The 227993-nt window shown below is 36.4% G+C and overlaps 8 protein-coding genes and 1 long non-coding RNA gene across 11 annotated transcripts; 3 read left to right on the top strand and 6 right to left on the bottom strand.

Moving 5' to 3' along the window:
• The first annotated feature begins 5208 nt into the window (after positions 1-5208).
• Positions 5209-79567, top strand: evla (Enah/Vasp-like a). 3 transcript variants are annotated; one of them, XM_030126791.1, is made up of 14 exons: positions 5209-5638; positions 55238-55406; positions 57517-57697; positions 71260-71317; positions 73040-73104; positions 73998-74939; positions 76506-76759; positions 76926-77035; positions 77294-77321; positions 77460-77493; positions 77607-77667; positions 77846-77903; positions 77978-78035; positions 78264-79567. In XM_030126791.1, exons 1-14 carry the CDS (start codon positions 5634-5636, stop codon positions 78299-78301), a joined length of 2061 nt encoding a protein of 686 aa, XP_029982651.1. In that variant the 5' UTR covers positions 5209-5633; the 3' UTR covers positions 78302-79567. The 3 variants fall into 3 exon arrangements, with proteins under 3 accessions (XP_029982651.1, XP_029982650.1, XP_029982649.1); XM_030126790.1 differs by lacking the exon at positions 5209-5638 and adding an exon at positions 14091-14420; XM_030126789.1 differs by lacking the exon at positions 5209-5638 and adding an exon at positions 26520-26892.
• Positions 79568-82904: 3337 nt separating this feature from the next.
• On the bottom strand, positions 82905-91669 carry degs2 (delta(4)-desaturase, sphingolipid 2). Its single transcript, XM_030126810.1, has 3 exons — positions 91541-91669; positions 86723-87465; positions 82905-84114 (listed from the first exon to the last, which is right to left on the bottom strand). The coding sequence occupies exons 1-3, from the start codon at positions 91620-91622 to the stop codon at positions 83971-83973; spliced, it is 969 nt and encodes a 322-aa protein (XP_029982670.1). The 5' UTR covers positions 91623-91669; the 3' UTR covers positions 82905-83970.
• Positions 91670-95729: 4060 nt separating this feature from the next.
• Positions 95730-99691, top strand: yy1a (YY1 transcription factor a). Its single transcript, XM_030126808.1, has 5 exons — positions 95730-96338; positions 97692-97842; positions 98165-98225; positions 98518-98676; positions 98821-99691. Exons 1-5 carry the CDS (start codon positions 95840-95842, stop codon positions 99001-99003), a joined length of 1053 nt encoding a protein of 350 aa, XP_029982668.1. The 5' UTR covers positions 95730-95839; the 3' UTR covers positions 99004-99691.
• Positions 99692-99989: 298 nt separating this feature from the next.
• On the bottom strand, positions 99990-110832 carry tpp1 (tripeptidyl peptidase I). The gene is made up of 13 exons (XM_030126795.1): positions 110759-110832; positions 110320-110394; positions 108518-108657; positions 108172-108322; positions 107222-107343; positions 106958-107130; positions 105342-105540; positions 104972-105160; positions 104521-104593; positions 103495-103615; positions 103240-103401; positions 102611-102736; positions 99990-101522 (listed from the first exon to the last, which is right to left on the bottom strand). The coding sequence occupies exons 1-13, from the start codon at positions 110767-110769 to the stop codon at positions 101382-101384; spliced, it is 1683 nt and encodes a 560-aa protein (XP_029982655.1). The 5' UTR covers positions 110770-110832; the 3' UTR covers positions 99990-101381.
• Positions 110833-112645: 1813 nt separating this feature from the next.
• On the bottom strand, positions 112646-122633 carry mis18bp1 (MIS18 binding protein 1). The gene is made up of 16 exons (XM_030126779.1): positions 121550-122633; positions 121320-121460; positions 120840-121141; positions 120311-120384; positions 120104-120225; positions 119849-119933; positions 119562-119668; positions 118698-118858; positions 118526-118595; positions 115691-116438; positions 115419-115594; positions 113975-114114; positions 113730-113872; positions 113496-113577; positions 113342-113396; positions 112646-113201 (listed from the first exon to the last, which is right to left on the bottom strand). The coding sequence occupies exons 1-16, from the start codon at positions 122343-122345 to the stop codon at positions 113104-113106; spliced, it is 3300 nt and encodes a 1099-aa protein (XP_029982639.1). The 5' UTR covers positions 122346-122633; the 3' UTR covers positions 112646-113103.
• A 1080-nt stretch (positions 122634-123713) lies between these two features.
• LOC115413745 (serine protease HTRA2, mitochondrial) lies at positions 123714-129463 on the top strand. The gene is made up of 8 exons (XM_030126802.1): positions 123714-124380; positions 124925-125129; positions 125439-125633; positions 125752-125784; positions 127064-127172; positions 127255-127324; positions 127411-127506; positions 129045-129463. The coding sequence occupies exons 1-8, from the start codon at positions 123941-123943 to the stop codon at positions 129208-129210; spliced, it is 1314 nt and encodes a 437-aa protein (XP_029982662.1). The 5' UTR covers positions 123714-123940; the 3' UTR covers positions 129211-129463.
• LOC115413758 (uncharacterized) lies at positions 125461-127064 on the bottom strand. Its single transcript, XR_003934510.1, has 3 exons — positions 126688-127064; positions 125700-125843; positions 125461-125605 (listed from the first exon to the last, which is right to left on the bottom strand). It is a non-coding gene; the product is annotated as an uncharacterized LOC115413758 (long non-coding RNA).
• Positions 129464-130077: 614 nt separating the features above from the next.
• On the bottom strand, positions 130078-148440 carry hif1aa (hypoxia inducible factor 1 subunit alpha a). Its single transcript, XM_030126787.1, has 15 exons — positions 148160-148440; positions 140295-140485; positions 139055-139206; positions 138651-138735; positions 137815-137924; positions 136525-136727; positions 136264-136370; positions 136029-136176; positions 134617-134939; positions 133881-134083; positions 133661-133783; positions 132738-132994; positions 132554-132653; positions 132371-132467; positions 130078-131315 (listed from the first exon to the last, which is right to left on the bottom strand). Exons 1-15 carry the CDS (start codon positions 148189-148191, stop codon positions 131152-131154), a joined length of 2295 nt encoding a protein of 764 aa, XP_029982647.1. The 5' UTR covers positions 148192-148440; the 3' UTR covers positions 130078-131151.
• Positions 148441-152256: 3816 nt separating this feature from the next.
• prkcha (protein kinase C, eta, a) lies at positions 152257-216407 on the bottom strand. Its single transcript, XM_030126793.1, has 14 exons — positions 215685-216407; positions 197484-197547; positions 193830-193983; positions 193674-193708; positions 193499-193581; positions 190462-190591; positions 190224-190357; positions 189991-190122; positions 187993-188166; positions 182629-182783; positions 164526-164664; positions 160728-160916; positions 152959-153105; positions 152257-152739 (listed from the first exon to the last, which is right to left on the bottom strand). The coding sequence occupies exons 1-14, from the start codon at positions 216033-216035 to the stop codon at positions 152590-152592; spliced, it is 2037 nt and encodes a 678-aa protein (XP_029982653.1). The 5' UTR covers positions 216036-216407; the 3' UTR covers positions 152257-152589.
• Between the last annotated feature and the right edge of the window lie 11586 nt (positions 216408-227993).

Below are 227993 nucleotides of genomic sequence, written 5' to 3'. Positions count from 1 at the left end.
CTTTAACCCATAAAGACCCAAATTTCCACAAGTGACCAAAACCATCTACTGATCTAGAATGTTTAATAACTTTAAAACCACTAATCCTATCAATATGTTGAAAAAATCGGTGTAAAATGCAGTTTTTCATCTTTGCATTGGTCATCAGATATGACCCATGTGGACATTGAGAGGCTCTGTAGTTACCATGGAAACACCGTCATCTTCTACAACATTGATTCACCAGTAAAACCTATGGAGTTGGATCAATGACAATGGATGGAAACACTTGATTTATGTTCAGTTAAAGACAGATTTGACTGAAAAAGTATCGTTTTTCTTCAGTTTTTTCTGTTTTGATATGACAACCTTTGAATTTACTCTGAGATTTTATGAACATGTATACGATCAGTGAATTAAATATAGAAAAATACATGATTTGCACTGAAAAAACTCCGAATAAACAGGATAATATTACAATAATAGGTGATAAATCATGAACAGTGGATGGACACTCTTGATTTATGTTCAGTTAATGACAGATTTGGCTGAAAATACCTTTTTTTTAAAAAAAAGTTTTCTCTGTTTTTCATATAATAACCCTTAAATGTAGTCTCATCATGATGATTAAAGTACATGATCAGTAAAATAAATATAAGGAAATACCTGATTTTCACTGAAAAATCTCAAAATAAACAGGATAATATTACAATAAAGGATGATAAATCATGAACAGTGGATGGACACACTTAATTTATGTTCAGTTAATGACAGATTTGACTGAAAAAGTACATTTTTTTCTTCAGTTTTCTCTGTTTTTCATATAATAACCCTTAAATGTAATTCATGATGATTAAAGTACATGATCAGTAAAATAAATATAGGAAAATGCCTGATTTTCACTGAAAAAACTCAAAATAAACAGAATAATATTATAATAAAGGGTGATAAATCATGAACAGTGGATGGACACACTTGATTTATGTTCAGTTAATGACAGATTTGACTGAAAAAGTACATTTTTTCTTCAGTTTTCTCTGTTTTTCATATAATAACCCTTAAATGTAATCCCAGCACGACGATTAAAGTACATGATCAGTAAAATAAATACCTTTTTTCACTGAAAAAACTCAAAATAAAGAGGATGATATTATGGTAAATTGAGATAAATCACTTAAGAAAGGTTAAATATCGTGAAAAATCCATTTGGGAACTGCCAGAAAAGTAGCACTGGGTCTTTATGGGTTAATAAATAGAGAAAGGGGCCATACTGTCTCTATTTGGCTTTCTGTCTGGTTTTTCCCAGTCAGACGTTTCCCACAAGTTGAAATTACATATCTGAATCCAAAATGATGATCTTTTAACTATTTGTGCTTCCAAATGTATTATTTATTGATCATGGGTCGAATCCTTCACTGCCAATTTTGCTTCCTTTGAGTTGTTTTTTTTTTTTTCCTATAATAAGCCCCAGTTTACTCCAAAATGTGTAAATATAAGCTTGAAATAGATACGATGGGCAAAACGTAGATGAATATACAGTATTTGGAATTGTTTCAGAGGTTTTGTAATGAGTTACTGTTTCCACTTTGCCTTGATGTGCAATGAAAACTACACATGAGCTTTCTCAACAATGTGAAGCCTTTTCAGATCTGTATGTCTCTACAGTTTCGTGCACCCAGATGAGTCTGAGAAGGAGAACGATGAGACCACTACACTGTAACTGTTTATGTCTGATGTGCTCCTCACTTGGGCATCATCATTTTGTATTTTATTTTATTTTATTCTACTTTTTTTTTTTTTGTATAATGCACTGCTTCAGCCTGATAAACATAAAGTCTTTTTACAGGAGAACAAACAAATCACAACCTTTCATGAAACTATGATGTCTGCTTTCATGCTGTGTAACTTCTACTAAGATCTGCAGGACGTAAGAAATCTCACACTCAACATGTGATTAACAACATTACACACATGCATGAATTAAAAAAAGGTTTCTTTCCATGTAAAATGTGACTGGGGTTAGGTTTAGATTGACCGTGACTGCTTAAAATCAGGTCTATTGGTATTGTTTTTAATGCCGATTGGAGTGAATGGACATGAGTTCTGTCACCACTATACACTTTTGGGCTGCAAGATACCAATGAACATTTAACATATGTCTGAAAGTAAATGCAACATGAAATTCCTACGATGCTGTGTCATGTTTTTACCTCTGTTTTTGAAACTTAACCCCTTACAATTATAAAAAAAAGAGAAAAAAAAGAAATAATTTGTGTTGTTGTCAAGTAGATGCTAAATTAAGTGGAGATTGTTTATTTCAATATCACACATACAATAGCTATGATGCAAATTAGTGACATTAGGCATAATTGGAATAATAGTAATTAAACAAACTTTCCAATCTCTGGTATGTAGATTATTTTATTGATGCTACTATTGATCAGTTTCTTCAGTCAATTCAAACAAAACAAAAATGATCCAAAAATCTGTAGAATTTCATGAAATTCATAAACATTAACAAAACTAGCCATTGAAATTGATCCATGAATGACAGTCGTCATAGGTAACCAGGAAACGTGTACATTCACAGAGTGTTCAGCAGCACTTCATTATGAAAACAGTGGAATCCTGAAGCAAATGTGCAACAATAGTCTACAAGGGGTTAAATATGAATACTAAGCTACTTATGAGGCCTATTTCTTTTTAAAAAATATAAGTATATTTATTTATTTAGAACATGCAAAGAAATAAAAATAAAACAAAACAAAGCAAAATAGGACCAAAACAAAATAACATTTAAATGAACAGAATCTATCTTCAAATACGTGCAAGTCAGAATTTTGCATGTTCGGAAAGGAGTAGGAAGAAATATAAACTTATTTAATCCTACCCCTCAAGTGCTTTTACGCCTTTATCACTCACTTAATACAAGAATCAAACAATACATATTTCCTCATTTTAGCATTCAACCACAACTAATACATAATGATGTAATTGAATTATGCACAACAATATGATCATGGAGGTACAGTCATACAAACAGACTCATTCAACTCAAACATCTCAAAGACATAGAAGTCCAACATTAAACCGACTGCCTCACCATAACATCATATAGGAGTGTGTAGTTGTACAACGGGGGGATGTTAGTAACCGAGACCAGCCCACAAAGGGTCCAATTTTGCCCATGGGATGAATTTATGAAATGCAGAAATTACACTGAAGCGATCAAGGGTGTCAAACGGATTTGAGTTCAGAGGCCACATACAGGCCAATTTAATGTCAGGTGGGTCAGACCAGTAAAATACTATAGTAATAACCAATAAATAATGAGAACTCCAATGTTTTAAATCTTTGTTTTAGTGTAAAAAAAAAAGTAAAATTGCATGAATTGAACTATACTTTTACAAAAAGTGTGAATAACCTGAACAAATGTGAACCTGAAAAATGTTAAAAGAAGTAAATGGAATTTTACAATATAATGCTTGTTACTAAAAGTTTTGTGCATTTCCAGTCCAACTTTATTTATAAAGCACTTTAAAACAATCACACTGGACCAAAGTGCTGTACAGAAGACTAAAAGCACAATAAAAATTAATAAAAGCATTAAAAAACATTAAAATCATAGAAATAAAATAAAATAAAAATTGCAGATTGTACATTTGTAGAATAATTTTAAAATTGTACTTGTTTTTCTTAAGACACTTCAGGTTGTTCATATTATTCATATATTTTTAAAAGTATAGTTTGCAGTTGTAAAGATTTTTATGATGTATTCTTTACTTTTTTCCACTCTAAAAGTTTATCATTGACATAGTTTATAGGTTGTTATGTTATTATTTTCCATAATAACCCAACACTAACTTGACTGCCTCACCATAACATCATATAGGAGTGTGTAGTCGTACAACAGGGGGGTGTCAGTGGCCAAGACCAGCCCACCAAAGGGTCCAATTTAGCCCATGGGATGAATTTGTGAAATGCAGAAATTACACTGAAACAATCAAGGGTGTCAAACTGATTTTAATTCAAAGGCCACATACAGGCCAAATTGATGTCAGGTGGATCAGACCAGTAAAATACTATAATAATAACCCATAAGTAATGAGAACTCCAAGTTTTTAAAACTTTGTTTTAGTGCAAAAAAAATTAAATAGCATGAAAATGTTTACATTTACAAACTATACTTTTACAAAAAAAAAAAAAAAAAGAATAACCTGAACAAATGTGAACCTGAAATATGTTAAAAGAAGTAAATGGAATGTTACAATATAATGCTTGTTACTAAAAATTTTGTGCATTTCCAATCCAACTTTATTTATAAAGCACTTTAAAACAACCACAGTGGACCAAAGTGCTGTACAGAAGACTTAAAGCACAATAAAAATTAATAGATGCATAAAAAAACCAAACAAACAAAATATTAAAATCAAATAAAATTTTTAAAATTTGTAGAATATTGTTAAAATTGTACTTGTTTTTCTTAAGACATCTCAGGTTGTTCATATTATTCATATTTTTAAAAAGTATAGTTTGTAGTTGTAAAGATTTTTATGATATATTCTTTACTTTTTTCACTTGAAAAGTTTATTGTTGACATTATTCATAGGTTGTTCTGTTCTCATTTTCCATTACAGTCCAATACTAACTTGTATGCTTCACCATAACATCTTACAGGAGTGTGTGGTCATACAGCTTGGGGGAGGGGGGTAGTGTAAAAAAAAAAAAAAAAAAAAAGTAAAATTGCATGAAAATGTTTACATTTACAAACTATACTTTTACAAAATAATAATAATAATAATAATAATAACTTGAACAAATGGGAACCTGAAATATGTTAAAAGAAGTAAAGTGTAATGCCTGTTACTGAAAGTTTTGTGCATTTGCAGATTGTAGATTTGTAGAATAATTTAAAAATTTGACTTGTTTTTCTTAAGACATTTCAGGTTGTTCATATTATTCATATTTTTTAAAAGGACAGTTTGTAGTTGTAAAGATTTTCATGAAAGTATTCTTTATTTTTTTCACTCTAAAACTTGACATTATTTATAGGTAGTTGTTTTCTTATTTTCCATAACAGTCCAATACTAACTTTCCTGCTTCACCATCATACAGGACTGTGTGGTCGTACACTGGGGGGTGGGGGTGGGGGGGGGGGGCGTCAGAGGCCTGCATGTGTGCGTGTCCGTCGCAGGTGGGCAGCATTGAGCCAGCCCACTCCCCCTCTTCCTCCGCACGCCGTATTAGCATTTCCCCCCAAATCTGTCCACCTCACCAAAACACCCCGAATGGGAGGAAAATACCGCACGAAGGAGGCGGCAGCTGACAACCACAGTGCACCGTCTTCTACCGAGCAGGATCTGCGGCTGAACATGGACTCAGGGATCCAGGGCAGCAGCAGCAGCAGCAGCAGTGCGTGTGGAGAACACAGACAACGGAGCACAAAGCGGATGGAAAGCACCGCTTAGCGTTTCATCATCATCATCAGCAGCAGCCTTTAATATTCCTACAGACGCACAGAAGAGACGCACGGTGGAGGCTGAGGGGCTCATTCCTGCTTATCAAACTGTATTTACAGAGACTAACGCGACCCGTCCGCCCCCATTGACCACCTTCTTCAGTGCCATCACCATCGGTTGAATAAAGACGAGAAAATGAGGTAAGCGGCGGCGGCGGCGGCACCATGCGCCCTTTGACGCGTCATGACAGATGCGCACCGACACTCAGCCCTCTGCCTCCACTCCAAACCTGCTTTTATACAAGCACATTCTGGGTTTAATCTGCAAATATGTTATTGTCATGTTATTTTCTCCCTGTAGGGACAGTATTGGGGGGGGGGGGGGGGCACCCACCCAGCCACCCACCCACCGGGCCGCAGCTCCACAGAGCCTGCGTCCTTTAGAATTAGCTGTACACTCCCAAAGGCCCACACAGAGCGAATTATTTATACAGTTTCGGGTGTTTTCCCCTTTATTAGCCTGCTATTGTCAGAGCCGGAGCCGCCCATTTTATTGAAAGCCAGGTTTAAGCCAGGCTAATGTTGTCATGGAAACGACAGCATCATGTATTTCAGCGCATAAGGCGGCACCTGGCCATAAAAACCCTGGTTCTGTTAAATGTGGCTGACGTCGGTCAGTGTGTGGCTGCAGGAGGGAAACAGGATAAGCCTTGGAGAAGAGGAGGGTGTTTATTCTGGTGGTTGCCAGGCAGGTTATCGGACCCCCACCCCCATCTTCACACACACCTACCCACCTCATGGATCCACAGGACATATACACCAATCAGCCCTTAGGAAATGTGGAGTGTCTGTGGTCCAAATCCACATTCTATATAGGAGCTTATGGAAGGTATTTTGAGCCTTTGCTCCATCATGCTGGTATGTAGAATGCATTGAGGCCTAAATCTCCAGCAGAGGAGCCTCAGTGTGTATTCTGATCTATTTATGAAGCAGTCCTTTTTATATTTCCCCCTGCCTGTAGTTTGACTCCTCTGTGTCTCCATAGCTGCAGCCTGCACCATTCTGTTTAATGGCTTCAGATTTACTCTGACAGCTCTCCTCAGAGGCAGTGCACTCACTCTGCTTTTACTGTAGCTACCGGTGTTTGTCTGCATGTGTGTGTATGTGTGTGTGTGTGTGTGTGTGCAACTGTCTGGACTTACTACGCTGTGTACTGTTGCTTCCTCTCAGAGAGGAAAAGGAAGACAGAGGGAGAGAATAAAAGAACTGTTAAAATAGAAAGCCACTGTCTTGTCTGGATGTCTTGTACCTGGCTGGAGTTTGGAGTTTGAGTAGATTTTTTTTTTTTCTTACGTTTTCTGATCCAAGTATTGCACAACTTTCTTTTTGATCAAGATCTTTTTATTGAAGTTTTCTCAATATAATACAAGTGCAGTGCTGAATGGTCCTTACAGAAATCTTAAGTAAGCATGGGTGTAAATCAATCGCAGCTAGCACCATAGGAAAAAAAAACAAACAAAACAGAACAAAACAAAGCAAAACAGAGGAAACAACAAACTGCCATTGCCAGTGCACTAGACATAATAAAGGATCATTATCATGACAGAAACCTGCGCTAGGAGTAAGTACGGAGTAAGTAGCATTGTTAAACTGCACCTAAACGTCAAGCATTTACAGGGTCTGGAATGTTTTGCACAACTTTCTTGCAGCCTCATACAACTCTACACCAGAAGAGGCACTGCAGTCCCGGAAAAAATTATTAGACCATCAAAAGTCATCTAAAACAATGGTTATGCAATCAAGTGCTAACTCCTGTGTGTATCATGTGACTAAAACAGACAGAAAAGAAAACATGGAATGCCTAAAAGCACTGTTTTTGTCAGTACAATGCTATAGTTATTGATGTAAGAACTTAAGTGATTTTTGTTATTATCAAGAAAACCATGGAAAATGGATAGATATCAGTTCTGAAATTAAACTCTTATGAAGTATTTTTGTTGTTATCATTATATTTGTCTAAACAAATGTACCTTTAGTTGTACCAGGCATTAAAATGAACAAGAAATTTAATAAAACAAGGGGTGGTCTAATATTTTTTTCTGCAACTGTATTAGACAGAAGGTTAAACATTCATATCTTAAACATTCATATCTTCCAGTCCAGCTGGATGAACATGCCATTTCCTCTTTTCTGTAAAGCTGTGCTGCTTGCGTCCTCATCCTGTGTGTTTGTTTTCGCCAGAGGCAGATCTGCTCTTTGACTCGAGCCCAAAAGGGAAGTCTTAAATCTCCACAACGCAACAACAAGGTGACCTGGCTTTTCTTTGCAGAGAAAGGAAGATTTAATTCAATGAGATCATTTGTTCAGCACCACTGCCTCCATTATGTGCACGTGCATTTATGTATGTGCATGAGCATAATCGTGCACATGTACATGACTGAACTCATATGTATGTGTGTTAAGTTATTTTTAGTGTAGATTTTAGTGGTTTTATTATGTGATGCCACTTCTTTTTTTCTCCTTGTCAGACTGGCTGTTATCACTCGGTTCATCGGATAATGGTTCCCCTTTAGATGCATATATGTATGTACTGGGTTTGTGTGAGTCTAAAAGGGAAAGAGTGAGCTGCGAGAGTGGCAAAAGAGAGCAAAAAGCCAGGCGTCTGTCTTATACTATTTATGCAGGATGATTTCTGAAGCGCTTGTTGTGGTGACTCATCATAGGAAAAGGTAGAATGAGCGAGTGCAGTCAGTGGAAGGAAAAACGCTGAGTTATGCATCTCACTGCAGGCTGCGCTGATCACAGAGCAGATCCACGTGAGCCGGCGTCACCACAGCTTGAACAGATTGACAAGTATAATTTATTAGTTCAGCTTGGATTACAGGAAGAGGAGTTAGAGGTAATGGGAAAGGAAGACCGTCTTTAAAACAAACCCTGCAGCTAAAGTAGGGCTGGGTAAAACTTCAGCCTTATGTCTTTTATAATATTATCACTGTTGCCGTTGTTTGATAAGAGGTAAAGGACAGGTTGCTCTAGTGAACATACGACCCCTCTCTCACCTCTGTGTGCATTATAAACGTACGAGCCATTACATCCATCCTTGTCATGCTGTAATCTGGTCATTTCCCAGTGTAATCCATACATCATATACATGCCTTTTATTTGCATTATGCATCCTGCCTCTGGATGGAAGTCAACCAGGCACTCTCACATGACCCCTACACGTCACGTGCAAAGCATTTACAGCCAAGCAAGACCTTCATCTATCTCATGTTTCACTCTGGAGGCCTTAGAATGCAGCATCCTTCAAGTGTTTTCTGTCATAGGGCTTTTCAATATGACCAGAATGTTGTATCTTAACATTGGTCATTCATGTCACAATAGGACATCTACTAAAAATTACATTATCAATAGTTTAACCCTTTGTAGGGCACTCATACAAATACTCCAAATGTCATCCTTAGTGTGTTACTGGAGGACGTAGCAAGGCTTTATTACTTTTGGGAAATTTTTTTCAAAAATTTTTATTGTTATGTAGAATATCAAGGTCAACTAGAAAAGCACTCAGAGAGCACAGACCTCTGCCAAGGCAGATCATCCCCCCCCGATCACCACCAAAATTTAATCATTTGTTCCTTGTGCCAGTATCAACATTTTCTGAAAATGGCATCCGAATCCATCCATAACTTTTTGAGTTATCTTGCACATGGACAGACAGAAATATAAAATGAAATGTATAAAAAAAATGTATAAAAAACGAAATGTATAAAAGGTAAATAGGCTAGAATAAAAACTACCATAAAATGGGCAAATTTCATCCAAATCCATCCATAACTTTTTGAGTTATCTTGCTAACAGTCAAACAAACAAAAAAATCCACCCCCCCGATCACCACCAAAATTTTATTATTTGTTCCTTGTGCCAGTATTAACATTTCGTGAAAATTTCACCCAAATCTGCCCATAACTTTTTGAGTTATCTTGCTAACTGACGGACAAACAAACAAACCCCGATGAAAATATAAGCTTCGTCGTTACACTTGGCGGAGGTAATGAAGTTACCATATTTGGTTCCTTGCCCATAAGTGGCAAAAAAAGTACAAACTAGAAAAGCACTCAGAGAGCGCAGACCTCTGCTAAGGCAGATCAGCCCCCCCCCCCCCCCCCCCCCCCTTCAACCCCAAAATGTAATCATCTGTTCCTTGTGCCAATATCAACATTTCCTGAAAATTTCCTCCAAATCCATCCATAACTTTTTGAGTTATCTTGCTAGCAGACAGGCAAACCCCGATGAAAACAGGTTAACATAACCAGTCACTACAACAGAAGTGCTCCAAACCTGTAGGGGGCGCTGTCAGCAGAACAGCTCAATGCAGACACACAGGATGGAGAGAGAGACGGAGAACAGCTGACTGACAGTGTTTCAAACTACAGTGGGAACAAACTGAAGTTACAGCATAGCACGGTAATGTGACTTTTATTTGATTGTAGTTGACACTAATCTGTTGTCTGTAAACTCTGGCTGGCTGCAGGTTTGGAGCACTTCTGTTGTAGTGACTGGTTAAGCAGCGTTTTTCATTTGCAGATGTTTTCTTGGTTTGCATCGTTTCTTTATTTGCAGAGCATTTGATGATAATGCATTTGTTTTTGTTTCTTGCAGAGCATTTTGTCATTTGCGCCTCGTTCTTCTTTTTGTACCTGGTTTAGACTTGTGTTTGAGTTTGTGAATTTGCATCGTTTCTGTACTTGCAGCTGTTTTCTCTTAACTGAGACGCATTGGGCCGTTGCAATGTGTTTGGCTCTTGTCGGCCAACGTAATGTCATTCCAGTAGGACCTGTCAGTGGGTTGGATGTATTAAACAGAAAGTGAACATGTAGAACCTGAAGTTGTGTTTGGCCCTTGTCGGCCACCGTGCATAATCAATATTAACACCACTTTGCCAGTCAGTGGTCATAATGTTGTGTTATGGGTTGAAACTGGAACTGCAAGAAATGAATTAAATTTATACACAACTAAACAGACAGGGCAGGACACGCATAAATCACAAACAGACAGATGTTGAACACAAACCTACGTAAAAAAAAAAAACAAAAAACAGACATAAAACAAAGGTTATTGCCTAGTTCTGAGAGGCAGATGTAGGATGAGTGCAGAACAATGACCTTAAACTCATTACAAAAACAAAGACAGTTTAGTATTTTAGATGAGAGGAGATTCCAAGACCACTGAGCTTTCTGTCATTTTGTAGCAACGGAGGTGTATTTTGACTCTTCGGAGCAAAAAAGTGACCATATTTGGCCAAAAAGGCAGAGCTGCAGGGGTATGAAGGGTCAGAACCATCTGCAAGGGGTCATGAACTAATGTTAAACACTTGCTTAATGAAGCAGCCAACCACAGCTACAATGCTTTATGAATTAAGCCTAAGATCAAACGTTCACGTAAGCACTAATCAAAGCTTCAGTTCACCCAACAGTCTTGTGAATGGAGCTCCATTCATGCTCTCCTACCTTTAAAAACATGTAAATATAGGTTAATTCTCCTGTCGGTTCCTCTGATCACGATGCTGATGAAGATCTGGAGTTGGTCCCGAGGGCCGTCAGTAGCAGCTCAGAACTCCTAATGTGTGCTATGTATGTGCAAATGCTACTTCTAGGTACTATTATGTGTGAGTGTATTAGGATGGTACCATACAGAGACTGAATTAGCCTATGGGGATAGTAAAGAGAGTTAACCTTAACATGAATAATTTAAAGATGGACCACCAGAACACTTCTTAGAGCTGCCAAATAAAAGGAACAAGACCAGAAAATGCCTGCTGGAAAAGAAATTCCTCAGACTCAGTTTTATTGTCAGTCGATCAATGGTACATGATCGTACGAACGTCTCAGTTTGTAGCATAAGAAAGATAAAGAATAAAATATAAAGTAGAATATATAAACAGTAAGTAGGGTAGAAGAACTACCATAAAATATGCAAAAATAAATAAATAAATGAAATAAATTCTTAATAAAACCCAACTTATATAGTTGGGTTTCTATAAATTGGCTTTAGAGTCTGGTTTCGACCAGCTCTAAATGTAAAGTGTCATGAGATAACTTTTGTTATGATTTGGCGCTATGTAAATAAAATTTGATTTGATTTGATTTGATTTAACCCTTTCATGCATATTGGTCACTACAGTGGACAGTTTATTCATTCAAAGCTGTTCTCTTGTATATTCATGGGTTTTGTTGTTTTAGTTTCATATCAGCCAACACAGTAGGCACTTATGCATCATCCCATACACTGTAATTCATACCATTACTGTAACTTTGCTGTTCTTGATAAACCTGATCTGCAGGAACATGTTTCAGGGTAAATCAATTGTTATTTGTTAGAAAAAAAAAGTGTTTTTTGGGTTTTTTTTGGGTTTTTTTGTGTATATTATCTCCATGAAAAAAGCAATAACTAGCATTAGAATATGTTAAAATGTGAGAAAACATCAGATTTTTATTTCATCGTTTGAATATCAATTTCTGATACTGGGTTTTAAACACATTTCTATACTTCAAAAATTAAATGCATGGACATTTTTGTAACTCCATGAAAAAAAAGATCACTTTTTTTTTTTCATGCCTATGGAGGAATAAAAACACTCAAGAAAAAAATCTTAACAAAGGTTCTCATAATTAATGCATGAAAGGGTTAATATGTACAAGTATTACTGAGTTAGTATAAAAAAACTAAGTAAAAAACTAAAAAAAAAAAAAAAACAGTCATAGGTCTGTTTAGGACTTAACTAGACAGTTTAGGTCTAGATATGACCATGCTATGGTAATAAAGGCATTTTAATGTTTAAAGTGAGTGCCTTGGAGTTTTTTTTCCAGTTTGGTATCTACTGTATGAATCCCTTTTTCCAAAGAGCACCTCAAACAAACTCTTTTTTGGTCCTAGAAGCATTCTTTCCCATGAATTAAAAAAAAAACAGTCAAAGTTAGAGGCATTTGTTGTCACATGATCAACAATCTTTTATTTTATGCCCTAATGAAGACTAGGCCCAATCCCAATTCACCCCTTACCCCCCCTTACCCCTCCCCCTTGGCCCTTGCTCTTGGCACTACCCTTGAAACGGAGTTGCGTTAAACGGACGATCAAATGATTAAGTCGTTTACGAAGAAAATCCGTACATTTGTGTGTCTCTTTCATCACACTGCTGCACTTTTTAGCTGTGTTTACCTCCATTTTGCCGATGATTCAAACAGAATTACAGAAAATTTCTCATACTCCTCTTTTTGTAGTGTGTTCCTAAAAAAATCTCTGTTTCGAGGCCCAAACAGCCACCTTCCCCCTTAGCCCTTCCCCTCCGACTCATGGAGAATCAGGACACCCCTACCCCTTCACCTGAACGTGCAAAATGGAGGGGTAGGGGTAAGGCATGAACTGGGATTTGGCCAAAGTATAGTTGAAATACTATGGCCCTATAGGTAATAAATTACTTTTATTCCTGTATACAATCATCTCAGACTTGTTTTAGAGCAATGATTATCTTTTTTTTTTTTTTACAACAGGTCATTTTTTTTTCTTTTTTGTTTTTTAATGCATTCCACCCCTGTCCTCTTCAAGCATCTGATTCCTATATACATCTTTACATTTTGTGCTTTTTGTTTTTTTCAACCCACTGGAGCGCCTACTACCAGTCTTTTTCCAGGCTTAGTATTTTTAGAGTAGCTCAGTGTTAGTCTTTGTGAGTCAGGCCTTTTTGGAGCCAACATGTAACGGTTTTCAGCAGTACTACATGTACATGTACTAGTGCATCGGCTTCACTTTGGAGGCCAGATTCTCGCAAATGACAGGAAATATTGCAATAAGAGTGATATATCTTAGAATTTTTTTGCGTCATATTAACAATCCCTCTTTTAACAATGTACTGTGTTTTTTTTTTTTCTTTGTTTTATTTTTCAGTGTTGCATCATTTGGTTGGGATATGTTAAATTAGATGTTACACACAGATCTTCAAGGTTGTACTTAAGACAAAGGGTCTCTTGCTTGTGTCTTATTATTTCCTTAAACCCCCCACCAAAGCCTCCTAATCTTCGGTGCACTCATAGATTGCTCTTTGTTTGTTTCCTACACCTCAGCTCGTTGAGGCAAAGAAGCTTAATAGTCTAAATTTGCTTCAGCCAGATGGACCACCGATGAGGGCGAATTCTAATAAAGCCACAAGGAAACCACAAATGCTACACTAGATGAATGAGAGCTTTGTTGTCGGAACATAAAACTAATCATTACATCTGTTCACGCAGCGTCTTGTTTTTTGACCTGGAATTTTGCCTCTTTAATTCAAGCTGAGTTCGGTGTTTGAAGTGCGTGGCTGTTATTTCCCACTCTGTACTTAATAGGTGATTAAAGGTTACGGTCGACATGCATTTTTCGTCGTAAAATTCAGCTACTGTGGAATCTATTTAAAGCTTCGCCCTGTTTTTTTTTTTTTTTTCTTCTCTGAAATGTGTCTATTATACGGCATATAAAGGCGGGTGTAGCAGCATTCTTGTTTCCTATATAGGCTACCATGTAATTTCCATCCAGTGGAAACGATTCCTTGGAGGTTGAAAGACGGTGCTCCAATCCTTGTAACCGAGAGAGGTGACTGGTCTGGTCTGGTCACATGTTCCTCCTCGCTCGCTCTCTCTCTCTCTCTTCAGCTCTCTCTCTCTCTCTTTTGCATTCCCTTACTCTGTTGCAACACTCTCATCTCGCTCTCACTCCTTCCCTCCTACTCTTTCTGTGTTGTCTCAGTCTTATGTCTGCTGGGTTGGCGTTCTGGATTTTACTGAGGATGTGAGGAGGGGAAAAGGGTCTGAGTTTGGCGTCGGACAGCATGCGTACTGCTCTCTCCTGTCAGGCCTCTTCTCCCTCTCCTCCATAATCTCCCTCTTATACCTCCCTTCATCCCTCAGCTTGAGAAGTCTTCTTGAGAAGTCATGTACTCCCTGGACGATTTCGGGTAAGGCGATACGACTACTACTCATCCTCCTCTTCCCCTTCTTCTCTGTCTCTGTCTCTGCTTCTTGTTCTTGTTTTGGACTTAAATGGCTTTGGAGTTGAGTGGTAAATGATGCCGTGTCTTTTCGTCTTGATGTTCTTCACTGTGGACATGCTGTTGAATAATGCAGCTCTGAGGTAGGAAAAAACAGCAGAGGAAAATCACTGACTTTCTCTCTCTTTCCACCCCAGCTGTTTGCAGAGGAGTCTGATTGGTTAGCGATCGTTGACTCTTTTTTCCTGGGAAGAAGGAGTCGGCTTCTTTCCGTCTGTCAGTGTGTTCGCTCAGCTGCTCTCGGGTTGTTGGCGGGATTGATCCCATCTGACTCGTTGCATGTGCGAGCGTATGTGTGTGTGAGAAAGAAAGACAGGAAGAAGAGGATAGAGAGCGCTAATCTCTGTATGACTGAATGAGTGGGACTATCAAAAGCCAGATGATACACGGATAGAAGGGTCCCTGTATAATATGGCCTCGGCAGATTACAGCAGCCCTGGTGATTTGTTGAAGCTCAAATACAGATGTGGAACCATGTGGGACAGGATCGACAACATCAGAGGTTTACAGCGCACTCTGGTAATCTACTGTAAAGTACAGTACATCAAGGAGAATATCTCACAGTGTGTGCATTATTTATGAGGGAAAGCTTCCACATGATCTACTGGATGATTCTACAGAAAATGACAAAAAAATGAAGAAATTCTAATCACATATAGTAGTAATAGGAACATATTGTTGGAATATATTAAAACGTGGTTAAAACTACAACTAGGAGGACAGTAAAATGATAACTATCATGATATTTGATAAATATTTATATAAATATGAGACTTTTTGTCTCTTTATAGTTTATGTTCCACTCTTGTATGTTTTGATTTTATCATGATGATTATATTTATTATGATCTATATTATCTTTCCGCTTTGCTCAGAATGTATTGGAAAACATGTGGTTAAAAGTACTACCATATGGACAGTAAAACAATAATTATCATGATATATTTGTATGTCATGACAAGGATATTTATTATGATTTATATTTTCTTTCCTCTTTGCTCAGGTCATACTGACATGATCTGACAGATGATGAAAAATGAAGAATATCCAGTGACATATAATAGTAATAAGAACATACAGGATGGGGAAGCAAAATTTACAATATTTTGAGGCAGGGATTGAAAGACAGTGTTTGACCAATTAGTTTATTGAAAGTCATGAGAATTTATTTGCCACAAGAAAATTTACATAATAGAAATTGTTTTTATTCTATGTGTCCTCCTTCTTTCTCAGTAACTGCCTTCACACGCTTCCTGAAACTTGCACAAGTGTTCCTCAAATATTCGGGTGACAACTTCTCCCATTCTTCTTTAATAGTATCTTCCAGACTTTCTCCTAATAGTTTTGCTCATAGTCATTCTCTTCTTTCCATTATAAACAGTCTTTATGGACACTCCAACTATTTTTGAAATCTCCTTTGGTGTGACGAGTGCATTCAGCTAATCACACACTCTTTGACGTTTGCTTTCCTGATTACTCATATGGGCAAAAGTTTCTGAAAAGGTATGGATAATAGTGTTAGGTATGATTATGACATCAGTATATGTTTGGCTTCAAAACAATTGACGTAGTGCCTGCTGAGAAAAAACAACTAAATATTCATTGTAAATTTTGCTTCCCCACCCTGTATTGCCGGAATATATTAAAACATGTGGTTAAAACTACAACTATAAGGACAGTAAAATGCTAACTATCATGATATGTGATAAATATTTATATAAATATGAGATTTTTTTTCTCTCTATAGTTCATGTTCCACTCTTGTATGTTTTTGTCTGTCCCTGCTTTTATTTTATTATGATAATTATATTTATTATGATCTATATTTTCTTTCAGGTGACTCTTTTTTTAAGATAATGTAAAAATTAAGAAAATCCAATGACACATAATAGTTATAAGTTTGCCGGAAAGTATTTGAAAACGTGGTTAAAAGTACCATAATATGGACAGTAAAACAATAATTATCATGATATATTTGTAAGTCATGACAAGGATATTTATTATGATTTATATTTTCTGTCCTCTTTGCTCAGCTCATACTGACATGATCTGACAGATGATTCTTTTTTAAAATAATGGAAAAATGAAGAAAATCCAATGACATATAATAGTAATAATATCTGATTTGTTTTCCTGCATATTTTGGAAAATGTGGTTAAAACTGCTGCTATAAGGACAACAAAACTAATCATACATACATTTTTATGTCGTGACAATTATATTTATTATGATCTATCCATCCATTTTCTTTTCTCTTTGCTCAGCTGATACTGACATGATCTGACGGATAATTTTGATGAAAAAAATAACAAACTTTTGACATATACTGGCATAATTCCTCATTTGATTGTCTGAGTATGTGAGAAAACATTAAATTTCATGTCATTGCATGTTCTTTACTATGCATATGATGGTAAACCTGTGGAATACTGAAACTTAGAGCTGCTACCATAAGATAAAACAGTTATTATCATGATATATTTTTATGTCACGATAATTGTATTTTTTATGATCTACATTTTTTTCCATTTGAGGGTTTATTTTGTTGACATTTTCAATTCTTTGCCTGTTTTACTTCATTTCCATCATATATTTATTTAGTTGTTGCACAAACATTTCATTGTTGTAGTTGTTTTGAATGTTCTGTGTCTTTGGTGACTTGCAATCATGATCTTTTAGTTCATGTTTTCATCATTAAGAACCACTTTTCATCGTGTTATATCTTTAACTTCCATCGTGATGCATCTTTTTCCACCTTTCTACCTTTTTCTATCTCTCTATGCTACCTTCATCTTGCTGCATCATTTATGATTCATTTGAAACCAACTATAACCATCTTATTTCCTCCCTTTATATTGTATTTCACTCAGAACCTTTAAATCAGCCTCTACACTTAGTCTTAATGACCCTTCAGGCGGAAAAAAATAAACAAATTTTGATGATCCACTATTTGTCCTGGTGCGTATCAGTATCAAATAATATGAAAATGTCTATCTCGCCTTTATCCTAAGCATTTGAAAGCTACTTTTGTCCATATTTTATCGAATCTCAACTATTATGTGCTCATTTTTACCTGTTTAGTTGCCACTTATTCCTTTTTTTTATCCCTTTCTTTTTTCTTAAAAGTAGAGAATGATTCAATTTAACACTTAAAACGGTGAAAATGCCAAAGCTAAACTCTTCAGCCTTTATATATTTTTCTGTGTGCTGTGGTATATGGATTTTTTCACAAACCGAAGCAGTGTTTCCCTTTAAGGATCAGGATTAGTGACAGAGTGCTCAAGAAGGTGGGGTGAGGAGGAGGAGGAGGTGGAGGAGAGGTGGGGGAAGGGTGGTGGTAAAGTGGGGGTTGCTATCCATATTGTACTGTATGTGTCCATGACAATTATCCCGAAGGCCAATTGGCTTCGTTAGAGGTCTGCAATGAATAAGTGATGTCAGTTTGAGGGTCAATAGTGGCTTTTGCCGCTTGTTGTACATATATGTCACCACCTAATTATCTCCTCAGTGTTTTATGATCCATCAGAGCTACAATCCTAATCCAGATATGTGATTATTTTCATCGACTGTGTTGTCCTAATTCTTGCTGTTAGAGAATCAAAAATATGAACACATTTCTCAAGTGCCATCATGCTTTATTTAACGTTTTCATCTGTCCTGCCTTAAGGCGTCCACCATTATTGTTCCACTCAAAAGACTTACTGGAGAGGAGTTGAGGAGTTGTGCGACCTGTTTTATTTTGCTGACTTGAATGTAGCTCAAAGTGTTCTGCACCTGGCACTATGCGCATTTGGAAAGTTTAGCAACCATTGATTTAATAGAAAAAAAGATTAAGCTCAGTGTTACTACTTGGATTTAACACTGTACTTATTGGATGTGTTAAATGTGATTTGTTGCTACTGCATTGTCACTGTATTTATTGCGAATGATGTGTCAATTTTTGTTGTCTTTTTAACTGGGACCCCAGGAGGACGAGCAACCACTGTGGTGGAAGCTAATGGGGATCCCCAGTAAACAATAAACAGAGGCAAAGTGGCATCATAATTGTAAAATCACTGTCGGAGCTTGGTATTTTAATCATGAGAGACTTAAAGTAGAACTAGAAAAGCACTCGGAGAGCACAGACCTCCGCCAAGGCAGATCCGTCCTCCCCCTGATCACCGCCAAAATGTCATCATTTCTTCCTTGTGCCAGTGTCAACATTTCCTGAAAATTTAATCAAAATCCATCCTTAACTTTTGGAGTTATCTTGCTAACAGACAGACAAACAAACAAAATTCCCACCCGGTTCTCAAATTTATCCACTCTGGGACCCAGTTTCAAAAACTGACTGAAAATACCGGTTTCGTGTGAATGAAAGACCTATCCGATATGACCGAAACCGTTTTCATATGGACAGGGCCTCAGACTCAGCTTTATCGTCATTCAGTCAATGGTACATGATAGAACGACATCTAGTTACCCAGGTCTCGGTTTTGTAGCATAGACGATAAAAGGAGAAAATATAAAATGAAATGTGTAAAAGGTAAATAGACTAGAATAAAAACTACCATAAAATGTGCAAACGAAATAGAACGTAATAAAATAACTAGGGGTGTTAGAAAATATCGGTTCTGCAATAAATTGTGATATTTCGTTTCATAATACTGTACCGATATTAAAAAGTACTGTATCAATATTTTTTATTCAAATGCAGATAGCAGAGGTTCATTTTTATTTTCTGGTTTTCTTGATTGTTTCTATCTTACTTACTATTTAACGCTGTTTTATTAAATAATGGTTATTTGAAGCATCGAAAAAGCACTTTTTACTGTCTGAGAGAGGCAGATGTTAGTTCCTTTGGAAACTAGGAGAATTAGAAAAATGTTGTGATATAGCATCAGATCTTGTTCTGATAAAAAAAAAAAAAAAAAGTGTTTAGTATTTGTACATATTTCTGGTGTAATTCAATCCTTCCAGGAAATAATCTTTTTTTAAAAAATTGCCTTTTTAACAGTATCATGATATATCGTATTGTGATCCTAGTATTGTATTTGTATTGTATCGCCAGATTCTTGCCAATACACTCCCCTGAAAATAACTTCTCAGTATGTACACAATTTCACAGTATGCAGCAACAGTACAGTTTAAAGTGATGGTGCATGTAGCAGCAGCATGAGCAACAATGAAATGAAGTGGCATTGTGACCTAGCATCATCATTCTGTTAAGGTTCATGATGGACAGACATAGGGGCAGTGTATTGGGGGGGTCTGATTATATCAGAGTAGAAGCTGTTTTTCAGTCAAAGTATTGCTCCTTTAAGTCGGATGAAGCTGTGGAGGAGTATGTGATGCCTTTTGCAAGAGTGAAACTAGGGCCAGATGACAGCGCTGAAGTGGTGAAGGGTCACAAAAACAGCAATGAAACAGAAAAGACAGTGGAATGAGGGAACACTTGAAAGGATGAAACAACTGACGAGAAAATTGTTTAAAGGGAGCATCTCAGATTGTGACTGGATAAAGATGCAAATCAGCTGATTGAGCCTGAAGATTAGTAATACATGGATTCTCTGGTACTGCTTAATGTGGTGTACACTGTGTGATTATGGGATGTCCCATACAAAAAAACGACCACTATGACAGAAACACAATGTTACTGTCATTGTTAAATATTTACATCGGTGATCGCTGCGATTGCTGCTCCGAGCTGTTTTTCAATCCGGTGAAGAGCAATGGAGCATGTAAAGATCATGCACTGATCAATGCAACGCTGCCAAAACCCAAATGTAATACATGGATGTTTTATATTAAACAAAGATGAAAAAACAGAGCCCTACTGCAAGCAGATGATTTTTTTTTTTTTTTTTTCTGTCAGCATCATTGTTTACCTCTGCAGCAGCACAGATGGACAACACATGCTCACACGGCTGTATTTTTGTATATTGACTTCTGTCATAGTCTATAATTCGTAGATGTTATCAGTTTTCAGTCTTCTTTCATCAAACCTTATGCCTTACCCAAGTTTATTAGGTTCAGATTGTACAGTGTGGTTTGCAAAGAACGAATAATGCTGCTGAAATCTGTCTGTTTAGCCTCGACAAAATACTGCATCTTCATCTATGCATGTTGCAGTAAGCAACAGGGTAATTCTGTCTTCATTTTAACCCATAAAGACCCAGTGGTAAATGGATTTCTCTCTATATTGAACCTTTCTTAAGTGATTTATCACCATTTATTGTAATATTATCCTCTTTATTGTAAGTTTTTCAGTGTAAATCATGTATTTTCCTACATTTAATTCAGTGATCATGTAGATGTTCATTAAAACTCAGAGTAAAGTCAAAGGTTATTCAATCAAATCAGAAAAAGAGGAAAATGTGACTTTTTCAGCAAAAATATTATTAACCCTTAGGCGTCTGAGCCTATTTTAGCCATTTTTGAGTTCTTTTGATTTTGCCTTTATATACTATATAAAAAAACGTTTACTATACCCATGTTTGGTATCTTTTTTTTTCAGCACAACTTCATCTATCTCATCTGCCTATTATTTTTTCACTTTAACCTACTATATCAACACAAAAGGACAAAAAACACTCAAAAAACATAACATTTGATTTGAAAAATTGATATAATTTATTGCATAAATTACACAAAGATGCTTAATGAACCTTTTCAAAGACTTTAAAAGTGAATATTGGATCCAAATATGAGGTATATAAAATCAAAATTGTAATAAATTAAAACTGTACTCAAATATTTGACATAAAAGCATATCTTTGCATCGGCGTTTTCTCCAGTCCCATTTTCATACTTTTATTCACGTTTGTTTGCTTTGGTTTCAGAAGGTCATATCTCCGATTGTATATCCGGTTCGAATACATTTGTCTCCAGTGGTGTACGTCACCCACTTCCGACGCTATGACGTGTTGAAAATGTAAAAAAAAAAAAAAAGAAAAACGTGTTGAAAATATCATGTGATTCAGTCGCGGGGCCGTGACCGTGGACCCCTAAGGGTTAAATAAACATAAAACCAAGTGTCTCCATCCACTGTCATTGATCCAACTCCATGCGTTTTACTGATGAATCATTGTAGTAGAAGATGAAGGTGTTTTCACGGTAACTGTGGATTTTCTGAACATTGAAATGGGTCATATCTGATGGCCGTGAAATGACGACAAATTGCATTTTACACTAATTATTTACATGTATTTGGATTAGCTACTCAACATTTTAGATCAGTTGGTGGTTTTGGTCGATGGTGGATGTTTGGGTTCATATCACTGTTTGGATTCACATTGCGATCACTTGGCCTTAAGCAGCTCATCGTTTTCTAAATGTTAGTGAGCGTGCGGTGCCTTCTCCTCGGGGCGTCGCAGAGCCTCTCATGCCGCAGATCGAGCTTGTTAACATTTGCTCGGCCTGACACAGTACTGTCCTGCAGTCCAGCTGGGCGCTCCGAGCCTCAAATGAGCCAACGGTAATTCTGCTTGGCACCGGTATCACTGTGATCCTTAAACTGAGCGATGCTGCACTTCCACCAATCCTTTTACACCGTCTCTCTCAGTGTAGCCAATCACAGGTCAGCTTTTCTGCAGTGCCGCTCCAGACCACACCCCTTTGACAGTGTGACTGTTGGGTTTGTGTTGTTTTCTGTCACCCTGGTGTACGAGGTCGGCTGTTAGAGTAGAGGGCAGTGAACCACAGAGGTCAAGGTTTAAAGACTAATCTGTTATCCACACACTGTCGGTCGTGGGAATTCTGGGCGTGTGCGTTGGAATAAAATGCTTCGGATTAAAAACCTAGAATGGAACCGGATGAGACAGACCAAAAATCACACCTTTTATGGTCTGGTCTTCATGCAGACACATAATATACAGTATATCTACTACCCCCCCCCCCCCCCCCCAACCCCTCCCCTTCGGAAGGAGATTCAGGACATTAAAAACAAAAACAAAGTGACTCAAGCACAGTCTTTATCCACAAACGATTAAATGTACCACCACCCCCCCCCCCACACACACACACACACACACACACACACACACCTACTTGACTGGACAAACATCACCCCCAGTTTAATAGACAGTGCAATATTTACCCTCAGTACAATACTCACAACCAGTGTACCTTTTTTCTGAATCTTACCTCGTATAAATCCGATATTGCCTGCATATATTATCAGAGGTGAAAGAAAATATCAGTTCCGCAATATATCATGATATTTCACTTCATGATACTGTATTGATATTAAAAAGTACTTTATCGATATTTTTAAGTATTTATTCAAATGTTATGTTCAGTTAACGATATATTTTGCTGAAAAAGTCCAATTTTTCTGCAATTTCTCTTAAAATTTGAATTTAATTTGCTTTTTTTTTTATAAACATCTACTTGGTTATGAATCTAAATATGAAAAGAATATAAGATGCAGGGATAATATAATAAATTGTGATAAATGACATGCCACAAAAGTATGTTTTTAAGGGTTGGATTGTTTTTATTTTCTTATCTTTAACCGGCTTACTTACATTTTATTTGCATTAGGTTTAGTTTTGTTTAGTGCAAATGATAAACTGTGTTGATGTCTTTCGTAAAGTTTTTACTTTTATTATTACTTGTTTATTTATCCTTGGTTCAGTACTGTGGTTAGGGGTAGTGGATGTGAATGGGTGGTTTAGCTCTTGATATTTGTGTGGTTGGAGTATATTTCATGTATTTTGTCTTTATGTTTTTGTTATAATAATGCAGTGGTTTCCAACCTTTTTTGGCTCGTGACCCCATTTTAGTATCACAAATTTCTGGCGACCCCAGATATTCAAAATGGAGAGATTTTTTTTGCTAAAATTAATTTGTTTTTGATCATGAAATAGTTTGCTATACTATGTTGCAAATAAACGTTAATTTTAGACAACATTTAGGCTATATAATGTATATTATTATGGACGGAGGCAGAAAAGCCAGGTGTAGATTACTGCACAAAGTGAGAGTTTGATTTTCTTTGGTCAGGATATGTACAGTCAGTCCAGCTTGGATTTACAAGGCTGACAGTTAATACCGAACAAACAAGAAATCAAACTATGAATTATGAAAGAGCTGCAGCATCTGAAACTGACCACAATGAACATTTGAGAGACAAACAGTTCCACAGTGCTTCAGTTTCAGCTTCAGAGTTTGTCATGTCTTTTATGGATTGGGATTCTCTCTGTCGACTCACTATATATTCTTTATGAGTAATTTTTTTTTATTACTAGAAATTTCAAGGGACCCCGTTTGAATTGCACGGGACCCCACATGGGATCCCGACCCCAAGGCTGAAAAACACTGCCTTAGATACAGTCTTTGGCCAAAATGTGAAATTAGTCAAAAGGAATGTTTGTCTCAGAGCTACCAGATCTACCTCAAAACAGTGTCTGCGTATTACAATACATTCACTACGGAGCCTCTGAACATCCAAATGGGTCATATCTTATGATTATGAAAAGATGACAAACTGCATTTTACACCAGTTATTTACATGTATATTGATAGAATTCGTGGATCAGCAGGTATTAAACAGTTTATATCAGTAGATGGTTTTGGTCACCAGTGGATTGTTGGGTCTTTATGGGTTAAAACAGCATACGTTGACTTCACACTGACTCGTGTGGCCAGGTGGTGGCAGTGTGACAACCTGAAAACATAGTCTGTAACAAACACACAGTCTGGTGTGAACGTTTGCCGTAGCTTTGACCCCAAATGGCACCAACAAACGGAGAACATACAGCACCTTTTCAGCTGTCAACTGCAGCCAAACCCTATACAGGGTGTCCCAAAAAAATGTATACACACTTTAAATAATTCTAAAGTAGGTGTTTATTAAAATTCATTTAATTTTCCAAAATGTAATAGAATTTACAAACATCATTTTACTGTTTTGTCACCGCCTGTTCTCAAACTGACGTCCGTTCTGGTCCAGACACTGCTGACAACGCGAAGCAGTGGAATCGCACACATCACCAAACAATTCCCTTGGTATTTGCGTGTATTCATGTTCAAGTGAATGTGGGTATACATTTTTTTGGGACACCCTGTATTTAAACCTGTGATGCTCTACATTACTAGAAATTTCAAGGGAATTCCAGGTGACCCCATGTAGGTCCTGATCCCAAGGTTGAAAAACACTATATTAATGGTTTAGGACCCCCTTAAAATGGGATGCTGCATCTTAAAGGCTGATCCTTTCGATAAATTCATATTCTTTTGTTACGAATGGTAGAAATTCCCATCAGTTGCTTTCCCATCCACACTGTAAGACTGGATAAGTTGAGTTTACTTAAAAAGTTTGAGTAAACCGGTTACCTTAAAAAATTTTTAGTAATGAGTAATGAAAACTTGAGTGTATTAAACTTAAATGCTTGATTTCAATGGAATTGCTATTTTAAGTACAACACCCTAAATGCCAAGTTAATTTAACTTGAACTTTGTTGCAATGTCAATTGCTTTGTATAATCACACTGGTCTACAAGGAAAATGCTTCCAGAATAAAAGTAATGAAATTTTACCACATGAGAGTCACTGATAAAGAAAAATCAAGTAAAAAATGCTGGTTGGCTGAACTTTCCAAGATACAGCCTTGGGTCAAAATATGAAATTCAAGAATTAACGAGAGAATGGGTTTGACTCAAAAGGAATATTTGTCTCAGAGCTACAAGATCTACTTCAAAACACTGTCTGCACATTAGAATACATTCACTTTACAGGTTCTATTTAGTGGAAGATTTATAAAACTATTATATAAATGTACATAAACCAATATATATGTGTAATAACACTTAATCATATACCTTGAAAACATCAGCAAACCGGCACTTTTGTCATTTGTTTTCCAATTAATCTTATTAAAATATCTAACATTTAGCACATTTAATCTCTGAAGCAAATCATTTCTAAAAAGTTGTAGACCAGTGTCATTAGACTTAATATTATCAGTTCATTGTACTCAATTCCAAATTAATTTGAATTAAATTCTTTTGCAATAGAAATTGCTTCGTATAATTATTCAACTTAACATTTTGTAGCGTGGATGGAAGTTAGGCAGGAAGGTGGATTAGTGTAATTTGCCAGTACAGGAAGTACTTATAATTTGGCAAAGCATTAAGATTTATTTTAAACAAAAACTGAACAGTAAAGCCATTGCTGGGCCTATGGCTCTCACTCATGGTGCAGCTCTACAAAAATACAAAAACAAACACAAAAAGGCCAATAAACATTACCATACACACATTAAGTCAAAATTAACACTAACACCACAACCCCGCTGAACCCCTGCACAGAAAAAGAACACATTTTCAACAACATGCCCAAAACCCACAATGCAATGCGGAGATAAAAGGGTGTGGTCATGACTAAAACTTAGTGATTTCGTACTTTCGACTATGTCTACAAATTGGTAGAATGTACTTAACATTTTATAGTAATGTAATAAAACTTAAATCATTTAAGTACATTGTAATTAAAGCATTTTAGTAAATACAAAGTCCGGGCTTACATACAGTGCAGACCTGGAGGTGGACATCCTCTGTCTAGATGTCCCCTCAACCAATGACTGGAGCCGCTCAGTGCATCAAATACTTATTGAGCATTAGAGCGAGTCAATTACTCAGTGGATGTTAATGGACATTTAGCACGCACACCTCTTTCAGTAAATGCATGTTGGTGTATCTTCACCCACTCGTTCGCCCTCTGACGTGGAGGGCGTCCCAGTCAATACGATCTGACCACAGTATCTGTTTGTTATTTCAGCCTGTGCTTTATAGTAAGTGGTGGTAACAGCAGGCAGGAGGGTGTAGGGTGCTCATCAGCAACCCCCACCCCACCCTCATGCACATACACATATTCGGTTAATATTACTGCATGTGGACGGGGGGGCAGAAGCTGGTTGAGACGGATATGAGGTAATCTCCCCTGGGTTAACTGTATGACAATAGCACAGAGGTTCACACACACACACACACACTAGCACATGATCATCTGTTCTGCGGTCAGACAACAGGCCGGTCAATGACTTCATCTCTGCCAGTCTGTCCATCAGTCATTTCTTTGTTGTTGGAGGGGTGGATGCAGCAGAACAACTCAAAGCTTTGGGACATTTCTAGCTCTTTTCGGGCTTTTTATGCAACCGTTGTTCCAGTTCGTCTTGTTTATTACACTCTCTGCAGTGGGATTAAACTGCTTTTAATGAGTTTTAAGATAATGGAGTTTATGGTGTAAACTCTCCGCCGCTGTTGCCGTCTTTTTTTTTTGTTTTGTTTTGTTTTTTCCCCGTTTACCAACATGGATGTACATCGGATCCAAGTGATGCGTTACTGCCTCCCTCAGAGTGTCAGTGACTCAGGGTTGTTTTACAGCCACGTTGCTGCCAGGTTTGTACCAACACTTTGGTGTAAATGTGTGTGTTTGAGTGTGTGTGGACATTTCTGCTTCCATTATAACTCAAATGTCAAATGAAACCAGAGGAAGATATAAATGTTTTTTGTGTGAATGAAATAGAGGTGGTTGTTTTGCAGAAAAATGTGACATTCCACCAGCACAGACGGTGAAATCTTTCCCAGTTGTATTTTAATCAGAGCTAAAATACTAATCTGTAATCTTAATCTGGCCTCAACAAACTGTCATTTACTACAGACACAGTATTGAGGTTATTTTGGATTAGTTATTTTGTGTACGGATAATTTGATTCAGGAGCGACATTTTGTTTATAAGTGTAAATCTTTTATTTATTTATTTTTTTCTTGCTGTTGGTTACTACTGTCTGGTTGTGTGTTCTTAGTCAGAGCTGTTAGAGAAATGCAGCCCACAGTGTGAACACTACACCAAGCATGTTCTTTATTCTGATCACTCAGCAGCCTCACATAGAGCATCTCTGAATAACAGGGCTCTGTAAGGGCTCCATACATGTTTAATGCACAAGTACTGAAGACAACATGGCTTCTGGCTAAAATGACAGCCTTTCAGGCCAGTGCACTTCTCTTTCTCCCTCTGTTTTCGGCTAATAGAAAGGACGATGAGGATGGAAGATGGAGGGAAGAGGCAGAAACAGAAGAGAGGAGAGGGGAGGGAGGTTTTTGTCGCTGCCGCTGTCTCTGATGAGAATTGTAGGATCAAACGGCTCTGTTGGCTGGCGGGTTATCAAGGGAGAGGGGAAGACGGGATGGAGATGTTTAATTATACTAAAGGACAATGAGGTTTTACATGCAGCTGAAAATCAGACCCGACATTTGACATTCAACTGTCGTAAAACCATCCGAAATGGAATTTTTTAAGCCCGGGTCAAATTTGCCCATATCTGATGTTATATGTTTGAGAAATAAAAGAAAACGGTGGTTACAAAAACCCAAATTTGCAACATGAATTGCACGAATTTACATTTTTACTGACTCTCCTGCTGGCAAAACAGGGTTGAATTAAATGCACTTTGCTTGAATAGATAAGATGATAACAAAAATCACCAACTACCATGCATGAAATGCATGGATTTAAAAATAAATGTACACAAATAAAACACCACTGACCCACTTACTTGTCAAAATTCTATCTGAAATTCTGTTTCTTGTTGTGTTTTAGGGAGAGGGGAAGACGGGATGGAGATGTTTAATTATACTAAAGGACAATGAGGTTTTACATGCAGCCAAAAATCAGACCCGACATTTGACATTCAACTGTCGTAAAACCATCCTAAATGGAATTTTTTTAAGCCTGGGTCAAATTTGCCTGTATCTGATGTTATATGTTTGAGAAATAAAAGAAAACGGTGGTTGCAGGGACCCAAATTTGCAACATGGATTGCACAAATTTACATTTTTACTGACTCTCCTGCCGTCAAAACAGGGTTGAATTAAGTGCACTTTGCTTTGAATAGATAAGATAATAACAAAAATCACCAACTACCATGCATGAAATACACGGATTTAAATACAAATGTACACAAATAAAACGCCACTGACCCACTTACTTGTCAAAATTCTGTCTGAAAGTCTGTTTCTTGTTGCGTTTTAGGTAATTTACGGTATCTTTTACACTATTTTTTTTTTTCAACATATTATAGCTTTTACATTGTTTTTATTGTCTTGCATCATTTTTGTCTTGCTTGCTTATCTCACCTTTTGTCATTATTGATGAAATTAGCATCATTACAGCTTTTTTACGAATAGCTTTGATAGAGCAAAAAATCGGACAAAAAAATATTATTGTCAGTTTTATTGTACATTTTATCTGAACAGTGTTTGATGTCCCCTTTTCCTTGATCCTCTATGTATGTAGAACAGTCGAGGGAAAACAGTATGTAGGTCATGCATTTCCTGTCAGTAGGTTATATGTAAATGTAAAAGCAGCAGCTCTGAAAACTGATACATCATGGCATGAGACTGAGCTTTTTCGCACACAACAACTGGGACATTTAGCTAAGAACATAAGCACATTAATGCGGTTTGCATTAATGCCATTAAGAACGCAGCTCCCTCTCTGTGTCGACCATTCAGGGCTTAATTTTTACCCGTTCTGCAACATTTCACTGTACTCGTGTATCAGAAGGGTAGAGGGTAGATGTACGCACTGGGGGGTTGAACAGAGATCACAATCTGGACAATACTCAGGCTTTGGTGACATTATAGATACAGTAGATTATGAGTTTCTAAGTGATAGTATATGTAAAAGCGTTGCTGTGAGCTGGACTGAGGTCCATTAGTGCAGGAGATGGAGATATTTGAGGCCATTAAAGCTCGGGTCTTAAACCCTGATTATTATTGTGGTCTTAGTCATGAGGAGCTGCTGGAATAATATCATTAATAATCACAGTTGAAATATTAATATGGAACTTGGTTTTATTTGACAGAATAACAGGCCTTTGGTGGAGACAGAGAAAACATGGAACTTGGCATATTTGGAACAAGTGTAGTGGAAATGATCGCTGTTGGCGGCTGAAAAAACATTGAGTGGTATGAGTTACTGTATTTACTGATTTGGTTTTCATTTTTGTAGGTTTTTATCTTGGGTAAATGTTCTGTAGTCGGTTCCAAAGTGAGATTACAGGAGAACAAATACATTTATGGATGAGTAACAAGAGCTGGCGCGAAAAACCAAAACTAAAATGTTCAAATTTAGTTTTAAAGGCATGCATTGGGTTTGTTAAAGGTTTTTTTTTATATACACAGGGTGGGGAAGCAAAATTTACAATGAACATTTAGTTGTTTTTTCTCAGCAGGCACTACATCAATTGTTTTGAAACCAAACATATTGATGTCATAATCATACCTAACACTATTATCCATACCTTTTCAGAAACTTTTGCCCATATGAATAATCAGGAAAGCAAATGTCAAAGAGTGTGTGATTTGCTGAATGCACTCGTCACACCAAAGGAGATTTCAAAAATAGTTGGAGTGTCCATAAAGACTGTTTATAATGTAAAGAAGAGAATGACTATGAGCAAAACTATTACGAGAAAGTCTAGAAGATACTATTAAAGAAGAATGGGAGAAGTTGTCACCCAAATATTTGAGGAACACTTGCGCAAGTTTCAGGAAGCGTGTGAAGGCAGTTATTGAGAAAGAAAGAGGACACATAGAATAAAAACATTTTCTATTATGTCAATTTTCTTGTGGCAAATAAATTCTCATGACTTTGAATAAACTAATTGGTCATACACTGTCTTTCAATCCCTGCCTCAAAATATTGTAAATTTTGCTTCCCCACCCTGTATACTTTATTTTTATCTCCACATTTTATGATAGACATAATAAACAAGAAAAAAACAACAACAACAAAAGACAGACCACAACAATTAGAGCATCTAGGTTCAAATTCCAGACAAACAAAATACAGACAGGTTCAGGACAAATTAGTATTATACAGGTTCAAGGAATTCTTTGATTAACATATACATTCCATTGGGTTTATTAAATTCGACCAATATAATAGTCAATATATAACCAAAATAAGTCACATCACCCTGTTACTGAAAAAAATAAACTAATAAGTAAAAAATAAAACCAGAAATTGACATCTTTTTGTCCCTTAGAAACTGTTAAACTATTGAACTGAATATGAAGTCAAACAGTGAATATCTTAATATATAATCTGACTCTGGCCTGACATCAAATTAACTGTAAAAAGGTAGTAATATTCATTTTCTAAGCTATTGTTTTCCCCAAAAAGTCTGTAATTTTAGTCGAGAAGCCTGATATTATCCATCCAAGTTGTAACGATACCAGTAGTTTGATTAATCAGTGTCTCTCTAGTTACAATATGCATTTTTGTGATTAAGAATGACATTTGTACCATTTTTACACACCTAGGCAGTGTGTTGGTGTAATAGTTGGCAGTTCACCTCAAAGCCAGAGGGTTGTAGGTTAGATTCCGGGTTAGACTCTGCCTTTCTACACCTTTTTTCTACCTGTGGGGGCTTCCTCTGAGTCCACTGGGTACCACAGATATCAGAAACAGGTATACATATGTTAACTCTCCTGTAATGATAATGTTAATCGCTAAGGTTTTGTGCTGTGTCTAAAAGGATGGGTCAAATGCAGAGGCTGAATTTTCGTAAGTCAACCTTTAACCTGAACCTATTTATAACAGAAGGTAAAACTGAGTGTCAAATGGGATAGTGTCAAAAAAACAATCAGAAACAGTACTCAACTTGGACACTTTATGACAGTGGTTCACAACCTTTTTTGACTCATGACCCCATTTTAACATCATAAATTTCTGGTGACCCCAGACATTCAAAAATGAGACATTTTTCTTTTTTTACTAAAATTAAATTGTTTTTGATTATGTAATAGTTAGCTATACTATGTTGCAAATAAATGATAATTTTAGATGACATTTAGTCTATATAATGTATATTATTTTGGACAGAGGCAGAAAAGCCAGGTGTAGATTACTGCACAAAGTGAGAATTTTATTTTCTTTGGTCAGGATATGTACAGTCAGTCCAGCTTGGATTTTCAAGGCTGGCAATTAATACTGAACAAACAATAACTCAAACTTTGAATTATGAAAGAGCTGCAGCATCTGAAACCGACCACAATGAACATTTGACAGATAAACAGTACCACAGTGTTTCAGTTTCACAGTTTGTCATGTCTTTTATGAATTTGGATTGTCTCTCTCAGCTCACTATATATTTTATATTTTTTATTAGTAAGGTTTTTTTTTTTTTTTTTATCAATTACTAGAAATTTCAGGCGACCCCATTTGAATTCCCGACCTGAAGGCTGAAAAACACTGCTTTATGAAGTTGACAGATTTCACAAATGTATTAGTTTTTCCTTATTCACTGACCATTTTATTGAAAAGATTAAACACAACTGATCAGACAACCAGGAATCTATCAAGTTTATATCACAACAGACTATGGAATTCACAAAATGTTTAAAAAAAAAAAAAAAAGCCCATCACACTGATAGTTACTCCATCCTTTCTCCAAGTCGTAGATTGCCAACTGGCGAAAGGGCCCCAAGTAAACATGCAGCGATGACGCTTATTTAGTGGACAGTTTGTCACTTTCTCATAAGGATCCAACTGTGCCTTTGTTGTAGACCATTGTACATAATGGTCTGTTGTAAAAACCAGAATAATCCATCTTTGTCAGAGGAAGAAAAGCCAGAGTCTTGGAGTTCAGTAGTTAAACCCAAAACAGACACTTTTACAGAGGTTTGAAGCCTTTTGTTGAGGATGTCAAAGATAGTGAGTTGAATATTTTTCCACTAATGAAACACTGGATATCCACTTGTATGTGTTTATGTAGCTGTTATTGTTTCTGATGCCACCTGTGCTTTATTTTAAGTTGAAATGACGTATTACCCATTTGCATCAGTGCATTATTCAGATATAGGTCATAAGGTCCAACCATCAGAATGTGTTTTATTGACAATCTCAACTTTTTCAAGCAGCTTTACATATTGATATTTGGTTACACCACACATTTTTTGACATCATCTCCCAAACATTCTCTGAAAATTGACATTTTATTAAGCTAATTAATCAGAAATCTATTCAAATAATTTATTTTAACCCATAAAGACCCAAATAGCCACTGGTGACCAAAAGCATCTACTGATCTAAACTGTTTAATACCTGTCGATCCACTAATCCTATCAATATATGTAAATAATTGGTGTAAAATGCAGTTTGTCATCTTTTCATAGTCATCAGATATGGCCCATTTGGACTCCAGAGGCTCTGTAGTTACCATGGAAACACCGTCATCTTCTACAACATTGATTCACCAGTAAAACCCTTAGAGTTGGATCAATGACAGTGGATGGAGATGCTTGTTTTATGTTCAAGTAATGATATATTTTGTTTAAAAAGTCACTTTTTCGTCAGTTTTCTCTTTTTCTGACCTAATAAAGCATGACTTTAATTCACTGATCATGTAGATGCTCATAAAAGCTCTGATTAAATATAGGAAAATATATGATTTACACTGAAAAAAACACAAAATACAGCGGATAATATTACAATAAATGGTGATAAATCAATTAAGAAGGATTAAATAGACAGAAAAATTCAGAAGCACTGGGTCTTTATGGGTTAAGAGATTGTTAAAATTTTACAAAAATGTGAGCATCACGTTAATGTGATTGGTTACAAGTATTATAGATTAGAGATCAGAGTTTTTTTTTTTTTTCATAGTCTGCTATAGTGCATGACTTTCAGAGGATTACACTTATCCATGCAAATCAACTGTTATTTTTGGTAGGGTTGAAAATTTAGTGCAGTAAACACCCAGTGGAGGATCTACATCAGTTTGTCTTTTATTCTGCTTTGAATGAGATAGTACATCTCAAGGGGTTTATGCTAATAAATTACAAACATTTGATTAATTTTCCTATTTATGTTAATGTTCAAGCAGAATTTTTTGAATGGAGTAAAAACTAGGGCGGCACAATATTGGAAAAAACTGACATTGCGATTTTTTTTAACCATGTGATATATATATATATATATATTGCGACATGAAAAAATACTCAGGAGGATATAACAGCTGTGTGGTGCCGATGTAAATGGTCAAACAAATTAGCTGTGTTACCTCTTTGCAAGGCACTATCAACACAGAACACGTGTTTCAATATCATCCTTCTTGTAGCTGAATTTCCAGGTAACTAACTTTGCTTTTCTTTTTGGTACCAAGTCTTCATTTACGGTGATTTTCTCTTGTTCGTTGCTCATTTTTCAATATTGTTACCAGCGACTCAGTCCAAACTGATTAAGAACGATTGTGATTGGTGGATCGCTGCGTGCAGTGTGTGTCCCATACCCTTAAAATTAACGAGAACACGTTGAGTTTGTTTTCCTCCTACATTGCAGGACCTGCGATGGGACTATTGCGCACACGTACATCGCGATGACGATGCTCAAACAATATATTGTGCAGTTGTAGTAAAAACTGAATTTAGGATGAAAAATCTGCAGCAAATACAATATACACGAGATGTTTAAAGTGTGAAATATAGTCACATAAAAGCTCTTCATGAATGTCTATGATTCTTCTGTAATTAAAAATGTGTTGCATCAAACATGGCAATAATTTTGCAATGCCTTGGGTTTCTTCCAGCCAAGATAACTAAGCTTAGTTTACTCACTTACAAATGAGCAGGCTTCACACTGTTTCTCAGCCATAAAGCTGCCTTGTGCTGTTTTAGTTCCTCCAGGCCTCCTTCCCTCCTTGTGCTTGTGAACAGTACTTTCCCCGTGGAGCAGATTAGAGGTCTTGTACAGGAGTTAAGTCCTGGTTAATTTAGATTTAAGACTGCAGTGAGGTAATGATCTGCCTGCATGCTCCTGTCTCTAATCCATCCAGTCAGACAGACCTCTTCCTTCTGCTGCGACCCCTGCACCCACCCAAACACAATCACACAAGCATCTATACTGTAAATGTATACACCCCCACCCAAATGCTATACAGGCGGTGGCTCTTAGACGTCCAGTGAACCTGAGAGGCTGTAATCCACATGTGTGCAAAATAATAACAGACATCTAACCGAATCCATACGCAGTAACCAATCTGTGTGTCTGTGTGTGTTTCTGTTGCCCTAAGTTGGCCTCCTACTAAAAATATCAGCGACTGTTATTTTGGGTGTATGTACAGTATGGGTACAATAATATACTGTGTGTGGGCGCATAATTATGTATTACCGTTCCATTTTGAAAAAGAGTGGCAGCACATGACAGCACAGAGGAAACAGATTTAGACTCACAAAAAGAGGCCATTTCAGGGAAGTCTGTCAGTCGGTAGGAAGAGTTTACACACCTCAAACTCAGCAGAAACTCACAGCTGATGATGAACAACCTAGAGCACAGGTGTCAAACATGCGGCCCGGGGGCCAAAGGGTCCGGTCCAGCCCTTGGGATGAATTTGTGAAATGCAAAAATTACACTAACATATTAACAATCCTTTTAGTTCAGGCTCCACATTCAGACCAATTCAATCTCAAGTGGGTCAAATCGGTAAAATACTATCATAATAACATATAAATAAAGACAACTCCAAATTTTTCTCTTTGTAAATGTAAATATTTTCATGTATTAACACTAAAACAAAGTATAATTTGACAAAAAATGTGAATAACCTGAAATGTCTTAAGACAAGTAAGTACAATTTTAATAATTTTCTGTCTGTTATTAAATATTTTGTGTGTTTGTAGATCCACTGTGATCTGTAACTTATAATGTACATGTGTAAATGATAAACTGAGGCAGAATATTGTTAAAATTACACTTATTTTGTCAGTTTGTTCATGTTATTCACATCTTTTGAAAGGATAGTTTGTAGATGTAAACCTTTCCATAATGTAAATTTACTTTTTTTGCTCTAAAACAGAAAAGTTTGGAGTTGACATTATTTATATATTATTATGTTATTATTATTTTACTGGTTCGGCCCACTTTAGATCAAATTTAGCTGAATGTTGCCCCTGAAATAAAATGAGTTTGACACCCCTGACCTAGAGCAAAAGGAACTCAGATTATTTTCAATGAAAGGACAAGAACAGATGTTGATTTTTGGATGATTGTGTTGTCTTGTCTTGGGCTTGTGGATGTTAACTACCTTCACTGAAAGGAGTCATATTTTGCTTTTATAAATGGAGTTATGCATTTTAAATCATTTCCCTGCGGTCTACAAAAACTGTAAATGCTCTGCTTGGGTCTGAATTCTTCATTAATTCAACTCCACAGGTCCATCTTCAACCCTATTTCTGAGTAATGACACCAGAAATGTCGTTTTGAGCGCTGGCCCTTTAAATGCTAATGCTATTTGACCTTGAAAAAGTAGATCATGGTGACCTATTTTCAATATTCTTCTGCTCTATGCCAAGATGCATCCACAGTATAAATATATTCTTCAGATAATGCGATTACATTGTTGAACAGACAGACGGACGGATGGACAGACGACAAAATGATTACAATACCCCTTTGGCCCAAAGTTAGCCGAGGGGTAAAACTGCTGAAAATCATCATGACATCTTCTGAAATCTACCTAAAAAGCTCTTTGGGAAAAATCCTAATATTGTGTACATTGACTTTTTAGTTTGGCTGAAGTCCCATTCAGTAACATGAAAGAGGTGGGGTTTGTTACCTGTGCTGGAGATTCACCTGTTTCAGTTTCAGATGTTAATCATGGTGTCCATCTTTATATACAGTCTATGGAAAACTAATGTTACTGTAGAAGAAAAAAATGGCCTCACTATTATCATGGATGTAGGTAACGCCAGCTAACACCAACAAACAGCTTCTACAAATGCAAATCTTAAATATTGAACCTGTAGAATATATTTTATAGGAAATTAACAATGGTAATGTAAAATGAAATTTTTAAATCATAAAAAAATAAGCTTAATAGTTGTTTAATTTGCAGAGAAAGCATAAACATCGATATTTTTGGTACATGAGACTAAGTGTATATCCCTTTGTGATGAAGAGTGGAAATTTCAGCTTTACGTTTACAAAGATTCTGTTGGGTTTCTGTAAATTGACTTAGAGTCTGGTTTTGACCAACTCTATATATAAAGTGTCATGAGATAACTTTTTTGTTGTGATCTGGCGCTATATAAATAAAATTTGATTGATTGAGTGATTTGATTGGTTTTCCCCTGTAGGTCGCTTTGGAAAAAAGCATCTGCCAAATGCATAAACATAAACAAATGCTGATGCAGAATTTGTGTAAAAAAAAAAAAAAAAGGAAAAAAAGTAGTTGTCAGTTTTTAAATTATTTTCAGCCACTACATTTAAAACGATGTTTAAAACTACGGTATTCAATAAATATAAAATATAAGGATAAACTAAGCCAATTATCAGTATGAATCCAAGATTTTGCTTAGATTGTATTATTTGTTTATCTATATTATCGTTTAAAACTGTGCCATCTTGTTATCTTGTTTAGTTTCTGTAACTTTCCTGTTTCAAAATAGGGTAGGCATAAATAAGCTGTTGCTTCTGCCTACACCTTTTCGCCCGTGTTTAATATAGAACTCCAAACTGTATGTATCTATGTATCATGTTTTGTTAAATGGACGAATAAATTACTTACTTACTTCAACTACTTCATCTTGGCTGACTTAAAACCAGTTATTTAAGAATCATGTACATTATTAATAATAATATTCAAAGAGCCTCAAAACATCAGGTAAAACATTTTGTGACTATCATTCCTTTTCTTTTTTAAAAACATAATTACTGAAACAAAAAAAATAAAAAATGGAGGGAAGACAGACTAAATGTTTTATGGTTGTTACAGGAGGGTCAGATGTGGCCCACGGGCCCCACATTGGGCTTCGCTGATTGTGTATTTATGTAACATAAGTGAGTAATAAAACCCTTTTTGACACCGACTGTGTGTGTGTTAGCCTCAGCACCAACCAGGGAAGCATAAAGCTGTTTGATGATCACTTCCACTGCACAGGAAGCCACAGCGGGTGCTTAACATTTTAGCTGACTTTCATTATACAGGAGGTTATGATTTTTTTGTGTGAGTTAATTGGTGTGAAATGAATTGATTAATTGCATAAATTAAGTGGCCTCGAGCTGCGCAGATCAACAGCTGCACCTCGAAGATGCAGCAAATAATCAGGGTTAATTTTCTTTATCTGTGTACGTGATGTGACTGGAGAAAATAACAGAGAGGAGGTGAAGGCTGTGGGTCTTAGACCACAGATCCACCGGGACGCCCCCATTCCCCTTATATTAAACAAGATTTATATGCAGCTCGTGTTTCTAAAGGCACATTCTTCAAAGCTTAAAGGTTTGGCAGTTCAGTTTCTCGGGGAGTTTTAATATTTTCCTACCCACTCACACAGCCAGTAGAGTGTTTCTGTTCTGCCATTGTATGCTGAACAGTGACTTAATTTTAGTTTTGCTCAATTTCATAAACCTCTACAGAATTCAGCATCTTCACTATGAAATTGCAGTTTCTCCAACAAAGAGGGTTTAATACTTTGTAATATAAAAACGGCAGTATTTCTCAAAGGTATTTCACACATTAAAGTTTTTCTTACAACATACTCTGTTACAGTTTCTACTGAAACTAGTTGCACAAGATGGAAAATCTACTTAGAGGAGCATTTACTTATAATGGTTATTGGTTCATAAATAAAAAATAAAGTGTGTTAATGGTCTACTTAAGCCTATTTGCATGAGACTAGTCTAACCTGTGGACCTCTGATTTGTAAATGAACCCCCATGTATGTGTCTCATACAGAATATTCACACATGATAAGCAAAGTCTGTTGTTTTCTTCAATTTACTGACATTATTTTTCTGTTCTGATGTTAAAGGCAGGTTCTCCACTTACAGATAACTGTTCAAAGACAGAAAAAGGTTCCTTGCTGTAGGTCAGTGTTTTTCAGCCTTGGGGTCGGGACCCCATGTGGGGTTGCCTGGATTTCAAATGGGGTTGCCTGAAATGTCTAGTAATTGATTAAAAAAAAAACAAAAAAAAAACTTACTAATAAAAAATATATGGTGAGTTGATAGAAACAGTCCCAATCCATAAAAGACATGACAAACTGTGAAGCTGAAACTGAAGCACTGTGGTACTGTTTATCTGTCAAATGTTCATTGTGGTCAGTTTCAGATGCTGCAGCTCTTTCATAATTCATAGTTTGAGTTCTTGTTTGTTCAGTATTAATTGTCAGCCTTGGAAATCCAAGCTGGACTGACTGTACATATCCTGACCAAGGAAAATAAAATTCTCACTTTGTGCAGTAATCTACACCTGGCTTTACTGCCTCCGTCCATAATAATATACATTATATAGACTAAATGTCATCTAAAATTAACATTTATTTGTAACATAGTATAGCAAACTGTCACATGATCAAAAACAAATTAACATTAGCAAAAAAATATTCTCCATTTTGAATGTCTGGGGTCGCCAGAAATTTGTGATGTTAAAATGGGGTCAGGAGTCAAAAAAGGTTGGGAACCACTGCTGTAGGTCTTATGCCTGTCATCCATCCATCCTTTCAGATGTTGCACCATGACAGATTTCAGTTTGCTCTTTCAGTGAACATCTTTATTATATGTGACATGATCCTCCTGGATTTACACCTAAAATATTCTTAAGACTTTTATTCGTCATCACCAGAGCAGCATCCTTTGACTTTAACCTGGAAATAGTCTGAATAAATATACGGAGATAACAAGAAATATTGCATATCCCACCAAATTACAAAGATTCCAGTTCAAACAGGACTAGTATTATCACTGTTTGTTTTTGCTGAATAGAGCAGGTAATTTGTGATGGAATTTTTGCCTCACAATTTACAGATGTGGCTGGTTCTCATGGGATTATGATCACAGACGACCTCTGCAGTTGTTCCAACAGGCCTGTGTCAATAAGGCTTTATCTACCTTTGACTGAAAAGGCTACTTGGCTACATAATAATCTTGTAGTTGATCAAACTAGCACTGAGATTCATCACTGATTAATCTATAAACCTGTTTTAGAATAACTGATCAGTTGCAGCAGGTCTATATGATGTTAGTACAGAGGTCTCAAACATGTGACCCGGGGACCAAAAGGTCCAGTCTGTCCCCTAGGATGAATCTGTGAGATGCAAAAATTACACAGACGATATTAATCATTTTAGTTCGGGTTCCACATACAGACCAATTTAATCTCAAGTGAGTCAGATCAGTAAAATACTAACATAATAACCTATAAATACTCACAACTCCAAATTTTTCTCCTTGTAAATATAAACATTTTCATGTTATTTTACTGTATTTACACTAAAACAAACAAACAAAAAACAAATCAATTCACAAAAATGCAAATAACCTGAACAAATATGAGTATTTTGAAATGTCTGAAGTGCAAGTTTACCAATATTCTGGCTGTTGTTAAATGTTTTGTATTTGTTTATCCACTGTGATCTGTATGTTATAATGTACATGTGTATATGATAAACTGAGACATAATATTGTTAAAATTGCACTTAGTTTTCTTGAGAAATGTCAGTTTGTTTGTGTTATTTACATTGTTTTAAGGATAGCTGGTAGATGTAAACATTTTCATCACATAATTTTACTTTTTTCGCTCTAAACCATAAAGGAAAGTTTGGAGTTGACTTTATTTATTTATTTGTTTGTTTGTTTGTTTGTTTGTTTGCCATTTGCACAGATACATCACAGTATAGGTACATTGGAATTCTTGTGCATTTCTCTGAGTCACGGAATCCAAAGAAAAAAAGACATGAACAAGAACAGAAACAAAACATAAACACAGCTAAAACATGTAAAAACAGTTATTGCACAAACACAAATACACACTTGTAAATAGAGTACTGTATCAGAAAAAAATAAAAATAAAATAAAATTACTGGAAGGTAAAAACAAGTTATTGCACATTTGAATTAAAGTACTAGGAAGTAGAACAGGTTATGGCACATTCAATTAAAATAAAATACCAACAAGCCAAAAACTTAGGCTCAGTGTGGCCCTTGACACCCCTGTGTTTGAAGAAGGACATCCCCAAGTGTCTTAAAGATACTGAGTAGAGGAAAGAAAGCAGAAAATAACTGTATTTAATTTTCTGTAAACTGGCTCAGAGTCTGGTTTTGACCAACTCTATATATAAAGTGTCATGAGATAACTTTTGTTGTGATCTGGCGCTACATAAATAAAATTCGATTGATTGAGTGATTTGCTTGGTTTTCCCCTGTAAGTCGCTTTGGAAAAAAACGTCTGCCAAATGTATAAATGTAAATGTAAGAGGCAGGAGTGAGCGAATTACAGAAAGTAAAACTGCAGTTCAAGAAACAAACCCTTGAAACTTGATCTTCCAGTGATTTTCATCCGAACTTGGTCATAATACTGTGATTGTAACATTGGTAGAACATGAACAGGCCTTTGCTGACAGTTCATTTCTTTCCAGCTTTGGTTAATCCCAAGTGTTTTTAACATTTAGCTTTTAGCGCAGTAAACAAAGGAGTAATGAATCTGAACTGCTGGGCTGTGTTGAATGACTCACCGTTTGTCCGGGTCTGTTCGGGTGCCTTCCACTGTGAACCAGCAGGATGAAACAATTACCCCGGCAACAAAAGCTAATTGCCATGATAACAGAAGCCCTGGCCTCGGGTACTACCCAGAGAGGACGCCTCGTACAGCACGCCACACCAAACCCAGGATGTAAACATGAATCTGTACACTCCTGCACCTTAAGAAACACGAAACCACCTACTGTTACTGATGTATGCGCTGGTTATTTGGATCAGGTTCTGTCGTTCTTTGTTCTATTCTGGAGTTTTCTGCTAATGCACTGATCCTGGAGGGAAAACACACAGCCACAACACTTAGAATGTATAGGATTTGTGCGGAGGTGGGTGCAGATGAGGGGGGCACATATGTCTAACCATCTGTGGAGGGAATCACTTTGCTTAACTCAAAGGCCTGGGAATGTGGCCTCCTTTCACTACTTGCCTATGAGGCTTATTTGACACAAGGAAGCGCTCAGTGTGGCAGAAGCCTTCATATCCCCTCCGCTCTTGTTTTTCTCCCTGGCGTCTATTCATCTCACTGGTGCTCTGTACTCCTTCTATTTTTCCTTCTCCTCAGGCCATCTTTTGAGGTGAATATTATTGAGAAATCTGCTTAGTCCAGCAAAAACAAGGTGCAAATCTCAGACAGGAGCTATGGGCCAGATCCTGTCAAGCTGATCCTTTTTTCCAGGAATGAAACAGACGTTAAATTCAGAGGACACGTGTTTCCTCTGTAGCAATACGAGCATATGATCGGCTAATACAAATAAGTTTTGGTCTACAGATAATCCACCCTCAGAACAACATTGTAAATATTTGCCCTTGCCTTGTTAGCTTCTCAGCGTGTGGGGGTGGGGAGGTGGATTGGTGCACATGCATTTTTAAAGATGTAATTTAAAGAATGCACAAGGGAGGAAATACCAGCAGGTATAAACCTTCAGAGGATTGAAGAGGGAAGCTGCTCAAATTAGTCAGCTGGAGATCATGCAAATCTTCTGCATGTTTGGAAACATCTGTTTATATCACTTTGGTGGTGGAACGGTGTAGTGCAGTGGTTCTCAAACTTTTTACAGTGGAGCACCCCCTGAAATATACTTTTCGACTCAAGTACCCCCAACTCTTGATTCAGCATTTTTGATTGAAAAAAATTAGGCAAATTTTTTTTATATTATCAAAACTTTTTAAACAAACAACATATATTAACTGTAATATATATATATATATATATATATATATATATATATATATATATATATATATATATATATATACATACAAAACACATTTTTTAAAGTAAGTTTTGTGTGTAAAATATAAACTGAAAAGTGCCCTCTTTCATTGATAAGAAAAATAAATTAATTAACCTTCATCAAAAAAAAAAAAAAAATGCCTTAGCTATTCAGATAAAGTCATTTTGAATAATATAAAATAGAAATGTTCTTAAAATGTCACCAAAGCTTAAACAAGATGATTGACAAAAACTATTATATGAATGTATTTATTGTGTTTTATATTTCAGCATTAATTCTCATTATTTATTTTGAATTCGGTACACAATGACTTATTTAATGTATTTTTCCCTAAACATTTCAAGTACTCCCTGGGTTTCTTCCAAGTACCCCTGAGGGTACGTGTACCCCACTTTGGGAACCCCTGGTGTAGTGTTTATGATCGGAGTGTTTTTGTGTTTAATTTAGAGCTTGGATAGAACATTGTGCACATATGTAGGTGAATTCTCCTGTCGGTGTCCCTGACCGTAGTACTGTTGAACTTCTGGAGTGAGTCCATGAACACCTTGAATGGCAGCTCACTGCTCCTAATCCACTAATCCAAATAAATTGAATGTGCTACATGCTAATGCAAATGTCAGACTGAGTTCATAGTAAAAAAAAAAGTGAGTTAAACTTTAACATGTAAAAGTTTACTGTGTGATATTTAGTGACATCTAGTGATGAGTTTATAGACTGAAACCAGCTGTGCCAAATATGTCAATTGACTGATCAATTATTTTTGCACATCCCTGTTCCTGTCCATACAGATGAAGTAAGCAATGGTAATGCAACTTAAATGGGTCATATTTTGCTAAACCCACTTTTATTAGTCTTTGGTTCATTTATTTGTGTATTTGGACCCTAATAGTTCAAAAAGTTTGAATTTGAACCCTCCAGGTGCTGCAAACATACTGGACAAATACCACAAAGAAGAGTAAAGTCTTTTGAGAAGAAGAAGAAGAAAGTAATAACAAACATAGAGACGACAGAGGCAACACTAATGTGATACTAATGTTGCAGTGTTTTTGTTGGTAAGGTTTAAAAGGTAAGCTTCAGCAGGTAGAGAAAAGAGAAATGAGTGATAGGTTTCGTTTTCACTTCCGCTGGCGACGGTCTTTACTCCCGGTGGTATTCTCTGTTTGGGTATGCATCTGCCAGCACCTGGAAAACAGATGGCATGTACGCAGAGGACGGACTGAACGCTGCGTCCGTTTCTGTCTATGTCTGTAACGTTACTGTCAGTCAGCGTTACTTTTATCACCGTCATTTATTTTGAAAAATCTCCACACTCTTCCCACTCCCCACACATTATTCCACCGCAGCGTACCTGCTGCACTGAACTGTGAATGTCACATGGCCGTAAGTGGTATTGGTGCATTTGTATCAGATATCTTTTATGAGTACGAATACGAGTACACACACTGAGTATCGGAGCCGATGCCCGATACTTGTATCGGTATCGGTGCATCCCTAATGACATAATTGTTTATCAGCAGCAGCGGTTGTAGTAAAAACTGAAAATATGTCCAAACTTCAAGCTGAATACCTAAAATGTTCAGTTGTTGGTTGCATTAACGAACACAAGTGGCTGAACGGGACAGAACAGCACAGTTAACAACCTGGAGGGGGCGGGGCGTGAAGTGGCTCATTTGCATTTAAAGGGCCAGCGCTCAAAACCACCTTTCTGGTGTCATTAGTCAGAAATAGAGTTGACACACACACGCACAATAACACACTTGTAAATAGCCCTTTGTTTGCACCCATCTTTGTTTTGCTTAATGTCTATGTCTTATGAATTCTCTTTTGTTTGTTTGTCTTTGTTACCCCGTCACAATATGTTGTCGAGCTCTAAATAAATTTTTAAAAAAAAAGAAAGAAATAGGGTTGAAGATGGACCTGTGGAGTTGAATTAATGAAGAATTCAAACCCAAACATAGCATTTACAGTTGTAGACCACAGGGAAATTTTTTAAAATGCATAATTCCATTTAAAAAAAGCAAAATATCACCCCTTTAACACTTAAAACCACTTGCTATAAAATGGAAAAATGAGAAGATCTCTGTTCTGAACTGTCAAATCATGATGGAGAAGATGACCCACTTCTTCTGTAGATTAAACCATTCATTCTAAGGGAATAGAAACAAAAAGATGCTTATTTCAGGTTATTATACACTGATCAGAACATAATTCTCAGTACTTGATTTCATTTCTGGACTAAATCCCACTAAATCTTATCAATTGGATTTTTAAACTGTGCAAACTGAATTTCTTGTTTGATATTTGCCTAAAATTAACTTTCTTTTTTGTGAGGTGAACTATAAAGAGTTGATTTCTAAAACTGGACCCTGATTCATTCTGGTCGGAACATCACTTTGATTCATCACATTAACATTAATGTCACTGATTGTGAATTTTAGCGGTACCTGACCTTTTTCAGATTATGCCATATCGCCTGATAACAAACACAGTCACTCAGTGTTCTTTGCGTGTTCCGCCTGTCATTAACTCTTTTTTTCTGCTGCGTATCCATTCAGTATGGAGCATATGAGGATCTTTGGATGTTTTTGAGCTGGAACCGGCAGCTGGGATGTTAGCAGTCATCATGTGCTTTATTGTGCTTTGTCTCCTTTGTGTCATGTGACCAGGAGAATCCACCACCCTCAGTAACCAGATCACACATTCAGCCATTAAGTCACAAGTGGAGAACAGTCTTTGAACTCTGTTGCAGTTTGAGGGTGTATTTTAATGATCAAGGAACTGAAGAAGTAAAGCTAGACCATCATCACTTTCCCCTTTTGTGTTTTTCTCATGATGTGTGATGAAGCAACATATATGCAGAAGTAAAAGACCAACTACCCGCTTAATTTCTGACGGTTGGAGGGAACTGAAAGTGTCAGCATCAGGCTGAAGGCACCCATCCCTGTAGCCCAAACTGCTCCAGAAATAGGGCCTGTTTTTGTAAGAAGATCCATCACTGAGATGCAGCCACCTCCCTCCTCCCTCTCTTTCTTTTCCCAGTGAGACTTCACTGGTCTGTCGGGTATTTGAAGTGGTGAGAAGTGTCAGTTATATGATTAGAGAGTCTGTAAAGTTATTTAGGAGCATACAAAACATGATGTCTCTACTTATGCCTTATGGTTTTGCATTTAGAATAGGAACAAATTATTATCACAAAACTTGTCTTCCTTTTTTTCATCTTGGCTTGAGAGAATAACACAGGAAAACAGATAAACCCATAAAGACCCAGTGCTACTTTTGGGGCGGTTCCATGATATTTCTTTTCCTCTATATTTAACTTTTCTTAAAGGAGTGATATTTTGCTTTTTTAAATGGAATTATGCATTTTCAAACATTTCCCTGTGGTATACATAAACTGTAAATGCTCTGCTTGGGTCTGAATTCTTCATTAATTCAACTCCACAGGTCCATCTTCAACCCTATTTCTGAGTAATGACACCAGAAAGGTGGTTTTGAGCGCTGGCCCTTTAAATGCAAATGAGCCACTTCATGCCCCACCCCCTCCAGGTGGCTGATTGTGCTTTCTGTCCCATTCAGCCACTTGTATTCGATAATACAATTAACAACTGAACATTTTAGGTAACTGGCTCGAAGTTTGGACATATTTTCAGTTTTTACTACAACCGCTGCTGCTGACAAACAATTATGTCGTACTCGGAGAAATGTTCATCGAAAGTCTTGACCTTATATGTGCAAGTGTCATGATGTAACTAGTTATAAAACGTAACAAATTAAGCAGGAATTAAAACGGGTTGTAAAAACCCACTCGATTTTTGCCAAAATGAATATAAAGATAGCTTTGCAGCTATTAGGGTCCAAATACACAAATAAATGAACCAAAGACTAATAAAAGTGGGTTCAGCAAAATATGACCCCTTTAAGTGATTTATCACCATTCGTTATAATATTATTCTCTTTATTTTGTTTTTTTTTTCAGTGAAAATCAGGTATTTTCCTATATTTAATTCACTGATCATGTAGATGTTCGTAAAAGCTCAGATTAAAGTTGAAGGTTATTATATCAGACACCGAGAAAACTGAAGAACAAGTGACTTTTTCAGTAAAAGTATATCATTACCTGAACATAAAACAAGCGTTTCCATCCACTGTCATTGATCCAACTCCATGGGTTTTACTAGTGAATCAATGTTGTAGAAGATGACGGTGTTTCCACGGTAACTACGGAGCCTCTGAACGTCCAAATGGGTCATATCTGATGACCATGAAAAGATGACAAACTGTATTTTACAGCAATTATTTCAACGTATTGATAGGATTAGTGGATCAGAAGTTATTATACAGTTTAGATCAGTAGATGCTTTTGGTCGCCCGTTGCTGTTTGGGTCTTTATGGGTTAAGGATCAGAGTGTCTTTTTTTTTTTTTCTTTTTTTTTTAACCTTCTGTTTATTGGATTTTTTCACAGATAAAAACAAAGAGCATAGTTCTGTTGTTTGATCCAAAAGTCAAACAAATAGACAAACAACATGCGGAACAAACCCACCACCACTGGCACACATCCCCTCCAGATTACAGGAAAGACAAAAATAAATAAATAAACAGTAAATAAATGCAAAATAGAAGTACAAAATTCCCCCTTTAAATGTTACATAAATAAATAAGTAATAATAGTAATGATAAATCAAAACTGCTAAGGCATACCAATACTGTATAATACAATACTCAGTCAAAACAAACATGACAGATTGTACTATTAACATAGATCAGAAAAGGAGTCCATGTTTTTTCAGTTGTGTTAGAGGCTCCAGCTAAAGTCAATCCAATTTTTTCCAGTTTGAGAAAATAGAGCACCTCCTTGATCCATTTTGAGAAGGTTGGTGGAGATGAGGATTTCCACTTTAACAATACAAGCCTCCTGGCCAATAACGATGTAAATGCAATCAAGTCCTTATTAACAGAGGAACATTTAAGTGGAGCAGGCACAACACCAAACAGAACAGTCAAAACATTAGCAACAATTTTCTTTCCAGTTACCGTTGATAAAGACTTAGACTTTATTTGTCCTAGAGGGGATATTTGTTTCCATATGACTGTACATAGAAACTGTCACAAAAACACACACATCGACATCAAAACACACACATCAACAACAGATAGAAAAGAAAAGCACACAAAAAAAGGCAGACATATCACAAAAACACTTAGTTGTGGCGGACATGGCGACAGGTATGGGAAGTCAGCGGGGTCTGTTGTTTAAAGTGGCTATGTCTGCAGGGTAGGGATGTAACGATCATTATGACCAAAATTATCATGGTTATCATTATTATCACAATATTGTTGAAATTGTGCTCAGAATGTTCAAAAAGTACTTATACACACACTGATGTAATTTAACAAAGTTGTATTTTGAATAAAATAAAATAAAATAAAATAATAGGCACAATGTACTTTCTGTTGGCAGAAATATTCAAATATTAACATGTAAACATCAAACATACAAATGTTCATTAAAGATGTCACCTTATGGCCATTGTTTGACCATTTTCCACATCAAGTTTGAGTTTTAGTTTCTTTTTCAGAGATAGATAGGTAGGTAGGTAGGTAGGTAGGTAGGTAGGTAGGTAGATAGGTAGGTAGGTAGGTAGGTAGGTAGGTAGGTAGATAGATAGATAGATAGATAGATAGATAGATAGATAGATAGATAGATAGATAGATAGATAGATAGATAGATAGATAGATAGATAGATAGATAGATAGATAGATAGATAGATAGAGAGCAAACTGGCATGCGCGCCTGAAATGCTGCTGCTTCTCCAGGAAATGAGCAGTACCTTGATTTTTCAAGTGCGGTAATCAAACACGGTTATCATGATAATTACAATTTAAACGGTAACACTAACCGACGGGAATTTTACCGCGGTTTATCATTATACCAGTAATCGTTTCATCCCTACTGCAGAGATTAAACTCCCAAAGCATCAAAGATTTCAGACCAGAATTTATTTAAAGACTCTAGTTTTTGAGGAACTTTACGTTCACATCTGCTTCTATGACAAATGTGTTTCCTGTTTGATTTATTGTGTAACCATTTTCCAGTCATCCGCATCCACATTCACTCTTGCTTACTTTTTGCCTGCATGCGACATCTGGACATGTCACACAGATTATACCAAACCATCTTGTTAAATGTGCGGTTCGACAACATACACAAAGTCTGTCTTGGAAACGTTGTCGTGAATAGATTGAGTCCTGATAACTCGCATATAATAAGGCGGTTTCCTTTGCTTGACAGCAGTTGTGTGTTGGGGACTGATGGATATTTGACAGAGGCAGCTTGGATGTAATTGTGGGAGGTTGTTGCTGAAATCCATCTGTCAAGTCGGCTTTAAAGACCTCTCTCGCAGGAGCTCCATGACGTGTGGTGGAGTTTATACTGAGACTAGGTGCAGGCTTATCACACTCAGATCCTGATGATGAAAAGTCTTTGGTAGAAAAGGCTTCAACTTAAAATGGGAGTGTGTTAAACTTCAGCACTCAGGTTTTAACCCTTAGGAGTCCACGGCTAAATCACTGAATCACATGACATTTTCAACACGTCGTAGCGTCGGAGGTCAGTCATGTAGACCACTGGGGATAATTGCATTTGCTTATGCAATTGCATTCAAAAGTGCGGACTTGAAACACTCTCCCACTTTTCATTTGATGTTGATAGAGTGAATACAACTAGAGATATGATGGTATGAAAGCGGAGCAAACAAGCGATAATGCGTTATTATAGCGATATAAAGCAAGCGTTGTATTTCATACCATACTCACTGAATGAAGTATAAAGCTCATTGTATTATGGTATCATCACCTTTTCCCCTTTAAATTTAAATTTCTTTACTAAATGGTCGAATGTTGAAACAAAAACAAAAAAAAGAGCATCATTCATATGTAGTTAGGGGTGTGTATCGGCAAGAATCTGGCGATATGATATAAATCAGAATACCAGGATCACAATATGATATATCACAATATATCATGACACTGTTGAAAAAGCAATTTTTTTGTTTGTTTCTTGTTTTAAAATGATTATTTACTGGAAGAATTGAATTTCACTAGAAATATGCACAAATACTAAACACATTTTTTTTAATCACAACAGGATCTAATGCTTTATCACAAAATGTTCCTGCGTTAAAACTTAAATTAGGTTTTACAGACATTACAGATTAAGATCCTGCTCAAATGTTCATATTCTATTAGTACATAACTAACATCATAACATTACTTTTATGCAATCCCAAACAAAGGAACTAACATCTGCCTCTCAGACAGTACAAAGTGCTTTTAGGATCCTTCAAATAACCATTATTTAATGAAACAGGGTTAAATCATAATAAATAAGATATAAACAATAAAGAAAAACAAAAAAAAAAAAGTATATACCTAAAAAAAAAAGTATATACCTAAAAATATCAATACAGTACTTTTTAATATCGATACAGTATTGTGAAATGAAATATTGTGATATATCACAGAACCGATATTTTCTAACACCTCTATACAGTGTAAGGGGCGGGACTTCAGCTCTCTATTGTTTTGAACTAGAGACACCTAGTGGTAGATATTGATATCATGCATTTAAGCCTTATTTCTAAAAACAAGTACTGGATTCATTTGACTTATTTTGTACATTTTAGACAAATGTAGTAAAAATGTGATTAAATATTCAGAGATGCTGGAATAAAGTGACGGCTCAAGGAATTTATGATCTGAATATGAACATGAGGGCCCCGGAACTTGCAAAATCTGACATAAAAAGCTATTTATTTAGGACTATGATCGTGCAGAGTTGGACTGTAGGCAATAAAAGTGTTGCTGTCTCATCACTGCAGTTATTTGAGGCCGTTCAGATGTCTGCGAGGGAATCGGAGAGCAGGAAAGTGAAAGGAAGCCGTCTGAGGCTGAACCATGTCAGGCTGAGCGTGTGTGTGTGTGTGTGGGGGGGGGGGGGGGGGGGGGTGCTCTCAGGTGTCACGCTGTCTTTCTCCTGAAGAGTGACACATTGAGGGAAAGGTTGTCAGAGGAGGGGGGGTCACGTGCTGACATTTGAATGTGACCGGTGTCCTTAGAGCTCAGGAAGTGAATCCCACATCCTGTTAAAGCTGATTGAAGACACTGTGTGTTAATGTACAGTATTTATGTACAGTATCTGTCACATATCTGCCTTTATCATAAGTATTATTCATTGTAAACGTTGGTTTTAAGCAGTTAAATTCTTCCTGGATAATAATCACACTGAATTCATGGAGATTTATATGGATGCACAGATTTATCAACTATTTATCTGTTGAATTATTTTAAAGGTTGTTCCAGAAATTTGTATAATTGAATTTGCACTCATTCAATAATATTAATAATAATTATGGATTAGATTACTTTTCAGAGCACCCAAAGCGTTATTACCTTATTGATCCATTATTCATTCACTGGTGGTGGTAAACTATAAACTACACCTGTATCCACATCTGCCCTGGGGCAGACTGATGGAAGTGTGGCTGCCAGTTTGTGCCAAATGGCCCCTCCGACCACCACTGAACATTCATATGTATTCATACACCAGTGTAAGTGACAGGCAAGGACACAACAGACTGACTAGGACATAGCGGGATTTGAACCGCAAACCTTTTGGTAATTGGATGACCAGGTCCTATAACCCGAAGTCACATATGGACTTTCATTTGGTGCCATGACCTTTGACCTTGAGCGACCTTGAAAGGTCAAACATAAGGTCATCTATGTCCTGATTTCTAGAAACTTCTTTTCCATAATCGTCAGCCAGAATCGATTCAAATTCATAGCAGAGGTTCCTTGGGGCAAAGTCTACCAAGTTTGCTCAGAGAATTGAGAAATATTGATTTTTGAGTTTTTTATGAATTTTTTTAATTTTAAAAATCCCCATTGGCTTATAATGGGACAAATTTCAAAGTACTATAACTTCAAAACAATTGAAGATATTAATATAATTACTACTGGCAATAGATAGGAAGTCACATATGGGTTTTCATTTTGCGCCATGACCTTTGACCTTGAAAGGTCAAATGAATGTCAATCAATGTCTTTAAATATGCCGTTGGACTACAGGACCCTTGATCCTATTTTTAATAAAGATGTGCAAGATGACCAACAGATCAAATGTTATGGATGATTTATGATTTTGATTACCTGTTTTCTGGTCACATGAACTGAAGACAAATCATTATTGAAATATACTCTGTCTTTATTAAAACTGTATGTCATATACAACTGGAGGAACGTTTTTCGTGTAATATGTTTTAAGAAACGGTTTGCATAAAATATTTGCTCAGCAAGAAAGCACTCCTGTGAATGTCCTCGATATTACAATTTTCAGAAAGCAAAACCTAAATTAATGGAACTTATTCAATATATATTGGCCTGTTTATGAACAAATGGGAAATTTTTTAATTTTTCGCTGACTTTGACCTTGAACTGAGAACAGGTAAAATCAGGAAATCACACAGAGAAAATCACTGTGATTTGTCTTAAATTGTAGATTTTGGAAGCTAAGAGATAAACATACAAACAGACTAGTACTTGTATTTGTAGAACCGTCTTGTTAAAGGTTAATGTCACCGTTAAATGCCCTGTAACAGTGAATAAAGTGATGCACAGGGATGCTTTGAGTGTCCTCAGAGCTCTTTGGTTTCACATTCTCAGGCTTTAGCTTCAGATCCCAGCTCCCCGAGGTATGGAAAGTGAAAATTTGAGAAGCGTTTAGTCTCTTCATGGATTCTGTTAGAAGGGTTAGCCTCACCTCTGCAGCTCCACATCACCTCTCCAGCTGCTGCTCACACCTTCAGGCCTTATCACACAGAACATAAACACTCCAGTCAGTTTAGTGCCTGAACCGTTGTGTAGAATTCAGTGTCCAGATGAGCCTTTTATTGATGCTCTTTTCTTCTGTGTGACGAGTGATTTTTGGTCCCAAACTGGATCCACATTTGTTTTTAACGCAGCGTGTCATTACTCGATACGCCCCGCTCTCATCTGCCCTGATGTCTTTGAACGCACCATAATGATCCCACCGCACCACAGTAAAGGCCCAGGAGGGAAAGGGGAATTCCACAGGGTTAGCATGATGCTCGCTTATATAGCTTTTAAAAATGTCATCGTATGTCTGCACGTATGATTCCTGCTGTGGTGGTTCGTAGTAGGTGTGGTTCCCTCGTGACCCTCGGCTAACCACATAATTACTCTATAATTTAGTCCTATTGGTTTGATTTTATTGACCAGAATCACATTTACACTGTGAATTAACAGCACAGTAATAGAGCTTTAACTACTTTCTAGAGCACAGATATTCTGCCTTTTATTGTTTTTTTTAAATAATTTAGTAATTTATAATACTTAGTTTTTTTCTAATGGGCCCCTCTTGTTATTTTAAGAACTCACTATGATATTTCTGCCTTAACCCACAAAGCTCTATGTGACTGGTCTGTATAACATTAGAATGAATGAACAATTTATTTCAAATATTAATCTTGCCAGCAGTGTGTGAAATTTGAATAAGCATCAATTTTTAATCAGAAAGGAGCAGGAAGAGGCTAAATTCACACCTGCCCCACAGTGCTGTTGTGTTTTTGTTTTTTATTCAAATTTTTATTCAAAACAGTCTCGTAACATATTATACAGGACATCATTCGTACAAAGTACACTTGTCTTTTTTTTTTTTTTTTTTTTTTTTAAAGAAAAAAAGATGTCAATATTGCTCACTGAAAGGAAGAAAATGAAAAGGAGAAAAAAAAAAGATAATTTGTGAATCTTTGTCGCATGAATATTGTCATATAAATATAGACGTTGCAGTGCGATACATAACAGGAGGAATTTGTGAAGATCAATGCTTTTCATGGTCATTTTTAACATGAATAGTAACAAAGATTATATTTATAAACAAACATATTTACATTTACTTGCATGCATTCACATTTATCTACATGTATAAATGATTGTGAACATGTCCATGAAGCGCACACATGCATTACGTTGTGTTTTAATGTCATATCTGTACAATACAAACATCTACATACTTCACTTAATATAATAATTCAAGTATCCAATCATGCAAATACAGTTTGCCTATTTGTCAGGAAGTAAATGTCGACACTCACAGGCTGCAGAATTTATTATAAATTTAATAATTTCCTTCCTTTTCTATTTTTTTTAATTCCCTCAGTGCATAAATTGACATATACAACCATAGTATAACCATAAAACCATTCAATATTTATCACTTACAGCGTTTTCCCTGTCATTATGCGGCTTAAGCACAGCACTTAAGCCAGTCTGTGCAACACATAAGCCAAATTAATGTCAGATCAATGTCAGGAACATGAAACATATCAGAAAGACTTTTCCCAGATCAAATGGTTGTAGTTTTCCCCTAGTGGTCGTCTTCAGCAAGTTATGCCTTAAAGCTTTATGGATGTTATTTTTTTTTACTTTCTGCTCTCATCTTTTGCACACATATAGTGATATTAAAGGTCCAAAATAGAGTAACATTTAATATTTTTAATAAAAATGTCAAATTTTATTGCAGTAGCAGCCCTCAAATGGACACTTTGGTGCCAGAGTCTCCCACAAACCTTACGATATGAAAGATATTTATGGTAAAAATGCTATTATGGCAGCTTTCTTTCTCAATTATGAAATGGACAAATTGATTTAAGCTCTGATTTATATGATACTTTTTGCTGTTTTGTCTGTTGTCTGTGTTTGTCATCGATTCATTTTTAGAGCAGAACTAGAATTTTAGAATATTTTTAGTATTTTTCTAGTAAACTTCTTGAGTCCCCCTACTGTCAAACTAAGCTAACACTACTAACAAGTGCTATTTTTTTTTTTTTTTTAGGAGGGATATGATTCTGCATCTGTTCTAGTCAGGTCACTGCAGAACAACACATTTTTTGTCTGAACAAGCTATTAATCTTCAATGTGCTTACAATGTGTAATTGTAACAGACTTAGATTTAGACAGACTTTATTGATCCACAAGGGAAATTACTTGGTCACAATAGCTCAAAAACACTCTTGAAAAAACACTAGCCAAAAAAAAAAAAAAGGACAGTGTGAAGAGATAAAATCAAAAAGTATAAATAGAATACACTAATAAAGCAGAAAAAAATATATATCAGATTTACATATGTAAAAATCTATAGGAAATGGAAGTAAATAATAAAGTAGAAGAAAAAACATCAGATTTTTTTTTTTTTTTTTTTTTTTTGTTTTACATACATTTTCTGTACTTTATTATATTTGTTGAATGGAATATTTGAGATGGAGATTCTGACCCATAGACTGAGGACTCAAGAAAAGCAGTGTCATGATAATTGGGAGAAATGGACAATTTTTATTTCAGCATCACATTACTAAAACCAGTTGTTAGTCACAAAGGTTTTTAATGGTTAGTGTATCCCAAATGTCTCTCATGTTTGTATTGTACAGAAATCAAACAACAAAAATAAAGTAAAAAATAAAAAAAAAGATAAATAAAAGAAATTATTTATATATATATATATATATATATATATATATATATATATATATATATAAAAATACTGTTTCTACTGAGTGCTATAGTTTTTATATTTCTGTATATATTTTTAATACCTCTCCTTATGCTGCTTTCACCATCTTGTCATACCTTTTAAGATCTTGTCATAGATCTTACAACAATATATGAAGACAAAACAAGCAGCTTTTATACATTTCAACTAAATCAGTACAGTATCTTGTTGTGTATAATAAAATAAAATTCAAGTTTAATGAATAACAAGTTCAGCAACGATTTCAGTGCAAATTTAGAGGCAGTCACGTTGACCAAATAAAGGTTAAATAAGAAGCTAAAACTAAAATGTTATCCACTGATGGCATTTATTAATTAATAATCTCTTTCTTTGTCTCTTTTCCTTCAGTGAACAAAGCATCTGCCAGGCGCGGGCCTCAGTAATGGTCTACGATGACGCCAGTAAGAAATGGGTGCCCATCAAACCTGGACAGCAGGGCTTTAGCCGCATCAACATCTACCACAACACTGCCAACAACACCTTCAGAGTGGTGGGCGTCAAACTGCAGGACCAGCAGGTGAGAGATTCAGAGGAACAGCAACGAACCATCACACACTCCACCACAAGGGGAACATTCTGCTGCATTAATGTAACTTCCGGTCTCTGCTTTTAAGGCTTTTCATGGAATTCACAGGCAGGTTTTGTTACTCAACATCCTGCAAAGTGAGGGTTTAATGGTTTTTACAGAAGATAGTTTTGTCCCAAATCAGTATGAGGTGTCATTTAGGAAAGGAAATTACAGGATGACAACCCCAAACGAGATAAAATGAATAAATATCACAGATATGATGTTTTACCATCATATCACAACCATCAGTACAGTTAGTATTATGTTTGTCAACTGTAATGAATGAGTTTTAGGTAAATTAATAGCAGAAAAACTAATAATTGTTTCCAGAAGTACCTCAACTTTTACAGTTTCTTTGATATTACAGTTTAATCTAAAGTTTCGAATTTTATTTGGTTATTTCATCCTATATTATTTTATTAGGTTGTAGTTTTGTTGCGTATTAGCATTTTACATTTATTTTATTTTTACTTATTTATCCAGGTTTTTATTACTCTGGCCTCTTTTATATAATCATTTCAACATGTATCCAGTTTGTATCACTGGAAAAAATCTAAATTGTACCAAGTGTATTTTTCTCATTTCTAGTCAAAATATCTCATCACATTTAAAATAAGACATAATCAACTAAACAGTAACATTTCAATGAGATATAAGAACTTATTTTTAGACAATAGATCTTGAAAATCTTATTTCAAGAAATCTTACCAAGATCATTTTCACCTGTTCAATTGGCAGATTTTTTTTACTTGAATTAAGCAAAAAAAAATTTAAAAAAAATCTTGAATTAAATCTTGAATTTTTTTACTTGAATTAAGCAAAAAAATTTGAATTAAGCAAAAAAAAAAAAAAAAAAAAATCTTGAATTAAGCAAAAAAAAAATCTGCCAATGGAACAAGTGAAAATGATCTTGGTAAGATTTCTTGAAATAAGATTTTCAAGATCTATTGTCTAAAAATAAGTTCTTATATCTCACTGAAAAGTTTCTCTTTGGGTGATTATGTCTTATTTTAAGCGTGATGAAATATTTTGATTAGAAATGAGAAAAAATACACTTGGTAAAATTTAGATTTTTGCAGTGTAATAAAGGTCCAGAGACATAAAATAATGAAAATAAAATAAAATGAATAATTTAAATTAAATTAAATAAAACAAGACACAATATAGTAAAATAAGACAAAATGAAAGTAAAATAATAAGTATCCTAAATAAAATAAGATAAAGATTAGATTAAATTTAAAAAAAATGAAGTAAAATACAAATGAAATAAAATAAAATATAATAAAATAGGATAAATCAATTTAAATAAAACAAAATAAAAAGTGTGAAGCCCTGTATTTAGGAGATATTTCATGTGATAACTGGACTCTGAAAAATATAAAACTGTTGTTATTGCTTTTGGCAGCAAGTAAAAAGACTATCACTAGAAAATGGTTAAAACCTGAAGCATCCACAGCTGAAGAATGTATCAACATCGTACAGGACATTCACATTCTGGAGAAACTGGCATTTTGTTTTAAGGGTCAAAGGAAATCTTTTTTCACTATTTGGTCAAAATGGACAACCTATGTTAAATTTGTAATGGATGTGAATTGAATACATTGGTTATGTGAAAACAGTTACATGATATACATTTCTGTTTAGGTTAACATAAACATACACACCTTAATGTGTTTTATCTTGTTGATGAAGTACCGGAGTAAGCCCTCTCCTCCAGCTCACTTTTCTTTTTTCATTTTATTTGTTCTATATTCGACTAAAAATCTTGGATTAGCATCTTTCAAATTTGATGTGTGGATATTGAATCGTACCCGAAAGGGACATTTTGTATAACTTGCTTTTCCAAATAAACAAAGAAACAAAGAGACAAATACTTAAATTTAGTATAAATCCAATATCTGCCAGTTTCTCCCCCAAACCATATTTCTTCACTGTTCAGTTTATTAGATTTAGATCATGAAGAATCCCCTTCTTAGCATCATCATCACCATTATCATCATCATCATCAAACCTTTGTCTCTCTTTAATTCACTGCTTCGTTTCCTCTCCTCCTTTGTAGGTGGTGATCAACTACTCCATAGTGAAGGGTCTGAAATACAACCAGGCCACTCCCACCTTCCACCAGTGGCGTGATGCTCGCCAGGTCTACGGGCTGAACTTCGCCAGTAAGGAGGAGGCCACCACCTTCTCCAACGCCATGCTGTTCGCACTCAACGTCCTCAGCTCACCTGACAGCGGAGGTAGGCCTTCATTATACGCCGCATGTATCCTATTGTTATTTTAATCCGTCCGCTCCTTTACTCGGTTTTTCATGAAATGCTGAGGTCCAGGTTTTCATTCATCCACCTGACGGGTTATGAGCGAGGCTATTCCTGAATATTTCAAACAAATTAAATCACTCATTCATGAAGAGAAATGGGAAATAAATGTGGCTGGTGGAGAAAATGTTCTGCTGGAGCTTTGTATCAACCTCAGTTCAAACTACAAAAGGCTTTTCAACACTCATGTCTATCTATATTTATGAAACCATTTCTGGTAGTTGGAGTTCTTTGTGTTTTACGCATATCATACCTTGTCAAACAGGCCAACATAAGAGGCCTGAATATGGACTCATTCCCACCTTTTTCATCTATTTGATTGATTTATTCCTTTAGATATTGATTACTCAGTTCAACAGTTATTTAGTTTCTAATAAAAGTAAAAATAGTCCATCTCCAACGGTGTCAATTTCAGCTTTTCCTGGTAGAAACAGTCATTATTACAGTACATCGGCTTTTACAAATCAGCTTTTAAAAATCTACCATCAGCCAGCCTCTGAGAGAACACCGACGACCTCTGAATCTGTTAAATAACACGATAAATTAAATGGTTTATGAAGCTAAAAAGGCTTAGATAATCTCAGCATAGCCTCAGCAATGTTCAATGTTCACAGTGCAATACATACCTGAGTTGTACTCCCCTCTGCTGGTGAATAGCATGTACTGCAGTCAGTCTCTAAAACAAGATTCTGACATGACTACATGTAATACGCACAAAATATCCTAGATTTTGCTGTTATTCTGAAAAATTCGCTGTTTATGGCTACAGAAAATGAATAGTCCACTGATATTCCTGTTTACCTGCACAGTGCATACCACAATTTAAAAAAACAAAACAAAATAGAGTAGTTATTCCAGTGTCTCTCTTTCATTCCTTTGAACACCATCTTGAGAAGGTCAGCAATAGACTAATAACCTGTTTTATAATGTTTAAAAGTGGGGGTGTTTGACCTTAAACCAGAAATATGGACTTTTTCATGGAGAATGCATCTGTACTAGAGCGGATCTTTGTTTCTACTCAGGTTGGTTGTAAACACAAAACACTCCAGAGGGTCATCGACATAGACCACAAGGTCATAGGCTGATCTTTCCCGTCCTGTAGACCTGTACAGTCCCACTGCCTTAAAAAAAAGAGCAGAATACTTTCAAAGATTCATCCCAACCTAGACACTTTCTATTTGACAGTTTAGGATCATAAAAACACAGACAGAGGTTAAACTCTGCAGTATAATTGGGATTGTGCAATACTTAAATTACCAGCTGATTGAAATGTTGAATGTAAATGATGGTATGTGTATTTTTATACATTTATATTTGTTTATAGTACATTTTAGAGGCAGTAAGCATTTTTAGTAGACTTTTTATAAGAATATTTTATGCTTGTTTGCACTGATACAGTTACATTCAATTTTGCTTCATATGTACAATGAAAATAAGACATTCTATTCTACATATATTATATATATTCTATATATGTATCAAGATTCAAGATCGATTCAAGATCAAGATCGATTTCACATGTCGATGTACAGGTACACTCACAGTGACATGGAATTGCAACAAGCACCCCTGTGCAAACTGTGCATAGCTTTAGAAAATGAAAGATAAAATATACATAAAGTATAATATAAAATGGACATATGGACATGTGACTATACAGAGTAAACAGCAGCAATATGTTGTAGTATGTGCAATATGTTACAATATGAGCAATTTCTTTTCTTTCTTGTTTGTGTGTGTATGCATCTATTCTATTCTATTCTTTTCTAGAGTTCTCATAAAACTGGAATAATATTGGCATATCCCACATGTCTTTCCCAAAAGTCCTAATTAAGACTATCTTAAATTGTACCTAAACCTAACTGAAACCTTACATAACTAAATGGTCAATGGTCATTAAATAATGAAAATAAAATGAAATGTTATACAAATTTAATATAATTGTAATATGAATAAAATAAGACAAAACAAAAATTACATTTAAAAAGTTTAATTTTAATTTTAGTTAAGTAAAAAATATATATAAAACAATAGAAAAGAAATTAAAATCCAACATAAATAAAAATAAAATAAGTTAAAATAGAAATTACATTTAATTAAAGTTAGTTGAGTCCCTGCAAAGCCAGAATAATATCAGTTTATCTCACATCTCTCCTAAAAGTCCTAATTCAGAATATGCTGCTTATATGTGTCAAATTCATTAATAAACTTGTTCTGAAAAAGCATTTGGTGGTTTCCGTTTGAAAAAGTATTACAAAGCTCTTTCAATGCTGCATAGTAAGGAAAATTAAATAAATATAGCCTGTTTATTGGAAATAAACATTACTTGGTATACGTTTAATTAGTGACTTTGATCATTTTCCCATGCTGACAGTGTATTTTATTATATCTCTGAGGTGTATTTGAAGCCTAACTCATGTCTACTCTTAGTTTACTAAATAGCTGTTGACCAGCTCTGGTTACAAGCTACTTATAAGTTCAGTGTGTGCGCACTGAGCGGCTAAGAGAGAATATCTGTGAGTGTTTCGCCGGGGTGTCATGTCATCCCTGTGCTTGTGACTCTCTTATTGGTGGTGGGGTTAAAATATCCCATATGGAGTCTTGATGTCGTACCCCCCCGTTCCGTGCTTACATGGCACCTCTCCTCCTTTTTTTGGGTGCAGTGGTGGATGTGGGAGCAGAGGGTATGTCATGCAAGGCAAAAGTGTCGCTGCTGATGGGAATACGCCCACGTTGAAAGGAGCATCTTATTTTCTAAAAGTGCATAGCGTTCACAATGATTTAGCTGCGGATTCACCACATTAGGAAACTGTTTTATCATGTTGACTCCAGAGATCTCACCTGGTGTCCTCAGAAGGGTTTCGTCAGCCATCATTACCCTCAGTAAGTGTTCGATCTGTTGTGTAACGACGCATGGAGGAGAAAGCTGAATGTTGTGTGTTTCTTTACGCAATAATACAATGTGTGTGTGTGTGTGTGTGTGTGGGTAATTATAGATATTGCATTACATTGGGCGCTTTAGAAACCTCCTACCGGCTCCAAACAAACATGAGGCTGCTAAGGGACACATTAGCAAACGAAGTGGGTTGTGTTTTATAATCCACCTGTTTCTGCGTTCCTGTCTGGGCTTATCTTCCTTTAAAAGAAACAATGATGGAGCAAAACAGGAAGGAATAATTCACTCTTCTATTCACTCACACACATATATGCACTTTTTTGGTCTCCTGAGCCACCATCAAAATGCTTACAAGTCTGATCAGGCCTTCTCATCCCCCTTGGGCTTCCTGTTTTTTTTCCCTTGACCTTCACCATGGCAACGCTCAGAGCTATATAGGATGCATGAACAATAGAAACACACACCCACGTATTATACACATACATGAATGCAGCAACACAAGAAGTGATAATTGCCTCTGTCACATCATACCTCATTTGTATCTACACATGGGTTGTCAAGTGTTAATAAAATCTTCAGCTTGTGTTTAATTCTATTCCCTGCAGTCTCATCTTTTTATCGTATTTGTATCCGAGCTGTGTTATTACTAAAACATTTCTCAGTTTATTGTTTCTGCAAATCCTGTAAGATGCTGTTTTCATGCTTCGACTTCCTTTTAGCGTCTCATTATGAACGCGTTTCTTGGGATTTTATCAGCAAAACTTACTTCAGATCTGAAAACACCCACATAAGCCTGATCAAAGGAAACTGTTCGCATTTTGTTATTAATTCAATGTCATCTCTCTGCTTTTAATCTTAAGAATATTTACTCGATTTAACGCAGCAGCCCTGGCAGGAGAGCGGATAATTACCACGAGCTAACAAGCTGAGTTCAGGGGAGTGTCAGAGAGCGGGGTAAACAAGACGTCTTCAAGGCAGCGTTTCTTCTCTTTGCGGTTTCTCATTATAGTAGCACGACAAACCACCAACTAGGTGGCGGAAAATGAAGTGAATTTTGTGACTATTAGCGAGTGAAACCTGTATTTTGCAGGCTGCGTAGAGAGAATAACCACTGCGAACATGTAAACAGCAGCATGTGCATTATGGATTGGTGCAAAATCCACGAAAAAGATGCAACCAATCATATATGTAATAAAATAATGAAAAAGAAAAATAACCTTACATTAAGATACAAATATTGACCATCAACTACTTGCTTATTAACATACATGTTAGTGGTATATTAATTCTCTGTTGGTCATTATAAAGCACTTCTTAAAACTCTATTATGTATGAATATATTCTACAGTCACTAGGTCATTAAAGCTGCAGAAGCAAGAAATCAGACACCAAAACTAGAACATAAACACCTCTCAATCCGAATCAAAAGACTACATATATATATATACATATATATAAGTAGTGCGATGCTGTTTCATGAGGTTGTGGAAAAGTGCATCCACAGTATTATGGGAGCTTCCATGTTGTTTCTGGAGCAGAAGAGTACAGTCAGTCACTAGTTTTAATAGTGATTAGTAATTAAAAGTGTGGATAACAAAAAAAAAAAAAAAAAAACACATACGTGCATTCAAATCTTGTGTCATGGGATATAGAATAGAATGGGACTCTTATTTTGGGGGGCGTTTTGCCGGATGTATTTGGCACAGCGGCAGGGTTACATTCTACATGTTAGGGTTAGGGGTTAGGATTAAGGTTAGGGGTTAGGGTTAAGGTAAGGGGTTAGGGTTAAGGCTAGGGGTTAGGGTTAAGGTTAGGGGTTAGGGTTAAGGTTAGGGTTTAGGGGTTAAGGTTAGGGTTAAGGTTAGGGGTTAGGGTTAAGGTTAGGGGTTAGGGTTAAGGTTAGGGGTAAGGTTAGGGGTTAGGGTTAAGGTTTGAGGTTAGGGTTAAGGTGAGGGGTTAGGGTTAAGGGTAGGGGTTAGGGTTAGGGGTTAAGGCTAGGGGTTAGGGTTAAGGTTAGGGTTTAGGGGTTAAGGTTAGGGGTTAGGGTTAAGGTTAGGGGTTAGGGGTAAGGTTAGGGGTTAGGGTTAAGGTTAGGGGTAAGGTTAGGGGTTAGGGTTAAGGTTTGAGGTTAGGGTTAAGGTGAGGGGTTAGGGTTAAGGTTAGGGTTAAGGTTAGGGGTTAGGGTTAGGGGTTAAGGCTAGGGGTTAGGGTTAGGGGTTAAGGCTAGGGGTTAGGGTTAGGGGTTAAGGCTAGGGGTTAGGGTTAAGGCTAGGGGTTAATAGGGCTGTGTATTGGCAAGAATCTGGTGATACGATACAAATCACAATACTAGGATCATGATACGATATATCACACTATATCATGATGTTGTTAAAAAGGCAATTTTTTGTTTATTTATTTTTGTTTTAAATGATTATTTCCTTGAAGAATTTAATTACACCTGAAATATGCACAAATACTAAACACATTTTTATTGGATCAGAACAGGATCTAATGCTGTATCACAAAATGTTCCTGTGTTTAAACTGAAATTGTTTTACAGACATTACCGTTTAAGATCCTGCTCAAATGTTCATATTCTATTAGTTCAGAACTAACATCAGAACACTATTTTAGTTCAATCCTGAACAAAGGAACTACCATTATTTAATAAAAGAGTGTTAAATAATAATAAATAAAATATAAACAAAAAAACAAAAACGAACCTCCACAATATCTGCATTTGAATAAATACCTAAAAATATCGATACAGTACTTTTTAATATCGATACAGTATTGTGAAATGAAATATCACGATATATTGCAGATTCGTTATTTTCTTACACCCCTAGGATTTAGGGGTTAAGGTTAGGGTTAAGGGTTAAGGGTTAGGGTTAGGATTAAGGGTTAAGGGGTTAGGGGTTAAGGTTAAGGTTAGGGTTAGCTTTTAGGGTTAGCAATTAGTGGTTAGGGGTTAAGGTTAGGGCTAGGGTTAGGGTTAGGGGATAACCGGATTATGACACCGCGCCAACACAAGAACCTGCACCAAATACATCAGCGACAAAGAACATAACCTCGCCCACGAAATGCCCCAAAAAATAGGAGTCCCAGAATAGACTAGACTAGACTAGACTAGAATAGAATAGAATAGAATAGAATAGAATAGAATAGAATAGAATAGAATAGCCTTTATTGTCACTGTGTGTACAATGAAATTAGGGGTGTAACTTCAGTCAGTGCAGCAATATTTACAAACACCAGTGGTGCAGAAATAAGAAAAGAGTGAATATAAAATTACAAAAACTAAAAAATAAGATAAGAAAATATAATCAAAAATGTACAATTTAACAAGGTAACATGAGAATAGAGCTTAGTAGCATGAATAATAGAAAATAAAACTGCCAGTATGCTTTCTACAGACTGTTAACACAATAAAGAGTAGATGCAAATGTCTCCTTTCCTGTTAGACCATTTGAACTGGAAAAAAAAAGTCTGCGTAAAATATGCATGTATCAACTATTTCTATCTGGAAACAACCCCTAAAGGTCAAAGTCAATGTCAAATTTACAGTTGCGGAAAAAAATTATTAGACCACCCCTTGTTTTCTTCAATTTCTTGTTCATTGTAATGCCTGCTACAACTAAAGATACATTTGTATGGACAAATATAATGATAACAACAAAAATAGCTCATAGTAGTCTAATTTCAGAGCTGATATCTATCCATTTTCCATGTTTTCTTGATAATAACCAAAATCACTTCAGTTCTTACATCAATGTCTATGGCATTGTACTGACAAAAACAGTGCTTTTAGGCATTCCATGATTTCTTTTCTGTCTGTTTTAGTCACATGATACACACAGGAGTTAGTACTTGATTGCATAACCATTGTTTTTAATGACTTTTCATGGTCTAATATTTTTTTCCACGACTGTATGTCAAGGTAGAATAAGTGATTTACAAAGACTTATAAAGGGTCAAAATGCTGTGTTAATAAGGAGCTATAATGATGAAAATATACACTGTAATAGAAAGTGTTACCAATAATTAGAATAATAAGTGCATAAAGTCTATAATGTATGACAGTAAATGTAAGTTCAGAATCAGGCAGAACATGTTTCAACCAAAAACTTAAATAGAACCTAACAGGAAGCCTCTAATAGAACTTCACAGAGGACACATTAAAAAAAATCCAATGACTGTGACTCATGTTGACTGCCCCCATGGCCCCGCCTGCTGCCCCCATGCTCCAGGCACAGCGAATGGAAATAACACCAATGGCTGCTCTTGGTGTCACACTGGAGGTTGAAGTTTAATGACTGGTATTCTGGTTATGTGATAAACGCCCTCCTCGATGCTCCCTGTTAATAGAATGAGGCTCTAACTGTCACAGAGAGGGGGAGGGGGGGGCTGTGAACACCGCCTCAGCTGGGAAACAGGAAAAGTGCTGCTCTGATTGTTCAGTATTTAACACCAATCTCTGTAAAGATACACCCTGGGATAAGAAAACTGAATGCTGACAGTGACTCAAATATATTTTATTAGGTTTTTTTTAAGGCTCAGCTCTTTGTTTCTGTTTAAAGGATTATTTCATTATCATACTTTCATAATATTTCTTGCAATAATCTGTGTTCCTGTTTAGTTAATTAATTATTGTTTTATTTAATGCTTATTTAACAGGGACAATACATACAGCATTGCTACCAAAGGGAAAATGTGATGCATATAAGACGTCTAGCTTCAAGGCAAGGCAAGTTTATTTCTATAGCACATTTCATGTACAGGACAATTCAAAGTGCTTTACATAAAACATGAAAGCATCACAGGAGAGGCATAATAATACATTTAAGATGAGAGAAAGTTAAAATAGAAAAACATTAAAATCATCAGCGATAAAATGTGATTTTAAAGTTCATTTAAAAGGCACTATTTAAGAGTTTAAGGGAAAGCTGCAGTAAACCATAATGTTTTCAGGCTGGATCTAAATGAGCTGACAGTTTGAGCAGACCTCAGGTATTCAGCAAGTTTGTTCCACAGGTGAGGAGCAGAGGAATTGAATGCTGCTTCACTTTGTTTGGTTCTGATTTTGGGAACACAGTAAAACTGTCCCTGATGACCTCAGGGGTCTGGATGCTTCATAGGGAACTAACAAGTCTAGGGTGTATTTGGGTCCAAGGCCATTCAGTGCTTTGTAGACCAGGAGTAAGATTTTGAACTCTATTCTCTGACTCACATGAAGCCAGTGTAGTGGTTTGAGGACCGGTGTGATGTGGTCCAATTTCTTGGTATTAGTCAGGACTCTGGCAGCAGCATTCTGGATCAGCTGCAGGTGCCTGATTGATTTTTTGTTTAGACCTGTCAAGACACCATTACAATAATCTAATCTACTGAAAATGAATGCATGAACAAGTTTTTCTGTGTCTTGTTTGGACAGAAAAGCCTTGATTCTAGCGATGTTCTTCAGGTGGTAATAGGCAGATCTAGTAATAGCTTTTAAATGGTTGTTAAAATTCAGGTCTGAGTCAATAATTACACCAAGATTTCTGGCTTGGTTTGTAGAAATCAATGACATGGAGTCAAGGTGAGTACTGACCTTCAGCTAATTTGCAGAGAGTGCAAATGAGCAAAAAAGACTCTTGGATTTTTTTTTTTTTTTTTTCTGTGGTTTACAAGTGAAATTCCTGTGGCTGGCACCATGTTGAGCAAATTACATTATAAAGAGCATAAACAGCCTGTTGCCTCTGGGGTAAAGTCACAGTACCTCACATGATCCCTACTGTGGTCTGTTCATTCAATAAAAACCGCGTCACTTCCTGCACTAGCTACTGAGACTGTTTGTTTTAAGAGGGTTATAATTTTGTGTCAGTTTATAGTTTTATGTCTTAATGGCCTGGCTCCTTCTTATCTCTCTGAGGTTGTGTCAGTCCACATTCCTGCCAGAATAGTGAGGTCCACTGACCAGCTGACCTTAGAGCAGTGTTGTTCAACCTTGGGGTCGGGACCCCACGTGGGGTCGCCTGGAATTCAAATGGGGTCGCATGAAATTTCTAGTAGTAGATAAAAGTAAAAATAAAAATTTACCGATCAAAAATATATCTTTAGTTGACAGAGACAATCACAATACATAAAAGACATGACAAACTGTGAAGCTGAAACTGAAGCACTGTGGTACTGTTTATCTGTCAAATGTTCGTTGTGGTCGGTTTCAGATGCTGCAGCTCTTTCATAATTCATAGTTTGAGTTCTTGTTTGTTCAGTATTAATTGTCAGCCTTCTAAATCCAAGCTGGACTGACTGTTCATATCCTGACCAAGGAAAATAAAATTCTACCTTTGTGCAGTAATCTACACCTGGCTTTTCTGCCTCTGTCCAGAATAATATATATTACATAGACTCAATCAATCAATCAGATTTTATTTATATAGCGCCAAATCATAACAAAAGTTATCTCATGACACTACATATCGAGTTGGTCGAAACCAGACTCTAAGCCAATTTACAGAAACCCAACAGAATCCTCCAGGAGAAATGTTGTCTAAAATTAACGTTTATTTGCAACATAGTATAGCAAACTATTATGTGATCAAAAACAAATTAATTTTAGCCAAAAAAGGTCTCTGTTTTGAATGTCTAGGATCACCAGAAATTTGAGATGTTAAAATGGGGTCAGGAGCCAAAAAAGGTTGGGAACCACTGCTTTAGAGGTTCCAAGATCCCAGTTAAAAACCGGAGGAGCTTTTTCTGTTGCGGTCTCCAAACTCTGGAACAGTCTCCATTTGCACAACAGAAAAGCCCAGTCTGTTAATATTTTTAAATCTTCCTTAAAAACTCATTTGTTTGCACTGGCTTTTAACACAAGCTGAGGAGGACATTCATTAATTCATTATCTGAACGCACGTTATCCTCACTAGGGTCGCTGGAGCCTATCCCAGCTACTCATGAGCGAAGACAGGGTACACCCTCAGTACATCTGAGCAGGACATTCTACCTGTTTTTATTGTTTTATTTGTTTTTATTTGCCTGTTGTTTTGGTGTTGTTCTTAACTTCTGCAGTGGCACTTTTCGTATGGCTGTAAAGCACTTTGGGCATTTTTGGTTGTTGTAAATGTGCTATACAAATACAGTCGCAGAAAAAATTATTACACCAGGTTATTTAGTTTATATTGAAGTTTTTGGTTGAAATGTGTTTTGCCTGATACTGAACTTGCATTTACTGTCATACATTATAAACTTTATGCACTTATTATTCTAATTATTGGTAACACTTTCTATTACAGTGTATATTTTCATCATTATAGCAACTTATTAACACAGCATTTTGACCCTTTATAAGTCTTTGTAAATCACTTATTCTACCTTGACATACAGTCGCGGAAGAAATTATTAGACCATCGAAAGTCATCAAAAACAATGGTTATGCAATCAAGTACTAACTCCTGTGTGTATCATGTGACTAAAACAGACAGAAAAGAAAACATGGAATGCCTAAAAGCACTGTTTTTGTCAGTACAATGCCATAGATATTGATGTAAGAACTGAAGTGATTTTGGTTATTATCAAGAAAACATGGAAAATGGATAGATATCAGCTCTGAAATTAAACTACTATGAGCTATTTTTGTTGTTATCATTATATTTGTCCAAACAAATGTACCGTTAGTTGTACCAGGCATTAAAATGAACAAGAAATTGAAGAAAACAAGGGGTGGTCTAATAATTTTTTCCACAACTGTATATTTGACCTTGACTTTGACCTTTAGGGCTTGTTTCCAGATAGAAATATTCAATACATGCATATTTTATGCAGACTTTTTTAAAAAATATGATTGTCTTCTGCTACTTAAACCTCATTTGATTTTACATAGAAACAATTACAAACACACAACAGTCTGTGTGGTTGGTTATGATTTTATATTTTATGATATTCATTGTCAGTTTCATGTTTATTGATGTTCAGTGATATCAGATTTATTTATTACTTTTAGCTGTTATCCAGTTACGTGGAAAATGGTTAATTCCAGACATGTAACATGAAGTCATTTTTAACAGGAGGCGATATTAGCTGTCAGTGTTTGCCTGATCCAAACTACTTTCGGTCAACCTCTAGTCTAAACCCAGGACTCTCTGAAAGTACAATATAGTGACATATTTACTAGAAATGTAAGCAGTAAAAGTACTTTATGTTAAAAAAAAAATCATCAGTGTGACATTTTGTTCTGGAAAAAAGATGAAAACCAAATTTTTCTTGACCTTTTTATTTTCAGTACGAACAGTGAAAACCACAAAACAAAGATTAAAGTAAAATTGTATAATGAAACTAGCTTTAGTATGAAATGCAATTAAAGGAATAAGAAACTATAACTATATTCTCATTAAGCCCTATGTAATTCTAAATATAGCTACTCATATTTAGTTTCTGTACACATATTCTTTACAAGCTGATTACACAAGTCTTGAAATTAGTTTTTTTTTTACTGAAATAATTATGGTATGATTATTATGATTATGATTGATGATTATGATTTTTATTTATAGAGTATATATACAGCAGTTTACAAAGCACTTTGACAGCATAGGGGATGAAGAAAGCATGATGTACTTAATGATTCAGCCAAGCAATAGTGAACAAGGTTGATATTTACTTAAATAATTAAAAGAACATAAAATAGCAATTGGTACGATCAACACCCAAACCAATAAAAGTGCAATAAAAGAAAAAAAAAAAAAAAGACTGCATTGCATCATAAAAATACTGAAGGTGGTTTCCTATTACATTACAGCAATAAAAGCAATAAATAAAAGAAGGGAGGGACCGGATGACTAACAAAGGCAATGTAAAGTGCAAGTGATAAGACAGGGGTAAGTAAAATAAAGGACAAATAATATGATGATTAAAAAAATAAAATAAAACAATGCAAAATGCTAAAGCAGAAACTAAAAATTGATGTGAATGCTACTATCACATAAAAGAAAGCCTATAGAAATGCATTTTAAGCAGTGATTTAAACTGACTGACATTGCAAAACATCAGATATGGATGTGATTTAGGACCACATACGAAAGTGGTCTGGGTCTGATGTGAAAAAAATCAGATTTTTGTTGTTGAGACTTTTTTTTTTTTTTTTTAAAAACATCAGATATGAGTCACATTAGGGGCGTGTATTGGCAAGAATCTAGCCATACGATACAAATCACAATACTAGGAACGCGATACAATATATCCTGATACTGTTAAAAAGGCAAATTTTTTTGTTTCTTTCTTTTTTTTATATGATTACTTCCTTGAAGAATTGAATTACGCCAGAAATATGCACAAATACTAAACATGTTTTTATTTGATCACAACAGGATCTGATGCTATATCACAAAATTTTGCTGTGTTAAAACTTAGATTATATTTTACAGACATTACAGATTAAGATCCTCTTCACATGTTCATATTCTAGTAGTTCATAACTAACATCATAACATTATTTTTGTGCAATCCCAAACAAAGGAACTAACATTATATAATAAAAGAGTGTTAAATAATAATAAGTAAAACAAACAAAAACAAAATTTAAAAAATGAACCTCCACAATATCTGCATTTGAATAAATACTTAAAAATATCGATACAGTACTTTTTAATATCGATACAGTTTTGTGAAATGAAATATCGCATTATATTGCCGAACCGATATTTTCTTCCACCCCTAGGTCACATATGAGTAAAGGAACGACACCCAGACGTGCTTTAAGAGTGATCTGAACTGGGACTCAGAGCAGGTTTTCTAATAAAGGACTGATATGATGATGTGTGTTCAAACCAGTAAGAAGCCTGGATGGTGCGTTCAGGGCCAGTTGGAAACGAGAATGACTATTGATTTACATCAGAGAGAAGTGAGTCCCAGTATCTAACCTGTAGAAGAGTGTGAAGGACTTTTTTAAGGTCAGGATTGGGTACTATGGAATGGATTTTGGAGGTGGATTTAAGGTGGGGAAAGAGAGGTTGGTACCAAAGATGACTCCAAGATGACGTTATGTATGAAGAAACTTCAGAAACTCAGTAAAACAGTCATTCAACATTGATCATTTAATTTTAAACTCATTAAAGTAGTTAAATATTTGCAGACATTTTACCCCCCACACACACACAAAAAAAAAAAAGTAAGTAATTTATAAATAAAAACAGAAAATATTGGAAAAGTTAAATTGTCAAATATTAGACAAGATTATGAAAAACAATTTGAAGATAAAATGATCGACAGTAATTATTATTTTTACTGTTTTTATTATTACTCAATACCAAAAGAAGAGAATTGTGTGGTGAAGAGAAAATGGATGTGGTAGAACTGCATCAAAATCCACAAAGAAGAGGTAGAGAACGCATTTCAACAACATGTCAAGGTTGTCTAACAGTTGTTTCTAAAGCTGTAGAATAATATCAGGCATATACAAAAAGACAAAAGCAGTAAAAAAGGGAAAATAAAAGAAAACTAAGGCTGCAAATAAAAAAATAGGTAGAATCGATTGAGCTGTCACAATGGCCATGACAGGAATAAAAACAATGAAAAGCTTAAACAGTACATTATATTTGTCTTATCCTTTTTACCTTTTTGTGTCTTTCAGGTCCAGTTGTCCAGCGCCAAAATGGACCGTCCTCGGAGGAAAGCGAGGCACAGAGGAGGTAGACAGTCTTACAGCTGCAGTGGTTCTACTGTAGATTTGAGGATGGATGAGTCGGATTTGTCCTAAATATAAACAGTAGCAGAAAGCGGCAAAAAATGTTGTAGCTGTACGCATACACATAACACATCTGACAGAGGCAGGATTTTCTTGATTTTTTTTGGTTTGTTTGTTTTTTACTTCCAAAATACTGAATCCTAGAAAGGGAAACACAGAAAGAGGTTAAAAGGTTAAAATCTTAACCATAGCAACATAATTAAAGTGTACATGATGATTAAAATACACCCCATGACATAGATAAGTGTGATACAATGTGTTAGGAGTGTGCAGAAAGTCTAGAACATCATCAGAAACACAAAAGCTGTTAAAGTCCAGAGGTTATAGTTTAATTGAAATTAATAAATATATCACTGATATGGGTATGAATAGGTCAGAGCACCTTAATGGATTATTTATATCACTGAATTTTGTACAATTTCCACATAATCTGATGCAGAAAATTCACAAATTAGAGCAGAAAAAATAAACAGAATGTAAGAAAATATAATAAAACCCACCAATTTAGGGTTAGGGTAAACCCTAACCTTAGCCTAAGACCTAACCCTAGCTCTAACCCTAACCCTAGTCTAACCCTAACCCTAGTCTAACCCTAACCCTAGCTCTAACCCTAACCCCAACCCTAACCAATGCTCTAACCCTTGCTCTAACCCTAGCTCTAACCCTAACCCTAGCTCTAACCCTAAGCCTAACCCTAGCTCTAACCCTAAACCTAACCCTTGCTCTAACCCTAACCCTAGCTCTAACCCTAAACCTAGCCTTAACCCTAACCCTTGCTCTAACCCTAAGCCTAACCTTAACCCTAACCCTAACCCTAGCACTAACCCTAACCCTAGCCCTAGCCCTAGCCCTAACCCTAACCCTAGCCCTAATCCTAGCACTAGCACTAACCCTAGCTCTAACCCTAACCCTAACCCTTGCTCTAACCCTAAGCCTAACCTTAACCCTAACCCTAGCTCTAACCCTAACCCTAGTCCTAAACCCAGCCCTAAACCTAACCCTAACCCTACACAACAACAAAAACCTTTCATCTACTGCTGGAGGAAAAACATCCGATTTTGACTAAATTAAACTGATTCCAAACCTGACAACAGAATTTCTTCAGCAGGATTATGAGTCATGTGAACAGGTACACAAACACACCTTTTCTAATCTGGCGTCTTTTATTAAGTTTACACACGTTAAAGATAATATGAGTTAAATGGGTCAGATTTACTTAAATCTCAGAACATGAAGCTCAGTTAATAAACCTTAGCTCATCAGAACTGTTCAAATTTCTTCGACACTGCTTGTTTTTCTTGTTAGTTGTGACACTTTCCTACAAACTGTAATCACCAGGTTCAGGTTGAATTCCCTCAGTACCTGGTTTCCATGTCTGAAAGGACAAAAACGCATTGCTGGGTCTCAGGAGGATATTTGACCTTCTTTATATTCTTAGGGGAACTCTGATCAGAACCAGGTATTTTTCTCCTGGCAGCAAAATCCTTGTTGACCCTGGTATTCAAACAAACCTACGCCCATGAGTATAATCCACAGAAAAATGGCACCGATTTTAGATTTTAGATTTTAGCAGTGTTAAAAATAGACAGACAATCAAACTTCCCTTCAAGTTCAAATGGGTAAAAACTGCATATTTTAAGAGCTGTGACATCCTTGCGATTCTTAGGATGATGGAGCAGCACCAGATGCAGCAGGTTCACAAGGAGAGGGAGCGACGGACGTCAGGATCAGGTGAGGCTTAAACAAACACCCACACCCTGCCATGCACACACACACACACACACTCTTTTCTTCCACAGATGCACACACACACATGCGCACTGCTCTGGAGGCTAAAATAGATCGAAGCTGGCATAGAACGGGCTCCTAGCTACACAAACATTTTAGATAAATCTGTCGACAAATAGCTCACAGCGCTCACAGTTGTCATTCTCACCAGCAGCAAATGGATGTTTGCTCTGTTTTGTGTTTTTTGGTCGCAGAAGTTATCAGTGTTGGGTCAGGCTGAGCACACTTCAGTTTACCTAAGCAAACAGATGATTTCATCATTAATGAATACCACAGATTCCAGGCCCTGATACAGTCGAACAGGCTTTCCCAATGTGGTTTGTGTTAGTGTTTCCCCTCCTAGTTTCAATCACTGCTCCCCAGTCTGTGTGCCTTTATGCTTTTGATCCATGCACACATGTAAATGTTCAAGTCTGCCCCTTAAGTACACTTACAGACTTAAACATCTCCCTTTGTCCCTGTCAGTGGCGATACCAGAACCCCCTGTCCCCCGTCCCTGCAACATGCTCTACTGCCATCTCTTTCTTCCAGCTACTGTTGGGGGGAAATGCCATATGCTTTCTGATCATGGCTCAGTCATGTTGCATTCTGCTGCTTGTTCTTTTTATGATATTTTAATTCTTTCTTATTTGCTATTAGCTTCTGTTTTGGATTGCTCCTGATTTTCTCATCTTTACTTGCTTGGTTGCTCAGTTGGTTGCTTTTCATTCTTCTCACGTTTTTCTCTTTTCTGTTTTCCTTTGTTTGTTGCCCTCCTTCGTCTGCATCTCCTCTTCCTCTCTCTTCTGTCTGTCTCTCTCTCTCTGTCTGTCTCTCTCTCTCTTTGCCCGTCACAGTCGTTTCCACCCTCCAATATAAAGTCTCCACCCCTCCCATCCACCCAGACACCCCTCCCGAGTACAGACAGTACAGAGCTAGCACACTGCCACCCTCCTACGTCCGCGTGGCCTCCTCTTCTCCCCCCTCCTCCTCTTCTCCTGCTCTGGAGAGAGAGGGAGTGGGAGCTGCTAGGGACAAGGCCCAGCTCTCCTCCCAGCTCTCCACCTCGCTCGCCTCAGCCTTTTCCCCAGTCCAAGCAGGAGTGACCACCCAGGGCCGACAGGTCCGTCAGATCCCCCTCTCTCCTCCCACAGCCGCCCGTCACCTACACCTTCAACAGCAGCAGCAGCAACAAGAAATCATGCTCCCCCCTAAACATGGCACCTGGTCCGCCTCCCATATGCAGCAAATGTACGCCCAGTTGCCCCCTTCCTCCTCCCCTCCGGTAATGATGGCCATGCCTGTGAAGCAGGGCTTGCCCCCTCAGCCTGTGCTCCCAGTGGCCCACCCACTGCCACCTGTGAGGATGAAGCCCCCACCGCTTGACCCGAGCGCTGTGGCCGGCCCTCCTCACCAGTACACCCAGCACCACCAGCCCCACCCTCACTCAAACGGCCAACCAGACGACCCCTCCTACTCCCCTCATTCTCAGCATCTGCCGCTCACCCCTCAGTACTGCGAGGCTGTCCCGCTGCCCCCTCTGATAGGTCAGCCAGCTCCAGGCCCCGCCCCCAACCAGCCCCAGTACCCATCCACCTTCCACCCTCAGCAGCAACAGCATCAGCAACAGCAACAGCAGCAGGTGTACCACCAGCAGGCCCAGCCCCCCACCACCACCACCATCACCACTTCCTCCTCCTCCTCCTCCTCGCCCCCCTCTTACACTGCCATGTCTGACGGGGGTTCGCCCAAGGAGACCCCCTCCCCAGTCCCCCAGCAGGCCCCCATGGCCAGCAGCAGTAAGTATGAGGAGGAGAGAGGAGGAGGGAGTTTCTCAGCAGAGGGATGTTACATGTGGTTTGTGTATGTATGTTAGTGTGTACAGTAAGTGTGGATGTGTGTGTCTGCAGGGATGTTATATTTAACAAAAACTAAGTGTCCAGAGACAAAAATTAAAACGATAATTTCATCAACTTAAACAAAAATAAAACCATATTCAGGCACTAGATAAAAGAATACAGTGAAACAGTAAAAAAAAAAAAAAAACAACGGTACATAAAATCAACTTTGTTTTTGTCATCATTTCTTCTGTAATAAAAACAAGCAAGAATGAAGACACGTTATCAGATAAGTTTCATTTCAAAATAAGCAGTGATTCTGAAAATCATTTGATGCCATGCATGCTTAGTTACTACCTTTCCCAGCTTCTTTAAATCAAGATTTTCCACAAGATACGTAAAAAAAAAAATTAAAACCTAAACTAAAATCAGTCGGCTCTTCAAACTAACATCAAAACTCCTTATGCACCGACTTATGCATCGACTAAATAAAACTAAACTGAAATCAAAAACCAAACCCAATGGCTAAATAAAAACTAATATAATTTCTACGCTAATAATACCTCAGTGGGTCACATACGCAAGGGAATGTATTTTGACTTGCACCCTGCATGTTACGCAGCAACACAAAAATGCAGACGTGTCAAATGCATGCAATACATAAACCCTGCAAAACACGTAGCACAAGTTATAGACCTGTAAACAATCTACAATTTTTAGTGAGTTGCATAACAGCAAGTTTAAGGAGGAAGTTAGTGGTTGTAGCTTTGTAGGTTATTTAGCTCAAGAGAAAACTGCAGTAAAGTTAAATCTACTGTATAAAACCAAACATTAAATTATAAAAATGCCTTCATTTCATGTTAATTTAACTAAAGGTAGTACTTTTGTTTGTCTGAAATGGACGGAAAAGAGCCTCAGTGTAAAGAACAAAATGAGACTGACCTAATGCAACATAAAGTTCTTTGTCATACTGAAACAGTTCATTGCACTGTTATTGCATACACTTGGTTTCTTTAACCTCAAAGTCACTGTCACTGAAAAGTCAGTAGATTCACAGCAGTCGACTGCTTTAAGTCATCTCAAGTATTTGACTTTGCCTCAGGTACTTAGTGTACCAGTAAGGTGGAGTTTTCAGAGTTTTAAATTATTGTTACCATACAATTTTAATTTTAAATGTATTAAAAATACATAAGTAATTGTATGATAATGTAATTGACTCTCTTTGAAAGTTATTTTAGTTGATTAAGATACAGGGAATAAAATCAAACCAATACCTGTAGGTAAACACATTTTTTAAATCTTTTTTTTATTATTATTCTTAGTTTTCTGATATAATATCCCTATTTACCACATAATTAACCCCACTCTCCTCATGTATATTTTTAGCATGCAAAAGTTCCCCAGTCTTACAGTCAAAGTCAAAGTGTGCCTTTAGCGTCATTCCTGAGTTCAGTCAACCTTCCAAGGGACAAAAAGGTGAGTGTTTTGGTTCAGACATTAACCAGTCTGTAACTCGGCCTCTCCTAGGCCCCCCTGTCTCTGCAGGTCACCCGGCAATGCTTTCTGTGGCGCCTCCTCCAGCTATAGTTCCAGCGCCCATGGCTGGTCCTCCAGCCCCCCCACCACCGCCGGGGCCACCACCTCCGATGGCGGTGCCCCCACCCATGCCCCCACCGTTGCCCGCTGGTGGAGGGCCACCTGGGGGACCACCTGGAGTCCAACACCAGCCATCAGGACTGGCTGCAGCACTAGCAGGAGCCAAACTACGTAAAGTCCATAGGGTGAGCTTTACCGGAAGACCTCAGGGGGTGTAATTCCAGTCTCTCCTTCCCCAGAATTTTATCAAAAGAAGTGTACTGTTACAGTAAATTATAGGGAAAATTAGAGAATGAGTGTTTAGTCTAAGAGCCAGTAGAACCAGAAACTCATGATTTATTTGTTATTCAGGATGAGAGCAGTCCTCCTGGTGGTAAAAGTGACTCCAACCGGTCTAGTGGTGGCAGTGGTGGTGGTGGGGAGGGACTGATGCAGGAAATGAATGCCTTACTAGCTCGCAGGTAAAAGAGCTGTACAAACAAATGCACACACTTTACTTTTCCCCTAAAGTACTCACACAGACAAACTTAAGTATAAATGTGCTCTGTCAGTCATACTGCTATACTGTTGTATCACACCAGCGTTTCCATCACGTCCCCACTCTTCTGTTTCTATGGAACAAATTTACCTCAAAAAAGAAATGAGAGCTTATAACTATGTTATCTTCTTTCCTTACTAATTATCATCATCTTTATCTTATTGTTTGTCATGTCCTGAAGGAGGAAAGCTTCAGAGAAACCTGATGAAGTAAGTCGTTTATGCTAACATTTATCTGTACCACCAAATGTCACCAGTTTTATCTCTTCTGTTGGTTTAATCATTTACAAACAAACCTCTTAAAACACCTTTTAAGATGACTGACTTTTATGTCGCTCCATCCTGCAGGATGACTCAAGTGGTCGAGGGCAGAACTCAACAGGTACGGAACAGCCCTTTGCCCTCAATCTTGCACAGGATAAACAAATGTATTTTCACAAGTCAAGCACAGAAGTTGTTTAATTTTATGCAATTTCTGTTTTTATCCTTTGATAGATGCTGTGAAGAAGCCATGGGAGCGATCTAACTCTGCAGAGAAGTCCTCACTTGTATCCAGGTGAGCAGATAAAGGGGAAAAAAAAGGAGTAAACAAAATGACAGAGACAGGAAAATTGTAAATTAAACAAAGGATTTAAGGGAAAAGCTCATCCTTTTCACTGTAGCAGCAAGAAAATGGAATTAATCCAATCTGACGGTGCAATTTTATATTCACTTTTTTTTCTTTTGTGTTGCAGAGTGAGACCCATCGGTAGCACTAGTGAAGCAGACACAGAATTTGATCGGATGAAACAGGTACATAATGTTATTTCTTTTATGTGCTTTGTGTCACTGGTAAGAAACTCATCTTTTCGTCTTCATTTTTGCAGGAAATTTTGGACGAAGTTGTACGTGAGTTGCATAAGGTGAAAGATGAAATCATCCATGGTAAGAGATTCAATTCTTTACTGCACTATGTAATAGCCCAGGGCATGATTAATTTTTAATCTTCTCTACACAGTGCTTTTACAGCTCTCTGGCAATAAAAATGTACTCCTGTTAAATCCTAACTTGAAACAGCCTGCCAATAAATTATAGTATAGGACTTCTCTATTATATGTCAAAAGACTTGTTGCTGTGAACTTGTTAATTCTCTAAAATTCCGTTTTCTTGCAGCCATCAGACAAGAAATTGGCAGAATCAGTACATCCTAATCTCATCTGAGCAGCAGTAGGAGGAGAGCAAGTGGAGGAGCTGGAAGAGAATGGACATACAGATGCACAGACATGAGGACCAAGGAATGTTCTCTCAATGTTTCTGTGACCTCTTGTTGCCAGTGATGCAAGTTGCAGAGATGTTGTGCCAACATTTGAGTCTGCTGGACAGCAAAAATGAAAGAAGGATACAGCGAAGAGTGAAAGAGAAGGGGTAAATGAGGAAGAAGAGCAGGAGAAACCGAAAGATGGATAAAGAACGAGTGGAAAAAAACAAAAGGACTGAAAAACTCAACAGAGGGTGAAAAGAAGTGAGGGACGGACGAACATTCATGCTGAGTTTGGTGTTGTGGTCCTCTCTGTGCACCTATAGACTCAGTCAGCCCAGTGTTGCAACTCTTTGTTCTCTGTTCAGTCCAAGTCTTACAAAGAAAATATTTTTGTTTTCTAAGTTTTTACTGTTTTATTATTTAAAAACTGTGGTGATAATGATGATGCTGTTGATGACAATGAGTATTTTATTGATTGATTATAGAAGGAGAAAGGAAACTTGCACACCGTTTATGTCAGCCTTTTATATTTTCTATTTTTTTTTGTTTTGTTTTGTTTTGTTTTTTTGTTTGTTTAGTTTATCCCTATTTCATGATGACAAGCACAATACGGGCAAAATGGTGCTGCAGACTCACCTGCCCTAGACTGGCATATTTAAAAAAAAAAAAACAAGCTTTTTATGACCTTGTTCATACTGGTGTTGTGTGTCTAATAACCTTTTCTCTCCAGAGATAATGTTAGAACCATAATTAGCTGCTTCAGTTCCCTCTTTTTCCCATGTCAGATGCATACAGCATTACAAAAGGCCATTGATTTTTTTTTTTTTTGCAATTAAACAACACATACAGCAGTCTGCTCTACAACTCCAGTGTGATCGAGGTACAGGTTTCTCTTGTGCGAGAACAGTGAAGCTTGGGGATCATTCACAAAACAGGCCTGTAACTGTAAATGTGCCACCTGGTTTTACCTAGATATAAAAACAGTGTAGTACTATCTATGTCTATTAGTCATTCTATGCTTTGTGAACCTCCCAAGTATGCATGAAACCCCCATCTTCTCTATGAATTAGTTTTTCATTTGGTTTGGAAAAAATGATTTAAAAAAAAAAAAATACAAACGGTGGTACATTTATTATAGTGGTTTGTTTCCATGAAGATTCCCCGTTCTATACTATATGAGATGTTGAACTTGATAATGATAGCAATGATGTGGGGGCAAAAAGAGGGTTGGGGGTTGCTCTGGCAATATGGAGATATTACCTAGATATGAATGTGCAGAAAGCGTTCATTAGGCCTATGTGATGGTAGCTAAATGTGTCTTTGCAGGAAGGTTTTGGTTGAATATCAGTTGGTGCATTCTTTCCACTCTGTCCGCTCTCAACTACGTTCTGATTTTAAAGCTGGAAGTAAATTCATTCGAACAAAACAATAACTGTCTCGACCATTAAGGCGCTATCCTCTGTGTGTGTGTGTGTGTGTGTTCACTTACCACAGAAAATCACAGTTCCATTGTGTTTAACATGTAGCCTAAATAATTTTTATCACCTTCAGGGCTTCTTTACAAATGCGGTTAAGTTGGAAAAGTTACTTCAAAGCAACTTTAGTATAGAAAACGGACAGGGAAAGTCAATTCAACCACAAACTGATTCTTTATTAGTGTCTTCTTACAAAGATCTTTTACTTTGCTAAAGTGTCTATCATCACCTTGGTGTGATCTGATCACATGACACTTTCAATGCATATGTAGATCATTGGGGAAATTGCTCATAGCATAGCAAGGTATAAAAAACGATTAAAAAAATGGTCATAGTGTATGGTCTAAAAACTAGTCAAATTTTAGCATGATATAAAACTTTGTCATAGTATAGTATGATATAAAAATTTATAGTATTATATAAAAACTGATCATTGAATTGTATGATATAAGAATAGGTCATACTGTAGTATGATATAAAATTTTTCTCCGTGTATGAAATAAAAAGTGGTTATAATATTGTATGACTGAAAAACTGATCATAGCTTAGTGGACAGAAAAATTGTTCCTGATGTATGATATAAAAATTGTCCATAATATTGTATGATATAAAAAGTGTTTATTGTATGGTATAATAATTGGTCATGGTATAGTCTGATGTCAAACGTGATCATACTATAGTGTTATATGAAAACTGATCATGGTATTGTATGATATAAAAACAGGCCATAGTAGTATTATCTAAAACCTAATCATCGTAGAGTATGATATAAAAATTGATCATAGTATAATATGATATAAAAAATTAGTCATAGTACAGTATGTTATAAAAATTGATCATAGTATAATATGATATGAAAATTAGTCATAGTATAGTATGTTATAAAATTGATCATAGTATAATATGATATAAAAATTTGTCATAGTGTAGTATGGTATAAAAATGATCCCTAATGTTGTATGATATAAAAAGTGTTTTTTGTATGGTATAATAGTTGGTCATCTGATGTCAAAATTGGTCATACTATAGTGTTATATGAAAACTGATCATGGTATTGTATGATATAAAAAAAGGTCATAGTAGTATGATCTAAAAAGTAATCAGAGTATGATATAAAAACTGATCATAGTATAATATGATATAAAAAACTGTCGTAGTATAGTATGGTATAAAAACTGGTCACAGTATACTGTAGTCTGATGTCAAAATTGGTCATACTATAGTGTTATATGAAAACTGATCATAGTAATGTACGATATAAAAATAGGTCATAGTAGTATTATCTAAAAACTAACCATAGTAGAGTATGGCATAAAAATTTGTCATAGTTTAATATGATATAAAAATAAGTCATAGTATACTATGTTATAAAAATTGGTCATAGTATAATATGATATAAAAATTTGTCATAGTATAGTATGGTATAAAAACTGGTCATAGTATAGTCTGATGTCAAAATTGGTCATACTATAGTGTTATATGAAAACTGATCATGGTATTGTATGATATAAAAGTAGGTCATAGTAGTATGATCTAAAAACTAATAGTAGAGTATGGCATAAAAATTGGGCATAGTATAGTATGGTATAAAAATTATCCCTAATGTTGTATGATATAAAAAGTGTTTACTGTATGGTATAAAAATTGGTCATAGTATAGTCTGATGTCAAAATTGGTCATACTATAGTGTTATATGAAAACTGATCATGGTATTGTATGATATAAAAGTAGGTCATAGTAGTATGATCTAAAAAGTAATCATATTAGAGTATGTTATAAAAATTTATCATCGTATAATATATGAAAATTAGTCATAGTATAGTATGACATAAAAACTGATCATAGTATAATATATAAAAATTAGTCATTGTATAGTATGGTATAAAAATTATCCCTAATGTTGTATGATATAAAAAGTGGCCATAGTATAGCATGATTTAAAAACTGGTCAAAGTATACTATGGTATAAAAATTGTCCCTAATGTATGACATAAAAATACCCTGCGGCCAGTGTGGCCGAGGGTAAAAATTGGTCATAGTATAGTATGATATAGTATATGATAGTATGATATAAAAAATGGTCATAGTACAGTATTGTATATTTTAAAAAATGGTCATAGTACAGTACTGTATATAAAAAAAGGTCATAATCTAGTATGATATAAAAATAGGTCATAGTATAATATATAAAATTAGTCATAGTATAGTATGGTATAAAAATTATCCCTAATGTTGTATGCTATAGAAAGTGGTCATAGATGCATGATAGAAAAATTGGTCAAAGTATAGTATGAATAATATTTTGTCATTGCATAGTATGACATAGAAAAATGGTCATAGTACAGTATTGTATATTAAAGAAAAGGTCAATCTAGTATGATATAAAAAATGTCATAGTAAATTATGACAAATATCAGACATTGTGTAATAATATACATATACATATACATATATATATATATACATATACATATATATATATATATATATATATATATACATATATATATACACACACACACACATATATATATATATATATATATATATATATATATATATATATATATACACACACACACATATATATATATATATATATATACACATACATATATATATATATATATACATATATATATATATATATATATATACACATATACACATATATATATATATATATATACACATATACACATATATATATATATATATATACACATATACACATATATATATACACACATATATATATATATACACACACACACACACACATATATATAAAAATAGTCGTCTGTTGTGAAAAATAAAGAACAAAAAAGCCCAATACAAACATACAGTATACTTAAGAAAAACATTTGTATATAGTTTGAATTTATGTTAATTTTACCCTGTATGTGTTGCACTGGCAAACATATTTGCCTGTGTGCAGGCATACTTTGAATTTATCACAATTGTAACTTTCTACACCTAATCTTTGGAAATGATGTTGGTCATGTGTAGTCAAAGTGAAAATATAATGGCCAGATCACACAGGTGAAGTTATGTTGAAAAAAAAACACCAAACATGGGTATGGTAAACATTTTTATGTGGTATATAAAGCAAAATCAAAAGTGTTCAATAATGGCCAAAACAGGCTCAAACCCCAAAGGGTTATAAACAACAGAAATGACGCTATCACAGCAAAAACATTAAGTCCTATGTACAAGTGGACAAAACAACAGAAACAAATATGCCATTTTGTGCTTTCTAGCATTGCTTTAAATACTCACAACATAAAAATGTCAAGTATTCATATTTTTATTTTCCACCTATGTGGCGTTGAACCTGGCACACAGGGGAAATTGTAACTATTTCTTGAAATTGTGACAAAGGAAAATCAGATAGTAGGAAACGGAGTCAAAAAGGGGTAAGACCCTTTTGAGGGATATTGTGTTTTTGTTGTTATGTCCACCCCTTGTATATTTATTTATGTAATCAAGTGATTTAAACACTTCACAGCAAGAAGAAGCTGCATAAAAGCAAAAAGGGCGTCACGGAAAAAAAGGCTCCTCTTACTAAAAGGTAAGTTTCAATGCTCATTTTCCACTTCAGCACTGTTCTGTGTGATAGATGTGAAATTATATTAGGTAATCTGAGAGGCTTTGTGCACCTTTGTCGTATTCAAAAATTCTTAAAAAGGCTTAACAACATGCATGGGCTAAAGGAGGAAGTTTCACAGAAGCAGTGATGAAACCCATGAGAACATTTTCGACCTTTACCATGAGGAAATTTTCTGTTCAATACAATTTATTGTCTCAAACTGCAGATGACACAGTATTCTATTATCTTTTTTTTTTTTTTTTTTTGTGCAAAAAAAGGTGCCTTTGTATTGCAGTGACAGGCCAGTTCAATAAGAACCCCAAATAAATAATGAGATAAGAAAATCTGGATTTTCTTCCCATTTAAGTGAACTCTGTGTATATTTATGCATCTGAAATGTGCACATTGATTTCCCATCTGTTAACTCCGGGTCTAGAATTGATTGAAGATGACCACTGTGGACTAAACATTTAAACCAGAAACTATAATGACATTCCATAGTGATCCAAGTGAAATTCACATTCCTGTGTAAAGAGGATGTAATCAGTCACAGATCTACCCCTGCTTGCTGAGCTTGTACTCTCGTTTAATTCTGGCATAGGGGCCGATGCTGTCATCAAACACAAAGTCCCATAATACCCGGGTCCAGGAAGTGTGTTGAGGCAAGGTGTCATAATACTCAGCTGCAATTTGCTTGACCTAGCAACAAAAGAAAAGAAGATCCCATGAATTAGGACAATGTAAGAGCTAGAAATACACATTAAACATGCATGAGCTGCAGATGTGAAGCACCACAGGCTTTTATTCCTTCTAATACTTCGTCGAACACACATGCTGACATTTTACTGCTTCGCTGGACACAAACTACTTGGTATCTACACAAAAGCCTCATACTTTCAGCCTACCCAAGACATATTTCTGATACAGTAGTAAATGCAGGCTTTTCACAGAGGTAGGTGTAACCGTGGTGGAAAAGTCTGATTAGATTAGGATCGTAGTTTTTATTTTATTCCAACATATTTCACTGATAGAGAGAATGTGCAAATTCAGATAGTTATTGTGACGCAACATTCATTCTATTAAACATAAAATAAACTCAGGGTTTCCCAAACCATGCAAAAGTGTGGCTAAAAAAAGGGCTACAAGGGCAAAAAAAATTCCCATATCTGTTTACAAGAACTCTTTAATTTATATGTCAAATCACAAAAACAATAACAAAAAGTGCTTGTGAAGGTCTTAATAAAGTTTAACTAGTGGGCAATGACTGGAGAAATACAGAGCTGTACAAAAGTCTAAGGCCACCTCTAGATTTGTTGTTTTAGCAGGGCTTCTCTTTTCCTTAGGTATAACAAAAAAATAAAATAAAAAATACAGGGAAAACGTGCACAGCCTTAACCTCCTGAGACCCAGGAAAGTGGAAGTTTTGGCTTTTTTACATTAAACTGTCTTGATTGGAAACTGCATAATACAATTGTTTTTTCAGATACATTTTTGAAGTTATTTTATTTATTTTCTAATGGACAGCATTTTTTTTTAAGCACAACTGTCAAATTTTTGTCCCCTACAGAGGACAAAAATGCATTACTGGGTCTCAGAAGGTTAAAAGACAGAAAAACTGAACTAAATGGGTTGTTAAAGTTAAAATCACTATCTAGAGTGACCCCTGACCCCATGACAAGAAACTGCACAAACAGAAATATTTGACGTGTCGACTGAAACCTGGTATAAAACAGTGAAAATTAATGCAATAAATCTCACACTAAATACTACCACTTTGGTTTATAGAGGCAGTTTTTTTTCCTGTAAACTTTTGCTTTTACTGCTGTACATACTTCACATAAATCCACATTGGATCTTAATCCACTGAGAAACACGTGTGTGGTCATTAGAACTTTACTAAAACAACAAACCTAATGTTGGACTAAGACCTTTACACAGTCCTGTATGTTCCCAATTAATTTATTATATCAAACATGTAGAATGAGTTTTTGTTTTCTCCAAAAAGAGCACTCATCTCAGTTTTCAATTGAGACTTTTTTCATTCATTCATTATCTGAACCCGCTTTATCCTCATTAGGGTCATGGGGGTCGCTTGGAGCCTATCCCAGCTACATGGGGACGAAGGCGGGGTACAACCTGGACAAGTCGCCAGTTGGTCTCAGGGCTGACATAAAGAGACAAACAATCACTCTCACATTCACACCTATGAGCAATTTAGATTAACCAATTAACCTATCAGTGCATGTCTTTGGATGGTGGGAGGAAGCCGGAGTACCCGGAGAGAACCCACGCAGACACGGGGAGAACATACAAACTCTACATGAAAGGTCCCACCCTCGTTGACTGGTATTGGAATCAAACCCAGGACCTTCTTGCTGTGAGGCACGAGTGCTAACCACTGCACCACCGAGTCGCCTGACTTTTTTTTTTTTTTTTTCCCCCATTACCTTCAAAATGCATAAACCTGGTTAATTTGATAAATGAAATATTGCCCAGCCCTTCTGCCAGCATTGTCAAAAAGCAGATATCTGGCTTTTCAGCAAATCTATTCATGCTCAAATCATGTTAGAGAAGCAGTGGTTAATCAGTTACAAAGCCTGTTCTTTCATCTGATAAATATTTGCAGTTCAGAGGGAAAAAAATGCTTTTTGTTTAGCTTCTGAAAGACAGGAGAGGCCAGTCTTATCAGCACACACCTGATAGTGATGTCAGTGTTATAAACTGTCCTCATTCTCAACCTGTTGACTAATAATACGCTTGGAAAAAATGCCTCACCATAAAGACATGATCAAGTGTCAAATGCTGCGTTTTTACTACGTGGTACTGGCTAGACTCGATTCGACCTTTTTGCGTTTCCTTTACGTAAAAGAACCTGGAATCTGGTACGCGATACTACTTTTTTAGTATCTGCTCCACCGAGGTTCCAAAACAGGTGAAGAGATACTAAAATGTGACATGTAAACACTGGAGACCACTGATTGGCCAGAGAGTTGTCTCTTTGTCATTGCGTCATCAATGCACAACCCACCATTTAAAAAATGGATTCGGAAGTTTACAGTAAATATTTGGGGCTGATAAAAAAAATTCAGCGTGAGCTTGACGGGGCAACACGCAACGAGTGAGTTTATCAGCAACTCTCTGAGGAGATGTCACAAAAGCTACGCGAAATGTCGCTACGAAGACCAGGTACTCTAAAGTCGGTAGTTTCCTGTAATGGAAACGGTCTCCAGGAAAAGTACCTGGTACCCGAGTCAAATTGAGCTGGTACCATGTAGTGGAAATGCGGCAATAGTGAAGCCCCTCTCACCTGAGGTAGTTTACTGCCAGGTATGCTTGGGAAGTCATGGTGCTCCATGTGATATCCAACGTTGAATGTGATCAAGTTCAGTGGTCCATAATAGGAATATGTCTCATGTCCTTTTAGAAACATGTAATGCTCAGCGATGAAATGTCCAGAAATAGGATGCAGTCCCATGCACAGGACAGACCCAGCAATGAGGTAAACAATGGGCTTCAGCCCCCAAAGATAGAAGATAATTAAGTCTACTGTGAGCTGAACCACTGCATTCTGGACCTCCAGCGTACACACTGGTTTAGGATTGACCACCAATGGGCGCAGGGCGTAGAAAAAGGGCTGGAGGAAGAGCCAGAGCACCTTCCTGGCCGGGGTGCAGAAGAACCATCCCTCAAAGTCAGTCGGGATGTCGACATCCAGCTTGTCCCCTCCCAGATACCGATGGTGATCGATGTGATACTTCTTGAAGGAAGCGGAGTAAGGCACCCCGATGGGTAGGTTGGCCCACATGGCAAACCAGCGGTTCCACTTTGCCAGCTTGTTGCCAAATGCCACGTTGTGAGAGATGTCATGGATAGCCAGGGTCAAAGAATGGTTGATGCAGCCACCAAAGGCATAGGCCCAGAAGAAGATCCACTTCCAGGAGAGGTCACGGACCAGGTAGCAAGCCAGGAGCTGGGTCAGGACCATACCTGATACCACCCACTTCAACTGTGGATCTGGACCCATCAGTGACTTGATCTCTGGATACTTGGCTGAGGAGAAAAGAAAAAGGCAGGAAGCATGAGGGATAGAAGAGGTCAAAGAACAAGAAACAAAAGTATGAGGAGTCATGGAAGCAAAACCAACCAAATTAACAAAGTTACAGAACAGCTAGAGGAGTAAGAAGAACATGTTAAATGTGTCTCTCTAATTATGCAGAAAGTCAATAAAATAAAATTTAAAACTGTGTTACTGATCAGAGATGTAAAGATGTAAAACTTTTGGCATGTGCAAAAGTTGGCTCTAATGATGGATGACAAAAAAAGAAAAGAAATAAGTAAATAAGACCAGAAACCAGAATTGTTTTTTTTTCCCCACAGTTAGTTTGATGTTCAGCTCTTTTTGTTTACTTGGATGCTCAAATTAAGATTGATCCAGATTCTAATAAAGTAAAAAAATAATTTAAAAAAATAATTTCCAAAAAACAATGATATTGGCTGACTATTTAGCCAACTGACTTTTTCTAATGTCAAATGTTGTTATAATATTAAATGTTAAAGTCACCTCAGTTTAAAATATCAGTGGAGTTTCCAGTAAATCTATCGATTCTGTTGTGTCAAAGCTCTACACTCTGGATCCCACAGGAAAAAAATAAACATGGTATCCGGAGCAAGCCCTTCTCCTGGGAAGACTGTACTGACAAAAGACATATTTAATTGGCAGAGGTGTTGTTTGGCTAAGGGACTTGAAACACAAGGAAATACAAGGGAGTGGTTGACTAACAGCCACGCTTACAAACACAAATAGGTGTTTTTCATCAGACGTTTACAACACAATCTTTCCACTAGAACAAACAAGCCCTGATTTGTTAAATAGGTCACACCTCCATACATATGACTAACATTTAAAGGGTTTGGTGTGATTATGTCCAGAGGGTTAACCCGGTGAACCACCTAACCTAATCTCCCGTATCCAGTTTTTACTCCCAGGAGGGCTGTGGGAGCATACAGTGTCCCATCTAGCATTAGATGAAAGATAGCCATGTAGCATCACATGATAGCACATGCAAATATGGCCTGTGCCATTCAAATTCAGTTCACCTTGGTAACAAAACTTCAGAGACAAAAAAATAAAAAAAATAAAAAAGTCAGGTAGGTCTTTTCTCTTGTAAAGACCAAGCCCTGTTTATTCAGTTACAGTTTAGCCAAGAGGAATTCCCTACTCTGACCTGCAGCCAGTCCTCTGGTAGACATACAAGAGTAATTTGAAGACATAAAATGCAAAATACATGTTATTTACCCAATATATCACTTATCTGTCTTCTGATTTGTCATTTACTCCTGCTGTTTATGGCAGTGTATATAGGCCGCTTGAGTGTTTTAGGCTCCCCCACAGAGGACAGTGTTCAATCAATAACTAGATATCATAAAAGAAAAAGGTTTGAATTGCTCTAGTTGTGATGCAGAATAAGAAGTAAAGCCTGGGTTTCAACTTCACCATGTACGAGCAACAGATATTTCCCCATGTTATTGTGAGCTTCAAGGTATCAACTAACATGATTTCCAGTTCAATCCGGTACCACAAATGTAAGCATTAGAAGATGTTATTGATGACAAATTTCAACCATAAAGCACATTTATCAATAATCCATGTGACCTGGCACACTGCTACTTCAATGCCAAGTCCTGTGAATGGGATATTGTAAAGTGTATGACACCGTACTGAATCTGGTGTCATGCCAAACAAGCTGTGCGTTACGTAAAACAACTTGCCAAACAAAGACACCTTGTGATACAATGAGGGATAATGTATAGAAGAGTAAAGGTCAGTGATCTCTGACACCTGTGTCCTTCTGACTCCACCCTTGGGGCAGGGTGGGGGATAATTCAAAACAAAAGGCTTTAATAATTTAAGGCTCACTGGTGTCAAACAACCCATCACCTTCTAGATGTTTCATTCACACCAGAGCAACCATCCAAGTACTGGACAAAACCAGGATAAAAAATACATCAGCAGCTTGAGATCATGTTGCATTACCTGTTTGACATCTAATTGCACTATAAATCAGGTGTTGACCATTTCCAGTGTTGAGGAAGCTACTTTGCAAGTATAGCTTGTAAAACTACAAGTAGTTCAGCATGGCAGTGGTTAAAACTAATTACATTTCTACCCCTGGAGAAATGCAGTTTGTAAAACTGTGGCTAGAAAAAGTAGTTTTAGCAACTACTTTTATTTGCAGCATTAAATTGAGAATGTACATATGGTGTATATGAAACAAAATTTGGCCATGGTTGGGGGGGCACGTCACTATCGGGGTTGGCGCTGGTGGGAGGGTTGTCCATGGTGGTGACGACCACACAACGTTAGAAATAATCGGATATCTACAAAGCATTTGAGTGCTGCCAGGGCAAGCCAATCAGAGGCAGCGTTGGCTGTGATGTCATGACATGATCATGCTTTCAAAGCAATTCAGGATGAAAGAAAAAGGGACTGTCTTGCATTCAATGGTGAAACACAATTTAGATTACAAAAATATATCTTAAAAAAAAAAAAAAAAAAAACACACCTTAATTTTATGTTGCTGCCCAAAATCGTAGTTTGCAAATTGAGTAGTTAAACTACAAAAAATTACCCAGAAAGTACTTGTACTACTTGACATGGCACAAATATGAACGTAGTTTAACTACCAGTAAGTTAAAGCCAAATGTAGGGTTTTTTCAGATATCTTTATATAAAAATACTAAATTAAGAAACAGACAAAGAAAAAGAAAGAAAGAGAGAAAAAAAATAAACCTACCCCCCACCCACCCCATGTCCTGGCTCAATCATACACACACATTATTTAACAAAATATTTGACAATCTTAAAAACAACACCTAGTCAAGCAGGACTCTAAAAAATGTAGTTGAACTATGTGGTTCAACTACATGTAGTTTGAGTCTCCACAACTCTGACCATTTACAACACAGATGTGATTTCATGTCAGTAAATGATCCCAATAGTAAGAGTCAGACAGTTTATATAAATCTATAACAGGACAGAAGATGTGGTTGAAGGTAGATTAGTGAACGGAGGTTGTTCTGTTGGAGATCATCCCAGATCCATGGATGCTCACAAAGCCTTTCTTCTCACTTCATGCATTGCATTGTATCTATGTTTGTCATGAGCAGAGAGTGTGTCTTGTTACCTAGACAGCCCAGGGGCACTGTCAACTGCACCTGCTATCAATACGCTGTCATTGTCTCACAAGGTAAAGCATGAGATGACAGGGACACAGATAGGTTTACATTAAAAAAACAGCATCAATCTTTATGTGGGATTTTCTAACAAAATTGATTTTTTTCCCCTCTCAACTCTAATATGTAACCGCCAATGGAGTGAGACTTAGGTGTGTCATGTCTATCTGATTATCGATTCTGTAACATCATGGCTTATGCACTGACAGAGTAATGTAATCAGGTGCAATTTCTGGTTTTGCTGCGTGTGGCCTACTCCCTGTGTTTCTAAGAAGCAGCTGCTTTGCTTTGAAAACATGCAGATTAATAAGTTCCAGGCATGTGTGAAATGCACTGAAAAAGGAGCAACCATACATATAATGTTAGGCAAATTAAGTTGTTGTTTTTTTAATTATTCAAAATGCATTTTATTTATGTCACAACTTTAATTCTGAAGTTGCCCCCGAGTTTTAAAATGCCATCTCTGCCTGTGTTTCTACTCTCACTGAATGGAAATAAACCCTTAAATCCTTGTATTTATCTGTAGTAAAAAGGAGCAACCATTAATTTAACATTGAACATTTGAGCATTTTTATTTATGATACAACTTTGATTCTTAAGTTGACAGTGAATCTTAAAAACACCACCTCTGCATGTATTTCTACTTCTACTTAATGGAAATTAATCCTTATAACTTTCTGTATCTGTAGTATCAGCTTCCCTGTGTGTTCCTTGCATCCACACTGATAAACTCGTTAAGCAACAGCTAGTAAACAGGTTTGACCGGATACGATTTTATATGAAGGCTCGCGCTTCAAGTTGTCCCACTAACAACTTTAACTCCACAGACTCCACACTGATGAGGAAGGTTACATTGGATTTTTTTTTTTTTTTTTTTTTAGAAAGTTCTTACCAAGTATTTCTTTCCTCCTCGACGTGTGCGGCTGGTCATTGTAGACCCATTCAAAGTCGCCTCTTCCACCTGTCTTCCCCATGTCTGTCCTCTCCTCTGTGTGTGTGAACAACCTGCTCTGTGGCGTTATGTGTGTCATCCACTCCTCACAGTATCGGGACACACCCACTCACACAGGTTGATGGCTCGAGGTGTAAGACGTCATCACACACGCCCCTCCCCCACGGAGAGTCACCACAAAAGACGAGGTTAAAGGTAAGGGGAAAAAAACACACAAAAAAACTCGTTCCTTATGGTTTGTGACATGTTTTTCCATTTTTTTTCTATCATTTTTTTTCGTCACTAGTGGATACATGAGCATTTAGCTTCAGGTTATATGTTTTGTCTGTCTCTTTGAATTCATAAAAAAGGGTAATATTTATCTGAAAAGCAATAATTTGCATTAAAAACAGCTAAAAAAAAAAATACAACACAAATACCTTTTGAAATACAGCAGGAACAGCTTATTTTCAGATAACTATAAGATAATGTATGATTGTGTTTATTCTGTTGTTTTACTTGGTATTTTTATTTTACTGATTTTATGTCTTTTTAATCTGTTCTTATATTTTAGTCTATCATTTTGCAGCCCCCACCACCCACCACTAGTGGATATATGAGCATTTAGCTTCAGGTTATATGTTTGTCTGTCTCTTTAAATTCACAAAAAAATAGGACCAATGGCCCTGTAGCTTACCAGCTGAATTAAAAGCTTTGGAAAATGTATCCAGATGCCATTTATTATCACCCAATTATGTGTATTTATTGTATTACAGAACCAGCCCATGTTTTGGTCATATTCCAGTCAGATCTGTAAAAAATTCAAATTCCAACTTGATATTGTTTATATTGACTGAGTTATTGCATGGATCCACTTCCTATCTCTTATAATGGAGAAATTTTTCAAAGTTGCACCAAATCCAGAATCAGATCCAGATCCAAATAATTTCTCTAACTTTTGTTGACATCATCATAAAGAAACTATATACCAAGTTTGAAGTCAATCAGAATTGTATTTTCGGAGAAGACGATTGAAATTTTTGTAACGGATGACAGACGACGACAGACGACGATAGATGACGATAGACAACGACACCGGACGCCACATGACGACAGTAGCTTATGGCCTGTCAGCCAGTAAGCTAAAAAGGGCAATATTTATCTGAAAAGCAAAAAAAATGGAATTAAAAACAGCTGAAATACAACACAAATAGCTTTTGAGATACAGCAGGAACAGCTTATTTTCAGATAACTATAAGATAATGTATGATTGTGTTAAGTGTGTTGTTTAACTTGGTATTTTTATTTTACTGTTTTTAAGTCTTTTTATTTTGTTCTTGTATTTTAGTCTATCATTTTGCTTTTTTCCCCCCACACTAGTGGATACATGAGCATTTAGCTTCTGGTTATGTGTTTTGTCTGTCTCTTTAAATTCACAAAAAAGGGCCATATTTTCTGAAAAGCAAAAATTGGCATTAAAAGCAGCTAAAAAAAATACAACACAAATACCTTTTGAGATACAGCAGGGGCAGCTTATTTTCAGATAACTATAAGATAATGTATGATTGTGTTAATTATGTTGTTTTACTTGATATTTTTATTTTACTGTTTTTAAGTCTTTTTAATCTGTTCTTGTATTTTAGTCTATAATTTTGCTTTGTTTCCCCCGCACTAGTGGATACATGAGCATTTAGCTTCAGGTTATATGTTTTGTCTGTCTCTTTAAATCCACAAAAAAAGGGCAATATTTATCTGAAAAGCAATAATTGGCATTAAAAACAGCTGAAATACAACACAAGTACCTTTTGAGATACAGCAGGGACAGCTTATTTTCAGATAACTGTAACATAATGTATTATGGAGTTTATTCTGTTGTTTTACTTGGTATTTTTATTTCACTGTTTTTAATTGTGCTGCTGTTTTTATGTCTTTTTAATCTGTTCTTGTATTTTAGTCTGTCATTTTTATTTTTCATTCTTCTGTAAGACACTGTTTTTCATTGTACAGCTGGTTTATGTTTTTGATCTATTCTTGTGTTTTATTCTTTTATTTTGGTTTATCCCCTATAAGTCACTTTTGAAAAAAGCATCTGCCAAATGCATAAATATAAATGTAAATGTATAATTAATCATTTTCATTAACATAGAGAATGTAGTAAAGGAGGAATGTCACTGTTTTTCTTGATGTCATTATGGTTAAATAATTGTTATTCTGTTGTTCATTGTGAATGTGTTTTATACAGTTTTGACTTTATGGCTGCTTTCTTGGCCAGGTCCTCCTTGCAAAAGAGATTTCTAATCTCAATGGGACTTCCTGGCTAAATAAAGGTAAATAAAATAAAATAAAATAAATGAATAATTTTAAGAAGATCCAGTAACACTTACAATGCTGTATCACTATATACTGCATGGTACACACCTAAACATGGAACTTGTATTGTTTGAGCTTCGTCAACAAAACAGACATTTTTGCAGCAGGTTATGTTTTTTATAAAAATGCAGAGAAAAGGGCAACATTGCACTGTGAAAATTAAATGACTTTTTTTTTTTTTTTTTAAGATTATTTTTCAACTTTCAAATAACCATCTACATCAGCATAGGACATATGAACTAGTCCAAGGCAAACAACTTAACATTTTTATTTCCTAACAAGACAGAATATTCTGATTAACATCACATGAATAATTTAAAGAGAATCCATAAACACATATGGACCAGCATCACTATATTTTGCATGGTATAAACCTAAGCATAAAAATGTTATTGCTTGTTTTGATAAGCGGAAAATTTGTTGCCTTGACTGCCTTGATGCCATTTAACATATATGTAGAGTATTGGATATTGTCACCTCATTAAAATAATTACCAGAGTCATTTTTCAGATTTAGCAGGAAACACAAAAAAATTTATTATTATTTGATGATTTAGACAAAAAAGTCATTTTTGTAAAAAATTTTGGACTTGAGCAGTTATTTTAGGAAGGTGACAACATGTCTATTTTACACAGATTGTGTCTTGTACAAAATGCAGAGAAAAAGGCGACATTTCTCCTTTTACCACACTGTAAAAGTTGGCATTTAAAGAAGCAAGATGCTGTCATTACGCACAATGCACAAACACCTGAAGATTCGAAATAAACTTTATTTATTTTTGTATAACTCAAAATGGTCACACTAATATCATATAATGACTCATTTAAGAGAGAATCCATACATACTTAATGATGCACAAACACCTGAAGATTCGAAATAAACTTTATTTATTTTTGTATAACTCAAAATGGTCACACAAATATCATATAATGACTCATTTAAGAGAGAATCCATACATACTTAATGATTTTCATAGCTATATTTTGCAAAAAATAGAAACACAAACTCAGCTCCCTTGATACCATATTTAATTTTATGTTTTCCACACAGCAACTGAAAATATCCTCAATTAACTACATTTCAATGCATGCATGGTTTTTGATCATTTATAGCAGTGGTTCCCAACCTTTTTTAACCCGTGACTCCATTTTAATGTTACAAATTTCCACCGACCCCAGACATTCAAAACTGAGACTTTTTTTTTTTTTTTTGCTAAAATTAATTTGTATAGTAAAATTAATTTGTATAGTATAGTTTGCTATACTATGTTGCTAATAAATGTTAATTTTAGACGACATTTAGGCTAGATAATTATGATTATGGACAGAGGTAGAAAAGCCAGGTGTAGATTACTGCACAAAGTGAGAATTTTATTTTCCTTGGTCAGGATATGTACAGTCAGTCCAGCTTGTATTTACAAGGCTGACAATTAATACTGAACAAACAATAACTCAAACTATGAATTATGAAAGAGCTGCAGCATCTGAAAAACGACCACAACGAACATTTGAAAGATAAACAGTACCACAGTGCTTCAGTTTCAGCTTCACAGTTTGTCATGTCTTTTATGGATTGTGATTGTCTCTCTCACCTCACCATATATTTTTTTATTAGTAAGTTGTTGTTGTTGTTTTTTTTAATCAATTACTAAAAATTTTAGGCGACCCCAAACTTGAAAAACAGTGATTTACAGGTAACTGAATAAATTTTCTAATTTAATGTGACTTTTGGGTAAATCTCGCGAGACTTCATAACTGGAGCATTGTGGCGACGAGACTACAGTTGTGTAGAGTTGTTGTTGGAGAGGGAGGAGGAAGGCTGAGGGTGAACAGGAAGGAAAGCAGGAGTGGAAAAATAGCATTTAAGTAGAAGGAAATATAATTTTTTATCATGGCATCGGGGGATACCCTGTACATAGAAACGGACGGGTCAGAAATGCCAGCCGAAATAGTGGAACTTCATGAAATAGAAGTAGAGACAATCGAGACAACAGTTGTAGGAGACGACGGTGAACACCAGCCTATGATCGCCTTACAGCCCCTGGACACGGACGATCCACACTCGATTCATCCGCATCAAGAGGTGATTTTGGTGCAGACCAGGGAAGAAGTGGTGGGCGAGGATGACTCTGAACTGCACACGGATGATGGTTTCGAGGACCAGATCCTTATCCCGGTGCCTGCAGTGGAGGAGGACTATATCGAACAGACTCTGGTTACTGTCGCGGGGAAAAGCTCGTCAACAGGCCGGATGAAGAAGGCTGGAAGCGGGAAGAAAGCGGGCAAAAAGAGCTACCTAGGCGGGGGAGAGATGGGCAGAAAGTGGGAACAGAAGCAGGTCCAGATAAAGACTTTGGAGGGGGAGTTTTCAGTGACTATGTGGGCATCAGGTAAGTTGTGAGTCCTGAGTGAATTCCTCCAAGCTAGCCCGTCGCTTTGTTCTCAGCGTGTGTGCGGTGTGACCGGGCCCAGCGGAGGCCTTATGCTGCCCCAAAGTTTTATCTATTACCCGACTCGGAGGCACTTTAACTTCATTTGAAATGTTTTTGTTTTTATGGGAAGCCATGTTTTATGTGTCGATGGGCGCCGCCATATTTCCCCGGTCTAGAAAGTATGGCGGCCCGAAAAAATGGCGTTTATTTGGCCGACGAAGATGGCGGCGAGAGTGGGAGCGAGTGCAGTGGGCTCCGCGAGGCCGCTGTGGCGCAGTTCAATTCAGCGGCAGCGGTAGTGGTGCGTTCAGGAACCACTCATACTTTCCAATACTGTTGTTTCTTTTAACACCCTTTTAAATGTTCAGTACGTCTGAGGATCACAGTGTAATAAAACTTAATGCATCTTTGATCAGAAATACATTTCTGTCGCTACTGGCGTTATTCATCAACCAAGTGAAACCATTTATTTTAGACTATGTATCCCAGTTACTGTGTCTTCTTATCTTATGGTTAAATCACACGTTTATACGCCAATCAAATCGTATTTATTTCTCATTGTTTTCAGTTATCAGATAGGAGAGGTACGCGCTCTTCCAGAAGTGCTTCGTGTATGTTTCTGTTGATAATTAACACGGTGAAACTGCTGCGTAATGGAAATTCCCATCCCCATTGCATACCATTTAAACGTAATAATCGATGGTAAAATTATTGTAAAAATGTTAATTTCCCTAGTGTATCTTACTAATGTGTGTTATCTATTAATTACTAGTTCTTTATATTAACTGTATGATCCTTTGATTATTTCCAGTTAGCTGATTTGAGGATAAATATACACATTTAAAAACATTCATACTTTTTGATTCCACTAGACTGGTATTATAGTATAAGTAATTCAATCTATATACCACAATTCCTTTTTCCTCTACTATTTTTCCACTTTTTTAAAAAATTATTAATTTCCATATGTTTGCCCTTTGGGGTAAATGCTGGCTTCAATGTTTTCACCAGAAGAACCTCAAGCTTTACTTATTGTTTGGCATATAGTATAACACTTAAAATTGCTGGATTGTCATATGATTGCACAGGCTGATATTGGGGTTTAATCGCAGAGATCTAATATATAAAAGGCAGCTTATGTTAAACAACTCAGAAACATTGCATGTATGATTTGTCAGTTCTTTGGTAGTAAATGCAAGTAGAAAGATTGAGAAGAGAAGTGAAACTGAAAAAGCATACTGAATAAAAGACATGTTCATGTGTCCTGGTCCTGATGCAACTGATAAGAAAAAAATCTCTCGTCTTATCCAGATGACAAAAAGGACATAGACCACGAGGAGCAAATCACAGGTGAAAACTCTCCTCCAGATTATTCAGAATACATGACAGGGAAGAAGCTTCCACCCGGAGGCATCCCAGGCATTGACCTGTCAGACCCAAAGCAGCTGGCGGAGTTTGCACGGTAAGTGTTGAAAAATATACCTGATGGCAGGTAAAATTCAGTGAACCTTAATAAAAGAAATGCTCAAATCTTGCCCACATTCATGACTACCTCTGCTTACTTTAAGAGCACAGAAGAGACAAAAAAAATCAAAATGGCATACATTGCATATTACACACAATGCAATGTTGGTATTGAAGAGACACTTAAGTCTTGTGTGTGTATATAACCAGTGCAAAGTCAAACAACTGAGTTTTCTGGTCCTTTATACGCTTTTGTGACAAATTTTCTTCCTGGTCTGGTGTAAACACTTGCCTAAAATCCACTTTCATTTTTGTTGCAGAATGAAGCCAAGGAAAGTAAAGGAAGATGATGCACCCAGGACGATAGCATGTCCACACAAAGTAAGTGTGTTATGTTTATTATGTCATAACCTTTAGCTATGCAGTTAGTAAAAGTTTAACATGGGTATGTGTCGTTTTTCAAAAGATCATAACATAATATCTCAAAGAACTTAATCTAATAAGGTCAAGACGTTACAATATTTTACACGTGAAAAACAACAAAATAAACAACTTTCTCTTCATGTTTCTGTTGCTGATCTGAAAATATTGAACTCTGAATATTAATTGCTTTGATTGAACTGTTCAATATTTTATCAGACTTGATGTTCAGCTTATTTTTAATGCTCTACAGGGATGCACTAAGATGTTCAGAGACAACTCGGCGATGAGAAAGCACTTGCATACACACGGACCTCGTGTGCATGTCTGTGCAGAATGTGGAAAAGCATTTGTGGAAAGTTCAAAGCTGAAGAGGCATCAGCTTGTACACACAGGAGAGAAACCCTTCCAGGTGAGTTTAGTCATTCTTTTTATCATTACATCTGGAGTGTAAGAGTAATGAATATGTGGCAAAAAATTTGGCTGTAAGTTGAGAATCACAGTTTCTTTGAGTTGAGACATACAGTGGCATTAACTACATCTGTCTTGTCTGCAGTGCACATTCGAGGGTTGTGGCAAGCGGTTCTCGCTGGACTTTAACTTGCGTACACATGTACGCATTCACACTGGAGACCGCCCATATGTCTGCCCTTTTGATGGCTGCAACAAGAAATTTGCCCAGTCAACCAACCTGAAGTCTCACATCCTCACACACGCCAAAGCTAAAAACAACCAGTGAATCAACCCTGAACTAGGCTGACGGCAGCAGCGTGAGCATACACTGGAGGATTTGACCTGTATCTCTACTCCTTCACAGACAACTTAAATCCCGTGGCCTGCTTTGTGGTGAGATGAGAAGTCCCCTTTGTATTGTCTCTAGTTAAAACGTTTAAACAGAGAAATGACCTTTTCTCAAACATTTTGATACAAGTATCGAGGTTTGAACAAGGAACTGTAGAACCCCGAACCCTCAGGCCTCCTACCCTGTTTTGGCGCTACCTGAATGGAACAATTTACAATTTCTTCTTGTGAAGATGTCAAATCATGGATCTGCACCTAAAACTTATTTATACCTTTAAACAGCCAGATAAAAAATAATTTTGCAATGTAATTTAAATTTGCATCAATCCTCAGCAATGACACCTTTTCAATTTTGTACTGTCCCCAAGTGTGCATATTGTACACTGTTTGACATAAGCTCTGTGGTAATGTATGTAGTAAGTTTGTCCCTGTAGCTCTTATTCAAAGAGGTTTCACAGTTTGTTTTACCCCCCTTTTCCCCCTTTGGTGTGAGTGTGTTTCGAGGCGGGACTGGGTGGTCTTTGCATATTTTAATTTTGTACAATGCAATATAAAATAATGTCAATAATAGCCATGTGATTTTTCAATAGTGATCACTGATTAAAATGTTTTCCCCTTGCACTACATATAAGTGTCATTTATTCTCTTAATCCACACAAGGTTTATGACTGTACTTAAATCTGACATACGTATGTTAAAATACTGTACTACTACATTACTAAGTGTACTACCATATGAAGATATTAACTCAATATTATATTTGTACTGTACGAAGTGACATCTTAAAAAAATCCAGACTTAACAGTTGAGATGTTACGATCTTTGCTGTACATCTGAACTGTTCCAGACACCAGCACTTGATTGTGGTCATTTTTGAAAGCACATAATTCAACATTTCCTCTTTGGTAAAAAAGAACAAGGAAGTGTAACAAATGTGATCTTTTATTCTTCATGTGACTGCAAATACACAAGTTATACTGGATCTTGACATCTTATATAATGGTGTCTAGTTAAAAACATCACAATGCAAACTCCTGAAAATGTGATGACAAAACATGATACATTAGACAGGAGGAAATAAATTTGCATTGGAAATTCTTTTTCTGCCATCTAGTTGAGACATTTTACATCACAAACGTGACTCAGTTTTGCAATCAGGTCTGTATTAGTAACAGTGCAGAACCTTATTTCCAGCAGCATCCATCAGTATCTTGAAAATACTTTTTTTTTTCTTGAGCCTCACACTTAACACTTTCAAGCATCCAGTTTTGCTTTCACACACACATTTCAAGGTAACACCCACAGCAAGCAATTTAAAAGCAAAATACATTTTATCAAATGTTCACAAAAAACACATTCACGTGAAACAGACATGATTTACGATTTAACAAGTGCAACTATGCCGGTGGGTGTTTTTGCCGTTTAACCCACATTACAGTGCATTTGGCTGCTTCAGATACAATAACAGCAAACAAATATAAAAAATTAGGTTTTTGTTTTTTGTTAAAAAAAAAAGGTCCACTTAGTCTTAAACCTCACCTTGAATGTTCCTGTTTTATTTCAAATGTCAGTGTATGAGTCGTATCTTGACAATTGCATGCAAGTGTTTGTCACTGAAGGTAATTAACTTACTTGTATCTAAATAATCCCTGCAGAATCGTATGGCAAACATAACATACTATGTGTATGTCCATTTCAGATGAGTACAAACCAAAATTCGGTCCTTGAACATGCAAAGTTTACTCATTGATTTAAAAAAAAAAATCTAATATATAGATTTTGGTGATATCACAGAATGCTATCTTATAAAAATACTCAAATAGGCCTCTATCTTATTTTTATGTATACTTATTGTTATGCATAGTGACTAGTTTATCCTCTTCTCCTATTGCTGTGTAATTAGCAGCAAGAATCTTAAGTGTAAGATTACTGTTAACACCGATTTGCCTGCAAATTTGTGTCTTAGAGATGCACAGAAAAATCTGGGTCAGTAAAAACGCAGTGAACAGCAGAAACAGGCAACTGCAGTGTAGCATTAGAAGTCTAAAACCAAAATAAACTCTGACGTAAAAGTATGCAAGACAACAGTTTTAAGCCTTTTTGAAGAAGTAAGTCACATGTATCCTTGAGATGGACAGATTAACTTGTTCCCGCATAGTTAGTGGGCATGTGAATAAAATAAAGATGCATAAATTTAGGATTTCATTTTCCTGCCTTTGGCATTAGGTACCCCCTCTGGAGTTTTGACATGACTGTAGTACCTGGTCTCAGAGCTGGAACTGTCCTGATTGTTACATGATTTAAAATGGCCAGTATTCAGTTGTCCAGCAGAGCGCTGAGCAGTGCAGGGTAGTCTGGTGTCCCCCAACCTGTAACAGGGTCCCATGAAGGAGCAGCACAGAAACCTTTGCCCTGGACCTGTTCATCCAGACAGGCCAGGTGACAGCCTTCAGTCACCTGGAAGGAGGAACACACAGCATTTAGGAAGTGTGACAGCGGTTGGAAAAACCCTGTCTACAGACGACTGTCTACTTATAACACTCTTACAACACATTAAAGGGGCTACATACATAGTATTTATGCTTTCAAATATTTAAAAAAAAGTCAAGTACAAGTATCACTACAGTGTTGAGCTCTGAAAAGCTTTTAAATTCTGCCAAAGATTTAAATGTATTAGACAGTTATGACATGAACTGTATTTGTTTACATTCAGCCATTATTTATCTTAGTCTGTAGTCTTTAGTGGCGCATCACTCTACTGATCTTCCATAGTGAGGAAAACTAACACCATGGGGCCTTTGACCAAACTGACACAAACGGACCAGCTGGGACAAAAGCCACAAAGAAATAACTTTTAGAGTCAAAGAAAGTGACAAAGTGATCAAAGCTAGAAGCACTGTTGTTTTCAACACTGGACACAGCTCTAAATGAAAAGAATGGAGTTTGATGCTGTAATGGCAGCATTTCTTCCACACTGGTGAGTTTGACTCTGAGGCTTATGAAGGTATGAAGTTATTATGTGATGTTATCTTTAAACTGCTGTTTGTTGATCCACAGTTCAAACTTAACTGACAGTTCTGACCTTGTTTGGACAAATATAACCGATCTTTAGTGCAGCTATTGACAACACAAAGCGTAAACAGGTAGTTTGTGGTTTTACTGTGGCTGTTTTCTGTCTAAAAACAGAGCTAAACTAATAGAGTTGTAAGTTAAACCATCAGCTGATGCAGCACATGAAGATTATGTGTTACACATTGTTACTTAGACCGACTGTTAGAATAACCAGCTATGAGTTTCAGTTTGAAGGAGAAAACTTGATACCACAATACAGATATGTGGAAACAATGAGATTTATACTTCATATAGTGATTAATACAGTGAATACATATTGTATTAATTGATGGCTCTGGTGGTTGTGTTTACATGACTTCCCTCTGCTGTTCAAGGTTTGGAATATCAATACTACATAGAACATTTTAAATTACTCTATATAAGTTATTTATGTGGCTTATGAAGGCTAAAAAGGTAAAAGTGGTCTTCCTTACATCAAATAGGGCCTGTCCCTTGAGCTTGTATAGGCGAGGATTGAGGAAGCCCAGGGGGGAAAGACCCTTCAGCAGCCGCTGGTCGTTGATGAGAGACAACATCCCTCCCACCACTGGGGTGGACGCCTGGGCGGGGAGACCAATAGAAAAAGGGTTTAACAAAATAAAATGAAATGACAATTCAAGCTAAATGCTCCACAGACACCAATATAAATAGTGTTTTTGACAGTATTGAAATTACTTGATTAGTCTTATATCGGCCATTTAGTTAATTGTGAAGAGTTTTTGGAAGGATGATTTAACTAAATGGGGAGATTCACAAATGTGGGACTGAACACATAACAGCCATGGCTGTAATGTGTTCAGTCCCATATTTATCAGACCAGAGCGTGCTATGTTTAAATTGAGTCCTTCAGGGAGAACTGATAACTTAAACACAGGTCACATGCATTAATAAGGGTCAATGCTAATTAGCTACAGGTTAGTGGTCACATTCTCATCAGTGCTAAAACTATAATTGGAATCTGTCCCCTTGATGTGTTTGTGCTGTGATAGTACACATTTGATCTGTCAAAGTGTTGGTGATTCTCTATTTAGTACAAACTATAATAAAATTTAATTTTTTTTACCGAGGTCCCAGACACCCAGGGGGTAGGTACTCTGTTGATGACCACCCAGTAGTTATCTGACAGCGCAGCCATGTCTGGATACGCCCTTCCACTGGCGTTGTAGTATGACTGAGGAGGGAGGGATGCAGCTACAGTCTTCATGTACCCGTTCACTGCACTGATCTACAACAAAACAAACAGCATGAATTATAAAGAGAGCCAGTAAAACTAAATTTGATTGTATGAAAAAACATCCAGGATTGCTGGCACTGTTACCTGATAATCAGGCATCGTGAAAACATTGCTGAAGCCTCCTCCGCTGATATAATCTGTAACTTCATACGTAACTTTAAATGGGTTCTTGAATGAGGTTCCTCCTACTGTTGTCACATACGGGCTGAAGAGGAAGCACAAAACAAAGCATCAGTGTCTGCTGCTTTTACTCAAACATTTTAAAGAGAAGAATACTGACATCAAATAATGAGACTGATTCTGAATTTCGAATGTAATTGCACATAACAGAAAAGCTGATAAACTTCAGTACGTGTATGTGCGCGCATACGTGATACCAACACAACACTTGGAAAAATATGCAGCTTTATAAGAAGGTTCATCTGCTAGCCACTGCCCGCTTTACTTTAAAAGTGTTATTTCGCTGGCTTCGCAGAATGTGTTAAAAATTGGCACAAATGTTCACTTGGACTCAATATTAAACACTGCAGTGTAGCCCGCATGTTTCTCATTTTCTCCATGTGATTGATATCATGTTGTGCAGATTCTCTAATTGTCCTTTTTTACTTCTTATAATTGTTTTGTGCGAGGTAATATTTTCTTGGACATGAAAAAAAATGCATGCTACTACAGTGTTGTTGAATCATGCATCCATTAGTTTATCACTAATTGTACGGCAGGTTGGTAGTAACTGAACAGTGTGAAAGGATTTTACAAGAGTGATTGCATCTGATTACTGTTTGGTTTATACATTTCACAACTACAAAAGCACTCAGAGAGCACAGACCTCCGCCAAGGCAGATCAGTCCCCCTCCAATCATCATCAAAATGTAATCATTTGTTCCTTGTGCCAGTATCAACATTTCCTGAAATTTTCATCCAAATCTGTCCATAACTTTTTGAGTTATCTTGCACACGGACAGACAAACAAACGTCGGCAAAAACATAACCTCCCTGGCAGAGGTAATAAAAAGACCATTTTCTCTCAGTAGATTTATCCATCAACGGTGTAACATGTGATATCTTTTCAGGTTCATTCCATTGTTACAGTGGTATCACTTCATGTTTTACCTTGACGCAGGGAAACTTGGCCTGAAGGTGTTTTGTTTTGACCCCGTGTGTTTGCAGCCAGCACCACTGTCACCTAAACATGACAAAAGATTAGAGCAACAAAACAACTATGCAACATGTTTGCAAAGAACAAGACCAAAGAGATTAAATCAGGTTAATGATTGCTGACATCATCTGCAATATTGGATAAAGAGAGAAGACAAAAGGTAACATGTAAACGTGTTTTTCCAGAACTGCTTGGTCATTGTAGGTGTTTCTTTAAAACAATAGTGCTGTATTCATGTTTCAGTTTCATGTTTCAGACAATGATCTTGTGATGACAAGGGAGTGAAGTTGAAATGCTGCCAAACAGACAAAGGCTCCATCTGGCTGCAATACTAACTGTGTTTTATTAATTCCTCAAATCTTTAAAACTGACCTTGTTGTAATTAGTTCAAATACTAATACTGACCTGAAGCAAAGAGCAGGGAGATGCCCCTGACCCCGGCCTTCATGAACTCTGTGTTTATACGCATCATGTAGGCGACAGACAGGCTGTCTTCATCATCACCGTAGCTGATGGTATGAACCCAAGGCAGGTCAGACATGTTGCTAAGGAGAACCATCCACTGGAGGAAAGGCTCTTGCGACTCATGACGCCCTGGAAAAAAAATACTTTAATTAAGATCAACATTCTACTGTCAAAATATTGCCATTTCATCTCTACTTTCTTTCATCAACTGGATTAAATCAAGTTAATATTTCAAGTGTGTTGTTCAAAAACTTGTATATTGAAATGGTGAAGAAAATGCAGCACATAGACTTGATCTATTTTGACGTACCTGGATTGGTGAAGAACCAAGTCGAGACGTTTGCCCCTGTGCTCATGATGTACTCTATATCCAGACTGGCCTCAATGCCAGCTTTTCCGCCTCCCTGCTTGCCTACGACTCGGTCAACTGCAGACCGATGCTTGAAGCCACCGCCATACAGGCTCATGAACTCAGCCAGGTCTGCTGGGTGATAGTACTGCTCCAAAAACTACAAGACATGGAAGCTTTTCTGATGAGCATCATACTGTATAAAGTACTTGGATCCTAGTAAACATTAAAAGCAAACTAATATAAAAAATACTCCGCTATACAGAAAATAAAATTGAGCATTCAAATCCTACATAAGTAAAAGTATGTAAATATTATCAGTAAAACGTGCTTGAAGTATGCAAAGTAAAGGCAGCCATTCAGTAAAATGGTCTTTCTCAGTGTTTTATTGATACACATGATCTTTTAGTATTGATGTTTAAAGGGGTTATATGTAGTATTTCTATTCCAAATTCTCAATAGCAGGGGTAAGTCTCATACCAGAACACATTTAAGACTACAAAAACCACCAACAAATCAATGCTATGTATCCAGACAGTATCACTCCCTGAATAATAAAGTATAAAGATGATCAAGTTTTCTCCTTCAAATATAAATTCATAGCTGGTTATTTCGTTAGACAGTCACAATAACACTATTTCTTATAATGTTCACATGGTGCGTCAGCTAATAGTTTACACTATAGCCCTGTTAGCTTAGTTCTGTTTTTAGATAGAAAACAGTCTCAGTAAAACCACAAATCACCTGTTTTCTGTACAGTCTGTGTTGTCAATATCTGCACTAAATATCTGTTTGGAATCGTCCAAACAAGGACTGTTACAGAACTGTTACAGTTTAGTCAGTACTGCGGATCAACAAACAGCAACTTAGCAAAGATAATACAAAGATAATAACATTCCATAATAACTTAATACCTTCATAAGCCTTGTAATCAAACTCACCTATGTAGAAGAAACGCTGCCATTTCAGGATCAAACTCAATTCATTCTTTTCATTTAGAGCTGTGACCAGTGGTGAAAACAACAATCTTGCTTCTAACATTTTTCACTTTGTCACTTTCTTAGACTGTAAAAGTTGTTTCTTATTGGTTCTCATCCCATCTGATCACTTTCTGATGCTTTGGTAAAAGGTCCCACAGTGTTAGTTTTCCTCACCAAGGGAGACCAGCAGAGTGACTCATCACTCCCTTTTGTGGTCACATAATTCCCCCTGTCTATCAATTAGGACATGCTCTGTAATCTAATACATTGGCATCTTTGGCAGAACTTCATAAATCTTTATTCTAAACACTAACAATAGTTTTAATGTTTGAAAGTAGAATTACTGTCTATATCCCCTTTAAACTCAACCCAAGAAGGAATATTTCATCTTTCAGTTTAACATCATATGCATTCAACAGCAACACATTTCGAGACGTGATTTTCACCAGTCAGGAAGACTATTGAAAGGTGTAATCCAAGTAACTAAAGGTGTCAGACAAATGTAGTGAAGTAAAAGTGTTAAGTTGCAAATTCTCAAATAAGTACAGTAATTGAATAAAAGTTCTGCTTTGCACCATTGTTAACCAAGGGTCCTACCTGAGCTACAGCCTGGCTGTTGTTCTGCGCTGTTCCCACATCTGTTGTTGACAGGTTATAGCGAGACCTTAGGATGGTGGGAGTCACTCCCAGGTGCACCCCAGTCTTAAGGCGTTCAGATGAGGCTTTACTCAGGTCCTTTCCTTTGGGAGGTAAACGATGAAGTCCTCCAACTATGGATGCAAAGAAATTATTCATCAGCAGGTGTAATCATACAGACCATAACTGAAATCTACAAAGATTATAGGTTTACATTTTGCTCACCAAAGTCAAGGTGCTGGTGAACATCATCATGAACAGAGTAAGGGCCCGAGGACCTCAGCACAGATTGACCATCTCTGATGTAACGGTGGAATCTACTGCCAGGAAGCAGTGTCTCTGCAACCCTTCATGCACAAACCACACAAGACAAAACACAGCCTGAAGGTCTGCAAATATTCTACAAAGTTATGGACTTCACAATAAGCAACACCAGGTCTTGACAAGTTTGAACTTTTGCACAAAACTGATTCTAATGCTATGACCATAACTGATTCATGTCTCACTTTGGTATGCTTACACACAAATCTACATCCTTCAAAGTAATATTTTTCAACATATTCTCATTTCTTGACCCGTTTGGATCAATTTTTCCCAAAGTTAATATTTAAAAGCAGTACAAATATCCTGAATCCTCTTTTTTACACTGAAATTGATTAATTTTCCTGAAATCTTCATGGCTGTCAAGTTTTCATGGCTTGCATGATATTGTATGATGACAAAGTCTCACTGTAATGGTTGATGTATAATCCGAGACACACTGTCCCTGCTCTGAAGCCTTCATTAAGCATTAGTGAACCATTTATTGAAATCAGATCAACTATTTATACATTCTAAATACATCTGTGGTACAGAAACTAGTTGTCACAATGACATTCTTGTTCCATACTGTAAAGGTATGGAAAAAATGTAAGGGTTAAACAAGTGGTTCACTTTCTGAACAATCTCGGCATAGGTTCAGAGATTTCAGAAGTCTCCATTTAACTTAGTTTGATTTCAACCAGTAACCACAGAAAGAGGAACCACATCACAAGATAAGAACATGGCCATTTCATGTTGTACACTGTGGGAACTAAGCATTAAAAAGTGCTGTTTAATGCACGATCTGTGTCAAGAACAAGTGAAAATAAATGTTGAGCAAGCAGAACACATTTGTCTTCAAAATATTTGCTTACTTTGCAGTCATGGTGCACTGTAAAAAGTCCTGAGTGTGAACAGTTTGGCAGTTTGTAATCCCATGACTCTGCAGCCAGTGATGCACCACCTTCTGGGTCAGTTGGGATGGACGCACAAGGCTGGCGACTTCATCCAGACTAAGGTGTTTCCCTGTGGAGGACAAAGTCACCTCTGACAACTCGTAATCATTTAGCATAAAGACGTAATGAGAGCATGGTTATAACTATAGAAAGAGGTTAAACTAAGACAAAGTCAACAGTTGTTAGAGTCCATTTAACAAAACACAAATATAACTAAAGGTGGGGGCAAGCTGTTTGAGCTGGTAGTTATCAGACACAGTCCTACCATATCGTGATGAGTCAGGGTCTGAGACCAGCCTGAGCGTTTCCTCCAGCATGTGAATGTTTTGCTGCTTCAGTGCAAAGGTCAGCTCCAGCTCCTCTGTAGGACTGACCCGACCTACATCAATCCAGTCCTTTGGCAATCTGAAGAAAGACAACAAGGGTTTTTAAATCTCACAGTCTGCTCAGGTGCTCTGGATAAATATTGACAAGGTTCCTACACATTTCAAACAAAATTCCAACATCGCCTGAGGGCTGATAATACAAATTCCATGACTGTTTACAACCTTTATGTAAATTTAAAGAAGGTGACTTTAGTTAATAATTGTATGGAAATTACAAAGGAACTTTTAAATTCGATAATTTTGTGTTATCTTTATATTCATGTCTAATACTGTGAAGACAAACTTCAAGGATGTGAACTCATCAAGTGTGGAAAAGGTGATAAACATGTTAATATTGTATCAGCTTGAAAATGTGGCTTTGTGGTCTATTTCTGCATCAGGATATAAACACACATACATACAATAATTGTTTTTACTGCTCTAATAGTACAATAATAAAATGCAGTGAAAGGTTTGATTCTGAATTGATGTGACTAAAATTTCATGACATATCTGTAGCCTAGGCTGTATATTTGTTCTTATTTTGAACCTCAGCCTTACTTGTAGCATGTGGTAGGTGACCTATTTTAGTTCAAAAATTTTGGCAATTTTTACTCAGTTTGATGTAGAGCTGCAACAATTAAACCATTACCTGCTGACTATTAAAATGACTCAATCAGTAATTGCCTTCAGCGATTTAAAAAAAAAACAACAACTGCTAATAGACTACTATCAGTATCAGCAGATAATATGTCTTAAAATAATAATGTTAGGCCTATATTGAACATTTTATCATCATTTTTCTGTCTTCATTCAAAAATAATGAGATGATGAACTGAAAGAAGAAAAAAAAAAGTTACAAAATAAAGATGCCTTTGTGGAAGGGGGATAAATGACAAAAACTACAAAGAAACAGAAAGTAAGATTGGTATTGGTATCAGCTCTCAACCAAAATGTCATTTTAAACATAAGTAATATCCATAGTTATGGACCAAACAAGACATTTATTGTTTTATAAAAAAAAAAAAAAACTATAAATCTATAGAGAAAACAACAAGGACATTAACCAACGCACTGAAGTTAATTAATGATACTTGCAGCTGTAATTTCAAAACTTTTTCAGGCTTTTTGTGTCTGTGAGAATCCTGTTGAAAATATTGTGACTGACAAACTTGTTGAATACCATCTGTAAATGTGCACCATATTTACCTAGTTACTTACAATGTTTTTAAATGACACTACACGGCAGAAAACTCTCTGATGGTGGATTATACAGGTCCTACAGACTTCACAAATCAGTGGTTTAATAACCATTTAACAAGTAAACACACCATGGGCCGATCATAATCTCAGTCAACCAAACACACTCGATATACATGCTTTTATTAAATGTCAAATGTCATGACCGAATGGCACACTTCCTGGAATGGCAGCAAACTTGAACAGCTCATGTTCCTTCCTTCCTTCCTTTTTATTTTAAGATCTGATCAAAATGTGAATACCCCCCTGGGGATCAGTAAAGTTCATCTGTATCTGTAGCTACACTTTTCTTCAGATCATAGAGAACACAGCTCTGGACAGTGATTGGGTGTGTGCCATGTCATTTAATTCCCCCTGTACCTGATCATAAGATACTAAAACGTGGAATGTCCGGTTCTGAAAAGCTAAAAAGACATTAAGGAAATGGATTTTAGAGGCTTACAAAACATCTTGGTCGTATTCTAGGTATCCACTCCAAACCGACGAGCTGCATAACAAGGAGAAGAGGAAGGTCGTTCTGTTGGAAGAGTAAAATATCACAGATTAAATCAGATATGTAGTCGGTAGGTGAGTGTGTACAGTTTATGCTTGTCTCAGGGTCACGACAAAGACAAAAATGACCTGACAGATACACATATACGAGCCGTTTGTCTGTACTATTCTCACATGAAAGGCTCCATATTAGCTTAGTACGCAGCTGTAAAGTGCCGAGTTCACCTTTGTTTTGCTTCTGTTAGCAGTCAGCTATCTATGTAGGTGAACACAACAGACAACAGAAAACACGCAGCAGGTCAAATAGAAGCCGTGTTGACAAGGTCGACAATGTTTCACTGTGTAAAAATACCCAACAAACTACATAAAGTAAGTTAAAAGGCACTCACAGTGTGTTCATGGCTCCAATGTAAGTCAGCTCTTGTAGAACACTAGGACGAGGCGGGCGCTTATAGACGCAGAGATCACATGACACACACGGCAGTCACGTGACCGACTGACAGGGAGTTTTGTTTTGTCTCCTCCTCAAACACTGAACTTATGCACACCAGCGTCCTAATATTATTGTTTTTAAAGCACTTTTTCCAGTTATTTAGATAATTTGAAGAACATTATAAACGCAAGTAAAATAAAAAAGACCGTTAAGTATATAATCTTATTTAATTTATATAATCTCTATTTTTATACCTGGAGCTTTTATTTTGATTTATTCATTATTATTTACTTTTTTATTTTTACTTACATTTGTATCTATATATTGGAAATGTAAAACATTTTGTGAAATGTGACTATTTTTTTTAATCCTACATTTTAAAAAAATATTATTATGTATATATACTGTTCAATTGTTCATTGTTCAATTAAAAAAAAAGAACTTATATGCATTGATTTTATGTACTATCACATTTGTATGCTGGTATGAAAAAATACAAGTGGGTTGATGTATGAAATACTGAAAAATAATGTAATACAGAAAATGCACACTGAGATAATTATTAAAAATAATATCTGATGTTCTGCACAGAGTACATAGCATTTAGCTAGTTTGCAACTCCCACCCACATACACAACATACCATGAGTTTTTTTCCCTTCTCATTTATGCCAAAATAATGCAATCTGGTATAGTAAAAATGATCAGTTCCAAATAGCCCACATTGTCACCCAGATATAATAAAATGCATGTATTATGCTTTAAAGGAAGTGAGATCAAAAACTGTAGTTTGAATGGCATATATATATATATATATATATATATATATATATATATATATATATATATATATATATATATATATATATATATATATATATATATATATATATATATATACACACACACACACAGGGTGGGGAAGCAAAATTTACAATATTTTGAGGCAGGGATTGAAAGACAGTGTATGACCAATTAGTTTATTGAAAGTCATGACAATTTATTTGCCACAAGAAAATTTACATAATAGAAAATGTTTTTATTCTATGTGTCCTTCTTTCTCAATAACTGCCTTCACACGCTTCCTGAAACTTGTGCAAGTGTTCCTCAAATATTCGGGTGACAACTTCTCCCATTCTTCTTTAATAGTATCTTCCAGACTTTCTCGTAATAGTTTTGCTCATAGTCATTCTCTTCTTTCCATTATAAACAGTCTTTATGGACACTCCAACTATTTTTGAAATCTCCTTTGGTGTGACGAGTGCATTCAGCAAATCACACACTCTTTGACGTTTGCTTTCCTGATTACTCATATGGGCAAAAGTTTCTGAAAAGGTATGGATAATAGTGTTAGGTATGATTATGACATCAATATATGTTTGGTTTCAAAACAATTGACGTAGTGCCTGCTGAGAAAAAACAACTAAATGTTCATTGTAAATTTTGCTTCCCCACCCTGTATATAAATATATATATATATATTTTTTAAGCTAAACAGTAGGAGTGTAACTTTTTCTTGTACAGTGCATTTTAGACACATTGTAGGAACAGAGCTAGAAATTACAACATAAATCAAAATAGCACAATCTTGCCAAAATTCATGCGTTATGTACAAACAGCCAGTTACTTAAAAAAAAAATTGAAAGCATGTAAAATGCAAACAGTCTCTGGTGTTAAATAAAACTATTTGCCTAAATGTTGGGGTTTGAAATGGAAGCATGCATAAGACCTGTGTAGGTTCCTCACTCATTACATTGTTTTTTGAAAAATGGATCATTTCAGCACGATTTTATTGATTTGTCATTCTTCAACTATATAATCAGAACTAATCCCACAGCAATGGCTTGTTTGAGGTAAAACAGATTTATTGACCAATTACAAATTAGAATTCAGCAATGCACATAAAGAGATAATTACAACTACGTGCGACTAGGCCTTCAAACAAAATATTTACAGGGCAATCTGGCAGACATCTACAAAAATGTGTTTTAGACAAAATATTTGAAGCTAATAATTTCAAAATAATACATCAAATGTTTTTTTTCCCCACAAGAAGTGCAGGTTGTACTTGAAACGATTAAATCAAGTACTACACCCAACTATAAGTCAGATCCTGAGTTTTTATATTAACAAACACTCCATCAATGTACATGTGAAAGGCAGTAAAATTATTATGCTTTATTGTTCCCATCTGATGAGTTAAACAATGAAAAATAACACATCTGTCCTTAATTCTGTTTGCTTTAATTCACATGAACAGTTAATAAACTTTCCCATCATCTGATGTTTTAATTCTGACAATTCAGTCATCATTTGAGAAGTAAAAGTCCTCTTCTTCTCCACTTTCAGACAGTGCGTCTTCTTTGTCTGGGAACATTTCCCAAACAACAAAACTGTTTTCTAGAGAAAGGAAGAGAAAATGGAGATTTCTCATAACAGAAAAACACAGCAATCACCGCTTTAAATGCGATGTATTTTAATGTATAGAGCTTCATTAATGTGGAGTAAGTTTATGGCCCCACATTTCTCCAGAAACTTACCTGTGTTACCACATCTTTTCATTGTTCGTTTAACTGATGGTGTGGGTGTGAGGCTCTGGAAGAAACAATACAGGACAAAGTTTTACAAAACAAAATAAATCTACTGCAACTTTTTAAATCAAAAGAATCTTGAAAAAAAAACAACTCTTTGTACCTTTGCTGCAGGAGCGTGGACATTAAAATATTTTTTTTTCATCCTCTTCTGGAGTTGATAGACATACTTGTCATCAAGAGTCCTAGAAATGAACAATTATGGAAAGTCAGCTTTAATACAGTGAACAACAAGATCAAGGAAAAAAGTATTAAACATCAACATTTATACATTTAACGTGATAAGAAATTTTGCAGTATCTGAGGAGGATGAGCAAGAATTCAAGTCTTCATTCACCTGCTTGGAGAACCCATCATTCCAGGGGAGATATGTAGACACTGGGGGGTCTTTGCTTCAGGGATACCCGTGGACATGGGGGTCCAGGGCTCCAAGTCTGACATTGCAAAGTCATGGTCTTCACTCGGACACATGGATGGCATCTGTGCATATATAAAAAAAAAAAAAGAAAAAGAGGAAAAAGATAAGCCCACAAATTTTACAGACTAGACAAGACAGTCAATGGGTAAAAAACACAAACCCACCTCGAACCGTTTTCCCTGCATGTGTGCGCTACTGAAAGCATCATCAACGTTTTCTTTGGGCATGGATTCCAGAAAGTTACGCACTTGTTGCTTTCTTTTTAAGGTTCCCACTCGAGCAGATATAATAGGATGCTGTGCAGCTGCAAAATAAATTCAGAATTTGTTAAATTCAATTATAAAGCAATATCAGAATAAATGGAGTATGCAGCAAATAAGGGAGTAAAAATACAATATAATCAAGTTACATTAACGACATAATACCAATTAATAACCATCATTTCTCAGGTCCTCATTAGAGCCAGTGTTTCCTGTCCTGGCTTTTTAATTCATGGGAAAATAAATCACTCAAAGATAGAGGGTGCCAATAATGCATTAGTTTTTCATAATGCCACCTACTACAGGGCAGACTAAAAAGAAGAGGACATACCTCTATAGATATACAGGTCCATTCTAAGGTAATGAAACAATTATTTTGTTTTGATCAAAATTCTAAATATTATGTCATTTCTGCATTTGGAGCTTCCTAAATTCTAAATCTTATGCCCTGGACCTTTAAAGCCAAGTATATGTGCTGTGACAGTGGGCTATCTTAGGTAAAAGATGAAGAATAAATGGAAAAAAGTCATCTTGCATCACCTTATTAGAGATTCTAAAAATTCAAAGGGTTGTTGTCCCAGTCTTAAGACCAAAGACAGCCTAGATTAAATTTCTGTGATTTTTACCCCATACATATAAATATCACTTTTGGAACAACGCAATCATTACAGAGTTCCGACAAGTTAAATTTAAGACTAAGACTTTTTTAAGACCACTTACAACAGAATTTAATGCCCATTTCACAGCCATACTGGCAAAAATTCATGACTCCTAGAACTTAGGAAAAGGCATTTATTTACCCCAATGCCTTGACTCCCCCCGTTCTGAGTCATTTCTCACTGGGGGCTGCAAAATTAGCGATAATTGGTTCCTAATTTCAATATAAATTGCTGGGTTGGAACGGATGGAACTGAGTAGATTAACGTTACTTTCTGTACAGCTTTGACATTTAACAGACATTTAAACACACAACAGCCAACAAGTTTATGGCAACAGAACTTAAGACCTACCATACCAATTTTTTAAGACTTTTTTTTAAAGTATTAAATGCAGATTTGTAAATTCAAGACTTTTAAGACTTTTTAAGACCCCATCGGAGCCCTGTCATTAGCTTAGCTTCCTTGTTTACAAATCCAGCAGCAGAAATAAAGGACATGCACTATAGACATTTAATTCTTGTATAAATTATCTGATTGTCTAAGATGCACTATTTTAACTCTTATAACACAATCTGCATACATGTCATCACACGTCACTCAGTGTGACTGGCAAACATACAAAACTGTTGAAAACTCAGTCTACACATGAAGCTGCAAAATTGACATCCTATACAAAAACTTTCCTCTACCTGGATCTTTTGGTGGCTCTGCTTTTTTCCTTTTCGTCTTGTCTTTTTTAGTAGGAGTCTTCAAGCTTCCCATGGATGTTTGCTGATTATGGCATTCTTCTGCAGAACGTGTTCCTACCATCTGTGCCACCCTAGCCCAGTAACCGCCAATGTGCTTAGGATAGTAGGAAACAGCCCTAGGAAACAAAATGCATGCATAGTTAAAGTAAACAGAACTGAAACCCAAGATGATATTTAAAGTTACTAATCCTACAAAAAGCAATATTACTTACTCTTTCAACTTCATAAGCTCATCCTCAGTCCACTTGTCCTCATCTTCCTCTTGTAGAATATTTGTGTTGCCTTTGCTTCCTCGTTGCGTTTTGGTGGATTGTGTGAACTTGGGCAAATGTTGCGGGGGTGCTGATGTTTTGGTGTGTTTGCTCCGTTTATTGTCGGCCTCTCTTGGCACAGTATGATTCTTTGTAACCCTTTTTTGAGACTTTTTCCTTTGTTCCTTCCCGCTGTTACCGGAGGATTCTGACTGACTCGAAGACACGTAGCTCGGCTGAGACTTCTTAAGAACGTTTGCACCTTTCTTTCTGTATAGTACCTTTCCTCTCTTTTTTCCCTTAGAGGATGAATCATAATCCGCTGACAGATTTGGCGATGTGCTCTCACTACCTGTGGGTGATTCTGTCAACACAGCCCATCTCCTGCTTTTCATTGTGGTTCTGTCTGTGTCTGGCGTTTGTTTTTTGGACCTCTGTTTTGAAGACTTCTCAGGTTCACTTTGCTTTTTTGATGCACTGTCCATATAGAATGTTCTTTGACTCTTATGACGGGATCTTGTTATTCTGTCAGACCAATTTTTAGGGTTGTTGTTTTGATGGGTCACTGCCTCCTCAGATGGTTCAGGTGGACTGGAAGGCTTCTCCTCTAGATTACCCTTGATTTGGTTACATTTGCGGGGTGGGGGTTTCACCTTCCTCAGCACTGCAGACGGCTCAGTGTCACCAGTTGAATCACATGGTTCATTACCTAGAAGACAGCAGCCAGGTTGTCAGCACCCAACTTAGAACATATCTCACAAAACACCATATATATAGCATTAGGGCTGCACGATTCTGGCAAAAATGTGAATCACGACTCTTTTGCATAGAATTGAGATCAAGATTCTCTGGCAGGATTTTTTTCACAAAATGTTTATTGCACTGCTGTCAAGGAAAATGGGTTCTTTTACCTCTGATTCATGTCTTTCATATCACTCTGCAGGTAGTCCGGTCACTTATGCAGTGTTTGCTGTTGAACTGATCTGTTGGTGTGGCTGTGTGTAATGGGGGGCGGGGGTGTTTGCACGTATGCGGTTCAGCGGGGGGTGCACACGCATGCGTGCATTTCGGTCGGTGTGTCAAGGTTATTATCGTTAACGAAAACTAACGGAATGACGAAAACTAGAATTGTAAAAACATTTTCGTTAACTGAAATAAATAAAAACTATAATTAAAAGAAAAAAATGACAAAACTGTATTGTGTGTTTACAAAACTAACTAAAACGTACAAAAATTCTGAATAAAATTCCCTTTGTTCTCGTCTTTGTCAATGTCGGATTGATATAAAATTGATTTATTTCCCTCAAGCACTTTTAGCTGCTGGCACCATATGATATTTAACGGTCCGTCACTTGTCGTTTAGGCGTCTTCTTGTCCCCACTCTACCTGGAAACATGGAGACTAAAGTAAAGTTGGGAGACAGCAGCAGAGTCCTGTCTGGGATTTATTTGAATTCGACGGTGAAGATGAGAAAAGATATAAAGAAACTAAAACTAAACTAAAACTAAGCATTTAGAAAATAATGAAAACTAATAAAAACTAGCAAACCTGCTCTAAAAATGAATTAAAACTAACTGAATTAGAGAAAAAAAGTCAAAACTAAATAAAACTAAACTATAATAAAAAATCCAAAACTATTATAACCTTGGGGTGTGTGTGTGTGTGTGTGTGTGGGGTGGGGGGGGGGGGGGGAGGGACTCGACCACACGCGCGTTGTTCGGCCACGTGCATTCGTTTCAGTCGGTTACCGTTCTACTTACAGTGGGGGTACGGGGCGGTCCGTGCCCCACGTTCATTTACCTTTTCCCTGCACTTAAGGTCCCGGTTGCTAAGCGACGTTAGCTGATCTGTGAAAGTTTGCAGCGCAAAGAAACTTCCCAGCCGGCACAACGGAATATTTTAATATAAAATTTTTGTAGAGCGCGGGACTTTGATTCTTGGTTAAACACCGCCGAAAGTGAACCTTAATTGGGCAGGAGTTCAGGTGGGTGACTCACCACTACCACTAGGGTTTTCAGTCATTTCAGTCTGTTTACAGCAGTCGTTCCTCCACTGTCATTCACTCTTTCCTCAATCAACTGCAGCCGACAGAAGCAGGCTCACGTGCTGTAAAGACGCTTTACCATTGGTTAAGGGAAGAGGGGGCGGCGATTCTGCGTTTGTGGGCATTTGTTTGTAATGCAGTCGCGAAATAAAATGCTTAAGAATCGTCCGTGTTTAGAAATGAGATCGCGATCTTGTAACAATTAATTGTGCAGCCCTATATAGCACAATATGTCGTTTGAGCGTCGTCATCGCAATGTACGCGAGCGTTATAGTCACATCGCAGGTCTTGCAATGTAGGAGGCAAATGAACTCAATGTGTTGTCATCAAATTTCAGCGGTACCTGACACACACTGCACACAGCGATCCACCAATCACAATCATTCTTAATCAGTTTGCCAAAGTAGACCACGCCCCTGCACATGGAGTGAGTCGCTGGTAACAACATTGAAAAATGAGCAACGAACAAGACAAAATCACCAAAAACTAAGACTTGGTGCCAAAAAGAAAAGCAACATCAGTTATCTGGAATTATTTTGGGTACAAGAAGGATGATATTGAAACACGTGTTCTGTGTCGACAGTGTCTTGCACAAGTTGGCACAAGAGGAAACACAACTAATTTGTTTGACCATTTATGTTGGCACCACACAGCTAATATATCCTCCTGAGTAGTTTTTCATATCAAAGGGTTAAAAAAAAAAAAATCGCAATGTCAGTTTTTTCCAATATCATGCAGCCCTACATACGTACTTTCAGTCCAGGGCAGGATCCCTTGGGAGGGTTTCTTGGATGACTTGGTGGTGACTGTTGCAGTGATATGCTGCAAAATAAATAAAAAAAAAAAATCAGTGACACCGGGAACACTGACAGCTTTTATGCAAAAAAAATAAAAATAAAAATCTGGAATGTAATAGGTGCTTACAGGGCTGCAGATGGAGGTATTATAACATTCATGAATTGTAACGTTCATCTGTGCGTCCAAAATGACTCTCCCTCCTTTCCAGTACTCTAGAGGTGGTTTGATCAACCGACCGCTTCGAGATGTTTTTGTGTTAGACACAGCAGAGGAATTACAGGAATCAGCTGGAATAAAGAAAAAAAAGCAATGTTTCACTTAAGCCTTTTTAATGCCATAACAATTGTGTTTAAGAGCAATTCACACCCTGTTACACAGGAAACACACTTTGGTGATGCTTTTTATGTGAATACAGAACAACACTGAGACGTAACATGCTTTTATTTTTCCTCATGTGTCTCTGTGTGCCATTACAAACAAATTTACTGAGTTAAGCAGTTTAACCATTGCTTCATTAGTTATTTTTAACGGGCTGAAACCTAACGCTAAAATTAATGTCTTTCAGACCTGTCAAAATTATTTTAAAGCCTAAAATTCACATTATCAGATTTTGGAGTTTAGGACTTTATAAAGACTCATATAAATGGTGTATATTAAGCTATGTGTAGCACATCCCCACTGCCAGACTCTACAGCACCTTAGTGTAATGACTGCTTTCTTGCTAATTCTGTTCTTTGATTATGTTTTTCTTGAGCTAATGGGAAAAGTGAATTTTCCCCTGGGGGATCAATACATTTCCTCTACACCTGTATTTGTGTAAATGCATATTATTAATTTTACTTATTATTCACTATTGCTATCTTTCAAACTGACATAAACAGTGAAAAAAAACTGGGAGAACAGCGATGGTTTTCCATGAATCTCTCAGGTTGTTCCATATTCAAGGTTGTCTGAATATTTATGTGCAAGATATTTATCTCTAATACTTACGGGTTTTGAGGGGTTTTTGTCTGGATGGTTGCACAGAACGGTTGATGGCGGATGTCTCGGTTTTCTTCTTGGGTCTGCTTTTGCTTTCACCCTTTGTCTTGGTTTTCCTGCTCAGGTTGCCACATGAAAAAAAAAATAGATGTCAGGTCACACAACATCTAACAGTTTGTGCATACACATTCAACTCAGTTGCATCTCATGTTTAAAGAACTCAATATCTCCAGCAACAAACACACAATGCATCCCATTCATTTTAACCCTTCATGGAGTGAAATGAATCCTCTTACTCTTTTGACAGAAACATCTCATAAAGCGTCTTCCAGTCTGGAGGGAAACCTCTGGCAAACTTTTTCAAAAACCATTTTGGAAACTCTGTGAGAGATTTAAGTCAATTAAAAAAATGTCAGTCCACACAATATTTCAATCTGCCTGTAACTGCATGCAGGTTTGCAGTTTTTTTGTGTACTTTGAAATTATTTCTTCAATCATGAAATAGATTCACAAAGAAAACAATCTGCACATTTAATGGTAACTTGGCTTACCAGACTTCATACTCAAGTTCATTTTGCCAACCAAGATGTAAACTCTGCCAGAGACTGTTTTCAGTACAGAACTGGAAACCCGCTCCACAATGAAGTTACTATTCCAAGGTATGTTCTCTTCTCTGTACGGAAAAAAACAGTGTTTATGTGAAAAATACAAAAACATTTCTAAATTTCTTTAATTTTGAGTGGCCTTTTACAGCTTACCCATGAATGCCATCGACAAACAGGCCCCTCTGACCCTTCCTCAGGAACCACTTCTTCAGATAAATGACACTCTCCTATCAGAATGAAATACAAGAATTAGAACAAAATGCAAAAGAAAGATATTGTCAAGTCTTAAACTCAAACAATAGCACTTTAGTTGAGCAGTGGTGTGGTTTTTCATGTTCTTACACAAAGATACACGAAGCTGTTCTCATCTTCTCAACACTTGCAGAGCTGACTACCTACTACAGCTGACTATTACTGTTTTAATTAATTTTTTACTCTCCAATTTGTGATTAATTGCATAATTAAGAGCATAGGTTAACTGAATTACAGCATCTTTCACCTCATCATACCATCTTTGAAAGGACACAAATTCAATCATTCTTATGAAACAACCTTCATCATAACACAGCATATTAATATTAGCTCCTGCCAGCAGTGACATGACATGTTTTATATATATATAAATATATATATATATATGCATCTGTAAAAGCTATGGGTTTTTAAATAAGCTTCTACTTACAGTGGGGAATGTTGCATGCTGAAACCACTTGTTGTGCTTGACCATCTCATCCGGTTTCTTTGGGATGGAAACCCGAGGTGAATTAAGCACAAGCGGATCTTCAACCAAAACGGGCTGTGATGGCACTGCAGACGGAGGTTCACTGTCAGGAGGATGGATGTCTGATTGGTTGTCAGAGGACTCTATTTTGGTCAGACTGGCAGAAGGCATATTTTCACAAGCATCTCCAAAATGCATGTCGTCTGTTCTGTCTGGTTGAGATACTGTAGAGTCTGGCTCATCTCTGGGCTGACACTGATGATCTACGAAAGTTGCAAATTGGAGAAGGACATGCAGGAAAATCAACGTGTCATTTTACATTAACACTGAGGAGAGCTATGCCATGTATTTCCTTTTAAGGATTAATAGAGTAAATCTATATGTGTATGTACAACTTGAATTCAGCTTTTTCTGCATCTCTTTGCTTTACAATCCACTCACCAGCATCATCAAACAGCTTCCTTGTGGTGTTGCTGACTTTGGGAACTTCAGTCTGCCCTCTTTTACTCTCCCTTTCCTTCATATAAGCAAACATCTTTGCTGGAGACATCAGGGGAAATCTGTCTAATCCCACCTTGCTCCCTGTGCAAAACACAAAACCATTGGTCAGTTTAACCTACACAACAAACATAAACATAAAGATCTGGCTCAGAGCAAAGCAGCAGACTCACTTGGCTTGGCGGGTTGGGCTGGAATTGCAAACATTGGCTCACTGGGGATTGGACATGTCTCACTATCATCCGTGAAGGTACTGTCATCAATGAAAGCAGCGGTGGTTTTCCTTTCCTTTGGCTGACATTTACCTTCCTCTGCTCTGTTGCTAACTTCGTTCAACTCCCGTGGTTCCAGTTTTCTCTTCCTTAGCCTCATCTTAACTGCAGAGACCCCGGTGTCCGCAGATAAAGTTCGGCAGTGTGGTGCAGAGTCCGTCTTGAAAACATTCCTTCTGCTGCTGACCTTATTTTCCGGCGACTGCGTCTGTACAGTAAACCCATCCAAATGTCTGATCAGAGGCTGTTCTGGGCGGATCTCATTTGATGGTTGGTAAGACAGAGTTGTTGACTCCAGGAAAGCTCTCTTTGTCGGTGTGCATCCATTTCTTGACGTCAGAGTGTGCCCCGTTTCCGATAAAAAAGGTAATTCTTCAACAGGTCTTGTGTCAAACTCTGAGTACAAAAATCCGAGACCTTTTTGAGGACTCCGTATTGGGGAAAGAGTTAGAGCCTTAACTTCACCGTGAATGTTTCCCTCCCTCTGATTCTCCTTAAACTCATCGGAGATCCTTCTCCTCCGGGGCGTGTGAAAGTTAGATCCATGTTTTTCTCGAACGTTACATTGTGCATCCTTTCCTCCGACTGTACTCTCGTACGTTTCTCGCTGCACTTTGGATTTCAGCTTCGCGAATACTTTAGCGGGAGATTCAACATGTTTTTTTGACTGATGAATTAAATGATAATACGACGCCATGGTTCTCGCCAAAAATGGAACTATTTGCTGTTGTCCATTTTAGTTGAATGCTAGCTCACTAACTGCTCCCCCGCAAATTTCAAATTCACGCTACTACCGCCTTTATGTGATGTAACTTCCGGGAAACTACGTCACTTCCTCTTCCAGCCCCCTTTTACTGCCGTCATTTTTAATAGAATTGAAAATCTATTTTGAGTCTCAAAAATGTTTATCAGCGCTTCAGTTTTACTGCAATTACCTCAAGTAAATTGGTCTGCCACTTCATATTGTAATATTATTTTTCTTTCTTTTTCTAACCGTACTTTTACTTATAGTTAGATCTTTATTTTTATTCTCTTTATTCTCTTTATTTATTTATTTATTTATTTATTTATTTAATATTTTGTTTATATATGTTTAATTTATTATTATGGCTTGAAATGCCTGATGTTTCCTTCCTATATTCTTTTTTTTTTTTTTTTTGTATGTTCTATTGTTGAATAATAAATACATTCTTGAATGGAAAACAATGATTGTTTCCCACCATCTTGGTAGTGGACCAAGCAGCACTTTTGAATGTGTAAATATTTTCTGTGGTATCACTTTGAGACCCAGCAATGCATTTTTGTCCTCTGTAGGGGACAAGAGCTTCACAGCTTTACTTAGAAAAAAATCCTGTCCACTGCTAAGGACATTCCATAAAAAAAATAAAATAAAATAAAAATTGTATCTGAAAAACTGTTGCATTATGCTTTTTCCAATCTAGACAATTATTGAATGTACAACATTTACTTTCCTGGGTCTCAGGAGGATAAACAAGCTTCACCACCATTCTTGAAATAACTCATATGAAAACTGATGTATACATGCAAAGATCTGAGGCAACAAAAGATTTATGGTAAAATGTATAACAAATGCATATTTTTTCAATTGATGATTTGTTTTTATATACGTGAAGTACAATGAGAAACCTTTCATATGCATGGTAAAACCGGAGGAACGTACAGTTTACACACTGTAAACAAAGATTTTTTTTTTTTTGGTCAACTAACTGTAAATGCATGATGTATGCATGAGGCAGTTTATGATAGTCTATAATATGGAAATTATGCAACTGGATGCATGTAATACGTCAATGAAAAGTCATTTATTTCAAGTTATTTTATTGACTTTTATTCATGTTCAAATTACATTATATCTATATGGAAACCATTTATCATAAATTTGAAGGTTATGTTTTTTTTTAGAAAGAAATGTGAGTCAGTAAATCACAGGGATTACAGACAGAATAGTATTTGTTTATTCCTATAGAGGGCAGTATTACAACAAGCGCCGTCTGAATTTACAAGACCATAGAAGGGAAAGTAGGCAGCTGCGCATGCTCACAACACTGACAAACTTCCGGTATTAGGTTGCTTGTTTAGTTGATTTCTGCTTTCTAACGGGGTGGATACCATTAAATTTTACAGTGGTTAATAAAACTTTTTTGTTTACATTTTACAGACAGTCAACAGTTTAACGAATTCTACAAAAGGCGTCGTTACTGCTGTAAAGGTATTTAAGAAGGGATTTTCGCTCTCTAAAACTCCTTGAACCGGTGAGTGAAGTGATGCAACATGGCAGCAACTGCTGTCAGGAGGTGTTTTCTCACAGCTTTGGGCAGACACTCTCAGGGACACAGCCGGGGGCTTACCTCTGTGGCGGACAGGTCAGTGAGGCGGGTGTCCTCTGTGGTCATCTGTAACCCAAAGACAGAAAACGGAAACAGCAGCCTGGACAGGAGAGCTCCTGCCCGGGACAGAGGCAGTGATGGACGGGACAGCAGCAGCTCTCTGCTGAAGTCAGTGTCCGTGGGTTTGGGACTGTGTGGTGCGGTGCTTGTGGACACTCAAAGGGACGATAAGGAGGACAGGAAACGGTTTATTGAACGTATTTTGCCTTCAGCCCACTGTGCCTCCCCCTTTAAACCCGACAGCCCTCGGTATAAATACAACTTTATTGCAGATGTTGTCGAAAAGTCCACTCCAGCTGTGGTGTACATTGAAATCGTGGGCAGGTGAGTTTGTTCCTGAAATTAGTTTTTGGATTAGCTGGTGAAAATGTTTGTAATTTGGACCCAAATTGTCTTCATGTGCACATTTTCCATTCCTTATCTGTTCAAGTGTTAGTTTTATTAGTGGTGTATTATTTGTTGTTGTATCCAGATGCTGGTATTTACTGAATGAAAGAATATTAAATTATTTCTGATATATAAAAATCACAATATAACTACCTACATGGTAAATGGTGAAGCACATTATCAACAGAAAACAACTAAAACAAAAAAAGAATATCCTTGTATACAAGTGTATCTAATTTTGCTCAGTAAGGTATTTAAACCACTAAAGCACAATATCATCCAAATCTTTGAAATACATTTGTTAAATGTGATAATGCCAAAGTACACCAGAGGCTTTGTATTTTCCAGGAATGCATACAGACTAAATACAATTAAAGGTGCCTGTCTTGTCTCTTAAACCAGGAGTCAAGACATAATACAGTGTTTCCCATTATGAGCCCACTCAGGCTGTAAAATAATATTTGTTTTAACTGCTTTACAGGCAGCCATTTTCAGGAAGAGAAGTGGCAGTTTCCAATGGCTCTGGTTTCATCATCAGTAGCGATGGTCTCATTGTCACAAATGCCCATGTCGTAGCCAACAAGAGAGGTGTCCGTGTTAAACTCACCAACGGAGAGACGTACCAAGCCACCGTGCAAGATGTCGATCCTGTGGCAGACATCGCCACCATCAAAATCTCTGCAAAGGTCAGCATCAGACTGCAGCCATGTCTTTGTGTCTATCAGCTCACACCAAACTGAAAATCAGTAAATAGACAGATGCAGAAAATGAAAAGTGAATGACAAGACAAGAGTGTCAAACTAGGCTACTGATTTGTTATGACAGGGTGTGTTCAAATCTATTTCTTGCTTTATGCAGCATTTTTATTGCAGAACTAAAACTTTTATTAACATTTATGTATTAGAGAAAACTGATAGAAAAAATAAGAAACTGTATTTAGATAGAATAAACAACTACTGCTGAAATTGTGTTTGTTCCTGTTCCCTGACTCACAGAATCCTTTGCCCACACTCACCCTTGGACGGTCGTCTGACGTGCGACAAGGAGAGTTCGTGGTTGCCATGGGAAGCCCGTTTGCTTTACGAAACACAATCACTTCAGGAATAGTCAGCTCGGCACAGAGAGGCAGTAAAGAGCTGGGCCTGTCAAACTCCAACATGGACTACATACAGACAGATGCAGCCATTGATGTAAGCATTTTGCAATTTCCCAACTTAACATGATACATTTTTGATAAATATCATAATAATAACAACCTGGAATGGATTTACTGTGTCTCAGTAATGTGTCATGTTGTAATTTTTGCAGTTTGGAAATTCAGGCGGTCCCTTGATTAATCTGGTGAGTCAGTGATCCTGCCGAGATGTTGGTCATCACAAATGTCACCAGACCTGTTGAGACTGGTGGAAACAGAAACAGGGATAGGATGTGTTTAATGCATTGTACAGTACACACTGGTATATACAGCAGGAAATGAACTTAATGTTTTTTTGTTGTTGTTTTTTTTTTTTTTCTACATATTTCATTATTTAGCTTTTGTCAGTTATTACAGCTATTTATTGCCTTCAATGAAAAGTGCATGTGCACATTGTGTATAGATAAAATAATAAAAATCATCATATTGTAGAGAAATATGTGTGTTTAGACACTGGGCCAGTGTAAGAATAGTACAATAGACTTGAATGAGTGTGCCATGTCAGACTCAGCAAACACCTGCAACATCAGAAAACTGTAAGAAACAAGATGAATACGACGTGTGCCACCAAATGAGTCTCCAGAACAAAAAATCATAACGTCTTTAAGGTTTTCAAACTCAGGACTGCAACAAAAAAATTAGGTCAGAAATACATCAAACTAGTTACAGGTGATTTGTACAATGGGTCTGGGCCACTGAGAAAAGATGTTTGTACATAAAAGAAAAAACAAATAGCTTAACCAATGGTAAATGTGGCATTTAAGGACAAATTTGTTGTTCTTGCACGAGGCCCAGTGTTTCACTTCTCAGTATTACTAGTGTAGCTGTTTCTAAATTTTTTCTTCTGGTTAGAGAAGAGAACCACACTCCGACTGATGGTTGAAGAATGGTTGGTTTATTTTTTCATATCTCAGACACCAAACCATTGTGACAAACTGAAATAATATAAATCATAACATATATCAGAATGTTGGCATCAAGAAGCATATTTAACACAACATTTAACCTAAACATCACATACATATATAAATAATAATTATAATCCATACCGTGCGTGCCCTCCAGTCATAAGTAAGGAGCAGCTCTTCTTAAAGATGTGTTTTTCCCATAATCTCCAAAGCAGAACTAAACTCATTGTCCCTGCTATATTACATCACATGACTAACCAGATGCATCACATGACTATGCAACCCTAAGTGTATTTTTTCTCCACCAGCAGAGGTCATTAATTATGAGAGTTTGCAGCAAACTAATACAATTTTAGGGTGCAAAAGTGCATAATCAAACAAATAAAAATACATACATATCAAATAAGGACACATATTTCAGTGACAGCTACAACTAGTCTTTATGGGTCAAATACATTTTTAATAAATAGATGCTCAGTCTAGTTTTGATCTGAGACCGATTATCTCCTCTAATCAGGATGGTGAAGTCATTGGTATAAACACCATGAAAGTCACTGCAGGGATCTCCTTCGCCATCCCAGCGGATCGCCTGAGACTGTTCCTTGACCAGGCAGCAAAAAGAAAAAGTAAGCGCAGTCTGTGAATAAAATACGATCTGTTTGTTTGTGTTTGTTTTAATTCACTCTGTTTTTGTCCGTCTTTTCCAAGGTTCCTGGTTGGGTGGGTCAGAGAATAAACGGCGATACATTGGCGTAATGATGCTGACACTGACACAGAGGTAAATATCTGACAAACTGTGATAATTACACAAGCTCTGGCCCCATGTGTAAGCAGCCTTGTTTTTCTTCTGTCTTTTTATTCCAGTATTATTGCTGAGTTGAAGATGAGAGATCCAATGTTCCCTGATGTGTCGCATGGTATCCTGATCCACAGAGTGATCCTGGGATCCCCAGCCAACAGGTGAGCAGGCTAAGGATGCAGGATGAAGGAGCAAAAAGTAAAGAAAAGTGGTTCTTAAAGATTATTTCGGTGAGAGCACAGTGTTATTTGCTTGCTCTGTTCTCAAAAATGTGTTGAAACAGAACAAAAACGCAGAACGACTTGAGTCAGAACAAGGCGTCAGAGTTTCAGTGTACTGTATTTGTAAGAGTTAACCAACTAGTAGACAAGCAGCAAACGTGTTACTGAGCATTACACACCATTAATTATGAATTTGTGATGAAATGTAATATTGTAAATGTGCAGAAAGGGTCTGTAACATCTGGACTGCAAGTGAAAAACAGCCTCTTGATGCATTTAAACTGGAATATGTATTATCTAGATAGATAGATAGATACTTTATTAATCCCAAGGGAAATTCAAGTATTCAGCAGCTTTGCATACAGCACAAGACAAAAAACAGACAGACCAAAACAAAACACAACAGTGGGTTAGAAACCAGGTTGACATTAAGGTTAGTATACAGTATATACTCTAAAAGGTACTTGCTAAAAAACTACCTCTGAAAGACCTTCCTGTACAAGACTGTAAATAAAGACTTATGTGAAACAGTGATTTAAGTGATCTACGGTGGTTTGAAAAAGTAGGTGTAGTCCAACGACATAAGGTGCTTGGAAGTTTTACAGTCTCATTGGATCAGTCCTAATGTGGTCATGACTGAGACAGAGACACCCCCCCACCCCACCCCCCCCAACCTCTCAGTGATAAGCTCTAAGTGCATTGTCCTTTCAGAACAGACTCGTTAGAGCAATACACCAAGTACTTAGCTTATACAATAAAAGAAGGTTCCCGTGGTCATGAAAAACTAAAAAAAAAGTCATGGAATTTTAAGATATTGTTTTCCCAAGTCTGTAAAATAGTCTTTTGCAAAGTCATGGAATTTACTTTCATACTAATGCACTGCACTTTGAGCTGCTATATCACTTCTTGTCCAGTCACTTTAATACAATTGTAAGTACAATCAGTTTTCCCTAATGCTTGAAACACAGTGGTTTAAGGTTTTTCTTCTGCTCCTTAAGTCTGACAGTCATCTGACTTCAAGGCCTAAATGTATCTTAAATTAAATTTAAACAGGTTTTAAATACTGATCACATTATCATGTAGGCATTAGATTGTTCTGTTTTACTGCTATAAAATTGCATTAACTTCAGTCTCTTATAAATATGTTGCTGGAAAACTTGACATTTCAACATGTAACAAAGACAAAAAATAGAAACTTATTCAATCTGTGTCAATATTGGGTGGGTAAGAAAGTAATAATGAAATAAAACTATAGCAGATAAAACAAGACAAAATGGGTTTTAAATTGTTTTCATAATAATGTGAAAGTCTTGATGAAACCTGTAGAGACCATTTAATGTTCTTACAGTAACTAGCAAAAGTTCACCTCTATAAATTAATTTTATTGGTGCTTGAGAAGCCACGTAAATGCTTTGGAAATGTAAAAATGCATGGGAATACACTGCTGATACCCCTTGGGATCATCTTACGTGTTTCAGAGCTGGGATGTTACCGGGAGACGTTGTGTTGGAGATCAACGGGACGAAGGTGTACACCTCCGAGGAGATTTACAAGGCTGTTCGCAGTAGTGACAAAATAACAATGGTAGTACAAAGAGGAAATGAGTTACTTCAACTCAATATGACTCCAGAGTACACTGAGTGAAGGACAGCAGAAGGGATGTCCTTTCTAGACCTCTTGTTGACCTCATGGACTGACAGTCATGTGGTTAGTTCATGTATTTTTGTACATGAGAAGTAAACTGTGAAACCAGATTAAACCTGTGGATGACTGAGCTGTGGACTGTAACTTTATAATTTAAGAGTAATCAACTTTCTTTGTTCTGTTTTTTCACTGTAAGGCCTAAGAATGTACAGTTTGACAGCAGTGGCCTAAATAAACGTGTTCATTCTTGGTTTCCAATTGTTTGTTTTTTCCAAGGAATTTTCATTCAAGGAATGCTCTGATAGTCTTATGTGAACTATTCAGTGAGCCTGTTTACATGCACACCAATACTCTGATCACTATCCAATTTCTGGAGCTATCAGATGATTCAAGTGACCATGTAAACCGAATAATCTGTTTTATCAGGTAACAGCAGTAATCTGATTACAAGAAATTGAATTAACACACCTGGATTTCTCCCCAATACTCCAATGTCTTCCTGCATGTATACAGGTTAATCTGATGTATTTTGTTCTTTTACATTTGTAAACTATTAAAAATTTTAAAAAATGTAAGTTACGTAGTCAAACGTAAGCGGAAGACAGTCACAGGAAGTTTAAGTCTACCATCACTATGTACGTCGGATAATAGACTGGAGAGTCTAAACCAGGGTTTATTGACTATTGCATTTGTCAAGTGCATGTAAATCTGTTAGATCCGATTATTACAATTACCCGATTACTACCAGTTATGAGACTTTTATGGTCATGTAAACAGGCTCAGTGACATGTATTATTATCAGTGATATGTATTATTATCAGTGTTGTGTCAAATATAATGAATGAAAAGTAGTTAATTAAAACCCAAAACTGCAAAAAATTTTAATATAGCCTTTTAATGTTAGACTGCAACAAGAAGCATGAGCAACCCAACAATAGGGCATGGATCACTGGTGTTAAAATGACTACCATTAACTGAGCAAACAAGTTAGACAACTCAGAACTGCTACTACGATGACAATCATTACACAAGTAAATGAAAAATATGAATTGTTGAGATGCCACTTATTTTGACAGTTTTGAGTATGCCACGCACAGTAAAAACCAGAAAAAGAAAAGTTCACGTTACGTTAAATTGCCAATTCTCTAAGATGAGAAGCAGAACAAAAGGTGCATACTCTCTGATTTCATGTTGAGAGTAAGAAAGCGGTGAAGCTAAAATGAGTAAATTAATTTCCCTGGTATATGTACAGTAACACACACTTACAGTAAAGTAATTAAGTGACATGTACTGGACTGCTACACAATTAAATGTATTTACCTCAAAGACTGACGGCTATTAAATGGATAGAACATTCAAACCATTTTAGGTTTAAACAATATGTTCATACTTCTGGACTAAAGACATCTTGTTAGGTACGAGTACTACAACATACAAGTATGGGAGGAAAAATAACATTGTTCAAATCCCATTAAAACTACTTTAAAAAGGCTTAATATATATTGCTGGTAATATTTTTCTTTTTAAGAAAATATAAATTGTGCGACTGAAGCTTACAATACACTGCTGGCAGTAGCACCAGGCTCTGTGGTGACCTGCTGGAAATCGGTCATCTGTCGAGGCGCCGTGTGCTGAGAGACTCCCCAGAAGAGAGAAGAACAAAACAAAAAACAATAATTGGACATCTCATGATGCCTGAATCCCTTGCACCAAAACCCAGATGCTGCTATGGTGTTTGTCACGGTGGAATGCTGCAGATATCACATGATGTGCACAAACAGCAGCCAAACTATAATCAAACTCATACAGATACATAAATAAGGGGCAGTGGGGTGAGGAGGGGGTGGGGAGGGGGGTCTTCAGAGAGACAGTGACAGTGTGAGGGGCGGGAGAAACTGTAGTGTCCAGTCTAGTCCAGCAGTGAGCGGGCTAAGCGTTGACTCAGTTAACATGGTCAAGAGCGCGCAGCAGCTCCTCCCCCTGCAGCAGGTACTGACGGCCCTGCAATGGAGCGTTGACCTCGCAGTCGTAACGGGTCAGCTGAGGCAGGGTGAAGGGGGAACTGGTGCCCTCCGATGTGCTTCCCAGCAAGCGACTGGCCAGATCTGAAAGAACAACCTCCTTCAGTGGTGTGTTTTGTTTTTCATTTTTATTTTAAGTTAAGTTAAGCAGAGATGCACTGTATTTGAAATAATACATTTGACCAACAGCTGATGTTGTTTCCCTGCTTATTTTGTTTTTACTGTTATTCATATCCTATTTTGTACAATGACAACAAAGATGTCTTTTATATCTAAATAAAAAATATGATTTAGAATGCACAGAAATTCAATCTCTCACATTTATTAAACAATCTTTAACACGGCAGAGAAACATTGTCTTGGTTCTGACGTTTGTCTGATGTATCTGTGCAACCCTAACAACTGCAACTGACATTTCTCCACATTTTTAAGCCAGACCTAAAGACTCAGATTTTGGCCTATTATATTTTGGAAAATGAATAAATGAGACTGCTGACTATTAAATAACTTTCTTTTTTTTCAAAACTACACCAGGATACTGAACCATCTCACTTTCACTCCAAGAAAACTGAAAAGTCCTCCAGGTTACAGAACAGAACTTTTTTTTCCAAATAAAACCCAAATTTACATATTACACTATAAACTGTACTGCACATTATTGTTCCATCCTGCTTAGAATAAGCTATATTAGCAGAATCATGCCATTTTTATATGAAATTTGGTGGAAGAGCAAAGGAAGATCTATAAAGAAAAACCACAGCTTATGGCCCTGGTGAGGTGAGTGCTCTCATAGTGCCCCTTTAGTCTAACATGTTACTGCGATGTACACACAGTGGCAGGTACAGATGAGAGATTACCAAATGTTTATTTTAGCAGCCTGGCAATATGAACACACAGAGACGTGCAATGTTCATTTCACATGGCAAGTCACCTCTAATAAATGTGTTACTCGTATCTTCTCAGATGTGACGTTGCTCTGTGTCGTTTTAGCATAAACCATTATTCATGAGTGTGAATCAGACGGGGGGAAGAATCAGAAATAACAGACTGATTTTCCACTTCAAGTCAAATTGAAACCTGGCGCAGTGATCAGTGCATCTCTAGTTAACGGTGTTTAACGTAAGTCTTTGCGGACTCACCTGAAGGCAGCAGAATTATGGTCCTGTGGGTGACTCCTTCAGTTGTTGCAGATTCTGACGGCTTCAATTTTTTCAGCGGTTCAGGAGGCAAAGCTCCCTGCAAATATCATTAAAATTACACTTAAAAACTCCATCTATACAGTAAGACTCACTGTAATCACACTAATACAGCAGATGACTTACTTGTACATTTATTTCTTTTATTTCTCCCAGTTTCCTTTTACGCTGTGCATTTTGAGCTGCCAGCGTCCGGAGTAAAGATTCCTTGTCCAACTGTGGGGTCCTGCACCAGAGCAGTGGAGATGTATAAGTAGTGAAATCGAAATCTCAAGGTCAAACAACTATGGTGCATTTTTGGAGATATTACCTCTTTGAAAGGATGGTGGTGGGATGAGGGCCAGTTACAGTTTCCGGTGGCGCGGGAGAGGCCGTGCGGCTGTCTCCTGAGCTGAAGGGGGAGCTGGGAAAGCTGCGAACTTCCTGTGTGATGTGGACAGGGGAGCTCTCCAGAGATTTGACTGGTGCACAAGGCAGAGGCTCGGCTAGGGTCAGACTGTGGAGCTGGAAGTCGTCATCCATTGGGATGTACGGAGCCAACATCTCTAGATCTAGGTCTTCCATCACCTTTGCAAGAGAAAATAATGTTAATGAATCAGAACTTTTCAATAGAAAGATAATCTGTATATTAGATATCTATAACAGCAGATTAGGGCCATTGAAGGTTTAAAAAACAGAGAGGTAAGTGGTAAATTTAGAAAAGAAATAATAAAAAATGAATAAAGAAAAATAAACCCTCAAATATTGTCAGATATGATAATAAAATTAAATCATGAATATATGTGGAAAGAAATTCAGAAATTACACTTTTCCTTACACGCACAGATAATATTGCTGCTGTAGAATAACAAATAATGCAAAAACAACACATAAAATTATGACTTTAGGGGGTTATTTATGATACTGTAGCATACATGGCCATGGTGCATTCTTTAATCAAATGGATAGCTCAATATTTTTTGTGTTTGCATCCAAAACTGCTAAGTACAGTAAAGCTGAGTACTCAAAACATTTACAAGTAAAATGTACCATCAACGAAAATATCCAGTTCAGTCAAATAATAGAAAACATGAATAATGTGCAAATTAGCACAAACTAATAAAAGCGTACAACACAAAAAAATTTTGAACTATAATTTCAGAGAATATCCATATTTTTCTCTGTATATTTTCACTTTAAAAACCTACAATGGCCCTATTACACAGTTGTAGTTCTGTCTTCTGGCCTGATTACCTGTGTGGTGAAGAGAGTCTTGGGTTGAGTATCAATGGCAAATAACTTCTCCACCAAGTCTAGTTTGAAATCTGAGTTCATATCTGAATCCATGGGGAAGCAAAAGTCCAGTGGACTATCAGTCTAAAGAGGACAGACAGAAGTCAAGTTAATACTTCACCTGTTTTCTGTATATGACAGTAAGAGGCTCTTAGCAGGTCTTTATTGCACTTGGTCTTACCTCTGTGGGGTTGTTGCTGCTTGCTGTAGTGGATGGGGCTGGAGTGTAGCTCTCAGCCTTTTCAGTCTCAGAGGTGGTGGAGGTGACATGGAGAGGCTCGCTGGGTGGCAGAGGAGAAAGAGGCAGAGCCAGTTTGTCACTGGTGGAGGGAAGCATCACGTCGTTGTAGAGGGGGACGTCTTTCAGCAGTTGAATATCAGAATCTGTACAAGAGAAGAGATGCTTAGTTTCTTGGTTTGACCTTGAATGGAGATGCTGAACCAGTTTACATGGCAATAAAAATACGATAACTGGGAGTAATTAGATAATTGTAATAATCAGATATGACGCGTTTACATGCACTTAAGAAATGCGATATTTGAAAACCCACATTTACATACATAGTGATGGTAGACTCAAAGTTCCTGTTACTGTCTTCCACTCATGTTTGACTATGTAACTTCCGTTTTCTTTGATTTTAATTTTGTTTACACATGCACGAACATAAAAAAAACAAAATAAATCAGATTAACCTGTATACATGCAGGAAGTATAGGGGAAAAATCCAGGTGTGTTAATCTGCTTTCTCATAATCAGATTACTGCTGTTATTTGACAAAACATATCAGATTATCCTGTTTACGTGATCTTGAAAATAATCTGACAACTCCAGAAATCGGATATTGATTGTGTATTGGTGTGCATGTAACTGGGCTCACTGTTTGAACCTTAGAGTGTGTTTTTATGAAACTACGAACCAGGGCAGCTGAAGTCCAGGGAGATGATAGTGTCTCCGGCGGCGGGGGCCAGCAGGGTGAGGGCCTCGGGCTCCTCCTTCAGCTGGTCGTACAGGCTGGTCAGTGGCTGGGTCTCCACCGCCTGAGTGAACAGTTTGATCACGTCCAGCTCTGGGACCTTCTCCTCCTCCTTCAGCAGAGTCGGAGACATATCAGGTGGGCTGCTCTCTATTACAACCTTTTCCTCCACCTCCTCCTCCTCTTCCTCCCGTTGCTCCACCTTCACTGGCTTCATGTCCTCAGTCTGCTCCAGGGATAAGATCAGTTTCTCATCCTGGATGCCACTGCAGGAAAAGACAGACAGGACCGTTATACTCTGTCATTTTGCAATTCGACACAACAAACTATATTACTTTTAGTTTACTTTTATGATGCATGTTATATCTTTGATAACAGCTCTAGTCCATTACACAGAATAAATATACATGTCCATACACACAGTTTCACAATTACTTATGCTAACTGCTATTACTTAAAGGAGTAATATTTTGCTTTTTTTAAAAATGGAATTATGCATTTTAAAACATTTCCCTGTGGTCTACATAAACTGTAAATGCTATGCTTGGGTATGAATTCTTCATTAATTCAACTCCACAGGTCCATCTTCGACCCTATTTTTGAGTAATGACACCAGAAAGGTCATTTTGAGCGCTGGCCCTTTAAATGCATATGAGCTACTTCACGCCCCACCCCCTTCAGGTTGTTGACTGTGTGCTCTGTCCCAATCAGCCACTTGTGTTCATTAATACAACCAACAACTGAACATTTTAGGTAATCGGCTCAAAGTTTGGACATATTTTCAGCTTTTACTACAACCGCTGCTGCTGACAAACAATTATGTTGTACTCAGAGAAATGTTTGTCGGAAGTCTTGTCCTTACATGTGCAAATGTTGTGACGTAACTAGTTATAAAACGTAACAAATTAAGCAGGATTTAAAACGGGTTGTAGAAATCCACTCAATTTTTGCCAGAATGAATATAAAGATAGCTTTGCAGCACCTGGAGGGTTCAAATTCAAAGTTCATGAAATATTAGGGTCCAAATAATACACAAATAAATGAACCAAAGACTAATAAAAGTGGGTTTAGCTAAATATGATCCGTTTAATATAATCTTGCTAGATGTGTTCAATCATGGATATAAAAAGAGATTTGACTGCCATCACTTCATTGTTGAACAGCCTCTTATATTTAGGGTATTTTTGTTTCTATTGGGTTTACTCTCTATATAAATAAACTATAGTTGGACTCATTTATACTATATAGAAAAAAACAAACAAATAAATACATTACTTGAAAGTGCAACAGAAACCAACTGATTATATAACACTACAGTCTGTACTGTCACCAGCAACTTAAAACCTTCTCAGTACCTGAGCACAAAGTTGACACAGACAACACACTGTGGCTGAGAGTTCTTGTTGTTATAGATGACAGTAGCTTGTGTTTCCACCCACACGAAGCCTCCTTTCTTGGCCAACATCCGGTACTGTCCTGTGCTGACCTGGCCTTTTGCAAACACTAATAATATAGAAACAGAAACAAAGAGATAGTTAGTTTTTTTTATACTTTAAATGTGTCAGGTTTCCACTCTGTGTTGATACTTACAGTTGTGGTGAGTCTTGGTAAGATGGTCTGAGTCCAAAGCGTGATAGTACTCATACACAGAGCGATTCAACAGGTCCTCAGGATCATATCCCATGAGTTCAGTGATCCTGGAGAGATATGAAATCGTATTGAGACGGTTATTAAAAATATATGGAGAGCCTTCTAATATGCAGTTCCTCCACTGAACACTAGGTGGTTCTGTATGTCTGTTCTGGTCAAAGCTTAAGCATTGAACGCTCCCTCCACAATAGATAGACTCACCTTTCATCGCAGTACGTGAACTTCATGTCCATTGTGTGGCGGCTCAAAAAGGTCTTGGTGTCCAGAGGAACCTCAATGTTGGACGGGTGAGGGATAGGGTCACAGATCAAAACCAGATAGGGGACCGGCGGCTCCTTTGGCCCATCTGGAGTCTCCTCACAGGCGTTCTCAAATACACGGACATGACCGGAGCAGTGTAGCACCTTGGGAAAGACGACAGTACATAGAGGTGTTTTTAAACATGTGAGCTGCTGTTGGGTTTAATATCAGCTGCAATTAGGGTCAGTAATTATATAACAGTGTAACGATTATAGGAAACTAGCTTGTATAATCAATACTACTACTTTTTCCTGTTTATGTCAATATAAAAGTTAATTGTTTTTTGTGTGTGTATATCTTTATCTTGCCCACTAGGTCAAACTATTAGCTACCATACATAACATCCCCATTTGGTATGCATCTGAACACCAAGATCCCAGCAATGTAACCCTTACTCCCCAAATACAGTTGATTATGTATATGTTATTTTGTGCCGTTACATGTTTTGATAAATGTGACAAGTAACACCAATTTCAAAAGATGACGAAAGGGTTAAAATCTTTACAGATACATTTACACACATAAATGGTCTCCATATTCCTAAGAGGATGTTTCAAGTTCTTTAGATATGGTTAGAGTTCTCCATTTGATACTGTGTTAACTCAACAGTCAAAGACAGATTCAATTAATGGGTACATCTACTTCCTATCACTGTATACATTAATCTCGACATTGATGGTTATTGACATTAGAAGTTTAAAGCGTTATAGTCTGTTTCCGTTATATGATTACTGCTGATACAGACATCCGCTTTAATCTAGTTCACTCGATATATATGTAATTTGCAGTCCTGTATCACTACTGTGGCCAACATGGATTTTCTATTAAATATAAATTAGCACTTTACCAACAATCATGCTAAATGATTCCAGCTGCTTTCTTATTGCATTGGGGCCGAAGGAAATGACAGACTATTAACACAATGACTGTACAGCTTATTTAATAAAGCTGTAATTACAATGCTGAAGTGACATTAATTTCATTCAGTTTTGTAGACTAATTTCTAACAGCTTAAAAATGTAATTATAAGGATGGCATATATTTGTTTTCAATCCTGTCTTTAGTGAAATGTTTTTTAAAATGTGTTTGCTCACAACTAATCCCCACCAACACTTACTTATGACTCTAAAGTAGTAAGTACAATAACCACATATGCTCTCTCATTTTACCCATGGTTCTAGTAAAGCCTACCTTCCATGTGGCTGACTTGACATTGACCGTGCGGCCCCGGCTTGTGAGAGTACATTTCATTCGGAGGAAGAAGCTGCGCTCTGTGTTTATCTCCTTGGTCTTTTTGGAGCCTGAAATTACACAAACAGGAACAGTATCACAGTGAGAAAAGGGGAAATAAGGATCCTATGCTGTTAGGTTACACCAGACTTGACCATTTGCATTTATAACTCCTCCATCTCAGTATTTTACATTTATTACAGTGCTATACATTTTTTTAACCACTACTTCCCATTGACTGTGGCAGTTCAAAGTTTCATTTCACCAACTGCCACCAATTTCCATACAGAGTAAGGTTGGTGTAAAGTTTTAGCACTGTAGAGAACTTAAGATAGTATAATCCTAACAGGAAGTAGTGTTGACAGACATTACAACTATAGTGATATTAGCGTCTGGTGGAAAATGTTGCCCTACAATTAGCATCTACTAGCAACAGGTGTGATAGACAAAAATACATTTTAACCTACTGAGAATGGTGCAGAGAAAAAAACACCCCACCTACATTTAATCCGCCGAGACAAAAACAGAAGCAGGACAGATCAGTGGCATTGCATTTTGTTACAGTAACACAGGGCAAAAGGCCACTGAGGAGTGCATGCTAGATACTTCTAATCGCTGTGGCCTCAGGAGTAACGAGGAACAACGAGAACCTGTTCTGACAGCATCCTACTATGACTTTGCCAGCTCAAGGTGAACTGAACTTCCTGCTGATTGGTGCACGGGCAGAAAGGACAGAGGAGTTGTTGTTGTGTGACAGATTCCAGTGTATCCACATTACATTGCTCCCTGATCCTCACCTGTTCTGTGGACCAGCATCTCCCTCAGCTCCTCCTGGTCACATGGGTGTGTGAAGTCAAACACACTGTGTCCTGTCAGGTCAAACTGCGAAGAAAACAAGCTCTTTAGCCACACACGTCTACTACCAAGTGTTAATGATAGACTGACTGCAACATCTTATAGCAACTTTTTAACTAAATACAAATTCCACACCAATCCCTGATGAATAAGACAAAGGAAAATCATTTTGTTGGTGTTTATCTGTGCAAATGTAAATAACCATAAAAAATTTATCTGTTCCTAGATTATTGAAACACCTCTACCCACTGGCCTGCAATTTTCTCATTCCTACTCCTTTTTGCTCTTTTTTATTATGCTAGCACAGTTTGGGTTTCTTTCCAAATGCAGGTCATGTCACACTAACCTGTGCCAGCCCGAGGCACTTGTTCACATTCTCAGAGAGATATATCATATCTCCATCTTCAGATAGCACCATGAGAAAACCCTCCAGGGCCTTCAGATATGAGCTGTTTAGCTGGACATCCAGCTCTGATTCCTCCACTGCCATTGGTTCATCTAGAGAAGGCAAAGAGGGAGAGATAACAGCAGGTGAGAGAAAATTAAAAAACCAAACCCCCCCCCCCCCCCCCCCCCCCCCAAAAAAAAAATACAAAAACAATATTCCATAAATCAGGCACAGGTTTCCACAGAAGAATACTGCAACACAGAAAATATATTGTACCCACAGGTATTTCTGCAGAGAGATCTAAAAGTCGATTTCTAAGAAAAGCTGACTCAGTGTTTACTGTTTATCTGAGTTTTCTTCCCCTGAAACTAATCTGTATTCATCATTTCTCTAACTCTGACGTGATGGCCTCAGAATTTTTCTTACTTTCATATTTTAACGTAATTAAAACATGAATCAAATGATAAATGTGTAGCCTCTTTCTTAATGCTGTCTTTCCTCTGAGTACTTCAAATGCAGGGTTTTTCCAACCACTTGCAGCAGTCGAGTAATTTTGGACACCGCATCATCAAAATTAATGTAAAATGACTGTGGAGAGCATCAAAACACACTAAATGACTTTTCCTGGATCTGATGGTTTCAGTTGGTTCTTAATGGACTTCTTTAGCAAGACTTGTTTTTAAGATTTTTAAATCTTGTGTATTTATTATCTGCTCTAGCTTTTCCAAATTTGTTTACATAGATATGCCAGTAATAACGGTCAAAAAAAGTGTGGAGTGATGATTTTTTTTCTGCAGGAGATCTGAGAAATCTGAGCTGAAACAATCAAGTAAGTGTCAACTGTTGAATTAATCAAGAATTATTTTGATAATCCATTTTAACTGGTCTGAGTCTAAATTCTGTTTCCATTTTCTTAAATTTGAATATTTTCTGTTTACTTAATTTCTATATGACAATATCTTTGAGTTGTGAACCATCTGAGGATGTCATCTTGCACTGTGGGGAAATATTCATCAACACTGCTCAATATTTTCTGACAATTTTTAGACCAAACAAACAATGAATTAATGGAGAAAATAATAAACAGATTCAGAAATACAAATAACTGTAGATTGCTTTCACTAACTTAGATACAACCAAACCCCCTGACAATTCGGAGAAAACCCTGGAAGAGCAGATACCCAACATTACTACTGACCGGTGGTGAGCAGTTTCCTCATGCGAAGGTAGCTGATGGTCAGTCTCATGATGGAGGCCTTGTCCAGGCTGGAGCTGACGCTGTGGGGCAGGGGCAGCTGCTGGGCCAGCTCGTAAAACACCTCAGACTCCTTCCCACGGCGGCATCTTGCTGCATCCCTTGACTTCTCCTTCCTCCGCTCAGAGCTCACTCTGCAAGAGACAGGAGGTGGTAGGTCAGTAACACTCTGGCTACACGTTGATTCTGAGCCCACTGTGCACATGATCAGAGCTGACATCCCTTGTTCCAGACTGGGTGTTTGTATACAGTCTGGTCGGTCAAAGGGCTTGTCACTGGAGAGGGCTGCAGCAGCTGGAGTCTGCAGCGGACAAGTTGACAGCCAATCCTCAGTCTAGACCCTGTTGTGCTCATTTATATACATGGCTATCTACAAACATCTTAGTGGCTGCTGACAATAAGCAAAGGAGTCCACCCCCTTACAGTGATTGGCTACGAGGACGAGCTTTGACTCCACTGACGGTCTCCTGGGGCGCAGCCAAGCTACAGTGCAATACCAATCATCCTGACATTTACGAGCACAGCTCCACAGATCTACAGAGGGGAGAATAACAACAGTGGTACCGACAGAGAGAGCACAAACCAGCAGTGAATGAATGACACCTCAGTAACCAAACAAAATAGAAACCTGTCACAATTGGTCATATGCCCAATTATTTTATGTCAGCATTCATTGAATGATCAGTGTTTATAATAGCCTCAGTTCAGATCGTGCACAGTATTTGTCCGGGCATTTATCCAAGTTCTTGCTGACTGACTCATAGTCTGACCATAAACAAGAAGACCTGGCCGTATTTCCAAATTACAAAGTACAGCTGACTGTAAAGGACACACTGAACTCTGAAAGTCACAATAAAATTATCATCTTCTTAACATTATAGTAGGGCTGCACAATTTTGGCCAAAAATAAAATCCAGATTTTTTCCTCTAAAAACTCAATTTTCAATTTCGATTTCTGGGTAAAACTACAAACGACAACAGAAGTTGGCATGTTGTTTGTGTGTGCAGCCCACAATGCAACGCACTGCTCCTGCTCTGGCATGTGATGATGTTTGAGGTGCTGACATAAGGTGGTTGTGCTGCTGTCTTTGACAGATATCGCCTTTAGGCAGAGTTTGCAGCGAAGAATGGTTTGGTCTTCATTAGAGACTTCGAAGCCGTACCAATTCCACACAACCGACTTGCTCTTGCTATCTTTAGCCACGAACTTCTCACTCTACTTAGCAAACGCCATTTGTGTACTGGTGTGTGGAGACCAAAGACTGTGGAGACCGCTCTCACAGTTGGGAGGAGGAGCCTGCGGTAGCCCAGAGGAGTGCGGCCCAGAGACATGAGAGATGAAATTTGATTTGACGATTACCCTTTTTTAAACATCGACCCAATTAAATAATCTGATTTCAATTTAAAATCAATTGTGCAGCCCTACATTAGAGTATACTTTATACAGAAACACTTTGGATTTTAAACTAAAGTCTTGGATTGCTGAACATATACAGAGGACTTATGACCTTTAACATAAACAGAGTTAGGTTTCAATATAAATGTACCTGATAGCAACTGATGTTTTACACTATTCATCCTCACAAGCACTACTTCCTAACCTCAAATGAACTTAGATGACAATCAAGCATCATCTCAAAACAGATAACGCTTAAAATACACAAGACAAACTTTGAAGCACACATAAGTGAAATTGATCTGTTGAGCACTCACACAGTTCTGGCCAAGGTCGTAATGATATTTGAGGTTCTCTAACAAGAAAATGGACCGGCTAAACTAAAATTAGCCCACTATGTATCCAACCTGGCAGCCTCAGGGACAGATTTCCCGTCATCATAGTAGAGCACAGAGCGCGTTGGAAAGCATTTAGGTCAAAATACAGCTCGACCCACTCCACAAATGAAAAAAACTAGTTCTCTAGAGGAAAAGTATTAAGTTAAGTCTGAGTGTGGCTTTGATTTCACAGAAGGTCATAAACCTGAAACTGATCTAAGCCTGCAACAAACAGCTGTGAAGAGGGTTTTCTGAAGTGAAACTCACAAAAGTGTACCCAGCAGAAACAGAAAATAAACACAAACCATTTTGCAATACTTCAAAATGAAACTAAGTTGTTTGAACATCCAGCCTATCAATGGTTCTGCAAAAAGTCTTACCATTATTCTGAGGCAACTACTTTGGTGCTAACTAATCTGTATTTTATGACGGGAAAAAAAAATATAACTGAGATTTCTGATTGTGTACACATTAGTTTGACTTTTGGCGGGTCTCTGCAGACATGTTTCAACTAAGATCTTGACGCAACAGCTACAAGCACAAACATTAATCCACATGTTTCAATACCATTGACAAATATGCATAATCTTCTGTCAATCCCATAAAACATAGCTCCAATGTTTGAGCTACATGACAGTTGAGTGCAGTGTTCATGTAGCTCTCTGTATTGTCAAAACATTTCCTGACCTCCAGGTTTGACTTTCAGCCTCTACAGATACAAAAGTCAGCACCAGATGTTACTATAAACGATAAAAAAAGAGCTACTGATCGTAATGGACACTGGACTCAAGGTAACTTGAAACTGATGTATGAATTTTGCTAAGCTGCCAGTTAGAATACCGATGATGTAATGACAGCCACAGACCTAATACATTTTCCCCCTAGATATATGATACAGTGTTGGAGCCACTGTCTGTATTACTACACTATATACTACTATAAACATGTAGCCAGTAACATATAAATATAAACATATAAAGAGCTGAAGACCTTAATCTGCTGCATCCTATTTCAATCAAGACACATAAATGTCTCTTATACGCATTGCTTTTGTACTGAGTATATCATTACCTGTTCTCTGTTCTATTCAATAATTTTCTATTTCCTTAAACTGCTTCTGGTTTTGGTTGTTTTTTTTTTTTTACATGAAGCATGAATTCCAAACAAACACTTTCTGTGGAATTAAAACAAAGGCAACACAGAGGCTGCTGTTACATAACTCTATTACTGCACATGGTCATGCATGGCTAGCAGTCTTCTGTTTGACATGCCCCAATGCAAACACAATCATATTTGTTTTGCTGTTTTGCTTCAATTAGACTTATATGATTTTTTTTTTTTCAGAAATTCATGTGATTACGTAAACAATTAGCGGAGCTGCTAGCGGATGTGAACAAATGGATGCTAATCAACAATAATATTAAATTTAGCCTATACTATTATATTACTAATATATTGTTATCATGTTATTATTATTAATAATAATAATAATAATAATAATAATAATAATAATAATAATAATAATAATAAAAAACATACACATAACTGTGTAAAATAAAGTTACCCTGACCAGTGCTACACAGTTCAATTGTGCATTTTTATACAAGAGAATGACCCAGTTCACTACAGAAAAGCTCACTCTGTCAGCCCTGTTTAGCTTGACAGTAAACACGGTCTTATCTATTATATAATCCAGTTCAGGGAAACACCACAACCAAAAACCTCTACCCAATATGGAGATTAACTCAAACAGGGCTTCCTGCCCATCCCTCTCTGCTAGGAGATCTCTGGCAAATGTTTGATTTGTGATGTGTTATTTCTAGCAAATATACAGGAAATCATCACCAATATGAATCATTCTAAGTCAATGTAACTTGTGTTCCTAGCACTTTTTCAAGCTTTGTTATCACAAATTAGGCTTATAATACTCCAATACAAATGTTTGCTGTTGTGTCAACATTTACCCAAATGGACTGCAGATTAGTGGAAAAACAAACTTTAGAATCAGTGCCCGACAAAGCCTGCTACACCTTAAGACTGTCTCTATTTAATCCAAGTTCAATGAATGAATGATCCTGAATAACCAAAGGGAACCACTGATTTGGAGTTGGGTTATTCTGATCCTTTGTGGACTGTTTTGTCCATGCAAGTATCCACTTGATGAATTATGTTACTTCCTCCTCTTGTGTTGCCTATGGTTTTGTATATTATGGGTATAAATACAGTTCTTGAGATGTTGATGAAGGAATACAGTACAAGAGTCACAAAGCAGGTCACTTGTTTGGCCTGTGACTGCTCATACCTGGCATTAACATGTGGTTTTTTGGTGATCTGATCAAAAGCGGACAACTCTTAAGTAAAGTAATGCTGTGTTTCCACTATGTGGTACTGGCTTGACTCAACTCGGCCTTTTTGCGTTTCCATTACAAAAAGGACCTGGAATCTGGTACCTGGTACTAGTTTTTTAGTACGACTTCCGTCGAGGTTCCAGGACTGGGGACCAGATACTAAAACGTGACGTGTGGTCAGAGAGTTGTCTCTGTGACCCACCGTTTTACAAAAAACAGATGTGGAAGTTGACAGTAAATATAGCTGACATGATGACAGCCCACAAAACTACACCATGGTTTGTTGAGGAGGTTCAGATGTAAAAATTCAGAATGAGCTTAACGAGACAACATGCAACAAGTGAGTTTATCAGCAACTCTCTGAGGAGACGACACAGAAGTAACACGCTGCATCGCTATGATGTCCAGGTACTGTAAAGTCGGTAGTATCCTGTAATGGAAACGGTCTCCAGGAATAGGACCTGGTACCTGAGTCGAGCTGAGCCGGTTCCACATAGTGGACACGCAGCATAAGTGTCTTTTAGGGCTTTCCTTAATGTGTACATACTGCTGCTTATTTAAAAGGGTTTCAACTGAGTAGGCAGTCGAGGAGTCTGGTCTGAGATACATTAGTGTATGCATAGCTAAAAGACTATGTGCATATCTGACCCTGACCACCGCTGAATGTGGTCGAAGTGATTGGTACTCAAAGTATCTTGGATGCATTCACACCTGTACTTCTACATTTCTACCTATGGTCAGATCACCCAAGACTAACAGTAATGTCAGCTGTCAACACGGTAGGTCAACAGGAACCATTTCTTTCAAAAGGCTTAAGCCATGCTTCCTGTAGACATTGCAACTGACACCTAATTACAGCAGCACTACCAACACAAGATATGACATGTGCTGCTGTGCATAAGCTTCACATTTTTGCAACTTGGAGCAGTAAGATGCAGATCTTTGACTCTAAAGCATGTTAAATTAATTAGTTTAGAGAAGAAGCTGTAGCTTTACCCTTTAAAACATGTGCCAAAGTTTTCAAAATGTAACAAAATATTTATTATATTGGCTTTCCTTCAGCACAAAAGAAGCGATTCCTTCTTATAAATAATTTATGCTACAATAAACAATACAGCAGGGTTTAGATGAGCTCTTGGCTGAGGCTCTTCACTTAACCTACAAACAGCAAACCTTATTCTTCTCACCTTAGTTCCCATCTTTGGTTAAACTCCATAAGTCAGAACCTGTCATTACAAAATCCTACACATCATTATACCAGTGTTTGATGTAAAGGCTGTATTAGCATTGTTTGGGCACACTTTAAATCCAAAAGATCTGCTTCTCAACAAATGAGTTAAAATATCAAGAGAAGACAAGCCTTTCCAGGACTACACTCCTATCCACTCTTGGCAAATATTCTGATTAAACCCTTTAAATGTGCATCTAGGTAGTTGGATACTAAAGGGGGTATTGTTTTCAGGTTTCCTTCCTTTCATTGTTTGTGAGACACACCGGCAAGATCCCGCAGATGAAACAAGCCAACAATGCACACCTACACGTGTGACAATATGAAACATTAGCGATTTGTGATATTTGTTACAGATCCAGCCAAGGCTGACTTTTTCCCCTCGATCTTTACCTTGCAACTGTATTTTCCTTTAGATTCAACACTGATAAGACCTTTGTTCTTCAGTGTTATTAAACAAAGTAAAAATGCAAAGTTGTTCACCTGTCACAACCATCCACAGAGCACAGTGTGGTTAAAAACAAACCATTAGCAAACATGTTATCTCATTATCTGCCTACTTCCTATCACATTACTTGAAATGCACATTCACAAAAAAAATTAAGGTGAAGAACCAACTCGCCTGCACAAAAGCGGTAATTGAATGTCTTGGGCAAAATGCCAGCCTGTACATCGCTACACCACTTGGCCACTCCTATTGACGTCAAGACAAAGTGATTAAGAGATGAGACAGAAATAATGCCAAGGCAACTCACAGAGACCTGCATTAACTGCATCCAAATAAACTGCCCCTCTTATTTGATTCTGACATAAAAGTGAAAAAACATTACTGAACCCAAACTGGGTGATGCCCTCTCTGATTATGTTTTTGAGAAGTGTAAAAGAAAACTTACACTAGCACAAAGATAGTTCCTTAAACCAGTAAGAATATTAAGTCTACACCAAGCACTAATCCCAACAGGGCCAAAAGAGGAAAGAAAAGTTACGGTCATCTCAGAACAGTTTAATTGGATTTTTACACAACGGCAAGGTACATTTTCCACAGATATCCTTTTCCAGTTCTACATAAATTTTGCCACAATTATTAGTCATAAAATTGCACAGGAAAAACTGCAGTGCAACATACACTCTTATTTATGCAGCAATATAAGATTACTGTATATGTGCATATTCTGGGGAGAAACATTTTATTAAGTCATTTCTCTTGAATGAATTTCATTGTCTCTCTGGATCAGTAACAAAAACCCTGCCCACTTTTACAACTATGTTGGCCATTAGCTGAACCCTTTTACAACCGTTAACAAGTGGACAGCCTGCCTGTTGGTGTTACCAGTAAAACCACTTTGTCTTGTTATCTGCATTTGTGTTGTGAGTGAATATCCCACCAGAAATCGGGCCAAAAAAACCCAAAATGTGTTATGCACACAGAGAGCTGTCAGTGTACCACCTGTCACCTAATTGAGTTATTTACAATATCCTCAACATGGACACTCCTCCTTTCTTTTAGATTACACTCATCATTGAATTATGCCAAATAACAATGCGCACCATATGTAGACTGTCAGGTCTAAAGGTTTTGTTCTGACACACATTACTGTCCAAGTTAATGACAAAAATCTTTTATTACTTAACTGATTCAATTGAATGTAGCTCAATTGATTTTGTGTTGTCTGCAGTCTATTTCACTTATTAGACTGTGTTATTATCAAATTTAATACTAAGGTAATCAAAAGGTTGAGTGAAATGCTGTCAGTTTGACTGTCACTCAGAATACATTAGCATAAATTTACACAATCTTTCAACTAAAACTGCCAGCTTTCAATAGACGTTTATAACTGTCTTTTCAATGTAATCATTAATTATTACCATTCAGGAAACACAACAGAAATTCACACCAAGGGATAGCGTCACTAAATGTTGAATATTTTAACAGAAACCGTACTCCTGCAGGGCTCACACGAGCTCTTAACCCAACTGTGTCAAGGTAAGAACATCACACATGGACTGTACTCCACCTGTATGAGGCTATTACAGATTATGAATAATTTATAAGTCGACATGTTTTTCCTTAACAATGTAAACATCGCTAAGAACAACAGCAATGACAGCCACAAAACTTAACTAGGCTATATTGAGCTAGCTAGCTAAAATAATCTGAAATCATATTTACTCAAAATTAAAGACTAATCTACCTATTGTTTTGATCTGCTAATGGTGGTTAGGTGTATTTTCAGCAGTTTAAAAAAAATGATTATTTCTGTGCAAGCTAGCTGTGTTAGCCTCTAGCTAACGATTAATAGCGTCGCTAGCCGTCGCATTTGTCCACCAAACAAGCTAAACTACCGGATAACCTTGAAATATAACCCGTAACACCCCAACAACTGTTACACGTAAATCCCAAAACTGTGTCAGACAAATACATAATCTGCTACAGGGCGTTAGCCAGGGTTATACATTACCTCTTTTTTTCGGGTACAATTCCTGTGTCCATGTCAGGACGAAAGGACCTGAGTTGAGTCTCACTATCGCAACCAAGCTGTATCCGGGCCCGCTCAGAAATGAACCAAAATCCCACGGTTTTATCACCAAACAAATCTGTAAATCCACAAGCCGATACCGTAGAAGTTTTCACTGTTTCCGTTTGGTTAAAGAGATCAATGTTTCATCCGGCTTTCCTTCACTCTTCATCAAAGACAGTGCCACGCTGGAGAGGCAGATTACTTGGAGAGACAATGTTGCGCCGTAGAGAAGCTCTGACTCCTCCCCCCTATCCGCGGGGACGCGCAATCACATGCCTTTTTCAATCGTGTACGCGCTCAGACACAAGCTACAGAACATCTTGGAACAGTCATGTAAGGACATGCAGCTGGGACAATAGACCACAGACAACAGGATAATAATAATAATAATAATAATAATAATAATAATAATAATAATAATAATAATAATAATAATAATGATAATAACAATAATAATGAGTCTCATTAAACAATTTCATGGCACTCACTAGCTCACTAACTATCATAACTTCGTTTTTTCTTTTGTTGTGTGCTAAATTGCTTCTATGACTTTCATTTGTTTGTCCTTAAGTTTAATGTTTTAAGCCCCTAAATGAGCTTGTTTCTGTCTGAAGTTATGTCTTTTATTTAATAATCATTATGTACCACATGTAATGCATTTGATTTAACAGCTGTTATGCATTACATGTACCTTTTGTTTTTCTGTGTAATTAAAATCCCCTTTCTAATTTTTAGTGCTCTCTGCCCAAACTTAATTTTTTTGTCAAATATCCCTGAAAATGTGGCAAAATTGTCAACCACAAAAAGAGATTGTGACTCAAAGAATTTTGAATAGACTTCCTGGCTTAGAGATGAGATTAGTAATTTTCCTTTGGAAAATGTTCACCAGTAAGGCTCCGCCTCCCTCACTTCAGCATTTGTTTTTCAGTTGGTTATTTCCTCTGTACTTCAGCTCCGTTTTGGAAATGAAAAAATGACTCCCCAAGCCCCTAAACTACAGCATCATCTTACTTCGATAATGTTGGCTGTTGCATCTGCCTGTAACAATAATGAAAACATTTAATTGGTTTTCACTTCCCCGCACTATTGCCTGGGTGGGACAACACTTGAGCATGAGACAACGACTGCAGACAGAGCTGCAGATGAGGACTTGAGAATTTTATTTGTTTGCTGGGAGGCAATACTTTCTTGACACTATTTGTCAGTTAAAAGCATACAGTAATTCTGTTGTATAAATCAAATAACCTGACTTGTTCTGACTCTGGCTGTTCCTGATGCAAAGGAAAAAGAAAATGATGCAATATCCCACACAATAATTTCTTTCAGCCATAAATTAGTGTGGTCAGCGTGGCTAAAAAAAAATCAAAGACATGAGTTGCTGCTTTAAGACAGATTGTAATTTATAGATGCTATTTTTGTAAACTGTTTGTGTGAGATACATTTTTGTCTTTATCGGATCTTAAAACAATTGCTCTTCGCAGTGCAATAAGTAAAATACCACAACTTACAGGGTTCTTTTGTATAACTGTCTATACCTGTACTCATTGTAGAGGTCCCAATTTGCTACTGTATAACTGGGTATTGAAGAGACAGCTCATCTGAAGCAAACAGCATGCATTGATTTTGTCATTCTAATTTATTTTATGCTGTGGAAGCTGATTGAAAGGCAAATAGGTTCCATCTTAAAGTGCTTTATAGTTTTGTGTCATCTGTGATTAAGCAAAAAGTGTGAAACCTGCAAAAAATTATATGAAAGTAATTGCATACACAACTATATATTTATACATCTATTACACTGTACAGTCCAACTTTTATTTCTTGAAAATGCCATTTTAATGAATTGAGGAGAAGTAGTTTGGGCTGTGTGGCACCTACTTTTGAAAAGGAAATACTGAAAGTAGTGTTACTGTATTGTCACTGTAATAAGGGACACAGTTGGTGGTTTCTGCTGACTCTCTAAGAGCCGATTGTAGATTGATGCACTGAATGTGTGATGTATGCATTTTTTACTGATGTGGAAAGAGCATAACACAAAAAAAATAAGATCTCCACAGGGAATTCATTACTTCTAGAGTTCCCGTGAGGGGTCTGTGTCATTATCTGTCACTGCTTTTGGACAATCAGTCAAACTTGAGACACAGCAGGGTCAAACAGTGATTCAATCAAGCTGCGCAGAAACGTTGCTGGCAGCCATCACTAAGTCTCAGTGTTGAAAGCTGAGACAAGGCTCTTAAATCTTTCCTTTCATTTAGACGTCACCTGAGGAAAGCTGCCAAGCATGGTCATATTAATGGGTAAACAAAAAGTGAAGCTTAACCCAATGTTGTGTTCTTTGTAAAGCACACATCAATTATCTTTGTTAAGAAACGCTTAGGGAGATTAGTAAGCCACTTTATAAGTCCCTGACATCAAAGCACTTGTTGAAGATCAGACTTAGTGATGAAAGAAAAATATAAGGAGCTTGGTGGCATTATTAACCTCCAAATGCAGTTTTTAAAATGTTGGATTGACCCTTTTAGGGAAAGAAAATAAGTCTACTGTCAGAGCTTGGAATCATTTTTCAGTTTCAGAATAGACACGGGCACTTATTCAGCAGCATAATCCTCCACTAGACAGAGGGCTGAAGAGATAAACAGATGTGATGTGGAGACTGAAGACTTCCTCCTTTCAACTAACAGGAAGAGACCATCTCCGTTCTGTAAGGTCGGGCTGTCCTTGTCGGGACAGGTTCAGTTATGGACAATGGCAAAGTTTACACAATATTCCTCTGTAAGTTGGATTTTTTTAATTCAATGTGTTGTTGTTGACAGTTTCATGCTTATTACCAAACGCTCACTGACATCTAAATAGCACTAAAGCATCATTCCCTCCTCCTCATGTCTTCCTGTTTCTATCAAAGGCGACAGTAATGACGCCGTGTGGTTTCCTGTTTATTCTCGACTGGTTTGTAATGAAAAAAACGAACCACCCCACCTTATAATTACCCCAAATGTAGCTGTGCTGCAGGGTTAAGTTTTCAGAACTGTATCTGTGTATGTCTGCGTCTTTGTAGGCTGTGGAAGGGGTGAGCATAGTGAGCTTTATTGGATCTGTATGAGAATGCATAAATATATATATATACATTTACTTACCCTACCTCAGCGCAATAGCCACAACACATGCACCTTGTTTTCCTAATCTCACAAGTATATATCCTATACTGCCTGTATATCCTTATGATATTTCTCATCTGTAGTATAGAGTTAGCTTTTGTATATCTCAGTACTTTTTGTAGTACTTTAGTAGCATATGTGTATATATATATATATATATATATATATATATATATATATATATATATATATATATATATATATTTAATATTTTATCATGTAGCTTTTTGCACATGCTTACATTTTCAGTATTTTGTGTTATATTTTTATACAGTCTTTTTAGCACTGAGTGTTATTGCTGCTAAACAGAACAGATCTGAGTTTCATTATTCTATTCTATTCTATTCTATTCTATTCTATTCTATAATATAGGACAGAAAGAGAGAGTGTGTAAGAAAGAGAGAGTGTGTAAGAAGAGGGCACGCTGCTGAGTGATGGCTGTTAATCTTGAGAAAGCTTTAAAGAAACCACAAGTTACAATCTGGCAATTGCCAAAGACCATACTGGTATTGTTCATCTCATCAGATAACAGTCGAACCAAATGGCGAAATCTTAAAACTTCTGCACATTACAGTCAGGCTGAATCATCACTGTGTTTTTACCTCAAATGAAATCTTGCATCATTCTCAACATGCCTGGCTAGCTAAGCCTAGCAGAGAAGGTCCCAGTCACTGAGACACATGCCAGTTTTTCTCTCCCTTTTTTTTTTTTTTAGAGGGGTCTTACTAAGCCAGTTTGTGCGTCTGTTTTATTCCCAGAGTCAGGACACATCATTAAGAAACTATTTTAAATGTCAGTGCTTCCATGACTTGACTGGGAATCTGAGGCTTTCTGGTAAAAACTGCCTAGTGCCAAAGAAAAGTAAAAACACAAACCACGTCAACATTTTCCAAAAGTGCTTTTTCATTTTAAGTAACTACAAGAATCCAATTGCGTAAAAGCAAATGTACAATTAAAGTCTGTTTCAACATATCAACATGCGGGCTCTGCTACTTTCACACAAGACACATCGAAGTCATTTCAGAAGCTGCACCACTTCTTGATTCACAGGTCGCTTTTCAGAAATTACAGAAGTACTTGGTAGAAGTTCACCAGGTGCAGCCCCAGTTCTCGCCAGGCCTGCATCTGCCTGACTCCACAGCCCTTTGCACCCTCATGTCTCTGGGGAATGTGACAGTGTCATATTGCGTGTAACTCCTGTCTTCTGTCTTAGAGGGTTTAGCTCTCCAGCAACTCAGGTGAAGTAAAGGAAAAGTTCTGAAACTCGTCCTGGTTGACTGAGGGGAATAGAGGGTCATCGATGGGTGTCAGGGTGGGTTCCTCCTGAGTGAAATCTGGGTCGAAGTTGTTCACATCCTCGGGTGTTTTCTGGAAGGTGTGAAAGAGATTTGTTCTTGTTAAACAGCACCGATTTATCTGCTGTTGTGTAAATTTAAGCAAGTAACATTTTCGTAAACTGACCTTGTAACATAAATCTAGACACAAAGGTGAGACAGCGTCAAATATTGTGTAATGTCTATTGAGCGTCTTCATTATCATTTACAGAGAGAACATTGTCCCATCAATAAAGTCTGTCATGTGACTTACAATCCTCGGCTTAAACGGCGGCTCTATCTCTCTGCGATTTAGCTTTTCCCAGTCGATGGTGGTGAAGAAGGCGTGGCTGGTCACGGCACTTTCTCCCCCCTCCGAGGGCACACAGCCCAGACGACGAGCTGGGTTTTTGGTCAAGAACTGTGAGGGGAAAGCAGATGAATACTCAGACACTTCAAACCAAATAAAGATGAAAAAATAACTTTGGATTAAACAGGGTGTTCATAAAGGCTCTTGACAATTTAACAAATTTATTACAAAAGCAGATGAATAGATAAATCTGTAGAAATTACAACAAAATCCAAAGTAGATATTAAAGTTTTTTTGCCTCATTTAATCCACCTCATACAGACACCATTAGTTGCACAAAGCACATCCAAACAGTACTGGATTTCTTGCCATGTTGACTATATCATAGAATCATCAATGGTGTCAATGGCATCAGGGATCTTTTGCCTCTGGTTGTTGATGTCCCTTATCTTTGTTCGACACATGATATCTTTAACATAACCCCATAGAAAGAAATCCAGGGCAGTGATACCTGAGTGATAGGTCGTCCACTCCACTCTTTGTCCAACACTGTCTCTGTCTCTATAAATGTCTTGTGCCATCCACGAACTGTAACCTGTATGTTCGCTGAGTCTGCATATCCAATTTTGTTTTAACAAACCACTATACACATTGTGCCTTTTCTTGAGGAGTAGCCATTTTTACCTCCGCCAAGGAGGTTATGTTTTCATCGGGGTTTGTCTGTTTGTCTGTTAGCAAGCTAACTCAAAAAGTTATCGGATTTGGATGAAATTTTCAGGAAATGTTTTTACTGGCACAAGGAACAAATGATTGAATTTTGGTGGTGATCTGGGGGGAGGGGGCTGATCTGCCTAGGCAGAGGTCTGCACTCTCCAAGTGCTTTTCTTGTTTAGGGGTTTATTTAACAGAACCTATTTCATCAACAGGGTATTTGAAATACACAAATGTGATTTTGATAACCACTGAGTACATAGAGCACAATCTGATTAACTATCTCATTAATTCTTTTGTAATATTTCTTTTAAATTGTAAAGAGACTTTGTGGACACCCTGTACTATTATGTATATTAATCTATTAAATAACATGAATTACTGTTGTGATCAGCTGATTTTACTGAATATATATATCACCAGTACAAACCAGTATAATAAAACTGAAATATCTTACTCAACTAGATTAGACTTTTTTTTTTGGAAAGTTGCCATCTGGACTCAATCCAGGTTAACATCCAGTCAATCTCCGCCCTCTAGAATGAGAAAAAAACACTCCCTATATTGTGTCTGACCCCTCCCACTATGCGTAAGTATGTTACAGTTCAGACCAGTTCATGAGTGTGCAGCCGCGGTTTCTCAACTTCCTGGTGTTGCACACAGTGAAACAATACATCACCTGTTGAACTCTGATTGAGGACAGCCTCAGTGCCAAGTCTGATGGCAATAGACGTGGGAGGCCAGAGGAAGCGGCCAAAACAAAACAAACTTAAAATTAAAAAACTTTGTTCTGAGTTGCCTCTGGGAGGAAACTAAAACAACAATGACAACTGCAGCATTTTGGACAGTTTTTTCTGGGGAGACTGGGGACACTTTAAGGCAGGAAGTGACATTTAGATTAGACAACAAAAAACTAACGAGTCCCTGTCTCTGTGCTGACAGTAGCCAGATTAACCTGAACCCATTGGAAAGATTAATAAGCCTTTTCCATAGCAGTCCCAAACACTATTAACAACTGGAGTCTAAACAGCCCTGGAGAGACAGAGAAAAGAGATGAGAAAGACGTCAAAGCAGACACGGGAGAATGACATTCGGTAAAACATGGGGAAAAAATGACAGATGACCCTTCAAAGATCCCACTGCTGCACGTTTCAGTCCTGCAGATACAGATATGCATCGTGCATTGTTGATTTATCCACATTCAAGGTAAATGTTTTCCTCAATTGTTGCTAGGCCACCATGACAACCAACATGCACAAACTTGAATCCCGCGTCACACAGGTAAGACATCGCTATGAACATCAACGCCACCCCCCCCCAAGCAAACACCCTGGAAGTTAGTGCACAGGGCTTAATTATGGGATTTGTAGTTATGGGGAGAAGAAAAAAAACATAAAATACCCACCACTAACAGACCAGTATGACTCTAAAGTGGAAATAGCACATGCAGACGCAGCAACAGGGGTCAAGGAGTTTGCATTTCTGTGAGACCACAAAACTGAGGAAAAACTTTTCCACTAAAGCCGATGCCATCTTTCCATGGCTACCCGTCAGCTATGCCATCCTCACTGACAGGCCTGCCGTGTCAGCGCTGTACCAGAGAAATGGGAAAAAAGCCAGTTGTAGCTACACTAGGAAAACATAAAGCTTAAAATATGAATAGTAATGGGCAAATAACTAACTGATCACAAGATAATAGAAAAATCACTGACAATTATTGTGTATATCAAATTAATTTAAGAGTCACTTCATCCATGCTCTGAAGCTTCCACTGCATGATTCTGAAAAGTTCTAAAACGTCTGCAGGAGGCTGACAGGGAAGGTGTGAATGTGTGAGACAGGAGGCGTTCGGGGACATTCCAAGGCTAGAAAACATCACGACACATACGCAGAACCATGTGAGAACCTGAAAGAGCCATTTTGGGTTTTCTGTACAGCTGAGCTCACCTATGGTATATTTAGAACTAGAAAAGCACTCGGAGAGCACAGACCTCTGCCAAGGCAGATCAGCCCCCCCCCCCCCCCCCAATCACCACCAAATTCAATCATTATTTAATCATTATCATTGTGATCACTTTGCTTTGTGTGTTTGCGTGTTTGTTTGTTAGCAAGGTAACTCAAAAATTTATAGATGGATTTTCATGAAATTGATTGAATGGCGGAGGTCTGCGCTCTCCGAGTGCTTTTCTTGTTTGTTAACAACATCTCCTGAAAATGTGATCAAAATCTGTCCCGGACCCCACCCCACCCCTGATCACCACCAAATTTAATCATTTGTTCCTTGTGGCAGTATCAACATTTCCTGAAAATTTTGTCAAAATCCTTCCATAACTTTTTGAGTTATCTTGCTAAAAGTCAGACAAACAAAAAATCTGCCCCCCCCACCACCATCACCACCAAATCACCAAAATTTCATCATTTGGTCCTTGTGCCAGTGTCAACATTTCCTGAAAATTTCATCAAAATCCATCCATAAGGTTCTGAGTTATCTTGCTAGCAGACAGACAGACAGACAGACAGACAGACAGACAGACAAAGGTAATAACCTACATTCAGAAAGAATACTTTTACCAGTTTCTCTGGCTGCCACAGACCTTTCTGATAGGACACTGAAACCCTGAAGCACTCTACAAATCCACCAGACTCCTTGGACATAAATGTCAATTAAACCTTGTAAAGCTGTGACCTTAGGATCAATTAGATTGTGTTATTGTGTGACTCTGCGGTTATAATATGTTAGTCAAGTACAAAATGACAACGTTACTGATTAAGACAAAGCACTTTACGGTTAAAATAACCCCTGTTGGAAAATGATTTTGTGCGAGTCAGTGAACTCACAATCATTACCTCTCTGTTGTTGTGTACTATATTGTAGTGCATTGAACTGTACTGTTTTGTAATGTATTACACTGTCTTGCTCTGTACTGCACTTATTCCACTGTATTGCTTTGTACTGCACGGATCACTGTTATTAATTTATTTATCAAGTTGGGACTGCAGATGAAAATTAGCACTGATGCTAACTCCGGCATATTTACATGTTTATACTGAAATGGAATGTATAAATATGTTCATTAATGTGCACTGTCCCGCCTAAATAAAGATATATAATAATAATAAATAAATAATTACTTCTAATTAGAAGGTGTTGTAAGTGGCATTAAATGTTAACCATTAATATGATAGGAAGCTAAACGATGGACTGTTTTGTGGAGAAGGGGTGGGATTAAATAAGTTTTACTTCCTCCCACTCCTTTTTGAATATGCAAATGAAGTCATACTTTGTTTTCATGTATATGTAAATGTTTTTGTTTGTTACCTCTGCCAGGCGGTATTGTGATCACTTTGCGTTGTGTGTTTGTTTGTTTGTTTGTTTGTTAGCAAGATAACTCAAAAAGTTATGGACGGATTTTCATTAAATTTTCAGGAAATGTTGGTACTGGCACAAGGAACAAATTATTCAATTTTGGTGGTGATCGGGGGGGGGCATCTGTCTTGGTGGAGGTCTGCACTCTCCAAGTACTTTTCTTGTATGTTTTGTTTTCTTATAATCTGTTTCATTTGTAAAGACTAAGTGGTATTACTTGGTTTTGTTGCATATTCAAACTAAACTAAACTAAACTAAACTAAACTAAACTAAACTAAACTAAACTAAACTAAACTAAACATGTTTCATTCTGGTGAAGTTGCACAATTCAGTTCACCTCTCAAAAAGAAAGGTTTAACATCCTTTAACCTCCTTAGTTATTCCAGTAATTTAAAAATAAATGCATTATACGGCTTCTGAATGATCAATTCTGAATTTGCCTTATTAAATATATTTGTCATCTGGACTTTACAAAATTACTTATCAAGATCTATGTTTTGGCCCTATGTAATATTTTCACTTGATTTTTCACAACCGACCATTTATTCCGATATTTCTACCTTAGTTGCTAAAATAATTAGGATATTTATAAAATTTTGGTAATGAGAGGTCTACATTTGTCATAAATGTGAAGGCCATCAGGGTTTCTGATAAAACACACAGAAGATACAACTTTAACAAAGAAATTAGTTGTGTTTAAATTTAAGACAATGAAACCAAGATTCTCAATAACAAGTAACGTAACATAAGGACATCTGAGGTTCAAAAGCAATCTTGAAGTAAATAATTTGCCAAAAGGTGATCTAAAAATGTTCTCAATGGCTGTATAATCATAATGTTGTAATAGATTAGGAAAACTCTTTGTAGTTGTCCTAAAAAACTGATCTTAAAGGTCTCACATCCAGACTTGCCCATGAACTGATCAACCTCCTACATATAAACAGTCCAAATCCACTTCTGTCTACAAGTGCCGATACATAACAGATGACAGCGGACATAAACGAGCCTGGGAGATTGGTCGGGTGCTTCCTCAAGCATGTTGGAATAACAACAAGGATATGAGGAGAACAGGGTGCAAAGAGGGCTGGAATGGGAGGAGGAGGTGTCGTTGTATTTATAGCCTCATGTGCTTGGGCCGGGCAGCGGACCATGCCTTAATATAGTTATGTAAGAGTGGGGCCAAACAGCTGGCTGGCAGAGTTCCGTCTGTCTGCAGCTCGACTGTCAGTCAGACTGAAGCGTAAGAAAATAACAAACCCCAACCACAGAAATTCAGAAGTTGGATCTTATTCTGTCGTGTCACAGGACTGTAGTATTTAAGTATTACATAATCACCATAATGTCAGTATTGGAGAAAGTACTGATTAGTTAACGTTATAATCGTTTCCATTCACCTGTAGAAAAACAAGCACATGAAATAAGAGATTTTATCAATATTCCCACACTGTTTTCTGCAATCTGACTAGTACATGGTTCATTTTGTTCTTAAAAACTGGTTGAATTTTTTAGTAAGAGCTGCAGTACTTGTAGTTTAGAAACAATGGGCAAAAATTCCACTACTACCTTTCAGTATTTTCCATTTCAAGTGGTCTGACAGTACATGAGGCTTATGCAGCTACTTGTTTCTCATTTTTTATCTGTAGAAAATCTACTCCGTGAAACAAATTTTTGCCTGATCAGAGTCATTTTCAGAGATGTAGATGGATTAAATAGGTCACTGACAGCTGTAATTACTGATCACTGATCAAATGTAGTCAGATGCAACCTGGATCTGATTCTACTGTTTTACACAGACGAATGGAAAACTTCACTTCTACACAACAGCACAAGATAACATCAGATCATCTATGCTTATATTTAATCATTTAGAGAAAATTGCAGAATCAAAGTCTGCATTTAAAAAAAAACAAAAAACATAATAACCTTCTATCCAATCCAATCCTAATCATCTATGAGGCAACTCTAAAAACATCAGAATTAACCAAAGTGCTGTACAAAGCCTACAAAATATATAAAAACATTAAAAACCTTCTAAGCCAATAAATATCTCTTCGTCTTCATAATTAAATTACATTAATGCCCGTGAATTTGGAATATAATATTTTTACCTCTTTTCATGAAATGATTGAAATGATAAAGTGTAACTGGGACTCAGTATGTAATCATTGCACCTGGTCAGAGGAATGTGTCTCTAAGTAAAACTATTCCAACTTTATGGGCAACAGTGTATTAGAGCTACACTACAGTGATGGCCTAAAGTTAAGAGAAAAAGATATTATTGTTAATCATAATTATTGATATGACAGTTAATGGTTAATTATTGACAATCCCCTACACATATGGTCCATGGACTCTGCTGAGACTTAAAAAAAAAACACCTTTAACCCTGAGGGGTCCACGATCACGGCCCTGTGACTGAATCACATGACATTTTCAACACGTCGTAGTGTCAGAAGTTGGTCATGTAGACCACTGGGGACAATTGCATTCGAAAGTGCAGACTTGAAACACTCTCCCACTTTTTATGTGATGTTGATAGAGCAAATACAACCGGAGATATGACGGTTTGAAACCGGAGCAAACAAACGTGAATAAAAGTATGAAAATGGGGGAGGTGGTGTTATATTTCTGACTATATCTTTGTCATTTTTTTGTCCTTTTTCAAAATGGAAAAATCTGGCAGAATCTGTGGATTCTAATCCACAGACTGCATTAGCGTTACAGGTAAGGGTGAGAATGACTCCCACCTGAACCAGATGTGGAAACCAGGAGGACCGGAGGGGGGGTGAGAAAATCGTAGAAAACGCCTATCCAAAGATATGCTTTTATGTCAAATATTTGAGAACAGTTTTAATTTATTACAATTTTGATTTTATATACCTAATATTTGGAACCAATATTCACTTTTAAAGTCTTTGAAAAGGTTCGTTAAGCATTTTTGTGTTATTTATGCAATAAATTACATACATTTTTCAAATCGAATTTTATATTTTTTGTGTGTTTTTTGGCCTTTTGTGTTGATATAGTAGGTTGAAGTAAAAAAATAATAGGCAGATGATATAGATGAAGTTGTGCTGAAAAAAAAAGATACCAAATATGGGTAAAGAAAACGTTTCTTTATATAGTATATAAAGGCAAAATCAAAAGTACTCAAAAACAGCCAAAATAGGCTCAGACCCCTAAGAGTTAAGACACTATTGTTCACGCAGGCATTTTAAATCCAACTGACTCAGGGCTGCTACAAACTGACTGCACTTTAAAACTGTATATTACTCTGTATTTTTAATAGCTTTTAACTGTATCTGCACTGTAAAGCACTTTGCGACCCCCTGTCTGTGAAAAGTGCTCTATAAATAAAACTTACTTACTAACCCTAATGTCACACTAAGTATAACTGCAGGAAACTGGGCTTATATATGATGTCTGCATCTTATTGTTTTTTCTCCATTAATCTGGTCTCAGACCCAGTGAAAATCTGATCTCATTCATGATTAGTGAAGTTTCACAGACATTTCACATGAACAAGATCTGTCAACATCTGACAAAAAATTACAACTCCTGTTTTCATTTCTTTCCAACTTCATCCATTATCCATTCTTCAAAATGTTTTCCCCAATAACTCATATTGACTGAAAATGAGCTGACGCAGACTCACAGCTTTGAGGATATTCACTGCCTCCTTGCTTAGCCAAGATGCGTAAACAATCTCTTCATTAAGGATTGATTCGAAGAGATCATCTTCATTTTCAGCCTCAAAGGGGGCGTGTCCCGACAGCATCTCGTAGAGCAGCACCCCAAGCGCCCACCAGTCGACAGAGGGTCCATACAGCATCTCCTGGAGGATCTGTGGAAACATGTCACAGCATTAAGTTAACCAAACAGCACAGAGAGCATTAGAGGACAAATCCCTTCAGGTCCAATGAGTGGATGTTTCAGATTGGTGCACACTGAGGACCGAGTGTTGACGAAAGCAATGAAGCCTTTCATACAACCACAGTCTGAAAAAAACACTCTCAAACACAGAAGCAAACATTTTTAATCCTTCATCATGAAAACCAAGCATGTCTGTAAAGGCTTGTTCTGACGGTGGGAGGAGGCCTCGGTGAGTAAACAGCACAAGAGGCTGGAGCTGACCTCACAGGTGCACTGACTTCCAGTTAGTCTGACAACCGTTTGGAGTACCAGGTAGTGACCGCACTGTTTGTTTTTAGTGAGGTGGTGTGATGGAGAGAGGATGGGACTGGGAACTCACTGGACGTGCATTCGTACAGGACTTTATAAGGCTGGATTCAGTTTTTACTGTGAGCTGCTGATGTTAAAAATGGAAACATGAGATTTAACAGCAGTGAAAATGTCCCATTTTGATACAGTTGAGTGGTTTCTTCAGCTGTGGAATATAATAAAAATGTAAAAGAAAAACCATGTGTTATGAATGATGAGTCTGAGACCTACTGCATAAAAATAACCAAAAAGGTCTAGTCTTAACAAAATCCTGCACATCCACTATTAGAATCAGAATCAGTTTATTTGCCATTTGCAGAAAAACTGCACTGGAAAATGAGTTATAAGAGCTCAGCATAATAATACACAAAAGACAGTACAGATCTCTGAATGGTCTCTAATTCAGAGACCAATGAGATAATTCAACTAGTTTCACAAGTTCAATCTAAACAATGTAAGTCTATTATTTCTAAGCTCTATCAAAGCCTGTTGAAAAGCAAAGGAGGCTCAACAGATTATATTAAAAAAAAGATGGGAGAAAGAACTGAATACTGTTATATCATGTGAACAATGGGACAATATATGTGAATCTGCTCCTTTTACCTCCTCTTCGGCATACTGGCAAGAATTTTGTTAGAAAAATTCTTCATAACGCCAAAACAATAGTTGAGTGGAGACTTGAGTGCCTCTACTTGCTAGAGGGGTTGCAGGGACACAGAGGCAAACCACACCCACATTTTTTGATCCTGTACAAAAATTACAACTTTTTGGAAAGATGTTAGTATAAAAATAGAGCAGATTTTGGGTTTTGGACTGCAGCAACCCATTTTTTCGCTTCTGCTGGGAGATTTTCCCGACGGCTCGACAGTGAATGACAGGTACCTCCTGAGGATTTTTGGCGCCGCAGCTAAGAAACCAATCACCCGAAGGTGGCTTTGGCCTGACCCACCAGTGTTGGAGGACTGGACAGACATAGTGGATGAAATCCACAAAACGGATAGATTTACACTTACGCTGAGACTGCATCCAGAACTCTACATGAGAAGATGGAAAAAATGGACTGCTTTTCTTAGGGACAATTAATGTGGGTACTGATACAAAAAACAAAAAAAAAAGATCTGCTGCTCTAATTTGATTTAAATTACATGGCTTCATTTATCCCATATATAGGTACCAACTGATAACCCTGATTTGAATAATAACAAAAACTTATTTTGCAGAATGCTGATTGTTTTGTTACTGTTATGCTATTAGGTTTACTATGCTTCTGTTACGTCTTCATTTTGTGTTAAAAAAAAAAAAAAAAAGAAAAATGACTAATAAAGAATAAGTGTAAAAAAAAAAGATAGTACAAGGCAAAAAAAAAACAATGAAAAATTACATCAATAAGAGTAATAAAAAGACTGGTGGCCCTGTAGATCAACTGACACTCACTTGGACAAAGTGCATGAATATAAAGTGCATTATTTATACACAAATACAAAAATAAAACATACACCATACATTGTTAAGTATGAATGTGCTATAATTTCCTTCATTTAACCAGTAAAAAATGCCTTGCAGCAACATAAGGTTAATGAAGAATAGAATTTTCAGCCGTATGTCGACATTAAAACATACATAAAACACACCACAAAACTAAAAACATAAAACACCACTAATAATTTAAAGATCAGAAAAACATTTACATCTAGATTTATCATTTTCCCATTCATTTTAAATGAGTTTGAATGTATTCAGACGCCAACTTTTTCATTTTCATCTCCCTCTGTAAATTGTTCCATACTAATCTGAATTATATGTGCTTTTACATTTAGTTACTATAGTTAATTACTACAGTATAATTTCCATTTATACAATACAGCATATTTCATTCCATAGAATAATGACAAAATAATTTCACAGATTTGTGAAACCCCAAACAAACCACATTTTTTACTAAGGATGCACTGTACTGATACTGATGTGTAAAATAACAATTCAATCACTAATGCTGATATACTGTTTGATTTTGTCTTTGTAATGTCTTTGACACAAAATTGGGAATAAATTACAAGAAAGTCTGCATTACAAAAAAACAGATGTTAAAAACATAACTGTCTTTCATCATACAAAATAATATTAATTCATGAAACAACCATGAACAGAAGTGAATTACTGTCATCGGTGAAATAACGTCTTATTTGCCAATAGTCGATACTGATATTTGGATGATACATCAGTGATTTCAATCCGTTTATGTATGATAGTTCTCAATAACAAATCACCTCAAAATTCCCAGCAAGTTAGTATTAAGTAACTTTACTGGGTTCACTAATAGCTGACGTATTCCATGCTGTTTAATAAATTTCCTACATGTTTCTGCTTGCATTTTTGGCTTCAGAAAAGCAAGCCCGGCTCTAGGCTAGGACTTGGAGATTCTACATTTACCCTTATTGAGAAAGCCCTACCTTGGCATCCCATGTTGGTAACATCATATTGGGCAGTGGATGTTCTAGGGAAGGGTTAGCAAAGAGTAAACTGTGTTTTTATGTGGATGTATTTAAAAAAAAAAAAAAAAAAAAAAAAAACTTCTTTTGGACTAAACCAGGAAAACATATGGACTAGAACTTAACCCTTTTCAGACTGCCATTATAACAGGCTGCCTAGGTGTCTTCATGTTTTCTTTGCAATAAAAGTGTCAGAAAATGTCTTTTTTGTCAATTCTTCTGCACCTTTTTTCAGGAAGAACTTAACATTCAATATCTGGCCATTAATTACCATTATTATACATAAAAAAAGTGCTTAAAACAGTATGTTTTAGTGAAAAAGAGAAAAAAAAGGACTTGAAGTTTTGTGCATATTTACTATCAGAAACAACTGTAAATGTCTATAACGAAACTTTTTGAAATGGAAAAAAATAAACATTCAACTGTTTTCTGCTCAAACACGCTTTTTGATCTTGAGCATTCAGTATCCGTATTATGGTTTTATATTTTTTGTTCTTTCCAGATGTTTTTTAGCCTGTGTGGAAGTCTCTGAAACAGTTTCTTTCTAGTTGTAATAGAGTCTCAAATCGCTGCCATAAAGTATTATATAGTGCTGAAAAGCTCAGCTGTCCGATGCCGTTTGAATTTTGTGGATAGCGCAAATGATTTAGGAGTTTCAGTAATTTGAATGCTGTAAAGTGAAAAAGGCAGGGGTTAAACTGCAAATGTTACCATGATGTTGGTGGAAACAGATATGAACTGACCTCTGGGGCAATATAATCCGGGGTTCCACAGAAGGTTCCTGTGGCTGAACCTTCAAACATACCCTCCTTGCACATGCCAAAATCTGCCAGTTTACAGTGGCCATCTTTGTCGAGTAGAACATTGTCCAGCTTTAGATCTCTGAAAAGAAAGACAAACAGATAAGAGACTAATGAATCAGCTCTGTGTTTAAAACTTCAAAGCTCCTTATCCGCTAAAATCCACGTGAGGCCAACAGCTGCTAAATTGTTGCTGTATGCTCTGTGTCCAGTCACACCCTGCTGGTTTTAATTATAGCTGAAGGAGGTAGATGTTTATGGCGAGACAAGAAGAAAAAGACTTGTGAGGACACAGAAGCAGCAGGAGACAAGGAGACGACTCATTGACCCTTGAGCTGCAGCCAGGAAAAGTCTGACATGTTGACCACTTAGAAAGACTTAGAAAGGGAAAAAAATGCTCTGTCGTTAATGTTTATAACTCTTTCAAGAAAGCTAAAACTGAAATTATTGATTTCTTTAATGGCACAGATTATTGTTTACTTTCATAAAATATGATGTGATGATCAGAGTGAGTTAAGATCATACTTCATATGAGTATTATTATTGTTATAACCTTTATTTAACCAGGAAAAAACCTCACTGAGATTAAAAATCTCTTTTTCAAGACTGTCCTGGCTAAGACAGCAGCAGCAGCAGAAGTTACACAAAATGGAAATCACAGCCATACAGCCACACTAAAAATATACATAAACACAATAAAAGTCAGCACTAAAAACAAACTTAAAACTGATAAGAACATACATATAAAACATCGCCATTATTTTAATAGGTACTAAAAGGTAATAATAAAAGGTAAAAGCTAAATAGGTAATAAAAGCATCTCAAAGCCGAACCCAATTCAATCAATTAGAAAAACATCTACACCCACATTTGTCCTTTTCCCATTGATCTAAAATGACTTTAAATGTATTAACCCTTAGAGGTCTGAGCCTATTTTTGCCATGTTTGAGTACTTTTGATTTTGCCTTTATATACTATATAAAGAAATGTTTACTATACCCCATGTTTGGTATCTTTTTTTTTTCAGCACAACTTTTTCTATCTCATCTGCGTATTATTTTTTCATTTTAACCTACTATATCAACAGAAACGGCCAAAAAACACACAAAAAACTGAAAAATTGATATAATTTATTGCATAAATATCACAAAAATGCTTAATGAATCTTTTCAAAGACTTTAAAAGTGAATATTGGTTCCAAATATTGGGTATATAAAATCAAAATTGTAATAAATTAAAACTGTACTCAAATATTTGACATAAAAGCATATTTTTACATAGGCGTTTTCTCCAGTCCCATTTTCATACTTTTATTCACGTTTGTTTGCTCCAGTTTCAAAACATCATATCTCTGGTTGTATATCCAGTTCGAATGCATTTGCCTCCAGTGGCCATGACAGTGGACCACTAAGGGTTAAAAGAGACCAGTTCCTTCAGTTTAATGTCCTTCTGTAGGTTGTTCCAGGCAGTGGGAGCACAATATTTAAAAGCTTTCTTTCCCAGTCTGTTCTGACTTCTAACCCGTAAAGATAACAGATCCTGGGACCAGAGACTGAAATGATTCAAGTCATTCCAACAGATGTAGACCACCAAATAGGATGGAAGCAGACCTAGGATACATTTATCAATTAAAGAATACCAGTGTTTCAGTCTGTGCGTAAGAAGATCTGTCCATCCAACTCAGACGTATTAAAGACTATGATGAGTTCGAGCTCTGAGGCCTGTCATAAACCTCAGAGCACCATGATAAACAGTATCAAGGGCAATTAATCATCGTTTTAGAATTCCAATTAATATTATTAAAAGCATTATATGCAAATAGAAATTCTGAAGTATTTTTTAAAAACAACCTAAAATTATCATTTGAGTGTTTAGAAAAAAAGAGTTCTGAAGTTCTGCCAAAGATGCAAATGTATTGGATTGAGGAGATATGAAGCGAATTTATTTCCACCGATGGTCTGGGGGATTTATGTGACCACTAGAGGGAGCAGTGAGTCATTCTGCCGGTTTCCTATGGTGAAAAAAACACCACAGGGCCTTTGACAAAAGCATCAGAAAATGACCACATGGGATGAGAAACAACAGTTAGAGTCAAAGAAAGTGACAAAGTGAAAAAATATAGAAGCACTGTTGTTGTTTTCTCCACTGGACACGACTCTAAATGAAAAGAATGGAGTTTGATGCTGAAATGGCAGCATTTTTTCTACAGAGGTGAGTTTGATTATGATGCTTTTGAAGGTATAAAGTTGTTATGGGATGTTAGTATCTTTGCAAAGTTGCTGTTTGTTGATCCATGGTTCAGACTATTTTGTGACTGTTCTGACCTTGTTTGTTGGATTCCAAATAGATCTTTAGTTCAGCTACCGACAACACAAACCGTACAGAAAACAGAGATGATTTATGGTTTTACTATGGATGATTTGAGCCTAAAAACAGAGCTAAGCTAACAGAGCTATAACATAAACTATCAGCTGATGCAACATATGAAGATTATAAGACATCATGTTATTTTGAGCATCTGTTAAAATAAGCAGCTCTGAGTTTTGGTTTAAAAACAAAAACTTGATGATACATAATACAGATGTGTGTAAACAATGAGCTTTATACTTAATTCAGCGAGGGATACAGTGATACATGCAGGGCGTAAAATTAACACCCACCAAGCGCTAATGGTGGGCAAAATATTGGTTTGGCTTGTAAAACAAAAACACACACCGGTCAGTGGCTGATGGAACATTTTGAATTGCGTGTGAGAACGACCGGCTTCCACGACCCGCCTCGGAGAGCCTCCCCTGACTAGGCAGCCAGTTCCTCCGCACTGCATGTGGGTTCTAATTTGAGGCCAGGAAGACCTCCCGCGGAGGGGTTTTCCCCACCCTTCCTCCATGACCGTCCTGCGCCAGAACCGGCGCGAGCAAGATCAAGACACCCATCTCCCCCACAGGGGCCCACAAGACGGACCTGCCCACGCCTCGGTGTGGTGGTACCTGGGTGAGGTACTGGCGGTCCTGCTCTGAAAAATTTATCTTATCCACTATTACTCGATAACGCAAAATTAAAATAAAACTGATCAAATAATTTTTTTTATCCACCCCTAGTATTTGTAGAGCATTCTAGAAAAATGTCTCTGGTCTGTGGAGTTAATTTTATTTAGACTCAATCTCAGTTTGATTTTTTTTTTTTTTTATTCTTTTCCCTTTTCCTGCAGGTTAAACAGAATGTTCCTGTTAAAGCTGTCAGACAGACATTTGACTCACTCAGTCAAAGAAGGCACTTTTGAATATTTCTATTCTATGACGATGCAGCAGTCACTTTGAAATGTAATATAACCTAATAAAATGGCAATAATCTAATTTTATCTGCACATAACTGTATTCTTTTAGTGATGCTTAAGCTGGATTTTCATCATAAAAACCTAAGTCAAATAAGACAATTTTTTAATTTATTTTTGGCCGGTGAAAAATAATTTTGACCGGTAAATTTTTGGAGGTCAATAGGGAATGGCAGATGAGGTAAAAAGTTAATTTTACGCCCTGGACACAAGCATTGATTCATCGGTGGTTTTGGTCGTTCTGTTTTCTGAGACACGGCGTCCTCCTGATGTTGTACCCCTTTAAAGCTTGACAGCCTTAATAATATTTGCACACTTCACTTATTTTAACAGATAGCTTTGGCAACAGTGTGAAACTGATGAATGGCCACTTCAACAGTAACCATTTTGCGTTTGTTAATGTGTCAAATAATCCCTCCCAGTGTCATCAATGACATTGGTATAATGCAACGTACTGTGACTTCAGTGGAAGTGGCAACGCTGACTGTGCATGAGCATATCTGTAAAATTAAACAATGCAACTAAGTTCCTCTTGGCTCATGTCAGATGGTGCTTTGTCATCTGATGGGGAAACTGAACCAGCTGAATGTGGCTCTGGAGTCCAGCTCTAATCTGTGACCAACTTTAGACCAAGGTCATTGTGAAGTAGACGGATGGACTGAAGTACCACAGCATATCGTATACATCAACACTGAAGCTATAGAGAGACATGCCATTCAATTCAGTTGTATATATAAAGCACAAATCATGACAAACATCCACATGGTAAGGTCAAGGGTTTACACTATTATAAAGAGAATCCCAGGGGATCCTCTTGAATAAAGATTTGGCAACAGCAGGAAGGAAAAAAGGTCTTCAATTCCCTGCTCGTTTGTTTCCAGAAACAAAACGAAAAGAAATGTGTGTGATTCTGTGTGAAAGGCTAAACGTGAGGGAGGCAGTCAAGCAGCATTTGGTCTGGGCAGATTAATCTGGTTTACTTTGCTCTACCGTAAGCCGATTGTGTAACACTAACTGACTCATACTTACAGTGCCTGCGTGTCACAACCTAACAAACACAAACCCAACCACCACTCTATCAGACACTCTACTAATGCATCAGTAGGGCTGGGCAGTAAAACACTGATGATAATTGATGTGATGATGTCATTTTATATCATACTATAATCATTGTCCTTGGTGCAGCTGCGGTTATCAAGCCGCAACATGAAATTTACATTTTATTTTGTTTACGCCAGTGTTTTTCTGGAATTCAAATGGGGTCACCTGAAATGTCTAGTAATTGATCAAAATGAAAAAAAAAAAACCTTACCAATAAAAAATACATGGTGAGTTGACAGAGACAATCACAATCCATAAAAGACATGACAAACTGTGAAGCTGAAACTGAAGCACTGTGGTTCTGTTTATGTTTCAAATGTTCATCGTGGTCAGTTTCAGATGCTGCAGCTCTTTCATAATTCATAGTTTGAGTTATTGTTTGTTCAGTATTAATTGTCAGCCTTGTAAATCCAAGCTGGACTGACTGTACATATCCTGACCAAGGAAAATAAAATTCTCACTTCGTGCAGTAATCTACACCTGGCTTTTCTGCCTCTGTCCATAATAATTTACATTATGTAGACTAAATGTCAACTAAAATTAATGTTTATTTGCAACATAGTATAGCAAACTATTACATGATCAAAAACAAATTAATTTTAGCAAAAAAATTCTCCATTTTGAATGTCTGGGGTCACCAGAAATTTGTGATGTTAAAATGGGGTCACGAACCAAAAAAGGTTGGGAACCACTGGTTTATGCTGTCAAATAAAGCACAAAATGTTTCAGTGTTTTGCTGTTTTACTAACTTTCCCTTATACATATTCTGATTTAGAATAAAATATTGTATAACTATTCCATTTTACCTCTAGATTTCTGAAATGTCTCAAGTCTAAAAGAATAATAATCTTTTTCATCATTTTTAGCTTGCATAATTTTTACTCAAATTGCACTCTTTTTCTAAGAATGAACAAAATCAGCACTAAATCATCACCCAAAACCCTCTGCCATTGATATAGCTCAAATGTACATAGTTCATAGCTCAGAGTATGTGTGGGCAATAGGGTCAAACTCATCCATCACAGCAAAAGTCTTTTATGTCACAGTAAGAGTATTTGTCCTACATATTCAATGGAGAACTTGTTTAAAATAACCATACCATGATTATTGCCTTGGATTATTTTCTTCTTTTATTTGGAGAAAAGTGGTGTTAAAGACAGACGACAAAATATGAGACTAAGGATATCTCCTGACGTGGAAACTGTAATTTCTGCCAGTGTGCAAATTTCTGTTGTCGTGCGTTATAATAATAATAGTCCAAATGATAGGACAGTCTGATATGGTTCAAAACAATATAAGGGATCATCCACAAAATCAAACTATATATAATTTGCTATTTCTTTTTTAATCAAATATAGCACAGAGTCTTAATAGAACAGGAACTATAAACCCCCAGAAGCCATGTTGGAGCCCTGTAATTCAATCAATCACTGTATTGTCACACCCATTTTTATGTATCTTGGTCAAACGGCTTCATACGTGTCCACTTTATTCCCCTTTTACCGTGTTTTATGACATTCAGTGCAGTAGTTTTTGTGTAATCCTGCTGACAGATGAGCCAATAAACAAATAAAAATGTCATATAATCTCAGGAGCAAAACTAAAAATAAAGTTCTGACATTGCAAGTGGTCAACTAAATACAGGTATGTTTGGTGTTATAAATGAAATCTTCAGTGTGATTGTTTTGTCATGTTCTGGTCACTGAGCTGCACAGACACGTGTCACTATGAAGGACTGGAAAAAAATAGAAAGACAGCTGTTTTTACTATTTGTAAGTATGCGTTTGAGTAAAATGAACATTTCTATCTATTCAAGACACTAAAGTTAACCCATAAAGACCCAAACATCCACCACTGACCAGAAGCATCTACTGATCTAAACCGTTTAATACCTGTTGGTCCACTAATCCCATCAATACATGTAAATAATTGGTGTAAAATGCAGTTATTCATCTTTTCATGGTCATCAGATATGACCCATTTGGACGTTCAGAGGCTCCGTAGTTACTATGGAAACACCGTCATCTTCTACAACAATGATTCACCAGTAAAACCCACAGAGTTGGATCAATGACAGTGGATGGAGACACTTGGTTTATGTTCAGTTATTGATAGATTTTGGTGAAAAAGTCACTTTTCTTCAGTTTTTATTGTTACCTCCACCAAGGAGGTTATGTTTTCCTCAGGGTTTGTCTGTTTGTTTCTTTTTTGTTTGTTTGTTTGTTAGCTTTGTTAGCTTTTAATCAGTGAGTGACATGTCTGTTTTTTTTTTTTATGCTCTTTTTAACAGATTTTAACTTGTCTTTGTTTTATGATGTTTGTATTGTGTTGTTCGTAGCCCACTTTACACCCTGTGTTTTCACTAGTTTTATTTACTTATTTAATCCCTTGTTTTATGTTTGGTGTACGGCACTTTGGCCAGCTGTAAAGTTCTTAAAGTGCTTTATAAATAAAGTTGGTATGGTATGGTATGGTTATTTCCACCAGGGACGACAGACGTTATGTTTTCATCTGGGTTTGTTTGTTCGTCTGTCTGTTAGCGAGATAACTCAAAAATTTATGAAAGGATTTTGATGAAATTTTCAGGAAATGTTGATACTGGCAAAAGGAACAAATTATTACATTTTGGTGGTGATGGGAGGGGGACTGATCTGCCTTGGCGGAGGTCTGCGCTCTCTGAGTGCTTTTCTAGTTTTGATAATATAACTATCGAAAGTACTCTGAGCTTTTATGACCATCTACATGATCAGTGAATTAATATAGGAAAATACATGATTTTAACAGAAAAAAACATAAAATACAGAGGATAATATATAATAAATGGTGATAAATCATCTAAGAAAGGTTAAAATAGAGAGAAAATTCATTTGGGAACTGCCACAAAAGTAGCCACAAAAAAAGACATTAAAATACCATGCTTTCAGTCCTTCAATAATGCAAAGAAAATACACACATAGGAATTTTTAAACAAGAATTCACAAATCATTATTTGGTAGCATAACCCTCTACATCCAAGGTTTTATGTGTCTTGTTATCAACTACTGACATAAAAAATATCCATCTTCCTCTTAAATCACATTCTAGAGGTTTTCAAAGAGGGTCAGGTCTGAAATGTGACTGAAGTTGAAGCAGACTCTTATGTTTGCCACAGCTCTATATAACCCTCTATACCCACCTCGCCTCAATAGAAACACAGGTCTGACTTGGACTTTGAACCTTTTTCTATGGGTAGTGGGTCAGTCAGGCAGTTCAGTATCCACAGTAACATTAAAACATTCAGACATTCACTGAAAACTCTGAACTCTGCGCTGTAAGAATGGCATTCTGGGCAAGAGATGGAATTACATGAAGTGAAAATTTCCACAGAAGAAAAGAGGAAGGGTGGACAATCACTATGACGCACAGACTGTTTGTTTTCTTCTCATCTGTGGTTAGAGGGTAAGAGTACAACTAGGCAAACTAACACAGTGAGCTGTAAGCAAAAGGAATATATACAACTAATTAAAACAACTGGTCTGCGATAATTAAGCCCTTTAGAGCATTGGGTTTAATGAGTTTGTGCTGTTGTAATTTGTTCTAACATAAATGGATTTTTTTTTAATTATTTATTTTTTTAATTAATGCTGTTTACTCTCTGTAAACCTGGTTTACTTCCTAACATTGTGATAGACAGAAACTACCACACCATACCAACTTCATTTTTAAAACACTTCACAACAACTTTACAGTTGGCCAAAGTGGCGTACACAAATCATAAAACAAGGAAATAAATAAGTCAAAACAGTGATAACACAGGGTGCAAAGTGGGCTAAGAACAACAAAATACAACCATCATAAAAACAAAGACAAATTAAAATCTGATTAAAACAGCATAGGAAATTTTTTTTTTTTTAAAAAACAAAACATTTCACTCATTGTTTAAAAGCCAACGAGAAAAAGTGTGTTTTTAGACGTGATTTAAAGACAGGCAGAGACTGAGCCTGTTCTAACATCTAAAGGCAACTGGTTGCACAGCTTTAGGGCAACAACACAAAAGGCACGGTCCCCGCAAAGCTTCTTTTTTGTTTTTGGAACCACAAGCTGCAAACTAGGCACAACAACATGTTAAACTGAATTAACACCTCTGTAGCATAGTAACAATTACACTTGAATATTGCAGCTGTGTTATTGCTGTGTTTTTGTGTTGGACTGCATCACACTGAGCCAATACTGTGATCAGCCCCTGTACAAATCCACTAAATGGACTGTAAAACCAGAAAATAAGAGTTTCGAATTTAGGTGTCAAAGGTCAATACCCTTATAAAATAACATGACTGATTGGTTAATATCATCCCCACCTCACCTCTCAATAAAGGTGCCACTGAAAACACATAATGGATGTTTTAAATTAGCTATTTTTGACTTAATGGATCATAAGACCAGGGAATGAGAGGTCAGAGTTTAGGTTTCAAAGGTCAATCAATATACTTGGAAAATAACATGAGGTTGACCAATTTATTGATCCATATCACCTCTACCTCACCTCTCAAAAACGTTGACACCGAAAACGCATAACGCATGTAAGAAATTAACTATTAACTATACGCAACAGAGTATCTATGTCAAAATAATAAATATTTCAATAAATAAATCTATATCATTGATAATCACACTCCATGTAATTAATAATAAATGTGGACTACCTTTAAAAAATTACTATCTGAGTGATTTCCTTTTTTTTTTTTTTCCAACACATTTTCCCGCAAGCAGCTATAGGTCACTTTCAGCACTAACTTCTGTCAATATTGATAGTATCTAAAAAAAAACAAAAAAAACAACAGAGGTCTCAAACACGCAGCCCAGGGGTCAAATCCGGCCCATGGGATGAATTTGTGAAATGCAAAAATTACACTTAAGATATTAATCATTTTAGTTCAGGTTCCATATATAGACCAATTTAATCTGAAGTGGGTTAGATCAGTTAAATACTATCATAATAACCTATAAATACTCACAACTCCAAATGTTCTCTTTGTAAATGTAATTTCATGTCATTTGAGTGTATTTACACTAAAACAAACTATCATTTCACAAAAAACGTGAATAACATGAACAAGTATGAACATTTCGAAATCTCTGAAGTGCAAGTTTACCAATATTCTGCCTGTTATTAAATGTTGTGTGTATATGGAGATCCACTGTGATCTGTAAGTTGTAATGTACATGTGTAAATGATAAACTGAGACATAATATTGTTAAAATTGCGCTTATTTTTCTTAAGAAATTTCAGTTTGTTCCTGTTATTCACATTGTTTTAAAGGATAATTTGTAGATGTAAACATTTTCATCATATAATTGTACTTTTTTCACTCTAAAACATAGAGGAAAGCTTGGAGTTGACATTATTTATATATTATTATGTTATTATTTTACTGGTATGGCCCACTTCAGATCAAATTTGGCTGAATGTGGCCCCTGAACTAAAATGAGTTTGTCACCCCTGATCTAAAACAGATTTATCAAAAAGAACAATGCATATTTCAAATCATTAAAAATTTGAGCTTTCATAAACCATTTCATCATATAATTGTACTTTTTTTACTCTTCAACATAGAGGAAAGTTTGGAGTTGACATTATTTATATATTATTATGTTATTATTTTACTGGTCCGGCCGACTTCAGATGATCTAATCTGATCTGATCTGACCTAAAACATGTTATCAGTGCAGATTTATCAAAAAGAACTATGCATATTTTAAATCATTAAAAATGTGAGCTTTCGTAAACCTCCTAAAACTTTATTTCTAAGGACAATGGTAAAAGGAAACATGGATCCACTGCAGAAAGAACAGAGGCTGCAGCTCCTCCACTTCAAAGCCAAACTCCACCTGGGGCTTAAAGAGCCACATAGAGATAACTGTTCCAGTCACGAGAAGACATGCATGTTACACAACAGTGACTATGGCTGCAGTGTTAATGTCAGGATGCAGCTCTGCCTCTGCTCCCCTTACACTGCCTTAATGCATAGCCTGCTAACTGGCAGTTTGTTATTTTGATTTTAGCATGCAAACGGCGTGTGGCCTCTTAAACTAACAGTCATGCTATGTGCTTTGGGCTGACACTGAACACATGAACCACTAAATATAACTCAGGATTTACTGGTAGCTCACATGATGCCTGCCTTCTTTATCATCATCGGTAGGAAGCCCTCCTGGCTGCCACTCCGCTCACCGCAAGCAGAGCATCCAAAAAAGGACTGACAGAATACACCCATATGTCTGTGGCTCCAGTAGAGGCAACGCCATGAATGGGATTTAAGACTCATTAAAAACACTAAAAAAATTAATTTACAAAAGTAAAGCTCACCAAACTACAGATTCTACTGTTCTACATTAAAGGTGATTCAACAAATTTAAATGGGCCATTCCACCGAATGGGTGCCATTTGCTTGTTATAACTCTTCCAAATTAAACTTCATTTTTTATCAACACTGAATCTAAAAACACACATATTTAACTATTCAAATGTGTATTGGTCCATCTCAGGCAACTTTATTTCATTTTTTACAAGGTTTTTAAGCGGAACATGATTGCATTTTTCTCAGTCCTGTTACCAAAACTCATGTGACATTTAAAAAGCACACTTAAAAGCTTGTCAACTAATTGCTTTGTTTTCCTCTCAACAAAGTGTTTATTTTAAAGAAATGGTTGGTTACATGTTAAAATAATTAATATTTGTGACTAAAAAATCACTATATATGCACGCAAGTTGTAATTTTCTTAAAACTGCAAAGTCATTTTTTTCATTTTAAAGGAGACCCAAACCTCAAATTTATCAAAATTTTTATGATGCAATTCATTAAATACTTGGACAAAGAATGGACCACACATAATTGAAAAAATCCGGGGGTTTATCTTTATTTTTTAGAAAAAGTTATTTAGTAACAGGAATGAACATTGGGTAACAGGAATAAGTGTGTGTGTGTTAGAGTGGTCCAAAAAAATTTTTTTTTCAGATTCTCTGGATTAGAACCCTGCATTTGGTTCCATATGTGGCCAAATTACTTCGGTCCAAATTTTCTGCAAATTAAATAATATTTAGAGGTTGCACAGACACGTGCAGATAGCTCTATATACTATAACAGAACTAGCCAAATGAATAGAATAATTTCAACTGTAAAACTTTAAAATCAAGTGAATAGTATTATATTGAGTAACATTCACTAATAAATCAATAAACCAGAGGATGCTACTCCCGTTACTGTTACTCAGGCCTGTTACTCTTTATTTGAGTAACAGGACTGAAAGTAACAGGAATGAGTTTTTAGCACAGAATTAGCAAGTTCATGGAATACAGCCACATGGCATTCATGGTAATAGCATGATGACACTGAACACATTCTTGTGATTTGCAAAAAACATGTATTTTTAAGATAAATAACATCTAAGAAATACTTTTGGTAACAGGACTGAACGTTGAGATTAGCCTTCTCAGTCACAGTTACAATATCATCAAATATAGAGAAAAAACAATGAAAGAACTTAGTTTTGATCTTCCCATGGCCTTCAGAAAATCCAGCTGATGTAACTTCCTGCTGAACATGGGACTTGTGGAATATTCCAAATTTTTCAGAGGGGAGAATGTGTTAGGGTAACAGGACTGAGTGAGAACCCAGTGACATGACTAAAATGTATATTTTCACAAAAATATTATGGATTTCTCATGAAAAAAATGTATTTAAAGCATAGATGGAATATGGAGTCACACAACAATGCAAAAAAAATAACATTTCTGAAGTATTTTAATTATTATATTTCATGGCAAAGTGTAGCATTAGAGAACGGGGACAGGCAACAAATGCTATTTTTCAGTGTTCTAGGTAGTTTTTGTTAATGTTTTCAAATAAATATTTGAAATTTGCAATTAGATCAATTTGCAGGACACTTTGCTTAATAGTAAAATGTATTTTAGAGTTGATTTTCATGCACATTTATACATATAATGTCCTGGGGACGGAAATGGCACCCATTCGGTGGAATGGCCCAAATATTTCTCATGCACACACTCTCCCATTCTGACACACACTTACACATACTCTTTCTTTTATTCTCTGTTTACATTTTTGTTGTACTTTATATATTATTGTTTTATTCCTAATGTGTTTCTTTAAGCTAATGCTGTAATAAGGTGAGATTAATTTTATAAGCACCACACAGTTTTCTGATGTCACCTGCACAATTTGTTTCTTTGTTTGTCTTAATGTTTGATTTGTTGTTGTGCAAAATAAATAAATAAAATAAATAAATCAAATGCTATTACGCTTTATTGCTGCTATTTTAAAGTAGAGCTGTAACCGATTAATCGATTAGGTGCTTGAAGCGAATGCAAAAATTCACGATTCCATTAATCAACTCTAATTGATTGAAGGGAAATATTCTATTGCAGTTTTCCTGAATTGAAGCTTCTTTGTGCGTCACAATAAGCGTGTGAAACACAACAGTGGAACCAATGTTTAACAGCAGAGAAATGAAGGAAACAAAGCTTTGATTCAGGAGAATTGTGGTTGAATGATTTTTTTGGATCACTTTGAGTCGATTAATCGGTTGCAGCTCTATTTTAAAGTGCATATGTGACCAGAAAACTGAGATTTAGAAAAATATAAGCATTAAGAGACTACTGTATGCATAGTTCAAGAGTTTAAGTGCAACACACTCCACTGCAGAGGCTGCTGGGAGGAAATGTTTTCAAATATTTCACTGAGGGATAATAAATTCAGAGGAATTTGAGATAATGTTTCTGTACTGCATATCAAAATAATCATAAAACCAATTTTAAAAAAATGAGATATTGCAGCTTCTACCTAGTAAACATACACATCCATCAAACCTCATGTCCCCAGATGCTTTATATAGTTTTGTCTCAGAGCCCAAGTCAACATACCCCAGTTGACACTATTATAGGTTATTTTAGGTTATCTTCCCAGGCTTTTAACCAGAAATACAGAGGAATTCATCAAGCTATGTCCATAGTTTGTGTAGTACTCCCCCATGACCATCAAACAACTGGAGTTTCCCTTAAAAAGACATTTATAACATGTTATTTTTCTGAGAAGGAAAACATTCTTTCACTGTTTTGAGATTAGTTTCACATCTTCCTACTGCTGTTTTCCTACATCCATGAATTTGTAGACTTAAATGTGACTAAGTTTGGATATTGTTAAAGAAAATAGCTTTCAGTCAGGAAAATGGGTCTCACAGCAGCAGCAAAAAAAACTCATCAGGGGGGTAACCAATTTAAATTTTGTGACTGTTATTTAAGAAAACAGATTGTGTATTTACTCATTGACTATGTAGATTTTTTTTTTTTTTTTACATGTTGGCTCATGTAAATCCTCTATTTAACTCTATTTTATGTTTTTCTGTATGTTATTATGTTTTCTGTATTTTATTTATTTCAGATATTTCATACCTTTTAGATATTTTACAATGTTTTTTTTTTTTTTTTTTTTACTGTACAGCATTTTTTGTCAATTTACACTTAAGCACATGCACAAAATCACGTTTAATGATATGAACATGTGTTTTTATTGACACATAATGCTGCAAACCCATATAGAAAATCGAAGTTTGGTTCTTGCTGTTTTCAGTCACAGTGTTTTAGCGATTTAGGCAACAAACTGCTTAGCATGGTTTAGAGTTATGATAAAAAGATTATGGTTTTGGATGAAATACGACCAATTTTTACAATGCTGACCACATGTTAGAGAGCCTATCTGCCCCAAGGGTTTGAACTTGGATGCAAATATCATACAATAGTAACCCATATAAAACCCAGATGAAAGTAATGCAGCTGGATACACAGATGCAAATAGCATCTACCATTATATACAAATCCAGTGGGCTATAAATAGACAAATAGGCTGTTCCGCCCCAGGTGTAAATGACATTGTTGACTCCAGCCAGCCACGTGCAAATCTGCTATTATGATGAGTAGCAAAAATGTAATAGTCGACTGATGTGTTTTTTTGTTTTTTTTTTTAATATAATGGGCCATGGTTTTAATAAATACAACAATTTAAAAAGGAAAAACCAAGTCATTAAATTGCTGAACTTAAGTGAACAGTACGTCTACATTTTCTCTGTTTGGCTGAGTAGATCTATCCCAGGGGTCGGCAAGCTTTACAACCTAAAGAGCCATTTTTGTCTTGAAAAAGAAGAAAGAAATCTAACTAGAGCCATGAAAAAATATTTAATTAACTCATCTACATTTTACCATGAGGTGGCTGCTCTGCTGTAGCCTATTTGTGATTAGTTTGCTATTTAACTTTGTATTTCCATTACAATAAAGCAATGTGTGGTGCATTTATGAAATTATACAACTACAATAAAAAATACATTAAAAATTTATATGATTTTTTTAATGATTTACACTATTTCCAAAACATAATTATATTGAGTAATTGAGAAAAAGCTCAACTTTCATGTAGAGGCTGACTTTTAAACAGACAAACTACAAACAAATGCAAATTGAGTATCGTGTATTGTATCTTGAATTTAGCAAGAAAATTATACATTTTGATTTATATGCTGTCAAAAAAATGATTTTATTCAGTGTATAGCCTGTGCATTTCTGCAGTTGGACAAAGTTAGAATAGATTTAGGCCTATAATAATGTTAAAAAGTAATGACTTATTCAGTTCATTTCAAAATGTTCTTTATATGTTTTTTCACAATGGGAGCCATAGAGAGAGGCTAAAGAGCCACATTTGGCCCAGAAGCCACGGGTTGCAGACCCCTAGTCTATCCTGTGCTCTGTCTGCAGTGCACTTATTTTAATTAAAAAAAAAAACAAAAAAAAAACAGAGAGCTATCATTGTTCCACAGCAGCTGCACTGACAAGGCTGCTTGATCTGCATGTGTCTGCATTAAGTTTTGGATCATGCACTATGTGAATAACTGGAAGCCAATGCCATTATTATAATCAGCAAACTATCTTCAAATGCTGTTAATCGACACAATTAATCAGAGCCAGTTAATAGGGTGAATGTGTTGGAGAAGCTAAGTCTGGATGACATAAAAAAAAAAGTTGTAGTATGTAGTGAAAAGCAAACTGATTCTTCTTGAGGTTCTTATGTTAAGATAGAACTTCAGAGCAGAAAGGTCATGTTGGTGGAAAGATGGAAATAGGATATGACTATTTTAAGGGCTTATTCATGCTTCAACTTAAATACAGACTCATTCATTTTCTGTTACCGCTTTACCCTTTTGAGGGTCGTGAAAGGGCTTTTACCTATTCCAGCTGTCATCGTGCATCAGCAGGTCACCAGTTCATCTCAGGGCTGACATATAGAGATGAACAACCACTCATACTCATATTCACACCTTTAGAGTCACCAATTAACATATTATAATGTATGTCTTTGGAGGATGATGGAGAGCCTATGCAGACACGGGGAGATTACTGTTGGGTTCGATTCATCAATATTTCTGTACACCGTCTCAAACCTGGGGCTGTACCACTGGAAATCCCAGAGGCCTGATCAGTCATTAGTTGAGAGACCTGGTGGATCTTTGGCAAAATGCAATGAAGAAATATAGAAAAACAGAGTCAATGGCCTCACAGACCATCACAGTTTAGAACAAGGGTGTCAAACGGATTTTAGTTCAAGGCCCACATACAGTCTAATATGATCTAAAGTGGGCCGCACCAGTAAAATAATAAAATAATCACCCATAAATAAACTCACCACCTAACTTTTCTCCATGATTTAGAGTGAAAGAAGTAAAATTACATTATAAAAATGTTTACATCTACAAACTATGCTTTAGGGTCAAAACACGGTGTTCAGAATCTGTCTGACGGGACATTTTACAGACAATTTGACACGTTAGTGTTGCTAAATGACTTTTAAATTCATTTTTGCTTTAGTTGGACCATAAGGGATTATCCAAAACACGGAGCTACTTTATGTTGAAATAAATGTTGGAATAGCAATCAATTAAAGCTTGCTCTCTGATGGGACATTACTGTGTTTTGACACTTTAAAAAATATAAATAACATGAAAAATTGGACATTTCTTAAGAAAAATAAGTGCACTTTCAACAATATTATGCCTCAGCATTTCATTTACACGTTTATTACAACTTACAGATCACAGCGGATCTAAAAATACACAAAACATTTAGTAACAGCCAGAGTATTGTAAAAATTGCACTTATGTTCTTAAGATATTTCAAATTGCTCACATTTGTTCAGGGTATTCACATTTTTTTGTGAAAGGATAGCTTGTGAATGTGAACGTTTTCATGTAGTTTTCCTTTTTCATACCAAAACAAAAAGAAAAAATTGAAGTTGTCATTATTTATTGGTTATTATATCCCCGAAATGGGGTTTTGCCGGATCCACTGCTGGATCCTTGGTGTGAAAATGATAACTAATACAGATTTGATTGGATTTCTTCTCCCTTGATAACCAACATAGGGGACCCCTTGTGGAAGAACCCTACCGATTTCAGCTTCTCTGTCAGATTTATAAGTCATGTAAATGGGGGCAATATAGTTGAAAATCAGTTTTTTGGATATAAATCACTCAATAATAGACTGATTAAGATAAAATTGGGTTCATATTGATCGTCTTACAAATGTCCATTTTCTGGCTACCATCCAGAGCTCATAAGGTGTCATTTTCATTCAATAGGTGGAGTTTTGTGGGGAAAAATTGGTTTTCTGACCATTATTCTGCCACTATTAGGTCGATGTAGCTCAAATTGAGTTCATATCGACTGTCTAACAATTCTCTTTCTTCGTGCCGCTACCTTGAGTTTACATTTAGTTAGTTAGTGTAGTTTTATTTTGAGCACATAGAATCATCAGATAACAAAGAACCATGCAACATGGTCAACCAGAATTTTTCGGCACTCGAAAAGGAGTGGGAAGAAGTAGAACTTATTGACTCCCACCCCTTTTTACAAACTAATAATTAAATTAAATCCACTTCCTTTGCTTTGTGAACGCGCTTTCTTTCTGTATATTTTTACAACAACACAAAACATGTCATATTTTGACACTGGGTGGTGTGTAATTTTCCAAATGGTTGGGGGAGTAGAGGATTGGGGGGATTACAGGGATATACCTTTGCTGTTGGCCCCCCCGATAGCATAAACCTCATTATGTTATTATTTTACTGGTCTGACCCACTTGAGATCGAATTAGGCTTTATGTGGCCCCTGAATTACAATGAATTTGACACCTTTCAATGTTAATATCTATATTAAGTCCATATTTTTATATTTCACAAATTCATCCCACGGGCCAGATTGGATCCTTTGGTGCATGCAGATAATCATAATCTCCTTCACCAGCAGGTTTTTTAGTGTTGTATGAGAGCTGATGGGTAATTTTCAAGTACGTAACCAGTGGTGGTTGCATCATTACATACATTAAAGGGAGCACAAATCAGCTTTAACACTGACATTTTCCATTATTCCTTTAGGAGCTATTGGAAAAGTTCCTACATGGAGTAGTATCAGTTATCTTCTATGTGCTGTTTTAAAACCTGGGATAGTCTCCAGCATCACCGTGACCCTCCTGAGGATTAAGTAACTCGGAAAATGGATGGATGGGTGTAATCAAACCTGTAGATGATGCCTTTGCTGTGCAGGAACATGAGCGCAGAGGTGATCTCAGCCGTGTAGAAACGTGCCCTGGGTTCTTCAAACTTCCTGGACTTCTGGATGTGGAACATAAGGTCGCCTCCATTCACGAACTCCATCACAAAGAAGAGCCGGTCCTGTAAAATGCATGGGGAAGTGAAATTAACTGAAGCAGAAACACACAAACCACACAAGCCTCCAACTGACTCCCATATTATTAAAAACCCCGAGAGCGCTTTTTGTGCTAGGAAAAATATTCTACAGCACTGGATTTCAGACAAAACTCCCTCACTTGTAGGGTGGCATAGGGTACTAATGGAATTCATACCCCTGGACTTTCTGACCTGTCTTATGCACCACAAGACCAGTGCCTTTGAAACAATATGGAAACCATTCCTTGACTATATTAATGTGAATGTATCTGCTATAATGACAAGAGCATTTGTATAAAAATGATTTTTTTTCTACCCAGCTTCCATTGTATTGTATACTGTACTCTACCTTTTATATGTATAGCCTAGAACACAGGCGTCAAACATGCGGCCCGGGGGCCAAATCTGGCCTGCCAAAGGGTCCAATCCGGCCCGCAGGATGAATCTGTGACATGCAAAAATTACACTGAAGATATTAACAATCAATGGTGTCAAAATCATTTTAATTCAAGTTCCACATACAGACACATACAGTCCAATTAGATTTCAAGTGGGTCAGACCAGTAAAATATTATCACAATAACCTACAAATAATGACAACCCCAAATTTTCTCTTTGTTTTTTTGTGTAAAAAAAATAAAATAAAATTACATGAAAATGTTTACATTACCAAACTATACTTTTACAAAAAATGGGAGTAACCTGAACAAATATGAACAAACGGAAATGTCTTAAAGAAAAGTAAATGCAATTTTACCAATATTCTTCCTGTTACTACACGTTTTGAACGATTGTAATGAACATGTGTAAATGATAAACTGATAAACAGAGGCATAATATTGTTAAAATTCCACTTATTTTTCTTAAGACAATTCAAATTGTTCATGTTATTCAGATTTTTAATGAAACTTTGTAAATGTAAACCTGATCATAATATAATTTTACTTTTTTCACTGCTATAATTTTACTGGTCCGGCCCACTTGAGGTCAAATTGGGGCGAATGTGGCCCCTGAAATAAAATGAGTTTGACACCCCTGGCCTAGAAGGTATGTGTATGTGCATATGTATATTTGTGTGTGCATTTATATGTGTGTAGATGCATATATATAATTGTATTTATTTACTTTCTGACCACTCCCAGCCTGTGTTTTGCATTTTGTTTTATTATTTTGCTTTATGTGTGTGTGTTTAAAAAAGAAAAAACCCAATAAACACATTCATAAAAAAACAAAAAACAGAGCACCATAACCAAAGACGTGAGGAGATTGCTTCATGGGTGATGGATGCCTGCTTCTCATACATTTCACATGTCTGTAAAATGGATTTCTCCACAAGTAACTGGTGTTTAAAGTCAGCTTTGCAAAAAAAAAAAAATACAGATCAAACCATTAAATCTTCCTGTCTCATCACAGGCTATGGTCGATATGTGATCTAGAAAATGAGACCCAGGGGGAAAAACGCTGCGGAGGGACAAGATGTACAGATCAGTCTGTAAAGTGTTTATAGTGATCAGGAGCACACTAGGAGGAAAACCACAGCTGACATTGTTTAACTGTGCTGTGGCTTTGATGATACTTTTTTTTTTTGCTTTACATTTACTTGTGTGGCAAAAGAAAAGCAGACAAGCGCTCTGTGTGTGGTCTTGTTGCACAACACTGAGGATGATTAAAGTCTCCACATCTTAATTTCTGTCTGGTTGCTCTCATTTAATCATAAAATGTGTAAAACCATAACATAACACTGACATTTAAGCGTAAAATACCATTTTAATCTCAAACCCTGATCTTCTGTTTTACTAAATTTAATTAGGACCCACAGACCAAAACATATCCTTTCCTGGGGTGGATATGTTAAATGTGCTGCTTCTGGAGTTTCTGTTTAGCTCCGATAATTTATTGTGCAAGACTTTCTCCAGACTTCGGTGAATGTGATGAGATGAGGTCTGGTAATGCAAGATTAGATTTAATTTACTTTTTTTTTTGTGGTTAAAATGTGGAGCTGGGGATAAATTGCTATAGTTGAAGGACGTTTCTCCTGAGACCCATTCTGGTAAAAAAAAAAAAATATATATATATATATATATATACATATATATATATATATATATATATATATATATATATATATATATATATATATATATATATATATATATATATATATGTCCACTCCACCGCCTACTTTTTCCGTGCCTATTCAGTTGCATGGAAACTCAACACCAGACAGAAACTCAAACTCTATTAATAGAAAAGTATACCACATTTAAGATCACACATCATTTTACACTTAGAAATGTAGAAACAAAAAAGAGAATACATTGTTTTATACATCTTCAGGAAAAGAATGAAGAATATTTACCATTTTAGGCTGGTTTTACTGGAAAATTAATAGTGAAAATGTAAAAACTGTATGTAGAATAAGCTTTTTTTTGCTGTTAGTCTGATATTCTGTTTTAGATTTATTCATTGCTCTGACTGTGAAATACAGGGTTTATTTACACATTCTTTACTTTGATTTAGATGTTTACAGAGATGATTTAGCAACCTTTTCAACTACTTTTTCCCTCAAAAGTATCATTTGTATATCAATATCTAGTAAAAAAATACAGTGTATATTGCTCTGTGGGTGTGTCTGGTTGTAACAGGTCAGAGCTCTAGTGTCACTGAGTCAACTCTTCTGTCTGAGCTGCTTAATTTTAGTTTGTTGGTCCAAGGTGAAGTAGGTCAAAGTGTTAAAACAACTAAAGCAGATTATGAGTAAGAAGAGCTCTGTAGCTCATTCACAAACTCTGAAAGGGTAACTGAGAAAGTGCTGCCACCTGCAGACTAATTTATGCATGACAATTTGCATGCATTTTTTTTCCTATTGAACAGATTCATAAAGCATGACTACCCTTCTCATGCACACTTAACTATTAATTACTATTTTATACCAACTGGAAATAAAAAAAAAAAAAAAAAGCACATTCACAGGGTTGGTGTTAAACAGCTGTTTTGAAATGCACTTAAAAAGAAATTCACTTTGTTTCCTGTCCGGTAATTTACCTCGTGTAACACAATCAGTATTCTAAATGTGAATCTTTCAAGCCTTTATTTTGTGTGTGTTAATGGAGAAGGTTGGTGTAGTTGTTGTTGTTTTTTTTTTTTTTATGTATACATGTAAAAAAAAAAAAAAAAGAAAAAAAAAAAAGGAAATTGTGCAACATTGTCACATGTGATACAGTGTTTGTATTACCCAGTTTCTGCAAAACTCCAACTAAACAAAGGTTGGGAAAAAAACAAATAAATTCACTTTCATTTTTTTTCTTTGCACGTGCAATTTTATGGAAGTTCACACTGAAGATAAAAATAAAATATTATGACAATAAAGCCATAGTTTTATAGTTTTAATTTATAGATTTAGTTTTAAAGCCAATAATGTTACAAAACTAATGCCATAAATCTAGGAGTAAAAATAAGACCAGGTAAATCCCTGAAGTTTGAATCTTTGAATATCTTTCCAAGCCCCAAAGATTATTTACTTATTCCTGAAACTGATAATTAAGAGTAATTTAAGGAGATGCTCTACATTCCTTATTATATACTCGAGTGACAGACAGTTCCACACAGATTATATTTCCTGCTTTGTGAGTTTACTGTCATTATGTCATTCTGACTTTCTTCTTGTGGTTAATAGTTTTAAGATAAGATAGAGATAAGACAAAACTTTATTGATCCTATAACAGGAAATTCACTGATTAATGTATCAACAGGATGAAGTGCAATACAATAACAATAACAAAACTAACCTTACAGGTCATATACATATAAAGATAAGAAATAAAATTGCACTTTTACTTTTCTTTCAAAAAGCTATGAATTATTCTTAAAAGTTTTCTAACTTTTTTCTAGGAAAATTTTGGCTTTGTTCAATATATATATCTTTCTTTTTTTTTATCTTCATCGTGGGCCTAATCCTTCTTCGTACAATCCAAGTACGTACAATAAAAAACATTGCAGGTTCTTTTTTAAGAAGTTCAGTATATGAATGAATGTGAGATGTTTAAAAATATAGGACACAGGGTGATTTTTGTTTACGCACACTTCCTATAAAAATGGTGGTAGTTTGCCACCGTATTACATGTGATGGGTTCTTTAGAACAATGTGGAAAAGACTAAGTTTCATAGATAAATGCACAGATTTTTAAGCAGAATCCAAAATGGTCTCATTTTAGGGTAGATTTAACTATACTATACTATATTATACTATACTATACAACTATAAAAGTAGTAAAAAAAAATGAATTAAGATCCAATACTAATACTTCAGCTATAAACCTATAGTTTATACCCCTACATTTTATTTTGCACCTAAACTTTAACTCTTTAAAGGAGTGATATTTTGCTTCTTTAATGGAATTATGCATTTTAAAACATTTCCCTGTGGTCTACATAAACTGTAAATGCTCTGCTTGGGTCTGAATTCTTCATTAATCCAACTCCACAGGTCCATCTTCAACCCTATTTCTGAGTAATGACACCAGAAAGGTGGTTTTGAGCACTGGCCCTTTAAATGCAGATGAGCCACTTCAGGCCCCACCCCCTCCAGATTGTTGACTGTGCTGCTCTGTCCCGTTCAGTCACTTGTGTTCGTTAATACAACCAACAACTGAACATTTTAGGTAATCGGCTCGAAGTTTGGACATATTTTCAGTTTTTAATACAACCGCTGCTGCTGATAAACAATTATGTCGTACTCTGGGAAATGTTCATCACAAGTCTTGACCTTATATGTACAAATATTGTGGCATAACTAGTTATAGAAACAACAAATTAAGAAGGAATTAAAACTGGTTGTAGAAATCCACTCGATTTTTTTTGCCAAAATGAATATAAAGGTAGCTTCACAGCACCTGGAGGGCTCAAATTCAAACTTTTTAAACTGTTAATATACAAATAAATGAACCAAAGACTAATAAAAGTGGGTTTAGCAAAATATGACCCCTTTAATGTGATCCAGAACTAACTGTGAACTAACACTTGAGGAAGTTTAACTTCTGCCTGACCACAATAATAAAGCTCCTCTGTGAACGTTACGGGGCCGACTGACAGATATAATGGAGTTTTATGATCCTGAAATTCCCTCAACATTCTGTTTCCTCAAGGAAGCTGTTAGTGAGCTGAAGGGGAACTGGGTAAAAGTGCTTTTACTGACCGGTGTCTGGAAACAGCAGTACAGCTGTGTGAGGTAGGGGTGACAACGGGCCAGCGACAGCACCCGCTTCTCTGTCATGGTGCATTCAACGTCATCATCCTGCAGAATTATGTCCTTCTTCAGCACCTTGACGGCAAATACTCGGTCCTTACCATTTAGTCTCGCCAGCATCACCTGTAGATACAACACACGTTTACACAGAATTAAACTATTTCCCAAATTAGCTGCTGTTTTGGAGGCAGTGAGCCATATCCACCTATCTGTAATCCAATATATACACACTTCACCCTTTATGTCACAGGAGTCCCATTCTTTAAAGGTTCAGTGTGTGATATTTAGTGATATCTAGTGGTGGGATTGCAAACTGCAACCACCCAAACACCCTCCACCTCTATTTCACCCAAGACTGTGAAAAACACAACAGGGCCTTGTTAGAATCACTGTTTGTTTTGTCTGTTGTAGGTTTTAATAAAACAGGAGACAGTAACACACCTTATCATTGGATGTCAACTGCTATAAAATGGAAAAAAAGAAGAAAATTAAGTCCAATCAGAGGAGATAATTTATTTAAAATGAATAAAACAAATAAAACTCATTCTAAGGTCATGAAAACATAACCACTTTTTATCTTATGGTGACTATACCCTGATTCTTAATACCCATAAATTATACACACAGAACTTTTAAGGTGTTTTTTTTTTTTTTTTTTGCAGATATGATTCATTTAAAATAAAACTGACACTTTAAACAGGTTCTTTGTAATTTGACAGTTTTTTGTTTATGAAATTTATTTGTATGTATTTCTCAATTTATTTATTTTTTGAGTTTATAAAGTTATTTAAAATGGATTATAAGTGTCATAAAAAATATCACAAAAACAGAGAATTTTTTTATATGGTGACTTAAAAACATACCTGTAAAACAATATTTGGTTTTAAATTAATGCGCTGCATTATGGGTTGGCATTATGTGTTAAACAAAGGGACACGGTGAGAGACACAGCAGATACAAGCTACACATGGTTCAGGAAACACAGCATTACATGTCTGTCTGTTTGTCTGTTAGCAAGATAACTCAAAAAGTTATGGATGGATCTGGATGAAATTTTCAGGAAATGCTGATACTGGCACAAGGAAATGATTAAATTTTGGTGGTGATCGCGGGTGGGGTGGGGGCTGATCTGCCTTAGCAGAGGTCTGCGCTCTCTGAGTGCTTTTCTAGTTTTGATAATATAACCATTGAATGTACTCTGAGCTTTTATAACCATCTACATGATCAGTGAATTAAATATAGGAAAATAAATTATTTTAACAGAAAAAAAAAACATAAAATACAGAGGATAATATTATAATAAATGGTGATAAATCACTTAAGAAAGGTTAAAATAGGGGGGTTGATGACATTTTCAGGAAATGATAGTGGCAAAAGGAACAAATGATTAAATTTTGGTGGTGGTGGTGGGGGGGGGGGGGTCTGTGCTTTCTGAGTGCTTTTCTAGTTGTTATTGTTGTATTTAATGCTTTTATGTGATTACATGGATACTGTGGTGGGTTTTGGACTTTATATCAGACATTTATTGACTTGTTTATTGCCTGGCATTAGTCGAACTAAGAGCCATTCAACAATAATATGTATTTACTATTACCACCGCCAAGGAGGTTATGTTTTCATCAGGGTTTGTCTGCTTGTTCGTTTGTCTGTTAGCATGATAACTCAAAAAGTTATGGACGGATTTTGATGAAATTTTCAGGAAATGTTGATACTGGCACAAGGAACAAATGATTAAATTTTGGTTGTGATCGGGGGGAGACTGATCTGCCTTGGTGGAGGTCTGTGCTCTCCGAGTGCTTTTCTAGTTTGTATTTCTTCCTAATTTTCATGATGTCTTTCAACTGTGTCTTCAAGAGAGAGAGAAATCAATGTTGACAAGACCTTAATATAAATCGTGGCCTTTGTTCTGTTGGACCAGTGCAGCTACATCCTTCATTCATTCCATACCTTTCCGAAGCTGCCCTTTCCAAGCACTTGCAGGAAGGTGAAGTCTGAGATGCCCAGCCTCACAGTCTGCTGCTGAGTCTCTACACTCTCCCTCCTTTCAGACGGCTCCCTCGACTGACTGGGATTCTTAGTCTGTCAGTGCAAAAAAAACATCATGATTTACATTATCCTCATTAGACTCTTTTTACGTAGAATTTCAACTATGAGGTACGTGTAAAACTGAGCCTTTGTACCAATGTGTTGCGTTTGGAGAGACCCCCGGCCTGCAGACCCATCTCTGCAAGCTTATTGGCCAGTTCCACACTGTTGACTCCACAGTTGGGAGCGACGTTGCCTTTACAGCGGATGTGAACGTTCATTTTACAAACTGAAGAGAGAAACAGCAGGCAGACAGAAACATGGGACTTAAAACAGCAGGAAAACAAATGAATGTATACTTCTGAGATGGGACTTTTCAGATACAGGTCTTACTTTTACAGTGCAGCCCCTGCCTCACGATCCCCCACAGCAGAGAGCCACAGTGGTCACAGAAGGTGGGAGACTTGTAGTTGTGGATGTTAAACTTGTGAGGGACATTGATACTGAAGCCTTGGTTAGTGGGCTGAAGAAGAAAAGACACACATGGACAATGAATGAAGGAATTTTTACCTCAAATTTTTACCGAGGTTATGTTTTCATCGGGGTTTGTTTGTTTGTCTGTTAGCAAGATAACTCAAAAAGTTATGGGTGGATTTTGATGAAATTTTCAGGAAATGTTGATACTGGCAAAAGGAACAAATAATTACATTTTGGTGGTGATCAGGGAGGGGGTGGACAGATGGATTTTTTGTTAGTTTGTCTGTTTGTTAGCAAGATAACTCAAAAAGTTATGGAAGGGTTTTGACGAAATTTGCAGGAAATGTTGATACTGGCACAAAAAACAAATGATTAAATTATGGTGGTGATCGGGGGGGGACTGATCTGCCTTGGTGGAGGTCTGTGCTCTCTGAGTGCTTCTCTAGTTATTATTGTGTCCTGCATAAAAATATGCCCAGCCCTTACATGGGTTTATAAGACACCAAAAATATAAACCTTGAACCAAATACCAGACAATAGGCACAATAAATATAAACAAGACAATGTAGTGACCTATTTAAATAAACACATCTGCCGCTTTTTCCAGGCTTTACAAACAAATAATACTAATTTATGTACATTTGAACTAAACAAGTATTTCATTTTGTCATCATCAGTGCTCCAGAACATATCAGGGTTTTGGATGAGTAGTAATATCCATAAGAGATAATAAATATATGAAGTCATGTGCAAAGATTTATTCCAGCAATAATGTTTTGAGCAGCTTTGCTCTTCAAGTTCATGAAAATATATACCGAAAACTCATCTTATATGTCCCAAGTCCCATGGTATTACATTGTCAATCATCTTATAAATACTGTATATGGTACACAATATACAATATACAGAACAAATAGTTTTGGGAAAAAAGGAGGAAGAATTTTTTTCATAATGTGAATAAAAGTTTTCAAAAGAGGTCATATCAGCCCCAGACCCATTTGTTTAGTTTCTGTCCCTCCTAGAAACTCATGACATGACGCATTATTATTAGTCCCATGTAGGTCCAGCATCATCAGTATGAGACAAACTCAATGCCTTCGGTATCATTTGCTGAACCCCTCTTATTCTGATGTAAATCCAATTAAGCCCGTCTTTTCTGATTCAGGTGGTCAGATAAAAAGCATTATCCTGATAATTACTGTTTAAAGTCTGAGTGTCATCACACAGTTTCTATTTTTGTCTTTGTATTATTTTCTGCTACATTAGCATCTCTTTGAATTTCCTGAAAGGGAAGAGAAACTACTAATGTTCAGCAAAATATAGAAAATGAGGCAAAAGTTGCACATTCAGATGCTAAAAAAAAACAGACTCAGATTTAATCACGGCAAGGTATGGAAACGCAACCAGAAGCATGTTTTAAAGCATGGCTCAGTGGATTTCAGTTAAATGTCCTGGTCTGGTTCAGTGACCAGCTCAACAGAGAAACAGGAACTTTGCCTTCTGACCACAGTAGGTGGTTATCAGAGGTACATGTTTGCATGTGGAACAGGTCTGCTATCATTTGCAAATATTTTATGAAGGTTATTAATTCCAAAAAAAAAAAAAAAGCTGCTGCCTAACATACTTCATTGTTGATCGTGATCAACTAGTGCTGGCACAAAACCATATCTCAATATACAGTATGTTGCTCTAAAATTTAATTATCTACTGACATTAATGCTAAAAATGACCCATGATGCAACACTGTCTGTAAAATGCTCTATTGAACCTGATATTTACTATTAAAGATGAGTGAAATCCAGATAAACTAGGCAGGGATTCTAAAACTATGATGATATTAGATTGTTGGTACTATTTGTTGCATTGTTCGTTTGAGTTCTGATTTTGTTGACATGTTTGTGAAAGATGACATTTTAATTTTTTCAGTTAACATTGATTTGTTCTTTGCTACATTTAGTTTCAGACTCAGTTTTCATTATTTGTAGAAACTGGGCCTCTTTGGCCTTGCTTTTTTTTTTGCCTTTTATTACTTTCAGTCTAACAGAAGCTTTTTTGAAAGGCTGAGATGCTTTTCCTTTAACTATTTTCTTTGCGGTCATCAGCTGTTGTCAATACTGTCGAAATGTTTTGCTTGTTTTTGTGTGGACATCCTGGAAGGATAGTTGTACTCCAACATTGCATAATGGGAATCCTAAGTCACTAAAGGGGAAATTTGCCCATAATTCTGTAGGGGTGTGTATTGGCAAGAATCTGGCCATACGATACAAATCACAATACTAGGATCACGATACGATATATCACGGTATATCATGATATTGTTAAAAAGGCTATATATATATATATATATATATATATATATATATATATATATATATATATATATATATATATATATATATATATATATATATATATATATATTTTTTTTTTTTTTTTTTTTTTTAAATGACAAGTTCCTTTAAGAATTGAATTACACCAGAAATATGCACAGATAATAAACACAGTTTTATTTGAGCACAACAGGATCTAATGCTATATCACAAAATTTTCCTGCATTAAAACAAATTATGTTTTACAGATATTACAGTTTAAGATCCTGTTCAAATGTTCATATTCTATTAGTTCATAACTAACATCACAACATTATTTTTGTGCAATCCCAACAAAGGACCCAACATGATTTATTAAAAGAGCGCTAAATAATAATAAACCAAATATAAACAAAAAACAAAAAAGAACCTCCACAATATCTGCATTTGAATAAATACCTAAAAATATTGATAAAGTATTGTGAAATGAAATATTGCGATATATTGCAGAACTGATATTTTCTTACACCCTATAATTCTGAGAGTTCTTGATGTTTTTCCTGGAACCTATATGACGGTGGCCCCTTGATGTAAAAACACAGAAATGCTGTTTTTTTTTTTCTTGTTTGACAGACTTTTCTCACCTGTTCCTTCACAGATTTCTTCATGCGTGGACACACAGTGACGACCTGCTGATGGCATCGTTTGTGAACCACACAGGTACACACTGAAAGAAGAAGCACCACAGTCTGGGTCTGTATGTTTACAGGTTGGGTCAAAATGAAAAGACATAAATGAGGAAAAACCCCATGTGCTCACCTTGGCACTGGTAACCCTGCTTTCCAAAAACACCCCTATGACAGAGACAGAAACATAATCAGATCCAGTTTACAGTTTACACCATGCAGAACACATCGTCACTGTGTGGACAAGTCAACTGGACGGTAACGCTTCATCTGTGCTCAATTTCCTCACCAGATGAACTCTTTGCAGTGAAAACAGAAGGTGGGCTGGCGGAGGAAAGTGGACATGAACTTGTGTCCGTTGACCTGATGGATCCGTCGTCTCACAGCTCCGTGTCGTTTCCTTGTAAACTCCTTGTATGTCTTTTCTTTCACTATAGCATCGTCTGAAAAAAAGAGCAGAGTTTGTGTTCAAACATAAATGAGAAAGGGTTCTGTTATGACTAGTGTTGTCAAATGATTAAAGTTTTAATCAAATTAATCACAGGGTTGCTGTGGATTAATTTCAATTAACCACAATTAAATATCATTCATTTTTAATCTATATTAATCGCATTTCATTTTGCACGAGCAAACAGACTCAAGAAAGAAGGGAATATATATGCACTTAATGTGTTTATTCAACACCTTCAACACTTTCAACAAAACTTGAAACAACTGTTCCATCTTGGGGTTTTTTGTCCTCATATTTCCATCCAGAGGACCAACATGCTGTTTAGTGTCTTCCATCTTTATGGGTTGGTTCTGCTGCCTGTCACTACTGGATCAGCTGCCCATTTGCACATGCACAACAGTAACTCTACTTGGACAAACTGACCCAAATGCGTTGGCAGAGACATTCAGAGTCCTTCTGCACTGCAGATGGGTTAACTGGGTTCCTTTTTTTTTTTTTTCTCCAAAGTTTTTTTATTGAATTTTTATATTACAACAATCATAACTGTACAATTGAATGTATGCAAAATTTAACAACATAGTTATGCATCCCCACTCTAACAGTCCACTGGGAGTCCCAGCCCTGATGCACCTCATACTCCAACAAAAATATATAAACATACACATCCAAAATGAATACATAAAATAAAATTCATTAAAAAAAAAAAAAAAAAAGTATGTATATATATATATATATATATATATATATATATATATATATATATATATATATATATATATATATATATATATACACACACTTACCTACAATGAGAAATTGTTTGTGTCCATCTTTTTAATAAATAGAATTTGGCTGCACTGCCTCTTGTGGTATATCTTGTTTTCTCTAATGTCATGGGTTAAAATTTTTAATCAGATTAATCATGTTGATGGATTAATCTGCGTTAATGCATTAATTTTGTGCACGTGTACATTGTCATGATGATGCTCAAACGGTATATTGTGCAGCTCTAATTTATTATAATATTATCCTCTGTATTTTGCCTTGTTTTCAGTGAAAATCATGCATTTTCCTGTATGTTATTTGCAGATCATGCAAATGTTCATAAAACTTCAGATTAAAGTTCAGGGCTATTATATTAAAAACAGTGAAAACTGAAGAAAAAGTGACTTTTTCAGCAAAACTATTAATAATCGAACGAAAAAACAAGCATCTACAGCCACTATCATTGATCAAACTCCTTTGGTTTTACTGGTGAATCAATGTTATAGAAGGTGGCGGTGTTTCCATGTTCATTATGGAGCCTTTGATTGTCCAAATGGGTCATATCTGATGACAAACTGCATTTCACACCAATTATTTACATGGATTTACAGGATTAGAGGATCAACAGGTATTAAACATTTTAGATGAGTAGATACTTGTGGTTGCCGGTAGCTGTTTGGGTCTTTATGGGTTAAGACAGCTCAAGGAGGTCTTCAAGCTGCTTGTTTTACGCTCTGAAAACTCAAACAGATTTTATTTTCCTTCCAAACCCCCTTTACGTAGAAGGCACCAGTGAATGCAATTAAACATGCTAACCAGTCATAAACTGATAAGAACAGCAAAAATAACAACAACAAAAAAACAATTTAAGAACCCTGTGAAAAAAAATCTAAATAAACAAAAACTCTGATGCTATGACTGCTTCATTACCAGAGGAACAGCTGTTGTTTTGGTAATGTATTAAGTTCTGTTAGACATATGTATGTTGTGCGCTGCAGCTATTTGTGAGCGGGTGAAAACCACATATGCAGTACGGAAACCCGGCTGCAGAGCCCCTTCACGCCCCTGCAGACTTCACATAAAATTGGGGTAGTGGTGTGAAAACGAGCTTTTACATCCAGACTTACACACCTCCTACACACAGCGAGGTTTCGACTGTATTAACAAATTACTTTCATAATGCATTAACGTTAATGTATCAGACACTATCTAAACATATTGTGTAATGCAATGTATAGGACTGGAAAAGATCATTGTGCACATTTAGTTATAGTAAGTTAACATGAGTTTGCACACATTTATATTACATATTACTTTTGGACAGTATTATTTTAATTATATTTCTGCAAAACTGTCTGTCAAAAAGATACACTCACTGGCAGTCACTTTCGATATCAATGAGGTTTTTCTCTGTCATTTCTGGTTTACTTTGTGTAGAAACATGATAACACAAGGTTACATGCCTTGTTTGCTGTTACTTGTGTGACATTAAGGGGCTAGGCTGGAAAACAAACATTCCTGTAGATTCTGCAGAGGGCAACAAGGGTTAAACAAGTGCCACTTCAACCAAAAAATGTTGTTTACCAGGGGTACTTAAGGATCTTTGCAGTGCCTAAATGCTGCAAAAATCCTGAAAACATCTAAAACATTACAAGTATAAATTATTGGATTCTTTGTGAACTTTGCCTAAGCTCTTCAAAGTCCTAAACAGGGAAATCTATCAGATGGAGCAAATTACTTATGTACTGAGAATTCAGGGAGAGTTATTTATGAAGAGATGGAGTCTCATAATTAATCTTGTAATGCAATAAGCATTCAGAAGTGATCATCTACATGTATGTTTGTTTTTTCTGTTTTGTTTTTAGGTTTTTTTTTGTCTCTTTTTAGTGTCATTTATGCTTCATTTGTGACTAACTGTAATCAATATCCACAGGAGATATCCATATTTTTTCCTATATGCCATATAGGGATGTTTGATTAGATATGTTTATGTACGTAAAATGCCTTGTATATTTGTATGAGCAAAACTAAATACAAATTAAGTAAAAAAAAAAAAAAAAAAAATCCTTAACAGCTCAATACTTAACACAAATTTCAAAGGAGATGAAGTTTGGCGTGCAGTGAAGTGTAACAGCAGCCGTTAAAAAGGGGAACTTCACTGAGAACAACTTGTCTCATGTATGTTATTTAAATAGCTATATGTCGTACACTAAAAGATTATGGTCATAGTTCAGCTTCAGGTGACGTCGGTGTTCACGTCCTGTGACGGTGAACACACAGCACTGATCATCTTTGTCACATACCAGACAACTTGAGTCATACACAAAGCCACTAATATGCACTGTAAACATGCAGGAAAGCCTTATTACACAGGTTCACTTTGAGGGTAATAGTTTTTCACAACTGTTAAAAGTCATTTTATTTTATTTTATTTTATTTTATTTTATTTTTTTGTTCTTCTTAAGAACTTCCACACTTTGTAGCATTGTTGATACTTTTCATGTATGTATAGAAGCCCTGTTTGTTAACATTAAGCAACATTCTATGATTGTCGTGTACCAAGTGAAACTCCAATAAAAACTTGAATTACAAAAAAAAAAAAAAAAAAGAAAAGTCATTCAGGGACTAGATCAGAAAAGTCTGAGTGTGTGGAAAAGTAACACAGAAGGAGAAGTACAACAGAGATATTTATATACAGGCTGATTCTTAATCCACCGGCGGCCTTACCATCGGTGAAGGATCCAGTGAGTGTGATATGGACGTAGACTTTACCCTCTGGCTCCAAGTCCATCTGCAGACATACAGACACAATATAATTCAGTAAAGCCAAAGTATTAATCATAACACAACAAACACACTTCAGAAATGCATAATCAAAACATGAAAGCATTCACAGAGCCAAGAAAGAAAAAAAAAAAATAATAATAATAATACATCATTTTTATACAGGGTGTATCACAAAAAAAATATACATTTTGAAAAATTACCCCCAGTTCCGCATTTGATAATTTTTTGAATTTTCTTTTATGGACTTCGGCAGGTGTGCAATCCAAGTTAAAACTGGTTTGCGAGAAGTAGTGGTGGGATTTAAATCCAATCAAAGGTCATGGGAGGGGACAATGGGCATCCATCTAACCCTAACCCTAACTTGGCCTGTCCTCAGTGACATTTTCAGGCCTCAACAAGTTGAATTAACATTGAAAGGCAGACACATTGCCATGGGTAAAGAAATGATATTGACATGGTGGCCATAGTGTTAATGCTGTATTTCCAATTTTGAGGAAAACAAGATGGATGCCCATTGTCCCCTCCCATGACCTTTGATTGGATTTAAATCCCACCGCTACTTTGCACAAACCAGTTTTAACTTGGATTGCGCAATTTGCCCCTGCTCATTTATGCATGAAAACCTGGGTCTGTAAATTTGGACGAATATCCACCAATCCCCTACCTACAGAGGTCCATAAAAGAAAATTCCAAAAATTATCAAATGCAGAACTGGGGGTAATTTTTCAAAATGTATAGTTTTGGTTTTTTTTTAATACACCCTGTATAGTGCTTTTCTAAGTACTCAAAGACGCTTTACAATAGGCAGCCAAGGGACAAACACTCAACAAACAGGATAAAAACAGATACAGAGTTAATACAAAAGGGCAAACAGAGAACAAATACTCAAGCAAAAAGGTAGAAACAGATACAGAAAAGAAAACTCATGAGAGAAGGTGGATGAGGGTGGATGAGGTGGAACAGGCAGTCAGTTTTCGTATGATGATCTGAAGAGGTGAGATTTGAGTTGGCATTTGAATGAAGTGAGTGTGTCAGAGAAGAAGCTTCATGATTCACAACAACAAAACATTCCTGGTAATCACACAGAAGGTCATTCATTCAAATGTAAAGATTTTAGTTGCATTCTCTAAGACTAACACTAAAAGAAAGAATGTTTGAAAACTTGTGATAGAAATCTTGAAATAGAGTAACTCAACAAACATCCACTATAATTACAAGTGTTTTATGGTGCTAGGTCTGCACACTGTATTTTTGGAATTTTTAGCATTTTTCCTGACCTTGTCCTTTAACCAAGAATGACAAAAACTTGATGATCTGCACTTGTGTTTTGAACTTTTAAATTGTTGTTTGTTGTTGTGTTGTAGCTCCTAAACTTCTTGTTGAAAATACCATTGCAACTCTAAAATTGTACGTATTAATCTACACTGCTGCTTCCTCGTAACTCTTCTCATGTCATGTGCTGCTGACCTCTAGGCCAGGTCAGCCTTGTAAAAGAGATCCTGATCTCAATGGGTTTTATCTGGTTAAATAAAGGTTAAATAAAACACAAATAAAGAAAAGCACTCAGAGAGCACCAAGGCAGATCAGTGTGTCTCCTCCCCGTGAAGATTATAAGACACAGTGTTATTTTGGCCTTCTGTCAAATTAAGCGAAGATGGGTTTTAATTTGAAGAAGAAAACCTTACAATACCATAATACAGATGTGAATAAACAATGAGCTTTATACTTTATTCAGTGAGTGATAAGGTCTGTGGATACAAAGCATTGATTCACTAGTAGTTTTGGTCCCAAGTGTGTTTTGCTACATGACTTCCTCTTGCTATTGAGAGTCTGAAATATCAATACTACATATAACCTCTTTAAAATGAAAAAATACAGAAACTAGAAAAGCACTCGTAGAGCGCAGACCTCCGCCAAGGCAGACACCCCCCCCCCACGATCACCAGCAAAATGTAATCATTTGTTCCTTGTGCCAGTACCAACACTTCCTGAAAATTTCATCCAAATCCGTCCTTAACTTTTTGAGTTATCTCGCTAACAGACAAACAAACAAACAGACAAACCCCGATGAAAACATAACATCTGCCGTTTCTTGGCAGAGGTAATAAAATCTGCAGTCACTACCATCCAGAAATCACACACACAATCAGGACAATTTGTTGTGGCTGGCACCACTTGATGTGTGATTTTTTTTCCGCTAAGTTGCTGTTGTTGATCCACGGTTCAGACTCAACAGTGACAGTTCTGACCTTGTTTGGATGATTTTAAACAGATCTTTAGTGCAACTATTGACAACACAAACTGAAGAGAAAACTGAGTTGTTTTGTGGTTTTACTGTGGCTGTTTTCTGTCTAAAAACAGAGCTAAGCTAACAGAGCTATAATGTAAACTATCAGCTGATGCAGCATGTGACGATTCTAAGACACAGTGTTATTAACGGACTCTTGCCTGCAAATTTGCAGAGATCATTTGTTTTAGTATCACAGGATGAAAAACATAGAACGAGGTTTAATCTTAAACAACAAAGGGTTCGGACTAATGTGAAGTAAATGTTTATTTCTGTTGTGGGTGTCAGAATGTGGAATTCTTTGGCAATGGAAGAGAAGAGCTGTATGAATATTTTTCAGTTTAAGACATTGTATAAGGAAAGAATAGAGAAGCTTTATAAAAGCATGTAATGAAATAATTTTACTTATGCATTTGTTTTATTTTCACTGACTATCATGTAAACTATTTACTGTAATAGCTGTAACGGCAACTTATCTGATGTAAGCAGATGTTTCAAGAAAGGGGCAGGTATTATAAGTTTCCTTCATCCTGCTCCATTCCAATCATTTAAATCGGAATGAATAAATAAAATGAAATGAAATTTTGGCCTTCTGTCAAATAAGCGAAGATGGGTTTTAGTTTGAAGAGGAAAACCTTGTCACCATAATACAGATGTGAATAAACAATGAACTTTATACTTGATTCAGTGAGTGATAAGGTCTGCGGATGCAAAGCATTGATTGACTTGTAGTTTTGGTCCCAAGTGTGTTTTGCTACATGACTTCCTCTTGCTATTGAGAGTCTGAAATATCAATACTACATATAACCTCTTTAAAATGAAAAAGTACGGAAATAAGTCTTCCAACTAATAAACTGTATATGGTCATAAATTGGTGCAATAATATAGTGAATGTGATGTTTTTCTAAATGCACACTTGAGCTTTGGAGAAACCCGTCAGTCCACAGGTTGCTTTAGACTGAATAACAGGATACAAATGCCACTGATTGTATCTGGTTGACATCCAAGCATCAGTCCCTCAGCGCTAGCATACTGAACAGATATGTAACTGCATATTTTAGCATACCTCAGCAGGTGCGTAATGTGAGAGGAACTTAAACACTGTGACAGAACCCCCATGAAGCAGGTCTTGCAGGTTGAGCTGGTTGCAGATTGCACTGACCTGATGCTCAGACCGTGAATCAAACTAAAATCCTGGTGTGCTCTAAGAAAGTCCCACATACAGAAAAAAATGTTGGTTGAAGGAGGTGGACAGCAGCAGGGAGGTGGAACAAGCAATTTCCTGCAAAAACCACCGAATGGAAACTCATGCCACTGTAGGCGTGAAAACATCTGTGTGACAGCCACACCTGCTGCCACACAGAAAAAACAGCACACTGACACACTTCATTTTTCTATCATTTTGGACATAAATGATGACATAACAACTTATTTCATACAGCATATCTATGGTTGATTCAATTGGAAGTACATTAGATCTACTTGTAGTGTGCATTTTGTTAACTTTCTAATTCTGTTTGATTCTGATTAGAGAAGTAGGAACCAGTGCACCAGTGCATTTAGGGTAGTGTGTATTTCATTAAACTTTCAGCTTGACTTGAATAGGATGTAGGCACTCGTACACTAACCAGCACAGACAGGTCTTATTTTGACTCATATATGACCAGTGTAACGTGTGAAACTTACATCGATTTTTATGAAACCTGACCTTTATGCTGACTGAGTGAATACGTTGACTGATGAAAATCTACGTGGTGAAAATCTATCGGAGGCAAAAGTCACATTTGCAGACATGGTCATGTTTTAACCCTTTAACCCCTGATGTGTCTGTGGTGAGCGCTCTGAATGTATGATTTATTTTAAATATTCATTAAAATTCAACCTTTGCTGAATAGGGTTGTGTATTGGCAAGAATCTGGTGATACGATACAAATCACAATACTAGGATCACGATAAGATATATCACGATATATTATGATACTGTTAAAAACGGCAATTTCTTGTTAGTTTCTTTTTTAAAAATGATTATTTCCTGGAAGAATTGAATTACACCAGAAATATGCACAAATACTAAACACATTTTTATTTGATCACAACAGGATCTAATGCTATTTCACAAAATGTTCCTGAGTTGAAACTTAAATTAGGTTTTACAGGTATTACAGTTTAAAATCCTGCTCAAATGTTCATATTCTATTAGTTCATAACTAACATCATAATATTATTTTGTCCCAACAAAGGAACTAACATCTGCTTCTCAGACAGTAAAAAGTGCTTTTAGGATGCTTCAAATAACCATTATTTAATAAAACAGCGTTAAATAATAATAAATCAGATATAAACAATAATAAAAACAAAAAAATGAACCTCCACCATATCTGCATTTGAATAAATACCTAAAAATATATTTGCAGTACTTTTTAATATCGATACAGATTTGTGAAATGAAATAATTTCCACTGTCTTCTACTGTACCGATTGCAGAGCTGCCATTTGTTTACACAGCACCTGTGTTCCAATGTGTTTGAAAGATTAAATAAAATATGTTAAAAAAAAAAACAAATGGAATTGGAAATGTCAAAATGTTAATGGTACTCTGATACATTGTTTGTGGGAATGTCCAGTTATCAAAGGTTTCTGGATGATTGTTGTAACTGGTTGGACAGAATCGTGCCACTGTCCAAGGCTGTGTTTACTGGGCGAAAAAGGACAGACTGCTAATGTATCAAACAGGAAATTCTCTGTTATCACGGTTGGGGTCTCAGTGGCAGGTAGGATTATTCTTAAACACTGGAAAACCCCTAAAGCCCCACAGTTTAAAGAATGATGATACACACTGCTTCATATGAGTGTATGCTTCATAAGGTTAACAATAAGGATGAGACCACAGCACCAGTTTGGGAACCATTCTGGTCTTACATAACTATGACTGCCAGTCAGCAGGATGACAGCTGAACTACTTCCCTCTAGTATTTATTACCTCTGTCCAGTGTTACGGTGGAGGTTATGTTTTCATTGAGGTTTGTTTGTATGTATTTTTGTCTGTTAGTAAGATAACTGAAAAAGTTATGTACGGATTTTGATGAAATTTTCCAGAAATGTTGATACTGGCACAAGGAAAAAATTATTACATTTTGGTGGTGTTGGGGGGGGGGACTGATCTGCCTTGGAGGTCTGCGCTCTCCGAGTGCTTTTGTAGTTCATTTATTTATTTATCTATTTTATTTTATTTTATTATCTTTTTTTTTTCTTCTTAAGAACATCCACGCTTTGTAGCATTTTTGATACTTTTTGTGTATGTATAGAAGCCCTGTTTGTTGACATTAAGCAACATTCTGTGATTGTCGTGTACCAAGTGAAAACTCCAATAAAAACTTGAATTACAAAAAAAAAAGAAAAAACAGACTTTAATTGCTAACAAATGTGCCACATGAAACAGACCACAGGTTATACTAGTTCCCTGCAAATAAGATTTTATTTTCAGAGCCTGTGAGTGTCTCTTATAATTATTTTGTCTAATGCCAGCCACCAACAGTGACACATTAGTTGTCAGTTGTCGCTCAGAACACTCCATCAACACCTTTTGTTTTCAGGAACCTGCTCATATCCTGTCTCTACTGTCTAGACATTAACCCTGACCTGTCCACTATGAAGGCTTCCTCTGCGTGTGTTATGTTTGGTATTTCTATTTTTTCTTAAGCTGTCAAAGCTCAAAGAAGACCGTCTACAACACAGGAAGCAAACATACGACCCATGGGCCAAATCAAACCGATATCTCAAATCATTTGTCCCATCTGCCGTTAAGTTTTTAAATAACCTGTAGGCGAGCCTGTTGGGAACAATGCATCATTAACTGTGGTGACTTATTTATTGATTTACTGTATTTATTGTACTATGTGAAATGGATTGTTTTAGTGATATGTAAGATATGTACACTTCTGTTGTAAATCAAACTGATTTTTTAATTCATTCATTTTCTGAACCCGCTTTATCCTCACTAGGGTCACGGGGGTCGCTTGGAGCCTATCCCAGCTACATAGGGGCGAAGGCGGGGTACACCCTGGACAAGTTGCCAGTTCATCGCAGGGCTGAACATATAGAGACAAACAATCACTCTCACATTCACACCTATGGGCAATTTAGATTAACCAATTAACCTATTAGTGCATGTTTTTGGATTGTGGGAGGAAGCTGGAGTACCCGGAGAGAACCCACGCAGACACGGGGAGAACATGCAAACTCCACACAGAAAGGTCCCACCCCCGTCGACTGGTGTTGGAATCGAACCCAGGACCTTCTTGCTGTGAGGCACAAGTGCTAACCACTGCACCACCGTGTCGCCCGTGTTTTTAATTCAATTCAATTCAATTCAACCCACCAAAGGGTCCAATCCGGCCCATGGGATGAATTTGTGAAATGCAAAATTACATAGGAAACTTTAACAATCATTTTAGTTCAGACCAATATGATTTAAGTGGATCAGACCAGTAAAATACTAACATATTAACCTATAAATAATGACAACTCCAAACTTTTCTTTTTGTTTTATTGTAAAAAAAAAAAAAAAAAAAAAAAAAAGCTAAATTACATGAAAATAGTTACAATTGCAAACTATCCTTTCACAAAAAAGGTGAATTACCCGAACAAATATGTCCAATCTGAAATGTTTTAAGAGAAGAAAGTACAATTATAATAATATTCTGCCTGGTATTAAATGTGTTGTGTATTTGTACACCCACTGTGATCTGTAAGTTGTAATATAGCCTACATGTGTCAATGAGAAGCCGATGCAAAATACTGTTTAAAAAGAAAAAAAAAAAAAGAGGTATTTATTTATTTTAAGATATTTCAGGTTGTTTATGTTATTCACATTTTTAAGGAAGCTTTATAGATACAAATATTTTCACAATGTAATTTGGATTTTTCATTGTAATTATTTCATTGGTCCAGTCCACTTCAGATCATATTGGGCTGGATGTGGCTCCTGAACTAAAATAAGTTTGACACCCCTGGTCTATGAGAAGAGGCGGGGATGAAGAAAAAGTGGAGCAGATCTCAGCTGCTCTGTAAATGGGCGATGACAGCAAAATGCTCGCATGTTTAAAAAAAAAAAAAAAAAAAAAAAAAAAAGAAGAACATCCAATGCTGTATCACAGCATGAGGAGGAAGTGTTGGTCTTGATTCTTTCTTCTTCTTTTTTGTTAAATGAGACGCGAGGCCCGTTTCAGTCAAACACGCATTTCAGGTCGTGGATGGAAACTGTCTGGGGGGCCGTATCTAACCCACTTTCACTTTTCGTAGTCTTCTGCTGACTTCAAATGCATGCAGGTACACATACACTACAAACAAAAACTTAAGGATATTTATAATTTTTGGGCTATTTTTTTCAGTCGGGATTCTTGCACAGCACAGTGCTTTTTACTTTTTTGAGTGTGAATTGAATTGAAACACATTTTTTAATGACCAGACAGTTTTATTTAGAAATGGCAAAAATGAACAAAAAAAAAGATTAAAAAAAAAAGAAATATCCTTAACTTTTTGTTTGTAGTGTACGTCAAACTGAATAATGTCAAAGAATGACACTTAAATAATTGAAGATGTCACAATGAACCAGCGTGACAGTGCTAAATGGTGGGCGGTAAAGGAAACTGGCCTCATGTCTAAATGTCATAAGGTGTCTCAAAAAGTTGGTGATGTCAGTCTTGAAAATAACACAAGATGAGTAATATTGTGACAAAAAATATGAGCTCATACACATTTAAACAGAAGGATTTAATACTTAGTGGGGAGTGTGTGCACAAAGGGGAGTCAGGGCATTAAAAAGTACAAGAAAAAGTAGCATATGTGTACGCTGAACCCTTAAGCGCTGATCATTTGGTGGGAACACTGAGATAAACAGCAGTGTGGGCGTGTGGAGGCTTGTACCTCACATGTGGAACAAACCAGCCCAGCACTTTTTCTATGCAACAATGCACAAAACCCTTTCACAGTTCAGATCAAGCACATAGATACTTCACGTCCGTGTCTTAAAGTGAGAAAGTGTACTTAGAAAATGCCACTTCTAAACCTGCGAAGTGAACTGTTCTATTACAGGACTTCCTCTAACTGGTCAGAGTCTGGGTTTGACATGTTACCTACTGCTGTAGTTTGACTCCATTGGTACAGAGCAACGTCAAATACTTCTTGATTTCTGATTTTTGTATGTGCATTTCTTACAACTTCTACAATAACTTAAATGTGTGTGCGATTTTTTTTCTTGTATTTGCAACAAGTTAAAGCTGAATGTTATTTAAGATCTATTTTACATTTTGTTGCATTAAGGTCAGACTCCGGTTTCCTAATGTCAATAAATATGATAATAGGTGTTTTTTAGGTGGTTTTACAAACACAAACACTTCTCATTTGTTTTTGTTGTTTTTTTTTTTGTTTTTTTTTTAAATAGCTGGAGCAGACTTCATATTTGTTCATTTCAACAGTCTTCAACCAAAGCATTCAAGATGAAAATCATATTCCAGATTTTTTTTTTCACTTTTTTTTTTTTATAGTTTCCTTCAAACTTATAAACCAATGCAATATATAAAATAGGAATGATCCACTATTCCAGATATTTTAAACCCTTACAGAAACACTGTACAGCAAGCAAACCTCCTAACTGTTTCATTTATTTGCATTTCTTTGACTTCTTGGTTATATAAACAGAGAAAAGGATGTGCATGAATAATTGATGAGTCAAAATGGTGAGCACAGCCGACTTCTTTGTAGGAACTAATGTTTATAGCTCTGTTTGAGGGCTGCATATGTAGAATAAAGTCTGAAAAAGCATTTAAAGTGTTAAATGATTTTAGTTAGTAATTTATTCGTCCATTTAACAGAGCATCCTATATATGCCTTACATACAGTTTGGATTTCTATATTAAACACGGGTGAAAAGGCCTAGGCTGAAGCAACAGTTTATTTATGCCTACCCTATTCACAAGAAAAAAAGTTGCAGAAACAAAACAAGATTACAAGAAAGCACAGTTTTAAACAATAAAACAATTGCTATAATGTAAGCAAAATCTTACATTCATACTGATAATTGGCTTATTTTATCCTAATATTTTATATTTATTGAATACCTTAGTTTTAAACATCCTTCTAAATGTAGTGACTGATGTGCATGTTTTAAATTCTTTATCAAGGTTATTCCATAATGTTAGTCCAATTACAGATATGCATTTGCCTTTTGTGTTGGTCCTTGCCTTTGATTTCTTGAACATACAGGTTCCCCTGAGGCTGTACTGCTACCCTAACCCTTATTTTGATTTGTTTGGAGGGCGTGCGTTAAGAATGATAACTGGTTGAATAATCTTCCTATATAAGCTTGATTATTGCACTTAAAAAAGTATCACAAATGAAAACATTTTTCCTCTTAAAGAACAGACTTAAACGATGTCCTTTCACACAGTAATACGTCAGTGCAGGCATGTGTTGTGAGGTTAATGAAATGCTGTGGTCAAAACCACTGAAGTGTTGCAGGGACTATATGTAAACTGCTCATAGGAGCTGACCTTTGTCCAGCATAAAACATATATACTTTTCATGTTCTTCTTTGATGTGTAAGTAAATTATATGTACACCTGGTTAATACTTTTGTTTAGATGTGTAGATGCTATTAACGTGTGAGTGGAAAACTACATCTAATCACAGTTAAACAGAGCATCTTTTGACAAATAAACATAAAAGTTAATAAAGTTAATACAGTCTAATCCAGTGTTTTTCAACCTTGGGGTCACTTGGAATTCAAATGGGGTCACCTGAAATTTCTAGTAATTGATAAAAATAAAAAATATAACTTACTAATAAAAATATATGGTGAGTTGAGAGAGACAGTCCTAATACATAAAAGACATGACAAACTGAAGCTGAAACTGAAGCATTCTGGTTCTGTTTATCTGTCAAATGTCAGTTTCAGATGCTGCAGCTCTTTCATAATTCATAGTTTGAGTTCTTGTTTGTTCAGTATTAATTGTCAGCCTTGTAAATCCAAGCTGGACTGACTGTACATATCCTGACCAAGGAAAATCAAATTCTTTTTTTGTGCAGTAATCTACACCTGGCTTTTCTGCTCTGTCCATAATAATATACATAATATAGACTACACGTTGTCAAAAATTAACATTTATTTGCAACATAGTATAGCAAACTATTACATGGTCAAAAACAAATAAATTTTATCAAAAAAAAAAAAAAAAGCCTCCATTTTGAATGTCTGGGGTTGGCAGAAATTTGTGATGTTAAAATGGGGTCATGAGTAAAAAAAAAAAAAAAAAGGTTGGGAACCACTGGTCTAATCTGTCTGATGATCATTTAACAGAAACTTTGAGCTTTAAAAGTATGAACCCACAGTTAAATGCATTAATGGTTGCAGAAGACTCCATTTACGAGAACATTTTGTATGGCTCCACCTCAGCTTCCTCCAGGCCTGGACAGGTTCAGGTTACATTAACCAACACCTGCAGAGTCTAATAGTCCTGGAGGGATGAAAGTCAGGCAGTGGAGGGGAAACTCCAGCTTCAAGGGGCAGGGTGAGTTTGTGTGTGGATGAGACTAATCTTACTCTCTGTACAAACCTTTACTTTGAGACTCGAGAAGGTAAGACAAGGTAAAGTCAAACATCCTCTCTGGTAGAGGTGGATGATCTGAAGACAAGTCCACATATTTGGATGGAAGCTCAGAGGATTTGAGCAGATATCAAAACACTGACCTTTTCAAGAAGGGGTTTGAAGGAAGAAAAGATGGAGGCTGAATTCACACAGTGATACAGTTGCGGAAAAAATTATTAGACCACCCTTGTTTTCTTCAGTTTCTTGTTCATTTTAATGCCTGGTACACCTAAAGGTACATTTATTTGGACAAATATAATGATAACAACAAAAATAGCTCATAAGAGTTTAATTTCAGAGCTGATATCTATCCATCTTCCATGTTTTCTTGATAATAACCAAAATCACTTCAGGTCTTGCATCAATATCTATGGCATTGTACTGGCAAAAACAGTGTTTTTAGGCATTCCATGTTTTCTTTTCTGTCTGTTTTAGTCACATGATACACACAGGAGTTAGTACTTGATTGCATAACCATTGTTTTTGATGGTCTAAGAATTTTTTACGTGACTGTAGGTCTGTGATCAATAAGTGTTTATCTTTAAACACCTAGAACTCCTTTTGTGGCAACTTCCATATGAATTTGTCTTTATATTTAACCTTTCCTAAGATGATTAATCACCATTTATTATATATTATTCTCTGTATTATGCATTTTTTCAGTGAAAATCAGATATTTTCCTGTATTTAATTTAATGATCATGTACAGTAGATGTTCATAAAAGCTCAGAGTAAATTCAAAGATTATTATTAGATATCAAAACCAAGAAAACAAACAAAAAAAGAGTTTTTAAAAAATATGTATCAATAACTATGTAAAAACAAGCATCTATAACCACTGTCATTTGACATGCAACTGGATTTTATTGATGAATCAATGTTGCAGAAGATGACAGTGTTTCCATGTTCACTATGGGGCCTCTGAACGTTATATCTGATGTGAAAAGCTTAGATTTAACTGAATAATTTCATTATACTGACAGGATTAGTGGTTCAGAAGTTATTAAATATTTTAGATCAGTAGATGCTTTTGGTCACTGGTGCCTGTTTATCTCTTTGTTTTGTAAATCACAGTATGCATGGCTGCATGTACTACTCACTTTCATTGGCTTTGAAGGAATTGTGGCTTTTTCAAAATAAAAGCAAACTAGAAGCACTCGGAGAGCGCAGACCTCCGCCAAGGCTGATCAGTGCCCCCCCCCCCGTGGGCCCCCCCACACCAAGGAGGTTGTGTTTTTGCCAGGGTTTGTTTGTCTGTCTGTTTGTCTGTCTGTTAGTGTGCAACATAACTCAAAAAGTTATGGACAGATTTTGATGAAATTTTCTGGTCTGCCCCCCCCCCCCCCCCCCCCCCCGTGGGGCCCCCCACCCCCGATCACCACCAAAATTTAATCACTTCTTCCTTATCCCATTTCCAACAAACCCTGAAAATTTCATCAAAATCTGTCCATAACTTTTTGAGTTATGTTGCACACTAACGGACAGACAGACAAACAGACAAACAAACAAACCCTGGCAAAAACATAACCTCCTTGGCGGAGGTAAATATGGAAGATTAGATGCATGTAAACATATTGTTAGCCTCATAGCATAACTGCCTATGTCATATTTTATCAGGACGTAGCCAATGATGCAAAATGAAGCAGCACTGTTTGGATAGTAAAGTTATGCAGTAAAGTTGTGCAGATTTCACAATTTGGCTAAAATATGACTTAAGCAATGATACTATGAGGGTAACAATTTTTCATTGTCATACATATGTTTGGGCTGATAAGAGCTGAAGTACCCAGCACTGTGGTGTTATAAGACTGTTTACAGAAAAGCAGAATTAACACCTCATCATGGCATATCTGCTGATCATCACAGATCAGTAAGTGCTCTGTTCAGGGTTCAAAGCCCAAACTAAGACTTTAAAACAATCAATCAAGCCTTATTTATATGGCACTTTTCATACAATTAAATGTACTTTAACCCATTACAACCAGTGTTACTTTTACGGTCATTCCCAATCATGATTTTTTTCTCTCTAGTTAATCTTTCTGAAGTGTTTTATCACCATTTATTATAATATTATCTGCTGTGTTTTGCTTTTTTTGGAGGTGAAAATATGGTATTTTCCTATATTTAATTTACTGATCATGTTGATGTTCATAAAAGGTCAGATTAAAGTTGAGGTTTGTTATATCAGAAACAGAGAACATTGAAAAAAGCATGACTTTTTCAGCAAAACATCAATAACTGAACATAAACCCAGTGTCTCCATCCACTGTGATTGATCCAACTCCATGGGTTTTACTAGTGATTCAATGTTGTAGAAGATGACAGTGTTTCCACGTTCACTACGGAGCCTCTGCATGTCCAAATGATGACCATGAACAGATAACAAACTGCATTTTACCTGAATTATTTACATGTATTGATGGGATTAATGGATCAACAGTTATTAAACGTTTTAGATCAGTAGATGCTTTTGGTTGTCGGTGGATGTTTGGGTCTTTATGAGTTCAGATATGAATACGATGTGAACATTTAGGATGCCTGTGTTTTAAGTTCTATTTCCTCCAGACAGCGAGTCGCCTCAGCTCATTGCAGACGATTGTGTTGTGTTTGTGTTTTCAGGCAGAAGAACAGGCAGAGTTGCTTGCTGGGACTGAAACATTGCCCCGAGCTGAAAACACGTGTTATGATCCATTACGCTGCCCACAAAAGCAGATGTCAAAGCTCTAATATGAGTGCTATTACTGTTCATTTAACAATAATGGCTGTTTTATACTATGTTATGGAGACAGATCAATGAGAACCAATAGGAGGATTTACAAAGTAATAGTATTGGCAGAACTTGGCAAATATCAGGCGTCTCAACTGGAATTAACACATTTGAGGGAAATTAAATTTGATGCACTAAACGACTACTTTGAGTTTCGATGCAACAGTAAACCACATTCTTTGAGTGTTTATCATTCTGACTTATTCTATGATCTGTCTCATCTAATGAACTCAAAGTTAGACCTTCTTCCTTCAGGAAGGTGTTTTAAACGCCAAAGATCCACACTGAGATCATACCAAGATTTTTGCCAGAGTGAATATATAGATAGCTTTGCAGCACCTGGAGGGTTCAAATTCAAACTTTTTGAACTATTAGGGTCCAAATACACAAATAAATGAACCAAAGACAAATAAAAGTGGGTTTAGCAAAATATGACCCCTTTAAAGGAGTGATAGTTTGCTTTTTTAAATGGAATTATGCATTTTCAAACATTTCCCTGTGGTCTACATAAACTGTAAATGCTATGCTTGGGTCTGAATTCTTCATTAATTCAACTCCACAGGTCCATCTTCAACCCTATTTCTGAGTAATGACACCAGAAATGTTGTTTTGAGTGCTGTCCCTTTAAATGCACATGAGCCACTTCAGGCCCCGCCCCCTCCAGGTTGTTGACTGTGCTGCTCTGTCCCGTTCAACCGACAACTGAACATTTTAGGTCACTGGTTCGAAATTTGGGTATATTTTCAGTATGGACGACAACCGCAGCTGCTGATAAACAATTATGGCGTACTCTGAGAAATGTTTGTCGGAAGTCTTGACCTTACATGTGCAAATGTCGTGAGGTAACTAGTTCATCAAACATACTAAATTAAGCAGGAATTGAAACTGGCTGTAGAAATCCACTCAATTTTTGCCAAAATGAATATAAAGATAGCTTTGCAGCACCTGGAGGGTTCAAATCCAAACTTTATGAACTATTAGGGTCCAAATACACAAATAAATGAACCAAAGATAAATAAAGGTGGGTTTAGCTAAATATGACCCCTTTAAAGGAGTGATAGTTTGCTTTTTTAAATGGAATTATGCATTTTCAAACATTTCCCTGTGGTCTACATAAACTGTAAATGCTATGCTTGGGTCTGAATTCTTCATTAATTCAACTCCACAGGTCCATCTTCAACCCTATTTCTGAGTAATGACACCAGAAATGTTGTTTTGAGCAGTGGCCCTTTAAATGCACATGAGCTACTTCAGGCCCCGCCCCCTCCAGGTTGTTGACTGTGCTGCTCTGTCCTGTTCAACCAACAACTGCACATTTAAGGTAATCGACTCAAAGTTTGGACATATTTTCAGTTTTTACTACAACCACTGCTGCTGACAAACAATTATGTCGTACTCTGAAAAAATGTTCATCGGAAGTCTTGACCTTATATGTGTAAATGTCGTAACAAGTTATAAACGTAACAAATCAAGCAGGTATTAAAACAGGTTGTAGAAATCCACTCGATTTTTGCCAGATAGCTTTGCAGCACCTGGAGGGTTCAAATTCAAACTTTATGAATTATTAGGGTCCAAATACACAAATAAATGAACCAAAGACTAATAAAAGTGGGTTTAGATAAATATGACCCCTTTAAGTTGCCTGTAATTGAACTCAATTCTCCAGGTTTTTACTGTCCTCTTAATTGTTGATTTTGATTTTTATACAAATTACGTTTCCACTGTTTTTATCTTCGTGTGGTACCAAAGACAAATCCCCAGTTTGTGGATAATAAAAGTTCAACATACTTTGACCTGATATAAAAATAAACTACTTCTCAGTATCTTATGATAATGTTTGTGCACAAGATGAAAACTATCAGCTTTCAGGACTCTAGGGCTCTACATGACTCAGATATCCAGTCCAGCAGTTACCCAGTATCCAGCTACTATTTTCAGACGTCAACATCAGCCACATATCACACTTCAGAAATCCACTATCTGTCGTTCTGTACAATATCACAAGTACAAGAAGGATTTATTCAACAATAAACTCGTTGGTAACGAGACATTCAAGTACCTTCCCTTTCCTTGAGGCCAAGAGATAAGAAACATGAACCATAAGATACTACATACTGAACCCAAAACACTGGATATGTGATCGTTTATGGTTTGACCCCTAGGCCTCTGCTCAGGTTTATTCAATATCTGAGTCCATATTCATCAGTATTAAATTAGTTGAACATTTAGGAGGCTAATTTAAGTAAATCACCAAATCAACAGATGACAATAGGTACGTTTTGGTCTTGCTACCTGTTCATGTGTTTGAAAATTTCATCATGTTATGTCTTTTATGAGGACGTTTTCATTTTGTGGCCTCTTTTACAGGTTTATGGTCTTGTTACGTGTTTTTTGTTTGTTTTCTTCCATCTTTTGTGCCATTTTCATTTTGTTGTGTCATTTTCATTTGGTTCCGTCTTTTAGGGTCATTTGTTTTTGTTGTGTCTTTTACGCCATTTTTGGTTTGTTGCATCTTTTACCCCTTCCTTTGGTTGCATCTTTTACAACAATTTCGTCTTACTGGATCTTTTATGATGAAATTTTCTGTTGTGGCTTTGATACTGTTTCCATCTCTTTTTGTTTTGTTGTATTTTGTTGCACCTTTCATGATTTTTCTTCCCTTGTTGCATGTTTAACGCTGTTTTTAAAGTTTTGTTGCGTCTTTCAGAACAACTTCTTCTTGTTGCAGCTTTTACAATTATCTTTTATGTTTTGGTTTTATACTGTTTCCATCTTTTTGTTTTGTTGCATCTTTAAGACTGTTTTGTTTTGTCTTTTGTGTTTATTTCTTTTCTTAGGCCTTTTACTTTGCTGCATCTTTTACATCGTAGTTGCATCTCCTGCTCCATTTTAATGTTGTTGTATCTTTTAGCATGTGGCATCTTCTACACCATTTTCATCTTGTTTTATGTTACAATTTCCTGCATTTTAAGACCTTTTTTTGTTGCATCTTTTACAGTGTTTTTGATTAGCTGTGACTTTTACACTGTTTTCATCTTGTAACATCTGTCATGAGGTTCATTTAATTAAATCTTGTACAGTTTTCATTTTAGTTGCATCTTTTGAAAATGTTTTAACCTTGTATCTTTTTTGTCATGTACTTTCGTCTCTTTGCATCTATTAGGTCACATCATCTTGTTACATGTTGTCAATTATTTCGCTCTTTGTGTCTTTGTTGTATTTAATTTTTAAAAACCGCAATCGTGTGGATTCTTTGACTTCCTGAGACCCAGGAAAGTGAACGTTTTGGCTTTTTTATATTAACCCTTTCGTGCATAGTGGTCACTCCAGTGGACAGTTATTCTCCAGCTGTTCTCTTGTATATTCATGGATTTTATTGTTTTAGTTCCATATCAGCCAACACAGTGGATGCCTATACATCATCCCATAACTGACATTCATACAATTACTGTAACTTTGCTGTTGTTGAAAAACCTGATCTGCACTAACATGTTTGAGTGTAAATCAATTGCTTGTTTTTGTTAATAGACTGTAATTAACCATTTTTCTTAAAGAAAAAGTTTTGGTTTTTTGGTTTTTTTGCATATTATCTCCATAAAGTGAGTAATAACTAATATTAGAGTACGATAAAATGTGACAAACATCAGATTAGCAGCATTAAAAACATTTTTATTTCATACTTTTCACACAATGTATCAGTAAATACATGTTTCTTTGCTTCAAAAATTAAATGCATGATGTCCAGCTGAGTGAATATTTTTGCAACTCCATGAATAAAAGTTTAATAAAAAATTTTTTTGATCTCATTGTTTTTTTTGTCAGGAAAAATGACACTCAGGAAAAATAACTTGATTAGGGTCAAAAAACAGTATTCAAAATCTCTCTGATGGGACATTTTAGAGACAATTTGAGCCACATTTTTACTTTTAAATTAATTTTTGCTTTAGTTGGACCTTAAGGGATTATCCAAAACAAGGCCCTACTTTATATTAAAATAAATGTTGGAATGGCAATCAATTAAAGTTCACTCTCTGATGGGACATTACTTTGTTTTGACCCATTAAGGTTCTCATAATTCATGCATGAAAGGGTTAAACATTTGTCTTTATTGGAAACTGCATAATGCAACAGTTTTTTTCAGATACTTTTTTATTATTATCATTATTATCTTATTTATTTATTTATTTATTTATTTATTTAATGGAATGTCCTTTGCAGTGGACAGCATTTGTTAAGTAAAACTGTGAAACTTTAGTCCCCTACAGAGGACAAAAATGAATTGCTGGGTCTCAGGAGTTTAAACCAGGCTTTACACTGTAACATTTTATCATGATTTGACATTTATCGTGACAGTTATGCGCTGATATGACGTGGATTATCACCATAACATGATTTGTGATGATTTGCAGTGCTGTGTGTTTGTTTATTTGCTTTTCACTCACCCATCCCTCAAAGGTCTCTCCTGTATTGGAGGTTTTGATGAGATCTTCAAACTGAATGGTGCAGTTGGCCACGAAGTCATCATATCCTATCGGAGTGTCGTGGAAAACCGCCAGCTCGATCTGTTTTCCGTCGCTCACGTTCAGGCAGAACTCCTCATTGAAAGTGGGCATGTTGGTTTTCTGTTTGGTGTGAGTCTGTCCGATCTTAAAGTCATCCACCTTCACCACTATGTAGGGGTCCAGGGCCTGGGGACCCTTGTTGAAGATGACAGTGTGGCGGAGGGAGAAGGTGGTGGGCTTCAGGTCCAGCGCTTCGCCGATGCGCAGCTTCAGATAACCATTAAACTTCATTTTTATATACAAAAACACTTACGCGTAACTTGGAAAAAAGGAAAACGCACAAAAAAATAAGGATAAAAAAATAAGACAAGTGTTATGAAGACCTTTTCACGCCTCCTTCATCTCTACAATGAATAACAACAATAACAAAAGCTGCAGTAAATGAACACTTTACTGTCTTTTGCGCGTCAACTCGTGCGTAAAGTTGCATCCATACTAACTTGGCTTTAATGTCTACAGACCTGCCGTGGAATGTCAGTCTGCAAAACGCTGTGTTGTCTTCGTGTGAACCTGTTTCAGAAAGTTTCAGTGAATAGGAAGCCACCACACTGACATGCCGACGAGGACGCACAAGTTCCGCATTACGACTCACACATACATACACAAAACACTCCACACCAAACCCACTCAACCTGTCACTGTTGGTTTGGGAAGTCACGTGGTTAGATTTGTAGTCCTTGACGAGAGCAAAGGTTGGCAGTGAAACTACAACAACCGTGATGCACCGCTGTGGTCTCACCTGTTCTGATCTAGTGCGGAAATACCTCCCTCTAGTGGTCACTGTTGGAACTGACCATACAATGCACTAACCCAGGGGTGTCAAACTCATTTTAGTTCAGGGGACACTTTCAGCCAAATTTGATCTGAAGGGGGCCAGATCAGTGAAAATAATAACATAATAACATATAAATAATGTCAATTCCAAACTTTCTGCGATGTTTTAGAGCAAAAAAAGTAAAATTATGCAATGAAAATGTTTATATTTACCAACTATCCTTTAAAACAATGTGAATAACATGAATTGAAATCTCTTAAGAAAACTAAGTGCAATTTTAACAATATTCTGTCTCAGTTTATCATTTACACATGTAAATTACAACATACAGATCACAATGGATCTACAAATATACAAAACATTTAATAACAGGCAGAATATTGCTAAACTTACACTTCAGACATTTCAAAATGTTCATATTTGTTGAGGTTTTTTGTATTTTTGTGAAAAGTTAGTTTGTTTTAGTGTAAATACAGTAAAATGACATGCAAATGTTTACATTTACAAAGGGAAAAATTTGGAGTTGTGAGTATTTATAGGTTATTATGATAGTATTTTATTGATCTGACCCACTGCAGATTAAATTGGTCTGCTTGTGGTCCCTGAACTAAAATGATTCATTTTTTCAGTGAAATTTTTGCATTTCACAAATTAATCCCAGGGGCCAGACTGGACCCTTTGGCGGGCCAGATTTGGCCCCCGGGCTGCAGGTTTGACGCCTGTGCATTAACCCTTTCATGCATAGTGGTCACCACAGTGGACAGCTGATCTATTTATTTATTACCTCCGCCAAGGAGGTTATGTTTTTGCCAGGGTTTGTTTGTTTGTTTGTTTGTTTGTTTGTTTGTCTGTCCGTTAGTGTGCAACATAACTCAAAAAGTTATGGACAGATTTGGATGAAATTTTCAGGGTTTGTTGGAAATGGGATAAGGAAGAAATGATTAAATTTTGGTGGTGATCGGGGGTGGGGGGGCCCACGGGGGGGCCCACTGATCAGCCTTGGTGGAGGCCTTGGTGGAGGCTCCAAGTGCTTCTAGTTTTGTATTATTTATTGGTTTATTTAATAGGGATTTAATAGGGATCATGCATATGTATCCAATCCAATCCAACTTTATTTGTAAAACACTTTAAAACAGTGGACCAAAGTGCTGAACAGAAGAATAATTAAAACCAAAATAGAAGAATAAAGAATTTGTTGTTTTAGTTCCATATCGGCTGACACAGTGGATGCTTATGCACCATCCCATACACTGATATTCATACCATTACTGTAACTTTGCTGTTTATGCAAAGTTACACGCTAATGGTAATTGTTATTAGACTGTAATTAACAGTTTTGTTTTGTTTGTTTGTTTGTTTGTTTATTTTTTGCATATTACATCCATGTAGGTATGTTAAAATGTGAGAAAATATCAGATTAGCAGCATTAAAAATGTTTTTATTTCATCATTTTCTCACAGTAAATCAGAAAACACATGTTTCTTTGCGTCTAAAATTAACATCGTTTTCAACTGAGAGGACATTTTTGAAAAATAGGTTAGTGAAAAATCAATTGCATTATTTTATTTTTCATGCTGAAAGAGGAATAAAAACATTGAGGAAAAAAATCTTGATTAAGGTTCTTATAATTCATGCTTGAAAGGGTTAAAGTTGTAATCTGAAGTCAAATTTTTGTCAACGCACCAGAAGTAGCATTTTATCTGATTTGATCAAATAAAATATTAGTATTATATTAACTTTTTTTTTTTCATATATATTGACAGTTCAGAGTCACACATGCATACTTACATAATTTCGGGCAGCAAGACATATATCAAATTGATGTGGTTAATATATTTTTTCTGTTGAATAATCTTCCTCTGGCAGGATTTCTTATTTAAACAAAAACTTAAAATGCAACTCATTTGTTTGTTGTTTATATATTCACGTTTCTGCAGCCATTTCTGAAGTATTTTCCTTTTTCTTTTTTTTTTTTTTAAACAAATTAGGCAAGGCAGGTCTATTTATATAGCATATTTCATGTACTGGACAATTCAGAGTGCTTTACATAAACCATTAAAAGCATTACAGCAGGGAAGCAATAAAAAGTACAGGCATGAGAAAAACAAACAAACCAAAAAACAAACAAACAAACAAAAATTACACACAAATTACACACGACACCCTTGGAAATGCTGTTTTTTGGATGTGCACCAATACAGCATTTAGTTTTGAAAAATAAAACAGTTTTCATCTTGCTTGTTTTGAGTGCTTGATAAGACTCCTAAAACTTAGTTTGAATTTTACTATCCTACTGTGTCATGTTGTTCCTTCACATACTGTATCATACTGTATTGCATCATATTATAGTTTACCATTTTGTAATGATTTGTAACATAACATAATGTACCGTAACGTAACATGATGCAATGTGACATGACAATGATGCAATGTGACGCAACGCAAAGCAGCACAAAATAACATAACATATTAAATCACATCATATTGTATTACTGTAAAGCGACATAACATAGCATAACATAATGTATTGTAAACAACATAAAGACTCATCATATCATACTGCATTGTATGATATATACAACATGTCACAATACATCATACACATCTTCTGTGTTAGGAGTAAGTATTGTGATGCATTATCCATACCCACGTACGATATTTCATGCTGTTGTCAAGTTTTACCAATAATTTTTTCATCACTATTATCATTTTTTTTTTAATCAACATCTGCTACACCATGTCAGTTATTGGTCAAAATTTACTCTCAAAAGTCTCATAGACAGCACACACCTCTTTATACAGGTTATTCACAATACCTTCCAGGAAACACACACACTTACACGATCTAATCCAATTCAACTTTATTTGTGAAGCACTTTAAAACAACCAGAGTGGACCAAAGTGCTGTACAGAAGAATAAATAAAACCAAAAATAAAGAATAACATACAAAAAAAGATCAAAAGACACTGAACTGTAGAAAAATAAAAAATATCCATGAACTGTTACCCACTAGTTGAAAATAAATCATGTGACAGATTTATCCATGTATTTGTAGAAATTAAACTACTACTAATACCTTGTGAAGTGACACTGAAAAGTAACTAACATGTGAAATAACTTGTATCTCTTCTTTCTTCTGGATTCATTTACTTTTTTTTTTAATTTTTTTGTCCTTACCACCATCCCACTTCCCTATTCTCCTCTTCTTTACATGCCATTTTCTCATCATCTGCCTCTCTCACTCTCTCTAAAGGTGCTGTTACTGCTCCATCCATAAATGCCACGATCAAAGTCTCCACTTTATTGGTGTTAGACGTGACCCTTGACCCCACTCTGCCAAAAGTCGGCGCACCACATCTCTCTGCTCCAGCTGTTATAAATAAAAGAGCCCGGGTTCCACATCTTACACATCCCTGGGATACAGACTGTCTTGTAAACAACCTCTCCGACATGACCTTAGCGAGCAGAGACGGTCGTAATGTTAAAGCAGGCAGAGAGCGGATTGCCTCAGCGCAGGAGTGTGAGCACATTCACTGCCATTAACAGCAGTGCTTGAAGTATTCTGGAAGACCTGCTGGGTTAAAGTGGAGCATTTCACACCTGACACCAGGACTGCAACAATAGTGGACATGCTGCATATGCTCATACTAACATCAACAACTTGTGACCAGAAAGAAAAAAAAAAAAGGTTAGGACAGAATCAAAAATATCTTAACCCATAAAGACGCAAACAACCACAGACAACTAAAACCAACTACTGATCAAAAATGTTTAATAACTTCTGAACCACTAATCCTATCCATACATTGAAAGAACTGGTGTAAAATACAGTTTTTCCAAATAATGGGGTATGAGATTCCAATGTACTGTGATGTATTACTATTTTTGAGTTGTTGTTTTTTTGCTTGTTTGTTTTTTTGTTTGTTTTTTTATTTTATCTTGCAGTATTATTGTTATTGTTAATGTTATTTTATTTGACTGTTAAGTGTACTTTATCAGGTAATATCAATGTGGATGACATTGTTTCTATGCTTGTAAATGAATACTGTTATGTCTGTTTGGAATGGGAGGACCCCAGGAAAAGTATGTCCTATATCAGCTAATGGAGATCCAAATAAATAAATAAATAAATGTACAGTATTCTGAGATTAAAGTCAGAATTCTAAGATTGAAGTCCAAATTCTGAGAAAAAAGAAGTCAGAATTCTGAGATTAAAGCCAGAATTCTTAGGAAAAAAATCAGACTTTTTCTAAGAATAATAATAAAAAATAATAAAAATAAATATATTGGACCTTAATTTTTTTTGTTTTTTCCCAGTGGCCCTAATCCTCATCCATACTCTTTCTTATTATGTATATGTGAATGTTTTTTGTATGTATGTGTGTGTGTGTATGTAACAAGTGTATTAATGTAAAAAAAAAAAAAAAAAAAAAAAAGTTTCAGGTGTTCTCATGTAATAAAGCCCATATCAAACTGAAATTTTAAAAAAAAATGTGGGGGAAAAAAAAGTTAGAACAGTAAATAAATACCCATTCATTTTACCATTTTTTCACATGAAGTGTTTCAGGTGAAATTTAGTCCCATTCCTCTCACAGATAAATCTTGTGTGTAATAGTTCGATAGTCTGTGGTTACATTTTGTACCAGTAAATGCACCACATTCTCCACTGGGGACAAGTAGGGAATGCACCAGGCCGGTCTCACAGTTGCACCTTCCTCATCCTCTTCCTCAGTTGAGCCTGTGGAATATGTGCAGAATGTGGTTTTGCATCGACTTGTTGAAATCTGCAATAGCGTCCTTGGAAAAGTTGTTGTGTTGGAGGCAGGTGCTTCTACAAAATTTCCCTGTACCTTCAGCATAAATGGCACAAAAGAAACCCCAACAAAAAAACAAAATGGCACCATCAGTTGCAGAGACCTTTTGCAAGGACACTGATAAAAGCCCAAACCTTGATGGACCCTGATGGATGTAGTTTGTAACAGTCAGTCATACTTTCCTTCCAAAAGAAACCAGAACCACTGACTGGTCTAAGCAGAACCCACCTTTCTAATGAATGGTAGTCCATCCCAGATCTGTTTGAGTCAACAACACTTCTTATATACAGTTAATATAAAGCCTCCTTTTAGCACAATATCTCTATATTGTGTCTGATTCCACAGCAACTCTCTTATATTCCCTATTGTTTTCATGTATATGTATAAGTTTTTGTGTATTCTTGTGATCTGTTTTATTCTTAACCCATAACGACCCAGTGCTATGTATGTGGCAGTTCTTAAATGAAATTTTCTTATATTTAACCTTTCTTAAGTGATTTATCACCATTTATTATAATATTATCCTCTTTATTTAGCGTTTTTTTCATGAAAATCAGGCAGTTTCCTACATTTAATTTACTGATCATGCACTTTAATCATCAGGCTGATATTAAATTTGAGGATAATTATAGTAAAAACAGAGAAAACTTAAGAAAAAGTGAGTTTTTCAGTAAAATATATCATTAACTGAACGTAAAAACAAGTGTGTCCATCCACTGTCATTGATCCAACTCGATGGGTTTTACTGGTGAGTCAATTTTGTAGAAGATGACGGTGTTTCCATGGTAACAACGGAGTCTCTGAACATCCAAATGGGTCGTATCTGATGACCACGAAAAACTAACAAACTGCATTTTACACCAATAATTTACATGTTTTGATAGATTTAGTGGATCAACAGGTATTAAACAGTTTAGATCAGTAGATGGTTTGAGTCGCCAGTGGCTGTTTGGGTCTTTATGGGTTAAGGACTAAAGTAGGATTATTTGTTTGTTTTATTGCATATTCGAAGTAAACATACTGAACTGAAACCCTGAACCCATGTGATCCTATCAGCTCTAGATGAATCAAAGTTCTTGATGCGATGTCATGTTATTACAGATTGGAGATTACAATGTTCAGTTACATGTGAAACCTGCAAAATATTGTGTTTATACTGTCTACAAAGTCAAAATACATGTCAACATCTCTGCTTTCTTTTCCAAACTGTCCATTTTTCTATATATATTATAAGCAAGCGAAGCACAGCACTGTTAAATATCAGAACCCAAGATAAATAAATACGATTTCAGTTAACACAAATACAACCATCTCATCAGTGGCCTAATTAAACTTAGATTTTGTAAATTCTTTATTGTGCACAGTTTTACACACACATAAATCCCCCTTTTTTTTTTTTAATGAACAACAAATTAGCTCATTTTAACAAATCATTTTAACAGATTTTTTAATAGTGCATCGTTTTTAAATAAGTGTTTTTAACTCAAATATTTTAACAGTGTAATTCACAAATTCTACGCTTGCAATAGCTGGGCCACAGATTATTTTTAACCGACAGATATTATAAATATTGTATGACTGATTAGATTGAATTTAACAGGTGACCCCCTCAGCAAACAAAATAAGATTGATCAGCATCTGGAAAACAAATCACAGATGCTTACAGGTGTTATGCCAAGGTATGTATCCCAGCTCAGAATTGTTTCTCTGGCAACGGGAGCATAAGTTCAATTTTTATCTCATAATTATGACTAACCATAGGGATTCTTTTTTTCAGTGGCAAAAATGGGCTTCCATACATAGGAAGCGCTTAATTATGACATAAAAAATCAGAATTATGAGCTAAAGTCATAATTAGGAGATATAAAAGTCCAAATTAAGGAATAAAAGTCATAATTATGAGATGAAAAGTCTAATGTGAGGAAAAAGTCAAAATTATGAGATAAAAAGGCATAGTTATAAGATAAAGAGTTGAACTTATGAGATAAAAAGTCATAAATATGAGATAAAAAGTCAAAATTTTGAGACCAAGTCATAACTATGAGATAAAAGTAGAAACTTTGAGATAACAAGTCACAATTAAGAGACAAAGTCATAATTAGGAGATGAAAAATAGTCGAAATTACAGAATAAAAGTCATAATTATGAGATGAAAAGTCAAATGTGAGGAAAAAAAGTCAAAATTATGAAATAAATAGTTATGATTATGAGATAAAAGTCAAAATTATGAGATAAAAAGTTATAACTGTGAGATAAAAAAGGCACTATTATGAGATAGAAAGTCATAATTATGAGATAAAAAGTCGATATTATGAGATACAGTCATAAATGTGAGATAAAAAGTAATCATTATGAGATAAACAGTCATAATTGTGAGATAAAAAGTCATAATTATTAGCTAAAAAGTCATAATTATAAGATAAAAAGTAATAGTTATGAGATTTTTAAAAAGTCAGAATTGTAAGATAAAAAGTCGATATTATGAGATATAGTCATAAATGTGAGATAAAAAGTTGAAATTATTAGTTAAAAAGTCATAATTATGAGATAAAAAGTCATAGTTATGAGATTTTAAAAAACGTCATAATTATGAGATAAAAAGTTGAAATTATGCTCCTGCGTCCAGGGGTAACACTTCTGAACAGGGACACGTACCTTGGCACAACACCTGGCATACGTGCACATGCCCTGCTGTTCTCTCAGGTGAACAGTCGCCGTCCGGTCGTCTGAGGAGCAGGAACACAACACTGTGAACTGCCTTAAACTGGCCTCAACAGTCCTACTGTTTCAGCAGTAAAAGTCTGTACTTGTTGTGGTACTGATTACACTGGTCTACAAGTAAAACTCCTCAAGAACAAAAGCCAATAGTTTGGTTCACTTATAACTAGAAATAAATGCTGGTTGACTGTACTTTCCAACATACAGTCTTGGGTCAAAATGTGAAAATCTGAGAATTAATGAGTAGGAATGTTTGTCTCAGAGCTACCAGATCTACTCCAAAACATTGTCTGCACATTACCATACATTCATTTTACAGGTTCTTTCTACTGTAATATTTATAAATGATATGAGACATGCCTCTACACTGACAATGTTTAAGTCCAGGCTGAAAACAGCTCTGTTTAGCTCTGCACAGAACAACTGAAAAAGTTCTATCTGCACTCTTCTCTTTTACTTGATTTTATTTAATTTTTATGTATGTTTTATTGATTATATTTTAATTGCGTGTTTTTAACTTGTTTCTTTTCCATTTTTGTGAAGCACTGTGAATTGCCTTGTGTCTGAATTGTGCTTATACAAATACATTTGCCTTGCCTAAATCTATTGCATAAATGTAAATAAACCAATATGTATGTAACAACGCTTTATTATATCCATTGAAAACCTTTGTCATTTCCCCCCAATTTATCTAACTAAATTATGTAAAATTTAGGACCTTTAATCTCTAAGGCAGGGGTGTCAAACTCATTTTAGTTCAGGGGCCACATTCAGCCCAATTCGATCTCAAGCGGGCCAAACCATTAAAATAATAGCATAAAAACCTATAAATAATGACAACTCCAAATTTTTCTCTTCATTTTTTATGCAATAAAAAACATTAAATTATGAAAATATTTACATTTACAAACTATCTTTAAAAAAAATATATGTGAATAATCAGAAAAAAATGTAATTTCTTAAGAAAAATAAGCTAAATTTTAACAATAGTATGCCTCAACTAATCACTTGTACATGTGCATTACACACAATGTTACACAAACATAATATTGTTGAAATTTTGAAGTTTGGAATGTGTAACTAAAATAAGAATGTCTACAATATTATGTATCAATTAATTAACACAACTTACAAATCGGATCTGCAAATCCACAAAACATTTAGTAACAGACAGAATATTGTTAAAATTGTACTTAATTTTCAGGTTGGTCAGGTTTTATTGTAATGATTATTAGACTATTATTTTACTTTAGATCACATTGGGCTAAAACCAGTTCAACACCTTTGACTGTTAATATCTTCAGTGTAATTTTTACACTCCATAAAATCATGCCGCGGGCCAGATTGGACCCTTTGGCGGGCCGGTTTTGGCCCCCGGGCCGCATGTTTGACACCTATGTTCTAAGGCAGGGGTGTCAAACTCATTTTAGTTCAGGGGCCATATTCAGCTAAATGTGATCTGAAGCCAAACCAGAAAAATAATAACATAATAACCTATAAATAATGACAACTCCAAATTTTTGTTATGTTTTAGTGTAAAAAAAAAAACATTGAATTATGAAAATATTTACTTTTATAAACTATCAAAAAAAAAAACAAAAAACCTGAAATTTACATTAAAAAAACATAAGAAAATTTAGTGCAATTTTAACAATACTATTCCTCAACTTCTCATTTCTACATGTGCATTATGGATCAGATCTACAAAAAAATTGTGCTTAATTTTCTTTAGACATTTCAGGTTGGTCATATTTGTTCAGGTTATTCACATTTTAGTGCTACAGGATAGTTTGTAAATGTAAATATTTTCATAATTTAATGTTATTTTTTGCACTAAAACAAAGAAAAAAAATTAAGTTGTTATTTCTAGATTTTTTTTTTTTTTTTTTTGGCTTAATTAAAGATTTTTTTTTTTACTTAATTGAAGATTTTTATTTATTTATTTATTTATTTTGCTTAATTGAAGATTTTTTTATTATTATTATTATTATTTTTTTTTTTTTTTTTACTTAATTTGAAAAATTTTTTTGGCTTAATTCAAGATTTTTTTTTTCTTAACTGAAGATTTTTTTTGGCTTAATTCAAGATTTTTTGCTAAATTTGAGAATTTTTTTTGCTTAATTGAAGATTTTTTTTTTTACTTAATTGAAGATTTTCTTTTTTTGGCTTAATTTAAGATTTTTTTTTTTACTTAATTGAAGATTTTTGGGGGGCTTAATTCAAGATTTTTTCCTTAATTCAAGCTACTTTTTTTTTTTTTTCTCGTTTAATTCAGTTCAAGACTGTGGAATTTTTGCACTTGGCAAAAACATCCCAGGGGCCGAAATGGACCCTTTGGCGGGTCGGTTTTGGCCCCCGGGCCGGATGTTTGACACCTATGCTCCAAGGTATTTCATTTCTAACAAATTGTAGACCAGCATTATTAATGATTTGCCCAGCAGAGGGCAGAATAAGACTGCTGAATTCCAGTTTTCTAATCCCCCTCTTCCTGCCTTTTTGCTTGAATCTGTATATTTTACTTCCTCTCTGCTTTGTTTTAGCCTGGAGCCAGAGCTGGCATTTTTACAGTCCAGGATGATTTGTTTTGTTACTTTGTTCAACCCCCTTTTCTGCCTCGCTGTCTGTCAAACTCACTCCTCGCCTGCATCCCTCTTTCGTCCTCATTCCACTTTAACTTTCTCTGCATGAGTGGCTGTCATGGCCAAATTTTGAGTTATGTCCTCATGGGAGAAGTGTGAAGCTCCACAGAACTCTGGACACCTAGACTTGTGGATGTTGTGTGTACATGTACACAAAGACATATGTACGCCGTTACCCAATCAAACACACACACACATAAACGCATTAAATGCATCTGATGTATCCTTTCAAGATGACAAAATTTTATTGCACACAAGTTCAAGTCCTGCTACCAAAAGCCTCCCATATATCAGACCAAAGTAATTCTCCATATACGGTTTAATTTCAGCCACCTGTGGAGTTTCCACATTCACTTCACAGTCTGTGCTCTGGGTTTATGTCTGTGTAACCCAGGACAGCTCAATCTCCTGGCTCTGGGCCCAGGTACACCCTATAGCTGCAGCTAATGAACCACAGCATTGGTACCAAACAGGGCAGTGGGGAATAGGGCGAGTATGGCACTGTTTTTTGACCCAGGGAGAGAATTCCTGCGGGGCCAGTAATACTGTACATGCCCCTCCCCACCCACCACCCCCCCTCTGTACCATCACAAACTCACCTACATCCATCAGTCACCACATCCAACCCCTGTCCTACAGTCACAAGACCCTAAACTCTCCTCAGGCCTTAGAGTCCTAAACTGAGCCACACTTTGAAGCACATACATATCCCTGCAGGAATCTCTCCTGTAGAATTAGAGCCAGTCCATAAATCACAACTGTAAAAACTCATTTGACCTTTTTTTTTTCTTCACAGCCAGTGTTTACAGCCAGCACTTTGCCACAGGAAAATGTGAATTAAGTTAACACTATTGCAAAGAAAGATAAAGCTGACAAGATATTTCCACATGTTTTGATTTCCCACATATTAAGTATATTCTACATTTGAAGTAAGAACCTATTTGTACAAATGATTTATGAAACGATCAAGAAATTAGGCAAAAATACTGGAACACATCACAGTTCGCAGGCCTTCCCATTCCTATTGACTTATATTATATTATGATAATTAAAATGTTCATGTAAGCCATTATAACAATAAACGTCAATTCAATAGCCGATAAGTTTAAAGGCTGATGACAGCTGAAGAAACCAGGTAAAGCAACTATAATGATAAAAAAAAACAAAACATTTAGATTAAAATTATATAAAAACAAACTGTGGAGCATTTTGTAAGTACAGATGACAATGTTAACAAAATTA

The sequence above is a fragment of the Sphaeramia orbicularis genome, chromosome 22 (genome assembly GCF_902148855.1).
Source record: "Sphaeramia orbicularis chromosome 22, fSphaOr1.1, whole genome shotgun sequence".
In the NCBI taxonomy this organism is placed as follows: domain Eukaryota; kingdom Metazoa; phylum Chordata; class Actinopteri; order Kurtiformes; family Apogonidae; genus Sphaeramia; species Sphaeramia orbicularis.
This window is presented reverse-complemented; position numbering and strand designations above follow the sequence as displayed.

Excerpts from the sequence above, each read along its gene's own strand:
- tpp1 (XM_030126795.1), bottom strand. Across the intron at positions 105,161-105,341 it reads TTGGTTCTTCACCAATCCAG|GGCGTCATGAGTCGCAAGAG; the intron begins GTACGTCAAAAT and ends TTTTTTTTCCAG. Across the intron at positions 101,523-102,610 it reads AGGGACAGGCCCTATTTGAT|GTGACTGAAGGCTGTCACCT; the intron begins GTAAGGAAGACC and ends TCCTCCTTCCAG.
- evla (XM_030126789.1), top strand. The coding sequence starts at position 26,804 with ATGGATGTACATCGGATCCAAGTGATGCGTTACTGCCTCCCTCAGAGT. Across the intron at positions 71,318-73,039 it reads GAAAGCGAGGCACAGAGGAG|GATGATGGAGCAGCACCAGA; the intron begins GTAGACAGTCTT and ends TGCGATTCTTAG. Across the intron at positions 78,036-78,263 it reads GAAAGATGAAATCATCCATG|CCATCAGACAAGAAATTGGC; the intron begins GTAAGAGATTCA and ends GTTTTCTTGCAG.
- yy1a (XM_030126808.1), top strand. The coding sequence starts at position 95,840 with ATGGCATCGGGGGATACCCTGTACATAGAAACGGACGGGTCAGAAATG. Across the intron at positions 96,339-97,691 it reads AGTGACTATGTGGGCATCAG|ATGACAAAAAGGACATAGAC; the intron begins GTAAGTTGTGAG and ends CGTCTTATCCAG. Across the intron at positions 97,843-98,164 it reads CAGCTGGCGGAGTTTGCACG|AATGAAGCCAAGGAAAGTAA; the intron begins GTAAGTGTTGAA and ends TTTTTGTTGCAG.
- hif1aa (XM_030126787.1), bottom strand. The coding sequence starts at position 148,191 with ATGGACACAGGAATTGTACCCGAAAAAAAGAG. Across the intron at positions 137,925-138,650 it reads GATGCTGGTCCACAGAACAG|GCTCCAAAAAGACCAAGGAG; the intron begins GTGAGGATCAGG and ends GTGTAATTTCAG. Across the intron at positions 132,468-132,553 it reads TAAAAGAAATAAATGTACAA|GGAGCTTTGCCTCCTGAACC; the intron begins GTAAGTCATCTG and ends TGATATTTGCAG.
- LOC115413745 (XM_030126802.1), top strand. The coding sequence starts at position 123,941 with ATGGCAGCAACTGCTGTCAGGAGGTGTTTTCTCACAGCTTTGGGCAGA. Across the intron at positions 127,325-127,410 it reads ATGCTGACACTGACACAGAG|TATTATTGCTGAGTTGAAGA; the intron begins GTAAATATCTGA and ends TTTTTATTCCAG. Across the intron at positions 127,507-129,044 it reads CTGGGATCCCCAGCCAACAG|AGCTGGGATGTTACCGGGAG; the intron begins GTGAGCAGGCTA and ends TACGTGTTTCAG.
- degs2 (XM_030126810.1), bottom strand. The coding sequence starts at position 91,622 with ATGGGGAAGACAGGTGGAAGAGGCGACTTTGAATGGGTCTACAATGAC. Across the intron at positions 87,466-91,540 it reads GAGGAGGAAAGAAATACTTG|CCAAGTATCCAGAGATCAAG; the intron begins GTAAGAACTTTC and ends TTTTCTCCTCAG. Across the intron at positions 84,115-86,722 it reads CTGGCAGTAAACTACCTCAG|GTCAAGCAAATTGCAGCTGA; the intron begins GTGAGAGGGGCT and ends TTTTGTTGCTAG.
- mis18bp1 (XM_030126779.1), bottom strand. The coding sequence starts at position 122,345 with ATGGCGTCGTATTATCATTTAATTCATCAGTCAAAAAAACATGTTGAA. Across the intron at positions 116,439-118,525 it reads GATCCTGCCCTGGACTGAAA|GTAATGAACCATGTGATTCA; the intron begins GTACGTATGTAG and ends GCTGTCTTCTAG. Across the intron at positions 113,873-113,974 it reads TGCAGGGAAAACGGTTCGAG|ATGCCATCCATGTGTCCGAG; the intron begins GTGGGTTTGTGT and ends ATATATGCACAG.
- prkcha (XM_030126793.1), bottom strand. The coding sequence starts at position 216,035 with ATGAAGTTTAATGGTTATCTGAAGCTGCGCATCGGCGAAGCGCTGGAC. Across the intron at positions 193,984-197,483 it reads CACTGGATCCTTCACCGATG|ACGATGCTATAGTGAAAGAA; the intron begins GTAAGGCCGCCG and ends TCTTTTTTTCAG. Across the intron at positions 160,917-164,525 it reads CGGATTATATTGCCCCAGAG|ATCCTCCAGGAGATGCTGTA; the intron begins GTCAGTTCATAT and ends ATGTTTCCACAG.